Source organism: Columba livia, chromosome 1 (genome assembly GCF_036013475.1).
Source record: "Columba livia isolate bColLiv1 breed racing homer chromosome 1, bColLiv1.pat.W.v2, whole genome shotgun sequence".
Taxonomy (NCBI): Eukaryota; Metazoa; Chordata; class Aves; order Columbiformes; family Columbidae; genus Columba; species Columba livia.
In genome coordinates, this window is record NC_088602.1 from 68,164,145 (window position 1) to 68,448,216 (window position 284,072).

The 284,072-nt window shown below is 43.3% G+C and overlaps 2 protein-coding genes and 1 long non-coding RNA gene across 19 annotated transcripts; 1 reads left to right on the forward strand and 2 right to left on the reverse strand.

The window, feature by feature from the left end:
* Nucleotides 1–15,453: 15,453 nt before the first annotated feature.
* On the reverse strand, nt 15,454–76,799 carry IL1R2 (interleukin 1 receptor type 2). Of its 6 annotated transcripts, XM_065061004.1 has the most exons (10): nt 76,455–76,799; nt 76,186–76,357; nt 51,004–51,134; nt 50,647–50,905; nt 48,322–48,496; nt 46,706–46,880; nt 46,012–46,077; nt 44,625–44,760; nt 39,625–39,770; nt 15,454–17,076 (listed from the first exon to the last, which is right to left on the reverse strand). In XM_065061004.1, exons 2-10 carry the CDS (start codon nt 76,239–76,241, stop codon nt 16,910–16,912), a joined length of 1,311 nt encoding a protein of 436 aa, XP_064917076.1. In that variant the 5' UTR covers nt 76,242–76,357; nt 76,455–76,799; the 3' UTR covers nt 15,454–16,909. The 6 variants fall into 6 exon arrangements, with proteins under 6 accessions (XP_064917076.1, XP_064917060.1, XP_064917084.1 ...); XM_065060988.1 differs by having other exon boundaries at nt 76,186–76,799; XM_065061012.1 differs by lacking the exons at nt 76,186–76,357; nt 76,455–76,799 and adding an exon at nt 52,281–52,771 and having other exon boundaries at nt 15,455–17,076.
* Nucleotides 34,493–37,479, forward strand: LOC135579354 (uncharacterized). Its single transcript, XR_010472228.1, has 2 exons — nt 34,493–34,623; nt 34,733–37,479. It is a non-coding gene; the product is annotated as an uncharacterized LOC135579354 (long non-coding RNA).
* Nucleotides 76,800–76,947: 148 nt separating the features above from the next.
* MAP4K4 (mitogen-activated protein kinase kinase kinase kinase 4) lies at nt 76,948–240,839 on the reverse strand. Of its 12 annotated transcripts, none has more exons than XM_065060781.1 (32): nt 240,088–240,839; nt 239,658–239,723; nt 163,813–163,869; nt 136,279–136,404; nt 135,258–135,368; nt 132,310–132,400; nt 130,626–130,756; nt 128,561–128,615; nt 125,831–125,909; nt 123,665–123,840; nt 122,927–122,999; nt 122,245–122,455; nt 114,826–114,987; nt 112,630–112,716; nt 111,735–111,959; nt 107,263–107,424; nt 104,998–105,228; nt 103,967–104,073; nt 102,930–103,081; nt 102,151–102,248; nt 100,681–100,856; nt 100,039–100,159; nt 98,678–98,869; nt 96,214–96,331; nt 95,783–95,950; nt 93,165–93,308; nt 88,067–88,201; nt 84,991–85,091; nt 84,101–84,250; nt 83,119–83,278; nt 80,959–81,098; nt 76,948–80,173 (listed from the first exon to the last, which is right to left on the reverse strand). In XM_065060781.1, the coding sequence occupies exons 1-32, from the start codon at nt 240,142–240,144 to the stop codon at nt 80,090–80,092; spliced, it is 4,146 nt and encodes a 1,381-aa protein (XP_064916853.1). In that variant the 5' UTR covers nt 240,145–240,839; the 3' UTR covers nt 76,948–80,089. The 12 variants fall into 12 exon arrangements, with proteins under 12 accessions (XP_064916853.1, XP_064916861.1, XP_064916884.1 ...); XM_065060789.1 differs by having other exon boundaries at nt 95,783–95,953; nt 104,998–105,222; nt 240,088–240,824; XM_065060812.1 differs by having other exon boundaries at nt 95,783–95,953; nt 104,998–105,117; nt 240,088–240,818.
* Between the last annotated feature and the right edge of the window lie 43,233 nt (nt 240,840–284,072).

A 284,072-nucleotide genomic window follows, 5' to 3' on the forward strand; every position in this document is an offset into this window, starting at 1 on the left:
CAAACCCTCTCTGACGACAGAGGCCTTCTCAGGACATCTGAGGAAGCCACTGTGGGATCCCAGCCATGACCCACAAGAGAGTCCAGCAGGCAGAACCAGCCATTGGCAGAACAGTCAGGCAAGGGCTAGTGCTACTGTGGTGTTAGAGGGTTCATGTGTTTCCCCAAGAGCATCTTGACCATGAAGTTGCCTAATTGCTTTTTGAACCTGGATACTGTCTGCCCCCACAAATGGCTGTATCGACCATTTACAGAAGGCCACTACTGACTGTACAAAGTACTGTCTTTTTATAAGCCAAGTGCCAGTTGCAATGGCAATCCTTTAATTTTAGTACCATGAGATTCATCTTACTTGTTGCATTCAAAACTTTGTAAGCCCCAATGATATCTATCTTTTCCCACCAGCTACTTTATCTCTAAACTGAAAAGTTCCAGCTTTTTGTCTCATATCATGGGACAGCTGAATCATTCACTTTAACATCATCCTGTGTGGTACACCTGTATAATGAAATAAGGGTACCATACAATACTCAGTTGTTCAAACAACAATCAATGCAGAGGTGCCCCAAGGTTTTATATCTTGGCAAAATGATGCTTTCTGGTTTTATTCTCAACACATTTAGTGAGATCCTCTGGTTTCTATTGTACATTGAGGTGATCCCTTCAGAAAAACTGTCAATGCTTAGTCCAGGATTTCTTTCTTGAGCTGTAAGTGCCAGTTCTGGGCTCAGAATTTTATAGGCATGGCCTATATTATTTTTATCTATATGCATGATCTTACATCTACCTACATTGAGATTTATGTGCCATATTCTTGCATACTTTCTCAGTCTTGTGAGAGTCTTGCTCTGTCTTTCCCACTCCACAGTCATGTCCCTCAACCTCCTCTCTGAGATTCATCACATACTTCCTTTCTCCAGTCTATTCCTTCCCTCCGGCCCAGGTGTTGTCCCCTTTGCACTTGTGGAGGTGGATTCCTGCTGCCCATTTATCAGCAGCAGGATGGGCACAGACAGCCAAGGAGAGACGGATTTCCCTCTCTCAGTAGTTGTGTCCAGTTTCATTATAGGGTAGTAGAGAAAATATAGGGAATGACCAATTTTATTGCTAGACTGGAGGGTTCTATTGGTCCACAGACTTGTCCTGTCTCCTCAGCACTAACAGCCACAAAACAGTGCAACATGTCCAGTAAGGCTAAAGTCTTCAGAGTTGTAGGTTGCTAAGCCTCAAAAGACTCTACTGTATTGTGGAATTTTCCATTTTCTATAAAAGCAGGAATTTGACATTTAGCATCTGACTTCATCTCACTGTATTTCTCAAATGCATTTCATAAATGAGCTGTCACGACTGAATATTTTATGGTATTTTAGTTTCAAAGTTCCTAATTTCTCACAATGACGAAAAGAAGTGGAGGTGGATTAAACAAATTAGAAAAGGAGCTGTTTTGAGGGAGCAATAGTGTGGCCAGCAGGACTAGAGAAGTGATTGTGCCCCTGTACTCGGCACTGGTGAGGCTGCACCCTGAATACTGTGTTCAGTTTTGGGCTCCTCATCATAAGAAGGACATTGAGGTGCTGGAGAGAGTGCAGAGGAGGGCGACAAAGCTGTTGAGGGGTCTGGAGCACAAGTCTGATGAGGAGCCACTGAGGGAACTGGGGCTGTTTAGCCTGGAGAAAAGGAGACTGAGGGGAGACCTTATTGCTCTCTACAGCTACCTGAAAGGAGGTTGTAGTATGGAGGGAGCTGGTCTCTTCTCCCAAGTAACAAGCAACAGGTGAGAGGAAATGGCCTCAAGTTGGGCCAGAGGAGGTTTAGATTGGATATTAGGAATTTTAATTTAAAATGATAAAAAGAAAAGAGGAATTGACTGAGGTGAAGAGGAGAAAAACAGAACAGAAGGAAGATGATGGCTATAAAAGGAACATTAATGATTCTGGAGTGTTTCACAGCATTGGTGTGAAGTACACAAGCTGTAACTTTCTGAGAAGCCACCAAAGGACATGCTTGAAGAGGAAGTGAAGAACCATGTGCCCTTGTGGTTACCTGACCCAATTAGTGATGGAATGTGACCTGATTTAGTAGGCAGGAACTATGCTTTTCTAAATCACTGTCTTAAATATAATCAGTATTATTTTAGTGTCAGTAAGTAATCAGTATTATTTTAGCTACATCGTAGCTGTGACTTCTTTGTGCTTGATTGTGCTTTCTACTGAGGATGGCTTGTTGGGGCATTTTGCTTATATGTAGTTCTAAACAAGTCAGTATTTTTGAATAAGTGCTCACTTCAGAAAGTCTTTACTAAAGATAATAGACTGTATCTTCATTAGCTGAAACTCTTTCTGAAGTCTTGTCTTACAGATCATATTAATTGTTCATTTTGAGTAGCTCAATCTTGAATAAACAGCTGAGCCAGTTTCAAATACAAATGTTTTCTTCCATTAATATTACAAGAAGTAGCTTTGAAGGATGGTGTTACTTAGTCTGAACCCAAGAGGAGAGCAAAAGTCGGCTCAAAAAGATTCAAAACTCTTCCTTTGTATACCAGTGAGCATAAGGTCAAAGTGACATAATCAAAACATAAACGATGACGGTCATTTTAATGCAGAATTTTCTTCCAGAATTACAGCAAAGCACATTAGACAATACTTTTAGGTAATTAAATTAGATCATTTTGTACAATATAAAATCCAGCTGTTCAACAGGGAGGGATTTTGTCCAGGCTATAACAGGCTCAACTTAAATCATGCAGTGACATTGCCAGCACTCAGCTGTTTTTGGCTAAACCCTGAAGTGCCTGTCGTCGTTCCATCCCTTATTGCATCCTTTTCCTTCCCCACCTTATCCTTTTCCTCTCCCTTTCATGCCTTAGACTCTATTAACCCATGCATAACTTATGATTTAGAAATACTTATAAATCCCTTAGAAGTTGGAAATCGTCATTTTTGTGGCATTAGTGTTTAAAATTATGAGCAGCTAAGACTGTGTTGAAGTTTCTTGAGATGGTGTTGGCTCTAGCTCTTTGTACTTCTCTCCCTCATTTCCAGGCAAGTGGAAAAAATATGTAACAATAAAGAGATGTGGAGATTCATGGTTTATCTCCTTGTTTAATGTGTGATGGGGAAAAAGAGAAGATGCTGCCAAACCATCTTCCTCTGTTTTCAAGTTCTACTTAATTTTAGATTTGAACAATGACATTCAACCTGAGAGCAATTCCCTAGCTGCCTAAAAAATTGCCAGAGTGCATAAATATTTCCCAAGTTCTCACAGCATTTACATCCCTTACAGGTATTTCTATAGTCTTCTTACAGCTTCAGAATTGGAAAAGTGGCTCGGTGCTTCCTGTCCCCTCAAGATCAGCATCTCTGCCTCGATGAGGTGACCTGGAGGTGTCCCCATGTTGCCGTCTGAGTGTCACTCCCCAGCACCTCATCATTCCTTGGTGCCACTGCCTCCATCAGGGTGCGCATCAGGTCGACCTTCCCCATAGCCTGCTTCAGGCTTGGGAGAGAAACAGAGGCCGCCTACAAAATACCACATCTAATTGGTGAGAATGTTTGCACCTCCCAGCAAGTATGTGCATACTCACCCTAAGAAGCCAAGCAAAAATCTCTGCTGTGCCTTGATAGCCCAATACTGGCAAAATACTGCCATAAGAAAATACAACTTTCACAACAAAATAGAAAACTACTCCACAGACCGGCATCCCTGTGACTGTTCACTCAGCTGCTGCTCAGATCTCAGCTAACACACAGCTCATGCTAAGGCCTGATGTATACTTAGAAAAGTGCCACTAGGTCAAAGCTAGGGCAACACATAGGCAGGACATGGTGGCCAGAAATGGCTAAAGGTCATTATACAGCTACTGTTACCTGCAGCTTGCTGTCTCGTGCATCCGTCAGTGTTGCCTGTCAAATGTCTGGCAGTTTCTTCAGAATCCAATGACTCATGGAAACTGTATAGACCAAACTTCCAAGCTGAAAGGTATAAATACATCAGCTTACCCCAAACAAAGGTTTTTGAAGTGGATCCAACAGCAGTAGGACTGCTGAGGCTTTCATGTTCCTGATGTGATACGGGGGACATTCAAACCATGACAGAGGAGGAAGGATGAGCACTCGTCATCGGCTAGGTAAATGCTTTGCTCATAGATGAACAAGTTAAGAGTTATGACTTGTGAGTTAGAAAACTCATAAATTAAGTGATAAATTAGTGAATTCATATGTTAGACTAGTCTGTACAAAGGGCAAATCACAGAATCACAGAATCGACTGGGTTGGAAAAGACCTCAGAGATCATCGAGTCCAACCCTTAGTCCAACTCCAGTCCATTTACTAGATCATGGCACTAAGTGCCATGTCCAATCTCAGTTTAAAAACCTCCAGGGACGGCGAGTCCACTACCTCCCTGGGCAGGCCATTCCAATGCCTGACCACTCTCTCTGTAAAGAATTTCTTTCTAATATCCAGCCTAAATTTCCCCTGGCAGAGTTTAAGCCCATGCCCCCTTGTCCTATTGCTAACTGCCTGGGAGAAGAGACCAATTCCCACTTGGCTATAACTTCCATTCGGGTAGTTATAGAGAGTGATGAGGTCACCTCTAAGCCTCCTCTTCTCTAGACTAAACAACCCCAGCTCCCTCAGCCTCTCCCCATAGGTCTTATGTTCAAGTCCCTTCACCAGTCGTGTTGCTCTTCTCTGGACCCACTCCAGCACTTCAATGTCTTTCCTGAACTGAGGGGCCCAGAACTGAACACAATACTCCAGGTGTGGCCTCACCAATGCAGAGTACAGGGGAAGGATCACTTCCCTTGTCCTGCTGACCACACTATTTTTGATACAGGACAGGATACCATTGGCCTTCTTGGCCACCTGGGCACACTGTTGGCTCATGTTGAGCTTCCTGTCAATTAGTACCCCCAGGTCCCTTTCTGTCTGACTGCTGTTTATTGGGTTTGTTCCTTTCTTTCCTAATGCGCTCATAAAATAAAGTTTAATTTACGGAGTATGTTGTCCTGTAAGTTTGAGAGATCCAGATGGACCATGGCAATTCCCAGACATATCAGCACAAATAAACGAATGGGCCAGAGAACAGGTAGTCAGAGGTCTCTCTCCATGTGGCTTAACTAAACTCCAATGGAAGTCCTCAAAAGGGTGTCCTCAGCTTCACTACTGCTGGACTGAATGGACTAGGGACTGTTTAGGACAAGTCTCTTAGTCCAGGCTAGTCCCTGTACCACAGCAGATATTTCTTAGGAGTGTGCGAGCTGGCACAAGCCCCAGGTGTGTCAGGGAGTGTGCAGGTAGAAGAGAAGGTCATGGGACAGTGCTTGTGTCTCTGCCATGAACCGCTTTCATTCACAAGCATATAGATAGACTTTCTGTCTTGAAAGCATTTTCTGAACACCGACAGATTACCTTTTGAACAAAGGCTTTTGCTGGAAATTCCCCCATATGTAACAGAATAAAAAAGAAAGAGCACTAAGTGTGTATTAAATGTTTAAGATGTTTGTTTTCCTTTTCAAAGTCTGTTGATGCATGTCCAAAGGGTTTTCAGAAGCTGATAAGCCACAGCAGCTGAAGCTACAGCCATGCCCTTATTGCTATGAGCAGCAATTACACTCTGTGTTGCACCAGTAGAGAAAGTAACAAATAGAAAAATGCAGTAAGTAACACAAATCAAAATAATAACCCCTGCGCTTTTCTTGCAGGCTGGTAATGATCCAGGAGTCAGATCACACTGCAGCCAGTTTAAAAATAGAGTGGGAAGGGAGTAATTTGTTTTCATGTGAAAAATGTCCAGAAGTGATAAAACTTTTGACATCCTCCTCATCTCCTGCCAAGAGCTTCATACATCTTATCAGGGACACACAGAGCATGAAAAACACTTACTTGTTTACACTCCTTTAACAGGAGAAATTTCGAAAAAAATCGTGATCCATTTAGTTCTAAGCAATACACCAGATATTTTTGCTCTGCACATGATATAATCTATTTCCAAATTATCTGATTTCTTCCTCATGAAAACTGTGAGGGAAAAAAAAATAAAAAAGAAAACCACCCAATACAAAACAAAGCTAAAACAAGGAACCCCTTTCCCAAAGAGATGGAAGAAATCTCATCATCCCTGGCCTGCTTCCACAGCCAGAGAGTACACTAGTCTGATATTTTAATAGATTTGAAGGAGATGCCATGTATAAGGCTGCTTCTGCAATATGAAAACTTTAACTTGGTGTGCACATACGGCAGAATTAACAAGTCCAAGTCTGTAACAGAGTCACTGAAGATACTGTATCTTGGCTGACCTTGATTTCGCCACTTAGATGCTGAAACAGCTTTCTGAAATGAGTCACTGGACTGACTTGAGTTACTGCTTGAGATTGGCAAGATAAATTAAAGTTGGAAAACTTCGAATCATCTTAACAGAAGCATAGTCTGGAAATGAAAGTCAGAAATTAGAAATAATTGATGGTAATCTTTTTTTACTTCGCTAATTAAAACATTTCCAGAGGTAATCATGAAATCCTGTACACTAAACGTTTGAGACATGTGGCTATATTGTGTAAGCGGTAACATCATCTAATCTAAAATAACATCTGCTTTTAATTGCATCCCTGTACATAGCTATGAATTTTAGTTTTCTTATTTTTAAATGTATTTCTCCATTTTCAAAAGAAACTTCAGTTAACACAGAGCTAATACAAATTACAGTATAAATGAAAGAATTATAAATTATAATATGAATTCTTGCATATTCAGGAGAAGCTTATGAACCATTCCCTTATTATTTTCTGTGTTGAGTCTAACAGTTTGAAGACATTCAGCACAATAAGCTTTTGTTTTTTAAATCCATGAATGATCAGTGTCCTGCTGATCAGAATCAGAACCTAATCCTTGTAAAACAGCTTATTCACTAACCTCATAATTTTTTCTATGTTTTTACATTGGTTTTGTCTCTCACCCTTTTAATTGGAATTTATGTGATACACCATACTTGAAGTCTGACTTCAGTTCCAGTTTTTTGCTGCAGTGCACTACTGTGAAGGTTTGTTGAGTATTCAACTAAAAACATCTTTTTAATTTTAGAAAGCAAGATAATATGAATGTCATACAGAAGGTTTAAAGTTAAGTTGCTGGTATTGCCCAGAGGAAATTTCAGGTGTGACCACTACACAAGCCTCCCAGAATAGAGTCTACAGTTTCCATCTGCCTTTGTTTTAAAATCAGGCCAAAAGGATGGCTTGAGACCTTTCTTGGCTAAAAAGGTCCTTTTGGAAATGGTTCAGACATCTCCAGGTACTCTCCGTAAAAATGTGCAACATTTCTATGCAGCCTGAGCTCAGGCTGAGTTTAATGTGCTTATAATATGCAAGAAAGAAGTCGGCATCTCCTCAGAATCTGGTGCATTCCTGAGAGTCCTCATCCAGGCACAGAGAAAGCTCAGCTACCTACTGCCACAGCCAAATTCCCCTACATTAAGAGACGTAGCTCTGTGTTAATTCTTTACAGGCTGAACCAAAAATGTCCTTTTCCCAAGAACAAAAATATTAGAAAGTCTTTTAAAGTCTCCAAGTTCTAGTCCATCAGGTGATTTGAACATTGCAGAGTAAACTGTCTCTCTCTAATTAGATTTCTTTCTAACAAAAGCTTGTAATACATAAACAGAAATTTTAGCAACAATAAAGGTTTTAATATACAATTTACTTATTGAACTGTATATCTGAATACAGTCTAAGAAAGACTGATTGTGGCAGAATGCAACCCCCCCTCTCTCCCACTCCCTCCTTCAGTATGGAAGGAGTGGGCACATCTCCCTTTTTCTCTGCTACTTGAGTCTAACAGCTTCTTTTGTTTGGCCCCAGAGCACCCTGGCTCCTGGGCCATTAGGAGAAGGGAGTGCCGAGGCACACTGAGCCGCGCCCAGTGTGGGGGATGTTTGGAGGCTTCAGGGGCACCCACACTCAGTGTGGGGGGTGCAGAGAAGCTTCTAGAGTGCCTACAGTCAGATCTGATCAGATAAAAACGGGATTCTCGTTGAGACTCCGCCCATTGTCGCGGGTCTCTCGGAGCAAGATGCTGCCGCCGAGAGCCCCCCTCCCCAGGATGGGGACTCCGCTTGCCTTGCCGCCACGTGTGTAAGTAAAACTTCTCGCAGGATTGCGAGTATATTTATACTTTTCGTGCACATACGCACGTATAACTTTCCACGCTCCATATGAGCGCGTGTAAAATTAATCCTCGCACAATCGCGAGTGTATTTTCCTCCCGTGCTTCCACATAAGCACGTGTAGGATTCCGTGCACACTTGCACATGTAAGTAAATTAACTCTCGCAGGATTGCGGGTGTATTATAAATTTACCCTCGCGGAATCGCGAGTGTACACTTCCTGTACTCACTACGAGTACATGTATCTCTTTAAAAATAATCCTGCACCGTGTTTAGGCAAGTGTGTATTTCTCCAGGACTCAGGGATGGCTCCTGCATTGTTTTGGGTGAAGCCACGTGCATGCACACTGTGGACCACCTGTTGTATTAGTTGCTGCCTCTCAATAATTTTCCTCAACTGATATCCGAACCTGTATTTAAGTCACTTTTGGAGTGCTAAAACCCTGTTTCTCACCGGTTCAATAAAAGTTGGTTTTGGACCTTGTTGTCCCTTAAATTAACCTACGGGGTGCCTCCGTGACATTGTCAGTGGAAAAGCATATCAGATACTTTAAGTACTTTTTAAAAAAAAATCTGCCCCATTTATTCCATTTCCTGTGACACTGTGTTTCAGACTTATTTGGGAGTTTCTTTTCTAAAGGTTAAAAATAACTCAAGGTGATGACTAGATTTGATTACATAGGGGAGAGAGAGGCTCGGAAAGAGCACATGCTGGCAGGCAGCCTCCTGGCATTCAGAAGAAAATAGCAATCTCAAGAAACAGAAGTACAGAGCTTACAGTCACTTCAGGACTTGCAAGATTTGCATCTCCGCCCCCACACCTCTGAATCCAGGTGAACTGAAGAACTCAACCAAACTCCAAAAAAAACCCCTATTGAAAATTAGCAGAGAATTCTGCAGGGCACTTCTCTTTTCATCTTGCAGCACTCAATCCCTTTCCTCGTCTCCTTTCCTTTCCTTTCCTTTCCTTTCCTTTCCTTTCCTTTCCTTTCCTTTCCTTTCCTTTCCTTTCCTTTCCTTTCCTTTCCTTTCCTTTCCTTTCCTTTCCTTTCCTTTCCTTTCCTTTCCTTTCCTTTCCTTTCCTTTCCTTTCCTTTCCTTTCCTTTCCTTTCCTTTCCTTTCCTTTCCTTTCCTCTTTCCTCTTTCCTCTTTCCTCTTTCCTCTTTCCTCTTTCCTCTTTCCTCTTTCCTCTTTCCTCTCCTTTTTTCTCTTCCTGTCTTAAGTACATTTAGTTCATCATCTGATCTCTTCCAACTTCATCCAAAGATTCAGCACTTTCCTTCTGAAAGCTCTAGGTCGTCATTCAGCAAAAAGAAGCCCTTGCCTCTCTGCTATGCCCACAGATTCCCTAGAGCCTGAACATATGGGTATTGCTCACAGAAGCCCCCACTGAAGAAGGGAGTAAATAATTGTCTTTATGCTATGTTCAGCTTCTTTCCCTTTTTAAGTTGTCCTTTGGACAAGTTTTTCTATGCTCCTAGCTAAAAACTCATGGGTTTAGTCTCTCCCTCCCATAGACTTTGTTCAGGGTGCAGATTTGGAGTTTCCTGTTGGACAGCATGTGCTTGAAGTTCTCTGATTATTCATCCTTGGAGCTTTTCCACCCTCTTTCACAATCCTGGCTCTGTAGCTGCACAGGGAAATGCATTCACAGCCCACATGGTGGGAGCACTTGGTGCTTTGGAGTCCTTAAGGGCTCTGTTTTATCCTGCCTCCAGTTCCAGGGGATATATACACTTGCAGGAGCATCATAGCATCCTTCCCACATTCTGTTAACACCCTGTGCCCTCAAATCCCTGTCTGCTGAATGTCCCTGTGGGCACAACATCTCTGACCCCTGCTAGCTATTCGCCCCAAGCCTGGAAGCCCTGCTGAATGGCGCACTCTGGGACTCAACCTCATTCCTTTTTGTAGCCCTTGTATTTTACCCGTTTTTGGCAAAGCTTGAGCACACAAAGACCGATTTCTGCCATCTCACAGTTCTGTGCCTTATGTTATGTCTCTTCTGAAGAACAACTAGAAGACAGGCAAAGTCTCTGCAAAGAGCTCTGCAGGAAAACATAGCAAATGCTATAGCCATGCTTCCAACTGTATGGTCATACACATGTCTACAGGCCACAGTACAGATTTTCTTAGACAAACAGATAGACTCAGTATCCCTTCTCTAATGTATCTCCCTGCCAGGTGTCAGCTCTATAAAAACGGAAGATAGTAAGTCAGGTCAACACTGCTGGCTGGAGCCATCGGTTCATCTAATAGATACCCTCTCCATCATTTGCAGGAATTACCTATAGTTCTTTGGATGCCACAACCTACTGGGTTAAGGTAGACTGTTCTGCCTTTTCTTTGTTTTGCAGTCAGTTCCTGGTGTCTCTGGTGGCAGTTTCAGTACTGCAGGCATTCTAGTTTTCTGCTTTCAAAAAAAATGCTACTAGATGACCACTGAGGCTTTTGTACCTGCTCTTCCGCAACACAGCATTGTTGGGCAGTCTTATTTCACAGGATTGCAAAAGATGCTTTCCTGTTTTGATGCAATTTTCCATGAGCCAACAGGGTCAAAATAGTGATCAGTAGTAGTAATAGGTCTAAAGCTTTGCTTTCCTGCAAACTAGTCAAACATAATGACCACCATACTTCAGCTAGTTGTTAAGAAGTTATATAACGAATACACAGCATACAATTAAATCTGCAAAGCACAACCACATTTAATCTGTAGTTGAAGAATAAATCTAATAAAATATCTAATAAAACTCACTGAAAAAGGATTTGGAGCTGTGAGTAAGAACGATTTCCTACGCAAAGCACTTTGCGGTCAGGAAATAAGACTTCATTTGCAAAACATGAACAGACAGAAGTGCATCAAAGACATCTGAGTACATCACCAATCTCTTCTCCAGATAGAGACAACCCACAGGATGCTGAACTTTGGTTAACCAAGTAGGTCAAAAAAGCAACACAAGTGAGAGGTTGTGCAGGTTATTTCTGGAGTTTCAAGAGATAAAGTGATCTTAAAACCCCACAGACTGGAATGGAAAATGGAACTGGAAACCCCTCCACATGGCTCAAACAATACCGTCATTCTGTGCTGTCTGTTCCTGTGGGGACGGCAGCATTTCTTTCTTTCTTTCACATAGCTTTTGTAACATCTAATTTTATAGGATAAAGATATTACAGTAATGAGACCACATAAGCCACATAAACTTAAAAAAAAAAAAATAAGCTTGTTAGAACAGAAACTCTTCTGCACAGTGTGCCAACTGAGGGGACATCATAGCCCTAAGCCTTTAAAGTTTCCTGAGCAATGTGGGCTGACTCTTGTGGAGAAGACCACAATTTGTGAAAATTCTTTTAAACCCAGCTTTCAACTACTTTTGTCTTCCCCGTGCCTCCTGTTGCTGTTTAACGTTGGTTTGGTGAAGACCCCTATAGCTTATTGCCTGTAGTCCTGAGGTTCCAGCACCCAAGAGTTCAGTGGGTCCCTGTGGTCCAGCTGCAGGCCTCAGCCATGCTTTGAACCCCTAGCAGGTAGATGCCCCAGTACACGGTGAGGACCCCTCTTACCTTGTTTTATATGGAAAATAAACCTTTGAGGACTAAAGCAATAATCTTCCTTTATGTAGATTCACAATATGAATGCCTAGAAATCCAGAACTAAAAGGAGAGACAGAGCACACCTCCTTTGAGTCTAGAGGGAAGCTGGAAAGGTTGGTTAGTTAAGTCTTCAGGCAGTTGGCCAAATCGTGGTTGTCATACTGTGTGAAGTAGTTCACACTTTCACCCTTAGCATGTATAATTTGTTGGTGGCTGAGAACCAGAACATAAAGTCTTAATTGCTTGTGAGGTTGGGTTGAACTCGTATCAGTGGTATCATGAGATTGTTCTGTGCATTTCAATAACACAGCTGCAAGGTTATGCTACAATGACAATTTAAACACAGTAACATGATGAGTTAAAAGAAAACTAGCAGAGAGTAAATCTGAGCTGACAGAAGGTGTGCTATGTGAAATCATGCAGCCCTGCAACTCTAGGCTATCTGGTGCAAACCCTGAGGTTTAGAATGGTGCTGTTAACACCAAATCTTTCCCATAACATGGTTTCTGTGACACCCCTGGGTCAGCAAGTCCAACATCTATGAAAGACCATGTGTCTCCTACATATTTTGCTTACTAGGGTGCTTCTTCTAATTTTAGAAAGAAGAGTTGACTCATGTCTTGTTTGGTTTTCACTGTGTACAAAAACCCCATTAACAGCTTCCATGTGTTTGTTTGGAGCAAAGATCTTAGCAAAGGACCTGGTCAGAAGTTGTCATTACTTGGAAGTGGCAATTTCACCCTAGCAGATACTGGGCATATATTTCACATCATTTGTACTGTTTTTGCATTTACCAGGTAATCATACCTTAGTATTGTAGACTACTTTCAGTCTGCCTTTCCCCATTTGCAAGTTACGCACATTCAGTTAAGCCAATTAGCTGTATATGCCCATTATTATTATTACTTCAGTTACAAGAAATGTCTGAGGAATATAGATTCAATTGTATATCTATATTTACAGCTCACAGATCTCATCCCAAGTCTATGATGTGAAGAACTTTGATGTCTTCAAACAGCTCCAGTTTGACTCCTAACCAAGATTCAGAGGACACTATAAAAGCTTGTCAGCTTAGAAACACTCACAAAAATGTCAAAGGTTTGACTGATATTACCTAATGCAAAGATCATTTTATCAAAAGTTGAACAGGATCTGTATCTTCACTTCATTGTTCCTTTCTTGCATGACAAGTCTAACTTCTAGTGAAGAATGTAGAGTTGTGACTGGTCCTTTAAAATAAGGTAATGACCAAATCCATGGCAAAAGCCCTTTCATTTGGTAAAGGTTAAAATGCCCTGTACACAAACTTGTGCAGTCCAGATACTGAAGCATGCAGGCACCAGGCTGCCTTTCTTTTGTGACTCCTAAAAATTATTGCCATGTTTGGGGAAGAGCCAAAGTAGAAGAGAAAGCACTGTCGGGATGATAATCCCTTCACTATGCTGTGTCATTTACTGTTTTTATCCTTTAGGAAGTCCGAACAGGAAACTAAACCAGCCGGGTCTCTAAGGAGCCCTAGAAGACAGCAGAACTTAAGCTTTTGTTATGTTATGATAACCAGGAAGCAGTCCATTATGTTGTTTTAACCTCATTCTCATACTTGTCCACTGAATAACTGAGCAAGACTCTGTTTTAGGCACAGACTCATGGCATTAATATTTACTGTAGGTTTGAACCGTTTTCATATCTTTTCTCCACTGCAATACCTTTCCACTTTCCTTCATGCTGACATGCACAGATAGGACATTACCTGATGTCATGCTGCTTTTGTATCTGTTTCTAGTGAAGTTAATTCTCATTTTTTCCAGCAGTCACTGATTAAATCTTTGCCTGCATTTGTTCTGCATAGTAGTTTATGGGATAACAAAATAGAAGCTTTAAAAATTGTCACTTACTAGAACTGGTGTGGCAGAAGAACAAATATATAACACTAAATCTAGATGCCATACAGCCCCTGAGACAATTTATTGTCTCTGACTGTGGCTCTCTGCAAGTACTTGTAGATATATTATCTGAACAAGTCTAATGAGAGTTTGTTTGTATTTGTTATGCTCTCCTGCTTTCCAGTAATAGCATGTCAGACATCCTGTCAGCAAAATGTCATGCCCACATTCAGTAGTTACTAATTAACTTTCCCTCCACAGCTCTGTTTAGTCCCTCTTAAAACAACTTCTCTTTCTTCCCTCTACAACAACCCCTGGAAATGACTTGCACATTAATCATTAAACAGTAAACACACATTGTGATTAAAAAGGAATACTCTGGTGCTTCTTCTTAATCTGCCACTCAATAATTTAGCTGGGCGCCCTTCTGTCTGATTATGTGAGAAAGAATGAACACATCTTTTCCTGCTCTCTTTCTCCATTACTGTTCATGACTCAGAGGATCTTCTCAGCATTTCCAAGATGAAGAGTCTTCTAGCAAAGCCACCCCACACCACCAATGATCTGTCACACCCTCCTTGGTGCTATATTTTGTTGGTAATGGGAGGACAAGAACTATATATTCTTTCCAAGATGCTGGTGAGCCTGCGTTGCTGTAACCATCTAATGCTACTTGACGTAGCCAACCCTACATTGAATCTTGACCTTTTTAGTGCCTTTCCTAACAATACCAGATAGGCCATCTGTCAGACTACTGCTCGTCATTGAACTGATGCTTTCAGAGAACTAATCACAGTGATATCAATTTGCCTTTCCTAAACATAGGCAGCTGATGAAAAACCAGCTGTTAGTGTGGCTAATACTGCTTTTCCACAGGCACAAAAAGGCTTTGTATTTTTCAACACTAAATTTAAATTTCATCAGATAGTCCTGTGAGAAGATCTAATTAGACCCTTCTGTAGCCCTTACAACCTGTTTTAGTGTATTTGGCTAGCGTAAATAATTCCATAGCACAGTCAAATTCTGTCACTTTGCTTTTTTGAGAAAAAGTTCCAGATCCCAGCACAGATGTCAGTAGGATCCCCCTGAGAACTCTGCTGGCAGGTCAGCAGCACCAGTGACCTCAACCAGCGTCAGACAGTGTGATATGCCCTCATTTTTTACTTAAAAGCACTCAAAGGAAATTGTGGACTAAAGTGTCTCCTATCAACAGTGGGAGAGGAAGAGGATGACAGTCTCTTCACTCCCTTGTAGGAGTCTGGTGCTATAATTCAAGAAGAGTGGTCCCAGGCTAGAAGTGGTAGTATTTTGCAGCTTGTCTTAGTTTCAGATGGAGGTCAACCCCCTGTTCCTCTACAGACGATGAAGGAAATTCTTGCCAGACAGAAGGAAAAAGGGGGCGACATGAAATATTTCAGGGATCATGGAAATCTCATTCCCATGGCATTTCTGGGGCTCAGTGATCAATATGATGATTAAGCCATTCTGGTGTGAATTGAATTCATCCTGCAGCTGACTCATGTGAAAGTGCCAGGTTTGATGTTGCAAGAAGCACCTGTGCTTCATGCTGTGACACACTGAAGCTGCTCCTGATCCATGCCAGCAATGTTCTGGTTGTTACAATCTACGAATGAATTCTCAGGCTGAAGAGGACAAGTGAGTTGTTAAAACATTCTGACTGCTTTATCAGTACAGACTGAGAAGAAATCCGAAAAGATCCGTGGCAAGCCACACATTCCAATAATTCCTTGAACTTGGATATGAACTGGAAGAGCAACTATCAGATAACTATCAGAATTATTTCTCACTCTAAAATCCAAACAATTTGTGAGGAAGCAAAAAGCATCCTTTCAGTCAAGATACCAAAGAGTTGGATATTTCTTTTCTTAGCACATTGAGTTGAAGATTAAATCTTCCTGAGTTTTTCAACAGAAAGCCTAAAGAGCATCCTAGATCCTGAAGAAAAGCCAAAATTGCAATGGTGAGAGAGATTCAATCTCAGATTTTACTTGTTTTGAGACAAAGAATTCAGCATGGTTCTTGCATGTCTCACACAAAAGTTCTTCCTGGAAACTATTTTGTCCAAAATTAATTCCTTTCTTAGAGAAGTTTAGGTGTTAATAAATTGGCATTTTCTCGCGACTAAAGCTTGAATGAAGAAAACTCTGTTCTTCTCCAGTTACACTGGCCTCTCTCTCATAGTGAAGAAAAACTTGCCATCTTATTTTATGAAGCTGCCTAATTAAGTCATTTCCTTTCTCTCTTTTATTTTTAAAGCACTTGGAAGCCAGAACAGCTTTGAGATGGACCCTACAAATATTTACTCGTTACACTACATATGTAGCCAGAAATAATCCTGACTGCTTAAGCACTGACACCAGCTTCTTCTGTCTTTACAGATCCTGTTAAAACCATAAAGTGGTCTCAGTACATTTTATTGTTTATTTCATTTGAAGGTGATATCCAGAAGAGGAAAAATGTACTGAGAGTTGATCCACTCCTTCCAATAGGAATTATCGGGACCTTAAATGAGCCACAACAAAACCAAAGCTCTGGTTTGTAGTACACTAGTCCATGTTATGGCAGGTAAAGCCTACCTGAACAGCAATCAAATGTCCTTAAGGAAGAAATCTTCCATTCTCTTGCTTAGCTACAACCTTCATGTAGTAGGAACCTTAACAGTTAAATATTTCAAGGGCTGGTAAGGAAAAGTGGGAAACTGCCAAACCCACATTCATGGGAGCATAAGTCAAGTGAAGGCTTGCTTTTCTGCAATCTCATTGTCACATACCTTGTTTATACTCATAATCTGCCAACAGGGCAATTCTCATTATGTATATGCATGTGAGATAAGAGCCTGAAGTTAGTGGGACCTTTGCTCTCGTTTTGAGTGGGAATAGGTTTGTACTCTGTTGTATTCCTTGAGTATCATTCATTCCTAAAAACTCTGTGCTCCGTTCAGGCTCCATGTGGCATCTGCTCATGTGTCATATCAGAAACTGGGAGGAAAATTTGCTTTCCAATAGCTGACTGCATATGCTAACTACTGAGGCAAACCTTTAGACCTCTCCTACACAATAACTGCTTCCACAAGCTATTCTCCAGCATGAGTCTTATTTGTTCTGAGCCTTTTGTGCAAGTGTTTTGGGCAAATGGATTTAATGGAAAAGGCATCTGCAGGGCTTCCTTGTAATTCTCAGAAACAGTTGTTTAAATGAAGAACTGTCACACGTCACAACCAAATGCTCTTTAGGAAAATGCCTCCCCAAAATGTTATTTGCTTTTTCCTTCACTTTTGAAAGCCGGGTTCATCACACAGCTCCTCTTCGCACAGGAAAGTGCTGTATAGCCCAGTGAAGTGTGCTTGTCTTTCACGTGGCTTCTTTCACTTACAGACCTGGTTTGCTTCTGACTGAAGTTATCGGAAAGGCTCTCATCACCTGCAGGGTGAAGGAGATGGAAAACTGGAGAATGACTGGAGTTTTAAATAAGTTTGAAGAGACCCAAAAATATGCATATCTGTATAAAGGCAAATCAGTTTCTCGTTTGCTTTGTATTCTGTGAAGTACACAAGGCAACCCTGATCCCACTTGGGATACTAATGCAGCAGAAATAACGAGTAGCTGCGAGACAGCTTGAGTGAATTAGCAGTGTACAGAGATTTTGTGCAAACTCCAGCCCACAACGACAATCCACAATTGCTCTTGCAAATCCAAGGCTCAGATGGAAACATGTGCACAGCTTCTGATGAGGACATTTCCACTCGTTTTCAGGAAACCAAAATTCTCATCCCTCATTTACTTCATGTCTTTCCTGACCTCTTTCAAAGCTCTTTCACTTCTGGGTTCAAGTTATCCCCTCAGTTCATACACCTCCTGAGTTCTTAATCTGAAGAGAAGTGGCATTGAAGCTAGGACAGTACTAAGAAAAAAAAATAAAATAGGAGGGCTAATTGAAAGCTTAAAGTTGTCCATACTCTGACCATGCTTCTGCCAACCTGTCTTTCTTTTCTCCAGGCATTACTTCTTTCCAGAATCATAGCTCTGAGCACAAGTTTCTAAATTTTTGTTTCATTCCACACTAAATCCTGGTTTGCTTTTGGGCAGAGCTGTTTTTCTTCTATCTGGTCACATCTAGCACAGTTTGAACAGTACTGTCTCACAAGCATTTAGTCAGGTACTACTACCAAACCTGACAGAGTGGCATATCCCTGTCTCAGAGCCTTCAAAAGTAATGCAGCATCTTAAAAACAATAAAACAAACAAACAAAAAAGGCAAACCAAACCACACCAAAAAAAAAAACCCAAATGAACAAACAAAACTACCACAGTCCAAGAGGCTTCTGAGCTGCACTGGGATGGGGTATGGGGTAGAGCAGTGTTTGAACGGACAGACACATTTTGGTCAACAGCAACCAGCAGACTAGGGATGAACTGGAAGGGCAGCTGTGTGCACTCAGGAACAGAGGCAAGCTATCAGAAATTAAGAATGAGCTTCTCTTCTCAGTGTGTTTCAGGTTTGAGCCAGTTAGTCTCAGGCCAAATTCCCACTGAACAGTTAGTCTTCAGCCAAATTACTACTGAACAATCTCTCTGCATGATATCTTATGTCACAAATCTATTTTTTTAAGAGAAAACTTGATGAAAACTCTGGGATCCTCCCCAGCACACTCCACTGCCATCTGCGTCACTCAGTCAAAATCATCTCTGTGCTCTTACACCTTGGCCTCTCCACTACTGCTGGTGTGGATGGCATCACACTACACTGAGCTGCTAATCACTGCACATTTCACCCAGCCTTTGACTGACCCTCAAAGGCATTTTGGCCCTGGGTAACGCAGCCCAGCTGGATGCCAGGCCATGTACTTGCAGCTGATAGGTTTATGGCATGTTCAGCAAGGATGCGCAGAGAAAGTACATACAGACAGGAGGAGGTTTTGCTCTTCCTGGAGGTTCCATCTCATGATTTCCCATTACAGGGCTTTTTCAGAACATATTCTTCCAGCCCATCAGTCTGATATGACAGCCTTAGACACAACATTTCTCTCCACATGAAGGTGGGAGTATGTGGTTTGTTCCACTCACTACAAGAAAGACATTGAGGTGCTGGGGCAAGTTCAGAGGAGGACAATGAAGCTGGTGAGGGGCCTGGAGCACAAGTCTGATGAGGAACAGCTGAGGGAACTGGGGCTGTTTAGCGTGGAGAAAAGGAGGCTGAGGGGAGACTTTATCACTCTCTGCAACTACCTGAAAGGAGGTTGTAGCATGGAGGGGGTTGGTCTCTTCTCCCAGGTAACAAGCGATAGGACAAGAGGAAATGGCCTCAAGTTGTGCCAGGAGAGGTTCAGACTGGACATTAGGAAAAATTTCTTCATGGAAGTGGTTGCCAGGCATTGGAACAGGTTGCCCAGGGAAGTGGTTGAGTCACCGTCCCTGGAGGTGTTTAAAAGGTTCTTAGGGACATGGTTTAGTGACAGTATTAGGTTAATGGCTGGACTCGATGATATTGAGGATCTTTTCCAACCAAAATTATTCTGTGATTCTATCTGTAGCTTTGTAACCACAGGCCAACATCTATCACTTGACCCTCTGCAGACCAGTTGGGGCAAGGGGGGAAATTCTTCCTTATCACATTGCAGTTGTGTTTATCCTTCAATATAACTCCAGTTTCTTCCAGCTGATTTTCAGTTTTGGCTTGTAAAAGTCCTACAAATCTACTAAACGTGACAAATTTAAAAAAGAGGGGAAAAATAATTCTATTAAAGGAGTTTTTCTTTCAGTTGGCTTTATTAGGAAAAGTTCCTGCAGTGATCTGATTAGTGAAGATATTTCTTAAGGCAATGTAACCATTGGAAAGCTGCATACTGGCTGTGAACTTGTAGTTCTGAACTGTGAATTTCAGATTTTTTTTTATATATCATTTTAAATTGCTTTTTCTTCTTAATTTCTTCCAAGTAATAACAGGGGATTTACACTACTTGTAACTAAAAATGCAAATGTGCTTATTTGAGACTGGTTGCAAAATTACCAGAGGACAATCAGAACCCAAATTCAATAGAAAAGCCTTGAGCAACATTTGCAGGCTGTATGATCAATGCAAGCGTCAATGCCAATAACCTAACCTGCTTGTTACATAGCTGCTGACGTCCAAATTCCTGCAGCCAAAATAACCATTGTGTAGATCACTCAAAAGAACAAAGAGTGAAGGAAAGAAATGACAGTTTCCCCGGTTAAAACAAATAACATAGGGTGGAAAGTTATATGGAAAGAAAAAAAAAAAAAAAAGGAAATGTTACATAAAGGTTCTTTTGGAAATGCAAAACCACAAAGTTAATTATATAGTTATATTCTTATTTGATCTGTGAACCTGAACTTAAATTGAATTGTATGTTTATTTAAAATGTGTGTTCATGTCCATAGTCTTCGAAAGGTAGCATACGGAAGAGATGCTAAGGTGCATTTTGCACACTGCTGTTTGTAGAGGTTACTGAGGGCTTCCAAATAAAACCTCTCAGATTTTATGCCATACCGAGTTCAAACATTCAACAATGAACACAGCCTCAGAGTGCCAAAAGTGCACCTGGTATTTCTGTGAAGAGGTTAAACCACAAATTCATCCCCAGCCAGAAATGACAGGAAGACTTGGGCTGCTGGAAGGGACTCAGCTAACCCTTGCAGGATGAGTCTGGTTTTTCCTCACTTAAGCTTTTCTTTTTAAGGAATATTTCCAGCATCCTCCAGAACAAGCTCCAATGGATTAATGGAGTAACAAAGAATCAAAATTTTCTCTACTTCAGTGCACACAGAGAAAAGGTTAAATCTGAAGTAGTTCACAAAAACTCTGAGAAAGCTATTGGAAATATAGACAGAAGCCTGTTAAAGAAGAACCAGGTATGCTAAACTGATGCACGGGTACTTTGCTGCTTGAGGGATGAGAAAGCGACTCCACAAATCCTTGCACAAAACCTTGGAGGAAAAAGCTTGAGGGGACTTCACAAGGTTACCTAATCTGTGCTTTTATCCTAAAGTGTGGGTGGTAGGTGTGCAACATCCTTATGGATATTTAACATACTCATAAAGATATCACTAGTCCCCCCCCATCATAGGCTATTCCTGGTCTTAAACTAGAAAAATTTGCTCCAGCTGAAGAGAATGTAGAATTAGGTTTCCCTAATACAGTTTTTGTATAATGTTTACAAATGTTTAATTTGTAAAAACACAATGTTTTTTTTTCTAAGCAAAACTGAGGAGACTACTGCTTGTCCTAATTCAGAGAACATGGAAAACAACTGCTTGATATCTTCTTGCCATTTTCAAGTTTATTATCATGTTATCAATATTCCTTTAACATTCTCTTATATAAACAAACTCATTTGTTTAAATTTGTTCCAAATAATATTTTTCAAAATTCTTCCTGGATCTCTGTTCTGGATTGTCTCCAATTTATGTACATCTTTCTCAAAAAAAGATTCCAGAAGTCAATAAAGTTTGAATGCCAGATAAGGTCTTCCCTATGAGGATAGAGCAGAATAAATACCTCTCATGTTATATGAAAAAGAACTCTGTTAGTACATGTCCATATGAATTGCCTTTGTTGCAACTGGTTTGTATTATTGACTAACTCAATTCCTGGTTGACTTTGTTTTCCGTATGCCTGGCAGAGCTGCTATTGCTTAATAAATTCCCCAAAATACCACTAAATTTTTTTCCTAGTATTTTCTTTCTTGGATTTGTGCTCATTGGTTTTGCACTATCACCCCAACATATCAAACTGATTTTGACCTTTTCTGTTTGTCTTCAAAGTGCTTCCACCCTTTCTTACTGTAATTTGAAGTCTAAATTAATGAAACAGTTCCCCAGTCTATCACCAACTTTGTTAACCTACATTATTAGATTAAGCAGAGTCAAAGCATTTCTAGGAATTAAATTTGCAATATTGCCTTGAAGTATGCACCATTTCACAAAATTCCATTGTTGACTACTCCATTGTTTTCCAACTAGGTGATCATCAGTTTTACATTCCCATCATCTCCACGATGTTTCTCTGACTTACTTATGGCACTCCTCAAACCTGTTACTAAATCTGAGTTATACCACAACTACTGCTTCCTCTTTAACACTAAGCCAGTTATCCTGGAAAAGAGGAAACAGAACTGGTAAAGCATGTTTTTGTTTTGGTAAACCCACTTTGTTTTTAATCAGCTTTTTGTCTCTTACATGTGTTCTTGTTCCTTAGATACTGCTTGGAGTTTCTTCCAAAGACATCCTCCTACCTATTTGCCTCACATCAGTTCAGAGCTTCCTTCCTTTATTTGAAATGCTATTGTTTTGTAGTCTCCTATAACTCACATTGTTGGCTGATCTCTGGCTGAATTGAATTTCAAACAGATTTAATTACTGTCCCTTATCTATTAACTTCCTCTGCCTCTACAATAAAGTTGCCACTAACACATTCCCAGAACTTGATGGATCATCTGTGCCCTCCTCTGTTTCTTTCCCAAAAGATATTTGAACAGTTCAGATCTCCTCTGCTAGCAAATCCTTAACTGTCTCTTGACTGTGAGACTGAAACTCTTCTTTTCCCTTTTTATTTTTACTTAAAAACATTGAACAAGTCTACCTTCATCTCTTTCCGGACTTGAGAAAAATCATATACTATCTGACTGTGCAACCTCTCATGTGCCTTTTTCGTTCTCTCCTGTACCTTTATAAACCAGCATCCTAGCATAATCTAGCTACAATATTAACTGGCCAGAATGCAATAAAATATCTCACAGTATGTTGTGAAAAAGAGAAGAGGAAGAATTATATGAAACATCAGAATAAGGTAGAAAAAGAATATGGGATAAAGATATTGGGATAAATCATGTATTACACAAATACATATATATATGTGTAGTGTTTCTATAGTGTATATATAAAAATTAGAAACATTTCCAATATTAACTAATCAGATATTAACTACCAAAGATTTTTTTTAATGTTTATTTTGGAATATTTTTGTAACGTGGAACATATTTAACCATCTGACACAATCTGCGAGCAGGAAATTAGCTAACACGAAGTATCTTTCTTGCATGTCTTCCATTTTCTCTAATTGTGTCATTATGTATCAGGAATGGCAGAAGTAAATTAGTACCACACATTGCAGGAGACTGGAAAAAAATCTTTGATCCAAAGGATGCAATCAGCCTAGTATCCATTTGGAAGGAAATCTAAGGCTTCCCTAGGGAAAAGAAAAAGAAAGGAAAGAAAGGAAAGAAAGGAAAGAAAGGAAGAGAGAAAGAGAGAAAGAGAGAAAGAGAGAAAGAGAGAAAGAAAGAAAGAAAGAAAGAAAGAAAGAAAGAAAGAAAGAAAGAAAGAAAGAAAGAGAAGAAAGAAAGAAAGAAAGAAAGAAAGAAAGAAAGAAAGAAAGAAAGAAAGAAAGAAAGAAAGAAAGAAAGAAAGAAAGAAAGAAAGAAAGAAAGAAAGAAAGAAAGAAAGAAAGAAAGAAAGAAAGAAAGAAAGAAAGAAGAAGAGAAGGAAGGAAGGAAGGAAGGAAGGAAGGAAGGAAGGAAGGAAGGAAGGAAGGAAAGAAGGAAGGAAGGAAGGAAGGAAGGAAGGAAGGAAGGAAGGAAGAAGGAAGGAAGGAAGGAAGGAGGAAGAAGAGAAGAGAAGAGAGAGAGAAAGAAAGAGAGAAAGAGAAGAGAAAAAAGAGAGAAAGAGAAGAGAGAAAGAGAGAAGAGAGAGAATAGAGAAAGAGAGAGAAAGAGAGAAAGAGAGAAAGAGAGAGAGAAAGAGAGAAAGAGAGAAAAAGAGAGAAAGAGAGAAAAGAGAAAGAGCGAAAGAGAGAAAGAAGAGAGAAAGAAAGAGAGAGAAAGAGAAAGAGAGAAGAGAGAGAAAGAGAGAAAGAGAGAAAGAGAGAAAGAGAGGAAGAAAGAAAGAAAGAAAGAAAGAGAGAAAGAAAGAAAGAAAATTGTGTAAGTAATACAGAAGAGCTGGCAGAACTGACAAAACCATCAAACAATCTCAGTGCAATGGAAGGTTTTAAGGTAGGTGAGGACCAATGTTGCATAAGGAGCTCTCTCATGAGTTTCAAATGCAAAAAGGAATTGAACAAAAAGTGAAGAACTGGTATCATCATCGATGGCAAAAAATAAATAATCTGAATTCATGAAACCTGAAAAGCTGACAGACAGAGTGAGGCACAACCTATTATCCCTTCATGTGAAGGACTGGGGAAGGAGACCTAAGAAGGGCTGCGCCTTCTCCACCCTTCCCAAATCCTTCCCCTTCTACAGAGGCAGAGCCAGGCTGTGCTCCAGGGAATGGGCAAAAGCTGTCCTGGGGAAAGGGAGCCAGATGACGGAATCTTGAGGGGGTCCACTCCCCACTCCCTGGGATGAGCCTTCCTTCTACATTTGCTGTTCATCAGATGAAAACTGTGACAATTGTGGGACCAGACACACACATCTGCTTGCCCTTTCTCCTGACTGTTTTGGCATTCGGGCACATGTAGTCTGGCATGCCATGGCATTCTTCTCACTCAAAAAAAAAGCTTAGATCTGTCTTTCCCCTTTCCAGAGGAGGTTTTGTATCCTAAGTACTGTGCAAAGGCAGGAGCCACCAACACCTACGGCTGTCCAAAAGTCCAGCTTTTCAGGTGGCCTCTTGGTGCCAAGCGTCTCTCTGCAGAAGTCTGAGTATTGACTCAGCTCTAGCAGCACATCACTCTACAACACGCATTTCTGTGCATGTATCAGCATCCAACTGTAGGTACTTAGGAAATATTAAAGCCACATAGAATTAGACCTGAAGGGTTAGAAAGTGCTAGAAATTAGGAGGTGGAGTTGTCTTGGATCTACAGACCAAAGTGCAGGATGTGCAGAACTTAGACATGTTGCAAGTTCAAGGAGTCAAAATTCATATTTAAAGAAAAAGATGACATTTCAGTCTATAGGTCTGACTGTCCTACTGCAAGTCGGAGTGGAGGAAGGCAGGTGACTTCTATCTTGAGATGTGGATGAGAGAATACATTACAAAGCCAAACGCAATCTTGCTTTTTTGTATATGCAGAGACATGCTGTATATGCAGTGTGGAAGGGTGCAAGATAAGACGCAAAGCACTCAATAGTTAAAAAAAAAAAACAGCTTGAGAACCCAATGGCCTTCAGCATTAGCTTATGCCTTTCCTAGGAAAAGTGTAGGTTTGTTTCCAGACAAGGAAGGAAAAGTACCTCTTTCTGGGAACCAAGGAGTTATTTTCCAGTTTAAGCAGTCATCAGCTGGCAAATGTTTATGGAAAAGCTTTCCTTCTCAACTGCAGCCAGGAAAGCTGTACAGAGATACTGAGTGAGAACATATGGCATGATTTCATATTTTATCTCCTCGTAGCCAAATTGCAGGAGACAGCTGGCCCAAAAACAGGAAGATGTGAAAGGTGTCAGGGTGGAGCCTGAGACTGGATGCAGTCAGAAGTGGACCGAGACAGGGAGTCATAAACAGTAGCGGAGTGGTCAGGGTTGGTCGAAGAAGTAGTCATGCCAAGAGCCAAACAGTAGAAACAACACCATAATCCCTGATTTTTAATAGCTATTTTTCTGTGTCCACTCACAATAAATACGTTATACACTGCAGTACTGTTTCTCAAATTGACATGTTCCATCCCTTTGACTCCAACCAGGCCTGGTTTGACTAACATTCAACTTACCACTCTGATTTTTAATAAACCAAAAGTTATTTTAGGAAAGCATGCATACACAGGAAAAAAAAATAAAATAAAAAGAGTTCGGAGAACATGAATAAGATTGTAAAATCAAGCCTTCTGAAACTAGGCAATGTAAGAACTGAGGATTAAGACACATTATGATACATTCTTTAAACACTTCATGCATTTGACCTTTTCCCTGCCTTGCAGAACACAGGATGGACCAAGCCATGGAAGTGAATCAGGCCTGCACCATACATGAGGTTGTTTGTGGTAGGATTCCTTTCTTATTCACTGCAAAAGCTGGAAGCTAGTAAGGGATGAAGCAGGGGTTGGAGAAAAAGAGAAGACTGATTATTTTTTTAAGGATATCAATGTTGTATTTGAGAATCAGCTTTCGTTCTCAGTTCTGCCACAAAGCTCCTGTAGAAGGGCAAACAAGTGATATAAGCCACATACACACAGGTGATTACTAATCACAGAATCACAGAATGTTTGGGATTGGAAGGAGCCTCTGGAGATCATGTAGTCCAACCCACCTGCTAAAGCAGGTTCACCTAGAGGAGATCGCACAGGAACAAGTCCAGGCAGGTTTTGAATGTCTCCAGAGAAGGAGACTCCACAACCCCTCTGGGCAGCCTGTTCCAGTGCTCTGGCACCCTCGAAATAGGGAAGTTTCTCCTCCTATTCAGATGAAACTTCCTCTGTTTCAGCCTGTGCCCATTGGCCCTTTTCCTATTGTTGGGCATCACTGAAAGGAGTCTGCTCCCATCCTCTTGCCACCCACCTTTAAGATATTTATAAGCACTGATCAGATCCCTGCTCAGCCTTTTCTCCAGGCTGAACAGACCCAGCTCTCTCAGCCTTTCCTCATAAGAAAGGTGCTCCAGACCCCTAGTCATCTTTGTAGCTCTCCGCTGGACTTTCTCCAGTAGTTCCTTGTCTTTCTCGAATTCAGGATCCCAGAACTGGACACAGTACTCCAGAAGTGGCCTCACCAGGGCAGAGTAGAGGGGGAAGATAACCTGCCTCGACCTGCTGATCGCATTCTTCTTAATGCACCCCAGGATACCACTGGCCTTCTTGGCCACAAGGACACATTACTGGCTCAAGGTTAACTTGTTGTCTGCCAGGACTCCCAGGTCCTTCTCTGCAATGCTGCTTTCCAGCAGGTCAACCCCTAGCCTATATGATGCATGTGGTTACTCTTCCCTAGGTGTAGGACCTTGCCTTCCTTGAACTTCATTAGGTTCCTCTTCAGTTTGTCCAGGTCTCAGTGAATGACAGCACAGCCCTTTGATATGTCAGCCCTTCCTCATAGTTTCATATAATCAGCAACTTTGCTGAAAGTGCACTCAGTCTCTTCATCCTGGGGCATCCTTCTTGCCCTTTTTGAAGTCTGGAGTGACATTGGCTTTCCTCCAGTCCTCAGGAACCTCTCTTGTTCTCCATGACCCTTCAAAGATGATGGAGAGTGTCTCAGCAGTAACATCTATTAGCTCTCTCAGCTCTCATGGGTGCATCCCATAGGAACCCATAGATTTGTGAGTGTACACTTTGCCTAAATGATCTCTAACCTGTTCCTCCTCAACCAAGAAAAAGTCTTCTTTTCTCCAGACTTTCTCTCTTACCTCCAGGGTCTGGGATTCCTGAGGGCCAGTCTTAGCAGTAAAGAAAGAAGGAAAGAAGTCATTCAGTAACTCTGCCTTCTCCATATCATTCCTCACCAGGGCACCCACCTCATTCAGCAGCAGGCGCACATTTTCCCTAATCCCCCTTTTACTACTGATGTACTTGAAGAAGCCCTTCTTCTTGTCTCTGACATCCCTTGCTGGATTTATTTCCAAGTCGACCTTAGCCTTTCTCACCACATCCCTATATACTCTAGAAAAGTTCCTATGTTCCTCCCAAGTGGCCTGTCCCTTCTTCCACATTCCGTAAACTTCCTTCTTCCATTTGATCTTTGTTAGAAGCTCCTTGCTCATCCATGCAGGTCTTGTGTTCCCTTTGCTTGATGTCTTACTCATAGGGATGCACCAATTTTGAACTTTGAGGAAGTGAAGTTTGAATATTAACCAGTTCTCTTGGACCTGCCTACATTTGAGAGCCCTAACCAAGTAGGACCTTGAAGAGACCAAAGTTAGCCCTCTTGAAGTCCAGGGCTGTAATTCTACTTATTGCCCTGCTTCATCCATGCAGGATCCTGAACTCCACCATCTCATGGTCATTGCAGCCAAGGCTGCTCCCAGCCTTCAAATCCCCAACCAGCTGTGCCTGTCCTTTGCCACACCACTGGATCATTAAATTATTTCTTACAAATGATGCAGCAAAGAAACTTTGAATTTACTGGTCAAAGAAGGTTAGACGTATGTATTACTGAACGGACACATGGTTGTTAATGTCTCTGATAAACACAAAGATATCGCAGATAGGTAGTAGTTTTGAGTAGCTTAAGAAAGCTTTCCTGAGGTTTTTCTTTCTTATTCTGCAGTAGTACAAAAGCAGAGTTATCCTGCTGTGAAAACAAACAAACAAATACAAACAAATAAACAAAAAACCATACAGAAAAGTTTTCATAAGTTTCATCTAGATGAAAATTAGGAGAACTGTTGGACACCTTCTTTCCTTCCATTTGCACTGGTATCTATTTGTTATGAGGTATAGGAAATGGTTCCCTAAGCCCATAGAGCAAACATAGCTTTGAGAAACGGCATTTGAAGCCCTGGCTTTAAACTGTGGAGAGCCACAAGGTCCAGGCAGTGCGTTCAGGACACGCAAGAATTTGTGATGTTCTGAAATGCTCTATGGGGACTGTGAGAGCGCAACAAATAACTCAAGTTCATTAGTTTATTTTGAAGGAATGTATTAGGCTATTGAATAGTAAGTTGCAAAAGTCTAAAGTACTTCAGAGGAAAGCATATGTCCCTCAGGCTAATGGCATGTCAAACTAAAATATCCAAGAAGCAAAGTCAATGACTTTTGAATGCACAAGGTCAAAAGGCGAGCAAACAAATTACATATGGCAAAATAAAATGGTGCTAACTTTAAAATTGCCCCTTTCCTCAACCAAATCACGCACACCTTAACTATTTGTCCTGAAAGAACAAGTTCTGACTAAATTTTAAAAAGCTGCAACTACGTTAGTCACTTCTTAACAACCTACTGTGTTTCATTACGAGTCTGGCATTTATTTCACTGCCTAAAATTAGCTGTCGCACATGAACCTGGAGTCATCACTCTTACAGTGTTTAAATTACATGAGTAATGCAGAAGTTTGAAAATACAATACTATGAACATCTGCGTTAAAAAAAAATCCATCAAAAATGCCTCAGCTCACATTGTTTTATTGTAATACATAAATACCGTGTGGTCTCTGAGCCCATGCATTAAAGCTTTACTCAGCTCACATGGAAAGGCTGAATGACAGTATACAACCACAAGCATCCATGAGTTAGTGACATATTTTAGCTGGTTTTGGTCAAAAAAATGAATTGTGTGCCTAATTTAATGTTAGATATATAGTGAGGAGTCAAGAGCTACCACCTCATGAGTCGATTTGAAATGCCTCAGCCTTGAAGCAAACATCTCTATATTAGAAACTGATGCCAAACTGCATCAAAACACCCACACAGGGAGGAGAACAGCCAGGCCCAGGGCACTGTGTGGGCTCAACATCACATGGGACTTTGGCTGACCAGAGAAAATAGCTTGAAATGAATGCTGTGCCACAGAGGTAGAGATGTCCCACTGGTGTAACGGGGCTTTCCGCTTCCTCACAGGAGGGCAGGCAGGGTGCCCTGGCCACTGTGAGGAGTGGGATGTAAGAGGATGGAAGGTGGGGACTTGTGTTTCTCCCAAAACAAAAGCCTGTTTGCTTCAGGCTTCGGGGACATTATGGTTGAATATCCCTATTTCAGCAAGCCACTTGTTTTTAAATCTTTTCTTTTCTCCCTTTCTGGTGTTTCTTTCAATGATGGAGCAAAATACTTTGTTTAGAAGGGAAGAATTGAGTGCCCAGAAACCCACGGTGTCCAGAGACCTGAAGCGGGAGCCTACAAGACTGACAGGTCTTGCTTTATGAGGTCCTGTTCTACACCACACCAAAACACCAAGATCTGACATCACCACTCAGGTCTTCTTTTGTTCACCATGCAGGTTGCTCTGGTTGATTTTTCTCCCCATGCAGAAGATTGGGTCTCACTGTGTGCCCCCTCCCATTCTCCTGTGCCCTGACAGAGCAGAGAAAATGAAGAGGTGTGAGAAGGTGCACTGGAGTTTTCTGTCCCCTTCCTGACCAAGATGACTTGGGAAGAGAGGAAGCAGAATGGCTATTGCTCACAGGTGAACTGTGCTGGGACTGGTCTTTTTGATCTCCCCCCCATCCCCATACTGATACCAGTCCCCAAGCAGGAGGGAAGGGGAAGGGGAAGGGGAAGGGGAAGGGGAAGGGGAAGGGGAAGGGGAAGGGGAAGGGGAAGGGGAAGGGGAAGGGGAAGGGGAAGGGGAAGGGGAAGGGGAAGGGGAAGGGGAAGGGAAAAGGGAAGGGAAAAGGGAAGGGGAAGGGGAAGGGGAAGGGGAAGGGGAAGGGGAAGGGGAAGGGGAAGGGGAAGGGGAAGGGGAAGGGGAAGGGGAAGGGGAAAGGGAAGGGGAAGGGAAGAGTCCTGCCTGCTTCTGCTGGGTTTTCTGAATGGTTGCTCTTCAGGGCAAGGCAAGTAAATGGGGATAGCATCCACTCAGAGAGGATTCCTCCCATTCCTGAGCTCATTTGCAAGAGTCTTGCATGTAGGTCATCATGTAAAAGTTGCACCAGCTCTAGATGAGGCTTCATGAACCCCATGGAAAACTGTGTGGATTTGCAACACTGGCAAAGGTACACAGATGAAGGAAACGAACGTATCCCACCACACTGAGCAGGCTCCTTGCACAGTTGGTCCACTTGCATCCACTTCGCTGAAATGTATGTTACAAGCATAATAAATGAAAGAAAGATGGAAAAAAAATGAAGTGTTGAAACTGGACCAACTGCCTGGAGAGACTTAGGACCAGGGATTATCTCTGCAAATCACGTTTTGCCTCTGCAAACAAGCTGTGGCATGCTCAGACCTCCTCAAAGCATTACATCATGATAATTTGTTTTCAAGAATAACAAGATTAAAGTCCCATGATTCATTTTTAAATATCATTGTAAAAGTAGGATTTAATCAGTTTTCTTAATCAAAACCAAATAAAATGTATGCAACTGCTAAAAATCACAGGCACTAAGTCTAAACTACAAAGTTGGTGGCTGATGTATACACAGTCTTTGACTGCCTCTGCATAACCAGTGTGTCCCATGCTGGCAAGACAGCTAATGAAAAAACTGAGTTACTTATTTAAGGGGAATGAGGGGGTTGCATTTGGGTAAAACAACATTCTGCTTTTATAATTGAAGTTAAAAAAAAATAAAATCCAGGCGCAGGCAGTAATCCTGAAATGCAGTCCCATAAACTGTAGAGTATTTCTGTCAAGCTTCTAGCAGTTGTGTTTCAGCAGCTGGTTTCTATGTCCTAAAGTGCTCTTCCAGGGCTGGGAGCTGGATGCCACTGCCACTGATCGCTACTGCGCTCTTTGCTCCTTGTCTCCAGTGGCCTAAAATTCCCGTCAAAGCCTCCCCTCCTGCTGCTTGCCTGTAGCCTGAGAGGTCCTACTGGCCTGAGCCAGGAAGCTCTTGGGACCCTCGCTGGAGCAGAGCTGCTCCGTCCTGGTTGCCAGTGCACAGCCAAGAGAGGACACACAGGAGCAGATGTTAAACAGTAAAGTAAACAAGCAGAAAGCAACATCCGGGATAGGGAGTAAAAAAGGACAGAGCAGCTTTTAAGAGCCTCCTCCTCTTCTCTGTATAATGCAGGCACTTGGGTCATGTGAAGAGCTAACTCATCTGTTACAACACAGTTTTATTTAGAGACTGGATTGTTCCCTCCAGCAGGAAAGCCAAGTTTAAAGTAGATTAGGACTTTGGACATGTCTACATATCCAGCAATTGTGTCCAGTGTTTAATTATTTTGATCTTCCAGTCCTTACAAGCTTTGAACAGGCAGTAAGTATGGGCAGAGGAGATTTAACTGAGGAAATAACAAATAATTAAACTCTTAGATTATATTTTTTATCTTCAGCTGTCCAGCCTTTTTTCAATGGAAATAAAGAGCACAAAGCCGAAGGACATGATGCAGCCCTGCAGGAAGACCTCCTGCTGCCACACACATCAAATCCCTTTCATAGATGTACCCAACTCCAGATTAAAGCTCATTTATTTTTCTACCTATTGCTCCTGCTGAGCAGCTCTTTCAGGACCTCACTGCTGCAGTGATTAGTGGCCAACTTAATTTTGGTTGTCCATTTTACATCCCAGTCCCCTTCATTAGCAGAAATAATTACATGCCCTTGCTTTTTCACTCTTCCGCTGGATGTGCTTCCAGGCAGTTACCGTGGCCTGTCTTTGCCTTTCCAGGCAGAAGATAAGCTCTTATTGCCTATTCTCACAAGCTCTCCCCATGGGAAAACACCCTCTTCCACTCATCCCTATGTTCTCCCATGGAATTCATGTTTCCTAAATGACACCACATCACCATAATAATAATTTCAAAAAATCTTACGTATTCTTTCCTAGCAAGGAGTGATCAGTCATACAGTTCTGTCACTGTTATGTGGAGATGTGAATATTTGATCGTTCTCTCCTTTGTTTCCTCCTGCATTTTACTGGCTTGCACTCAGCAGGTAAACTGCCCATCAGCTGTGACCAAAGGCATGGCATCTGTTTCTCCCTTGAGCTGTTAGCTCTTCTCTACTTACAAGAAGGAGGCCTTAGTCTCCCGCATCCACAGGCTAGCTGAGTTATGATGATGAGAGCTGAGAAACCACTATGGCTTTACCCGCTCTGAAGAGCTCTCAAAATAGCTGAAAACCAGCCATGTGAAGTCCCGGTCAAAATGAAAAGAGTAATAGCAACATATTGAGGATATATGTAATGTTAGCCTTCGATTACTTAGTTCAGCTGTGTCCCCAACTTAAAAGCCACAAGTTACTTGAGAGTCCCTTATTTTGCAAGTAAACAAACATAGCATCAACTATTTCCAGTCATAGTTTGGCCTCCCAAGCACTTATGACGAAGCATATTTGGGAGCCAAAGCAAGCAAACAGGATGATTCATTTATCCCACAGCTTAGCAGATGAATGAATCCTGTATAACCAAGGCAAAACAGGACCTCAAAGGCTTTAAACAAACAGTATTGTTGAAGCCCCATGAGACAGAAATGCTAGTAATACCTCGTTGTCTTCAAAGAAATCAAGACTTTCATTTCTATGAAATGTAAGTACGTAAAAGTAAAGTTCTTGGGGTACTGTTCAACAAATGACAAACCAGTAAAAACAGTGAGAGAGGACTTTCACTTCTTGTCAGAACTGAGAAATTGACTTTTCCAACACATTACAAAGGAGTTTGCTGTTTACACCTGAAGCTGTTGTCAGATTCTAAGACATTTTAGACTGATGCAAAAACCTCAGATTGGTAGGAGGGAAACACAACTATAATAGCCAAACTACACTTTGCAGTTACAGATTCAGTTATGGATTAATTTCCTAAATTCTAGCAAGTAAGCTTGGATCTATGTGAGGTTTTAAAAGTTTTCACATTATTATTAGATGTGTGGCTCTCCCTTGAGGAACTTCAGGAAGATAACAACATGCCCCCTCTTGAAAAGAAATTGCTGCTGCCTTTCATTTGCTTTATTGGGCTCTTTGTGTCGTGTGTACCAGCTGAAGAATAGACTGCTATAGACTATAATTTCCAGCGTGCTGAACACACTAAAGCAGACTAACGAGTTATTTATATATATTTAGTGGTTTTTTTATTGACAGCCTCTGTTTGTCCACTGGCAGCAGGCTAGTTTCATGATATACCGTTTGTACATAACAATATTTTTTCCAATATTTCTGCTACTGTTGCCCAGCAGCGCCTGCCAGGAGCTGGCTGCTGAGCTGGCTGAGCACCAGGGAAGGGCTGGAACCCCCCAGAGCCCCCAGTCCACCTCCATTCCCACAGCAGAATTCCTCCCGGTCCCAGGGATCTTCTGTGTCCTCCAGCCTCACACACATGGCAGTTCTTGCTTTTCTTCCTGTAACAGCTCTGGCACTTCACAACCACATGGTCCATGAACCACAGACTTTTTTCAAGGCATTGATGAGATATTTTCAGCCTGTCTCTTATATTGTATCCCACAACACATACCTGTGTGCCTGCCTCATAGCCTCTTAGAGTATTTTCATTTAGCATGTGACAGTGCCCTTGCTCTGCACAAGGAGCTGCCAACATTAAAGTCATTGCCCAAGAAAGCCCAGTAGCCTCAACTATGTGTCTTGGGACTTAAATGTGTTTCTTCTCTGATAACCTGAAATCCAGTGTTCCACAACCACTCACTCCTGTAATACAGAGTGGATTCATCTCACTTTGTCTTAAACTGGTGGAAAAAGAAAGGCACCTCTAGAGGGCAATTCATCCCATTTATTTTAGACATCAGTGATAACTCTCCACTGAGTGGAAAGGAAACCAATTGGACCAGCTGTATTCCTTTCACCTGGTCGAAGGCTGGAGGAGAGTCACCCCACCCCAGGCTGTCTTTAGCAGCTTCAAAGGCATGAGTGGACAGGGAGTTCTCAGCTCCAAAAGATAAGACCTGTTCCTTTCTTTGTTTTGCTCTCCTGGGTCTCTTGTTTTGTAGACTTGAGTCAGAATAATCATCACACGTTTTTATCAGCTATTCTCATATTTAAAGCATTATTCCTCACAATGGTATTTCACATGTTTCTTGTCCTCCTCCATGCACACCTTCTCACCACAGATACTAGAATTAAAAAAAAATCTAACCTTATATTGACCTGCCAAGATCAGCCCTGTGTGCAGATCCAATTCTTATTTCCACTTGTTCCCACATATTTTCAAGAGTTTTGCTTGGGAACTGGCAGATCTAGTAATTTGGTGCTCTCCAAATTATGCATTTACTTTGCTTTAGGTGTTACTCTAGTCAAACATTAATTATGCTGACATCAAGAACACATTTTCTGAGTAAAACAAGATAATAATTGTTAACTGAACTCATGTTTCCTGAAAATAACTGCTTCCACAGGAGCAGCCACTGTCCCGGACGGTGACTCATGCCAAGACCATGGGACACCCATCCCTTCTCATCTGTAGATGTTCCTCTGAAGTTGTTGCAGATGGATGAGTTCTCTGGCAAATACTATAAACCCACAGAGCCCCAGGAAGAAGGTAGCCTAGTGCTCCTGACATCATTAATTTTTTGAGTAGAAACATTGTGCTGCAGAGCCCTGAATTCTTGATGTGAAGTGGCATTCCCTGATATTGTATTTCTTTTCAGGTCCAATTATAAACCAGTACAAGTCCTCTGTCACAGTTTGCCTTGAGATTTAGACATTTTCTCCTCAAAGTACACTGAAGCTAATGACTCTGAACTTCCCAGGGTGAACCTACCCAAAGGACAGTGACAACTGAAGTTCTCCGATTTTAACAGAAAAAAAAGAGACAAAATTTTGCCTTTGGGCAGTTGAATAAGGCAGATCTCACTGCCTGGGGACCACATGCTAAATTCACATCCTCATGGTGATAGTCTGTGTTAATCTACGTTTCCAGAAGTCCCCCTACAGAAGTCAGTGGAGGGACCTAATACTTCAACAGCAGGTGGCCAGAGAGAGAAAGATCACCCCATATCACCTGTCCAGAGTGAGCCCAAGCACTCGGGGGACTGTGGAGCAAGGACAACTATGAAAGTGCTGACAGTCAGAAGAGGAGCTTGGTCCATCAGGATGTAGTCTCCTTTCCATGCACCCAGGCACAGCCACGGGACAAGAGCAGAAGGAGCTGAAGGACAAAGCCCATCCCACAGCCCCACAGAGCAGGGGCCATTGCAACCCCAGCCCTTCCACAGCAGAGCACTGGAAAAATCACACCTCTCCATGAAAGAGCTGCCACCCCCATCTCACATCTTCCTTCCCATGCAACTCACACACCAGCCCTTTGTTTCATTTTTTATTTTTTTTTCCATTTTTCACATAACATTTTCAAAAACAATGTAGACCACGTTATCCTTGTTCATAATAATACAAATCAATGTAAACCATGTAAACTATGGAGATCACTTGTTCAAGTCTACCTGTAAAACATTTACACTATGTTGTTCACTAGAACAAGTTTACCTGTCATGAAAGCCTCCAGAACATTACTATACTCATAGTCAAAGAAGCATATATCACTTCATGAAAGATAAACCTTCATTTCTTTACATTCCCCTTGTATTCAAGACGCCACTGAGTATGTAACAGCTGTTCTCTGCATGCCTAATTTGTATCTCACATTCACAGTGATTTCTCCTTCTCTAGTTTGGAGGAGGATCTGAGGTATTTAACTTTCTTATGGCACTAACACTCCATATAACAAAAGCTCCACTTCTTTTCCACTACTTAGTGAAATTCACCCAATCCTACAGCTAGATGTGTTATCATGCTGCTCTTGGAGGATACAGGTGGATGGGAAGAATAACTCATATTTTGAAAGTTTACACTTATTGGCAAACCTAATTTGTTCTCTAGCTGCAGATTAGCAATTGCTTGAAAAAAATGAGCTTTCCTGATGTACCTGAAACACTTTTCATGTTTGTTCCAGTAATGGTCAGCTCATCTGTAGCTCTTTTTTCCTTCAAAAGAGAGATATCCAAGTGGAATGACTGTTTTCCACACTTGCAGCCACCTTTTTCCCCATCTGCCCATAAAATACGTGTATTCTTTATCATTATATTTAAATCCTGCATTTGGAAACAGGGAAACTTTGGCTTAAATCTCATAAAATGTGAAGGCTCTTGCTAATAGATTGAAGAGTTTCTTAATTCAAGCTACATCCTAGTGTTTAAAATCCTTCCAAATATTTATTGGGCTAAACTCAGAACTGGCTCTAAGTAGTGGCAGAAAAGAATTAGATTATGGCCTCTCCCGAAAGGATGAGAGTTGTTCATTTCTCTAGCTTGTGAGACCACAAGCAGTTCTAGCATTCTTACTTTGTAATTTGTTTCTTTGGAACCAACTTTTTGCCTGATTATATTTTTCCCTACAGAGTTTGACAAAGCTCTGGGCTGACTTAGCCAAAAAAAAGCTTTATCTTTGCTATCTGTGAGAGGTGTCAGCTATGGGTCTGTAGCAATCTAGACCTTAAGGATAGAACTCTTCCCCTCCCATACAGATGAAGATAATATACATCATATATGATGGAACTATTTCTTGGCTATCAGAAGTGTTATCTCTTGGAAAAGGAAGTAACCAAGTCATTCTACTCAGTCTGATCCTCAAAGTACAACATCGTCACAGATTTATTGCTCCCTTATGATTTATCCCAAGACTGGAATCCAGTTAGATTAACCTAACTGGGCAGTGTTTTGCATCATGAGTAATCGATGTGCATACTTCCCTCTAAAGGACACAAGGTTCCTGAAGCTGCATCAGCTATAAACTGGTGCAGACTCATTTTTTATGGGAATCAGTGCCAGACTTTTATACCCATATCAGTGAGGAGAATCAGGCCAGTCATGAAAGAGAGGCATGGAAGGGTAAGACTGTACATTATTACTGGTAATCTGTACAATCACTTCCAGGAATAAAACTTTGTATTAGTCAAATTACTCTCAAAATACTGAAACACCCCTCCAAATTATTTTCTTGGCAAAGATAATAACATATTACAGCCGCCTATGAATCTCTAACTATGAGATACTGGTAGATAAGAAAGAAATGAATTCACCAGTGTACAATTATCTGTTACGCTGATGCATTTATCTCTGGGGAAGGGATATTCTGAGGCAGTCAATTTAAGCAAAGAATATTCCAAATGGTGAAAAAATTTAGATTTTCTGTGGAAAAGTTCATAGACATACAGTTGCCATGACAATCTATTTTTCTCTTGAAAAGGGAAAAACACAGCTGGCTTTAGACTGAAGTGAAATAAAATGAGTTTGAATTCTTAAGAAAAGTGCACGGAATAGTCTTTCTGTTGCAAGATTTCTTAGCTTCTGCTTTTAGGTTTTACAGATTTTCTTTTCCTTTTTTTTTTTTTTTTAAATAAGACTATCAGAATTAGAAAGGACAGGAGCACCTCCCTTTCCCTACCCTTCCCATATCCAGGGCAGGTTCTTGGTAGGCTGTGTTCCCAAATGCTATAGACTGCACCCTAGCTGAAAATAATAGAAGCAGGTTCCCTGCATCTAGGCAGCATAAAAATACAAATTGATATTTATAACTCAATCAGATGAAGGAAGATTTAGACAAGAGTAAAAGAGCTGATATGTCAATCTGCTGGAAAAGCATATCCATCTGAAAAGTCTCCCTGTGCCTCACGTGGAATGTAGCCAGGATGATTTTTTGTTCTTTTGGTGGCTGAATAATGAAGCAGATTTTAAACCTTCTCTATTGTGTATCCTTTATCAGTTCTCCGCTTCCAGCACTTGTGCACGCATATCCCCCCCAGGATCACACAGGCCAGTGCAATGGGAATCGTTGCAATGTACCAGGACAAGCCAACAGCTGGAAAAGTAAAGAAATGAAATATTTTGAGAAAAAAAACTCCCAGGAACACAGTTCTCCAAGTTCAAGTAGGAAGAGGAGAAATCATAATAAAAAGGATGTCTGCAAGTTAACCTTACAGCAGGTTGATCACCTGTGAAAGGAAGAGGCCTATTGATTGAACACTCTGGGAAATAGGTTTATGAAGATAAAAATCACAGAAAAATGTTGGTTGGAAAAGACCCTCAGCATCATAGAGTCCACTATTAACCTCACACTGTCACTAAACCATGTCCCTAAGAATGTGATCTACGCATCTTTTAAACACTTCAGGGATGGTGACTCAACCGCTTCCCTGGGCAGCCTGTTCCAATTACTGATAGCCCTTTCTGGGAAAAAAAATTTCCTAATACCCAATCTAAACCTCCTCTGGAACAACTTGAGGCCACTTCTTCTTGTCCTATCACTTGCTACTTGGGAGAAGAGACCAACACCCTCCGTGCTACAACCTCCTCTCAGGTGGTTGCAGAGAGCGATAGGGTCTCCCCTCAGCCTCCTTTTCTCCAGGCTAAACAGCCCCAGCTCCCTCAGCTGCTCCTCATAAGAACTGGAAAAAAATAGGGTGAGAATTCAAATTTCAATCCTTTTGCACACATGACTCTTCACAACACCTGCTTAGAGCAGCTATGTGCTTTCTGTCTTAATTTGGTGGAAGCACAGATACTCCAAGCAGGAAATGAATGCACCACACGGAGAGGGAGTTCATAACAGCTAGTCCACCCTCAAGCTCTGTGAATAGTTTTCTTATAGAGAGTGGACTGTAAATTGCTAATGATCCAGCCAAGGCTCTAAGCTTTTTTCCAAAATACAGCTAATTTCCAAGACCGGTGTCCATCCAGACCATTTTGGATTATTTCAGCCTATATTGGTTCATGGATTGCCTCCTCTGTATTAATACCTGTGTCACTCATGGAAGACAAGGACAGCACATCATCTAGCAAATGAGTACAAATCCCTCATCATAGGATGCTGGAGTGAATCATGAGTTATAACTCATAATGAAGACTGTAAATGTACATGTGCCTTTCGAAGACAGTGTGAGCAAGCTTTGGTGATTCATGAAGATGATGAAAAGAAACAATTAGCATTGCTTCACATTGTTTTTACAGCTGGTTCTTGGCCAATGGTCCATCACAATGCAACATTAATTGCAATGAGCTTAGGGCTTCTCTTCCCATTACTAGGAGCCAAAATAACAACACCCATCATAATTTACTCTTCTTAGCACTTTGGTGGCAGTCTGTGCATGAGGAGAAGGAACACTGTGATCTTTATTCTGCTATTGTCTTTTTTTTTTCCTAGTTGTTGAGGAACTGGGGAGATCTGGCCCTGCTGCGCTCAATGGGAGCTTGCCAGTAGCCTCCCTGGAGCCATTATTTCACCAAGTGTACCAAAGTTTGAGTCCTATCCAAAGGGCAGATACACTAGCACATATCCTCGTTCCTGCAGACAATGGCAGTGAGTGACCTACAGAAAAAATATTTTGTGAAGAGACTGTTCCAAAGTCTACAGGTGAAAGAGACAAGCAATTTTTCCTCAGGCAATAATTCATCCCAGTACTAGCTCTGACAGTATAAAAGGCTTGGATGATAATTTAGCATTACAATAATAATAACAATTAACCCAAACAAACACTCAAACTAGTTACCTTCCTGCTTGACCCTTGTTGGCAATACTTGGTAGCCGTATCTGTTCTGGGCCAGACATGTAAAATCTGTGTAAAAATCCACTTCTTTGACAGAATCAAAAATCAGTGGTACTTCAATGAAGTTTTCACCATTTTCTACAATTTCTCTGGAATAAAAAGAAAAAATTAACATTAAGTCCTTTTATAAGCTTTTCTCTGTTTGGTGTGTTCATTCTGACAGCACATTGCAAGCAAATGCATTGGATATTCTCTCATTTCTGATCTAGTCCCTCAGCATTAGAGGACACCTGTGTCTTCCAGCCCATCTCTGACCACATTAATTTCTGAGATTAATTCTTACTATCAGCTGAAAGAGGACATATGGAGAACATAACCCTGCAAATGCTCACTCAGCAGACTGAACCATTTCATTATTCCTGTCTATCAAGTGTCCAAAACCAAGACCTCAATACAAGAAACTGTCTAGGAGGTTTCCAGCTTATTTCCAGCTGATAGTTTTCTCAGTCCAACTATTTAAAAGTGGTTTTCTAGCTGCAGTCAAAAATCTCTTGATATCTTTTAGTCATTGCTGGAGAAGTTGTCCAGCTGCTCTTTCATGACCTCTTTCATGAGTGCGCTATGCCCTGCGGCCACAAAGTTCCCTAGGCACTCCTCCCGGGGCTGCACCACAGGAAGGCAGCAACATGGCAGTGGGTACTTTGCCAGAGATTTCTGCAGGGAATTTGTTTTCCTGGTGGCATTTGACCTGTTTTGACTTGCTGACATTCTGAGGGCTTCCAGCAGAACTGGGGTGTCTCACGCACTATCCATGGGCTCCACATAAGCCCCAGCTGGTGTTGTCCCTGTGCTTGTGCAATTGTATAATAATATATAACAGTAACAATGATAGCGATAGTAATAATAGAAATAATAGAAACAATTTTTAAATTCTAAATAAGAAAGTACATGTGCTGCCCTACTCTATAGCCTGCAGAGACTACAGGCACAGTACGTTTGATGGCTCCTGACTACAGGTTTAACGCACAGTCACTTGCCCATATAAACAACATCATATATTAATGGTCTCATTCATGCTGTGGGGAATGTGAAAACACAGCTGAGTTACCATGTTACCTCTGGCTGCAGCTGTGCAGTAAACTAAACATGGCCAGGTTGTTCTCTGGCACTGACGGCCACAAATGGCCAAAACCAGCTCACATCTATAACTGCTAAACACTCTTATCCCTCAAAATAGGGATGCCATATCCCCAAACTCTGTTAGGAGTGGTCCCTGCCCCATGCTAAATTTTTTTGGGAAGGTGTTAGCTGGAGAATGACCAGTTTAACCATTAACAGAAGAGGCAATGGCATCCCAGAGCCCGGGAACCTTCCCAGCTCTGCCCACTGGTACAGACAGAGCCACCATTTCCCAGGTGAGGGTGATGACTTCTGTGGACACTTTCAGCTTCATCAAATGAGAGGTAAAACATGCCAACTTCGACCTCACTGAAGATACCTCAGTCAGTAGCTTTACCTCACATTTGCCAAGCACTAGAAGTGTGCCTTAGCCAGGCCAGCCAGGAGTGGTGTTGGAGTTGTTCTCTATGTGAGAGAGCAACTACAATGTACTAAATTCTGCCCAGGAGTGGATGACGAGCGAGTTGAGAGTGTATGGGTCAGGATCAAGGGGCAGGCTGTCGGGGGTGACACTGTTGTGGGTGTCTGTTACAGGCCACCAGATCAGGCTGAGGAAGTTGATGAGGCCTTCTATGGGCAGTTGAGAGTGGCCTCACAGTCACAGGCCCTGGTTGTTGTGGGGGATTTTAACTTCCCTGATGTTTGCTGGAAGGACCATTCAGCCACAGTCCAGGAGGTTCCTCCAGTGCATTGATGATAACTTCCTCATGCAGATGGTGGAGGAGCCGACTAGGAGAGGTGCACTGCTGGATCTCATCCTCACTAACAAGGAGGGTCTGGTCGAAGCAGTAAAGGTTGAGGGCTGCCTGGGTTGCAGTGACCACGAGATGGTGGAGTTCAGCATCTTGTGTGACAGTAGAATTGCAACCCTGGACTTCAGCAGGGCTAACTTTGGCCTTTTCAAGCAATTGCTGGGGGAAATCCCATGGGCAAGACTGCTTGAAGGAAAAGGGGCCCAAGATAGCTGGATTGCATTCAGAGATTGCTTCTTCCACCCTCAGGATCAGAGCATCCCCACACAAAGGAAGTCAAGGAAGGGAGCCAGGAGGCCTGCGTGGTTGAACAGGGATCTGTTGGGTATGCTCAAGCAGAAGAGGAGAGTTTACAGGTCATGGAAGCAGGGGCTGGCCACTTGGGAGGAATATAAGGCTGCTGTTAGAGGATGTAGGAAGGCAGCTAGGATAGCCAAGGCCTCCTTAGAATTACAGCTGGCGAGAGGGGTCAAGGACAGCAAAAAGAACTTTTTCAAATACATAGCAGATAAAACTAATACCAGAGGCAAGGTAGGCCCACTGATGAACGGGGTGGGTGCCCTGGTGGCAGAAGATACAGAGAAGGCAGAATTACTGAATGCCTTCTTTGTCTCTGTCTACTCTGCCGGAGGCTGTCCTGGGGAGCCCTGTACCCCTGAGACCCCGGATGAAGCCAGGTCAATGGAGGAGTTTGCTTTAGTCGATGAGGACTGGGTTAGGGAGCAATTAAATAGTCTGGACATCCATAAATCCATGGGTCCAGATGGGATGCATCCGCGGGTGCTGAGGGAGCCAGCTGAAGCCATTGCTGGACCGCTCTCCATCATCTTTGCCAAGTCTTGGGAAACGGGGGAGGTGCCCGAGGATTGGAGGAAAGCAAATGTAACTCCAGTCTTCAAAAAGGGCAAGAAGGAGGACCCGGGTAATTATAGACCGGTCAGCTTCACCTCTGTCCCTGGGAAAGTAATGGAACAGCTTATCCTTGGTGCCATCTCAAGGCATATCAAGGATAAGAGGGATATTAGGGGCAGTCAGCATGGCTTTACCAAGGGTAAGTCATGCTTGACCAACCTCACAGCCTTTTATGAGAATGTAACAAGGTGGATGGATGATGGCAGAGCGGTGGATGTGGTCTACCTTGACTTCAGTAAAGCCTTTGACACAGTCTCCCACAGCATCCTCACAGCTAAGTTGAGGAGGTGTGGTCTAGACAATAGAGTAGTGAGGTGGGTTGCAAACTGGCTTAAGGAGAGAAGCCAGAGAGTGGTAGTCAATGGTGCAGAGTCTAGTTGGAGGCCAGTATCTAGTGGAGTGCCTCAGGGGTCAGTACTGAAGCCAATATTATTCAATATATTCATTAACGATTTAAACGAGGGAATAGAGTGTACTATCAGCAAGTTTGCTGATGACACTAAGCTGGGAGGAGTGGCTGACACGCCAGAAGGCTGTGCTGCCATCCAGCGGGACCTGGACAGGCTGGAGAGTTGGGCGGGGAATAACCCAATGAAATTTAACAAGGGAAAGTGTAGAGTCCTGCATCTGGGCAGGAACAACCCCAGGTTCCAGTATAGGTTGGGAAATTACATATTAGAGAGCAGTGTAGGGGAAAGGGACCTGGGGGTCCTGGTGGACAACAAGATGACCATGAGCCAGCACTGTGCCCTTGTGGCCAGGAAGGCCAATGGCATCCTGGGGTGTATTAGAAGGGGGGTGGTTAGTAGATTGAGAGAGGTTCTCCTTCCCCTCTACTCCGCCCTGGTGAGACCACATCTGGAATATTGTGTCCAGTTTTGGGCCCCTCAGTTCAAGAAGGACAGGGAACTGCTGGAGAGGGTCCAGCATAGGGCAATGAAGATGATTAAGGGAGTGGAGCACCTCCCTTATGAAGAAAGGCTGAGGGAGCTGGGTCTCTTTAGTTTGGAGAAGAGGAGACTGAGGGGTGACCTTATTAATGTTTATAAATATATAAAGGGTGAGTGCCATGAGGATGGAGCCAGGCTCTTCTCGGTGGCAAACAATGATAGGACAAGGGGTAATGGGTTCAAACTGGAACACAAGAGGTTCCACTTAAATTTGAGAAAAAACTTCTTCTCAGTGAGGGTGCCAGAGCACTGGAACAGGCTGCCCAGGGAGGTTGTGGAGTCTCCTTCTCTGGAGACATTCAAAACCCGCCTGGGCATGTTCCTGTGCGACCTCATCTAGGCGTTCCTGCTCCAGCAGGAGCAGGGGGATTGGACTAGATGATCTTTTGAGGTCCCTTCCAATCCCAAACATACTGTGATACTGTGCCTGCACGCAGTGAGTTAGTGCTGCTCAGGTGACATGTGACAGGAACATAAAGCAGATAATTTCCCTCCTTTCCTAGCAGGAAAACCCCTGAGGCACACAGCTATGAGGCAGCTGAGAGAAGGCTCTGCAAGATGGGGAGAGACAGTGGATCAGGGCAAGAGGATGTAGCACATCCTGCTTCTGCCTCCCACCAGCACCCCTCCCAGTGCTTCCCTGGCACCAGCTCTGGCACTCAGCTCTGACATCTCTGAGTCAGTTTAACTCCCTAATGTGGAAAAGAACAACTCTAAGGGAAAAAGCAATGTTATTAAGAAAACAAAACAAAACGAAAATGATGACAACAACAAAAACTGGGTAGTTTTCTGTTGTCTGAGTGTGTTCAGAGAACCTCATGAATGTCAGGGAGAGGATGTTGCTTTTTTGCTGGCATGGTGCAAGAAGAAAGACAAGAGAAATACCAGAAAGGGTAAAGTCCCATTGCTTTCCACTGCAGTCAGCTCTTACATCAGCTCAGCTGCCCATGAAAATGTGCTTCAAGTTTAAGCCTCAAAGTTGGGTCATTTGCAGCATACCATGATGAAAAGAAGAGATAAAGAATTGATTTTACCCTGCATGGGTTGAATTTTGGTTTTGCTTGCCTGCCTGTTTTTTTCTCCACTCTCCCCCTCACTTCATATCTGTCCATATCCCATTTCATTACCTGGCACACAGCTGCACAGAAATCCCCAGTCACACTGCAGATTAAATCAACAAGCACAAGGAAACACTTTGAGCCAGACTTACTGTCGTTCCCCCTCAGTAACTCTGCTTTGCTTGTAAACCACATCGACAGCAGTGTCATTTGCCAGCCATTCCACATCAGTGTGCATGTGGCTGCTCAGGCCAACAAACACTTTGCATGGGAGAGTCATCTTGGAGCCTGTTGGTAGAAGAAAGAATAAAAAGAAAATTGGCTACATATGGAGAACTACTCATTCCCTTGGTGAAAACCAACATCTCCAGAGGTAGATCAAGTTCCTACACATGTCAAGCACCTCTAAATTCAAAACTGAAATTAAGCCCCAGATTGCTTTTGATCCCCTGCTCCTTGGCAGCAAGACCCTTCAGTTTGTCAGTCCTTCTCACAGCTAACTATATTATTTTCCCATTGCAATAGTCAGCAACTCTTGCACTAGACACATTCCTAGGGAGGCAAAGTTGTGTTCTTGTGGCCTTGCTGCTTTTGACATACTGCATCCTAAAGGCCATGGTGTGATTTACCACTCTAAAGCAACTACATTAACCAGCAGTGTAGCTTCACTCAGGTGCTGTGGGCAAGGGCATTTAGCTCATGGTGAGACCTCCAGACATAAAGTGAATGTGTAAAAATTCAGAAATTTTATTGTAATTATTGTAACTCAGAAATAATGGTAAAGAGCCTTCAAACTGGTGCGTATCTATATTATATGGAAAACACAGGGCTCAATCATGTGCACAATTGTATTATCGTATCTGTGAAGATCATAATAACAGGGATATAAAACACTCCACAGAGCTAGATAGGAAAAAAAAAATTACTTGGTAGGCCTATGATGATGGAAAGAAAAGTGACAGGGAAAACTAAGACATTATAGGACACAGCTGTGTGTATAGTACCCAAGTTTAAAAAGCTTAGTGTAAAACACACCTGGCATTTTCTGGGAAGATGAAATGCAATAGAAATTTGTTGTCATAATATAATCTTCAAAGAAAATTTGAGATCCTATCAAGGTCCTTTCTAACTAGCAACAACTGTCTAATTCAAACAGTAAAAAGCAATAAAAATATCTCCTCCAAAAAGAGTTAGATGGCCCATTCAAAGCCACCAGATATCCTAGACCACTTTGAGGCAATATAGAAAATGAAGAGTTCTTACTGAAGGAGGACTCTTAGCAGCTGATATAGGGGTACAAACATGCTTTTCTTCCTTTGTGAGAGGCTAACATCTACAGGATTTCTGTAGCTTCTCCTACGTAAGTAATAAAACCTAGTTGTAGACAATAATATGCAAAACTACTCCAGCACTGACCCTCAGCTAATATAATCAAAATCAAAAGAAATAAAACAATTTCTGCCAACAAATTTCACCATAAGAGGACCTGCTTTAATTTTTCTTTGATAAGGTGTTTCCAAAAATAATGCTGGGCTTTACCGAGAGCAGCTGATGTTGTCTTCGCTGTTGGATACACAATTATTGGGGTAAATCTCTTTTCTTGCTCTGGAGAGAGAAACAGAACGGAGAGCCAATGCTAGCACAACAGAAAATTTAGTCACTGCCCCAGAAATATAATCAGAAACGTGCCACTTCACTCAACATCTTTCATCTGCCAGGAAAGCATTTGTCTTAAACCCGCTGGCAAAGAGAGACACGGCCGCCCCCTGCTGGCCGCTGTGCGCAGCAGCGCAATACCCGCCTCCCCTTCCCCAGCCCGTCCCTCCCGCCGCCTCCCGTTTCACCCCTTTGCGAAATAGCGGCTTTTCCCCATCCTGAGCGAGTTTTAAATGTTTAATTTTCTAAGCCCTCAGAAGTCATTTGCAGTGACAATTTCTAAACACACGCACACACACCCCCTCCCGCAAGACATAAATTATTTGGTTTAGCAACCGCAGGCACTTGCAACATTGAGTTCTGCCTCCTGTAAAGCTGCTGCGAGTCTGGCAAAGGGGTGACCCCCAGCCCTGCCGGGGTGCTGTGGGAAAATCTCCAGGGCCAAAGCAAGCACCCACAGCGTCCCGCTTTCCTTGGCAGTGCTGAGAGGCTGCGTGTGAGTTCCTCTCCTGAGTTTCATCAACAGAGAAGAGATATTGTCTTAAAGGCTGTAATGTTTTAAGGGGTTGATATTTACCAACAATCTCCAGATGAATTGTTCTGGTGATTTCATACATTACACCTTCATATGGAAATGACATCTTGCAGGTGTAATAGCCAGCGTCTGTTGGTAGCACGGCAGTTATGATCAGAGAAGAGGAACCCTGCAGATTTACAAATTTTTCATTGTTGTCTTCCAAAGGCAGGGCATCCTGGAGAAAGGACAGAAACTGCTGTTATGGTTCAGATAGGTGTAGTCACACCTTGTGTTACTTCCGGACGAAACTACTTGTCCCTTTTTCTCTGTTATTAAAAGTTCACTTATCACTGGAAATTAGAGCATTTCCACTTTCCCACTAAAAGGCAAGTTCTTCAAATATGTGCCTATCTCTAAAATGCTTTGAGGCACTATATGAAGTGTGAAGAATTGCTATATCCATCTTGTCTACAATATGCATGTTTAGCTTTTTAATAAACTGCTAATTTTAAGATGGAAATAGGCTCTTTCCTGAGTCCTCTTAAGAGTAATCATCTAAGACATTCTTCTAAGACAAAATGATTTTAGTAACCATGAAGGTTTTCACAACACTGTTACTTTCCATACATGACCTCATAAGAGTAATCTTCTAAGGCATTCTTCAAAGACAAATACTAGTAATCATTCAGTTTTTCACAAAACCATTGCTTACCCTACATGATCACATAGACTGTGATAAACTCCTGCTCTGTATCACTAACATTTTGTTCATGCAAAGGCTGGAGCTCCTCTAGGAGCAATGACGTTCCTTTTCCATGGAGGCAAGCTAGTTCCTTCTGACAGTTGTAACAAGAACCATATATAGGGGGACAGATTTCTGCTTAGATAAGTGGGTTTTAGCCAGGTTCTAAAGGGAATCCTGAGCAGAGATATTTTGCTGATACAGTACCAGACACAACATAGGCACTGCTGTATGAAGCCAGCCTAGGTAGTGTATCCTATAGTAAGAATGATAGCTGCACAAGGCAGAGCATGTGATCATAGTGGGAGTGTAAATAAAAGCTAAACCAATGTATTATGAAAATAAAAGAAAAATCCTGTGCTGTCCAGTGCAAGATTGTACAGCTGAGGATGATTAAGTGAGGGATATTTGACCTTATAGGCAAAACCAGGCTTGTGTACTTGAAAAGCCATGGCCTGGCAAGTTAGGTAAGAGAATCCTATAAGCATTATGTGATGAATCTAGTATTTCAAAATGCTGTATTGCAGTTGATTAATGATAGTTACCCCATCTGAACAGCTCACATGGGTGAAGCATCACTGGGAGGTCTTACTTCATGGGATTCACTAGAGGGGCCATAAAAAGAAGCACAGTGCCAAAGAGAAAGGCCTAATCTGAAATGGTAAAACCTAGGGTCAGGGTACGTAAACCAGCCTTAAAAAGAGTTACACTGCCTGTGAGAGCATGTAACATGTGAAGCACTTCACCCTTTGCTGAGTCTACCCCGAATAACCTTTCTTAAACCATATACATCTGCGCCAAAATTTCTGCTATATTATGTCATGCTCATTACTTTAATAACATGATGTTCAGGAGAAAGAGAAAGTGGAGATGTATGTGTCTTTACAAACAGGTTGGGATCAGGCTTTGCACAAAGAGGAGGTGAAAGTTCTACCTTGTACCACTGGAGCTCCAGGCTTGTCCTATTTGGTGTAAAATCCCATAGGTCAGGGCAAACGATCTTCCCAGAGGTGGAAGTGAAGAGGACCTGGAGATAGGCAATCTCCCGAGCAGCTGTTTTCTCCATGACCGTGAGGTGGATGGAGACCTCCGCGCAGTAGGAGGAGTTCCTGCAGACAGAGGGGGAAAGGTGAGCACCCACCAGAGATAAGGGGAACTCAAGTGACACCCTTGGCTTTCTCCTGGCTTTGTTTCCCTCCTTAGTAGTCTCTAAGAGGCCAAGTCTGAGATCATACCAGGGGGGATCCTGGAAAATCACTGGTACTGTGTTTTTTGGCACAATCTAAACATGTTGCTGACAATGTCTGCCTTGGAGCTTCAGTCTTTTCTTTTTTTGTACACCAGATTTGCTGTGCACCCTTAGGCTAAGGCATGATTTTAATTTTGTAAGGAGAGGGAACATGTTCACCTGAACAGTAGCAGGTACGTCATGAACCCTCCGCCATTTCCTTGCAAGAGGTCTTGACTGTGAAAACCCTAGTGATTGAAACCTCAAAGGATAAAATAAAAAGCTTGAAGCATGTATTAAAAAGCATCTGCAGTTTCTGTACCATAACCAGTTGGCCTTTCTGTAAGTATGCATTATTTTGAATAAAAAATAAAGCATTCCTGCTTCGAAAGTTTTGCAATATTTAACTTTTCTTTCTGAATCCAAGTGATGATAACTTCCAGTCCCAAGGAGTAACAAACTGGGGTAAATAAGCGCTTAAGCTATGTCCTTCCCAACCTCTGAAAGCCTGTCTTGGAGATGCCTCCACCCAGGGCAGTTTCTGGAAGCCAGAAGGTCAGGGCTGGACTTCCAGGAGACCAACTGGGGACTGTGAGCTGATGGACTCGCAATACTGCTGGGACACTGTGACTGGCAGTCACCTACAGGTCAGATGCCTAAATCCATAATACTTGCTCAGCAGAAGCAGAAATTCATGATAATTTCATTCTACTCTCGTGTTACAAAGAGTTGAAAAAGATCTGGTGGCTTCCCTGCAGGATAATATGTAAAGCAAATATGATTTATTTGTATTTTATTAATCTTGTAATAATGTTAGTGATGAAGCTATGCGCTTGAGTCTTGTGTACTTTTTTCAAACAGATTTCACAGCATTTTACTATAGCTGTCAATAATACTGCTACAGTGTTATAGGTTGAGGAACTGAGGCGGAATAGTCCAGAAAGCGGATTAAAACCACCTTTCAATGTCTCAGGTGACTATTCTGTGCTCTAGTACAACTTTGCAACCTCTTTTTATTCTGGCCTCACTATCCAAGTCTCGTTTTCTGCCCCACCACAGCCATTGCTGCTGAGACATGTGGAAAGGCCAACCCAATATGCTGAGTATGATTTATTAACTGGAATTCTGCCTGTCCATCTCTTATGCTGCTGACATGTCACTCACGAGGTGTGCCTTGCCAGCAAGGAAACTGCTCTACACAGGCAGCTCCAAGGATGTATAGATATGTTTTCCACTATAGACCCCAGAGCAAAGTGCCAGTTGCCAGGGGTGTGCTGGAGGCTGACTGGAAGAAGGAGCTGGCAGGGGTCAAGGACCCAGGATACCTTGTACAGTTCAGGTTCTAATGGGTGTTTTGCCTTCCTTAGTCCCCCAGAAATCCAGGCCCTGGTACCTCTTTTGAAACTATACAGCAGACTGTCAGATACTCAGAAAAAGATGACCAAGTCTCAACCCACTGCAGTATCATAAATCTGGTTCTAGTCTCGTAAATGCACATCAAGTTTCATGACAGATCTTCCAGCAAAGCCAAGGCAATCAAAGTATGGTTTAAAATCTGAAGTAGAAGTAAACACCAGGGTTAAGGAAGAGGGAAGAAGGAAGCTACTCCAAAGCCTTGGTAGATGCTTCATTAGACAATCTGAATTGTAAATAAGGCTATTTGCTTCTCTGGAACTGTAACAGGAGGGTTGCATTCTGCACAATCCCCTGCTTGCAGCATGTCCCCACTCGCCACAGACCTGACTGGCTCATAAACAATCTAGAACAAGCTCTCACGTACACTATTTCCTCCTGTGCCCATAGCCAGACTGGCAATACAGTGTCACGATTTAGATTTCAGTATATGTATCTATAGGAGACACACAATACATTTAAGAGTTCTGATTTTCCACATTTTTTTCTCTAATGAAGTCATCAAAGAAATTATCTTATTCAGACATGCTCTGAACACAACTGGATTTCAGAATCAAGCTAATGTATTTTAGACATAGTCGTCTTGTTAGCACACTGGATTTTCTTTTAAATACCCACCTTCTGGTGCAGATATATACTCCTGAGTCTTCTACCATTGCTGGTAAAAACCAGAGCACATCTCCTTTTGCCCAGATTCTTGGATCTTCATCTCTTCCTGATATCACAGTTTTTGAACCATTTTTATACCATGTAATATTAGGGGTCAAGGCAGAAAAATCCAAGTGTTTGTATTTGGGGGATGGGCATTTCAGAACCACAGGTTCTCCATGCAGTTCATAGTAGTGTTTGAAAAACACGGTGTGTTCTGAGCAGTTTTCTATATAAATCAAAGACATTTTTACATTACTGTTGGGCAGGCACATTAAAAAGAAAGGAGAGGGAGACAGTAGGGGAAAAAGAAAGGCATGTCCTTACCTGTGCTTTTGACTTGCTGGAGTCTGAAAGCAGAGGTGCCTGCTGTGCACATCACCAAGATAAAGAAGAGCCTACGCATTTTTTCCCAGAGAAAGTTGTAAGGAGAAGATCGAGGGAAGGTATCTTGAAATCTACAGGGAAGTTTATTACAAGGTAGAAGATACAATGAAAATACTCATCATTAAATGAAGAGTTAACTACTCTTTTCCTCACTCTGGACCTGGTGAGCTTTGGTTCACTCTTAGTAAGCAGAAAGTCTTCTTCATCCCTGTTTTATTGAGGGCTGGCTTGTGAAACAAGAACATCTGGCTTAGCACAAACACATCACTTCTGTCCCTTTCATTTCTAACTTCGGGAGATGCAAACAACATACCACAAGATGTTGCTGTCCCCACAACTTTCTAGTGCAACAGCTACGGGTGGACAAATCTAGCACTGCTGATTTTAAAATAAGAGGCAACTGAGGCAGGGATCAGCTGCTTCCACTTAGCTGTAGTGTAGTAGCTTGGGTGAACACAGGTGTCTCCCAAGGTTGTATGGCCCTCATTAAATCCTGTGTTACTTTGCCTTCCCCACCATGGCTACCAAAGTAGGCCAGCTAGTGCAGACTGGGCTGCAGGCAAACTTCTTGCCATACCCAAAGTCAAGCTTTCAAAGTTCCCATCAGTTATTTTTCTTGGGATGAAAGAAACTTTGACTCCAGTAGTATGCACACTCATATCGCTGTTCATGCACAAGTGAGTTTTCAGCACAGACACTATTACCATCTGTGCTAAAAACAAAAGCAAACAAACAAACAAACAAAAACTATGAGGAAAACCCTGAACAGCTCATCCTAAAAATCAGACACAGTGACACTGAGGGGAAACAAAACTATCTGCTGCCAGTCATTCATTAATTGTCATCTGTACTGGCCTGCCAAGGGCAAGGCAGCTTCTGCCCACATCACTGAATGCTTTGTGGTCTGCCACGAAGTTTCAGCTGCTGCTACTCTGCTGATTATGTGTTATTTCAGTGTACCACAGACAAAAATTCATAATGCATGCTACATATAGGCACCAGTTTATGCTCTAAGGTATTTATGTGCTGTACAGTACACGTATGCATGCGATACATACTAGTTCCATTTTATACACAGGAGTGTAAATTGCATGCATTTAACATTAGCCTGGCACTACAGGATGAATATCAAATGACTGGACAATGACTTCAAATTGTATTGAAGAGCAAAAACATATTTCTACCAATATAACACAGTCATATTCATAGGTGCTTACCTTCTTGCATCTTCTGTGTATCCCATCATGCTGATACTTATAATGTGGTTTTAATCCAAATTTCTCCTTGTGTAGTAGCTCTGTTTATCTGACATCTGATCATTTTACTGTGATAAACTGTTTCAAGCTTATTGCCATCTGTACAACACCACAAAGCCAAACGCTTGCTCAACTACACTGTTTCATAACCACGGGTCGTCTCCCCTACCCCTAGATCTGCAAGAGTTTCCAGGGCACTGGCCCCTCTCAGGGCTACACCTGGACAAGGTGCTTATGGCTTTGTCTGCAGCATTGATAAGCCCCACAGTTCACATCTAACACCCTGTAACATGGGAGTTTATCTCTCGTTAGATCCTTTGCTTGATGAAAATACTTGGCTATTTTGTCCAGAGCTTTCTAGTCCCTCTGGTTTAGTTTCTAGCAATCTCCATAAACCCTGTACAATCTGAGGGTTTAAGGGAGGATTTCGTTCCCAAATTTCCATCAGATTCACTTACCTGTGGTTCTGCAGTCTTTCAGCCATTAGCTTCTAATGAAAAGATATGACTGAAAGTTGCTAGTGAGGACCTTATATAGGTTTTAGCTCAACACATAGCGGAAACTTGTCTCTCATTGCACAATCATATGTGTGTCAGAACCAAACGACATTTTAGACCCACCTTTCTTTCCTTCCTTCCGTACAGTGAGGAGGAGAGAAACAGAGACAGAGAGAGAAGAAAAAAAAAAAAGCATTTGGATTTCCCAAAAAAAAAGGGAAATGACTGCTAAATACATGAGTAAATTTCCCTTTTTCTGACGAATGGTAGTTTGCTTACACTCATGTCTTCACATGACTATTTCACTCTCTACCTCAAATAAAAAATTCTCATGGGTAACAAAAGGTGTCCTGCAGCATAGTCAGCAGCTGAATAATGGCAATCTTCACGTTATGTGGTTTAGCAAGTTCCTCATGGACAACATAAATCTTTCGTGATTTCCCAGATCACTTGTGAATCACAAATGGCTTGATTTCCATTTCCTTCCATAACATCCATCTGAGTGTCACAGCTTACATTAAGGCTCTCTTTGCAATGGTATATGAAGAATTAACATATGCAAGCAGATTATGGCATCCAGGCTCATAAGCAGAAGGGGTAAGAAATGGGTTGTGCATTGTGGCAATGTTGGCCTCTGCCTGTTTAGAAAGCAATCTAGTGGAGGACTTCAGTCTGGAACTGGACCACACGCCAGTTTTTCCTGTGTCTTGTCCTGACATGTGATGCCTCCTGAAGGAAACCTGAATTTCTTGCAGCTTTGTGATCCCTCAGGGAGCAGCTGTCATGCACTGCTTCAGTGCTAGCCCAGGAGGACAGTGTGTGGTGTCCAGCTGACCGGCTGGACCTCAAGTCAGCACACGGGTCCCTGCTAGCAGACCTCAGTAAAATACCATTCCCTCCCTGGCCTTCATAAACCTCAGCTGAGGAGTCCTGGCCTGGAGCACTGGGGTAACAGCCTAAGGCTCAGGCTTTGTGGTACTCTTACTAACCAAATAATGACTGAGGGATAAAAAGAACATAGCTGTTTATCACAGTAAGCATATAAGAACCATTTTTTATCTAACCCTAACATAATGCATTAACTCTTTCTTTAACTAATATCAGTCTCAGTTATACTGGACACAGAATATTGTTTAAGAGGTGAAAAATTATCAGGTTTTGAGATCTTGCTGCCATCTACTATGGAGAGAAGAAATTAATAGACGATGACATCTATTAATACAGTGCAATCTTTGAGGATGTGTCATATGCTTGGGTTGCACGTATTTTTTTTCTGCAGGCAATATCCACCATATTACATCTATTTCAGTAAATAAACAAAAAGAAAAAATCACAAAGCCCAATATTTCAATCTGCAATGGTCTTTACAATTTCTATATCCTGATCAATGTAGTCACTGCAATGGTCTCTGCAGCTATCAGCCCCATGCATGGCTGACCAGTTTTCCTTAAGCAGTCCCATTATCCATGAACCTGAAAGGCTGATAGTGCAGCTAAAGGTAGCTACTGCCCTGTAGTGCTCCATCTTCTCAGTGTAAAGAGAGAACTTGTCTCCATTGATGCTAAAATCCCACATTTGGGTTACAAAACCCCGGGTCTTGCTTTCTGGAGTCCCCGTACTTCATTCTGAGAATCTGACCTCATAAATCATAAAATTATTTCAGTTCTTCCTTTTCCAGTTCACTGTATGACAACCAGACAGAAGGGTTGTTGGATTGGATGACCTACGTTATATATAAGTCTAAGTTCAGACTGTTACTATATGAGTGACTTACACAATAGACGTGGGAGTTTCTAATGGTAACCCTGGTCACAGGGGCCAGGCAAGTTCCCAGCAAATAACCCAGGCATCTACCAAACTCAGAAAGAGCAAAACTATAGGAAATTAGGTTGGATAGCCTTGGAAAGATTGTACCTACCAGCTGCTGCAAACACATTTCGTTGCATTCACTGAGTAAAGCCATCCAACAGCAAGCTGTTCAATGAGCAGCAGAACAAGCATCACTTGCTTTTCTGCAGGGATTTGTGCCCCATGCCCTATCACACACACAAACATACACACATAAACACTCCTCCACTTCAGCTCTCCCCTCATGGCCTTTTCCCACTGCATTCCAGCCTTTTCCTACCCCCACTTCATGTCCTCTGCTCCCACCTCACCTATGTCTAGACCAGGTCCAGCACATCTTTGGGCTCGCTCCCAACTACCTCAGTACTAACTGGTCAACTTGGCATTGCCCATCACCATGTCTAAGGACTGGGCTCTGCCTGATTTTCCCTCTGCAAGGCCATGCTTTGGCTTTTCCATCTGTCTACACCAACAGTGGCCAATTTTCCTCACGCTACTACAACTCCAGACACTTTGAAAACATAACCCCTTGGAAAAGACAGCTGAAGCAAGCTAAAGGGTTCAAAGTGAGTTTAAAGTGCAATAATATATGCCTTAGAAAGCTAAACTAAAACCAAATATCTATGGAGTAGCAGTGCAGTTCCAAGATAGCGTAATGACCAAGGGGAATCTCAGTCATACACCTAATGAGGTTCAACACTTTCAATAAACTTTCTTCAGAAGACCTCTGTCCTGGTTTTCTTTTTACCCAGAAAATGTCCTGGTGACATGCACCAGTATCAGGACTTGAAGTTAAAATACTATATCTGAAGGTGCAAAAATCTAGTTTAAAATAACTCAGGAAGAAACGAAAGATAGAAGAAGCATTTTTTTAGGAGCTGTCTGCTGAGAAGACCATGTCACTTTGCGGCCAGTTATGACTGAGTATTTATAAACAAAAATATGCAAGTCTAGCAGCTATATATATAGAGAAACTCTTTTAGGGAAGCTGGTGTCATTCTGTGGTTTTTCTGTGCTGATGATTCATTTATACAGCTCAAAATGCTAGAGCATAGCTGTGAAATTCCTAACTCAAAGACCAGGCTATTCCCCATATGTCTCATGCGTTGCTCATCTCACTAGATTGCTATTTCCTGCACCAGGGCTACATGCAGCTGCCTTGCTGCGTTTGTTGGATTTTGCTCTCCTAGTACATCCCAATAAAATAACCAAAATTTCAAGTAATATTTAGCATCGTGGCCGTTCCTTGCAACAGAGATTTTCTAAAGGCCTCCACAAGCAACTTGTGGAGGAGCAATCTGTGAGGGACAGTTGAGGTGCCAACTTTCTCTAGTGACTCCCAGGTTTTGCTGTCTGTGCTGGAGGAACTCATCCAAGTGGCTCTGTGGCTGATGATGTTTGGCATCCAGAAACTGTGCTCACATGGACTTTGCTATTTATTCTGTTATTGAGTTCGGCTTCACGCAATTAAAAATAGGAGAAAATTTCTCTGGTTCACATAAGAATAAGGTGGTGAGGCATTAAGAAATACTGAATGTTGAAAGCTGACTGGCAAGCAGATGCAAAGTAAACCACAACTATTTCACCAACACATGTTCTTGGGCTTATTGATACAGGCAAACCCAGTGTTAATAATTTATAATGCCCTTGTACACAGTTCCCAGATGGGCTCTTGGAGAGCACAGAAATTGAGAGGGAAGAAAAGAAGCTATCCAACTCTGAAAATAACCAAATAGATGGGACAGAAAGAGAAAGACTAAACAGAAAAATTATCTCAATGCACAACAGATGCCAAGAATACAGGAATTTGCATGCTCATCCAGATAAATAATTGCTATCATACACCAGTTGTGTATGACTGAGAGAAACAGGAGGAGATGGGCCAAGAGACATTCACTTTGTCATGAGAGAGTGCGTGTTTGGCCAGAGCAGTGACAGCTTGGTTACAGATTGCCTCCCTGCTATGGGCTCCTGGGATTTCCACAAACCCTTTCACTGCAAAAGAAACCAGGCAGGCTGTGAAGAATAATCACACTGTCAAGAGCTGGAAGGGCAGGGAGGAGGAGACCCTCATTGTAGAAGTCAACAGGCCACAAGGGACAATGCAATGGCTGGAAAAGTGCAGAGCCAGCAGCAGTGAAGCCAGAAATACTTCAAGCAACAAAATGTGCCTCACCTGCCCCCACCACAAATGGAGTTTGGGTTGACCAGGGGGACCAAGGTTGACCAAGGGGACTCTTGGTCATCCTCATCACTGTACCTATCACACCCATGTTTGCAATACTTGCCTGGAACACTGGTAGGTCTTTGTCTTGCCCACTAGCGCTGTGCACAGACTGCCAGCAGCAGATTAAATTATCTCTGGACAGACACACAGCCATAGACTGGTGAAATAAAGAAATTATTTCTAAAAAAGTGGTATTTGCTGGCATTTTGTTTAAGTGAGAAAACCATCACTGGGAACAGCCTATATGACATGCAATGCAAAGTGGACAAGCAGTGAAGGAGGACTGGTGCAAAGCTGAGTTTGCTGAAGGCTGCAGAGTTAAAGTGCTGTCTCTTTCTCTGTATACTGAACTGGAAAGGGTAATCTAAATTGCTAAATAGCGACAGTCTCACCATCACCACATCTGAATGCCTCTCTAAAACCAAAATAAAAGTGGAAAAAAAAAATCTCTTACTGCCTTGTTTTCTCCCATGGATAAAATTATGTATAGATATGCTGAATTTTGTCCATGGTGTGTCAAACAGTGGCTTTACTAGTGTAAAGGCTCAGATGCTGAGAATTACATGCTGCAAGTGAAATCAGTAGGATCACTGCTGAAATGCAAGCACGTGTATTTCTTTGCAGATCTGCAGATGATGACTGACAAGGCAGGTGAACCACAAGTTGCAACTCAGCTTGAGGACTTCCCTGGGGTACCAGCCGTCCCCACTGATTGCATGGAACAAGCCTACAGTATCTACCACGCCTCAGTGCAGGACTTTAGGCAAAACTGCAACACTGACATGGTCACTCGCTGTGTCAGGGCTAATCGGTGAGGTTGACTAGCAGCTAACAATGCTGAAGATAACAGCAAGCAGACATTTCCCACAGCTATGGCATCTTCTCAGACCACAGGCAATGAGTCAGTAGGGGCACTAGGGACATGCAAGAAAAAAAGTAAACCTGAGATTTTTGTGTAGCTGGTTTTTTTTCCCTACGCTTCCAAAATCCACATGTTTGCTTGCAATCATGATCAGTCTTTTTATATATGAAGCAACAAAATGTGCTCTGTGGTCTCATGTGTGAAAAGTGTAGAGTGATTTAAAAACACAGAGCAGTGATTATGAAAATCCCATGGTAACAGTAGACAAGGGAGGAACTGTGTCCGGCTGAGGAGCACGAAGTCATACAGAGTTACAGGAACCAGAATAACAGGGACAACATAAGATCTCTAAATCAGTTATGGCACTTGGTTTAAGCAGCCAACACAGCAAACAGGGAATTACAGAAGCAAAAGGAAAAACAGATGACAAAGACCTTCGTTCATGATTACCTTTTTGTTAGCTGGACTTAAAATTAATTGGTAAAAAGTAACTTGATAGCTATGAAAAACAGTGACAAATATATGGCTTATGATTAGGGAAAAATTGAGCTGGCATGGATCGTACATTACTGTAGGTGTACTGGAAGGATAATATTAACCATTCATTTCTTATTACATGAATAAAATCCTTGTCTCACCAAAAAGAAGTCATTCATTTAGTGCAGGCAGTAAATCTCGTTTATCTCAGTTTTACTATCCTTCTGACACACAAGTGTGTTTCACACACTTGTTAAAGAAGTAGGAGTATGAAACACACTTATTGAATACAGTTACCCATGGTATTTCTTTCTTGGTGTGTAATTCATTATCACAGGAGTTATGGGGGCTGGAGTGGAGGACACAGTGCAAAATCTTTGAAAGTACATATGATATAGAAATAAAGAGACCAAAGTTTCAGTTATATTTGGTGTTCTCCCTTAGGACTTGTCTTGTGTTTAGTGTCACAATGGTCACCGAGTGTGACGTCATCAAGGGCTACTTGAGAAAAAATAAGACAACATAGACTTGATCTGGATATAATGGAAGAGGGGACTACAAATAAATGAATGACAAATCAATAGATGCAAGAAATACTGCTTCTTAGTGGGGGGAAAAAATCACGTATTTGAAAACATGAATTAGGACAAATCAAATCAGTGCAGAAGAAAAAGAGCCAATCCAAATATCACCATCATCCTCCTGAAGACGAAATGCAAGAGAAACCTAAAGTGATGCTGTGAGATCACATTTTTTTTGCAATAAAGATGAGATTGGCTTAGATTTTTTATCTTCTATTTATGTGTGAAGGTGGTGCACACACATTGTGAAGCACTGAAGAAGGTAAGATTTTGTATGATTCACTCATGTTAATGAACACATTTGTTTTAATAAAAACAGTTACCATCAGGTGAGCTTGGGGGTTTCTTTTCTATTCACAGTGGCTGATCACACAACAAGAGTACAAATACACACAGGGCAGCAAAACTAACCTTAGAAGGATTTCACTGAGCTAAGCCCTTCCCCAGCACATGATGTTCTGTACCAATTGAAAAGGGAACTCACTATTTCAGCAACTGGTTTTTAAAGACTTCAGGAGGATTTGCCACATGATGTGAAGTGAAGACAATATTTAATGCCATTTGTTTAAATTGTTGCTATCAATTCTATTTTGAAAAGAAATATAAGGGATTTTTTACAACAATATTGCTTTACTATGCACATTTTCCTGAATCACAAGCTGGAAGAGCATTCATTCAGACTTAGTTAATCAGAAGTAGGGAGAACCAAACATGAGGGTTTACTATCTGCAGGAAAATTTTGGTAACTTTAATTAAAGATTGCAAGAAAATGGTGGTTTTTTTCCTTCAAAACATCTCTGGGTTGAGAACTTCCTTCCCAACAAAACTGAGATTCCTGCTGGTCCTTCTGGCTGTAACTTCCAGGATCTGTTACCTCAGGGGCATTTCCTTCACTGGGGACCCAGCAGAGCCCTGCACTTACTTTAAGAACAGCTCATCAAACTTGATCTTCTCATAAGTGCTGAGCCATTCCTTTGTCTTCACAGAAGGCTGAAAGATCTCAGGACCTCTATATGTTACTATTTTGATTAATGTACAAGTTCTTGTGACTAGGTTTCCCAGGGAGAGTGGTTTTGGCAAGATGTATGAATAATTGATGCGGCTCTTGGCTTGATACCATAGTTACAGGAACAAAAGAAAAAATGGGGAACTGAATTTAACCACATAGTATCATAATGATATGGCAGCACTGTTTGGAATCTTTAACCATCATTTGCTCCTTTTACGTTGCAACTGGCCAGCTCTGCACAGCAAGGACATGACACTCAGCAATAGGGTATCTTGCTGCTCCTCAGTGGTTCAGAGCTGCTGCCTGTTTCACAACATGTTTATGAAACCAGCCAGAGAAGAGAGGGTTGTAATTACTTGTCCCATGCAGAAGTCACCAGATCTTTTGCTGATTTTTAAAATATCCAAGAAAATTCTTGGAGATAACAGAAGTGTAAGAAGGCACATAGTCCTTGGCACTCCAATGGTAATTTTCAGACTCATTAAAAACTCTTTCTGTCGATATGTGGATAGAAACAAAGAGAAAGAAAAAAAATTAGAGACATATACATATCCATACATGGAGAAATACAGATGCTGCCACCTGCTGAGAGGGAAAGGGTTTATTCCCATTGCAAAAGTCCCCAAAAGAAGGGTGGAAGTGAAAGCCCTGCAGGGTTTCTGTTCCTGCTCTGCTGTGTGGTTTTTTGTTGTCCCATGCAAAGTGAACAGCTAGGGACTTTGGCTGTGCTTGCCAGGGGACACCAGAGTAAACTGGCCAAAACTGTTTAGCAGAAACTGGCAAATGCTTGCAGAAACTCAAAGCTATGTTACAGCAAAACATCAGCCAGAAAATGTTTACTTATTAATAACACAGATAATAGCATTTTGGTGGTTTACACATATAGTGAGAACCCAAGTACTACTTTTAAAAATATTTATTCTATGTAGTCCTATAACATCAAAAAAACCCAGTCACAGCAATGCTGTGTCATTTTAGGTCAAAATCCATTAGTAAGTTTGCAGGTGATACCATGTGTATTAGAGGCTGGCAGCCTCTTGCAGAACCCCTGCAGCTGGGCATTCATGGAACCATCAGAACTAGACTGTCACCCTGCAGAGCTTGCTCAGACCACTTGTCTCTTAGGATAAATTTACTTCTTCACTTTCCAGAATCACTGCTAAGATAGAAGAGAATGATTTTTCCAGTATATCCTCAAATCATCAAATTATTCTTACTTCTGAAGGCTTGGTGGAGTGGAGGAAAGGTCTGAAATTTTCTGGCACCGCAGTCTGACAAAGGAAGAAATGTAGTGTTTTCTTAATAATGTAAGCAGCCACCGGTTTTAACATTCAACTTAAATGAGAGTTTCAAAACCTTGCAATGTTGTAATGAAGAAAAGTGCCTGGCAGAACTGTTCCTTGAGGCTGCGCTTTCTCAGAATATGAAGAAACAGCACCTTGAGGAAAGGATTCTGTCAATGTGCCAACTCTGATGTTTTTGTAAGATGGATTTTCCTCAGAAACTGGTGCACAGGAGGAATAATGAACTAACCTGCTCTTAACCTGCTCTCCTCCATAACCTTCACCTCTCTGCAGACCTCTGTCCTCCCAAGACCTCTATCAGTCCTGCTCAGGCACGAACATGGCCAGATCACCTATTTAGATGGGGGACTTTGTTATCCTTTGCTATTAAGAAAGCATTATTTTGTACAGAGGTAAGTTACTTACTGATACAGCCACAGTAGAAGGTAGGTCATGAGCAGAAGTAGGGCCAGGACACAGAAGACAGACGGTACGTGGAGTGGTACAAATGCAGGAGAGGCTGTTGTTACCATAAGGAATTCAACTGTATCATTCTCCACCTTCGCACCATTGTAGAGAGGCCTCTTATCCATGTACCTGGTTCATTCCTAAAGGCTGTCCAGATCACAGCCAGCAGCTCTTATGGTATAAAGACCCTTCTCAACAATGTTCAGCTTTGATCAGAAGACCCTTCTTTACTTTCCTGTCCTGCAAATGGGTGCTTCATTGTGTGTGTATATACATCTATGTACACACTGCAGATTACTCAGGAAATAGTTACCTCTTTTGCTAGTAAAAGGCTTTGTAAGCAAAGAACAAAAGGTGTCATGGACCTTCAGGACATTAGGAGAAAGGGCAACACATGTATGTGTGGGAAAAAGCTTAATGAACAGAGTAGTGGAAAACACCTCCAGATCTTCGGAAGACCTCACGATACTTCATAGGTGATCCAATAGTCAGGAGTCACATCTTGTAGCATCACAGAGAAATAACCATGACAGCTGGGGAATCCGAAACCATAAGAATGTTAGAGCAGTTACAGTAGATCAGACCAAAAGTCCATGTAGCCCTGTATCTGGTCTTGACAGCAACTTGCAACCAATGTTTAAGGAGACATAAGAACTTGACACATGTATTATGAATTTTCCCCCCTTCTGTTTTCTGGCAATGATCAGTTAAGAACTTTCAGAGCCTCCAGAAAGGACTGATGCCAACACCACCTGACTTTGAGGAATCTGGGATACCTCCAGCCTCTCGCCCTGACTGTGCCCTCCAACTGCCAGCTTTTCTCTGTGATACCAAGTATCAAACCTTGCTGTAGGAGACACATGTCAGGTCCTCTGTCATTCTCGCTGCCCTTGTGTGTATATTTTGTAATTCTATACCCTACTTGAGATAAGACAGCCAGAACCACATGTGTGAGTAATATGAACTTCAGAAGTTCTGTAACAACACTTTCTGTTGTGCCCTTTATTCTCTTTTGTACCAGTTGAATCCAGCACCATGCAGTCACAGAAGCCCAACCATGTCTAGTCACAAACTTCCCGTTTGCCACATAGTCTTAGAGCTGGGCAAAGGTGCTTGATGGTGGCATTGCACATTCCCCTGTCATGCATCATCACCATCTACCAAGTGGGTGAGCAAACAACAGACAGCAAATTTGCAAAGAGTGAAGTCTACATGCAGGAGTTCTCACGTTGGCAGGCCATTGCAGCAACCTCTGTCCACAGCCTGAGGCAAGTGGCTTTTCATGTAATGGAGTTCTTGCCCTGCCATCCCATCCCTCTGACCCCCAGCATTGTACTCCTGTGCCTGCTTTTGTTCAACCCATCTTCAGAGGTAGAACTAGCTGCTTATGTCTTTCTCATTACCTGTAGATTCAACTACTCAACAGTCCCCTGTTTATATGTCTGACTGCAAAGACCACAAAGTACATCAAGGCTTTCTCCATGTAAGGAGGCAGAATTTTTAAAAGGCACCCATTTACAGGGGCGGTGGAGTTGCAGGGATGACAGCGGTGGGCCCAAGATACCTTGTGCTTTCTAGAGCACTGTGCAGAAAGTGCACAGGTTTCCTGAAAACATTCAGGACAGAGCTGGAACAACACTTGTTGGGACAGCTGACCAGAACACACAGCACTTATCAGCAGTCTGTGTTAATGCAGGATGCAGTAACATGAAACTTATGGACACTGATTGCAGAACAAAATGTACTGTACATGTACTGCTCACGCAACCATATGGAGCTCCAGAACAAACATGGAGCTCTAAAATGTAGATATGTCCCTGAGAGCAACCTCATGTTTGAAAAAATTCAGTCCTCACATCCATTTCATGCTGAACCTTGTGTTTTGCATTCTGGCTCATGAAGTTGCAGATACCAGGTTTTCTAGGTAAGCAAGGTAGCTGTAAACTGCCCAGAGTTCACTGTACAAAAAGCTGTACAAAGAGGTGCTTGTGAAATAAGACCCTGTGACTATGTTTACTTAGGCAACATCTCCACGCCAGTATTCATTGATCTGTTGTACCCAGGGGCCGTCCCAGATTGCGTGTTGCCTGCCTTGTTCTGGAAGAATTGCCACACAACATGAGGCTACAACTTGCTTCCTCTTTGACAAGTTTTTTGCTCACTTGACAACAAAAAGCTCACACTGCTTGAACTGGTCCAGTTTTTCACCAGAGCAAGTCAGCAATGCTGGGGAATGAGATGAGAGGAAAGCACCCAAGAACAATTAAACTTAGCTTCTGGAAATACATCCTGGAATTCAAAAAGCCAAAAGGTTATTATAATCATTCATATCTTAAAGTTTAATGTAGCCTGATGATGTATATTTTCAATTTTTTCTGCAGTCCTTAAGATATATGAGTTTGGGAATCCTGGCTCCAATTACTTATTCGTACGTTCTGCAGGACATCTATTACCACTAACATCACATGCATGTTTTCTGTTGGAACAAATATGACAAGAAATTTGTTCCACATTGTGGGATGATTCCAAGCTACATTTCTCCAATTTTGTTGGATGTTGGAAATGTTTCTTTTTGATGGCCCCAGTCATCACTGCCCTCCACACGAAAGTGCTGAGAGCCACAACATAGTGGCTGATGTAAATGGCAGGCACACCAATATTGCCCTAAATATGATCCAGAGGTCTTGTTAGCTAGGCTGGGTGGTAGCACGACCTGTTCAACATAACAAGGTATCAAGGCACAATCTTATTATTTTTACAAAAATTATACACCAAGTTTCCCATATAACATTTCCTTCCACCAGCTGGAGTTGAAAGAATATACCATTCCATAATGATTCCTGCTGGGAAGGTTATGAATATTGAATCAGTGGCTGTGCATCAGTCTAAATCTCACTGCGTCATGAACGCCAGTACAGTAGGGAAGGCAGCTGCAGAAGTGGACACACAGCAGTTTGTCACATGAGTATTTCACTCACCTCTCCCTTCAGCCCTGGCTTTTCACCTTTCTTCCATTTTTTCTTTTGTATTTTTTTTAAAATGACCTGCTCTCTCCAGTTTGTCAAGTTTGAATAAGTGATACAAAATGACTGTTTTCTAATGGGTGGTCTTGTACTTTTTTGGCCTGCTGCCAGTTTTGGTTTTGTGAAAGGTTTAATCAACATTTCATCAAAAAGAAGCCATGCATCATTTTTGCCCAGCTCCAAAAATAACAGTTCCCTTCCCCATCTGTGACACGCAATAAATATTCATTTTTATCATGCATCCAGAGGTTTTTCAGCAGCACTAGGGACTAAAAGAACCTGAAATATTTTCTGATTTGAATATTAAAGAAAAAAATACATTTTACACCAAATGTGGCTGTACTTATTTCAGAAAAAAAAAAATAAATCTGTGTTTCATGAAGTTTTTTTGCATATTTTTTATTCTAAAAGGTTTGCAGTGTTCAGTTAAAGTACATTCTTCCTCCTCAGTTCGTACAGCATACCTTAGTATCTACCAAAAAAGACAGCTGGTACCCATCTGTCTGTGCATGATGGCACTTAGGCTGCTAACTTCACCAGCTCTCTTTTTAGCTGCTTGTTCCCTCCTCGCCTTCCACATATCACACAATGTTCACTTCAAGGATTCCATACTTTCTTTAAATATGTCTCAAATACATCACTTTTAAAAATAATTCCCAATAGTGATGAAATAAATAAGTTTCAGTCCACCAGTCCCAACACACCAGCACAGACTTGAAGGGGGAAATAAGTCCATTTTTTTATCCACATACTCACACAACCTTATGCCAAAAGGTTAAATAGAGATGATCCAAATTGAGATATTTGGCCTAAATGACCTCAAACCTGGGACTTAAAGAATCTGAATCTGACACCGTCTCAGGACTACCTGTCTCAGCACTGCACCAGCCAAAGGGGGAAACCTCAGTCAACCATGGTCAAATGGGTTTGCCCAAGCCCAGCTCTTGTGCAACCTAAACAATTCAAATGTTTTCTCTCAATGAGGAAGAGTCTAAGTCTCTAGGCAAGGTTTATTTAGGCAGCATTTTCATTTCCCTACGATATCTTTGAAATATCATAAATAAGCTTAATATCAATTTTCTTACAATAAAAAAGCAATATAAAACTATGAAAAGTAAAGCAATGTAAAAAGTGCAACGTATCTCTTTGGAAAGCTACTGGCATTTACAGTTGCACTATTTCAACATTAACTTGTGAGATTATACACTCACATTTTTACAGCACTTGTTACTACACCTGGAGATCAGAGCCGTAGCAGAGAACAAAATACAAGGCCATTGTAGCTCAGAGAGATCTCTCTGGTAAATGACAGCAAAAAGGGCTACAAACCATCTCTTTCAAATCATGAAGGAATCCAACTACCAATGCATTCTGCTGAAAGCAGGAAGGATTAGCCAGTGTCTGGGTGCCGCAGGACACTGTGGACAGCACGAGGACTCAATATGCCAAGAGCTGGCCTGCTCTCCTCAGCAAAATTAAGCACCATGTTTTTCCAGACTGGATGGATCTGATACTCAAATCATACTCAGCTGAAGTAGGCTGAAGCTTTGAAGTGTAGTGAAGTGAAAATTTTAATCTCTTAACAGATGAAGACACCAAAATGGGTTCCTAACTCATTTAAATGATAGCATTTAGACAAACCCTTTGGGGTTTGGGATGGGTTTTTTTGTTTGTGTGGTTGTTGTTGTTGTTTTGTTTGTTGTAGAAAGAGGAATCTAAAGGAGAAATTAAAAGGATGTCTCCAGTCTTACCCAATGTCTCTTTTAGAGGCCGTTCCCCACCAGCTCCTGCAGGCATTGTCCCACCAATCTCAGACAAGTATGAAGGGGAAAATAACAAGGAGTCCCAAGTGAGTTTGCATAGTTAACAGCTCTCTTGCTTGAAATTTTCTGCCCACAACACATGTTAAAAATATATAGTGAGGAGATGACTACATTCCATCTAAGGGACTAAGACCGCACATTTAAAATTTACTACATTTCTACTGGAAAAGGATTGTTCCCTGCTGTCCATTTCTAGGAGTTGACCTGCACTAATCATCAAAGCCGCAGTACAGCAGTGACCTCAAAGGTCCTTACAGGAAAAATATCACTCCTTTAGGGAAAACCACAACAGAAATCCCAAGTGCTAGAATTAATTGCTTTTTAACTGTGGGTATATGAGATGTTGTTTTTCTTGGAGGTTTTTTTAGAGTAGGTTTAAATGTTAAAATCTTATGAATCTGGGAACAAATACAGTCATCATTCAAACTTTCCAAGATGAGATTCACCGCATCTTCATACCCACATGCTACAAACACCATACACACTGATAACAAAACTGCCAACCCCAAGAAACTCCTAAGTCTACCTGGCCTGTGTGAAAACTTAATGTGAAATCTTAACCTGAGATGTGAGTCTCTCTAGAACATGGCTTGAAGTTGGCTGTCTTAATGTTGTCATTAAAAAAAAAAAAAGGTGAAAAAAAGAATATTAAATACTTGCAACAGGCAGAGTGGTCAAGCTACTGCAAGAAGCAGAATTTTTGCGTAGAGACTAGAGGTACCTTCATGCACAGCATCAATGTTATTCACCTGACAAAGACACATTTCTTAACATTACAACCTTCAAAAAATATTTACTGCCACTGTCTCTGTAAACTTGAGATTTTGAACATCTCCCAATGTATTCTCATTGCACAAAAAAGAATCTATCATGTGTGACAGCAAACACTCAGCATCCGTGCTGAGAGAGACAAGCTCAGCTCAGATCTTACTGGAAGGAAACTGGATGCACTTTTCTGGTTGTCACCTCTTCGTGAGAATGGTGTTTCCTGAAGTGAGATTAGAACTTGCAAAATGAGCTTGCCTAATAGCACCGTATTTCAAATCCAGAAGGAACTTCTAGGCCTTTGCATTTGGCTTTTGAGATGTTGGCACAGACAACACGTTCCAGAGAAAGCAGTGAAGAAGGCTATTACAAAACTTCATTAGTCAAGCCTCAGAGTTACCACAGTCAACTTGAAACCAAGTCACGTACGTGAGATTATAGCATTTGCTGATATACATTTTGCAAACAGATGGCTAATTTAGAAGCAAGATTTGGATTTAGCCTGTTCAAAGCCTCTTCTGCAGCTTCATCCCTTCATGCAAATACTCCGTTATTTGCACAAACTTCCATATTAGCCCAAAGCTGCTTGATTAAAAGCTAGAGTGTCTGCCCATCTTGGGGCAGTTATCACTGGGATACATGCACAGATACACACTGCAGTGCAGAAATGCAATCCCAGTACTACACAGTTGCATCTTTGCTGGAAGTAGCAACAGCTGCCTCCACTGAAAAAATCTCCAGTGTGTTGCTTCAACCCATTACATTGCAGGACAAACATTGCTTTGGGCAGAAACAGAAGTATGATAGCTGCTTGAGAGGAGAAGGAAGGAGAGAAAAAAAGGGAGCAGATAAAAGAAAGAGGTAATGGGACCAATAACACTACTCCAAATAAGACTGAATTTACAGCTGTTGCAAAACAACTTCTGCCTCTCAATCTTCCGCTAAGTCAATGAGTCCCGCAGACCCTAAGGACATGGTTGCCAGAAGGAAGCAAGCTGCTACTCCTGCAGAAGATGCAGCCAGGTGTGGGATGAACCTAAATGATAGGTCCTACCGAACAGTGGGATCTGCTACGGGGAGCTTCCCCCAGCTGGTGGCACCCAGCCTGGCAAGCCCCAAGGTGCAGCACCGGGTGTAAAGCCTCACCAGAGCCTGTGCCCTCCAGCTCTGGGGCACCAGCCACCCTCAGATGCACTGGTGTGCAGCTCCCAGTATCTCTCCTCCCTCCCCAAGGGGTGTCAAGAAAGGAACTTGAGCTTTTGTATATGCGGCCTCACCATGCAGACATCTCCCAGTCACTGGGAAATCATGTCTGCCTCCACTCAGTGCTCTTATCACAGAAGAATGGGGAGAAGGCCAAGGAATCATTTCAGGCATTTCAGCAACAGGAATTGAGAATACAATGTTCTCCACACAATTAGAAATGAAACTGAAACTAAAAGGATTGGTTCTATTTATAGAAGAGGGTCAAAAAAGATCAACAACTTCACTTTGCCCATTTTCGTGACCTCTTGCTCTTTTTCCTACTCTTCATGGCAGAGCTGCCAGGGGAAACAGGCACAGCCCAGCTCGCTACAGCTGGCCCTTGGGTTCCCCAGGGCGCTGAGTGACAAAAGCAGATCCCTCAGCCCAGCCCAGGTCACCCACTGTGTCACCCACTGTGTCAGTCCTGCCTAATGGGAGCACTGAAACACACAGGTCTAAGAGCACTTTACCACCTTCCATGAGGAGGGCCAGCAAAGGCCCAGGTAGGCTTGCCAGGGTCGCTCTGTGGTTAGGGCTGGCCAGCCCTCCAAAGGGTCTGGTGAAGGAGGTCTGTGACTCCTGCTGGAGCAGAAGTCAGCAGATCCCAGGCACAGAGGTGAGGGCTGTCTGCTTCCTTGCCTGGTGCGTACAGGAACTCACAGACCCATTCAGAAGTAACTACGGTGTCATTTTGGGCTGTACCATGGTCATGGGTAGCATAAAACTCAGAGAGCACAAGATGGAGCTCATCACCTTCTACCAGTAGAATGCAGCTCTCCATTGCCCATTTCTTCACAGTTCATTTGAATTAACTTTCACTGTCTTGAGTTACCCGGAGTGATTTCTTCTGGATTAGACTCAGCGTTTCTGCAGAACCTAGATTTGCAGATTTCACTTCTAGACAATATTTCTGACTAGGAAAAACCCAGGAAAGAATTTTTAACTGTTAGTTGTTCTCTAGACCCTCCATTCTGACTGGTCTTTTAGAAACCAATATCCTGCTGCAATGAATCTCAGCTGTAAACTGATCCCGGGAGATCAACATATTGGATTTATTTCAGTTAAGAAAAACAAATGTGAGACATTCTCTGTGAAAGCGTGACCATCAGTGCTGAATAGCGCCTTGTTTGATTGGTAGGCACATGCATATGGGCAACAAGGAGCACAACAGGATCTACTCCTTTTGCCCACATACTGCTGCGTGGAAGGTTGTGCCTACATCCCATGTCATCAGTGATGCAATGGGTCACTCTTTAAAAGCCCCTGAGGAGAATTTGTGGAAAAATCTAGTTTGTACTGTCTTTACAAAATAACAATCAGAGTATGCACCTTGCACTTTTAGGCAGAAGACACGTTTAAAGGCAGTGAATAAATCATCTTCCAAAGACAAGCTTGAGAAACAAGCACCAGAAATAAGGGCTCCACTGTAGACACTCGTTTTATAGCACAGCGTGATAACCCTTTTTCCTCCTTTTCAGCCTAAACCTCCCTTTGTTCTACTGGTCACATGTTTTTCCTTAAGAAACAACCAGTTTATCTCCTCTCTAGTTAACAGTCATCTAACACAAGCTCTTTTCCCTCAGTGATTTGGAGACACAGCCAGCTGAAACCAAAGGACTTATTCAACGCTTGTGTTTATCACACCTGAACAAGGGCTTGTGTGCTTGGCAGAGTTCCCGAGTTGTTGTTGCTTCCCCCTTCCTCAGCAAATTTTGGTTGTTCTAACAAAAACCATCACTCCAAGGCACCTACCTAATTTTTTGTGTGTGACTGGCACTTGTTTGTCCACAATTCTGCAGCTGGGACCTGCGGGTTCCCTGATGTGAAGACAAGGAAGAGCTTCTTACCTTGTGGGGGTAGCAAGGCATGGGGCAGCTCATGAGCGAATGCTTTGGCCAGCTGGATAGAACATTGCTTCAGTTCTTCATGTAAAAAAAATCACAGGAGGCTATGCATTTTCTATCTGAATCTTTTCCTTTTTAATCAGAACTTCAATTCACCATTCAACTGATACTTCCCATGGGAAAATGCCAGTCTTGAGAAATACATGTAATCTGATCAAGGAAGGTGAGAGGTAAATTTTTTCTAAGGTCAGTTTGACTGAGACAGAATGTTTTGCTTAATTGGTGCGCTCTGAAATAACATCACAAATTTTTTAAAGCATTTACCTCTCAGCACCTTCTTTCACCCACCACATGTTTTCTTATAGGTATACACAACCCCTCAACAAGATGAATGTAAGCTGATGTAACACATTTCCTTTGGAGAAAAACTTTGTGACCAGAACCATGAGAGAAGCTGTCCATTCAAAAAGCACCACATATAGGGAAGATGGATGTAGGGAGCAACAAGAAAATACCTTTAAAATTCAAATTACAGTTAACACGATGACATACTTGTGGTAATCATGGCAAGAAAAATATTACAGTTCTTAAGGTGAAGAAATTAATTTTGACCAAATACTGCAAAGTTCCACTTTGACTTTTCTGGAATAAAATGCTCTTAAAATTCTCTTCCATAAAAAAATCCAGTCTTTTGTTCCTTATTTCAAGTTAGGCTAACAGAAAAAACAAATTCTTCTAATGATAACCCTCCCTCACTTTACAGGAATGTAGAGAGGTTCATTAGTATTTGTGAACCATACTAAGTTGATATAATTTATGAGAAAATGAGCACTTTGGATGACACTGAGTAAGATGTACATAAGGCTCCAAATTAATTAATGAGGATGAGAGTTTTTGAACACTTATCCCTCCCATGAGAACCATCTGTTGTAGAGTGAGTATGGCACTCCAAGAAAAGTCTATAAATGTAATTAAATGCTGAACAGTCGTAAGAGGTGTCTGGGTTAAGTTTAAGTTAGGAATATTAAACCTTGGTATTTTCAAATTTTTCAGCATTTTTTAAAAAATTATTTTCTAAAGGTTTGTGTTACAGCATCAACTGGTTAAGTTACGCAAGGCAGTACACGAACGCACTCAATGGAAGACAAGCCTTGCACTGAGGAGTTCAGTATCATGACAAACAAGTTAAAACCTCTGCTGGAATTAAGGCACCTAAACCCAAGCATGCAGTTCCCTTCCAGATGTCCAAGGTACCTGAGACATCCCCATCTCTCTGGGAACTCCAGCACTTCTATAGCAGCATCCAGGTTTTAGAGACCTCGAGTAATCCCTCTACAAATGCTCCTAACTACCTTGGACCATTCATAGAGACAGTGGAAAGAGCAAACTTAGGATTCATTTCCTTGCTTCTTTGTGTGCATTACCACATAATATAGGCAAAGTTAACATCTGTCTGAATTTTGTGTCATCACTTCTAACATCTGAGTTTGTACATTGCTACCAGGAAGTAGTTTCTCTCCAGCTGCAAAGTCTTCAGTGCCTGAAGGTGGAGAGAAGGTGGCCCACTGACTTTCTGGCTCATCATTTCTAATGCCACTGCCACCTCAGGTCCCTGATTTCATGAGCAGAAATACTTGTCCGTCACACACCACACCTGCTCGTGCATCAGCTGCTCACCTGACACGTTGTACAAGGGCCCTTTCAAGGCAAGGTGACGCCAGTCACCATTCATCTCAATATTGTAAGCTGAAACTTTTCAACAGCGAATTCCCAGGTTCAGCCATCTCAGCACTGTGAATTGAACCAAGAACACAGTTGGCTGCCCTAAAGTGTGCCATCTTTGCCCTCAATTAGACCCCTGGATTACCAATGTACTAAATCACTTCATTCTAAGCATGTGAAGAGCTCTGTTGAACCTGACTGCTGGCTTACATGGCTGGCAGTAGGCACGAGTCCATGCATTTCAATGAACATGAGTTTAAACGATGCCACCAAACAGCTGTGTGACATGAAATAAATCACTTCATAAAAATCCCTGGTTGTTTTCACTAGTGTAAAACTGAGATCTGTCCCACCGGCACATTTTTAAAAGCACTAGAAAAATGTTTTTATCTGAATGGCAGATAATAGATGAATTCATGCCTAACTTGCATTATCCCATTTTAGAAAAATTAGTTTAAAAAAACCCTATCATAGCAGCAGAGTAATGATAATTGCAGCTTAATTACCCATAACTGATTCTTTATGCCCTGAAATAATTTATTCTCCTTTTATACTTGTCTCTGATATCCATTAGAGTCATTACAACTGTGAGTCTATAATTACATACTTTACATTTTAACATTCTATGCCAGTTTGTGCTCTCTTCTTATCTTTCAGTTAATTTCATTACTGAAACGTCGAGAGAATTTCCATATGAATTTTCCAGATGTTTTTGTGATTTGATTGGGGGAGGTTAAGGACTTAATGAAGCACAGCGAGCCAGTTCTTAAGACAGAACTTCTGTACGTGCACACAAGTCTGGCTCTGCCAGCTGCTCTGTGTAGCCTGCACCATGGTAGGATCCATTGCTAGGATGTCTTCCTTCAGGTTTGGGACTACATTTAAGCATTAGGTGGAGATTAGGATGCAACTAAGTACGCAGGAGAAACGAAGTTAGATTATGCCTATGTTATGTCTGAAGTTAAACAAATGCTTAAGCCTGCAGTGGGGTGGACAAAGCTCTTGGCAAGGCTCTTCTAGAATGACCAAGGTCCACTTTCTGCTTCTTGTGGCACCACTGGTAGGAGACACAGGATTGCCAAAAGCCAGGATCCCTCTTTGTCACAAGTGAGCGTTCTCTATGCCATCTACATGCATGTGTGTGCCTAGCACTGGTAAAAAATTTGGTAAAATTGTTGGAACAAAACTGAAAAGGAACACAAGTATTCCCTCTATGCTTTACTTCCTCACAGGTCTCGCCTTGCTAGGCGCTTCCTGTCTGAATTGCCAGAGGTTAGTGAGCATCAACATCTGGCCCAGGAAAGTGACCATGTGGTTTATGCTCTATTGCCTCATCAAACCCAAGAGAGACATCAGTATCTCAAGGGGCCAGGATGGTTTAATGGTTGAGGTGACAGATCTCACACTAAAACCTCTGTATTCTTATTGTCTCTCTGACTTACTAAAAGCTCCCAAACACCTAATTTACTGTCTTCTGTCTTTCAGCTTTGCCTGTCTGTAAAACTAGAGTCTTGCTAACTATACCGACAGGACTCTACCGAAAACTGTCTGAAATCTCCCCCTGACAAGGGCCAAGGCAAGCAGCATTTTACAGTCCCTTCACTCCAACAGTTATTTCACAGCCAGTAAAACATTTTTTTCCATGGCTAATATAGCGTGGGTAAATTTGCTTAGGAGATGCAAATATTAAAATAAAATGGAAATGTGGTAATGTCTTCTAATGGACAAATTACGCTGAATGACAAATATGAGGTTGTGCAATAAAAATTTCACACAGAGGACAAGTAAAATTCAAGCTGTGTACAGCAGTTAGAACAAATTAATCTGACTTTCCCATGCCACATATTTACCCTACAGAACCACAAGAGCCTGCGAGCGAAACATTAAATGAATTTCCTGTTATAATTTAACAAAAGAAAAACCCTGTTATTTCCTCAGCTGGAATGGGCATACATTTATTGAGTCAGGGATTTATTTTCTTAAACAACAAAACACCTCCCTCCCTCCTTCTCTCCCTAGTTTATATTGTTTAGAACAAGAGAGGGAAAAACCAAAGAGGTGAGAAGGAGTAAGATGGTCAGTATTTCTAGAGCAGAGTTTTTACCCTTTATCAGAGCATATGCTACACAGAGCCACAGGATCAGAAAGTGAAAATTAAGTGGCTGCAATTACCTGATGTTCTCCTTAAATTCCCCAACCAGTAAGCTCCACAGTTGTCTACACAGCAATACCAGGGCCTGACGCTGCATTTCCACACCTTGCCAAGCAGTGCCAACACCTCAATGTGTTAAAAAAACCTCTTAGAAAAAGGAGGTTAAGTTGAAAGAAGACAGTTGTTACCAGCCTTCTCGCCTTTAATGGGTTGGAAATAGACCAACAGCCGGTTGCTGGAGCTCAGCAGTGAACTTGCTCATACTGGAAGAGAGCTGCAGCCAACATTCATCGCTCTCTGCAGCTACCTGCAAGGAGGTTGTAGCATGGAGGGAGCTGGTCTCTTCTCCCAAGTAACAAGTGATAGGATGAGAGGAAATGGCCTCAAGTTGTGACAGGGGAGGTTTAGATTGGGTATTAAGAAAAATGTTTTCATGGAAATGGTTGTGGGGCACTGGAACAGGCTGCGCAGGGAAGTGGTGGAGTCACCAGCTCTGGAGGTGTTTAGAAGACGCATACATGAGGTTCTTAGAGACGTGTTTTAGCGGTAGTGTTAGGTTAACAGTTGGACTCAATGATCTCCAGAGTCCCTTCAAACTAACGTGATTTTTTTATCCCATTTTTAAAGCTGCTGGGTACACATGGCTCTTTGAACTTGCATCCCTTACATGCACAAAAATAAGCTGGCAGGCAAGGGACGCCCCTCCCACGCAGCTGAAATCCTGGCCACGAGGCAGGTTCCGATGTGGCAAGACGAGCCCTTCTCACAGCTGGGTGACCTGGGTTGTTTCCCTGCTGGACTGCTTGGCATTTCAGGGCAAAGTAAGAGCCAGCAGCAGGTAAACCAGGCTGGCCATGACAAGTGCTTACAGAACATGGCACAAGCAACACAGCACAACCCCATGCTGATGATATTTCAGTGATGCTGGAGGAAGAGAAAAACAGCTTTCAGCTGAGAGGCTGGAGCTCAACAGGAGGGTAACAGGGCACTGGACACCAAGCTGAAGATGCATTTCAACTATTATTAGCAACTTTGTTGCCTAGGACCATTTTGATACAGCAGAGCCCCATGTTGAATGCACTCCCCTCTCCGCCCTAGGCTCTTTTCTTGCATTTGAAATTGTTTCTCCAACAACTTCAGTTTCTTTTTAGCAATACTAGTCTTCATCCCAGACCAGAGTACAGATATAAACCAAAGAACTAACAAGCTCTCTTCAAGAGAGGCAGCAGCCCACAAAAACTATACTCTCTCCCTTTCATGTAGGGTCCTACACAATCTTAATGCTCTAGCATGAGTGTTTCAGCGAAGTAACCCCCCCAAAAGGGCTGCCTCTTGTATCTTTTGTAATTTGCAGATTTTTAACTTTAATCTCATAGCTAAGTGTACTTTTCATTACTAATATTTAACTTGCATGTTCAAAATATATTTTAAAAAATGTTTCAAATGCTCCCTTTGATGTTTTGATCATTTCTTTCTCTGGCTTGACTACTGCAGTTGTTCATTTTGAAGATGCACATTCTTTTTCTGCACAATTCATTCTCTTCTGTGTACATCCCACCTGCCCTCATGAGGTACAAATTTGGGCCCATCTCACCACTGCTACCTACACAAGCCCCACAGAGGAATAAGATCTGCTGCTCAGTTTCCAGTGCCCCAACTTATTATTTCCTGCTGTAAATCACTGCAATTGTGTCTTTCTTCACCAGAGCCTGAAGGTTTTGCATGTTGTCTATGGCCTCAGCTTGCACCCGCTGTGAAGCTCACACCTGGGGTTGCTGCTTTCACTTACTTACTGTAATGGGCAACAGCTCGTATTTGTCTTCATGACTAGCTAACGTGCTCAACTAAGCTAAATATGTTTAACTGAGGGAAATCTTCAAGAGGTCAAGAACGACAGAAGAAAACCAGCAGCTCCAAAGCAGCAACTGGAGCAAGCCAGCAGGAGCCTGGCCAGCAGTTGGCTGGTCCTGCTGATTTCTCAAGCTCAGTATCTCCCCTTGCAGAAGCGGAAAAGCTGTGGGGCTCGAGGATTTCAGATACCTTTGTCCATAGGAAGCGAGTGAAGCCCTGAAACATTTCTTCGGCTCGCGCCACATCCCACGCCTTGTGCGGATGAAAGCGCGAGGAAAGGCTGGAGCCGGGGAACACAGACTTCCTCCTCCGCTCACAGAGACCAGCCTTGTCGGAAGGAAACGTCTGCTGCTTATCTCCTCTGCAGAAAACAGGCACAGCCCACAGTGGAAAAACATGGGCAAAGGCCAACAAGAACCCCGAACAGCAGCTTTGTATCAAACCTGCTCCATACTTACAGGCTTAGAACTTGGAAAGCCTCAAGTTTTTTGGAGTCGTGCTTTAATGTCGTGGAAGAGTCTGGGCTCAGGACTCCCGTTTATCGTTCTCTCTTGGTAATAAGTGATGCCAGCTCGTGAGAAATCACATGCTCCAAAGTGGCGTGGCGGGAGGGCACGTTCACAACGCAGTCGGGCTCTCCTTTGTGCAACTTCTTCTTTCCCAACCCCCAGGCACTCACTAATGTTTTCCAAGTTGTTTTTGTTGTAGCTTCTTTCTTTAAAAGGAAAACTGTAATTCTCGAAAGAGCAACTGCGCCAGGAGATAGGGCTTTAAGGAAAAAAAAAATAAAACAAAAGCAAAAATGCCCTCAAAAGCCCACTTTTATTGTCAAAGTCTCTAAAAACGATGAGATTTGACAATAAGGCTTTTGTTCTTAGGATACATGCAACTAGGCAACATGCAGCTTGATTTCTGCAGCCAGTAGATACTCAAAATACTTTCCACATACAATAGGTGTCAATTTGACTTTATTTAAGGAAAAACGGGGAAAAAACAGTAATTTCCATAATACACAGAAGACAAGTTAGATAGCACTGCAAAAAAAAGCTGAGTGTTTTACTTGTCACCAGTCTGCTTTGCAGCTCTACGATTAGTAATTTTAATGCAGTTTGTCATTTTGTATTATTGTTTAGCATCTTTATAATCAGCAGAGTTTGGGGTTATAAATCACAAAAAGTGTACTACTACTACTATGAAAAACTAAAAAACCCACAAAAATCACTTTCAAATAAACCATAAATATGTGATGCACATTAGTGTAACAAAACCATTTTTGTAAACATTTTCTCCAACATAACATGTGCATAAGATAAAAAATAAAAACACTGCAGTCATACAAGTTAGGGTTACTTTGACTTAAAGATACAGAAAATTATTACTTATTAAAGCTTAAAACTAAACCTAGGAGCTTTTCCTTTCTTCTTTGCTTACAAAAGCACTGTTTGAAGAGTTCGATGTGTACATAGTGGTTTTGTAATACTGTTTTACCTTGCCGTGCTGGCGCTTCTGTGGAGGCAGAAGCTGCCAGGCGGGCAGCCCCACCAAAGGAAGGAGATTGTCCTTCCCCCCCGGAGCCTCCAAACTTCAACAGCACGTATCCGTGACCTGGGCATCCCTACCGTACTGGAGCATCTTCCTCTAGGTGAGTAGCATCAGCTTTCAAGGACTAGATTAAATTTTGACCACATAGCGCTGGAAGATTTATAGATCACGCAGACTGACATTCGATCGAATCAGCTTCGGCAAACTACACTACAGGGCAGCTGTGTGATTACACCCACGTCTACCATCACGTCGCGTTTCCGAGTCCCCCTTGAGTTCATTATAGTACAAAAGGTTGATTGTTCTTCCGGCTGACCGCCCCGGGCCTGAAAAGAACATATCCTTCACCTTCAACGCTATCCAAAAGTCATACAATTAAAAAAAGGAAAAAAATAGTTCTAGGTATTCCTCCGCCAGCAAATGTAAGGCTTTCTCGAGTTTTATTTCTTATTTTTTGGGGGGAGGGTGGGGAGGGGAGGTGGGGTGTGTGTGCAGGCGTGTGCGCTGGCGGTACACATCTACCGCTCACTTTTCAACCCTCGACGACGTTCGAAGGAGAGTCTTCAGCAGCAACGCCGGCTGGGGTGGAAGGATTTACAGCAGTCAGGTTCGAACAGCAAAAGAAGCGTCTGTCGAGTCTGAGCTTTGCACACTCGGTGCCCTTGGCTCTGAATTGATTGTGTGACCAGTCGCTCGAGCCACCGGCTTGACCGAAGGAAATATGGTGTTTAAAAAGCCCTACCTGTCATGCCGTGAAGGAAAGTTAACCGCAGCAGAAGACAAAGCCCATGAAACACTGAGAGCCTGTTCACTGAATGAACAGCTTAAGGCAGCTGTCAACAAAGTACCCCACCAAAGGAATGAAAAAATAAGTGAAAACCAAAAGGAAAATGGCTGAATCGTGACACTGTGCATTATTACAACACCAACAGATTATTATACACTCAAGGTTTCTCAAGTAATGAACATGTAGCCATTAAACAAATTATTACTCTCAAGACATTTATTACAAATGTCAGAACTTATTCATAAAATAAAACTGACTTAAAAAAAAAATAAAGAAAAAAGCCAGAGCTGGGATCTTACATCTAAACACAGGTATACGCTGTTTTTATGAATAAGCAGTATTAACTACATTCTTAAAAGAGTTTTAGTGCATTGCATTCTTAAAAAAGAAAAACATCACCGCCCCAAAATGGTTCCTACAACACTTAACAGTTTATAGAACTAGCCTAGTTATTTTAACCTGCCTGTTACTAAGCCCACGTGTTAGAAGAGTGAAACCTCTGGTTTTAGGCTAAATTCAGACTTCTATTAAGGATGAAACTGGTTTAAACAAATGCTTGCTTTATCAAATTGTATAAGCAAATTACATTAATCAGTGTCTCACTGCCACACCGCTGCCGCTATTGCCCCACCGGACCACTCTCTCCTCCTGCTGAAACTTGCTACGCAATAACAGTCAGAAACCTTTCAATCTCGTAGTTTTGGTATTAAGATTAAATTAGACATTAATGGTTTTCATCTAAAAACGTATAAACTAAACCACCTCTTTTATTTTATGCATTAAAAACAATGAGGTAGGCACAAAAAATAAACATATGTAGTTTGGATTTTATTTCTCTCTTTTTTTTTAGTTCTGCAAGTGCAGACTGTGGTAAAACTGTTGTTGCACTTCTAGGTTTAAACAAAAATTAAACCTTTAACTGAGGCAGTGCTAATACTGTGACATAACCAAGTTCTGGCCTAACACAGAATCATTATAGAAAATGAAATTTTTTACTTTTGTTTTCCTTTTTTCTTTTTTTTTTCTTTTTATTTTTTCTTTTTTATCATCTGCACATGTTTCAGGCAACACCTGGTACACAGAAAATGACTAAAGTTATTGGCCAGGCCAAAATAAAACTGCAGAAACAAAAAACTCAAGAATTCCACCCCAAGCCCCTTCCCACCCTCCCTGTCCCTAAGAAGTTATTCTAGTCACTGCGTCTTTCACATTTTATAAATATTAACTTCTTAAAACCTGCACCTTCCTCTTTGTCCACATATTGTCACATTACAAAAAAGAAATGTCAATTAAATACATTGTTAACATTACTAGACTAGATCTGCCCTCTGTTTCAGCCAGTCTGACTCTCTACGCCACTTCTCACCTTCTCTTGCCTGCTTGCTCTCCACTCAACAGCATGTTCATGGTAAGTCTGCGTTTTTGTTTCCTTATTTCTCCCCCCTCCTCTGTTTTACCACTAACAAACAGAGTCCTTCAAAGCCTAGGAATCCTGGAGCTGAAGGGAAAAGAAGACCTGTAGCTTTCTAGCATGATCCCAAATCTCAAAGACATCATAGCACCTGATGGCAATATCTTTACAGCACCAGCTGCGTCGCAGCCTCGGTTCAAAAACAAAAAGAAACCTAACACCAGTGATGCCTGCACACACATTTACACAGAGTGCTGCATTAGTGCAGGTCTGTACTCCAGTTGAAAATAATTCCGAGTTATGAAGATCTCAGACTCTGGATGTCAGCAATTCCTCGCCAAATCCCATGGCTTCTACCAGCTCAGAAGAGAAGTCCTGCCAAGTGTCATGAAATAGACTTGACTGCTTCCACCCGACCGTACGGAGGCAAAGAAAACCTGTGAAGAAAAGAGATGGGTAAATTCAACAGGCAGTACTGCAGAAGCTTGAGTTTGCCTTCGCTGCCCCTGATACTCAAGGTGGAATGGCAGTGCTGTGCTGGGGACAACTGGGATGGAGTTGACTTTCTTCATAGCAGCTGGCCTTTGTGGCTAAACCAGTGTTGTTGCCGCACCAGCATTGTGGCTACTGCTGTACAACACTGGCACAGCACCAAGGCATCCTCTCAAGCCCCAGCGGCCACTGGGCTGGGGATGGGCAAGAAGCTGGGAGGGGACAATGCCAGGACAGCAGACTCAAACTGACCAAAGGGACATCCCATAACCGCTAACATCATGCTCAGCAATGAGCATCTAGTTGAAGATGTCCCTGCTCATTGAAGGGGGGTTGGAGCAGATGACCTTGGAAGGTCCCTTCCAAACCAAACTGTCCTATGAATAAACACTCAGGGAAAGGGAGAGGATGGGGAAACATCATGGCGATGGCATTTGTCTTCCTAACCAAGTGCTGGAGAAGCAGCAGGATACCCGCCCATCAATGGGAGGCTGTGAATTAATTCCTTATTTTGTGTGCGATGCTTTTGCTGTCCTTATTAAACTGTCTTTATCTTCATCCATGAGTCTTTTTGTCTTCCTTCTTTCTTGTCCCCATCCCACAAGAGAGGGGAGTGAGTGAGAGCCTGGGTAGGTGTCTGGCTGCTGGTCAGGGTCAAGCCACCCCCAATGTCCAGTTAAAGTACAGGTTTATCATTTTGGCAACAAACTGGGAAGCAGGGGAATTATACCTTGTCATTGCGTTCACACAAGAACTTGAGTCTTTGTGCCCTTTTGTGCATGAACACACCGTCCAAATGTCCAGTTTCCACCGACCGTATTTCGATTGCTTTTTCTCCCCAGCCCATGATCTGGTTGGATCGGATGTACGCTTTGGACAGAAAACACAGCACACAGCCCGTTAGGACAGGTAGAGGGCAACATGGAAGAACCAAAAAAGCAGAGGCATATACAATGCACTCTGGTTAAAAATGACGTACATGTACTTATTATAACATGTTCAAAGTGCTATTTCTGTCTTCAGCATCTTCACGAAGCCTAAAAATACCTTTTTTATTTTAATTTCCCCGTGGGTTTTCCATGTTAGTAATATACATCTTGCCTGAGCATTCATGACACAATGGGAACCTTCCAACCTTCAATTAAATGGAAGGAACATCAAGCTTTTACAAAGGCTTTTTCTGTCAAGTTTGGCAAAGAGACAGGCTAATTAGGTGTTGACAAGGAGAAAGCAGAACCCAAGGTTTAAATAGACTAAAACCATCCACTCTGGTATGTCCCCAGCACCAGCTCTGTATCTTACGGTGTTATTCTCCCTCCTTGAAGAAATAATCTGTCATCAAAAACAGAGAAAGGAGAGAGGGAAAGGGAAAACTTGAAAAAAAAAATGAGCTAGCCTCCTTTTATAGGGGTAATATTTCAAAAACCTATTCTCCTTCTTGAGAAAGCCAACTGGTCTGAAAAGTATTCTGTGTATCTTAAAAAGAGGTTCATATTAAGCACTCCAAGTGGAAATACTATCATTTGTCATACTGCTTTCCTTTGTGCACAAATAAAGCAAAAAAAATCAAGCGTTTTTACTCAAGAGTGTCACTGGGGGAAACAGATTCGTAGCAGCATGAGGAAAAAAATATGTTCTTGATAGCGGTAAAAGATCAAGTACAGGAGAAAGTCACCAGCATTGTAAAGAGGTATATTCAAAAAGTGATTTGATGGATAGTCTTAGGAACGCTGCCAAAAATAACATATGGGAACTTAATGAAGAAAAAGCTGTTGCCTCTGATTTGCATGCACATTTACCAGAGAAAACAAAAAGAACAACAATAGCTCTCAGCAAGCAGAATTTAAAAAATGTTTAACTCTGCAGTACTTCTCTTTTATAGATTTCTCCTCTTATTAATTATCAGTGAAATTAAATCAAATTATCTATTACAGTACACCTATAGCATCGCATAAAGCATCATCATGGAAATGTATTTCTTTTTAAATACGTCACTAGTGGTAACTGGGCCAAATAGCTTCTAAAAATTGTCAGATGAGATGTTCAGATGGTGTCAGCTGCCTCAGTGCCATTTACTTGACAGGCACTCCAGTCCCCAGAGGAGGTACAATTTGCCAGTTGATAAATTCTGCTGGCTTTTAGATCTAGACAAGATCTAGACAAGGAGCAAACATGACATGCATGAAACTTCTTTAAATTTCTTCCTCCGTTATTGTTCGCATTGCTCCAACAGCTATCAGGAGTTGTCTCCCAATACGTGCATCCATTCCAAAGCACATTAAATTCAATGTGTTTGCCCAACAAAATGAAGGTGTGACCGCAGCCCATGCTCCACTCGGCGCTGAAATACAGCAGCACAGGTGGTAAAAAAGATCCTGGTGTGGACTTGGGTCAGTGACAAACCTGAGCCCATTTCACTGCTCCCACTCTCAAATCTACGTTATTTTGAACGGGAGAGATGTGGGATAATTATGATGCTAGGACAGATGAGCAATCTGCAGGCAAATTAAAGTAGACACATCAAATCAGATATACAGACTGTTATCTGTAATAATATCTTACCGATCTGCCACCTTACGTGTCTTTATACAGAAAGGTTTCTATAACTTCGTGGTTGTCTACCAAAAATTGTTCAGCAGCCTACAGAGGCCCCAGTGAGTTTTTCATTCCTGAACTTCACAGCTTGCTTGTTTGGATTTTGTTCTTAAAAAACTCCGCACAAAACAGATCCATATGATTACTCTCCACTTTGCACAGCTGTCTGCCAGGAATACCGTATCATCGCTGCTTCTGAATCTGAAGTCAAACCCAATGCCCCTTCCTTTTGCCCACGTGCACACACTCGTGCTCCCCAATGGCACGTTGTGTATGACTTGCCAGAGACACCTACCAACTGAGGTTGGCATTTCTCCCCACTGCAAAACCACATCCTTGGTTATCCTTCCATACGTGTTGACATAAACTCCTTCATCCTCGTAGCAGACCAGCAGCTCCATCCCATCCGTGTTTGGGAGAATGATGATTGCGTGAGGTTGGATACTGCTCTGGATCTACAGGGACAAAAGAGAAAAGGAAGCCTTTTGTTTTAATGCCCCAGAGCCTGTGCTGGGAGAAAGGGCTGGGTGATTTTTGATTTTGGCTGACAGCAGACTGGCGGTTCACTCACTTTCAGAACTGCTAGCTCTGCTCTTCCCCAGGCTAGATACCCTACACAGTGACAACAAAGACCTGGCAACCCTTGAGGCACAAATCCTCTCATCTTCAGGCAGCCATCTAAACACAGGAAAACTGAATTTCTCTGTAGAGGTGCCCATTTCTTTCCAGGGGAAGAAAGGGAGCTGGGGGCAAGCAGCCCAGATGCAGACCTCAGAACTCTGCAGTGCAGTGAATAGTGCTTGAGGAGGTGCAACACACCGCAGACCCACCTGACACCTTTGTGTACAATGAACAACAGGAAACCTTGGTAGGTAAGGCCACCTGGCCTTTGACAACTCTGTTGTACCTCATATCAGTGGGCTGTTGTGTCATTTGTAGCACCACCTCCCCTGCAGCCTCTGCCAGGCATATTTGCAACACACTCGGCCATTTAGCTGCTACCCCTGGACCAGTCACGTTGGCCCATGTCAGACCTGAGTGGGCAGTTCCCAACCACGGAGACATACTGATCATGAGGAGAGGACAGAAAGCGAGGCACAAACCCCTAAAGCACAGGTGGCCACACCTGCTCAGACCCCTCCACCCAATTTACAGCTGCCAGCATCTGGCAGTGATCCACAGAGACGGCCTGACAAGTTCGTTACGTGAGGAAAGGAAGCGGGTGGGGAAAAACCAGAAAGAAAGAAAAAAAACCCAACACCAGCAGCAACTCTTACATGTGTTGGTAGATAAATATCATAGACTGATCCTGAATCCACATCAACAGCATGGAATCCAGCGCAGGAGCCATAGATCACTTTTAGTCTCTGACCCTCTTCTACAGTTAGATCCACCAGCAATGGCTTATGTACCAATTCTCCAAACGACTGTAAGACAACCACCAGTGAGATTTACTTTACTGCTTAGAACCACAGTGGAGTTTACAAAAACATGTTCTAACGCACATACTATGGGTTTATTCATCCCACATCCCAATGGCCCCCACCAACCAGACCAGCCAGACTAACGTCTCTCTCATGGACAAGGACAGATAACTCTGCAACCCGTTGCATTTCAATCACATAAAACTGTAAGCGATTTTCTGTGGAGTTTACTTTAGTTGGTCTGTTTGTTTTCTACTAACATTGTTTTCCCCAAGGTTCAGGGCAAATTGACACTCCCGTAGTGATTGCTTCAATCTGCACAACCGACACTGATTGTCTGCACGTCAGTCTGGTAATTATACCAAGCCAGTTAACTTCATTCCTGCTGCATTCAAAAACATAACAATGCTGAGTATCACTTAATGACTTGTTCTGCTCAGATGAAGATGTTTAGGCTCAGTTCACTTCTCTCTGCCTCATGTTTTATTTATAGAGAGATGAAACAAACAGTTTTGATATTGTGTCATTTTGATTATTAGTTTGTGCTCAGTTCCAAATCAGAACTTTTAACTATACTGCCTCTTAAGAGCTAAACAAGCTCTTAAAATATAATATGAAGGTCATGGAATATTTACCAAAGAACTTGTAAGATGGCCATGATAAAATGTCGGAGCATTTTGGTAAAAGGGGTAACTGCAAGTGGATAAACGAAAACCCTACATATGACTGAAATATACTGTTACCTTAAAGGCCATAAATTTATGGTATGGCTTTGGTGCCCATGCATACACTTCCACAGAACTCTTCAATGCAATTACCAAGAACTTGATTCTTTCATATTTTACTGAAATTGAAGAAAACAAACAAACAAAAAAATCAGCAGTAATTCCAAATTCATTTCAGTTACTTCGGGAAAGCAGAAAATGACAATATTTCTCCATACTTACATACATTTGGAGATTTCTACTAACACTGTATTTTAGGATTGATAATTCTGTGTAGTTAAGTTTTTTGACACATTTATGCCACAAAAATCATTATTCTTATCAGTAACCGAACCCATCACCAAATCTTGAATTACCTAGTCGGTACATACTTATTTACACTTATTTTTTTCCACATTAGACAGTGCTTACTCATCAAGACAAGAAAATTGGTTTTCAGACAGGGACATTTCCAATAACAGAAACCTATGACTGCAGCAGAGTGAACTGGCAGTTCCAGTCACAGCACTGACTGGTATTTTGAACTGATGGCAAAATTCTCCAGGACAAAGGAGGGAATAAAAGGAACTGAAAAGTTAAAAACCAAGTCCATCTCAAAAGCAAAGGCAAGTTTGGTAGAATAGCGCTTTTCTTTGTCCCTAAAGCCTGAGATAAGTCATTTGAAAAAAACAAAACCCAAACACACACAAAAAACCCCACAAACAAACAAAACCTAACAAAAACAAACAAACCAATGAAACCAAATGGAATTTACCAGAAACAAAGTGTCATGACAAAGTTGATCCACAAATTATTGAATATATCTCTGTTCCCACACTCAAACAGCTTGCTAAATTAACCATCAAAAAAGCTCTGTTCACTACTTCTGTTTTCCAGAGGGGACCAATAACATCTAGAAATAGCCATTCAAGAAATTTTGCTGGATCTGCACTTCCAGCTGCCATCTGGATTTGGGAAGGAACCGATCATGGGGACTTCCAACTGCTGAGGCTTGTTAACCTCTTTTCAGCACTCTTTTTGGGGGAGAAGAAAAAAAATAGCATCACTTGGATGACATCGAGAAATCTCAGGAGGTTTCTGCTACATCTTCAAGTTTTAGGGGAATATGACAGTTTTGCAAAACAATGAGTAATTCTGTGCACATTCACCTTCTGCCATTGTATATCTCAACCAAAACTGATTTTGAAACATGGCAGGAGTGAAAAATTTCAGACTTGTGAGAAGAAAACTTATTTAATAAATGCTATTTTAATGCCTTTTAGATAGCTTACCACTGTACAAGCCTGCAGTTGTTGTCTCTTGGTAGGTAACAGGGAGACAAAGCTACTATTTGCTCCCTTTTTACTCTGCAGGGAAGCAAGACTACTGAACTGCAAGTGTTAAAGGACTTGACATTTTTTGAACAGACTAAAAGAAGTCTCTCAACCTCCACAGCTGTACCAACTGAAAAACAGAGCTTTTGTTCAGTCTTGTCTAGCTTACAGGACTGCTCGGAATATTTTCTTGGGGAAGAGGGGTTGTTGAACAAAACCACCTTGTCTGTGAAAGCGGACCTTTGACAATCCACATTCTTTGCTCTGGGTGCTATCTGGGAATTCACCCAAATCTTAAGTTTCAAAAGAGCAATGTATCATTTAGAGGAGCCAAAAAATTGCTTGAAGCAACCAAAATCCATAAATACCACTTCACCCTAACGTTTGAGACCCCTGTCTCATCAAAGAGACAAGGAAGCGACCAGTGCCAGCTGTCTCAGTGGTGGCCTCCCGAGCGTGAGCCCAACTCTTGACAGAGCTCATCCCTCCTTGGGAACGAAAGCACAGCTGCCAAAGAGGCCTCTCACTACCTGAAGAAGTCATCTGCAGTTTAGAGGGAAGTTCAGTGCCAGGCTGCAGCCCAGAGGAACAAACCCCCCTTCATCTGGAAGAGAATGGTCTTTGTTTCACGCACTTCCCTGCTGGAAAGCCTTCTTGCAATAGCTGTTAATGTATTGTTAACAGGCCACTTCATTACGCTGCTGACGCCCTGGGGCATGATACCAGAGAAATACATTATTTATTTGGTTTGGGGTCAAGTTCCTGGTTCAGCAGTCACTTACTGCCATCGTTATTGATTACAGCCCACAAGTAGGTTATCTCCAAGAGCACACACATGACAGGAGGAGACTAAGCTCAGCCAAATTGCTGCTGCTCCACATTGAGTGACACAGCTGGAAAGGAACTGAGCTGGCTCTTAGGGGGAAACCAAATCAAAGGCAACATCCGGGGCCTGTTAAGATGCATCATGCGACTGAAGCAGGAGAAAGAGCTCTTGGTTCATACCCCCACCTGCAGGGCAGCTGGCTCACTGCATACTCTGCTGATGGAATGCTACATGTCTTTCAACAGTTTTGGTGGAAGTTCCTACAGGCAAATCATTTTAAAGGACCTAAAGCCACTCAAAAGGCACCTGCCTAGTGAAAACACATTTCATCCCATAAATGTACTGCAATGGATCTGAGACAGCATTAGGAAATTTCATAAGCTAAGGGGAATCAATGAGTCATCTTGAAGTTAAACATATGCTTCTGTTCCCAGATGCTCCTCAAAGCTCGTGTACTAGCTGGGTTTGCTTTCTCCTCCCACTCTCTTTTTTTTTTTCCCCCCACTCTTTAAAATCTACATTAAAATGAAGATTTTTTTTCACGCCACTCCATCATGTGATTTCATCACAGTAAAAGATCAGGAAAACCTGTTAGTAGACTAGAGTCCCTCTGTCACCTAAAGGGTCTAACAGAGGCAGTGAAAGGTTACCAGCCTTCACTGTCTGTATTAGCACTCTCCTGGAAGCTGCATCCACCACGGGAAGGAGACTGATGGGGATTTGCACCCACTCCAGTTCACAGCCCAGCATCCCACCGCAAAACCTCTCCCAATATTCAGTTTAACCCAGTACCTTGTCACCTACTCTGGCGCTTTGCCAGAGAAGTTCGCTGTGAGGGATAGGGAATACAGGCAGAAATAAAACCAAATCTTAAACCCAGCAGCTACATGCACCGCAGTTCCCTCCCTCGCCCAGCTTTTACCCTGACAATTTGATTATCGTATTCGCTACTCACCAACTTTATAGTGCACGCAGCCTTCCAGGTCGCCCACCGTTGTCCAGCCCTGTTTCTTTTCTACTTCAGGATCGTTGTGAAGAATTTTATTTCTTAACCAGGACAAATAGTAAACTCGCAACTTGTTCTTCTTACCTGGCCACAAAATGAAAAAGGTTGGTTTATCTCCATAGGAAGATAAGTGCAAAAATCCCCTTCCCAAGCAAATAGAAAGGCCCGCAGAGCAAATCACAGTTACAACGAAGGAAAAACTGCTGCAACCACAGATATCTCCCTCAGTTTTTATGCCCACAACAGCTTTTCTCTAGACTCCACCCAAACACATGCTTTCCTGATAATCGATGACAGAGACTCATGGTAATACCACATGAACATAAGCTAAAGGGAACAGCTCTTTGTTTGTCTGGTTTTTAGGATGGACACAACTTTTATTAGAAAAGGGTTATACTCCACAACAAAAGCACTGAGATTAAAAATAAAAAAAGAAAGAGCTGAGTCAGAACAGCCCTTCTTCACACAATACCGTAGGAGAGTAGCAGGATGGAATTTGAGGCCTGAAATTATACAGCTACCAGAAGAGAACAGGACTAGTTTGAAAGGAGGAAGCACAACTGAAGAAGAATATGGTGATGAAGTGTATTGTACAAATTCTTCCCAGTTAGGGACCAGGACACTTCTATCCCTTACATCATCCTCGGACACAAAAACTCATCAAGTTTTATTAAGATTGTTCATTATTCCTCTGGAAGAAAAGCACACCAAACAACAGCACTAAACAATTTCACTACTGCACCACTTTACAGCAGTTCTGCTGTAGGGAAAAATGTACAATATCTGAAATTGCAGTGAGGGAATTTCACACAGCCCAAGCAAACTTTATCCACTTGCTAAAAGCTGACGACTGCTTTGTCAGCAAGCCCTAACCTCGTGGTGCACGGAGTGTTGTACTTATCAGGCTGCACACAAACTGCAAGAGGTGTTTCTTCTCCACAGGTGAGAGAATCTACATGCCCAGGCTACTTTATCTTCATCTGCCATGGTCATCAAAATACAGCTCAGACTCTTAACTCTCAATATGAGAAGCCTCCTTGAATGTGGAACAAGGTTCATAATAAACTTTATCAGTGATTCTTTAATAACTAATGGCCCACAAAGCATTTGCTGAACTAGTGAGAAGGTGACCCTGATGGAAATACTCAAGGTTTGCATTCTCCTTCCTCCAGCTGCTTTGCTGCCCGAAGCCATCACAGTCCCTCAGATGAAACTGGAGGTGAAGTAGAGAGGTGGTCGCTGCTTTGATTAGGAGCCATTTAGGAGGTCTCTGCACAAGGAAAGGGAATAGGAGATGCTCTCAGGAACCCAACTTGTCAGTGCAGTAGCTCCATGCTAGTGCTTCGCCAGCCATGATGAGGAACCTGTGTGACTCTGGACAGTGTTTCGCAGGCCTTGGAGCTGACAGGAGACATCTGACAGTGCTGCAGTCAGTGCTGGGCTGGCCAAGTGAAACAGTACTGGTCTACTCCACAGAAAGCCAGGACCTGTCAGAATGGTCCACCTGACAGCCTGCCAGCCAGATCCACCTATAGGGTTTAGCTAACGTCTTTAATTTGTCTATTAAGTTTTCACACGATGCTCACCACTGGATCAGTTTCTGGATGGTTGCCCATTTCAGAAAAGGGTGTACAGGCACTATCTTTTGTTCACCCCTACTACAGATTTGACAGTAAGTGAGCACCCTGATTTACTGCCTGACTTCATATTTATTAAGCCAAGTTTCATAAAGGGATAAAAGCCCCACCACTACCATGGCTCAGTAAGATTTGGAAAAGGGACCGGAGCAGGAAACAATATTCCCACAAGTCACACATCTGACCAAGAAAAGGTCCTCCCATGAAAATTCTGCAAACAATAGCCACAAGGGGTCTTTTAGAAACACTGAAATATGGAACACAGTCCAGACTAGAAGGTTTTGGGTGAGTGAGGGCTCAGAGGGCACAGGATAGCTGAAGGTCAGTACAACGCACCATATGTTTTTAAAACCACCGCAAATCCCTGTGCACTGGGAGACAAATTCTCTCTCAGATATTTCCATGGCTTCAGCTTCCCCAGTAGCTTAGTCAAACTTGAAGGGTCAGAACAAACGTTACACATGGGAATTTCCCAGCATGTGGCTAATTATATTTTTTTTTCTTCTGGTTCACATGATGAGCACCAGGGTATTTCTCTCCAACCAGAAACATTTTTCAAAACAACAACAGAGAAATATTTCAAGTGTGTTCCCATTGTGCTTTAGTGTCTAGACCACAAGGAAAGTCACAAGACAGGAAATTCCTCTGCCTTTCAGCAGCCTAACATGAAAAGAGCAGGACCGGTTAGTTATATAAACATGGCTATGTGTGTATTTCAACAAGTTATGCTGCTCTTAATGTTCATATTGGGAGTGGGGGTATTAGATCCTTCTCCTTGTATATCTCCACCAGTCAGTTTTTAAAGCTAGCAAAAATCTGGCCGTTTTTATTTTTTTTTGGTCTGTTATGGCCATGAAATAAGAAAGAAAACTCTGCTCCAGCCACCAAACGAACTGATCAGCCAGTGACTTCTATGAAAACTCCCAGCTCTGGTTCTCCCACAGACGCCATTTCAAATGCAAAGTCCCTTTACCTATATTGAGTTTTTTGTTTTTATTGTCGCTGTGGTTTTTAATTATTAAGCAGGCAGATTCCAACCAGTTCTTCTACTTTGTCATCCCTTCCTACCTCCCCGAGCGGTACCATCAGCAAGTTGGGATGGCAAAACCCTCAGGAAGCCACATGTGGAGTGTGTTCCGTACGCACGTCGTCGCTCTGTCTTCCAGTGTTCTTATGGCTCTCGGCACACTATCACCTGAGCAGTCGAAACTACTTTTTTGCCTCTCAACAGAATGAAGAACCAATTAACTCCTCTGCTTTGACCTGCAAAGCCTTCTTGTACCAGCTGTAGAAGCTCAGTATGTCAGCATCAAAAGCTTTGTTGTCAATAAGTTTTATATTTGAGATATACACTGGGGGAAGAATTAACTTCAGGTTTCCAGACTCAAAAGAATGTATATTATAAGCAATTTCAGGTGACAATCCCCCAAAATCCTAATGCACTGCAATTTCTTTGCACAATGTGGTGACACTTTTCAAACCTCGCTACTGTCAGCACATCACCACCCGAAAAAGCCAAGGGAACGTACGGCCGAGAGCGCCGTATGGAGCTGAACAACGCTCCCAGCAGAGCAGCAGCAGTCCTGGGACAGAGCTCGGAGGCAGCTCCATAACCCAGCTCCATAACCCAGCTGCCAAAACACACCATCTACACACCCACTATAAAAAGACACTAAGAGAAGTCCAGCATGAGCGTAGCTTAAATTGAGCACCGCAGCAGCTGGAACAGGAAGGTAAGGGGGGGACCTGAGCAAAAAAATATCATGGTTTCACCAAGCGTGCTCCCCATCCATCTCTCAGTGGGCAGAGCTGCCTCTTTCCCGCCTCGTACTCCAGTACGCAGGAGATGGGATAGAGACAAAGGCATAAACCAGTGGAAAATCAGCCGATTTCTTAAGGGTTAATGTAGCGTGTCTCCACAGAGGAAGCAATCGGTTTGAAGGAAACAAAGAAAAAGGATGTGTCAGGGTACTCAGATCATGACTGATATAAATGTAAATAAACTTAAAATAATTACACACAAGACTGAATCACGGACACTTGTCATCTGTGTAGGATGTGCTTCAAATCAACAGATTTTACACAAGTTGGATTATACAATATTTTTGTTTATAAGGTCGACTATAGAATAAACTCTATCAAATGGTGCTTTTCAAACAGCTTACATTTTAACATACAATGTTAGATATCAAAAGGACACACAGCATGCTGTGTTTTTTTAAACCCTCCTTGATTTATCTTTTCTTTTTAAAGATTTCATAGCATAGCTATAGCTGAGAATGCAGCAAGCAATAAGCCAATAAAATACAGTTGTTCTAGACAGAAACGAAGTCTCACGTTGACAACACCAAGAGAGGCACGGTTCTTTGGACCTGTAGCAGTATAACACTGCTAACACATTAAATTGCACGAAAATGTTTAAGTGTGTGTTCTTTTGCACAGGTGCTGGGAGAGCCAGAGAGCTCCTCCAGTGGAGTCAGAGGGGCTCTGAAGCCTCAGCAAAATTTTGGGTGACTCTGAACAATGTTACAGGGGCCACTGTGTGAAACCTCATTTAACATCCTCTCCTTGTCACACATGCGCAGCGTAGCAAAGGCTGATTGCACAAACAAACTAAACCAAAAGGAAAGGTAAATGGCTGAATGACATCTGTGAAGAAAGATTAACGGTTCACCACATCAAGTTGCTTAACAGCAGGATAACCTTATGCAATAAATCTCTGGGGCCAAAGACTCTGGAACCTCAAGCTTCATAAACCACATTTTTATCAGTGCACACAAAAAAACACATCACCATCACCCTTCATCTCCCATTGCTTTGCCATCTGCACTTGCATCCAGTGAGAGGAAAGGCTAAAAGCTGCACCTATCTGCCTTCTCACACCAGTAATTTCCACATCACGTACACATTGTACTTCCCTCTCTCTCAAACACCAACAAATTCCGTGCACATCACTCTTTTTTCCCTACTTCGCAGAAGTATTCACAATTCTACAGATTTCAACACACAAGACACCTTTAAACTCAAGTAGCAAATCACGTTTTGGTTAGAAAGAGGCCAGGTTGAAAGTCATCATGAGAGAGGGAAAGAATGCCACTTTCACAGACTTCACAAAATATTAACTTACAGCTCCCAAACACTGAACAAAGCAGGATGTCTCCCACAAACCCACGTGGCATTTTTAAAGGCCATCCCATAGGAGAAAGGACAGGCGGCAAGCAGGCACAGTGTATTGTGTGAAAGTGATTCACTTGCAGAAACAGAGTGTAGACTCAGAGGTGAAATGATGGAAAACCCACTGACTTCACTCAAGTCAGGACTTCCTCCTCAACACACAGGCTGCCAAGAAAAGCGTTCTGTCATGCCACACCAGAAGGGGGGAAAAAATCATGTTGAAGAGTTAACTTTACCAGAAATTGTCACCAAGACATTCAGCCCTTCAAGTACATCCATTTGCTGGAATCTTCTTCGATTGATGAGCGGATAAACCTTCCCCTGACCACTTCTGTCTAGCAGCATCAGGCCACTTTCAGTGCCCACTAACAGGTTCACTCCTAGAAGAAACAAAAACAGAGACCCAAGTTAGCAAGCTGTTCTTCCACATATTCTGGTGAACTGATGCTTGATACAGCAACTGTCTTGTTCCCAGCAGGTCTAACCACTGCTGGCTGGGACTCAGCTGCCTGCACCCTAAAAGATCTCATGATGTAGAGGCTCTCTATGCCACCTGTCCACAGCGACTCCTGACAACAAACTGCAGCATTCAAGGAAGTGAGAAACTGGTAGACCATGGAGAGCTTTCTAGAGCACCAGTTCCCAAACAAAAAGGCACAATAACATTGGAGGAGGGGTAAGGCACAAAGTGGCACCCAAGCTTATGTATTCTGAAGGATGTATTAGCTGTTGGTAGAGAGAGCTTGGTAACAGAATGTTCTTGGCAAGAACATTGCACAAAAGCAGTGGCAGGTGTCTGGTCCCCACTGGGAGGAGAGGATCGCAGTGCAGCCCTCACACAAAAGGACAAGCACAGGGTTGGCCCTCAGTCTCCCAGTCATCTTTTTTTGCACAGATTTCTCCTAAAGATCAAGCAAATACAGACGAGAAAAGTCAGTAGGCCTGTTTCGTTATACAAAGGTCTACACACCCACTGGAACACTTCTGTGCAGTTGTTTCTGCTTTCAGTTTATCTGTGCATCCATGCCCGACCCCTTCCCTTAGCTATATGCATTTTGAGGTGAAACTAATGAGGCAGTACGGTGGTGGAAAGCAGTGCCTGTATTTTAAAATGCAGGCACTGTCTTTATTCACAGCCAGCCAAGCTCTTCTGCCACCACCCTACAATTAAGCAGCCCTGCCTTTTCAAACAAATGGAAATGTTGCCTGAAAAAAAAAGTACAGGCTCTCTGTGGAGGTTGGGTGTAAAAATCTATGCTACTGCATCCATGTCATTCATTTTGGATTCCATCACTTAGTACTAGAAGAAATAGCTTCATAGACCTACTGAAATCAGCAATCTGCCAGATACTATGGCACTGACACTGGTAAAGGCAAAGCAAACCAAAGCAAAGTAAGCCCTGCTCTTTTTGAATATGAAACATCACCATGAAATGGCCTCATTTGCTTAAGGGTAAAGGAAGCTAAACCTTATCAGGAACTAAGCATGTGTACCAACTTAGATCACCATCAGTTTGGCTCTAAGTTTAATAAGGAAGTGCTTTGTTACAGCTGTAAAACACCTCTAGGATTTTACACCTGTACTTTAAATCACCATTAACAGTCAGATACAAAGATCAAAGGAAAATACAACCACTAACACAAATCGCTACTAGCAAAACAAGGCAGATCAGAGAAATTGTGAATCATCTTTACTGATCCCATATGATTCTTCTCTGCCTTCACCCTCTCACGGTCTGAAAGTTTACATGAACACAAGTCTCTTCATTTTATCAGAGAATTATATCAATGCATGCAAAAACAGAACTGGGGTAAAAATTCTTACCAGTGAATTCTGGAAATAAAGAAAACAGCAAACAGCAAGATCAGGTGTCGGGAGAGCTATTTAACTGACATGGCTTTGCAGGCAAGGAGGATAGGACAACAGCGCTATTCTCAGAAACAAGAAATGCTGGAAATAACCCCAAAAGAGAACTAAAGCTTTGGATAGAGCTGTGAAAATGTAAACAAGAAAAGTGCAGTGTGTTACCTATACAATCATCATGAGACTCAGGGGAATGGCCAACTCTCTTGTTCATAGTTTTTAAAATGACATGCATGTGCTTTTACAGTCTGTTAAGTTTAAGGATACTAGATAAATACATAAGTAATACACATGACTATCTTCTGTTAACATCTAGATAATGAAAAAATTCAGGCGGCCTCATGGACTCTGGCCAAGAAAGAAATGACACAGCAGAGGAAAGCAACACAAATTAACCCTTGTGACAAGAAGGCCAGACACATTTGGTCAGCTGACACCCCATACCCAGCTTTTCCCTGCACTAACCACTCTTAATAAAACCAAGCCACAGTCTCACACTGGAAAATGTCCCTCCTATCCTTCTATCTTCCCTCCTAAATAAACTGATGACTGAGGTGGAAAGTCATCTTACGAAACACATCTTAATCAAGCTCTGCAGCAACACGTTAGAAAGAGGCTCAAGATGATGTTCATTTTTCAAGTGGAATACCCTGTGTGCACCACGTGTACAATGAAAAGATGATCACAAGGTCCCAAATGTTGCAGAAGATGTACTAACGGAGGCTACAGAGAAAAGGGTATCCCAATCAGTTGAATGAAGGCTGAACTGTTCCATCAGAAGCATATATACAGCAGCAGGAAATTATATCAAAGCAGGAACAGCATAATAATAGTCAGCTTTTGCAACAAAAATATGTAAACAGGCACTGAATAAATGCAGAGAAACAGAGCTACAATTTCAGGGATACATTCTTGAAGACCATAAGCTCATAACTGGCAAATCTGCACTTCAGAAGGGCACAAGTTGAGGGAGGAACAGCTTTGCCTTACCCCATAAGGCAGCACACAGTATCTCAGAATTGAATCTCTTCTTGTATTTGCGGATCTCTGGGGTATCACTCTGTGGACGTGTATTCGTGGGATTCACATTGACAACTGATCCCTTCCGTGTGGGGTCTTGCCTTATTGCCTCTGATCTCATTGCTTCACTAGAAAATCCTACTGAAAAAAAGAAAAGTGCATGTAATAACCCTTAAGTGCTAAATTCTGGACAGACATTCTTTACACTGAGCAACCCAAATCAGTAACTGAGAATATTGAGCCGGTCTTTCTTTTTGTAAGAAATGTAAATGGAAAAAGAAATGAACTATGCAATCCATTGCAAATCAAATACAAAGCATGATGATAACATTAAGTACTTTAAAGAGCCACTGAAGTCACTGAGCCCTTTTTCAATTGTCATCTTCAGCTACTTTACTTACCCACAGAAGTCACAGTTGTCCCACTAGATGGAGAAATCTGTAGTAATCTGGGGTCTATAAAAGGTGTAAAGGAGGAGGAAGATTTGTGTTTCTGGAGTGTGTTACTAGCGGACTGAGTCTGCAATGTAAATTTCAACTTTATTAATATTAATAACAAAAAAAGGCATGGATAACAACAACCAACATTTTAAAGTCACTACAGAATTACGCTGCAGAGCCTCCCCAAGCTTTTATACTTCCTTCATAGATATCGCACTGCAGGCACCACACCTGAACTATATACATAAACATACTGCACATGCTACAGCAAAATGCAATTAGCTAAATAATTGTCCCTGTCACCTCAGCTGCTAGCAGAGATTTTTAGGACTGGCCACTACAATTAGGCACAAAGTGAGGGAATGTCTCATTTTTTAAAAAATCTGCTTAAATGTATGTATACTCTCTTATCTGCAAGCTGTCTGCTACCTACAACTTTTGTATTTATGAAGCATCTCCTAAAGTGAGCAAGTTTAGTAAGTTATGAAGTTCGATCTCTTGGCTTGTGCAACAAAATCACAATCATCTGGGATCAAGCATTCACTTCTATGATAGATTAAGTTTAATGTCCACTCCTGTTCACTCTCCCTATTTTGTTTAACCTGAGCCTCTTGCCAGAAAGCTGCAGCAGGTTCTTCCACCTTTATTTGACAAAGCAACACATTAAACCTGTATCAAACAAAGGGGCTCATTAGTGTGGAAGGTGTAGCAAACAGTGAAATGAAGCTATGAATATGTAGTGGATAAAATCACTGGTGCTTGCTGAGTTATGCAGTTTAAACATGAAAAAAACATAAATAAAAACATAAAGAAAGGAAGAAGACAAGTGAAACAATGAACTGTTAAAAGTGGAAATGGAACAACTTAAAAACCCTTGCCAGTTTAGTATTATAGTGACAACATAGCACACTGAAGCAGAATGGGACAAGTGAAAAAAAACCACAACATATATATCTAAAGGGCGTGCATGTGTCTAAGTTATACCAAGCAGTACTGGGTTTTTACTCAGCTCTACGCAAACGTAGTTAGATACCCTTCCTTATAATCAACTCATCTTCAACCTCCGATTTTTCTAAGCCTCATAGCGATGGGTCTTAGGAGTGTATCACTCCCTTGCACAGCTAAATACTGAAAGGCTCCTTCACCACCTGCCACTGCCCAAGCTGAGTTAACTGAACCCTGCTTATTTATTGTTTAGGTCAAAGTAATGAGCAAGCGTATCTCTGGATCAATCAGCTGATCTCTATAACCCACAAAAGTGTGCTTTTAGAAAGATCAAAGACCAATGAAGCATAGCTGAAAATTAAGTATTACGCTAACTGCATTTCTAGGAGGAAACCCTCCCGCCCCGCCTCCTGCTACGTGGTTCAGAAGCATTTTTGATCCTGCAGCAAACACACTGCCATCAGCCTACCCAGCTCACCGCAACATCTCCTTCTCATCACAGCACTTGCACTCCTATTTGGCAGGACGGCTCTACCCTGAGAAGCAGCAGCTTGTTTTCCCCGCATTTTGCTCCCCCTGCATCACTCCTGCTTGCTCCCCAGGAGAGCCAGGCTGGCCATGCAGTCGGGATTTGGGCCACCATGCTTCCTGCTGGGGCTGGGAAGGAGCGGACGATGACCTTCGTTCACATGTATGCAGCTCCTCTGCAGCAAGGGGTTACACACACGTGAAAGACCAGGCTTGCCCACCAGCACTTGGTGAGGAAGGGAAGGCACCATCCCGGGATCAGCCCAAGCCAAGCCTTGCTTCTCCACAGAGACACAACCAGTTCTGGTGGAGAAGAATTATCTTTACACAGCTGCTTTTCAGAGTGCGCACATACTTGGAAAAAAACCCAAAGGTTTTCCCCCATTCATTATTCCAAAGCAACAATACCCCAGGCTTTTATAACCCTCCCGGGCAACACGTGATTTGTCCACCCAGCCCGCGTGGCAAGCTTTTAAGAGCAAAATCCCTCCACGGCCGCTTCCTCTCCCACAGGGTGAGTTTCCACAAGCGGCTCCTCATACGTGCAGAGTTACTAGCCCAGCCTTTACTGACAAAGCCAAAATTAACCGCTAATTTTTAAGAGGCACACTGCTTGCAATTAGCCTGCTCCCGGAATAAAACAGAATTTAAAAATAAGAGGGTATTGGCTTGAAAATGCAATAGTCGAGTTTAGTTTAAAATGAACGCCATGCAATTAATGACTCACTAAGAGGAAGCAAAAATAGTAAACTGGCAAGTTTGGCGTGGGACTGCTCTAGAGTTAAGGGCTTCTTACACAGAACTGAAATGTGTTATTTGGGAGGTGGCAACAAAGTTGACAGAAAAAAAATAAAAAAGCAGGGGGAGATTGGCTGGAGTTCCTTTGCAGACTAGCTACCAGGCAATGCTGCTATAACCCTACGAAAGCAGCCAGCTGTGGTGTAAGACATACCTCATTAGTAGTTAGCTTGTCCTGGGGTGTCTGTGGGGACATGGTGGGTGTCGGCTGGCTGGAGGATGGGGAGGAGGAGGTGGAGGAGGTGGAGGAGGAATGGCTTTGCTGTAAGAGATCTGGCAAGAGGTGAATGCGACCGGCAAAGCCATTGCTCTCATGATGGCTGGCACGCTTTTTGTCAACTGTACTCTGTAGAAAAAACAGGCACACTTGTCTTGCTCAAGTGCTGCTTAAAGGTCTGTATTCCTAACAACCTCTCTCCTTCTCTCCCTCGCTCGCTTCCTACCTTTATACATTTATTTATTTGTTTGTTTGAAAAAAAATAATCTGATAATCCATGCCTTGATGCCTGGATAGAAAGGGAAAGTGGGCAGAGCTACTAGAATTCAGCAAATTCCCACCTGTTCTGGAAGGCAAAAGCTTAGTTTGCGTGGTTGACTTGCACAGCCAGTTCCTCTAATTAAGAGAAGAGTAACTGCACCGGTAAGTCTTCCATCACAACACGGACAAGCACATTTTTGGGGGTGGGGGTAGGATTTCTTCCCCTATTGTTTTGTTTAAAACTAACTCAAATCCTATACAGATAAATACTTGGACTGTCTGGTGAATGCCTTCAGCTAACTATTTAAAACAATAAGCACGAAATCTTAATTTTCAAACCAGAGGGCTCAATTAAGAAATTGGCATTCGGTTGTGAAGTTCAGAAATGCGATTACTCCTATAAACTAGCACGCTCATTAACACATGAGCTCATTTAAAAGCAGGGAATCATTATCTTTCAGAGACACAAGAATGAAATATTTTCGGAATCAAAGGCAACAGCCCAGCACTCGAGCTCTGTCTATATTCTCTGCCTCACCACCTATTTTGTTTCTCCATTCCCCCACACTAACTGTTGCATGAATTTGTATGTGCGTGTGCGTGTATCATCTGGGTGGTCTATACGCCCTGAACTACAGGTTCAAAACAATTTTTAAAATACCCTGAACACTCTCAGCCTCCCCCCAGCCCCACTCCTGAAAGCCATGTTTGCTTCCACAGTAAACCTAAACTAAGTTCTTCCTTTAGGTACTTGCTCCACACCTGCAGCTATTCTACCCTTCTCTCCCACAGACTTTGAGGTACTCTGAATGGTGCTGCCATGGGTGTCACCGGAAAGCATGCAAAACAGCAGCAAGGGATGAAGGGCTACTCTCGTCTTTGCATGCATCAAACATCTTGCTCATCTGCAATTCACTACAGCTGTGTTCTGATAATACGAACAACAAATATAATGTAGAAACAGCATGGGTGAATGAGCGAGTGGGTTAATGAGCACAGAAAAGGTGCAGCACTGCATATGGAAGGAAAAGCAATACCTGTCGGACAATTAAGGTGCCCTCCTTAGAAGGTGTCAAAGCGGGTTCACTCTCCACATCGTCATGGACGATCATGGTTTTCACTGACTCTGTTTCACCATTACTCAAGTTCAACGTTGACCTATTTGCCAGATGAGAAATAACTGGGGTGAGACAATAACATTTGTGCCCCAGCTTTTGCTGCCTCACACCAAGGCACAGTCAAAATTAATTTATATTGTGACCACAGTGGAATATTTACATGACCTGCCTAGAAAGGCTTCTCTGTTGAAAAAGGTCAGGAGTTCGTTAAACACCATTTCTTGATTTATAACAAATTAAAGGCAGAAGAGGTAAAGGATATAATTTATAGAAACACAGTTCAGCCTACTTTAATACTTGGGCACTTTCTTGAGGGCCTGTGAAACTGATTCCTCATTTGCAGAAATGACTTAAAAGGACTTATCTGCTAACTTGGCTCCTAAATGCTCAGCCTGATTTTGAAAAGATTGGCCTAACTGTTTGAAAATGTGAACATACAAGGCTGCTATGTCTTGCTCATAGATTGCTATAAGTTGAAGAGCTAACATACAAGCCAAAATACCCAATGTCCTTTTCCTTCAACCCTGTAAGAGGGAAAACAGAAAACACAGAAGAACTAACACTGCTCGGACATCATCTGGTCCAGAAGTAGATTCATCTGCTCCTTCTTGTTCCATATCATCGTCTTCCTCATCCGTCGTCCCTGACTCCTCACTTGAGGATGAATAATCTGTCACTTTATGTGGAGGTCGCACATCCTCTACTGCTCGCAATTCCTTTGCCAATGCAGTTAAATCCTGATGGGAAAGGGAGGCAAAAAAACATATTGCAAGGAACAGGGGAGAAGAGTTTGCAAGACAACCCCACTGGATAAGTGCCCAAGTTTGCTTACTTGTCCACTGCTGTGTTTCCACAGCCCCAGCAGTATTGCCTCCTTTGATTTATTCATTCATGGTAATTATCAAAACTCACTTTCAGATAACTTAAAGCACTGAAAGAGTCAACCTAAGGAGGCATTTGCCACATTATAGAAAAATGTGCATGCTCTGAATCTAAACTCCTGATTCTAACTTCAGTTTATCCCGTTATAGCATCTGAAAGACATGCATAAGCACCTGGGCCCACTCTCACACAGTGGTTGACTGTTGCAGTTCACCCTTCCTTAACTTTGCAGGTTAACAGAATCTACCACAAGAAAACTAGCCAGCAAGGCAGCAGAAAAATCCTAAGACTTATTGAGCCACCCAAGGCACAGCGACAGAGAGCTGATCTCCTTGAAACCTTCTGATCCATTTCCAGTTGCATGGATCCATGCTAAGGAGCTCACCTCAGAGGTCAGACTCGTTTGTAAGCACCAGCCCAGTCCCACCCAACTATCGCACAGTGCGGGACATAAGCTGCTTTTCTGTCTGCAGCTTGGAGTGTGGGCAAACCAGGTTTGCAGACAGTGCAATCTGCCCTCAATTGTGTTGCTATGCTGTATTTAGATGAACACAGTTTACGGCAAATGCTTCACACATTATACTGTCAGAAGTGAAGGATCAGCCTCTGTGTTTCTTTAATAAAGCAGCTTTAACTGACAGATTTGGGTGCTGGTGCAGTATCATAACAGCAAGAGAAGAAAGTTTTAAGGAAAGCTGGAAATACTGTGAAAACCCACTGAGAAGCCACAGATACAACTGGACATCGAGTTGTAATCAACTGCAAACAGCAGTGAGAACAAGAAAACGTAAGAAATCTTTCATGGAATACAGCAACAATTGAAGGTCTTACCACTTCTCCCTGCACCATTCAGCCCAGCATTGGCACATTCAGGTCAAATGCATGATCATTGGTCCAGCCCCAGGAAGGAAGCGCAGGAGTGAAAGAGAGAAAGGCAAAGGTTAGAAAGGAAGAAGATCGGAGAGCAGAAATCAATTCCAGATGCAAAGCAAATTCTAACGTTTAAAGTACTGTGATGTGTGCAGGTAATTGCGGAGCCCAGGACATGCTGCTGAACCCCCAATGGCATTATGAATGGAAGCTCACACTGTACTTTTTGTGGGCCTACCTGAAAGAGAGGGGGCACAGGGGAAAGCGAATGCAACTTACAGCAGGCTTGATAGGTCTGAAGACTTCCTTTTTCTCTTCAGGCTTTTTAGGTGCGCTTTCATGACGCTGCGATGGCGAACCCTCTGATTTGGATGATGCTGTATGTGTCAAGACCACCGAAAGGAACACAGAACAAAACAGATGAAGCAGGGAGCTAAAATATATCGTCTTACTTCACTTTGGAGTGGGGAAGAGCGACAAGGTGACTATCAGGCAGTGCCTGACAGCAAGATATAAGTTTCACTGGTTCACTATTATGTTATCCCTGAAGGACTATGCAAAAACCATCATAAGCTGTAATCTGTATAGCTGCCCTATGACTGAAGCCAAAGTAAACCAAAGAGGGTAACTCAAGTGTGTCCACAAGCTGCAACAGCATCCAACATACCCCAGCTGAAACCTATTTATAGCAGTCTGCACTCCTTCAACAACCACCAAGGCAATAGGCACCAAGCATCAAAAGGTGCCCTTGCACATAGGAGGAGGGGACCTGTCAGAGCAAGAAGACTGGGCTGTTTGCATATGGGCAAATTCAGCAGTGACTGAACACCCACCAGAGAACACTGAAACACTTTTGTGACATTTTGTGACACTTCTGCACCCACTGTCTTTCCCAAGCAAGGACATACAGCCGAGGTGGGTACTGGAAGGTAACCAACCTCTGATACTGCCTGTTCAAAGGTCTTTCCCAGTGAGGGTTATTATCCTTCATTACTGAGTGTTGCACAACTCAATACATTTAGAGACAGGACGTAAGAAAAGGTGAAGGAAGGACTTACATCTCATCCGGAACCGCTCTCCAGACCCGCTCTGAGAGCCGGGGTGGGAGCCAGGCTGTGAGCCGGAGTTGCTTGAACCTGAAGAACTGCCACTGCCTGGTCTCGGTACGAGCTTCTCCACCCTTTCCCACAGCAGACGAGGCTCTATATTGCTGTAGCAGGGGAGGGAGGAAAGTCTTTGTCATGTACTTCTGTTTCAGATTCCCGTTTCTAAAATCAAACATCACTCTTCCTCAGTGTTTTTCAAACAACTCATCTGAAAGAGCACTTAACGCTGAGCTGAAGGTATCAGTGATGCTTCACAACTCAAGCAGCATCTCCCTTTGAAATACCGGTTACCTTATTTAGGATGGTAAAATAAAAAAGGTTTAGGTTTAACTGGAACTGGCTACCTGCCATTCTTACATATCTAACCTAAAGTTAATATAGACTGCATGCAGCAGACTTAAAATGGGCCCAAAAGTGCCCTGGCCACTCAAGCACAAGCCAAGAAGCCTGACTCTCTCACACCCATCCAGTGGCTAGTCCACAGTGCTCTGCTGAGCTCTGGAGGCAGCCCCTTCCTCTCCCCTTGCTCACCCCAGATACTCTGTATCACAGCTCAGGGATGCTTTGCCCCTTCTTAAAGTCTGTTTCTGGCTGAGAGGCCAGAGAGTTTGAGGTTGCTTCACTTAAATGTTACAAACACTTCAGCTGCCAGTAATCCTCACAGTATGCCTAAAATGACTTGTGGCACCAAAAGGTAAGATGTTCATGAATGGCCGCATTTTTTTCAGTCATCTTAAGGATATTTTTAAATTATTGCAAAAGTTACAGGGCAGGCAACTCAAAGGAAGAGAGGGAAGAAAAATTTTGCCGTTGTTTGCTGACACACATGACACACCAAGGAACATCAATATTTATCATTGCTGAAAAGGGATCCAAATTAATCTTCCTTTCATATCTAGACAATGCCAAAAGCCCTCTGAAAATGCCTGGCTTTCCATGAGCCTTTTCCTTCCAACGCAGGAAAGGCAAGGACATGTAGGTTTACAAACCTCGTGGAGTTTCTTTGACCTGCTTGGTTATTTTGCTGCCCACTGCCCTGCAGTGGAGAATCACGGCGGGACAAGACTGGTGACCGAGACGTTGTTCTCACAGGTACCTTGGGAGAAAAAATGTTGTGTTAAACCCATGAAGAGGAGAGTGAGAAGAGGAAGATTAAACCTCTTCTGTCTTAAGATTTTAACAAACATTTATTCTAAGTCCAAGCTAGCATCAATGACTAAAAGCAATAAACAAATACCCACAAAACCAAGAGCCTTAGTTGGGATGCTGTTCAGATTTTGAAGAGAACTGAAAGTTTAGTCTTAACATTAAGTAGTGTTTAATAGTTACCACACAAACACATACACACCCCGCTACCCTCCAACTACTGAGACATTTGAAAAGAATATGGCATTTTGACTGAAGCAGGGGAGGCACAAAGCAATTTGCTCAAACAGCGTGAGAATTAGGAGAATAAGCTCAGGGGAACCAAACAAATGCCTGGGAATGGATCAGCAGAAGGCAAAGACTGGTGGGGGAGCAAGAATATACTCAGAAGCAGCAAATCCCAGTGGATGGGAGAGGGGTGGGTGGGGGAGAGGACAAAGAAATATATTGAATGTTTCTTTTTTGTTGAGTTCCATCGCAGTTTTAAATATGCATATGATTCATAGTTTGGGTTGATAACAGATGAAGAGGAAAATTAACTCTGAGCAATAACCTCAGGGATATTTTAAATTCTTTCCTGAATACGGTAATGATTTTTTAACTTTGCATAATAAATTGTCTCTCTGAAATAGCTGCATTCTATAAATAATTGCCAATTTTATATGAAGCTTCAATATTGTACCTAAGGTTGATTACCATTAACCCATTGACTGAACACCTACATTATCATCTGCCTTCCAAAATACTGTTACCAATGCTGGCACAAGGGCACAGTCTTCACAGTGCCCAGGGTATCACATCCTTAAAAAAATAATCATTAATAATAATAATAATAATAAAAAGAATAGCACACATCTGTCTTTCTACTCCTTACCCTTGGAGGCACCTCGTCACTGTCTGATCTAGCCCAAGCCTTTTGGGTGGGGTCGGGTACCTCCGACCTAGAGTCAGAACTCTGATTTAGCACTTCACTGCGTGAAGGTGGATATGGGTCCTGGGAACGAAGATGGTGATGAGCAAATTTGGGAGAAGGGTCACTGAAGGAATGGGATCGCGAGACAGGGGAAACATTGTTCTTGAGAGATGCCAGATGGGACCACTGTACCTTACAAGAAAACAAAACATAAAACATTCAATGCGCACAGTATAACTGGCTTTCCAATTAACACAGAATAAAGGCAGGTGGGGCGGGCAGAGACAAATTGGTTATGGCATTAGGTAAGCGTGGGGTGGAATCAATGCACTTAAAAAAGCAAGGCAAGCGCCCAAAGAACGTAACAGACTCAAAATACAGCACATATGCATTTTTTGGTGAGATACGCTCTCCACATACACATACACTGGTGCCCCAAAAGAAAAGGCGACCTAATATCTGCACCGTGAGCCTGAGCCCAAAGGCCACTCAAGGCAGAAGTTGCCTGCTGTTCCCCAGTCTCCAGTGGGCTTTGGTCAGGTCTCGTGGCAGCACTGGTGGGCTGGGAAATTTGAAGTGGATAACCAATTGAAGAAGTGTACAAAATTAAAAGATGCTGTAAAATGTGCAAACTGACAGACATTTATGTTACCTAATATATTTAGGAACTAGATACAGTTCCAAACTTTTGGAGAAAAACCATAACACAAAAGCCTTTATTCCTTCACAGTCATTGCAATATATATATATAAAGACCATAATATATATTGTATATAGTATACATATGTACAATGCATATTATACTTACGCCATATATGTACTATATACTGTACATATATACATACTTATACACAAACTAAGCACGCACATATACACACATTCAGTTACACATACTAAGAAGGCACAACAGTGACTTCAGAATTGGAAATCCATTGGGATTTCCATTGAAATCCATATTGAGCCTTCAGTTGACTCCCTCCTTGCGCATAAACTTGCCTTTCAGAAAGGATTTCTGAAATAAGGAGTAGGAAAGGTGATAACTGAGGGACACACTGGCTTTGCACCTAATAATTAATCACAACTTTTCTTTCAACCCCAGTTTCTGTAGGCTGGGTCTATTTGTTTTCATATGATTATTATTTCCTCAATTTTAACACACACAGTTGTTGAAGAGCCTGATTATCCTTAATATGAATGGCAAACCCAGAGACTTTAAAAGTAACTGGCACACAGAGCATGAAGATACAAGTCCAATATTTTCAAATAGTCATAGAGGTTTGAATAAAGGCCAGGAATTAATGAGTGAGAGCTGAAGTTCTGTACTGATTTCTCCCACTCTCTCGTCTGCTCAAATTCTCCTGCTGCCCAAAAGAGTCACAATACCTAGTCGCAATCAGGGACGATTTTAGCTTGCACTGTCATCAACAGACCTAATTTGGGCGAGAAGAATTCAGCATGGAAACAGAGGAACTAAATACAGAACTATGCTATTTAATTTAGCATTTCTAAAACATGCAGAATTTATGGGCTATGTCTATGTTTTACTTTTTACTTTTTTTACTTTTTTTTTAGTTCATGCTGTACTTCCTATGAGATACAGACACAAAGATCTGGAGGGATTTCATTAGAAAACAAAAGAATAGCAGCAGCCACACAGCTCAGTGGTTTCAACCTCCTTTTAATTTTACAGGTGTGGTACAGAACTCTATTTAGCAACTGTAAGCCTACTGACAACAAACTTGCTTTTCTTAGTCATGTTTTGTAAATCTCTTTGAAGCAGCGCTCATACTATTAAAACCCACTTGTTTAGTTAGATTTTTCCACAAGAATTCAAAAAAACTAAACCAGCTGCCTTCTTTCCTGAGCATCCTCTCTGGTAGTAAGTGTCTTGCCCAGATCAAATTCTGAAATATGGAAGCATACTGCAACTCTCACCAGTGTTCAGCCCATGATTCCTCTTTTGCACAGATAATAACAGAATGCAACAGCCCTAATATTCAAAAAAAAAAAAAAACAAACCACACCAAACCCACAAAGCCATTAGTTTATCAATAAAATAAGCAAAAATAGACAAAGAGCAAATCTACTGAATAAACCAAGCTGTGTAACAGTACTACACTTTCTTTACATAAGACTTTCTATGTGCCTCGATCTGCAAATCTGAATGAAACATGTTGGGATGTCTGCATTTCCTCCAGGCTCACTGAGATTTTCCTGGGCACTTACCTGGGGCTCCATCGGTCTCTGCAGGGCAGGCTGAGCAGGTTCTGAGTTTCCATTGGAAAAGGACTCTGATCTTGAAGGCACTGGTGGCTCCAATACTTTGCCCATCTGCTTAGACTGTGCTTCAGGGGAGCCCTGATTAGTTTTTCTAAATCTCTCCTCCACCTAGGCCAAAATAAATGGAGGATAAGCCTGGAGTCAATAAAAGCAATTACAGTAGAAATATGAAAGTGACTACCAACTTTTCTTTACCATGAAGAAACCAGATAAATCTGGGGCTTGACAGGATTTTTTTTCCCTACTGCTTCCACCAGCAATGTAAAACACAGGGTGAAGTGCACCAAAGTGGCAAGTAAGCCAATATGGAAAATCTGTTCTAGGAGAAAGGTTACAGCACTCAGGAAAATGTGAAGTGATATGATTAAAGACCACGATGAGGCTTCTGATAGCCTTGATAGAAATAAATCTGTCCAGGAACATCAAGGGCAACAAGGAAAGCTTCCGTAGGTACGTTAGTGATGAAAGGAAGACTAGGCAAAAAGCAGGTCCTCTCCAGAAGGAAATCGGAGACCTGGTTACCTGGGATATGGAGAAAGCTAAGGTTGTCAATAACTTTTTTGCCTCAGTCTTTACCAGCAAGTGCTCTAGCCACACCACCCATGTTGCAGAAGGCATAGGCACGGACTGGGAGAATGAAGAACGATCTACTGTAGGAAAATATCAGGTTCAAGACCATCTAAGGAACCTGAAGGTGCACAAGTCCATGGGACCTGATGAGATGCATCCACGGGTCCTGAGGGAACTGGTGGATTAAGTTGCTAAGTCACTATCTGTCATACTTGAGAAGTCATGGCAGTCTGATTGGAAAAGGGAAAACATAACTGCTATTTTTAAAGAGAGAAGAAAGGAAGACCCAGAGAACTACTGGCCAGTCAGCCTCACCGTTGTGCCTGGCAAGATCGTGGAGCAGATCCTCCTGGAAACGATGCTAATGCACATGGAAAGTAAGGAGGTGATTGGTGACAACCAACATGGCTTCACTAAGGGCAAATCATACCTAACAGCTTTGGTGGCCTTCTACGATGGGATGACAGTGTTGGTAGATATGGGAAGAGCAACTGACATCATCCACCCAGACTTCTGTAAAGCATTTGACGTTGTCTCCCTCAACATCCTTCTCTCCAAACTGGAGAGATATGGATTCAATGGATCACACACTTGGTGGATAAGGAATTGGCTGGATGGTTGCACTCAAAGAGTTGCTGACAATGACACTATGTCTGGGAATAGGTTGCCCAGAGAAGCTGTGGATGCCCACCCCTCAAAATGTTCAAGGCTAGGCTAAATGGGGCTTTGAGCAATGTGGTCTAGTGGAAGATATCCCTGTCCATGGCAGGGGGTAGAACCAGATGATCTTTAAGGTCCCTTCCAACCCAAACCATTCTATAATTCTTTCTACCTAGACTACTTACAGTGTTTTCCTCAGTATTTTCCTCACAGAGAATAAAAGGGATATATGAAAACAGAAACAACTTTACAATATAAAAATACGTTTCCCACTGCTATACCTTACTATAGTTACCCACCTTACTCAACCAACGTCATTTAATTATCTGCTCTCCTGTGCTTGCCTCTTTGGCAGTGCAAGGAGAGGCAGGATTTGTACTACCGGAGCCTGTTCAGCTTTAGATACAAAACTGTAGGACTGGTCATCCTCTCTCTTATCAGATAGCTCCAAAACAATCCCATAGACTGCAGAGAACGGCCCCAGCAGCTTGTTTCTTGTTCTTAAGGACATGTAGAAGTTGTCACGTGCTAGCCTAGAGAGCTTTTCAAGGGGAAGACTAAATCAGAAAGTGCTCAGTCCTCAAAAGAACATTAAGCGAGGTTCCAATGCAGAAATGCCACCTCTTTCAAGGCCACAGCATTGCAAACCAAGGGAGAGTACAAGGGGCTAGAGGCAGGGGGAAGCCTGGGCAGAAAGGAAATAACCTCCCATCTCCTTAGACGGCCTGTTGCTGGAATCAAGGCAGCGTGTGTGTTTCTGCCAGAGGAGCTGCTGCTGAGGAACGCTGTACTCCCAGCACTTTAACAAAGCATCTAAGAAAGATCCAACTGGCAGTTCAGGCTGATTTCATTTGCTGAGATGCTGCTCACAAGATTTGCTTTAACCCTTGTGCCTGGAGCACAAAACCAGTACAGGGGTGGTTTCCTAATTGTTCCCTTCCAGTGATGCTCTGGAGAGACTGGTTGTTCACATACCCACGTCAGAAGACAGAGGCAACTTTCCAGGACTCCTTGGCTGGGATGCTTTACAAACCCAACCAGTCTTTGCTTTCCAAAATTTGAGGACAGTGACAGTTTGCCTATGGAAACAAGCAAACAAGCTTCTGCCAGGTCTATAGAAAATACACCACGTCTGGGGAAATACAACAGTAATGGAGGTGAGCATCTTCACCATACAATCATTTTCACTACCACGTTCAACTTGACAGAGCCATCCTTTAAAGCTTAAAAAAACAGGCCAGACTCCTTGTCATTAATATAACAAGGAAAAGCCCCAAATCTTTCTGTCTAAAGTCTTTACTCTCTCTAGATGTAGATGGTAGGAGGTTTCCTCCACAAAGCACACAAACTGAACAAGCCACAAGCCCTCAAAACCAGGCAAAGAGGTGGGAAGGAGACAATCAGTGCATCCCTGGATAGAAACATGCCCTGTTCCACTCATCTGACTGTCTCGACCAGAAAAAGGTATTAAGGCTCACTTCTTGCTCTGATCTTCCCCTCTGTTTCCCAGAGACAGTCTTAGAAGTCCTTTTCCTTACATCCCCATTGCCACTGTAATTTGAAGAAAACCCCTAACCATCATTAGATTTTGCCACTTTGGCTTATCATCCTGATGGTCAACATCACCACAGATGGAGACTTTCTCTGGACAGTACTACATCTGAAAGCATGAGGCACAGAATGCTCATTCCAACTCCAATGTCAAGAATGACATTAGAGTTAATGCCTGCTTTTAAGATTAACTGGTATTGCTCCCACTGCCAGGCACCAAGATATGATGGCTATGCTTCTACCACACATGCATAGCAATTTCTTGGAAGACCTGACTACTAACACAATTTTTCTGTGACTTCACTTTATTCCTTCTAGCTTGAGCAATCACAAAAGAAAAAGATCACAACAGAAAAACAGCTGAGTCAATGGTTCTGCTAAAGGATGTAGCACTTCGAATCTTCAGGAGTTCCTCTCCAACTTTGAAAGGAAAATGGGAGACAAGGAACAGAGACAGCTCTGCATTTCTCCAATGCCAGCCTTCAGGTTGGACAGGAGTGCTGGACTGGCACTGTGCTTTCACTGAGGCAAGGCAGGAGCAAGGATAGGAGGGCTGGTTGCAAGCCTGCACCACCACATATTGGACAAGTCTGTGCTTCTTGCAGCAGAGAGAGACATACCAGATACTTCAGCCACCAAGACGAATGGATAAGATAGCACAAAGACGGTTTATGAAGAGTTGGACAACAGCACCTACAAGAAAATTAGTTTGTGCTCACCAAGCCCAAACAGCAATACTTCAAAGGCAATGAAGCACTACTGGACAAAGGTTGAATGAAAGCTACAGCCCCAAGGATTTTTTTTTGTTCTTGTTCCAAAATGTATTTACCTAGTTCTCACATGCTGGTGATGAATGCTATTAAAAGCCTCGACCAGTATTGCCCAGTCTAGTGGTTTGTGGGCAGTATGGTGCTCCAGGGAAACATAAGAATAAGACCGCTGAAAGTGAGCCAAGTATGCATCAAAGAGGCAATTACTTGCTAAGCAATGTTGTCCGTGGAACAGTTAAGACAGGGGACGACTCACTGAAAGAAAGAGCACTCTGACGATTTCAGATCGATTCGTGAGTGCCTGAGGTCCAAGAAGGCAGCACCACAGAGTTTTGTAAGAGCAGGACATGATCTCAGAAGAGAATACTCGATACTTCAAAAATGACACTAATGAAATTCAGGTTTGTGTTCATGAGAAGGTAATTTCCAAGAACATGGGCTAAGGCACCAAATGTGTAAACAGGTGCTGTGTGCAAGCACCCCTCATAGGTTAATGATTTCCAATTGCCTGCCAATTTCCAATTACCAGTACTTGCCAGAAACACAGATCACCAACTGCACCAATGCTTCCTGTGAAAACATGTCTCATGAAGTGAGACTAACTTCCTGACATGATGCTTCTAAAACCTTCCAGAATTTCTTTCCACCGTTTATACCTCAGAACTCTGAACTTCAATGATTGCAGCAGCAGTACTCAGAAATACCTCTCGGGTTTGGAAACCAGTGGCCAACATTTAAAAAAATCCTGCCCTCTATGAACAGCGTTCTGGCCTCCCACTGTAATATAGCAGAACCCCAGCCACCATGATGCCAACAGGTAGCAGCAGAGGAGCAGGTACCAAATTCTTGCCCACAAGCAGGACTTACCTCACGCGCTCTTTCAGCAGGCTCATAGTGAGGTTTTGGCTCAGGGGTATGATAGCTTTGTTTATTTCTTTCTTGCTGCTGTTGTTGTTGTTGTTGCTGCTGCTGCTGCTGCTGTTGCCGCCTATGATCGTGCTGCAGCGACAGGAGGTAGGCTTGCTCCTGCTGCAACTGGCGCTGGAGTCGCTCCGCCTGCCGGTGTTCCTCCATCTCTCGCCATCTGTATTCCTTTGAGAGAACGTGCGAGTAATTCAAGACATAGCACTGACTGTATGGCGGATGTGTCCCTATCCATCCCGTTAAAAATGCACCTTTCTGGTTATTGTTGCTTTTTTAATTATTTTTTTTTTTAATTTCATTGTTAAAGTGTAGCCAAGAGCCAAGTTAGACCAATATGGCATGTGTCTCGTGTTGGTAAAGTTGAGAGTGTGCTGCTAAGCCTGACATGATTTGGAGAGTTATGTCAAAACTGATTTTTATTAAAGGAAGAAAAAGAGGTTTTTATACTAAATCCAGTGTAAAGTTCATAAAACAATGATTTAGACCAACACTAGGCCATTGTATCCCGGGGTGGATTTATGTATCATGTGTGCTTTTGATCTGCAACATAAGCACGCTAGTTCTTCACTGAATGCCAAGGTCTGTTCAGAAACTCGACCACCATACCAGAACTGTTCCACTTTAACATAAAGCCTCCTCTTATTGCCCAGAAAGCAGTGTGACCATACAGCACTTCTCATATGTGCCTGTCAGCCCACGACACTAGCATAAATGGCCTTTTAATCAAGCTCCTTTTTTGTCATACTGTCAGTGCAGCTGTGCCTGACTGAGGGAAGCCTAGGACTGGCCGGATAAATGGATCCTATCGCTACTGAACAAAACAGATACAGTGCTTTACCAGTAACATGGCCTGCTCCTGGAGCAGCTGCTGCTGTAGAATTTCCAAGTGCCGCTGCTCCTCTTCTAGCTGTCGCCTGATATACTCCTGTCACATAGAAATTACCCAGCAATAAATTTATTCAAAAGGAATGCATCAGAACCCCCTGGGTGGAACACCACACGCTACTTCCCCAGTTCAGCTTTAACGAGAAACACACTTCAGGATGGATTAGTGCCTGCAGAACAATTTAGGAAGCCCTGCCTCCTGAGCATTGGATTTTGGCCCCTTCCATTCTGAAATTTGGACTCCTCCAAATGTTGCCGGCACGGGCCAGAGCTCGTTTATGTATTTTGGAAGTGGTTTCAAGAAGCAGCAAAATGCACTTGAAGGTTTTTGGAAAGTTAAAACACAGCAAGTCTTGACTCAACACAGCCAACACAAAGTCACATGCAAGTTGTATTAAAACATTAGTTTGTTGCGCTGGTGCGATGAACTGTTAGCAACAGCTAGAGCCAGGCGTAGTGTCGGCAGAGCTGGAGCAAGCTCCCCCAGAAGGGCTCTGCCCAGGGCAGCTGGGACCTGCCCTGCCCTCTCCCCTGCCGCCCTCACCAGAAGCTTCTCCTGAGCAGACGCTGCCAGCCTTGCTGAATTATGGGATGGTTATGACACAAACAAACATCCACCAGGAAACAGATATTAGACCAAACTCTCTTGCTCTTGCGACCTGGCCATCACTTCGCCTGCAGCCTCAACAGATCGAGAGGTTTCCCCGCCGCTTCGCCTGACCCCCTGGAAGAACTCAAACTCTTGAAGCACCAAACCCAAGCTGGTAACGTCCTATCATGCAATTAATGGAAGTATGTAACATGTGCATGCGCACACACACAAGCACACGCACATATTTACAGTGTATGCATAAATAAATTAATGAATCGGTGATACAGTGATGGGAGTTGTAGAAAGTCTTGTGACAGACTGATGAGATAGACTATATTTTTTATGCACACTGGCTGAGCCATAGTTTGGGTTAACAAAAATTCTAAGAGGGGGCATGTCTTTTCTTCTAAAAAAAATGTAAATTCAGAGTGGTTCAGCTTGGCCACATCAATTAACCATTTGTCATTATTGGCACTGTGCATAATTAGCATTTCAACAGTTTAAAAAGCAGCTGGGGGAATACCCGGTGTCTGCCCAAAAGTAAATTGCTGTGCTGTAATTAGAGATTTTCCGTATATTTATTCCCACTGGTTAGTCTTCTCTCCTTTTGACTCAAAAATCTTTGAAATATATAAAAACACAATAAAATTCCCCAGTAACATGATCATCAATGATCTCAAATACAGCGATTTTACTTAAAGAAAAAAATAAGATATATCAGGCCAAAACCAGCATTCCTAAAGTTAATAGGAAAATTACAGTCAGCCTCTAGGACGGTAGTTTTGGCCCTTTCTTTGGGATCAGTATTTTGCAGTACGTGCACAGTAATTATTACCCTGATTATTGCCGTGATTAAAGTTTTTAAAGGACTTTAAACATGCAGATTTCATGCATAAATATAGCAGCCAAATGTCACAGTTTAAAAGGTTTCTCACCTGTACTTTCAACGTATTAAGGGCACACCGACAGAACTTAAGATACACTTGCTGCCTGAACTGGCATACATTATTAGAGCTGATTTTAAACAGACAGAGTAAGAGAAAGATATTGCATATTTAGGTTTTAAGCAGGAAAACCCTCTGCAGCTCAAAGGTTCCATCTCAAATTCAGAATATTCAAAGTTTATGACGAGCCTCTGTCCAATTCTGGGTGCCAGAAGGTGACAAGCAACAGAGCTGCCCTTCTCTGGGAGGCCTTCTGAACAGGGGCATGTCCTGCAAGAACCACTGATACAGCAAGACAAGCCTAGAAACGATTTTCAGCCCCAGTGACAATTTTGCCAATTCTGATGGTTTTAGTCAAGCTCAGGGGCACGAGATGAATTTAGAATGAGTACTGCAACAAGACTTCTTTTTTTGAGGGAATATTGAGGCTGCCAGAATTTTCCATAAAGCCCTATGATCTATGTTAGTGCGTTTGCTGTCAGAGGCAACAAAGGTGGAAGGGTCAGTGTTACGTTGTCTCTAAAGCTGCTTTAGGCTTACTAATTTTTTAAAAATCAAATTAGAATTTAGAAGAAACAAACTTATTGCACATATATCTGTATCATGGACTCACCTGTTCCCTTTCTACTCTCCTCTTTTCCTCCTCCGCTCTTCTTCTCTCTTCCTCTTCCTTACGCCTCCTCTCCATTTCTTCCAGACGTCTCTTTTCTTCCTGTTCTCTCCGCCTTTGCTCACGCTCTTGTTGCCTTCGAGCTTCCCGTTCTCTTCTTTGTTGCTACAAAAAGGGAAAAGAAACCACAAAGTTTTACTTTTGTTGTTATCAAAGAAAGAGGTGGGGTTGTTTTCTACTGTGAAGAGAAGGCTTTACCAGGACTGGCAAGCTCTGCAACTGAGTGACAAAACATTTTATGCAAGTGTTCCACCAGGAAACTAACTCATACACAGCACACAACTACCCCTAAAAGCAGCCTCGCTTACTCTCTCTGGTTTCTTCATGCACACACACAAAGTCACGTACCATATTCCTGACAACTGAGGTGTGGAAGCTCACTGCTGCTCTTCAAGAGAGGCTCACACTGAAATCTCATTCTTTGAACAACTGTTCAACCCAAATCTTAATCAGAATGACACTTTTCTTGACTTCAACACATTATCTAAATGTTGCCAAAAGGAAATTATCAGCCCCACTTAATCAGCTAAAATTCAAGTGACAACTATCTGAGCTTTCCATAAGCAGCTTCTCTCTTAACACACATCATGGTCTGCTAAGAATTTGGTGGTGTTGGCCCAACAACCAAGTCTGATTTAAGGCACTGCCCAAAACTTTGCTTAAGAGAGAAGGAAGGCTGACCAACAGCACCTCAGCCCCTCCCAAAACATCAAAAGCACCTATATGTAAAAGAAGGAAAACAGCAGAGCTATGCTTTTACACTTATACAGATAAGCTTTCATGCATGACCCAAATACAAAGTGGCGCTGATAAGTCTGCTCAAGTCTGGAAAGGACCTGGAGAACAGCTCTAGAAAGCATGAACTGACTCATTTATGTCTATATAGCCCCATGTATGACTTCAGAGGAGACATTTTAAATGCCCATACAGTCGTGACCAACTCTTCCTGCGCTTCTACAGAAGCATCCAGTTACTCCACCTACCTCAAAATCCCAGGCAGCCTCCCACAACTGCCTAAGTGTCAAAAGACCCAGCTGTCTCCTGTTCAACCATCAACTGCAAATATCGCTACAGCATTCACTTCCATTATAGATTTCTATAATATGCTAAAAAAATGAAAAATTTAAACCAAAAAAAGCACACTCAAATTTAATCCCAAGAACAAAATGAAAACCTACACTGGTTATTCCTTTGAACGTTTAGGTTAAGGTTAATGTTATCACCAATTTCTGTTGAAGCAAAGCTGCCATAGGTTCTCTAGTCTTAAGGCACTCCAAGCAGTCTTGCAAGAGCACTCAGATTAAGCTTTTATTTGGGTTCAAAAATCCAGTTACTGGTGTGTGTTTCATAGTTGTGCTCAAATGAAAAAGCAAAGGCCAATCTACACTCCCTGTGTTACTTCACGGAACGAGCTTTCTCTGTTTGGCACATTACCCTGCATGACTATGAAGTAACTGGAAGTTCAACAGCCTTTTCCATCTTCTGGAATCAATACTGACATGACAGTGGAGAAGAAACATTGGGGGAACAAAAAAGATGGTTAAGAATTAGTAGCACTGCAATAAAACAGGCTGCTTTCCGATACTCTTTAAATATCTGCAGTTTGGGGAAAGATGCAACTTTCTTGAAGACAATTGTTGGAACACACCCACTCTGTAACTATGAAGCGTTCCTTCCTCAGTTCTCTACCACCTTCCCATGCCACAAGGGAAAAGCTCTTTTTTTCCCCTCACATTTTCTCTGTCTCGTCAGAAACACAGCTTCCTTGCTTTTGCCTCTCCTCTCCCAACTAAATACATCTACCAGCCTTTTCTCTCTTGCTTAAGCAAGCTCGCTTTGATGAATGTAGATATAAAAATAGCAAAAGTGCTGCAAGGCAGCTATGGCACGCGGTGCATTTCATAGGTTTCACTGCTCCCCCTCCTTCAGTTTTTAAGCACTGTAAAAGGATTAAGTAGGCACTTTTATTTCTGAATATACGCATCTGTGTCAAACATTTTCTATATTTAAGTCAATATATTCAGGTGCCTCTTGGCTAATCAAGTCTGACAGGCTCTTTGTTTAAGAAAACTAAGATGTGAAGTACAATAATTCTGTTGCCCTGAGGATGCAAGAGACAGCACACTGCTGACTGGTTAATATGAACATTTATCAGCTCAAACACTTCTTAAACATATGAAGCCTGTCTGTCTAACAATATTGTGTTGACATTGTTAAGTGGATATATTGCAGGTCTTGGGATGGCATAATTCTCACTACAAGGAAGATGGGTACAGCTTAGGTCTTTTAGACGAAACAAATTCGTCATTTCTCAAATCAATGGATAAGTAATATGCAATAATTATAAAAATCTGATCTTAATATGAGAAAAATAAGCTACAAATTGACTAAGAGAGACAATTTCCCATGGCATCATGAAATAAACATAATCAGCTGTTAAAAGATGAGATTTTTAAGCAAACTGTGAGCCAGTGTGCTAGCTCAGGACTGACAGCAGATGTTTATTATCCAGCAAAAGAAGAAGAAGGATCCTCTGCCACCAGTGAGCATTCAAGTCTAGTTTCCAAAGCACAAATGCACTATTGTCTTTGCTCCAAAGTACACAAAGAGATGGGGTTTCTCAGCATCGCTTCCATCTTCCCATCAGACACCACCTCAGCCCCTCACCAGGTGGGTGGGCAGGGAGGCACCCGGCACCACCAATACCCACAAAAACGCCCCGCACAATCCACTTATTTCCAGCCCTCGCCATAAGAGAGAAGTTTCACCTCCTTTGCATGTGGCCTTTGAAACCTGAACATTGAACTACTGGCCACTAACAAAGTGGAATTTACTCTTAACGAGCCCAGAGAAAGGAAACGTACAGTGACAAGCATCTCTCGCACCCTAGTCTACACCTTGTCAAACTGATGGCAAGGCTGGTTGGTGGCAAGCTGTCATTGACCCAAGTTGGCTCCAGAAGCAGCCCTTCAGCTGACTTCCTATCACCCTTCTGTTGGCACAAAGTTGCTTTCCTGACTGCCTCTAGCAGCTCTTCCATGAGGACACACCAAAGCCCTCGTCACCACGTTCCTTACGCTTGCCCACAGAGTGAGACAGGTAAAAACCATTAGTTAAAACTCATGTCAATTCTATTTATAAAACCTGGGCTTCTGAATTTAATAAATCATGACTGCTAGATATTAAAGTTCTATCACGCACTCCAAAAAAGGCCTGATGTAAAACACTGTTACCCAATAGACAGCAGGTATAGATCCGGATTAAGTGAAACTATGGATGCATATCCAGATCTTCTTTGGTTGGATATGGTATTACCAACTTTCTTGTACACATCAGATGAAAAGCTGATTTTCAAGGAGCTAACTGTTAACCAGAAGGTAAGGGCAAGAACTCTTCAAATAAATTTCAGAGATGCCAAAACAGAATTTTGACAGAGCCCAGACAGCCTCAAATTACTGCACTTCACAAAACCGGCATTTACTAAGCCAACAATTAAAAAAAAAAACAAAACAAACCAAACACAGAAAATACAGTGTCAATACTCTGGCTCCTTATCCAGGTTCAGGGTGCATCAATGATGATCGTGTTATGGTACTAGACACCTCCAAACTGAAAGACCATGCAGTAGAGCACGATTTACCAGGAGGGGGCAATGCAACTACACATGCAGCTGGTGTACACCAATGAATTCAGGACTTCATACAGTGAATTGCTGAAGATAAATACAGACCTTCTAATTTTATATTCATAAAATATTATTACTCTGTCCTATATTCAGACGAAGGTTGATAAATACATACATTAGTATTTCTTTCACAAAAAATTAGGTAGCTGGTATCTGTTTAGCAAGAGGATTGGAAAGATTAATAAACAGACTTTTGCTTTGCCCACACCAGAGTTGAAGCAGAAGTAGAACTTCTTAGTCGGTACCAGCCAAACTACAAGCGATTCAAATTAATCACATATGGATAATCTCCCGTTCCATAAAAGAAACAAAGCCCTGGCAAAAATTGCCTCCAGGTACACCTGCATTAGCATCTTGGTTCAGATCAGCAGTGCTCTTTTGAAGTGAATCATCCAATCATCTCCACTTACCAGGATTTGTTTCATATTTTGAAGATGTCTTGGAGTGCCAGCCACTCCTTTTGGATGAAATTAAAAAGGCAGATGCACTCCAACCACAAGCAGGCACACAGTCTAGACCTCAGCTAATCCAAAGGAACTCCTCCTGTCTTCAAACACATGAAGTCTGTGGGTCCTTAGCACTTTAATAATTGTGCTCCACAAATCTGCTTCTACTGGACCGTACTACTTGCCAATGGACCACTTCAAAACATCCATCTTAGGTTCTCATAACAAGGGATAGAGACATCATTTAATGAAGTTATCCTGGACTACAGAAGTCCAAACAGAATGGGATTACGCTACAGCTAATTCTGAATCTCCCAAACCAGACTTAATATCACAAAGTACAAATTCAAATGTCTTTCCATACCCATCACACTGAACACTTGTGTTTCCACACCACTGAGAAGAAACACAGGCCTATGTCAGAACAGCCTGGAACAGCTCAGATTTCCTTTTTTAACTATCTAAACACTTACATGACACATAGCTGATACTTATGCAACTAATCTATGTATGATTTTTAAAAGGGGGATGGGAGTGAGGACATGCAATCCACTTCCCAAAATGTTTCAGGTAATTCTCTGCACTTTGACCACATATCATCTCTACCCCCTCAGTAATAAAAAAATGATAAGGTTTCCCAAAAATGAGTTTTAGAAGTCACCTATATGCCTTTTAAAAAGTAATCTTTTCTCTAATACTGATGAGAACTACAGTTTTTGGCAGATGTCCTAAACACCGTTCCTGTTGCAGTCTCGGTCAAAACTGTCTAGGCTCTGTGCCAGCATTGTAAGAACAAGCCCTCAATGTTAATTTAGGAAGCTGAAGGGGGGCAGAAGGAGGGGAAATATAAGCAACTTGTTCAGGGAGATTATCTAATGCATAAAATTCTTCCCAAAGAATGTTAAACAGGTATATCCAAACATACACTTACTCTACACAAGCAAAAACTACAAGAAAGCAGGGCTTGGTGAAAACATCAACACAGTGATGGAAGCCCAGAGATTCAATGCCTGAGACTAATCTTAACTCACATCACCAGGCTCTTCATTGTTTACTGGCTTCATGAAAACAGGGGGGGTGAGTTAAGGACAAAGTGACAACATTTCAATATTCTGGCCTTCAATTGTGTCACAACACTGATGTTTATCTAAATATGTGTCTACCACCCTTCCCCCATCTTAAAGAGCTTGTTTTGGCTGTTGTTTTGTTAAAAATCACTTGGGATCATACATTTTTCCAACACATGATCCAACAAACCGAGTTCTTCTGAAAGATCAGTGTGAGTCTACTTTTTAATTAACTTTAAGAACAATACGACCACCCCATCACCTGCAAAAGGAAACATTTATAGCCCCTCATTCATATTTATGTCTCAAAGGGAATCAAGTTGAAGTCTCAATAAAAGGTAAAAGCTTTTCCCTTACAAACTTTACATGGTTTACTGTGCAACCTTATTCATTAAAACACCAACCTATACTACACGCCATCTTGTGGTTGCTGAAGTTGTTAGTTCTGGTTTGTATTATAAAAAGTAGGACTGACTAAACACAACTTTCAGGTAAGCGCCCTTTAATTGCTCAATAAATTACGATTTCTGCAACATCCCCAAAAAGTTCATTCCTGTGCAGCAGAGAGGTGCATTGATTTGTTTTTACTACTAGCAGCAGCATCTCCTGTATTTTAAAAAGGAATTCCAGATTTTCAAGAGCTGCACTGATTACTAAAGCTAAATGACCTAGATAATTTAATCGCAACCCCTTTCCTCATCAAAGAAGTACTGCCTAATGAACCTTGGAGGTTAAAGAGGCATTTAAAAAAATTAATTGATTCTCATACTAAAAAAAAATTTAGAGGCTAAGTGGTATTTCAACTTTTGCTCACCTTTGACAATACGAATATTGTTTTCATATTGTCTCATGGTCTCTTTCCTAGCCTCTTTTTATTATCTGCTACCCCCACAAAATCACTACAGAGTCTAAAAACAGTTGCAAGAGCTATGATGTTTATCTTGGCAATCTTAGAAGGGTGGGGAAGAAAAAGAAGAGAAATGCAGTTTATACGCCTTGCCCTTGTCCCTCTCCTCCTGGCTTCATGTGCAGCTCAGTCTTTGCTACCAACCCCTCATAGCAGCACTAAACTCACTTGTTAATTGAAAAAGACGGATAAAGAGCATAATGTGACCTGCAAAGCTGTTTGGAATTTTGTATTATTTGTTACGTAAACACGTCATGGTATGCAAATCAACATTTGGTCCTGGTTGTGTCCTCATTAAACATCACCAGGATTTGGAAAACCAGACTGGGTGTAGTTTTTCCATCACTGCTAAGCGAGCAGTTGAAACAGCGACTCAAGCAAGAGGTCATTTAAGGACGACTGGAATTTGACCCTGCACTTCCTGAGGAGCCAGAAGATCGGTTTCAGTTCAGCTCTGTGTCATACCCAGCTCTGGCCCGGAGAACTGTTTTGAAATCCTCCTACCTCTGCAGCTCACACTGTGTACTCCATCTACATATATACAAATGCACACGAGATCTTAGGAGGTGAAAAGTATGACAGAACAATATTGTACCTGTACATTCATTTTCTTTTATCTTCTGGTAATGTATGCAAATTGCATGCTTACCATATCACAAAAGTATGATGCACATATTTGTAATTTTTGCAGAAATATCATTTTAACATTGATTTATAAATCAAATTTATAAATCTAGGTGGCTTTTAGTCATCATGTTACTATGCATGAGAGAGTAATAGATAAAAAAATAGGCTTCTTCCTACCATGAATGAGTGCCAAACAGAGATGTTTGAGAAAGCTTTAAAGGGAAATTTGAAGCATGTCATGGCCCCAGAAAAAGTAATGTTGAGAAAAAAAATCCATCTGGGAATAGTTAACATCTCCCCTTCTCTACAGCTACCTAAAGTCTAGACATGTTGCCTCTTCTTTGGAACAGAGACCAAGACACAGCCTTCCCCCAAATACCTTCAAACAACCCAGCTTTGGCTCGTGTTGCCTCCATAGGAGCTGTTGGATACTCACTTTGGAAGTCGGCTCATATTCAAGTAGCCAGACATGGATTTAAGTGCTTTGCCCTACGTTTGCCAGTTGATTTGCACGTTTTCTTTCCTGAGATGTACTGGGGCTACTGGGAACTCTTTAAATGGGTGCGGGAATGGGAAACACGAGCGGAAGAGGGGCTTTTTCACCCCCGAGCTCCAGCCTCTTGTCTGTACCTCTTCCAGCCGCCTCCTTTGCTCCTTCTGCTGCTCAATGCGCTTCTGCCTTTCTGCCAGCAGCTGCCTCTTGTACTCCTCCTGCTCGCGGAGCTGCTGCTCCTGCAGCAGCTGCTGCCTCCGAAAGGCCTCGGACCGTTCCTTGTTTTCCTGCTGCAGTCTCAGGAAATCACGTCGGAGGGTTGATTCTCCAGGCACATTGACAATGGAACTGCAACAAGAGGAAGTGAAAGCCTCCCGGACAATGAAGCCTGATGGGCCATTAAAGACCTTTTCCAAAGCAGGGGAACATTAATAAAATATAGCACGATGTTAAATTTTCATCTCGTTTCTTCCGGAGCAAAGGCACTGGATGCATGTCGAATACACGCTCTCAGTGGAAGGCGTGAAATGAGGCCAAGCAAAATAAGGACAGACTCTGACATTATGGAACCCCGACCAATCATATTTGCCATAAATCTCCCTCCATCCAGAGCACGCTGGCTCTAAGCCATTTGAGGAGGGGCTTTAAAACCTTTAGCAGTCACAGAATAGGTATTCAAACCCTTTGGGTGGTTTCTGTGGCTTGAGCATTCACTTAATAAGAGACAGAAACTTAGCATGTTCCTGATTTGCAGTCACAGATCTTTAGACTTATTTGGCATGGTCTGCCCAGAGCCCTCCTCCCAAAAGCAATTATTACCTTGGCTCTCCTTCTTGTTCAGGCACTTCCTCCTCTTCTTCCTCACTTCCACTATACTCATACTCTGTCTCATCTAACAGAAGAGAAACAAAGGCCTAGATAGTGCTTATATTTAATTTTAGGACAGTGGGGGTTGCAGTAACGCTTTAGTGAACCAGTTCCTATCCCCTTCAGTGAGAACATCTGTCACAACCCTAGAACTCATTGTACATATGCAAGCCCAATTTCACACACTTGTAGAGCCGCACAGTGCTTTAAAGCAGACTTCCAGCAAATTCCCTGAATTACACCAGGTTTTACACGTAAGACAAGACACCTGGAGAACCTTGGCACCACCTGAATAAAGAGAACAGGGTGCCCAAGACATTTGCTTCATACCTCTTATGGTGGGTTATTTCCTGCGAGACTGGTTTATGGCACCATTCTAGGAATGAACCTACCACAGACCAAAAAAGGGAAAGGCACGTAGGCCAATATCCTCTCCTAAATATTGTTTAATGCTTTTGTGGAAGAGGGAGTGGCCCAGAAGTGAGTAAATTTAACTTATCTGAAAATAAGACACTTGAAACTGATACTTTCTCTGTAGAAGACAGAGCAAAGGCTAAAAGCCTTAAAAAAAAGAACCTTTTAAGGGTCTGGGTTGTTTGGAGCTTTTCTAGGGGTTGGGATTAGAATGCAAAGCAGGACAAAAATATGCATTTTTAACAAGCTGAATACTTGATTTTTGAAGCTGCATACCTTTCTCTCCTCTCTTCTTCCTGGTCCTGTCTATATGGTCCTTAAGCTGGATTCGGACTTGCCTTTCATTTGGTTGGTCACGTATAAAGGGATGTTTCAGGAGTTGTTCTGTAGAAGGTCGCTGCATATAATTCTTCACTAGACAACCTTCTATAAAGCTGAAAAACTTTTTTGACCTGAGAAAGCAGGGAGGGGAAAAAAACAAAAACAAAATCAAAATCAAAACAAGTTCACAGGTAAAACTCTGTTCAAACATTTTTTTTCTGTTCTTCATCAAAGTCTAATTGCTTTCCTCAAAGAGCAGGACATCCCAGAGGATGGTAAAAGTGCTGTCTGCAAATGAGCCCCCTAAACAGAGCTGAGTGTGCTCAAGCTGAGCACTGGGCTGGATGGACACAGAGCGATACCCACATACCTTCAGTGCTTAGGCACGGCCTCACAGTAACATACCCTCTTTCACAGGCATAGCTGCCCTGAAAGGTAGGATCTGTTAGCGAAGGTAAATCATACAAACACAGCTCTGCTACTTCTGGACCAGAGCTGGGTAGCATCCAGCTTGCTTGGAGCACGGGTAGGGCAGCTCTGGTGTGTCTCCATCTGCCCACGCTATCTAAGGGCACGTCTGCTTCAGAACAGCCGTACCAAAAGCCGCAAGAACTGCGGCCAACATTCCCCTGACACAAGCAGCACCACATTGCTTTTGTACACACCTGGGCTCACACAGTTAGGTCTGCGAGAATATAAGATTATTTTATTCTTTAGCTGAAGAGCCACACACACAAAAAATCCTCAGAGAACAACAGGTGGGTGTTGAACAGTGTTGTCTGTTCAACACAGGCGCTTGGGATCAAATTCTCACTGACGCAATTAAATGGTATGAACTGAACTGAGCTCCTTCTGCACACCACATAAAGTGACAGGTATGGGAGTTAGCTAAGCTGGAACACCACTTCCCTAAATTTGCAGTTCATTTGAACTCTTGGAAGAGGACCTCTCCAGATAGAAGTCACCAAACAAGCTACCTTGCAAAACACCAGAAATATTCAAAACTGCATTTTTCATCATTCGGCCTATCTTCTCATAACCTGCCACTGAGCACACTATCAAAACAGTCGAGCCACAGCAACACTGGTTTTGGCCAGAGTCACTTTTTGATTACTAAGTGCTCTCAATCCACTCCTGTGCTTAGGTGGCAAACACCTCTACTACATGGTTAAGGGTAAAAACAACAGGGGTTTCCATCCATCACCTCACTTTTGTACTGCAATCTAAGAGGCTATATTCAAGGTGCTTGGTGTTTGTTTGTTTGTTTGTTTGTTTTATTCCTCACACCTTAAGTGTTATTATTCTAAATGAAACGTTAATGAAAGGCTTATGCAAATGCTGTATATGAATCTCTATTCCTTTTACATACGTAGAAAGCAAGGGGGGAGAGGGATGCCTTGACAGTACAAATGCATAAACAAGTCAATCCAAGCAAAGACCAAGCCCAGCAAGCAAGCTAAGTTTAAACTATGTTGATATTGAACAGGCAGTCAAATCACTTCATTATTTTGACAGGATCACAGCATCCCGTGATCACATTCAATCTATATGAAACCTCTTTCTAGGGAGTATTTTTGTTTCATACGTGCCAGTTGTAACCAGTAACTCGGAGGAAATCCTCCGATACGAATTGATTCTTCTCAGCTGGCAAGAAGTGCACACTCAATTTCAATCGTTTACAATAATTATAGTAAAAGCTTCCATTAGTTTTAATAGCTCCTTTCAACTTAGCAACTAGAACACTATAGTAGTGTTCTGTTTCCGTGTTACGATTCATCTGAGAAAACATACTGCATATTAAGAGGGCTTTGGGAGCTTTTTTTAAAATATGGGTCCATTTGTCACCTTAATACAGATGCTACTCTGTCACAAAAAAAGCTTGTTTTTTCTTTTCATACAATTGAGATGAAATTTCTCTGGGACAAACAGAACTAAATAAACAACGCACACTTTTTATTTGATGCTTTGATTCAGTGGCACAGAAGAGAACAATAGAGTGATTTTTGCTAACTGAAATTGCTTTACAGTTCTGTGGAAGCATTAACAAAACAGCATGAGACGAGACACAAGAAAACATCACACTTCAAAAAGGGCTACGAACAAGAGATAACTAATACATACCATTTCTTGGATTTTAACCGTGGGGGAGGGTTCCTGGGTATCAGAAAGAGTGCCCTCATGGGATGCATGTCACAAAGCGCTGAAGGAAAGAAAACAAAACCGAACAGAAACACACAGACGTTGGCTTAGTTGCTGTCTGTCAATAGCATGGCTTCAGCTTCCACAGCCGTTCCCACCATCCCGACCACACATGCAGCAAACGCAGACAGCAACACAGCTAAATGGAATTAGCCCGGAATGACAACAATTCCACAGCTCAGTGTGCCAAGGGCAGCCCCAAAAAGAGAAAGAGATCGAGGCACAGATTAACCTTCAGAATCAACCATGATGGGAACATCTGTGCATGGCCTTTCTCCAGCCCTAAATAATCTAATTTACATTCTGGTCAATAAAATATTGGGAGATGATGATGGCAGAAAGGGAAGAATGACACAGTTACTGTTTCATACAGACTTCCCTTCACCTGTCCTTCTCTCCCACTAAGGAGGATGCCTCATTTTTGCTCTCCAGACTTGGAGATTTTCTTTAAGGTGTGACAGTTTGAAGCACGTGTCTGTATCCAAAAAGGGACTCCCAGCAGAACTGAAATGAAAACCCATGACTTCTGTCAAAAAAGGTCTTGTTGGTTTCAGAGAATACTTAGTGTGATTTCTGCCAAACAGCCTTTCCTCCTGCTCCATTGCAAAGCATCACGGCAGCGCCAACACAGGGAAACGAGGGAGCAGAGAGAGAAGGCTGCCCAAGAAAGGTCACTAGAAGCAAATCCTCTGGTTTTACCATCTTTCTATGCTTGACCCCTTACACCATCAGCCTAAGCCTGAACCATCACTGTACAAGGAGGTAATGTTTTCCACACAACAGAAATTCAAGAGAAACATATTGATGTGAAGAGGATTCTGGAATCAGAAATAAGGGGCTACAAACTTGGCAGAGAAGCCCCTGGGATGCCTGTGGATCCCATGAGACCACCAAGCCTAGAGATAGACTCTTCAGCCACCGCTGAAGGAGGAGGCAGAGCCCACACACCGGAGGACGGGAAAAACTAAGAGCTGGTCAGCATTTACATTGGATCACAGAATCACAGAATGTTCTGAGTTGGAAGCAACCCACAAGGATCATCGAGTCCAACTCCTGTCCCTGCATGTGACAACCCCACAGTTCACACCATGTGTCTGAGGGCCTTGTCCAGGCTCTTCTTGAACACTGTCAGGCTTGGGGCCGTGACACCTCCCTGGGGAGCCTGTTCCAGTGCTCCACCACCCTCTGGGGGAAGAACCTTTTCCTAATGTCCAACCTAAACCTCCCCTGGCACATCTTCCTGACATTGCTTGCTTACTTCTCAAATGGCTCTCTTGCGCTTTTACACAAAGAGAGGCCAAGCTCTGCTTCAGTTTGAAAATGAAAAATATATTATTGTCCAATTCCAGGCTTACAAAGCCCACAGACACAGCTTTTAATTGAAAGCCACCCAGGCAATCCAATGCACTGAACAAAAAAAAAGGTACAGCAAAAAGGAGGTCAAGTAGTAGCTCGAATGCTGTTAATACGGCACTGGCTGAGGTGTCCTGGGAGCAGCTCCCACGTGGGCATTCATGCAAATGTGCAATTAGGGAGGGGGAAAAAAACTAAACTCAAACCATCAAATCACCTAAAACACGAATCAAAACAAGAGCATTGTGCTTTGATTTATAAATTGTACATTAACAACAGCAAAAAAATCAGGCAGTGGCTATAATAAAATGACCAATTTTTAGCTAGGAAAATATCAATACTTCATTTCAACATGATTATTTCAAAGACAGGTTTCAAGCTGGGCTGTGGTATGGTGGTTAGTCATGTGTAAAAAAATTAACTCATTCTTAGGTACCTTAGGCTGTTATATTTTAAATACAGAGCTCTAGTTGGGGTTGGGGGTAAGCATATTTTCTAGTTTATTAAGGACTTAATAAAAAAATACCATTAAAATCCAAAACATGATGCTTAACTTATTTTCTTTTTAAATCTTTTTGTCCTCCTCGCATATATCTGCTCTCTGCCTTGATACTTAGAAAGAATAAATATGTGAGGAGAAAATATGCACAACTTTTTGTAGCTTTTTTTTTTCCCCAGGCTTCTCTCTCAAAAATGCTCATATCAACTGATGACTATTCTCAAGCAGGAAGCACTAATTTCAGTACTCTGGTATTGAAGATGGATTTACAGTTTAAGCCATGTCACTGCTAAGGAAGATCGACACCTTCCACCAACAAGTGGAAACAAAAGGAGAAGCAACGTGAGCATTCCCCAGACCGACGGAAAGTCAACACAGAAACAATCGTTACAGATGCTTTTTTCATTAAGGTCGGTTTACTCGAGGCCACACTGCCCCTCTCCCTGGCTGAGGTTTCAGAATCCCAGGCCAGGCCATACACAAATGACGACACAACTCCAAAGCACAATATACTACCCATAGGAAGGAAGTCTGATGCTCAATTAGCTTCCAAATACTCCTGCCATAGAAATTAAATTACTGCAGACTACACTGTAGTGCCTAAACAGAATCCTATCTTTATCCAAAGCATTGCTATTTATGGGACTTTATATTTATAGGGTAGGCAAAACCAAAGAGAACAGAAATAACATGAGGATACTTTCAGAAACCTCAAAGTTAGGCTTAGATTACAACCAGCATCTCCCAAGTATACGTTTCAGTCTTAATCAGCCCACTGGAGAAGCACACGTATCACTTACGGGGGGCTCCTTCTGCCATCTCTATGGCTGTAATGCCGCATGACCAAAGGTCACTCTGCAGAAAAAGAGAGAGACCATATGTTAGTAGGTGGATTTACCCATTCAGACAATCAAAGAGTACTATTTACAGAGGTCCTGTAGGTGAGATTGAAACCAAATACCAAGGCTGTTTAAATAACATAAGCTTGCTATTTTTTTTTATAACAGTATTATAAAGTCCTACTTGTCATATGATACATATATATATACACAAATGCACGCGCATATTCATTCAGAGTATACAAACAACCCTTTCTAACAACACATGAAAATATGCTCATATTAGGACAACCAAAAATACATTGGCCTCAAAGCTAAGTCTATCAAATGACAGAATTTTCAGTCCTTGTTTACTAAGGGTTGAACATTTCCCTGTAGTAGACTCACAGAAAACACTGTACCTATTCACCCAAACAAAAGATGGAGATATGAAGACTGCTGAGTGAGAGCCAGGAGGGTCCCACACAGGTGAGAGGTGTCACCGTCCTGCTGAGGAACCAGCTCCAGAGACTGACGCTTTGCTTAAGGGGCAAAACACAGGAGGAGGCTGCTGGAAGAGAGCCTGTTCCTGAGCAATGCAGCCTTCATTTTTGGTCACAATAATGACTTTTTCTAAAAATTAGCCAAGACTAACACTCAAATAAGCTCTTCTTGTACGAGAAGCAGAGAAGCATTTCTAACGATGGCATTTGCAGACCCAGCAAGGCAATCTTTTCTCTTGGTCCAACCCAGCCATCTAGGCTCCTGTTCTTACAAAATTTTTCGACCATGTATTTCTGGGAGGAAAAAGCCTTACAGGCTCCACCAGGAACAATAAAAAGGTGTTTTCAGAGACAGAAGGAGTTATTTTTCACATCACTACTGCATTAGGAAATACTGCAGAGAGTTTTTGGTCCTTATTACATCATTTAAAAGCCACCCTTCCTTCCTAATAACTCGATCTGCAAATATATAAAGCATTATCTTTAGTACAATGAGCTGATGGATGTAAAATGCGATTAAATCAAGAGAAATAGGATCAATCTGATCAATCTTAATCAAAAGGTACAAAAACACCAATTCAAATAATCTGGATTTTTTAAATAGATTTAGACATGCACTGGCATAATGGTAGCTAATACTGCTAGCAGTCTTGGCAATTTGATATAATTGATATTCAGCTCTAAAATTCAGTGTAAGGCCTTAACCATATGCTTTCTGATATCTTTTTTGCCTTTCTTGGTTAAGTTAAAACAATTGCCTTCATTTAAGTGAAGATTTTTTGAAAAGCATACTTTCACATTTTTTTCTTTCTTTGTGCTTTCATTAAAGCAAGCTGAGAACTTTTAGGATTACTGAACACTGTCACTAGAGAAATTCAACTTTAAATACACTCACATAATATTCTTAAGGGTAGTGCAAATACCATCAAGCCAATTATGGCTTTGCAGTAATCGTAACTTTGGTTTGCAGTAAGCTATGTAAAAAATGATCTTTGCTGGGAAATGCTGCGATGGATAAATTTTTATCAACACATATATGTATCTTGAAATGAGGAATAGCCACAGATTTAAAGAGCTCCTTCTGTACTTCACTGGCTCTCCAGGCGGTGATTCTATTTAAGGCAACACCTAAAATGCATTGTTCTGGGTTACTACAATAACTAGGACATAATCTAACACAATTTAAAGTACAATCATTATACAAATTGAGAACATGAGTGTTTCCAATTGAACTAATTTTTGCCTTTTCTGAGCACCTACAGCACGCAGAAGTCCTATACTCCTCATGTCTCAAAGCTGTAATAATACAAGTAACAGCAACTGTTAAAGGTCGCAATTTGGCAGTGACCCATACCTTGTATTCCTGTAATAAGAATATAGCTACACAAAATAGTATTACTCTTACAAAATATAAAAAGTCTAAAAAACTGCCCTTTTTCATGGATGTTCACACTGCAAGTGTAGGGTTTTGGTTTTTGTTTGTTTGCGTTTTGTTTGGTTTTGGGTTTTGTTTTTGTATTTTTCTGTAAACAGGAGACTCTTACTCTGTAATCATACGTAGCATCTGGATTTTCATCACAGGCAATAACTTCTGGAGCCATCCAGTACGGAGTTCCAATAAAAGTGTTTCTCCTGCCAACTGTTCTGTCCAGCTGAGCGCTCACACCAAAATCCACTGCGGGTGGGAAAAGGGTAAAATAAAATAAGAGCGGAAAAACAATGCAGTGATTACTTCTGTAAGGTGATTTGGAAATAAAACCGTGTGGATGTTCCACGTGGGAGGACCATGCTGAGGAGAAATATGACGATTAATACTGGGGCAGCCAAGCCCTTGCGCTTCACGGGCAATGGGCTTAGGCTACAAGTGTCAAGAGACACGGCCGCATATGACCATTTCTCCTGCTCCTCTCACCAGCCTGCCTGGACAGAAGGGAGTGTGCAGCTGCAAAAACACTGCCTTGGGAGGCCAAAGAAGGGCTATTCCCTTCCCAAATGGTGAAGCGAAGCACCTTTGCTTATACAGAGGGAACTGCTTCCCAAATGTACCTCTCACACTGTGGGAAAACCACACGTGTCAACACGTCCCCTTTTCAGCTGTCCACCTTTTCTGCTCTAAAACTGGACAGCAAAAATAATCTGTTGCTCCATTAACTGCTCCCTGCTCTAACGCATAGAGCAGATGCATTGACAGGAGCAAAAGATGAGGATTATTCAAGAGGAGCCAACTTTGAGCACATACGCACATGGGTTGCAAAAGAGATGCCTGTTTCGTTACAGCGCAATTACATTACCAGGGTGTTTTCTTCTCCTCATTTCTCCCTGCTCATGACAACAATGATGTGTGTCTTTCTATACCAGTAACGGCATCTGCTCTATGAGGGCTGTGTCAGCTTCACTGCATCCATCATCTGAGCAACACTGACAAACTGGTGTAAATGAGCACAGTGAGAGCAACGCTTTCGGGAGCTACTGTGCTCCACTTTGGACCAAAAGGAGGAAAGCTCTCCCCAGAGCTTCCTCCTCCAGCAGCCGGTACGTCTTCTCATGCCTCGTGCTGCAGGAAGGTGTAATGCAAAACAGAAGGGATGTGGGCTGGGTGGGAGGGCTTCAGCATGGCTCTATATTTAACCAGAAAAAGGTGGCGAATGTAGCGTGATACAAATACAGAAGGTTAAAGTGTGCAGTAAGTGGAAGAGACAGATTAGAGAGAAGGAAAAAAAAGGAGTTTGTCCACTTGAAAGGGAAAGAAGAGGCCAGGGATGAACGTGGTTTTCAGCAGGCATGCCAGAGCTGGAGCTGCATTTTGAACTTGGTGCCGCAGCTCCCTCAAGAGTGCCATTTAGATTGTATTTTTGTGTCCAGAACCTGCACAGCAGCTGCTATTTTAATTTAAGTCAAATAAAAGAGTGACTCCCATCACTTCCTGAAGTCCCGAATGAAAGGAATCAGAACAAACCCAAGTCACGCATGGCTCAGTGGGGGCACAAAACAATCCCCTCACTGATTCTGGCATGAAAGCCAACATCTTCTAATGAAATGCAACAACGACCTGCAATCCATCCTCCTGAAGCAGGAGAAAATATGTGCGGGACCTCGGTCCACAGAGGAGCAGTGACGGTGATCGTGCTACGGAACATGGCACCGGCCTCTTAAAGGATGAAATTAGTTTGGGAACATCGGAAAACAAAGGCTGAATGAATGAGGAAGTGGATGTGCGTGCCTACTTACCGAGTTTCACTTCTGCATTCTCCGTTAACAACACGTTTTGCCCTTTGATATCTCTGTGAATCACGTGATGGGCATGAAGATGTGCCAACCCCTGCGTTAAGACAGGAAGGAGAGGACACTCAGAGTTAGGCTCTTGGCTTAGCAACAGCTACTCATACCCAGCATCCCCAAAGCCCGTAACGCTGGGTCTCAGGCTCTTGCTCAGCAGCTGGGTGCAACTGGACCCACAGGAGAACTGTAGCAGAACTCCCCCACACAGCTTTTGGTAACGGAGCAGAGACAGAGGCCCCAGGTTGTGCAGACACTGTAACCGAATACAGCCCTGTGCAAACACCACTCAGCTGTTGCTTGAAGAAAGTTCAGATACCAGAAAGTCTCCGTGCCATGACACTGTAAATGACATCAGCATCAGTGTACACCACTGACATCAGACACTCACAGGGTCACCCAGAATTTAGTCCAGGAAGGGAGGCAGAAGGAGAAGGGAGGCAGCATCAATCAGCATGCGTTTGTGTTCCCCTGAGAAGGGCGTGGGGGGCTGATGGACTGTCAGTTTATTTGAGGGCAAGGGAAGACTGATGACAAACAAAAGCTCCACTTCAAAGCTGCAGTTCTCTAGTCTCCATAAACATGAAGCCAGATAATTAATTGTTCCTCAGGAAGAAAAAAAAAAAAAAAACACATGCAAAAGAAAAAAAAAAAAAAAAGCATGAGCACTATACTTTCCAAAGGAAACAAAACCTCCTGGCATACGGTGCTTTTTGTTGAGACAGCACCTGGACGCATGCCCCAAAGCGTTAGCCATGTGGAGGGAGGGCTAAGGAAGACATATGTTGCATTTTACTCTGTAATGTAATTGGGAGAACAACAGGCAACCTTCTTAGCAACTGCCTGTATTTTGGTTTCTCCTCAGCTCTGTGCTTGGAAAATTGTAGTCTCTGGTGGGATCATCTTGCCTGTTCGTGTTGCCCTCATAGGCTTTTAATGTTTTATGAAAAATAAAGAAATAGAACCTTTACAGCTGCAAAAGGTTAAGAGAGTACTGGTTGCTGTAGAGAAATATTTCCTAACACATGTTCTTCATTAAATGATCATTTACCAGTTTGCCTACATAACCATTGGGCTATTTTCTTTCTTTAAAACAGTTAATGAGCATGACAAAAAAAACTACCATCCACAACTCCTTCTCGCACCTCACAAGTGAAACAAGTGAACAGCTGACGTCCCCAAGACCCTTCACTGGCTGCTAATGATAAGTGGGGTCTTATTTTTCACAGGAATGAAGGCTTTTCCACAGCTTCACACAGGATACTTTTTAAAGCCTTCTGCTGCACTGACTGAGCCAGAGAGATAATCGTCTGTTCTCTCCAGAGTACCATCTAAGCTTACTGAAAAAACACATTTGGGTTTGCAAAGGGCTGGGAGGAGACAGAGGGACATAGCTTCATTTTCCTGCAGCCCCCAAGCACCTCCAGCCACACAGGGATCCACGGGGTTGACCTTCTCACCTCTGTCTTCACCTGCACCAATCTTTGGCATTTCAGCTCATTTTAACTTTGTGTTACACAACCTCTCTGCCTCTGACAAACTCAGTGTCGAATCAGGTTTTGCAATGTCTCATAGCATTGTGAGTTCAGCATTCCTTTTTTCCAGATATTCCAGTTCCTGCTAGCAAGCAATTAAGGCTCCTTTCGCAAATCTCTCGCAGGAATGAGAAAACAGCTTTCATCTAACTCTTTTCTGATGTAAATAATTCTTTCCTCTTCTCAGTAACATGACTACTTTAACCTAGGGAAACCTAGGATAAATGCAACACAGCATGCTATACCTCCAGGGTCACACAGTTCTCAAATCAAGCTTAAGATCAGTCCTGCAGAAGTTAGCTTTCCTTGTATTAAAATATGCTGTCCATTTGATTTGAAATACGACCATCAGTAGGTAATTAACTTCTCCTTCCTAAACAATTTAAAACAGACGAGTCCAAACACCAACAGCCGGACTCTCTCCTAGCATTTGGAATTAAAGCAAGAGACCAGAATTGAACATCTCCCTCCCTCACCATCTTAAAAATTGCCACAGCAGAGCAAACACGCAACCCAGACAACAGCAGCATTGATTTCTGCAAGAGCCAGTGACAGTTTCCTTTAACATAAAGCCCTCCAGAACTTCATTTATGATGAGGCAACTGAACAAACATACTGTGTAGGGGTATAGGTAGGAGGCATTTTTTTTTTTTATGTAAAGCAAGAGGAAAACCATACCAGATTTACTTAGTGCAGCAAACAAATGCCAATTCAAAAAGAACTTAAACTGTACCAACTGGAGATTAAACATGAAGAGTAATTAGTTAAAGCTTCAGCTTTAGAAAAACTGGTAAGCGGCATTCCTCTTCCTGAGAAACTTTGCAGTGCCGTCTGCTAGCGCTCTACAGCGTGCAGCCACGTACCACGTAGCTGCTCGTTCTAGACAGGCTGCAGGAACACAGGACATGTGAGCACATCGCAGCACAGAAGTCCCGACTGCTGCCCTGGGCCAACAACTTCTTTCCTCCTCAGACTTTATTAGGAGCAGAGCAAGGCAGCTGAAAGAGCATTTGGAAAAGCCCATTCCATAGCCTACTGTGTTACTGCACTATTACAACCTCAAGCTTCTCAAAAACAATGTCTTATGGACACTGTTTCACAGATTCTAAAATAGGTCACCGGTTCTTCCACTGGCTTCTCATGAGTAGAAATTACTATTTTCTGCAAGGTTGCTTCTACAATACAGTACAACTCATGCCAAGTTACATGATGCAGAGCAGAAATCTACCTGCTCCTACGCACTTTCCAAGAGATGACATGGCTAATGGGATTGATCAGAAACAGCTTCTTGCAGAACTTCAAGCTAGGCTACATCTCTGGAAGACTGTTTCTGTGTTTTCAAGTGGAGCAGACCATTATCCTTACCCGGAGAATCTCTCTGGAGATATATGCTATCCAGTCTTCCTTCAGAGTATTCCCTTTTGTGTTCTTCACAAGGTCTGTGATGGAGCCTGCTCCACAAAACTCCATAACAAGCTGCAAAACAAATATCAGCATATAACCAACATAAAGCACAGTTCCCAGCTGTCTAGTGAAGCAAAGTAATCAGGTTGCAGCAGTGACTTTGGAAACCCTCGTGAAGCAGAGAATATAATTTATTTTACATCTCTGCCTGAAAAACAGATTCAAAGCAAATGTCTCCGATGTGTGTCAGACATATATGGAATATGTCTCACATTAGTTATCACATTTTCAAGGACTGATATAATCACTGTAATTTAATGCTGGGAATCTGGGTTTGCTCAGCTATGCAAAATGCATTAGCAGCAACAGCAGTAAGAGCACATCCAATGCTGGAGGAATCAAACTGATCGCACCATTGCAACATAGTTTATTAACTCCCATTTATTTATGGAAGAAAATGCACTGATGTCTGTAGCCTGCTATTTCAAACCCAAACTTCAATCCTCTAGAGCAGGAGTAGTTACATTTATACTGTCCTAAAATTACATTCTGCCTTCTGAAGGTAAACGTGAGGCTGATGTGGCCCCTGGTGAAAATGAGTTGGACATCTCTGATCTAGAGGATGCAGATGAGGTGGGATGAGAAATGTAATGGGTACAATTTTCAAGTGCAGTTTTCTTTTTACAGCCACACATTCTTACTGCTCAGCTCATCTGCCTTGTTCCCATGAAACATGTTACCATCCATCTGGGAAACGGGGGAAAAAAGTTACCTAAAGAGCAAATCCATTGCTAACATTAAATCTTGGTTCAGCCATGTTCTTAAAGATGCGTGATTAGCCTATGCGATTCACTTGTCTATCTGTTTGGGCAAGCACCAAATTCTATTACTTCGTCTTTCCATAATGTGATATTTTATGTCATTCTCAAACTATACCCAAAAGGGAAAGGTTTATGAACATGCTTGAGAAATATCTGCTTACCCACAGTTGGTCATCATGTCCTGGAGGACTTTTCTTAATGAAAGCACCATAATAAGTTGCAATATTTCTATGATGAGAATATTTCTTTAGCATATTAATCTCCAGTTTGATTTCTTCTTCCTCATCCTTTGGAAAAAAAAAGAACAAAAAAACACAAACAAAACACCATATGTTTAAGATACCATATGAAGTATTTATTTCCTCTTCTTTTTCACAGAAGTGGATTTTTACAAGTTTAATTTATACCAGCATCACACTCAGTAAGCACATCTCATGATCATGCCATCAAAATCCTGCTTATTGAGATGGTCTGAAACAGAGCTTTACTTTTCCAAGTTTTCAGTAGCAGAAAAAGGCAAATGAAGGATGCACTGGACTTCATTCAATGATGGAGCGGGACAGGATTTTAAAACCCCTGTGCTTGTAATACCTTAAGCAAATACATAGCTACCAGGCTTTTATTCTATATAACCCCGAGAAGTAGAAAATCAGAAAAATCTGTGAATTTACAAGAAAAGAGAGTTATTTCTGTCTTCCTCATTTTTTTCCCTTTAATTTTGATAGTTGCAACCAGTTCTATTTAACTGCCAGAGAGCGGCCCAGTGCAGCCAGCTGCCAAAGCGGCCCCTCCGAGGTGGGCTGCCCCACAGTGAGGACCACAGGGTCCCTGGGTCCCCCACCCTGGTGTCAGCACAGGACTGGTGCAGGAAAGCAGAAGTGGAGATCAGGAATTTCCCTCACTGCACGGACCATGCGGTTCGCCTCGTGCACAAGTTTCCTCCCTCTCCATGCATCTCCATGGAAGAAGAGTGAGCCCATCGGGAAGAAAGAGCTGGGAACCCGGGCGGTAAACAGGATGCTGGGACACAAAGGCGGAGGAAGGATTTACCCCAGCTCACGTCACCTCAGTGAGGTGCCAGGCAGAGAGCAGCTCAGCTGAAGGGAGTCCATCCCTTCAAAGAGCTGAAAACGGGTAAGGCTACGCAACAACTCCTTAAAACCACCCACAATTTGCTTTTGAAGTGATGATAGGACACGCTGCACCAAAGGATCCAGGCAGGCTTTGAGGTGATGTCTGAGCAGGCAGCCAGCAGATACAGGAGAAGACACCATCCCACCACCAGCACACTCCCCCAGCTCTCTCACACCACACCGTGACAGTGGGAGCTCATCTAGCACCTCTCAAGGGGAGGAATGAAATGCAGCTGGTTTACCCCTTCAGACACAATCTCCATCCGCTCCACAACCTTCTAGCCTTAGATATCCAGGGGGAAAATGTCTACCTTAAACTGATTCCAGGAAGAAACCAAAACCTCTGTTCCCTAGGGTGGCAGGCTGATAGAAATGGTAGCACGTATTTTGATTATCCTGTAATGTCAAAGCTGATTACATGATAAAATTTTAAGCCTTAAACTTCCTTGCAATTTGCACCACGCTAGCAATCAAATATCCTATTCATGACATACGCAGATGTTAATACATGTACATGTTTACTATTTATACACATTAGTACACACGGCCTTAGCAAAAGAAACCACCCTATGCTACAAAGCAAACAATTATTTCATATACACTAATAGCGGGATGCAGTGCTTTCTTGTAAAATACTACAAGAGAATTTCCAAAATGCACCAGGGATAAACTATTCTTAAATCTTGTCATGACGCATCTTTTACAGTAAAACACTGTGTATTTCTGGAACACTAAACAAAATAGTAAAATAATCTTGTAAATCAAAGTTCCCAGTAAACAGCATCGTGGGGAGAAAGCGCTACCAGAACAGCTTGTTGAGCCAAACACTAACTCGGTGCTTCCTTGGCTGCTTCTGCTGCTCTTGCTGTTGTGTGATTTTATTTAGATCGTATTTAAAAAAAAAAAGAATACATGCCTACACTCGAAACCACACTGAACCTTGAATTTAGGCAAAAAAACTGTAGTGGGAGCTTCATTACACTTAATGGTTTGAGACTTAATTGCAGGAAGGTTAATATGTATAATTGGATTAATCTGCTATTTTATACTGACTTTATAAAAAAAATTATTTCCTACCTTCATCACGTGAATACAATAGCTTTTACAATACAATAGGCAAGAGGTCCTAAAGTTTGTTAATGTTTATCTGTTGCAACAACAACCAAAATGACAATGCTTAGACAGGATCTATCGCTGAAAAAAATAAAATAATAATAAAAAACACCCCCCAAAACCACCGAGGAATAAACAATAACCAAAAAAAGGCATGCACAGAGCCAGCAGACTGCAGGCAGCTACTGCTCTTTCAGTTTTTCCGTGTGTCAGAGCACCTGGTCAATGGCCTGCAGCAACCCCAAGCAGCTCCCTTAGCTAAGGCTAATAATGGTCCTAAACTCCTGTTTCAGCTGTGATTGAGCATTTGTCCACAGCACAAATAGCATCTCACCTACAGTGTAATCCAGTCCAAAATTCCAGCCTACAAAAATAAATGGATAGAGTAATTCTTGCCAGGCTTCCACAGATTCCACTTAGTGTGGATCGATAAGTCCCTGGCACTGAGTCCCAAAGACTTGGTGGCGACAAGAACTATCATGAGGACTAATCAGCAAGGAGAAAGCTGCAATACCTCTGTGGTACAGCAATTGGTGTAAGATAGCACACACACACAAAAAAAAGAAAGTCGCCAGACCAAAATTATTCTGTTCCTGATTTAGGAACAGCTTTTTACAGGGTACAATTGATTTCATCCCAATGTGGACAACAATGTGCGCCCTAACGGTGTTTACTTCCCCCACTCAACTACAAAAGGAGGATGAGGTCATTAGCTGAGATCCAGACACCAATCTTGCAGATGTCTCACATCAGGGCGAGATAAATCCCACCCAAATATCTCACCGGATAACACCATTTCCACACAAGGTCCCTCAATAGACACACATGCCATAGGGAGGACAGGCTGCAGCCATGATCCTTCTGTGCAGAGGAAGGTGTTTTTGGTGGCCGCCCTGGGGATCTGGATGTGGGGGCTGACCTTGGGGACAGAAGGTCCCTCACCTCCTCCCAACAACACATGTGCTGCTCCACTGTCACTAACAGCCCCTCCGTTTGCAGAGGCACCAGGATCACAAAGGGGAAAATTAAAACGGATTGAGGAAAGAGACTGTCATTCTCATGAAGAAATACAAAAGTACCTCCTTTTTTCTTGGAGGAGAGAGGCAGCTGGTGAGCCCTTCCTAGTGATTTTATGCAGCTGGCATCAATTACCACTTTAAGCCATTATCTGTGGATACAAACTCCCATTGAAACCTTCTTTGTCTGGCCTTTGATGGGGCTGGTATAAGTGTTTTATACTTACACATTCACTGTCTGTTTGTGACAGCACATCTGATTACCAGCAATTTTTGCAGAAAGCTATACTTTTGCAAGACTCACGTGGTTAAATCAAGCTTGGAGTGGCTTTCCTCTCCCTTTCCATGTGTTTCCCTTCAGAGATTAAATGGACATGTCAGCATCTCTAGGGATTTCTAACCACAGCACTGTTTTATCAAAACAACTTTGCCTGGAAGATTAAAAACTGCATATGACGCCTGCACGGAAATCTACTTATGTACACTAAGATCACTTCTAACCATTTGAATCAGCACATTACAAATAAACCCAGGCGTGTTACCTCTCAGCATGCCATCCTGTGGCACCCCATCACCTTGCTTGCCGCTGGAACACAAAACCTTCCCATCGCTTGTTCTTCCACTCATCACTGCACGCCAAATATCAATTTATTTATTTTTTTGCATGCAGACGGCTAATCAATGACTTGTTATTTTCATTACATCACCATTTACAAAACTGATTATTTCAGTATCTGAATGATTAAAGTATCTGAACTCAGTGCCAGTGGAGTAACTCCCAGTCAAATAAAAACTACTAGAGCAGACCCATGTAAGGAATATTAATTTAGACAGCTCAATTACGCAATTTCATCACGTCTTCCAAAGGTAACCCCCCTGCCTCATTACTTCAAGAAAATCCTGCTTATTCATACAAATTCTTAGAAGATGAGGAATTCAGAAGCACTTTGCCAGACACCACAGGAGGGAGGGAGAAGAAGGGAACTACAGCTCTAGAAGTGCCAGAAGCAGGGAGGACACAACCAAAGGAAAAGTCACTCCATATCTGCCCCATTTTTATGTACTTCTCAAAACATAATTGTCTAGGTGTCTCAGAAAACCAAGCAAAACAGTCCTGACCTGCCCCAGCACTGCAACTGGTACAAGACCCCTTTGAGAATCTGTCTCTGAGAAACACACCCAGGGGAGTAAGGAGGGAATTAACACTGCTTTCCAAGATCTGTAGTACAAGAAAACCACTTCAGGAGCTGAATTAAAAACCAAAATCAAACAAGACACCTAAAAGATACAGCAAGGAAGTGTCCCAGGACCTGTAAGTGGTGACTTTCCATCCACACTCCTCCGGGTGGAAGAGCTGCCTGACCACTGCTCTTTGCCAGCTGTTGACTCTGCCCTCTAAGGGGACAGAAGAGGTCAGGAAGCAGAAACTCAGAACAATTTCAGATTTTATTTACCCTACTAGTATGATGAGGAGAAATGTGAGTGAGGAAACACAGCCAAACAAGGATGAAACAAAACAGTATTCTGTGATGAAGGTACGAGCAAGTTTATCTATCCTGCCAGATTATTTATATGCTCTCCTAAATCAGTTTGCTGAGGAATTCAAATCAATCCCTTACTTAACTTTCCTTTCCCAATTTAAGAAATGAGACAGTGACAAATCTTAGCTCTCCCTACACGAACAGCATCCAGTCATTTTAAGCTACAACAAAGTGTTTTAAGAATTAACACCGCTTCCCAATAGTAGAAAGCCAAAAAACACACAGGCAAAGGGGGATGAGGAAAGTGGAAACCTCCAAGTTTCCTCTCCTTTGCTTTCCCAATGCTGCCCACGGAGCTCTGCCTGCCCATACCCAGGGAGCTGCGCTGCCTGGAGAACAGCGGCTGGTGATGCCGTATCTGGGGTTGCAGAGCAAGGTGAGCTGCTGAGGATCAGGAGCTCCAGCAGTGGCTTGTGGGGTTTGGGAGTCTCTGAATTACGGGAGGGTTGGGATCTGTGTGGAGGAACAGGCAGCAGCCTCAGCCTGGCACTGGGAGGGGAAAGAGAGTGCAAACCCACGGGCACCTGGAGTGATGGAGAGGAAACTGGTTTGGCTTCAGAGGCAGAAGAACCACAGCAACTCAGCCTTTCTTTCACTCTCTCCCCGCAACAGGCAAGTTGAAGAAAAACAGGAGAAGCCCACAAGAAATGTAGTTTTTATTTTTGTTTCTGCTTCCCCTCACTTTTCATTTCTGCTCTCAACCTACATTAAAAAAGTCCTAAAAGGCACCAAACGCAAACAAAAGTCTTCGTGGATAAATCACAACACCAACTTTTGGAAACGACAATTCTGCTTGTGTGTCACATCCTCCCTCCCCCTCACACACCAGTCCTGGCCTGCATCCATTCGGAGCTGAATCTGTCCAGGACAGGGAACGTCTGAATAGTGCCTAGCACAATAGGTGACCTTTTCTGGTGCTGGAATCCATAATATACGCACTCATTAATAAAGTTCTCACACACAAGAGAAATGTTTTGGCGAGAAGAGTTGGGGCAATATTGTACACAGCGCGGTATTTGAACTGGGAGCTGTGGCTCTGCCTCCAAGCTGGGAAGGAGACTGTAATTTTGGGAGGAACCAAACCACAAAAGCAATGAGATCTGGAGCACCGGGCAAGTCCCTGCCAGTGCCTGCCAAGGTTGGAAGTTCGTATAAAGCAGAGCAGCTTTGGAGAGCACAACGTGAAGAAACACAATCCTCTCCAATGCCGCAACACAGTGTCAAAACTGGGAATACTATATAAAATAGTTCTTAAAAGAAAATACCAAACAGAGGCTTCCTGGGAGGGAAAACCTAAACTGTTTAAAAGAAAAGACTTTAATCAAGATGTGCAGTAAACATTTAACAAGTCCATATACAGTTCTAAATCTTAACATACAAGAGCCTCCAACTTCCTATTACATCCCATCTTTCTTGAGGCTCTTTTAAAGAGCCTTTGAGCTTTGTTACTCTCAAGCTAAAGACCTCATGCAAGTTTATTTCCCTTCTGTCTCTCCCCTCTGTTACCTTCTCATTTCCAGCATTCACTGTGCCTGTCCCACTTCACATGCAAGGTCTCCCTTTCACAGACCCCTTGCCCACAGGCTCCCCCCACCTTGGCATCAGCATGTTCACTTCTCTGCACCGTCCTTCAAGTCCTTCCCAAACACGCTTGTTCAAAGGTCTAGAAGACTGTTCACCATTATGAAAAAGCTTCTGCCATGGTATGCACTCGGTGACACTGAAGGAGCACTAGACAGCCAGCCAGCCGTAATGTGGGTGGGGAGCATCGCCCCACCACCCCACGCCATGAAGGTACCTATCAGACTTTGCCCCTGGTCCACATATGCAGCCCATGAGGAGAAAGCCCTTCATGGGCTTTACCATTCACAAGCTTTCTGGAGCCCATCTTGTCACCAAGAGCTGCCCACCAGCCTCCGAGCTGCTTCTGCCACCAGCACAGAGCTGTGCTGCCAGAAGCAGCAGACCGGCAATGGTCTGCTGAGGCAGAGTGATCGCAGAAGATGGCTGTGAAGCTTTTTCAAGGGTCAAATAAAAAAAAATCTTAAGTTTTGTGAGAACTGGCTGGCAGGACAGGGCTGTCCTTATGACCACATTTGGTTACCTTCAGTGGCAAGATTTCATCAAGCAGGTTAGAAACACACTTCCCAACACATGCAGAACAGAGGCTGCTTTGTCTCCCCTTGGCACAACAGCCTCTCTACTGCATGCTAAAGGCACCATCTGAAACGGGAGAAAACGAGCCAAATTGTTCGCAACAGTGGCATCGCTGAGGCTGCAGCCATAAAGCAACAATTAAGTTAACTCAACAAAAAAGCGTGAGGGAGGACTAGCTTTTAAGCAGGGTCCCAGCACTGCCTGAAGGAGCCTGTGTAGCAGCTTTGTGCGGGCACGGGAGACGGAATCACGTGCAGGCAGGAAGGAGCCAAAAACCACGTGAAGACAATACTTGTCTGTTGTCTCCCCCCTAAACTACCTCCTCTGCCAATCGCTTCGACAACAATATTTTCTTTCTTGCCTGATGTGCCCCCGGTGCCTTCGCTGGCCACTGAATGAGCTGCACTGAAGACACAGACTGCACCACTGCTGACCTCCCCCAGTAAAACCCCAGGGCCTCATGAGGTTTTCCCGAAGACTACCAAGAGAGAAACCTCCTAAGGGCAAATCCATTCAACCATTTACAAGGCTAGTCCCTTGATCCTGGTCACAATTACTTAAAGAGTATCCTGCTCAGATTGCAAGTTTATCCCAGCTATACAATTCAGCTGTCCAGCCCCATCAAGCCTAAATTATTTACAGGTTATACAACAAGCTAGCCTTGTACTGACACCTTCAGAGCCCTCATAAAAGAGGGAAGGTTTAATACCCTACTTCCATTACTATTATTCACACTAAAAACACCCGTTGCTATACAACTCTACATTCAGCCTCAGTCGTTTTGTGATCAGAACAAGCCCTTGCTAGCAGATATGAAAAATAAATCTGTATGTGAAGGCAATAAATTAAAACAATTTCCTTTATGCAAAGCTCTGGGCTCAGACAATGAGATGTAGATGCTGGACAGAAAACAGGCTTATGCACAAAGCCAAAAAATTTCACAGCTTTTCTGCTTTGAATCTCGGTGTGCCTTTGACGCCAAGGAAAGCAGCATCTCTGGGGGCGACAGAGCCAGGGGAGGTATTTGCCCACTGCTTGGTTTCTGCTTCCCTCGGGGTCAGCACAAAGCTTCAACGCTCCCACCTGGGGGGCAGATCTCCTTCCCAAAGGGGACTGACACAGGGGCCCCTCCCTGCCTGTGCAGTCCAGACACTGCTGGGCCAATGGTTTGGAAGGTAAAATACATTAAAAATGGCAGTTCTGGCATAACATGAATGTTCTTCTAGCACACAGACCATTAAAACCTATCATTACATGAAGACACTGATTCTCTTAAAGGACAGATTCATTCAGTACACAGCCTCACACCCACACTGACCAAGAAGTCCTGTAGATGAAGGGGAAGAGGGATTTATTTACAACCCCTTTCATTTTGTACATTGAATATAGCCCAAATGCTAAAAACCAAACAAAATACCCCAACAGCTCATGATCACAAACCCAAAGCTGTCACCATACACACCCAAACAGGACCAGAACAAAGGAGAGCAAAGAAAAGTAATCCCACTTTGGTTCTTCCTCTGGGCTGTTTCACATAGGATCCTTTATTTAAACGAGATAGGGCTGGAGAAGTAGTTGATGAGAGAAATGTAGATGCTTCATCCATCACATGCCCCCATTTCTTTGCCCAACAGTGATGTAGGGCTTGGCGCTGCTCGATACATAAAATTATTTAGGCCAAAAGCAAACACACAGATTTGCAAAGCAGAGGGAGCAGACTGGCAATGGTACTCCAAAATCAACTATATATTTAAAAAAATAAATAAATAAATAAATAAAATTTGGGGGACCACAAACAAGCACTGCCACAATTGCCAGCAGCAAGCAGCTGGCAGCTGCAAAACAAGTACCTTGTACTCCAGGACACACGGTCCCACCCTTTACCTTTACCTCTCCATGGGACGAGTCCCACCATGGCTGGACAGACCTGTCCCCTACATGTACTTTTCCCCTCACACTAAATTATGGGCACCCAGGGCAGCTACGCTCCAGGCTTCAGCACAACCGCTACACGTCTGAAATCAGACAGAATGAATCCAGGCTTCAGTCATAAGCAGTATCAACAGATAAATTCAGCAAACAGCAGCTGGAAGGCTACAGGATTTATTATCAGCTTTGGCTTCTGAACCCAAATCAAGTGGTAGGTAGGAGAAAAACTTTGTAACACATTGCTAATCCTTCAGGTGTCCACATTCCCTGAGTCTTCAAGGCTTTAATTAAGCAAACCCTCCTCATTATAAAGTTGCGAGCACTGCAGTTTTTCCTCCAAAATATTTAAAACTCCGTCTGCAACACTAACAAAGCCCTGCATTTTGTCAGAAAATCAGTCCTAAAGAAAAGCCCCGAAAACAAGATTACTGCATTTTCTTTGCAGCCCACCAATCCACTTCCATAAAGTGCTAAACTTCACTTAGCCTATTATTATGAAGAAATAGATTTAATGCTTCTTTCCTGAAGTGGTGTGTATCTCTGTCTGAGGTATTATACATCTGCCAGATGAAAAGACACCTAACAGCCAGCCATCACGTCCCCAAACATCGAAGGTAATAAGTTGGTTTAGGACCTAATGGCTGTATTTAATGCCCTTTGTACGTGCTGCTGGTAATCTGTGCTCTGTTTTACACCCACAAAAGGAAAACTTCAAATTTTGGACTACACTACAGCCTCCAAAAAACTCCTTCTAAGCAAGGACTAGTGTGAGATCATGATCTGACTTATTCAACACAAGGTTTCTTTTGTGAAGCAGCCAAAAAATGTAAATTACCCAGGAATAAAAGGAATAATTCGATCTGTACATGTGTCTTACAAACACGATTGAATGACACAGTGCGAGTGCACAAGTCCTTACAAGTTTTAATTTCAGGTAATCTTTGCCTAAAGGTTAAACACTCCAGCTCCACAGATCCAATATTAGTCACTGCTCAACCTGCTGGTGATCTGCAACCTTCTCCCTTGCCTTATGCAAAGAAAGGACTGCAAACGCAAGATGTCAGGTGTGGACTGAGAGGACCCACGAGGTTCAAAGGCTCGTTCCTTTCACCATAGGAGGGCCAGAAGGGATGGCAGAGAAAGCTGCGACACCAGCCCACCATTGTGTGTTCAAGAAACAGGCTGAATATGTACCATCCATGCAGACTGTGGGTGGCTGGGGTGAGAAGAAGGGAGAAGAACTGATCAAGCCCTACATGCTTATCAAACTTCATTTTCAGTTTCGAAAATACCCCAGAAAATATCTTCAGTTTCTTTCACCGACATTGCAAGCAAAGACCACTTTGAAAGCTGGCAGAAGGAAGCTTGTTCCTCCTCCCTTTGTCACCATCGCCTCTGCCTTCTCTTCTCCCTCTGGTTTGGTGAGAACCGCTCCTCCCAGCAGCGACACAACGGAGGATTACCATCAGGTCAGTAGCCGTGAGACACGCAGCCCTACACACACGTGCAGAAACACCCTGTCCAAGCTCCTTCTGCAAAGGGCAAACCCAGGCCCATGACTGATGCCAGACCAGACCTGGGGTTTCTGCTCCTCCACACTCTTCTGCAGCATTCCGGAAACCTACAACCCAACAGCTGCTTGGCAGTGAAAAAGCATGACCCAAGCTCAGCTACTCTGTAGGAACGAGCAGAAAAGAAATTATTAGAAATATATGGGCCAAGAGCAGCTTTGCTGGAGCAAAGACCCGTCTTCAACTTGTTCACATAAGAACAAGATCCATGCTTATAACCCTAAGGGTTTTCAAAGCAGGAAGGAATATGGATATTGTATTTTACCTCTAAAATACACTTGTGCTCAGAAATACAGCTCTTTTCAAAAAAGGAAATCCATTACAGAGTGATTTACAACTGACTGACAAGATGATGATGATGACTCTGTAATTATCAGGTCCAATCACTCAAATTACAATTTACCAGCAGACACACAAACTACTTGATTCACAGCTAACATTTTCTTCAGCAGAGGCTAGGTCCTTCCTAAAACAAGAGAGGAGACAGACAACCTCTATCAGTAACAGATCAATGTGGCTGCTGACGAGAGAAATTCAGGGACGTCTGCAAGGGGCAAATTTCCCTTCAGTGCTTGTGCCAAACCCTCCCAGAGGACAGACAAGAACCAGCGCTGTGACCAAAAGCCTTCCTTTGTATTCAGACTGGAACAGCTGTTAGACAGGTACAAAGGTATGGCCACGTCTGTGCACGTGTGATAAGCAAGTTCTTTATATAATCAGTTGCTGAGGTTTTGATTTTCTTCGGTAGATTAATGCTGACTTATGCACAGCATTTAAAAATCACCCTGCACTGCCAAAGCTCTATAAAGGCTGTGCACTTTAGTGTACAAGTAAGTGCATTTGGCGGTATGCCACTATGTACAAAATCATTTTCATGCAGCTGCCAGCAGAAGGGAACTATATTCTTGGACCAGATGTTTTTGTTGTCAACACTGCCAAGCACGCCTGGAAACCTCACAGCTGAGTGGTGCTGCAGGAGTGAATTAACAATGAACAGAGCCACAAGATGCTCGTGTCCATCGATCAGACAGGGCATCACGGCCCGCCCTCTCCCTTCCTCCCCCTCTCTGAGCAAGGAAGCTGCCGATAGCTAGCTAATTATTTACCTGCCTGAGAAGAAAAGACCTTCTGCCTCCATCCGGATAAATAAAAGCGAAAGATACTTTGCCAAAAATATTACACCCCAGCTGCATTTATCCTTAGCTGGGCAGGTGACAAAGACACCGTAATTAACAGCCAAGAAAATAAGAGCTGAGAAAATATAAATGGTCCTAACACTCCAGTACAGCATTAGTTTTGCTGCTGGGCTGAGAACAGGCTCGCATTTGTTAAACGGCATTTCACCTCAAAAATCAGAGCTGCTGCAGCATCTCAACTCTCCGGTTTAAAACCAAACAGCTCAGATCCCAGCACAAGTCTCCCAAGTCTTGAGCTGAAGCCCCAAGAGCCCTGGCAGGAGCTTGGGGACAGGAGCCCAATCCCAACCCCAACAGCGGCTCCCGGGGAGGATCGGCTGCCCTTCATCCACCTGCACCTGTGCTGCAAAGCCGGGGTTCCCACCAGCCCCCAGGCTGCCAGCCTGGCCTCACCTTACATGACAAACAGAGGGGACCCGTGGGCCTACAGGGACAGGAATAATAAATCGTTAGACAGCTTCTTAAAACCACACGTGTATGCACAGCAGGCAGAAAGCAGCCCAAACAGGAACAAGCGAGCCAGGCACTGGCACCTGGGTGCTGATAAGAAGAAAATGAGGTTTACTTGGCCCAAAACTCTCCTTTGACAAGGCTACCCTAAATCAACCATGAAGTCTGTAAGAGAAACCTGAGAGGCCAGGTGACCCCTCCCAAAAAGAAAAATCCCTGCAGCTGGCAGGGAAGGGTGAAAGCCCACCCACCTCCCCATCCAGCCTCTGGCCCTCCCTGGGTTTGTGCTGAGGGGGTCACTTCTTTGTTTATTCCACTCACTGGGCATCACACATGTTCAGAATGAAAGGCGGCAGAAAGATAACACGTGTGCGTGTGTGTGTGTGTCATGAGCCTGCTGGGAGCTGCTTTGGGGTCTCCTTTCTCGGACACGCAGTTCAGACAGCCCGCTGCTGTACCGCAAGCCGCTGTTAAAGAGCGGCACTCAGCAATTTGCCTGTAAAATAAACAACACGCCTAACGTGTTTTACTGAAATCCTCCTCTACAGGAATAATCTGATCTCCCTCAGAAAGACTATCGTTTGGGTTTCCCAACAGCCACCGCATCTCCTGCACCAAACATGGGTCCCGGCCTGCCCGGCTGCATCTGCATGGGCGTCGCGCTCACCTCTCACACCTGGAGCAGCGCCTTCCTGAAGGGTAAATCCAAAACTTACATGTTTAAAAAAACACCCAAAACATACAGCCAGCCTCTCTTGTCTGGATAAGTAGTCTCCTTCGTAGGGACTTTTCCCTTAAAACAAAAGTAATGCTATCGCTACAGGGTCTCAGGGGAAGATGATTCATAGGCAGGAAAAGGCCTGTAATGCTGTGCTTGGGGTACTCACCCCAACAGATATCACAGCTTTTTACTGTGCTAGTCCTGTAACATGACGAAGTGACGGTCTGAAAAAAAATCTTCGGTTAATCACACTGATTTGAAACCAAATAGCACGTAGGGCAGCCAAAGCCTCTGCGGGGGTGGATGGGGCATTTACATTTGAAGGAGGAAACTTGGATTGTTTGTAGAGCTTCAAAGTTCAGGAGGATATGCTTTAAGGCACTGGATTTGCTCAGAGCAGAGCTGTGTGACAATAAAGCCAAGCACAAAGGGACAGGCTGCAGCAACCCTGCCAGCTCCATCACCGAGGCAAGGGTCCACTGGTGTGGTTTGGAAACATGACCAAGCAGCATGGAAATGGCAGAAATCCCACACACAGCACATCAGACCTCTCCAATAGCTGGGGAGAGGCAGCAAAGTGAAAGACCATGTGTTGCAGGGAGTCAGCTTCTGCCAGACTACAGGCATCTGAACAAAGCCCGTCATGGCTGGAGGCTCCTCTCCTGTGGTTTCCTGCAGCCACGTCCCTCCAGCGGGAGCATGGAGAAATCCCAAAGCCCAGTCAGAACGGAGAGCCTCATAGAAACTGTTGGTTAAATTGGTTAAGCTTGTCTTTGCCGGTTTACTAACAAATGACGCTCTGATAAGAAAAGCTTTCAGTTGTGCTCTGGCTGGCATGAATTAAAAAGCAAGGAGCTGGTTGGTACAATATAGGAAAAGGAAGAACAGGGAGGCTGTTATAAAGACAGCAAAACATAAGTTTAAAAAAAAAAAAAAGAGTTCTAAGGTTGTGGTGAGTTTTGTTGTTTTTTATTTGTTTGGTTGGTTTTTTGGTTGTTTGTTTTTTTGGGTTTTTTTGTGGGGTTTTTTTGTTTTGTTTTTTTTCTTGACAACTTTCCCCAAATCAGCTCCATCTGTAGTCTCTGAGCATCTGGGGGTTTCTGCCAAAGCGATCAGTAGCAAAGAGCTAGCATTTGTCTTTGAATCGCAGCCATTATGTGCTCCAGCGTTCCCACACCATGGACAGAAATTGGAGGCACTCGCAATTCTCCCTGGGCTAATACCAAGCCACTGATCCAAAGCACAAGGGATGATGGCAATGCATGTGCACTGCTGCATATAAAGGCAGGACACAGCAGGGGGAAAAAAAAAAAAGGGACACTACTGCCTTTCATGACCTCTCAAACTTCCTCACTGAAAGCAGGCTTGGCTGAGGGCAATCCTCCAACTCATTGGCAAACCTCTTCAAAGCCAGACAACCAGCTAAGGTTGCCTTTCATACAATACAGCCCTTATTCCCTCGCGCCTTTGGTTCGTGAGGAGACGCTTTGCCCTGGGAGCCACGGCACATACAGCCGTGCCACAGTCACGACCCAGTTTTGGCCGCCCCTCCCCAGCGCCAACATCGTGGTGCTGGCCTGGAGAGCAGACACGTGCCCCTGCACACCGACACTGTCCATGTCCCGTCCTCTTGCCCTCAGGGAACCGCAGGAGCCAGCAAAGCCCTAGATCTGCTGTTAGCTGCTCACCAGCCCTTCCCTCCTCGAACCTGGAGGGCTACATGAGGCCCTCTTTTACAATTCACCTTGTAAAGACTATTAGAAGTTTAAAAAGGAAAAAGAAAATAATTATGATAAAACAAATTATCTGAATGACAGATGCAAAAACCGCTGAACCACCAGTAAGCTCCTACTAACCATAACTCAAAGGTCTCTGTTGTGTTGCTGGGCAGCAGGTTTCAGGAGAAACTTCTGTTCTTGACATCATGTGGAAGGCAAGCAGGTTTCTTGCTCTGAGCCCTCTACTGATGACCAAAAGCATAGCGGTTCACACAAGTACTTCCTTTGAGTGCAACCAGGAGGGAAAAGAATAGACAAACCCTTGTGCAAGAGATCAGTGCTCATCAGCCATGCCAGGTCAAGATGGCTGTGTCTCAAGGAATATGTAACAGCTCATGGAGCTATGCTAAGCAGAGTGTTTATAACTGTTTATCCACATTCTAAGTAGCTATTTGTCCTCCAAAGGCTGATGAATATGGGTATTTTGTGAACAATCATGGATTAGACCACTAATCCAAAACAGGCATCAATCCATCATGAATGGTTCTTAAGGCCCAGAAAAAAATTTGGAAAATTCACTAGAATACAGGCTTAATAATAAATGTCTCTTTTCTTTCCCTCCAGTCTCAAACACTGAAATCCAATTTTTTCATCTCCATTGTGCTTCAAGAACAGGCACAATCTCTGCTGTCCACCAAAGTACATAGCTCCTAAATACTCTTGAGTTTCCACAACTATATTCATCCCATGCATTATCAAGCTGCAGGTAAGATGAGTCGAAGAAACATTATTAAATTCTTATTAAATTTCAGTCTTTGCTCCTCTCTGAATCCAGCACAGTCTCAGCAATGCTACTGTGTCAGAAGGTCTTTCCTGTGAAACTGTATAATGCTCTGCCCAAAGCCAGTGATTCGTTTTCTTCTGCTTTAGCAACCAGCTGTATGAACTTCACCTACTACTGAACTAGCTATGTATTTTTAATATCTCAAATGGGAAATCATTAGATGCATCATATGCAACAATATTAAAATGAGCACTGTTTCCCACTCTAAAGTGTGCTCTAGCACCTTATATATCTCACGAACACTTCACTGCCAAAGAACCTGCTCTTTTGAGTTATACCTAATATCGGGAGGAAGAAAGAACACTATCCAGTGAACTAGCAATGGTTCCACACAAGCATACACAGCAAGGGCAGACTGGGCTTTTGTTGTGGACTTCACTTAAAGCAAACAGATGTCTTTCAGAGGTAAATCTACTTTGGCTACCTGGATTAGACCACTAAAGGGTTGTTTTCTTTTGCCATTAGCTAACCAAATCACCATTAAACTCAGGATTAACACAGTTCTTTGCCTGCAAGTATGGGTCATGGTCCATCTAGGCCAGCCTCTCCAGGTCACCAGATCAGAGGCAGCTGGCATCACACATCCTCAGCACAGGTTTTTGACCCCACCATTGGAACCGAGCTTGCCACCCAGCTATTCTTTGCTCTGACATTATCCTGAATGCTGGAATCCAGAAACACAATAAATGTTATGGAAATGGTCCAAAGCAGAAAGTGAAGTAATTTCTGAGGCAAGCAAGCAGACTAAAAATAGCCAACTGCACAGTGGAAAGAATCGGAGGGTGGGGGAATCCCTGCAAAAGACCTTTATACTCCATTCTTTATTCCTAAATCTGCAGGTGTGGAGCACTTACAAACAGTCCCTCCAGCAGCTGTCGCAGGTGGCCAAGGAAGATGCAGACAGGCTGTTGGAAAGGCATCGAAGCCAATTTTCCTCCTGGAGCAAAGAGATGGCTGAGGGCATGTGGTTCCCCAGGCAGCTCCATGGCTGTAAGCCTGAGGAGATGCTGCTGCAGATGCTGCAGGCTGGCTCCTGGCCGCAGCCTCTCCATCTCCCTGCCCAGCCCCTTTCACCCAAGTCCCCACCAGCTTTTGCTGGGGCAGAAACAGTAGAAAGCTAATCTGTATTAAAAACAAACAACCAAGCAAACAAAAACTTCTTTGCCCGTGGAGCTCTCAGAAGGATAGGACCAGATAGATGCTGGTACACAGGGATCTGGGAAAGTGGGGAGGAGAGGTAGAGTTGCTCCCGCAGTAGCAGCTGGACATCAAATGGGTTTTGCTGTACTGTAAAACCAGACCTTGAGGGAGAAGTAAATAGAAAACAGGGAAAACTCATAGACACCTATGTCAGGAGGAAGCACTGTTACCACAACAAGATGCCATCTGAACACTGAGAACTAGAAAATGCAACTCTCCCTCCTTTCTCTCCTGCCAGTGGGAGAAATCTTTTCCTGACTTTACAAAGGCTTTTGTTTGTTTACATTTGTACGCACCGGAAACAGAATGAGTTCGCATTTACATGCTGATCCATTCGTTTTACAGGAATGGTACAAACTCTAACAATTTGTGTTGCAAATCAAGACCAGGCAAGGTACATCTCCTAAACTCTTTTAACCAAAACTGAGGAGCAGTGGCAATTCTGAAATCAGAACCAACATCACCATCAAGGACTTCAATTTGAGTGGAGACTTGTTTCACGACACAGCCCCCTCTGATCTATAAATCAGTGCAACTCCTTAATTTCATAATTGGCTCAAGGCTTTACATTCAAGCAAATTGCTGCAAAAAGACACAGCAAGAGAAACAAAAAGAAAAATTCAGTGAAAAACAGAATCACAGAATGGTTGGGGTTGGAAGGGACCTCTGGAGATCATCTAGTCCAACCCACCTGCTAAAGCAAATTCACTTAAAGTAGATTGCACAGGAATGTGTCCAGGCGGGGTTTGAATGTCTCCAGAGAAGACTCCACAACCTCTCTGGGCAGCCTGTTCCAGAGCTCTGGCATCCTCAAAGTAAAGAAGTTTCTCATCATACTCAGATGGAACCTCCTGTGCTTCAGTCTGTGCCTGTCGCCCCTCATCCTACCACTGGGCATCACTGAAAGGAGTCTGGTTCCATCCCCTTGACATCCACCCTTGATATATTCATAAATATCGAGGAGATCCCCTTCCAGCCTTCTCCAGGCTGAACAGACCTAGCTCTCCCAGTCTCTTTTTATACGAAAAGTGCTCTAGGCGCCTAATAATCTTCGTAGCCTGACTAACTAACTAGTCAGACAATTAACTCATCCATAAAAACCAGTTTGTTTCACAGACTCAAAGAGGGGAAACACCAATAAACACTAGGGAAAAGGCCACAGAAGTAAAAATGTGAGAGAGAAATAAACCCCTCCTTAATGGTGCTGCCTTTGCATCACTGTTTCCACAGCAGTGACTCAGGGCTGCCTGGCTGCCCGCAGCCCCGGCCGGGAGGACAGGTTAGCGCAGGGGGAGCCAAGCAACCAGCCGCCGGCACGCCTGCTTTCCCGCTTGCCTGGGGCCTGTTTGCCCAATTACATTTCCATGTGGTGAAGTATTCCATATAAGAAAACGATTCTCAGGGATCACAGACACTCTCCCTTCTTGCTCTCACATGCAGAGCCAAGGTGCTTTGCCAGGTCTGTAACAGTTATCTGAAGGCCTGTGGGCTGCTGCATTTACACTAGGATTTCCACTTAGTTCTTACCAGCTCCAGAATCAAACACTAAAATTCAGTTCAGGAAGAAGGAGCTGTAGTGGAAAATATCCTCGCTCTGGTGAAACACTGCAGAAACACCTCATATATCAACGAACACACAGAAAACTCAAAGTTCATTTCTGGAACTGACCCCTCCACTAGGCAGAGAGAGGGGGAGACATCTGTGAAGGCCCCATCATTCTGCAGAACCAGGGACACAAGAGAGCAGGCTGCTGAACCTGCATCACGCCTTTTGCACCAGTGACGCACTGATTAAGGAAACTACCATTTTACCTGGTGGACATGAGGCAAAACACAACAATGTGCTCTCTACACAGTAGCTGCTTCCGCGACTAACTCGCTAACTTGTCACAGATATCCCTTTCAAATCAAAACATCTGAGAAAGCCTGACATGAAAAAATTCAGCAGGGATCATCAGAACAAAAAGATGCCTCCTTGGCCAGACTCCCATCGGTCTAATCCCACTTGAAGCAGGGTCTTACTAAGAGAGATGTCAAGGACAGAAGAGCGAAACTAAACTGCATGTTTATTATGAAACACCGATCTTCGCAATTTAATGACAACACCTTTGCAGAGAACATTTTCTACTGCTAAATAAATCTGCAAGAGAGGCTACATAAAGCACACTCAGAGGGCTTTAATAACTTTCAGATTAAACCTATACAGAGGACTGTACACAGGCCCCTTGCTGGAAATGACCTGAGGCATTTCTAGGTTCATGAGACAAACAGTATCTTCTACACTGATCAACTGAGCTAGTTTGTGCAGCATTTTCAAGGCTCTTTTAACACTTAGCTCAGCTTCCCATTGCACACTTGAAGACTGGGCACAGGAGGAGAAGAACACTTTCCTGTAAGGCACAAGGGGAGCATTCATCATGGTTACAAGTCAGTTTAGAGTACAATGAATTCCCAGGTCCTTGCACATTAGCACTTGCTGCCATAATCTCTAGTTTTAGGAGCTGGGGTTTAAGACTGTTTTAGCTGACAATTCCCTACACAATCACTCAAACTGCATTTTGCAAAAGGAGCACTGTTGGGGGACTTAGAGCAAACATTTTTATCTTGTTAAATGTTGGAGAATAACTTTGCTATTTTATATTTATATATACATATGCACACGTTAAGAAAGAGAAAGGGAGGGAGAGAGATCATGTAGGATAATCTCAAATGTACAATACTATTTGTGGACCCATAAACTAAATAATGAACCAGAAGAAGATTTTAAAATGCTTAAAAGTAGCTTGTCTGTGCTACCCTGCACACATTCCTACAACTGCAGCACTCACTTGAAAGCCAAGCATCAGAACTTTTTCTTTTAAAAAAAAGTTATCTACCTCCTCCCCCTGATTTACTGCAACACAGTGGCCAGCTGACTGCTAATGGACAATGGCTAAGATCTGCCTACCATTCCCAAAGCAGAGACTATAAATTTCAGCCTCTCTTCTCCGCACAGCCTGCCAGTTTTCACATAACTTGTCAGGACTTTGTATCTTTGGAATTTCTCTTCCTCATTAAACTTGGCCAAAGTTGGCCAGCAGATCCACAAGGTATTCGGTGCAAAAGAAGGCAGAACACACAAACTACCGCCAAGAAGCCTCATTTCCTTAGGAAGTCAAGATAAAAATACGGAATGTCACAGCAAAAACAGGAGGAGCCCACAGGCAGGTGCAGTTTATGATACTACAATTAAACACAGTCAAGAAAGATTACATTTCAAACAGATATATTCCCTTTAACATAAACAGCAAATTAATTCTCCTGTCTTTGATCCTAATGCCCAAGCCGGATTTTAAAGTGCAAGCTCTGAAAGACAGCAGCTCACACTGGATCTGGGATCTCTTGCCTGCCTATTCAGGCAGGAGGACTATACCGCAAACCCGAGTTCTGCCTAGATACTTGCTAAAATGAAAGCACAATGCTCTGGTTTTACTCTGCCCAAACTGGCAAGAGCACACATGCTCTTAACACTGTATTGACAGGGTTGCCTTGTTTTCCTTGAGTAGACAATATGTCTGATTCACCGGGGGTAAACTGAGCTGTGCTGTGTGTCTGACAGAAATGACACAAAATGCAGTCCTGTGCTTTTTGCTATTATCTGCACACAAAAACATTTCTGTTTCCCATCAGAACTCAAATCTCCTCAGACAGCTCAAACAAACAAGAGCTCAGGGAAGGCAGCGGTGAAACGCCTGCATTGAGGCCACCTGTATGAACATTCCCCTCGGCTCGGCAGAAATGCTCCATCACTAGAACTTGTGCAGGCTATTATTGCTCAAATTCATGTCAGTGCAGGTATGACCAGTAGGTCAAATATCATGACTGTGAAAGCATCTGCATGCTGGCCACACTGAGCCTTCACCACTGATAGTGTTAGTGTCCAGATTTCCCTAACACAGGCAGATGCTAGCAGTCACTCATATGCATATGAAATCATATTGTCATTAGTGACTTCCTTGTCAATGTTAACACAGCAGGTCTCCAGGAGACTGCAGGTAGCAAGCCTAAGGACTGAAAAAAAATAGGCACGGGATTACAGTTAAATGCATGAGTGTTGCCCACTGGGACAGATGAACAGTACCCAACACCGGGAATTCAAGTGCCTGTCCTACTCATTACAATGACGGTAAGAGACGTTAGTAGCTCACCTAGATGACTTATCTTTTCCGAGCATGTCAATGCAGTCACACCGTCAGACCAAAGGAAAGAATTTTTTAAGGAAAAAGTCCAGACTTGTCCAAAGAGCTTAAGACTTGCAGAGAAATCTTCTTAATATGGACTCTTGTCCCTCCACCAATGGAAGTCAGCTGTAGCCTACACAGCCTTCTAGTTTCCATTATGTTCCAGTACTAAACGTGCTCTCACACACTGATGAGCAGTAACAGATCTCAGTGCCACAGCTGAGGAGCACCTCCTGAGCATCATCTCTTGTGTTACCTGGTTCTCTTACAGCCAGGTAGGCAACACTTTAAAGCTACCCCCCTAAAACAGGGAGATTCTTCTGTGCTCCAGAAGACAACAAAGTTCCCTTTATGTGGCCATAAATTCCGTTTGTGCAATCTAAACTGCTTTACAATTTACTGAGCACATTTTCTGCTACATAGGACAAAAACCTTGCACATGAGACCTGTCATCAGCATACAGTTGAGAAGGCAGAGGCAACACAGCTTGCTTTGCACTTTCTTAACATAGTGATCCACGATCAACCTTGAGTGTGAAGCCAGCTCCCAGCCACAGCTGAAAAGCCATGCACCAGCAATACTACTAAATGAGCACCATGAAGCCTTCACAGTAAAAGCTCTTTTGCTGTTGACAGATAATAGATGCTGGTGAGGCAGCAATGATGCCTTCAAGGATCTTCATGGCAAAAGGAAAACATCTGTTCCGTCCAGCCTTGAACCAGTCAGGTTCCAAAGCAAGTGTGTTAAAAATATACAGAGAGGTACACCCACAAGGACAACTGCCTGTAGGCTGGGCATGCAAAAAGTCTTTTACTCAGGTGGAAGTCTTGCGCAAAGAAACCATATACTGAAAAAAGCAGATGGAGAAACAAGCATGGACACATTGCAAATTTTTCCCACAACCGCACAGTATCAGTGAGAAGTTGCTCTTTGCTGGGACGCAGCAACGCAGAGCCTTGGTACTCAACACCAGCTCTCTCCATACAATCCACATCAAGCACCATTTCCCAAGCTGCTTGATAACAGCCATGACTTTCTGCCCTGACCTCAAACCACATGTGGAGCTCTCTCTTCAAACTCCATCTTGCAGCCGCATCAAACCTGACACCCTCCTCTACTCAAATAAGCTTCTCCAGCCTGACAGTCTTGCTAACCACCCCAGGACTTGGATGAACAAAGTGGAAGTTTGTCCTTTGTCCAAACTGGTGTCACCAGTGTTCCAGGGAAGTTTCTTGGATCACGTCCGAAAATTGCAGATAAGACTCAAGCCAGGTGTTAGCTGTATTTGCCTTGCTGGGAGATAAAGTCACTGGTCCTTGCATGACTGTAAGGACAAAGGGCTCTCCAGAATTAAATGTCACTTTGCGCTGTTAGGACTACAAGGTGGCAGGCTGAGCACTGCTTTGCTCTTTTTGACCTCCTCCCAAACCAGATGTTACAGGGACCATGCTGTCCAGCTCTGTTTTTCTCTGAACTGTAATAGAAAGTTCCCAGCAGCTTCTTTTTTTTTAACCTAATCCCTGGAAGACATCAGAGATTAATCAGCTTCAGGAGATACCGGACAGCAGGGCTGTCCACATTGTAAATACCTTTCCTATTTATTTACTCCTTTTCCAGAGAACAATTCTTTGTTTTGCCAAGTAACTGTTTAACTAAAGACCGCAAAATTTTGTACAGACTAGGAGTAGGCAACCTGACATTTCGGGGACAAGCAAGCAAGGTGCCAGTATTCTCCATGGAAACAATCTGGATTTTTAGGTCCTTGACCCATCTTCCCGAATTCATATCATAAGGAAGGGGCACAGCAAAGGCTCTTAGTAACTCTACTGGCTTCACATTTGCTTTGGCTAACTTAGCAGTAAGTACTGCTATGGACTGGTATGTAAGTGATTTATCAGGCAACTATACTACGCTAGGTTAAGCAGTCCACTCATGTCTGCAGACTGAAGGGCCAGCCCAAATTCGGCTTCTCCAAACTAGCTTGCCCCAGTTCTGTTGCACAGTGCTGTGAGGATCTGCATTTCCCAGTCTGCTACAGCTTTTTATTTTCCCTTTTTTTTTATTTTTCTTTCCTCCAAACAGATAAAAATCCACACAGTCTCTGGTTTTTCAAGAAAAAAAAAATAAACCAAAAAAAAAAAAATCCACCACCTTACACATAAAAGTCAGGGCAAACTTTTCATGGTTATTACTTTTGCTGTTCCCTCATTTTGTCTGCCTGCATGTGTGGGAACACACACATTTATATTTATCTGCAGTCTTTCTGCAGACTGTTTTTGGGATGTCTTATGGACGATGATCATCCACATGACTGCAGTTTATAACACCACGTGGGCCATAAGATACAGACTCACAAGAATCAAACTGATTTGCCTATCACAACAGAAAAAAGCTGTCAGCAGAGTCAGGAGGATGGCAGTGAATAATTCGGGTAACCTTTTCTGTTTAGGCATGGGAGATGTGCCACGTTTCTCTGCAGGCCTGGAGGTTTTGGTTTGGGGCTAATTTTTCTGCAGAGCACATACAGAAAGGGCAAGACAGGCAAGCACTAAAAGCAATCCAGCTTCTTTCATAAATCAGCAGGATACAGTATCCAGTTGTTTACTTAGCATAATTTTACACAGACTAGACTGGACAAGTCATGAAACACTGGGCACAAGAGCTGAGAAATGCTGCTATTAAAAAGGCATGCGGAAAACTTTCCCAAGGGATGCCAAGAGTGTGTGTGGGAAGAGGTAGGAGGAAGAAGCAGCAGCGTCAGGGGTTATAACAAACAGAAAAGCAGCGATTATGTTTTTTCCCTCACAATCACTTACTAAACCTTTCAAAGAGAAAAGCATCGCTGGAAGGGGAACACAGGAGTGACACTGGAAACAACCGTGCAGCTGCAAAGAAAGCCTCCAAAAGAGTTGAGCAGAGTCAAGCTGTCTGTTTAGGGTATAATGCAAGTTAACAGCTCAGACGCAGGCAGATTTGCCAAGTAAGCTTTGCTAAGGTTTTAAATGTTATTCGCTTCACAAGAAAATGGATTCTTCTAACTAAATGGTGACTGCCAAACCTTACAGCGTACTTGTATTGCATCTGATAACACCAGTCACAGCTCCCTGGGTGTGCTACAGCGCCGCACACGCAGCAAGGAGCTCATGGACACCCAGAAGCGTGGGCAGCGAGGGGAAAGGCTCAACGTGGACTGAACACCACCTTCTCCAAAACAGTGCCCCAAAAGGAACGGAGACCCTACAATAAAGAGATTGAAGACAGACTACAGGAATCTCTCAAATAACGCCTCCCACCACAACATTTGTGCAGCCTGAGATTCATCCTACATATGTACATTTTGGAAAATAATTTTTAAAGCATGTATACGCTGATAGTTTGCATTATGCTCCTTTTACGGTCATTGGGCTCATTCCAACAACTGAATAGCTTTCAGCTGATGAGGACTGGTGGATTTTTGTTTTCATTTGTTCTACACTCCAGTGAAATTTTTTTACACTACATGCACTCTAGCTTTGCCCTCAAAAAGTGAAAATAGGACCTACGTATGCATCATTCTGTAGGAAGACTCACAGATCTTTAGATCCTTTAGTGCTTGCTTTACTGCTGTAGATCTAAAGATCTATCAAGATCCATACAATGTTCTAGATCTTTTCTTAATTTATTTAGAGAGGAGGAAAGTGGAAGAGACAGGAAAGTTTTATGCACATCAACACCCCCCACAATGTTTCAGGCAGCAGTACTAACTAGTCATAATATATGCAAAGATCAAGCTGATATCTTCAGCCCACCTCCTCTTTTCTCATCCTTACCACCATTCTTTTCAAAATTAAAATCTGTAGAGAAAACCACAAGAAAAGCTGAGAAGGATGAAGAACATTTCCACAGCACCATGTACATTACAGAGCTGTAATGTTCCTTCCAGCGTCTCTAGTCGGAGATTATACTACCTCGTTTTCTTCATGCCAACCAAAACTTTTTCAGGAAAGCCTTCACTCTGACTTTGACATCCCTCCTGTCTGAGTGATCAAAGCTTTACAGCCCAGAACTGATGTAACCTCGCTGATCCTGAGCAACGTGTGAATTGCCAAATCAGGGCCTTGAAGACTGAAGATTTGAGGCGTGCCCACAGAGCGTGCCAACACATTAGGTTTTCTAATTTGTTAAGCGTTTGGCAAAGCAAGCACTCGATCAGAGGTATCACAGAAGAAAGGAAGTCTTGTGTCTGGTCTCAATGCAGGTTAGAAAAAACAATCAGATATCCTTCATTGCACTGCTTGTATTTAAGCAGAAAGGCATAACACTGCCAGTAAAATATGCACAGAGGCACAAATCACCTAGAGCTTCAGTAGCTGCTCATTAAAAAGTTTTCTAGTTTCCACTCAAGCCTCTTTCCCCATGGGCATGGACACTGTTACCATCAGCCTACAAGAAAAGCTCCTGTAACTGTAGCTTTCAAAGCAGGTGGAGAAGGTAAATTTGAGGCATTTTTGGGGGCAGTACTGAAGGCGGCGGTCACTGCCCCCCCATCCCCATGTTCTCTCCTCCCACCACGTCCATAAGCTGTGTTGAGCTAGAACCAGGGCGGTGCTGGACAATCCACCAGGAAAAAGGAGGTGTTCATGATACCATCCCTTGAGGAACTGGAGCCACTGAGGCAACATCAATTTGAGCTACCTTCTCACCCACAGCATCTCTTTTGCAGTCTCATTCCATCTTCTTCATAGTGATGGCACAGCAGTTTGTAATGCCATGTGCTAAACTAGATCAATGCACCAATCCAGGTTATAAATAACTGGTGGAAAGAGCAGAGTGAGGGTATTTTTATTTAATCAGGAACTGGGGCCTGTTCACTGATCCAGGTCACCATAGCTCTGGGGCAGCTGTGCTGGCAACAAGTGCTGGGAAACAGGCAAGGAACCAGCACAGCCACATCTGCCACTGAGAAAATGGTACATGCAACGGTATCACCCACGCCTGGTGTTAGCAACAGCATCACCCACGCCTCGTGCTAAAAAGTGGATCTGACTTAGCACGACTTGGAAGAATTCACACCACATTTTTAGCCTCTGCAGGCTCATTACTTTGAAGCAAAAACACATGAGCTCCACTGGTAGGAACGACAACTCTTCTAAGCTGCATGGGGCTAATATCTCCAAACTCCTCCCTCTGACTGCCCTTCATCCCCTAAAAGAAGCATGAACTTGTAAGATAAAAGATAGTGCCAATATACAACTAGCTTTTCAAAACCAGCCAAAAAATACAGAAATTTTCAAAACATAAGCCATCTCTCACAACATGAGCTCAGCCACGTTACAGACAGCATTTTTCAATTGTTTTCCTTTTGCTCTGCAACCTCTCCATCACAACTGTTTGTGATTAATATATGCTATTAAAAACAGAGGGAGTGTGCAGTACAGCCAGTCTTAACGTTATGGAAGAAGCCTTCATTCTGCACAGTCCAGCAAACTGCCCCGTGTAAAGCTGCTGCACAAATGGAAACATTGCTGTGCAAAGAACATTCACTGTACGTCAATACATTTTCATTCTTCTCTGGTTTCTCTGCTTGTTAACTGCAGCAAAAGGGCACTGCCTCCTCATGAAGGCAGCCTTTGAAAATCTCCAGCTGAAAACCGATTTTTATCAGGCCATCTTACAAAGTAAGAATGTCCAGCTCTTGGCAAACACGACAGCTGACGTTAGAGAGCAGAAGTCACACTGCTCATCGATCACAAGGAGATCCAGCGATATGACTGAAGTCCTATCAGTCAATCCATCCCTGCCTTCTTCTTTTCCTCCCTCCTGCCTATTTACTGATTACACTCCAGCCACTCACCCAGGAGCTTGTGTCCAAGGCCATTTTTACTTGTTGGTGCCTATATACACACTAAAATAGAAAATATTTTGCAGCAACACCCTTGTAGGAGTTTTGCTTAATATAACTAGCTCACCAAAGACACCCTGCTCTGTACACTGCACACGCATAAATGTATTTTTTGAGGAGTTCAGAAAAGCAGGATGCTTGGTTTGAAGAGGTACAACCTCTCTTCAGAAGTATGATACCAGTCCAGCATTGCAGATATCACCCAGGAGGATCTCATTCGATTTTAAATCTGAAGTTGTTGTGTTAATTTGCAGATGTAACTCTATAAAACACAAATGGAACCAACAGGGGAAAAGTCATGTTTTTCCTAATCTGTTTTGAAGACTTAATTTATACTGATTGCTTTTTCAACAGCATAAACTGCAAGACATCTAAGGATTTAAATATGGGAATATATTTTTTATTTCTTTGGCTGGGTTAATTTCTCGATCTTTCCCATCTAAAGCTCCACAGTAAATCCCCTTGGGTCAGTTACAACTACTACTTTACGCTGCTGAATTCTGCCAGCAATCTGCTCATCGTTCCTGCAGATGTTTCTGCTTCCAGGCTTTTGGGAACTTTATTGGACCTGTTTCCTTTAAATAAACCTACACCCTTCTTAGGCTGCAAATGCACCAGGAAAACTACTGTCCTGCACATCAAGCAGCTTCCTCACCTGCTTTTTCAGTAAAAGCAAGACACTACATTTAATAGAATAATGTGGAAAGCAGGGAAACTGACTTTTTTCCTCTCTCTGAGAAATTTCTGAAAAGGGAATGCTACGTGTTCTCGTATGTCCTGGGACCAGCCAAAGCAATCTGTGAAGGACAGAGGCTCCTGCACGCAAGCGCACAGAGATCTTGCAAAGGGCAAATGGGCTCAAGAGGTCAGGTCCTGCAAACAGAAAGCAAACGATCACGTGCAAGGACCCTGCCCTTCAACATAAACATGAGGTAAGCCATGTGCCATCTCTCATTATTAAATTTTATCCGTATTGCTAATAAAGAAGAACGTTCCTCTACTCACCTCAGTAACATCCATGACTTTGATGGCTGCCAGCTGACCCGTTTTGACATGACGACCCTGAAGAAGAGAGAGAGAACTGTCAGCACCAGCATCTCACCCATCCCTTCAGCACACACAGAGTAAAACACTGGGACAAGAGCTCCAGTCACTGGGTTTTCTCCAGCTGAACTGGGCCCTTCTGATAGATGCTTCACATGAAAAACGAAAAATACTCTAGATGGCTAGAAATATATATATATATATATATATATATATATATATATATATCTTTGGAATATTCTTACACAAATCTTAGAATCCATTTCTTTTACTCGACGTTTAAAGGATGATTATCAAGATTAAGCACAGACAGACTACATTCACAGATTCCCTTCTGTTTACTTTAGCAAGGCTCATAGTCAGTACTGACAATTTATTAACATGATAGAAGACTTAAACTCCATGTATTGCATATTTTATTTCTATGTACCAGCGCCTGGCACCTGGGTGATATTTCGCTGGGTAAACGCAAGCATGCTTAAGGGATTGCAAAAGGACATTTCTCTTTATTTTGGTCTTGGCTAGCATAAAAAAAAAAAAGTGAAGTTTCTTCAAATGATACACCATACCCACAATAGCTCTCTTTGCCTGTCTCACGATAGCTAGACAGGAACAAGACGTTGTCTTCCTTCAGCTCTGCCACCATAAGGGTACAGTTTCTCAGTACAGCTGGAGCTGAATTAATAGATCCCAGCTCCTTCGGCAGGGAGCTCCAACCCTTCCTTCCCCTGCCTCCCTCCAGCCTCCTGGCACACATTTCTCCCAGAAGCACTCAGCTCCTTCTGGCACTCATCAGATCATATGATAACGCTGATTGAGATCACCAAAATGGCAGAAAGTTAACACAGAAAAAGAAAACTGTGGGGTGGGGTGGGGGCTTGGAGCTCGGGGAACTAAACTGTTTTGCTCTGCAGTTGGAGCAGAGGCAGAGCTGGTAGGAGGAGGACGGCCCGGCTGGGCCCCTCCAGCCCTGCTGGGCTGGAACTCGCCTCAGCAGACTGCTGACAAAAATCCTCCAGTGTATTTTTACAGGAGGTGGGAGCCATATCAATTAGCTGTTCTGTATTTTTTTTCTAAACAAGCACTTAGAAATGGTTCTAGCACTGGTATTTTCCAGCTCTCCACTTAACACCCAGCAGTCTGCCCTGAGACTTCCAGTCAAAACAGCCTGGTCTGCCAACACCTTTCCCAAGTATCATCGCCAAAGGCTCTTCTCCAAATCAGTCAAGCTCTCCAACCAGAGGTGTGCCCACTACACTTCTTCACTTCTATCTCAGATAATGATAAAAACCCCCCAACCAAACATCTGACTAAAATCACATTCCTTCACCTTTCTATGTTTCCCAGGCAGAAACCTACAGGTAGCATCCACTATAGCTGATGGACATCCATAGTGTATTTTTTCCCTAGACTAACTTTTTAACCTCTTTACAGATTCTTCTGAGACTGGCACCCCAAAACTGAAGCACTGCAAACCGCCAGTCTCTCAGGAGAAATCTTGCCCCCTTCACATCTTACAATGCCCTCCATGAAGGTACCGGCCAGGTATTGCTCGTGCATTACAAAAGACTGAAGAAATGCTGCAGAATTCACAGCCTCCACTTTCTTTTACAACTTGTATTGTGCTGCGTGCTCCCCTTATTAACCAATACACATGCTTTCTATAAATAAATGACTGTACTCAGGCTTCTGCTGGCTCTGTAAACTCTCTTTATTACGTGCATTTTATTTTTTTTACAGCTTTGTCTCAAGCTGGTTTGGACTCTGAAAAAAAGTCAGGGTCATAAGATGTGTGCAATGGCCAAGGCTGACCTCACCTTGACCTTACTACTTCTTGAACCTAAGCCTTTCAGCAAGCCCAGGAGAGATGCAACTCCAATTTCCCACCCTGGACCTTTGCCTAATGACAAAAGCCTGTGGTTTTCTCCTCAAGACTCACCATCCTACCAAGGGAGGAGGGTGAAATGTTTTATAACGAGGTGGAAAAATGCCTCCTCTCAGCTCTGCCCCTATTTTCCACAGCCCTGTGGAAGGAACTAAAAGGCCGAAGGACATGGGAAAGCACGGTTTGAGGTACAAAAAGAATATGCCAAAGATAAGAGAGGAACAAAGACATCTCAGGAAAAAAGCTCACATCCACGGGTTGCCACATATTTTATGGAAAGTTTGCTCTCTTTGTCTTTTTAAATCTGGGAATTACTGGTGGGCTTGTTATTTCCAGAGAGTAGCGTGAAATTTCCCAGGGCTCAGCTTCATAGCTTTTCTCAGGGCGATGGTTCCTCCCTGTGAGACTGGCCCACCAGCAACGACCAATGTGCAGCAGCCCAACCACCCTTCCTTTCCCTGCAGCTTTACCGGACCCTGCTGGTGCCTCCACTAGTCCCTGTCAAAACCAGGGCCATGACAGCTCCAGCCTTGCACAGCGGCTTCCTCCTGCCCAGCTTTACTGTTTCTGCAGCAGGGATGGGAAAAGCTTCTCCGTGACCCTCCTGAGGGACTGCAAAGCAAGGGAACTAACTGAAGACTGTGGGAAGTGGGGGCTGCTTAACATCCCAGGCCAAATTTAAACCCCAGTCATTTCAGAATATTGTTAAAAATTACTCCAAATAACCTTTTCATAATGTTTGGAGAGTTCATGTTCTAAGCACCTACGACATATATAAGGGAGGGTTGCATGACATTGATTTATATGAGAGAAAAGGACATTTTAAAGCCACATTCTTTTCAATAAAAACATTTTTAGAGAGAGGGAAAAAGCAAACATCACAAGCACAACATATAAGCATGAGCAGTTTTTTGTTTGTTTGTTTATCTGCTTAACAGCTCTGCTCAAGAACAGACTTGTCAAACTATTAGCATGCTGGTATAATCTTGCTTGCATCATGAAATGGCTGAGCATTCCTGTTTCGGAAACCGACTTTCAGATTTTCATAGCCGGCTTTTGCGTTGGAAAAATTTGTCTTCATTAAAAATACTAATAATAAAAATCACAAAGTCGCTGAATGCGATAAAAGAACTGCAGAAGTCATAGGTGGGACACACTCTCTGAACTCAATCTCCTGGGATTAAAATTTATTCAAATCTAACTCCCGGGGCACTTCATAAATGTGGTAACCATTAAGGTCCCATCCAGACACCATCTCAGCAACACTAGCAGCCAACACTCCGGCAGGACAACATTTTTCTCGCAGAATGAGGCCCCTGCTTTAGTACTGTCTGGAGTCGCAGCCCCTTGGGGCACCCTGGGCTCCCCCATCCCCAGGGTACAGCAGAGGTTCTTCCAGTTTTGTTTCTCCCAGCAAATTGCCGGCAATTACCATCCAAGTATCTGAAAATATGCCACGAGACTGCAAAACATGACTCACCTTAACTGAAATCAGCAGTTCCTTAAAATACTGCTAGATACCAAGTATCAGAGGCTGGGGATAACTGCCCCCTGGCCAGAAAGTTAAGTATGGGTATGCAACACACAATGATGATGACAGCAAACTGGATGCATCTTGTTAAGCATTAAGATGACTGTCTCCCGAGCCAGCAGACCAAGGAGGCTGCAGAGGTTGCACTGCGTAGTAGGAGCAACAGGTAGGAAAAGCCACGTCATCCCCGGAGTGAGAGTTTACCCCTTGCCAGGTCTCAGGGTGGGGGCCACAGCTAAACGTCAGCACATCCTGGCTCCCACCCCCATGGAAAAGAGCCCACCAACACATTCTCTTCATTTAGACCATGTTCACATTTTATCGACCAAAATTTCCAAACTACTTGTGATTTCTTACACATCTTCCCCACCTTTCTTTCCCTCTTCTCATGAGTTTATTCATATTAAAGCACTTGTTTATCCTCCTAAGGTAGTAACATAATAATATTTTTCATAAGAATATTTGTAAGACTACTACTGCATCATTCAATTTTTCAATGGTCTATTGCGATGAGCAAGTCAATGGAGTTGAGCCTGCTGACCCCAAATCTTGTCCTGTTTCTTCTCATGCAGATGACAGAAAGTCCATTTACATAAGGAGGGTTTTAAAATACATCTCACCAACACAGCAACACTGCAGCATTTAACTGGATCTTAAACTGAACCTACTACTTAAACATATTCCCAGTCATGTCTGATAGCAAAATGCTGTTTAGTTCTCATCTCAGTGGGCTTTATGGATGTTGAAAAGCAGAGAGGACAAGGGGAATCCTTGGTAGACTGCCAAGATCTGCAGAACATTACAAATTTCAAGCCTACCCACACTCTCCAAGTCCGTTAATACACCTACTTCTTGCCTCTTTCTTCCTCTGCACACATTATTACTGTAAATTTTTTGTTTTGGAAAGGTTCAAAAGCAAGTGGTGTTATGTGCTGGTTTTTTTCTTTAAGATGCCTTAATGTTATCAAAGAACTATGCAAATTAAATGCAAAAGAAATTCTGTCAGCTCTACCCCTTTCTAATTATCCAACATATGTATTCCACGGTAAGGCAATTCTCCTACTAACACAGTTTCTGGCCTGTGTATTCATGTGCCTTTTGGGGGACTGTTCCTGGAAGCTCGCTCCCCAGCTAAATGGCATGGAAGTAGAATATGGGACAACATCACACATTAAGGAAGGAAGGCAGCATGTGTGACTCATGACTTTCAAGCTTGGATTATCCTGTGCACTGTACAAAATTAAGTCTTTGGAAAACTCCTCCAGCTTCCCAGTGTCCTATGCCGACAGTTGTGGAAAGAGCAGCAAATAAGTTGAAAAAAACCCACTACTTATTCCCATTTCAGTTGCTGCAACATACACAGAAGCAGAAGGCTAGATTTAAAAATGCTTTCAAGTGAAAACTCATCATGGTACCACCTCTTAGTGCTGTACAACACCCCCATGCCAAAATTAACTTTTCAATTTGCTTCTTAGTTAGTTGACTCTAAACTCCTACCAGCCTGAGGCAATAGGCCATGGAGTAACACTCTGCTATTAGGCTGCAGACACCAGTGCAATAAATGATACCTTATTATTCCAATACATGTTTACCATCGGCTCTTTTTGTCACTTGCCAACACAGAAAGTTGCAGATCAAACAACTCTGTATTGTGAATACTTGGACCCTACAAGATGTTTCTTCCCACTCCCCAGAAAGACTAGCTTTATCCTGTGAAAAGCGATGGGAGTAATGCTCATGGTGGAAACAGAACATGTGTTTTTGACAAGCAAAAACAAAGAATGCAACAAAGTTAAAACAACCTCCACAGTTCAAAACAAATTATAAAATATAAAATGTTCTTAAGCAAAAAGTCTACCTAGCTGCATTTGTAGCCAAAATAATACCGATACAGTATTCTGTAAGCTAAACAATCATATGTTCCAGCAATGGAGATAAATTGGTAAAAAAGGGATAGTGTTTATGTGGCATGGAAGCTTCTTCTAGAATAAAAATCAGCAAACAACCCCAGTATGAAAGCCTGTCAAATCACTGCAGAAACGCATGAGAAGAAAAAAGGGCCAACATCAATGTTCTTTCTTCCCGTTCGCTGATTTTTAAACCAAACCAACCAGAAGCTATTAGAGACTCCCACTGTTTAAGTCAAAGACAGGACAGGGTTCTTCTGTGTTTTCCCTCTACCTCTTGACATGAAATGCCTGGAAAGCAAATTAGAAGACAACATACTCTACCCTGCTTTAGATATCCACAGGCTCACTTGCTTTCTATTGAAGAAATAATTATGACAATTTACTCATGCATAGTACTGCATTCTGTGAGGTATGGAAGACCGACAGTTATGATCAGTCCTGTACTTCCAGGGACAAAGTGCAAAAGATGTTACCCACTAGTAAGGAGAAAGAGTCCTAGGCACTGATATTTTTACTTCGATTGCTAGTTTTGTGGTAGTTTTCACACTCCAAAAGATGCTGGATATACATTACCCAGAGGCATTTCCTTCTCCCAAACAGCTCATTGCCTAAATAGGAAAAAAGAAAGAAAAGGGGAAGAAAAAAAGGGGGGGATGGTGGGAAAACTATGGCAGAGAGCCACAATTAAACTTTCCCAGGATCACAACAGGTCAAAGGCAGAGCTCTGAGTTACAACACATCCCTGCTGCTCTGTAGGTGGCCACCCAGAGCTTCCTGCCTCAGACCTGATGCTTCTTATACAAGGACACTTCTGCCAACCAGCTTGAGGCCCCGGCCTGGAAAACACTCTCTTCACAAGCGATCGTCAAAGTCATCGTCCCACCCTTCCAGCCACCACCAGGCTATGTCCAGATCTAGTGACCTTCACTGAACACACTATCACCCATTTTATCTTACACTGGAGTCCCCACGCTCAGCCCTCTCCAAAAAAGATAAAAGCTGCCTCTAACTTTATTATTGCTTGTGCTTTTTGCTGGTTTTAAACTTACCCTAGGTAATTCAGTTGGGACATTACTGAAAGACATAAAAAAAAAAAAAAAATCCAAACTGAAACAAAAAAAAGAATGAAACCAGAGCAGGGGCATACCTCCCACACAGACTCAGAGTTGGCTCAGAGTACATTTGGCTTCCTCTGGAAACATCAGCTAAAATCTGCTGTGTCCGGCTCTTACTCAAATCAATTCTTCACCCTACCTTAACAGCTTTACCAGTCACTAAATCCACCCCTCCTAACACTGTTTTGTCTCTTGGGACCCCCTGCAATGCTCTTTTTTATACAGAACAATTTCTTTCTGGCAACTATAATTAAAAACAAGCCAGATGGAGAACATCAAGACAAGAATTCAGAGCAAAATGACAAAACATGTGCTTGTAGATACAAAATTACATAGGCTTCAGATGCAGATGATTTCTTATTTTACACCTCAGCAGCCACTTTCATCACCAAAAACTCCCCGTTGGACCTCAGCCACCGATTGATGGAGACGCAGGCCCGGTTTGGTGGTGTGGTCATAGCAAGTCCCTGCAGCAGAGTAGGCGTTAATGAGGTTGAAGGAGACCACCACAGGTTGAAGGAGACCACTGCAGGTCACCAGAGCCAGCCTTCTGCTTGCCAGGTGCCACCACACAGTCACAACCACCCGGGGCCACTTCAGTAGGACGTCGTGCATCACACGCTGCTTCTACCTCAGACCAAGCATGGCCCAAAGTGACCCACCACGGTCCCTGCACAGGTGGTCATGGCTTCCAAACAACACAGGCATTTCCTTAACCAAGAGAGATGGCAAGTGAAGGGCAGAGCCTCCCAACCGCTTCGCCAGAGCGACAGCAAAATAAGCTTGGATGAAAAGAGCCCAAGGCTGCTTCTTTTTGGTTGGTTTTTAAATGAATGCATATCAACATTTAACTCATGACTCCTGGACGTGCAAATCTGAGCTTTCCAACCAAAGGGAGCAATTTGCACCTTGTGACCAATGCACTCTGCAAACCCAGGCAAGCCTGGGCCCATCTCACTCTGCTCACGTCCGAGAAGCTGCTGAGAAACCACCACAGTGCTGGGCACATGCTTTCTGAAACATGAGGTGAGATGCTTCTGACGAATTTAAGTATTTAAGCATTAGGTACATAAAAATGCCTCAAAAGACATACCTTTCTTTGGGGGGAAAAAAAAAATAAAAATAAAAAATCATAGGTAGGCCCTGCCCCCCCATGCACCAATGCTGTTTGTTGTAAGCAGCCTGCACTCTCTTGGGCAATGTTGTGGTCATACACCACGAGAGGAGGAAAACCAAGACTACATACACCCTACCAGCCTTGTTGCATTCACTCTACCGCTGAAAACAGTGTCGGAAAGATGTGCGGAACTGCAGGAGGTTCCGTAACCAACACCAACCGAGAAACTGGCAAAGGTGACACCAGGCAGGGAGGGGACAGTGTCCCTCACCAGGTGGCAACCAGCAGGTTTTTGGCTATGCTGGCCAGGGGGCCTGGCTGCTCGAGGCACCATCCCAAAATGCCCACCAGCCTCCCAGAGAGAGCCAGCAGGGCTATTAAATAGAAATAAATTTTTATTTTAATTTTAAATACATTAAATGCATGAGGGAATTATTTCAGAAGGTACAAAACCTCAATGTAAGCACAAAAGACATAGTGGGAGGGGAAGGAAAAATGGAAAACAATTGGCTCTGCTGCTTTTATTTCCTTTTTTAATACATTTTCGGGTTTGCCGTTGTTGATTCAGCCCACTGCACAAGGAGGAGCCAAATACATACACTGATGCGTTCAGCTGTCCCCACTGAGAGAGTCCCACATTTTGTGTAGCTGCACCACAAGGTGATACCAACCACACTGTGTGGGAAGGATATGAAGCTGTCATTAGACAGCTTCATATTAATGAAGGGCAAGGGGAAGGAGAACTATTTTTCATTTTTGTCGTCAGTACAGTGGAGCAGAGCAGGGAAGGCAGCTGCGTAATAACTTTTATTTCAACATGGTTAAAATGAAAGATTTCACATCTACGACCTTTAAAAAACTCCAGAACGTTAGCAGTAAGGAAGTTAATGAACTCATATATATATATATTATATATATATATATATATATATATATATATAAAAAATTAAATTTCTCTCCAACTGTCAGTACTTGTCCAGTGCTTTAACACACAAAAAAAGAAGAGCTGGAACTGTGTGTTTTAGCACTTTTTTCCTACTGTGAGCAGACACTGGCTGGCAGCTCTTTTCTTTAGCCATTATAAACATCATCAGTGCCACTTTCAGTTAGTCACATCTCACCACGATGGACTAGGGAGCCATAATTTACCAGATAGCAACCGCTGAAACTAAACCGCATCTTCTAGGGCACCAGATATGCTGGGGGAGTACTGGAAGACGAGGCATTCTTAAAAAGGATCACGCCAGCCGGTGTAGCAGCCACATGAACGAGGACTGTGTTTTATACTGTGACCCTGTACATAAGAGCAAATTAAGAAATACTTTCCCAGCTTGTTTTGCATCTTCAAAACACACATTTAGCCTGAAGTTCTATGTATTTTAATTAAACGAGGACTCACACCAGAAGACTCTTTCCAGAATTTTTTATCTTCTGATACCCTGCCAAATACCTCTGTGATTCTAAAGCAAAAAAAGCCCACAAAAAAACCTGCAACCACCTTGTCCTTAAGAAACTGGCACATGGCCACCGAGTGATCTGTAAACAGCTTTATGTCCACACAAAGTATTTTCAAATACTCAGGCAGCATTTTCAGACCTCAAACTATTTCTGCTTCATCAGCACAGGAGCCTGACTCAGAAATCCAAGCCTGTACTAACAACCCCTTCTGTACCAGACTTGCCAACAACACAACTCCAGCCTCAGAGGTCGCTGGGGCCTTTATTTATTTATTTAGCAAAAGAGGGACCAAAATAAACACAATTTCCTCTGGGTTGCTACCTGAGCAGTATTTAAGTTACATCCCCAAAGCCGGTGGCCACCACGTTTATTACGTGAAAGGGCCACACAACAGAAAAGTCATTATAGAACTTAACTCAGTTTGCAAGTTAATCCAAGGAAAAGAACAGCGTTCATTAAGGAAGTGGAGCCTGTGCATTCTCTGATTATTACTTTTTACCGAGTGCTCCACAACGCACCAAGTGCCTCACAAAAACTAGTCAAAACACGTTTGCCACTCTTAAATAACACACTATGAGCCTTTGCAGACCAAGTTGTGGCGAACGAGAAGGGAAAGAAATTCCTTGGGAGGACTCGTAAAGCAAGCCCATGGTGCTGCTGCTCCCCACCAGCCCTGCAGCACGCTCAGGATACAAATAAAACACAGATTAAGCAAAAGTTATTTTGGTGCGAAAGGATTTGTGAAATTCTAATCTCCAACACACATGCCTTCTGTAACTGTAGGCAGGATATACATTATACACAGCAGGCTTTTTTTTTTCTTTTTTAGCATTTCTGATAACAATTGCACATGGGGGGGGGGGGAAGCCCTCTTTTCTCATGATACTACACAGAAGTATTATTCAGCTCACGATCCAACACCAGCTATTCCTGCAGACCACAAGTCACTGCTCTGGAATACAACTGTCATTAGATGTAATACAAAAAATGGTAGTCGGAAAGACCAGGCTTTTGGTTGTAAATCATTCAGCAAACTGGAACAAACAGGACAACTTCGTATTGCCCCAGTCTGCCAAGGAGGAGTGAGGACCAAAATTCAGCTGTGGAGGATGGCTAATAAATACACTTTGTAACTGCTCATAGCCAGGCAGCTTATCCCAGCATCACCATCCATGAAACCTCTCTAACACCCCACCGCTTCACAGGAGGCAGAGGGAAGGAAAAGGGGGGTGGTGGGCACTTCAACCCCAAAACAGCCCCCCGGCATGGACAGCAAGGCCGTCCCCCTGGCCCTGCAAGCGTCCTGGCAGCCACACTGACATGGAGGGCAAAGGCAGCAAGGACGCGGTGTGAGCCTGGACAGGGTCCCGTCTCGCTGAGGGCAGATGTAAAACGTTAAGGGAAGCGGGCAGTGGGCCAGCCCTCCTGATGACTAACAGCAGGTTGACCATCTTCTGGCCCATCAGCTCATCTCTCCTAAATACAGATATGGAACTGGGAGCCTGTAAACAGTCTGGACTGAAGTCCCAGCGCCTGGCAAACCGAAAGAAACTTCCCCAGTAATTGCTGTGTCCTGATTCAGGAGCGCCCTACACGCCCAGATTTTCCATCCTCGGCTGGGTGTTTTCCAAAGAGGCAGTTGTGAAAGATCTCACGTACCTGCCCATGCTCTGGTGTCTCCAAGAGCAGGCGCAGCTGGCTCCAGGGATGCACCCAGCCACATCTGGTTCACAGCACAGCTGGAGCCAGCACACAGGCTCCTGCCATGTGGGTCTTTGTGCCTCCAGCCACTGCAGCTCAGAGACAGACCCAGGTGGGGAATAGCCCCGAAATCTCTGGTGAAAAGGGAGCAGTTTCTGGTTAGGGATTTACAAGTGAAAACATTGCTCAATCCTACTCAGAATGTAAACTCAAGAAATTGTAATCCTACAAACAAAGATATACATAATTCTAAAGCTGTAGCCAAATTTAATCTCCCCTTTCCATTGCTTCCAACCTTACTAAAAGTAGTGAAGAGGGGGATTGGTATGAACAAATTTTTTAAAATGTAGAAGCCTTCCACTTGTTTTAAGGTATTTGCTCAGTCACACTTTCCTAATATATGTGCAAAGCTACCTATAGAACAAAGTTTGAGCAACACTGCCTCAAAAGCTACCTACCATTTACACAAATCACCACTTGAATCTAGAAAACAGTCGTGTTAAACACAATCAGGTACTCTGACCAAACACTACAGCCATGACCTAGATACGTTATGTGGTATGGTGGTGCAGAACAGCAGTTCCAAGAATTAAGCGATCTTCCAATTAAGTGTCATGCACTGAAAACAAAATTAAATCAGCCATGCTGCTGCTCTACTACTTCTTCTACTCCCTTCTCACATCAGTGTAAGAAAACAAAATCCTTTCCACCAGTCTGAATGCTGTATCACCAGCAGGACTGGATTTCTGAAGTGCTGGGTAGGGGTCTAGATACGCCAGCTGTGCCTGTCCCAAATTACAGCACTCTGAGGAGAGCTAAGTAATTATTTTTTAAATCGTAATAAAACTGGATTACCGAAAGTTCCAATGCTTTTAAAGTTTGCCTTTTAAATTTACAGCCACTTGTCTAATTACTGAAAGAGCATTACAGTTTATTATAATCATGTGTCTGCACTGAAAACATCAATATAGCATGCTGGAATTGATTGCTCAATTATACAATGCACTGCTATTGCAAGTGCTGTCAAAGTAGAATTCATAACAAGTCCAAGGGCTTGTCTTTCAAAACACAACCGAGAGTAATACTTAACACTTAAAGCACTTTCACTGAACCAATGGATCAACAGGAGAAGCACATAAAACATAAGATTTAGCAAACATGCTGTCAATTATGGGCCGTGTTTGAAGGCACGCACGTGCACAGAGACGTATTTATGCCAAGTGTGTGGCAGCCCCATTCAACACACAGCCAAATTAAGGGCTGACAACAGCATGATGCTCTAAACCTGAGCACCAACCACCCCTTCATCACCTGCATCCCCTTCCCTCAGTGACAAGACCCTGATGAAAATCAGAAGCCCATCCCACTCACCTGGACAATAGGTGAGGGTGCTTCACCACCCAGGGAAACTACCCAAATCCAGAAACTACACGGTGGCAACGGGAGGAGAGGCAGAGGCAGCCACCAATGCGCAGCCCTGTGAGACCCCTGGCAGCCCCAGCTCCAGCAAAGCTGTGCTGAAATGCTGCTCCACTATCACTGAAGGTGAAAAACAGACACACACATACACGCCAAAACATGTTTTCCATCAGCACTCATTTCTGCCTGACCCTATGTCAGGGAGGCAGCTCTTTCCAAGGGAAAGCTGGTGGCTTTCTGATCCTCCCAAAGGCACCACGGGGGCACCCTCTGCAGCTACACACAGCCTGACGGGCCATCGGGTCCGCACAGATACACAGCTATGTCCCAAAGGTCTTTACCTAAATCAGTGACTGGGAGGATCTTTTTAGTCACAAACAAGTAAAAAGAACAGGGTTCATAGAATCATAGAATGTCCTGAGTTGGAAGGGACCCACAAGGATCATCGAGTCCAACTCCTGTCCCTGCATGTGACAACCCCACAGTTCACACCATGTGTCTGAGGGTGTTATCTGGTCTCTGCATGAACACTGTCAGGCTTGGGGCCGTGACACCTCCCTGGGGAGCCTGTTCCAGTGCTCCACCATCGAGCTACTCTTACTCCTAGCACATTTCAAACAGAGATGCCTGGAAAGAAAATAAACAAAGCTAGGCTCAAATCCTGCAATTAATTTCTATCTGAAACACCAGGAAAACCTGAAAAGCTTAATTTGATATTACACTGAACTTGAGTTGAAATAAACACAGGAATTCAAAGCTGGGAGCTCAAAAGATGCCCAGTACTGGAGAAAGACAGGAAGGAGCTCGTACCTTCCACTGCAGGAAAGATACAGGAGCTTCCTGTTCTGATTTTCGTCACAAAACCTAAATGCAACTGAGAAAGATGCAAAGCTACCAGGATCAGAGGTAAAATCACCCAAGATTCAAAAAATTAAAACTGAAGAGCTGTAGCATCCAAGTTTCTGCAGGGAGCACAGAACAAGGATTCCTCAATATGCAACCAAATGGTTAGGGCAGAAAAAAACAAGCAAATGCAAGTTACTGGCAAATACTAGCACTCCATTTTAGCAAAATTAGCAAGTGCTTAATTTTATTTTATTTTTATGACTCTGCTTTTTATTTTCATTTTTCACAAATGCTTCAGTAGCTTACAAGCCATCTTCTGTGCACACTTAAAAATGGATAATGCACAGCTACCATTTAGCCTGCTCATTAGTTTAAGAATTTCAGGAGACAACATTCCAAAGCAAGAAGAAAAAAAAAAAGAAAACCAACATTTCTCCATTATGTGAATAAGCATGTAGCTAAGAGAGATTTGATCTACTTAATTATACTGTTTGCCACTTGCATTTATAGTTAGCATCGAAATCTACGGGTGAAATTCAACAAGAAGCAGCAAGTGAGAAAAGCCAAACAGTCTAGGTGACTTGCTACATGAAAATCTTCAAGAACCATCCTTGGCTTCAATAAAAGCAATTGAAAATTATCAGGAAAAACTGCTAGTGTGCAATTGAAGTAGATCACTACAGCCTTCCGGTCTTCATTTTCATGTTCACTGCAGACCCAAGTTAATTTGTTTCATTTTTATGACTCCCATGAATGTGCCACACACTGAACAGTAAGTACACACGCTCACTAATGACAAGCTTTCGCTCTGACTTGAGATGGAAATCACTCAAAGCACAAGCGAGCCTGTGCCAATACATTCCGATCAAACACACTCAAAGATACATGATAGGCTTAAAGCAAGTCTGATTTCTTCAAGGCAATTCATTTTAAAAGGAGGCCTTCGGGCTACGTTTCTCCCAGCTGCCCTATGGAAGAGACGCAGGAGGGACAGGGTCAGAAACTCGGCAGAGAGAACAAACAAGCCCCAGTGAAGGAACCAGGATGGAGTTCTGCATGTCCAGCGTGGCACGGCCACCCTGGGGAGCCATGCCATGCTACTGCTGGGCAGAGCCTTGGGAGACAGGAGGTAATGACTGCAAACAAACAAAATGCAATATTTTTACTGGTGGATGGGTCAATGGCAAGGGAGCTGGAGATATGGCATGTAGGTGCAAGCACAGCCTTATCTTTCATCTCTTCCTCCCCATCAGATCTTCAGCACTCCCAGCGATGACGACTCCATTCATCTCAGAAAACAGGATCTCAAGAGAGAATACCTAATAAATTCAAGTATTGTTAGGATTTCATTTCCCTCAGCTAGAATCACTTCGTGAATGATGAGCAAAGCCTTCCTTTCTTCAATCAAGATTATCTGATACTGGATTGCATGTGACACTCACATGGCTACTGCCCAGGCAATCAAAAATCATCTGGGGTTTGTGGGGCGGGAAATGATCAGAGCTTCCTTCCTAACATCTCTGCTTGCTTTAAACATCCAAACTCAGGACAAATAAATCTATCTCATGGATATACAACGGCATAAAGAAGCAACACCCATTCCAGAAAGATGGAAGCCATAGAAAAAGAGAAGTGGAAGAAGAAAAAGGGACTGTTTCCAGTACCATGTCATGAAGGCCTGCCCAGCCACCCCTAGGAAGCCACCAAGTGACAGCAGGCGTTTGGAGCAGACAAGCCCAGGAAAACAAGTGTGCACACAAGAAATTACACAAAGATGAGAGAATTCCAGTATTTAGCATCCCAGCTAACACTACAACCTGCCTACATGCTTTTTGCATAGCAGAGTCTCCCTTCAGAGTGCCAAATTTCATTCCTAATGAGAAGGGGAAGAAAAAAAAACCAAAGTTGCCTCAACAGTGTCAGTGACTTATAGCCAATATAAGATTAAGGGAATTTGGTTCATCAAAGCAAGATTTAAAGAAGGCTTATCCAATTAATGATGCTGTTAATGAGAGTTAACAACACTTCTTTCCACCGCAGCTAGACACAGGCACTTTCAGGACTGGACTCTACTTGTCCTTTCCACCATGTCGGCCTTGACTAAAAAGTCAAATTTCAAACACAGGTACCTCAAACTCAGCGTGGTAAAAAAATGGCCTGATGTTCAAAGACGGGGCGGGGAGGGGGAAATCTGTATTGTTTGTCTGCTGCAATACCCGAAACATACAAGGTGCTTCCCAAACCTACAAAACCAAGATAGTTAGGGCCACTGAAATGAAAAGGTACAATAACAAAAAAATTTAAACTTAAGAAACAAACATCGACTAAATGCTTTTGCAAAACTCTTCAGCAGACCATAAGCTCTCAACCAAACTACTTCCAAAACTAGCAGCCGTGCCAGAAGGCCTCTCAACATATAAATTATTTGTGGAGAAACTTCTACATGCATTTAGATGTTAGCATTGCTACTATTTTTCCTTCAATTCATGCATGCAGTGAGAGTCTGACCCAAACAGCATCTCTATTTCTACCCTTATGACCACTTCCCTAAATCTTCTGTTTGCAAATGTTTCTTTCTACTCTTTTCAAGCCACATCCTGCAAAGTCTGCTACTACAAACTCTAAGCGATGATTTTCCTGTACCACCTTCCACTTCCTCAGAGGAAACTGCCTTAGCATCCAGTAGATAAAAAGCAAGCACTTCCTTTGCTCTGAAAGATAAAACATGCCAACTATCTCTTCTTCCTGTTAAACCCAGTAGGCAGCTCTCACCCTCTCCTTACAGGAGAACATAGGTGCATCAGAGAGGTCCTCTCATGGACAATGGGTTTGAGGTTGGAAGACAATGTGGTGATGGGAATAATGACAAGATGCAAAAGAGAGCTGATTCCCAGGATAAACTCCAGAAGCTGGTCCTTCCCCACCCCCGGCTCTAGTTTTCCAAGTTTATCACGAAAACTACACAAAGTTTCTAAACCATTCAGGGAAGAAAAGTTCCCAAAAGAGATTGATATCCTGAGCAACTTGAGGCACACTGAAGGAGACACATGAACACACACAAATCTGGGATGCTTATCACCATGAGATGCAGTGAGGTGGGAGAAAGCTTGTCAAGAGGAGAGGTCTGGAAGGAGATGACACATTTCCACTCCAGTCATAGACTTCCTGTGCAATTTTGAACATGTAACTCGATTTCCTCTCTTTTTTTAATCTATAAAAATACTAATTAACTTCACAGTTTTGTTCTCAGGCATAATTCGTTAATGTTTATTTTAAAAAGTGCTTTGATGTTCCTGGGTAAAAGCCACTACAGGTAAATCCCATATTAAGGAACAGCTAAATATGACCAGGACTGGTGCCTTACACAAGTATTTGCAGTTCCTCTGTACTGAGCAGCCATTTGAGACCAGGAAACAGCAGCCGACGCTTCCAGCAGAAGCGCCAGGCACACTCGGTGCCTCACCAGATCCGGAGGAGAGCGGCCGACACCACAAAAGCAAAGCAACAGGATCATGGGTGCTGAGGGAAAACCAAGGAAACAGAGTCAGACTTCCCTTTCCTCCAGCGAGTGGCCGAGACCGGAACGCCGGCATCCTGCGGCCTAAATATGGGTGATTGATGCCCTGTGGGAAATCCCAGGCCAGGCAGAAAACAGCGTGAGACTTGTTAGAGATCTCTGCCCTTTTGGAGCAGACACTGAGGGCTAGCCAGGAGGCTCCAGAGTACCTCTCCTTGGCGGAGAGGAGCAGAGGGAGCGAGGGGTGGAGGGGAGTAGGACAGGGGTCCCAATCCGCAGCCCACAAGGTGTGATGCCACTGCCACCCCTCCCTTGGTCCAGCAGCTCGAAGGCAGCGTCCCAGCTGGGTGCACCCAGGTTTTGGAGGCAGCAAGGAGAAAGGCCAGCCAGACCTCAGCAGCCCCTGGAAGCAGGAGGAAGGCCTTTGGTTTTGAGGAGGTGCCTTGACATGGCTGGAACAAAGCACGTGCAAGAGGCTTAACAGCAGGCACGGGTTCCCAGCCTTCATCTAAAGGCGTGCTGCAAACAATGCTGCAATTTGGCAGGTGGGATGAAAAAAAAGAAGAGTGCTTATTCAATAAGGCCACTGTTTACTATTCATCCACGTGAGATCCACCCTTGTAATTTTTCACTCTAACTCCAAGTAAAGAAAAAAAAAAATCCTATTCCTGAAAAGCTGGTGTAACTTGTTCAAGTATATGCGTTATAACTTTCAGCTTCCGAATATTAAATGTTAAATCTGGAAAGGCAGAAAGAGGTTACGGGAAGGATTACTGTTAATTCTTTCACTGTTCTTCAGTGCAGCAAAAGCGAATGAGCAAGTTAAGACAGTCTCTCGAAGAAGCTATTTTATTAAAAAAAGATCTGTTGAATAAACATTAACAGCATCATTTGGAAGTCTTCAAGAGACTATAAATCTGAGATTTGCTGATGTAGAGGAAACGCAGATCTTTATCTATAAGCCTGAAAGCAAAGCAAAATGAAATAAATTTCTGAATTCCCTCCCTGTAGAGATATTTTGTCCTTCAGGACAAAACTCTACTGCTGCAACACGGTCACTTCTGCAGCTTGCCTGGCCCAGAGCTGGAGCTGCTGGTGTACTTTCAAACCTGTAAGGTGTTCTTGTTTCCAAATTTAAAAGTCACTAGATCCTCCGAAGGCCTGGTACCTCAGAGGTGGTGAGAAAAGACACAGGCCAACTCTTCCCACACTTCTCAACTGATGGCTCACTCTATGCCAAATTATTTTAGAATTCTGCAAATCCAAGGAAGAAGGCTCCAGACTCGAGGGCCACACAGCACCCTCCACCCACAGGGACCCTCTCCTGCACTCTGCAACCCACCTGGTGTTTGTCAGAGGTATAAAACCTCCTCTTAAATGACATTTTTTGCAGGGCAAGGTGGAAGCCCCAAGGAACTCCTTCAAAGTAAAAGATCCTCAAATCCTTGGGTCGTGATTCATTTGATGTTGTCATGGAGGACCACCAAGCACGCTGGTGTAGCCAGCCACTTCTGTGACCCTTCAGTAGACAAATATCCTCGTACTCCTTCCCGGCTCAGCTGCAAGAGTTACAGCTATTTAAGGAAACTGCATGACACATCCAACACAGAAGACTTGTCACCCTCCTCTCCACCTCCTCTAGTAGTGGCAGACAGTCAGTACATCATTAATTAGATCCTAAACTCGCCCTCTGCCTGGCGCTTTGTGCACCTCTGATTCATTAGAATATTCCTAAGGTACAATTGGAGATAATCACGCCGTTAGCAGGGCAGTTTAAAAGATCACATATAATGAGCACCAGTTAGAGGGAAGTACATGAGTGCATCATGAATTTAAAAAAAGAAAAAGAGCAACAGTCCAATTATCTTCTCCCTACGCCAAGTTTCAAATAAAGCCCTCTGAGAGGCCAACACTATAGCACGGTAGGGAGCAGCACAGTGGGCTAAAACTGTGTTATTCTTTTCTTTGTTGGGAAAGGAGGACTAACAACTTGGACTGGAAGGCATTTAACTATCTATTTGATTAGTCATTCAACAGAATGATGGAGACCACCAAAGCACCATCTAGCACAAATGCACACCTGACCTCACGTCACACGCAAATGTGAAGTCCAAGTGCAATTCCTCCCTGTGCTCCTCCTCCTGTCTCTTTCTGAAGCTGGGTTTGATACTGACACCCTGCTTTATCCCATTTCTTTTAAACTATCAGGCTTCCTGCATTTTAAAAGAAGACTAAGCTTACAGCAAGACATTGTGGAGAATGCGGAAGTTACACGTGCAGTATTTTTAAATAACTATTTTATTTATACCATCCCCCAGGTTATCTGTTTGATATTAATATGTCCAAACGCCAACAGTTAAAGCAGAGCAAGGGGGAAACTCATGGCAAAAATAAAGCTACTTAAAAAAAGCAGAGGTTTTTTTGAGTAGAACTACAAACTACTTTCAAGTTTATACAGTTTACTTCTTTCCTAACAAGTCAAAGATCAAAGAGGATCCTAAACCTCAAAAAAAAGAAAGGAAAAGCTAGGAAAAGGAGCAGAGGTTAAGTGAGAGCCTGCCCTGGGTCTAAGGGTGGAACTGACAGACTCCCACATCCGCAGGAACGGCTGCAGCAAGCCAGAAATTACCTTCAGTCATCTAAGGAGAGGCATAGATGGGAGAAACTTCATAGCTGGTGTCAATACCGTGAGTAAACACACCCCTGCATGCACATGCTCTGCAGGTTATTTTCAAGGTACAATCCATCTATAGGAATAAATGAACTAGGCTGGGTTTGCCAGTCGTTCTGCATCACCAAAACCACATATGATGTCACCAGCTCCCACAGGGAAAAGAGCCGAAACCAGACCAGGATGGTGTCATCCAGGCAGCAGGGAAGAAGGAAGCAGGCAGCCCACACAACTTCCCCACCAGCCGCATCCTGAAGGACCCGACCCAATGTGAAGCACCAGCAGCCAAAGCCCTTCCCTAAGGAGCCACACTCTGGGTGAGTGAAAGGAATTCACAGCATCCCCAGAGCCCGGGCTGGCAATGGGCAGGAACCAAACACAACGGGAACCCTTCAGTTAGGAGCACGAGGGAACCTGGGAGCTAATTCTGTAAATAAACTGGAAAGAGATAAGGTTGCAGCTGCTCCACCAGCTACCAAGATGGCCTGGTACTGGGGAAAGCTCACGCCAAACGCTAATTAAAGTTGGAACAACAGCCTGAATGGATTTACACAGGCTCAGCGTGGGAGTGCAGCTCAGCAACAATTTATTTTTTATTTATACTGCAGTACCACTCCATGGCCTCAAATCCTGACCAAAGCAGCATTGTGTTAGACACCGTTCCGCCACCTACATAGGCAACCCGCTTAGCCCAAAGAGCTTAAGAGCCAATGCCCTCATTCAAAGAACCATGTGCACCTAAGCTATCCTGGACAGCAAACACTCTGAGAGTTAAATCCTGTCCCAATTAGGGCAGAAATGCCAGTCTGGAAAAGGTCTGGCCTAAAAAACCCTTGCAAATTCAGCTCTAATGCTCAGGCCCTGAAAGTTTCCAGCTGCTGGGTAAATTTGAAAGGAAAACACTAGTAGGGTGCTGCTAAGGATTATTTAATAAATTCACTAAAGTGGTGAACTCTTCAAAATGAAGCAATTAAAAAATATTTAAAAACACAAAACCCAAACAACACACCAAAAGAACACTAAAAGTAAAAAAACCTCACTTCTTAGACAGAAACTTTTATTGAACAAACTCAACTTGTATTTAGCTTTCACTTCACTCCTCCAGTTTTAGGGCTCAAAGGAGGTTTTCCATGCCTAAAATTTTGACCACCTTTATCAATTATGTCTCCCTATGAAAGTAATTTTGTCAGGATTGCCACAGTTCTAACCTATAGGGTCTGTGATGCTATTTACACTCCTGATTTATTGTGAGGTTCTGTTGGAGGCAGTTTTTCAGGGCATTCCTCCATTGAAGGACTGCTCTGAATACAGTTTCCACCTCTCAACAGCACTCAAAGTCTCTCTAATGCCAGTTTCTCTTCTAGTTTAAAATGTTTGCTATAGTCCACTATAAAAGAAAGGATAGAATTTAATCAGGTGAAGGGAACTAATTCCTCTCATCACCCTTCTGATTTCCAAGGCCCATACAAAATTACAGAGCACAAACACTCAAAGCGGTCTCTAGAGAGAACAAGACAGATACAAACTTTCAGCCAAAACAGGGGAAAAAAAAAAAACAAAAACATAAAAGTTAGTTTGAAGGTCTCCAATCTGAGGCTCATAATGGAAACTGTTTTACAACTTGAATTACAACTTCCACTAGAACCCAAATTTATAGTATTTTCTTAGCATTTGTATGCCTAAATCAAATCAATAATTAAGCTTTGGGCTTATAGGATTTACTTTGTTATAGCATCCTACTTGGCAGGGCATTTTACAGCAGCAAGTTTGCATAGCAGTTCATCCATAACCATGATTTACTTCACTTTCATTAGCTTAAAGACTAAAAATCAGAAGACATTTAATTCTTCTTATTTAATATTTATAAATTAAGGAAGCAGGATCATGAGTACTGGGTTGCTAAAAGCCACTTCCATGCCAAGGAGTTCAACAAGAAAAACTTACTGCTGCCAAGGACATCACTTTCAGCACGGCTTCACAATGAACTACCACTGTGCTGTGTGACTGGGGCTGTGATGAACCCTGTCAGGAGAAGAAAAATATCTACCTTCCCCCAGCCCAGGTCTCAGGGGGTGCCAAGGAACTGAGAAGTAATTTGGAAAGGCTGAGGCAGACTCCTGGTCCCGTGAATTTTGCTTCTATGGACTTCAAAGATGAATGGATGGACAGATGGATAGCCGACCAATCTTGTCATACAGTAAGGAGGAAGAAAATCGTGTCACCAAGAAGAGTGAGCAGATTAGATCACAGGCTGCTAATAAAGAACAGGAGCTCACCAGCAAAGTGGAGCTCCTCCAGCTTTTGTCCCTTTCTTGGAGAACAGCAATTAGCACCTCGCCTTTTTGCTGTGCTCATGCAATGACAATGCCTTGTGCTAGATCGCGACTAGTAAAAAAAAAGGATAAGTAAATAAAATGTTATCTCAGCTACAGACAATTTTATTACTACTCTACTCCCCACATTTTTACTAAAAATACTGTCATTTAAAGAAATCCATTTATTCTGTCCTCAGCTATGAAAACAAATTCTGTTTTCTGAGGACAACATAAGAGTAACTTAAGCCTTTTCAAAACATGCCTCTATGAAAGCAGGCTCTCTCACATTAGCCAGATGAACACAGGACTATTTTTCCTAGCTTGACTTCATCCTTTCAGCTAAAGCTGGGGAAACAGAAATGTTGGTACAGTTTATGGGCAAAGCAAGTCACCTTTTTCAATGCATAAGGAAACCAAAAGGTCTAGTTTGCCAGGAGTTACTTCTCTAAATGTACAAGGTCACTTGCAAAGTCATGGGTAATTAATTAGTTCAGTAATTATCAAAAGCAGTTTAAAAAAAAAATAAAAAATTGATCCCTAGAGAGGAAAGGAAGAGTGGTGAAAATGCTCCTTCAAAGAAGTTTATTGCCTTGCCCACCAAATAAATAGTGGGTGTTTAGGAGAAGGTTGTTTTGTTTGCAGCTTCAGCCAAGCTGCATGAAGTTTGTTCCCATTCTTGTATGGAGGTAAAGGAGGCAAAGCAGGGAAGCCCCTACATGAACAAAAGGGAACAGGCAAAACATGGGCAAAATCCCAGGTTAGAAATCACCTGAGAACGTAAGCAGAAAGCAGAGTGCAGAAGCAGTGGGGACTGCAAGTCCACCTGTGTGCACCAACACCTCACGAGTTCCCCACTGTCAGAATAAGCCCATCTACCACGGGCAGACTGTACTGCTCCAGGTCACAGCTTATACCCGTGTTTCACCCCACCACCAGTGCTCCACCAGTTAACACTTCGCTCAGACAAGACCTGAGCAGATGCCTACAAGTGTGACTTAGGGATACGGCTAAAAACCCACCTAAGGGCCAACAGAGGCCTGACAGCTCCCTTCTCCACACCTCCAGCCCCCAGGCTCAGGCACAGTTCAGAGAACCAGCAGAAAACTCCAATTGCTTCTTAGTAGCATTGAGGAGCAGGTGAAGAAAAATAAAATGAACATCCACGGCTTGGAGGGAAAACGGGTGCTGCTGCACTGGGAGGCTGAGCACTTGCTGTCAGCAACCAAACGGGTAGGATTGGGGCTCTCTGAAAAGAGGGGGTGACTGATATCCTGAGATCCCTTCTAGCCCTACTTTTATACTAATTGATTGGCTGTGTATCTGTACATGCATATATGTGGACACATATATATGCACAACACAAATTATTGATTTGGGCGCAAGGAAAGATGCCATGCTTAATGTCCTTAAACAGTTTGCAGCTGACCGATGTTGCCTGGGAGGAAAATTAATGAAAAAAAAGAAGTCGAGAACCCCTCTGAATGACTTAAACGTAAAAAAAAAAAGGAAGCCCAGCAACACAAGACAGCACCATGCATCCCATACCTAAGGAGTGTGGTCAAAACCTTTGGTCTCTTACACAAGGCTCGAGTCCCCTGTTCAGGGAGAAAAGAACAGCCTTTCCCCTCAAGCCAAAGGAAATCTTCCTAAAGTTAATCTGCTGGTTGTTAAGTAACTTAGGCCAGACACAGAAAGGAGATGGGATCACATGCATTAGATTAGGACGCTGCATACACAAGAACACCACAGCTCCTGCTGCCTGGGCAAAGGTGCTGAGGGGGAGACGTGCCCAAACCTCAACTTATACCTTGTTACACCTGATGGGCTCAGCTAGGCACTCACGAGTGAGGCGGGGGCAAAGGGGGAAATTAATCCTGTTTTGTCACCTGTCCTCCTCAGAAAACATGTGCATTTCACACTCCTTTCTCCCCTCACCCTTTCCCTTCCCAGAAGCTCCATTACCAGCAGGGCCAGGGTGGTGTCGGGGATCTGAGCTACAAACTTTCCTGAGGAAATGCCACTGAGATGGTATCATCAGATCCTTTGAGAACAGAGAACAGATAAGACCACACTCTGGGAGATAATTACCCATTTGTGCTACAAACATATTTTCTTTTACAATAGCCAGACTTTTACTCTTAAACCGCTGGGCAATTTTTTTTTTTCCCTCAGAAAGTTTAACCTGCTATTATAAAAAACACCTATGGAAAGTGCCAACTGAAAGCGCAGGGTGACGCAGACACAGATGCCTCCTGCCAGCCAGCACCAGCAATCCAGCTTGCACCCAGCCCTGTGGATCACGCACGGCCCTGCGATGCTGAAGCACTCCTGCTCCTTCTTCTGCCCCTTCTCCATCAATCTCCAGCTGCCCCAACTCACATCTCATCTCCAAAGACTCCTTCTCCCTGAAGGAGGGCATGGCGGCTCTCAAAGGCACAGAAGGCCAGCAGGCTCCAGCAGGGCTCGGATGTGGCCGTGGCCACTGACTCAGGTTGTAACACAGCTCAGCCCAGCCAAGCATCCCTGTCTCCACCACAGCTCTCCCTCATCTTGAAGCCTTTTTTTTTTTTGAGAAGCAGTCTTTTTTTCAGATGGTCCCGACACCAGTTGGTTCCCACCAGAACGCTGGCAGAAGCACGCTGTGATTTTGCTCAGCCGTAAGAATTTTAAACCATGCTTAAGCATTCTTGCTAACCACACTTAAAAGATCTACCGAAGTGCAGCCAAAAATGACTGAAGCCCTTCAGCTGGCCAAAGGGCACCCTGGATAAGTAAATAAATAAACACACTGTCAGAGACAATGAGAGCCCATCTGAAATACTTAAAAACCAAATAACAGCATAAGGAGCTCCAGTGGCATTTGGAAGTCAGTGCAGAAGAGTATGGTGTTCGCAGGAATGAAAATTCAAGTGTTGATCCACTTCTGAAGGCTAGCACAGGGACTCCTCACAGGAAGAGCCAGGGGGGTGGGGGGGAGGAAAGAAAAAAACTGATTAGTAACAAAGGCTGACATTTTCTCAAGTCAGGAGAGGAAGTCTGGTATTTTCAAGACGCAGCAGTGAGTGCAAGTGCAACGGGAGACATGTAAATACCACAGCACCATCAGTCGCCAGAGACAATGCCAGAGCATGGTAGGACACCAGGGCCTAGGGACTATGTGGCACATAGGAGTGAACCCCATGTGCCAGCTCCACCCTATCCACCCCTACGAGCTTCTACTGCCTTTCACAGCACCCCAAAACCTCCACCAGCTTCATCTTCTGGAGGGCCCACAACCAAAGAAGCCTCTCCGTGGCAGAAGGGGTAAAGACCAGAAGGACAAGCCATGTCCCCCAGCAAGAGCCCAATGGGAAGGGTGGGAAATGGAGGGAGCAAGCTGCTGCCCTCACCTCAAGCACCCTCAAAAAGCTTGCTGCCTCTGTGTGCAGCAGCAGTAACAGTATCACACTGGCAATGCATTTTGGCAGCATCAGCACTGCAGAAGATTAAATGGTAACACGCAATGTTACTTCAAAGGTTGTTAACAAAAAAAAAAAAATAGGCAAAAGAAGCGGTCAGGGATTTTCAGAAGATAGAATCATAGAATAGTCTGGGTTGGAAAATAACTTCAAAGGTCATCCAGTCCAAACTCCCTGCAATGAGCAGGGACATCTGCAACTAGATCAGGTTGCTCAGAGCCCCATCCAGCCTGGCCTGGAATGTCTCCAGGGATGGGGCATCTACCACCTCTCTGGGCAACCTGGGCCAGTGTTTCACCACCCTCAGTGTAAAAAATTTCTTCCTCGTGTCTGATCTGAATCTCACCTCTTTTAGTTTGAAACCACTACCTATTCCATAAGAACCAATAGCTTCAAAAGCCTAAGTTGCAAAAAATCCTGACTAAACTTTACTATAAAAGGCTGGGAAAGAGGCCTGTTTTCTTCAAAACCCATGTCAGGCCTAACCCATTGTGAGGATTTGCAGAGCTGAGACTCAGGACCTCGCCGACACCCAGCCACCCAGAGAATAAGATGGATGTGGTGAGCAAAATAACCATGATACTCTGTGAGAAAGCGCAGCAGCCAGTCCAACCTGTACCTAAAACAGCACTACCTTTCAAACACCTGGAAAACTTGAGGCCAGGCTGGGAGGAGAGGTATTCAAATAAATGGGCAGTAAATAGGAGCTTTACATAATATCTTGTTAAGTATGCAACATGGGAAAGGCTAATCAGCAACGCTTACTCATTTTTTCCTTAAGACAAAGACATGTCCTAACACCAAGAAAAGGAATATTTAAAAAACACGTATAACCTAAAACATGTATTTTCACAGCTTTTTTAGGCTGCTGTAAGCTCTACTGATCACCATCCTGAGAGCAGTGCTGCCAAGAATTCACACTTCCTTCACATACATATTGTTCTCAGCCTCCAGAAGAGTTCAAAAGTTTCAGGTAACTGTGACAACCCCAATTTCTTTCCTGACGCCACCAAAAAACAAAGCAAAAAAACCACCTGCACCAACAACAGTTAAGTTGCATTTTAACTCCTCTTCCTTCCATCAGATATAGGGAACGTAGGTCAAAAATGTGCAGCGGTCAAGCTCCCTCCATAAAGATTAATGACAGAGCTCAGGGAATCAATACCTGTTGCACTTCTGAAATGGCCATGCAACTTTAAATCCTTTAATACAGTTCTGGTAAGTTTAAAATGTTAGAGTAAGTTCAGGTTTGAATAGGTCTGGGCATCTCGTTTTACGCGTTTGCCAACTGAGAGTTAAAACTGAGCTCAAATGGTGGAGGAGGAGTAGGAAAGGCTAAAAACCCAGGGGCAGCAGTCAAGCCTCAGCCCCTGAGAGCAGCTTACCCCCTTTCCCTACACCCGGGACACGGTGGTCAGAAAAATGGCCAATAAAATGAGAAGCCAGCTGAGAGGATTTGTAATGTGAAACGTTAACAAATTTGAAACGTGAAACTCCAGGCACAATACTGAAAATTTTCCTGTCTGCTGCGAGCAGGGGGGATAAACCCAACCCCACCAGAGAGGTCATTAAAGACAGATGGCTCACGCAGGTGGTTGGTAGGAGTGTGCTCCTCTGAAACCCAGGCACCAGCATCAATCACCCAGGTATCCGCTGGCAGAGGAAGATCCCCACCAGCAGAAAATGAGGCTGTGACCAGGACTGGCATGTGGCACCTCACTGGGATGGAAAATGCAGCTCCCACCAGCCTCTGTGAACAGCCCACCCGTGGCTGCTGCCACACCGAGCATGTCTGGACCTGGAGAGACAGAGGAGGACAGTGCAGCCACAAATGATTTTTTTTTCATTTAGGTTTCCTGGACGGGTATCAGCAATCTGTCAAAAATGGAAAGAAAAGCCCTAACCGAACCATCAGCTATGCTCATTAAAATCCTAAAGACATCTGGAGAGCTGCCCTTTATGCAGCATTAAGTCATTGGCAACTTCATCTTAACTTGTATGGAGATTTCCCTGTCCTCCTTCCTCCCTGCCCTGCACTGAATTTAACTGCACAAGAGAGGTCTGGGTAACGCTCAACAAAAAAAAATTAGCCAAGGGCCACAGCAGGGTGAGGGAGATGGGGTTGGGGCTGGCTGTAAAGATAAGTAAACCCTTTGCTTTGCACATGCCTTGTCATTATTTATCCCCTCGCTGCCATCACGTGAGCCAAGCCAGAGCCTGCAAACTGAACAAAGGGCCTTTGCTGGGCGGTCTACAAGGAGCCCTTTAAGCACTTCTGCACAGCCTACAAGTATCCTTCCAATTAGCCCTTAAACTGTGACACCAAAATTAAAAAACTTTTATGCAATAGTATCACCCCTTCACCATGCCATAAAAAGTGACATGGCTGGGGCACATACACCCCCACCCTAAATTTAGGCATGTTCTCTGCCCCCCTGTATCAATCAACAGATCAAGCTCTTCATTAGTGATGTTCGGCTAATTTGAGGGATGAATTCTCTCCTCCATGGCACAATGAAGAAGACAGTCAGTTATTTTAGATCCCTACTTGTACAGAGAAAGCAGTAAAAATCAACTTCTCCTCCACAGTCCAATGCTAACTAGAAGCAGTGCTTTGAAAAACAAATACAACTGTAGCCCAGAGTTCAGAGCTGAAAGGTGCACAGAGGATTTCTGCACAAGGATCAATACAAGGCCTGAACCCTTCTGGCTCAAAATGCAACACCCTGACACCGAACGTGCACGTTTGTCCGTGTGTCCTAGCAAGCCCTGCAGCACAACAGGAGGGTCTGCAGAGGAGCAGACCTGGTCTCGAGGAACTCAAGCCTGCAAGATACTCAAGCAACCCCTGCCTCCCTTGAGCCAAGTCACCTGATTTCGTAACTACAAAATGAGTCAAATTGTGCAGAATCAGGCTCTGAAGTAGAAAAATCAGCTCCTCTGCTGAAACCACAGCAATCCTTGCCTGCCAGTTCTTTTTAATCGCTAGACTGACAGCCATGTGGTAAAGTTGACATCGCCAAGTACTTGTCATTTCATTGGTGCTGCCAATTCCCATCTTGCTGAGACAATGACACATCAAAAATAGCTTTCATCTGTTTATATACTGCATGCTCGGCAAACTATGTCACCAACTGCTGGTGTGGAAAAAAAGCCTTTTTTTCATAATCTCCATCCTGGAAAAAAAGAAAAAAGATTACGTACTCCCTGAAAAATATGAAAAATGTACTCCGTATTTTGGGAAACCTTCAATGTAACCCATATTTCATTTAAGATTATTACACTGTGAAAATATTTATTACAGTAAATGATGATAATTCTCCCTCTTTACTAACAAAGAGCAAAGGAATCACAGTCCAAACTTTTTTTCAGCAAAATGTTCATTTCTGTAGCTCCTAAAAACATCTAGAAGACAGAAACAGATATCCGAAAACATTTTTCCTTATAAAAATGGGGAGTTTCTTGCAGGCCCAAACAGATGCCAAAAACAACATACACAGAATTTCAGTCTTTCTTCACATTTTCATTGGTCTCCCTGGAAGACATGCACTGCATGAGTCACATCCTTTTGTTCCTGTCTTCCTGGGCTATTCAAATTTGCTGAGCGATTTCTTGGTGGACACAATAATTAAATAAAGTCTTGCTCCCTACTGATCTGATGAACATCTGAGTTTGTGTACGTAAGTATATACCATTAAATGTTTATTTGTGCAATTTTTGCTTTGTTTTCCCTCCTTCTATATATAACGCAAAGGGTAAGAATGGTTTAAAGCAATAAACTCCATACATGAAAATTTGAAAGTACATCTACAAGCAAATCCATAAACCCAGAGTAAAGGCTGGAGAACCAAATTAGAAAATTACAGCAGATCACTCTACAGCTGAGAAACTACATCCACCAAACACCATGTGGCAAGCAATGCCTAAAACTTGCTGTGATTCTTCATAAAACTAATCCTATACTTTGTTGAAAAGTGCAAAAGAAACTGCAGAAATTCAGGAACAAGATCTCTTTCACAGCTAAAAAGAACATTTTTAAAGTTGAAATAACTTATTTACTTAAGCCCCAAATTTGTTGTTAACAGAAAAATTTTCATCTGAAGAACTCCTAACTGCAGAACACATGAAAGTGTTTCAGTAAATACAGGATTTATAGAAATTTTTGGAAGGGAGTCCCAGCTGAGATTGCAGGAGACAGCGAGCTTCAGGCCTGAATTAGAGTTCTCATGACAGCCCAATAAATCAGAAAAACATATTTTTCCAACTTGTAGATTAAAACAAATACCAGTTTGGTGATAGCATGGTTTTGAGCAGCCATGTTTCCAAAGGAAAAAAGACTGTTTACACTAGCCTGATACTTTCATAGACAGACACACACGGATCATTAATTACTCCTGGCAGATGGAAGCGGCTGCAAGCGCCTGCAACTCAACCCACAGGTTATCGAGCTGCCGAGGTGTAGGTGAAACTTTGCTATCTTGAAATGAGGGGGGACGAACGGTAGGAAAGATGATGCTGTGCCAGCTGCAGACGGCTCCTGGGTGCTCCTCCCCAGGGGGAGAAATCCAGCCAGAAGAGCCACAGGCTTCTGCTGCTCTTCACTGGACAGCAAGTTCAATCAATCTGTTTTGACACAGCCAGACTCATTGCCACAGGATGCCAGCAAAGCCAAAGGTGGAAACACGGTTTATACCATAAGGGTTGTCAAGCATGGATGAACTGGCTGCAACCTTGATATTATAAAAAAAGAAAAAAAAAAAAAAGCACATACCCCACATCCCTACCACCACGCCAAAGGTTGATATATCCTATGGGAGGTCTCTCTCTTTCTCTGTATATACATATTTAATCCTTTTTCTCCATCACTGCCAAGTATCAGAGACAGCAAGCTAGGCATTACAGACCTGTAGTCTGATCCCACATGGAAGCTCTTAGGCTAGTCCAAATATACTTAGACTTTTGTGTAGAAAAAGCTTAAGTTCTTGAAAACAGGCTTTTACATCAAGAGTGGCAGCTCATTGGTATCTAAGAAAGTCAGACCTAGCACTAAGTGCAGCTGAGAGGATGTAATGCTGACATAAAGCAACGAAGCAAAGGAGAAAGTTCTTGTTTTCTCTTTATCAGGATTTGATATCAAGTTGGCTAAGTGGACTTGTACAGCTCAATGGAAAAAGCAGATTTACTTTTTATCTTCTTCGTTATGGAAAAAGTAGCAGGTAAATTAAAATGGTCCTCAACCCCCGCTTGGGACCAGCCAGTGTGCCAGCTTCAGGGAGCAGAGCTCAGCTCCAGGCTCAGAAAAGTTCTCTTGAAACATTGCTCTGAAAGGGAAAGCTCTCCCTTGAGGAAATGGTGATGTGGAAGGGGGTATTGATAAACAGATATATTAGCTGCTGGTCTGTTCTTGCAGTCCAACTCAAACAAGGGGAAATAGGAGAGAATTATGTATGCATTAAGATTAAATTCATATTTTAAAATACTATTAGGGAAAGACGGGTAGGAGATCAAATGCAATGCACTCCATGTAATTGCTGGATTCCTCTGGGGTTTTTCTTATATTTTTTCCTTTTTTTTTCTTCGTTTAAAGTAAATGTATTCCATAAGAGGAAAGATATTCACATATAGTTACATTTTAATTCGTTTAGTTATATAAACTACATGCCACTATAAAAATTCTCACCAGTAGTTTCAATTCCATAATCGCAAGCTGTTATTCACTTTCCATGATTACACATTCTGCCCCGCTGAAAAGTTTCTCCTTCCACTTCAAACATGGGGTAAGCAACTCACAGATGCATTTAAATCAGACTGTAAAAGAACTTAGTGAACTTTCTGAGTATACTAAAATTAAGCCTGACTTTATCGTCGTACTTCATCGACCTGTCATCGACTTCATCGCATACCCAAAGGTAACATTGTTCAAAACCAAGACAGGGCATAAGAACATTGCATAAAAAAGAAAAGGCAAACTCTCTCTCACTTTAGTATTTCTTATGTTAGTCTACAAGTAAAAAACTTTAAATATAAATACAAAAATATATACAGCAAAGCTTCTGTAGAAAAATATAATGCAAAGCTTCTATAGAAATAAAATCCCCATTACAAATTGTCTTAAAATGCCATGCAGCAATCACCAAAACTGCAGTCTTACTATAAAACAAAAAAAAAAAAAACATAAAACATGCTCTTAACATAAAAAGAAAGGTCTTAATAGATGAGCTTTTATTGCAAATTCAAAAGTAATTAAAATGTATTATATGCAAGTGTTGGATGGGGCTGAGTCCATGACTCAGTTCTCATGTCACCTCCAATCACAGTGATCAATCTGCTCTTCAAGACAAAGTCTGAGAGCTATGGGTAAAACAATTCATTACTGCTAGCTCTAATTAATCCAAATCCAACCATTCCTAGTTCTTCGGTATTTAAAATAAACTAGATGCAGGTTTCTCCTGTTTGTGATGCATCTAATTCAAACAGGAAACTCTTTAAATCTAAGATTACAAAAATGTAATTAATAAATTGGAATAATTTGTCCCTTTGGGTGTCTAGTCAATGAAATTATTTGTGAACATAAACTTGAGAGCAAGCCTGTATTTTTCTCAATATCAGTGCCATAGCACATCCATCTAACACTAAAATAATTCTTCATACAGCAGCCTTCTACATACACCAGCCTACAGGCAAGCTCCAGAGAAATCAGGCTGAACAAAAACTGGGAGGAGAAATATAAGGGAGAAGGAATAAGAGACTAAAATTGCCACTTTTTAACAGAGATTATAGTATTTACTCAGTAGTGCCTGCCACAAGAAGGTGTTTTCACAGACTAGTTAATGTGTGCATGCAGTTCCCAAGAATACAGGCTAGGATAAAAATATTGATTTTTTTATTATTTTTAAGCTACAAAGGCACCCCAAATAATACTCTTTACTGACAGGCTCAACTTGTGGCCATCAGCATAGCTTAAACCACTGTAAATAATCTCCAAGGACAGTGATAATGTACAGTCATCCCCAAAAGAGAGAAGAGGGGTCGAGGGGCAAAGAGCTTACCAACGTTAAGCACCAACATCTCAAAAAGAGCAGCTTCCAGCTCCGTCCAATATATGGCACATTCACACATGACCTGTAACCCACCGCTGAATCCCGAGGCTGGGATTCTGATCTCACTAAATCTGGGCATTATTTGGGATTTGGCCAGTACAGTCCACAGCAGAGTTGGATAGTAAATGCATAGCTACCCTTCAGAGCAAGATTAGCATAAAGAATTATTATTTCTGAAAGACAAGAAGAAAACAGAAGTGTGCAACAGCCATGCTATATGAAAGAACAGTACTTTCCAAGGAGTGCCAAAGCCAGACAGATTTACAATCACTGAAAAATGAAAAAAACTCACCACCCCCTACCCTAAACCTACAGCAGAAACCTTCTTCTTTGTACTGGAGCTAACCAATATGCAGACCCAAATTTTGGCCCCACTGAGACTATTCCTTCATTCACACAAGTGTTCATTCAGTCTCTCTGCAAATTGGCGATTTGTACTGTCACACTCTATTGTCCCATGTTTAGGCTCTGCAAAGGGACGATGCAATAAGGGAGTTGTTGCATGACTAACCGTGCATCTACTGTTTCATAATGTCTGAGCAAACAAACCCAACATACTAACTTGGCCAACAGCATCCTGGCTTGGAATAGCGTGGCCAGCAGGACTAGGGAGGTGATTGTTCCCCTGTACTCAGTGCTGGTGAGGCCCCACCTTGAAACCTGTGTTCAGTTTTGGGCCCCTCACTATGAGAAGGACATTGAGGTGCTGGAGCGAGTTCAGAGAAGGGAAACAAAGCTGGTGAGGGGTCTGGAGCACAAGTCTGATGAGGAGCAGCTGAGGGAACTGGGGCTGTTCAGCCTGGAGAAAAGGAGGTTGGGGAGAGACCTTATCGCTCTCTGCAACCACCTGAAAGGAGGTTGTAGCATGGAGGGGGTTGGTCTCTTCTCCCAAGTAACAAGTGACAGGATGAGAGGAAATCCCCTCAAGTTTCACCAGGGGAGGTTTGGATTGGGTATTAGGAAATTTTTCTTCATGGAAAGGTTTATCAGGCATTGGAACAGGCTGCCCAGGGAACTGGTTGAGTCACCATCCCTGGAGGTGTTTAGAAGACTCAAATGAGGCTCTTAGGGACATGGTTTAGAGGTGAACTTGACAGTGTTAGGTTAATTGTTGGACTCAATGAACTTAAAGGTCTTTTCCAGCCAAAATGATTCTATGATTTTTTTTGTGTGGTGGAGGATATTTTCTCATTTCTGTCAATATGACCCAAACACAGTAGCAGAGCCAAGACTGATGAGTTGCGGCTGGTCGTACTGTGGTAGCTGGAGGTGTCCCTCATCCCAGGTGTTCAACATCCACCCCTGCCTCTGCAGCAAAATTCACCCACTGAAACCCACTTACATGCCTGCTTTGTATCGAAGCAGCATCTGGGCTCCAGCTGCCTCTGTCCACAGCTGCCCAACAATAATACCAGAGCACTGCGGACTGGGGACTCCTTCCCTCTTTCCAGCTGCCACAAAGAAAGTGCTTCCAGCAGCACATCACCATCCCTCAGGGCTCATCTGCAAGCACTCACCGAGGTGCCGGGCTGTCCCCTCATATTGCAGGTTGCTTGTGCATTGTAAGTGAATTAAAAATGCAATCACAAATTAGCCTGGTTAGTTGTTTTGCCAATGACTTGAGCACAGGAATTTAGTCAGGAGTCCAAAGGTCTTCACCCTGTAACCCTGAACCATTCATCACAGCTGAACACCAGCAGCTCAACACACCAGCAACTGCTCCTTGCAGGTTGAATATGGGAAGCACATTAATTTTCCTACCCAAACAGAGAATACTGGCCACATGATCCCTCTTCATGCAATTAATCAGAAGGCAGTTTGAATTTAAATAAAACTATGGCAGAAATTCTCGTGTCATTCAAATTTCACCGGAAAAGCAAATTCCAGTTTGCTGCAGGCAAAGCATGCAAATCGCCTTGAAGAACCATAACAAGCAAGCAAAGGAAAGGTTAGTCAAAAAAAGGCCAATGCCATCTGCGCTCCTCCACACATTTGGACAGGACTTGGAATTGGAGTGCCATAGTTACGCCAAACTTGCTTTTCTTTTGTCTTTTCAGTCACCTTTCCTCTCAGAAAAACAACCTCATGCCAGCAGGTTTGGGTATTCTTTTCATTTTTCAGCCTGTAATATGGCTACAGCAGCTCTTAATCTACAAGACGTCTAATCATTTGTTCCCCTCCTGAATCCTGTGAGCAAGCAGACCTTGACAGAGATCTATTAACACCCACATGATTCATGGCACCAGTCAAAAAGCAGAGCAAAACCATCATTAAAAAGATAAAGGAGAGAAGGCGAGGGGGCAGTTCCCCTAAATAAAGGGATTTATCTAGGAGATACTTTATTAATACGATATATAATGCAGTTCACCCTACTGGAAATCCACTCACATGGTGGACAGTCTCACAGCAGTGTGCAAAAAAAGGCAAAAAAAAAGAAAACTCCATAACTCGGGGGAAAATCAATTCTAAGACTCACCGCCGGCCAGCATAAATGATGCTGCTCCACAGACATTGTTTTTTGCTTGTAACTTAAGACTTGCATTCGCATTTTTTTTTCAGAGAAACTCATGAAGCATCCAGTCAAACACAGAGAAAACAAGTTATTCAATGCACAGGGATGCCTGGTGTTTTGAAGCAGGGCCTTTTTATACTACAGTGTGGCTCTGTGAGAGGCCACAGCCTGGTGCCCTCCTCAGCTCTGCTTCTGACTGCAAACCCAAACAGCTCAGACAGCAGCAGGCCACTATTTTTAATTACACAGCTGGGACCGTCTGTTCCCTGAAGAATTCTTTAATTGCTCTTTGCTTGACAACCCCACCCCCTCTCAAAGCAACCAGGTCTTGAGCATCACATCACAACAGCCCTGAGGTCCCTGGAACATGAGCGCATCATTTTTTGAGTCCTTTATTCTGTTTTTTTTTCCAGCATCAAGAAAGTCTAGACATGTAAGTACTGAACAACTCATCAGAGACATCTAAAAAAAAAAAAATATAATAATAAAAAAAAAATCAGAGCATCAAATATGCACACCTTCCACCCAGAAGTCTGTGGAATTTTAATACCAATCTGCATTAGTATGGTGAGGAAGGGCAGGGAAGCCCTGCAAGCACCAGCACAACCTGTACCCTGTGCAGTCATGCTTACCACATGGCACCCCACAGCTTGCAGGGAGCGTGAGGAAAAGGCTGAACAAGGGACCCCTGACATCCCTACCTGGGGTTTCACAGGCACCGGCAGAAACAGAAGCCAGCTCGCCTACTCTTGTCTACTCCCAGGAAAAGAAAAGGGGTACACTACATCTGAGAAAGCACAGAAACATTTTAAATACTAATGCTTTAGGCTTAGCACGCTCTGTGTGAAACCCCAAAGTGCAGACGCCTCCATAGGGAAAGGTATTTCAAAGGGGATCCCCCTCACCCCCACACAATGCCCATTCCGCAGGGTAACCCTGCATCAGGAAGGTGCCGGAGTGGGCATCACCCAACCCTGCATCCTCAACGCTGCCACATACTCAGCCCAGGCTTCCACGGCAGGTCACAAAAATCACCATGTCCTGCCCCGACCCGCCATCCCTCCACAGCCTGTGAAACGGGGGTCCCAACACCTGAGTTAACCCTCCGTGAGAGGTAGCGCTGGTAAAGCGCTTAAAGCAAAATGAAGTGCTGAGGAGGAAGAAAATAAATATTTGGCAAACATCGCTTCAGTTTATAGCAGAGTAGGTTTATAAACTCTGTGAAAATAACCTTTTTTGTTTGTTTGTTTTTCCATTAAAACACCCACTCACACACTCATGGAATAATTAATTAATATCATTCTTCCCTTCCCCTCTGCCCCCAGCCCTTTTCCACTAGCTCTGGAGGTAGTAAATTAAATATATGAAGAAAGTTTCCACTGTAAGTTTCGGTTTCTGACTTCATTTAAGATTTCATCATGTTCCAGCTATTTCAAACATCCGCAGCCAGTCCCAGAGCTGCGAATGACACCCATCCATAATGGGAAAAATTAAGTGCTTAAAATTAAGTACCTTGCACTTAGGTCAATGAAAATAAGAAGTCCAAACACAAAATGTTTGGCGTGTTCTTTCTCACTCTGTGCTTCTATAGCTTCTTGCTTTCAGTGAGCCTTAGGCAGAGATGATGCTTTTTAGCATCCTCTGTCCTAACATTAATTATTCTCAAACCATCTCCTGTTACATACGTGCAAGTGTTTTCCTCCGTTATCTATAGACTGTGAAGCTGTTTAGCTGCCCCCGGTCCACCCTGATGTCCATTATGTTATTTGGTACACAGGACAACTCGACAGTCCCAGCTTTGATCTCCCTCACTATCTCAAAGAGCTGCCAAGTCTCCTTCAAAAAGGTGGCTGCAGATGAGCTGTGGGCAGAATATTCCTGCTTGGAAAATCACTTACAGCTGCACCTTCAGGGGGAACAGGGTTTCACAGCCATACCAAAATAAAAGTTTGCACCTCAGTCATGCAAGAATCCCCTGAATATATTACACGGAGTCTATATCGACAAGCGCATGCATTTACCACGTACTGGGTGAGAAGGGAAGCGTAAAGCTGTCTTTCTCCACTGCTGCAAGGAGAAAGCAATGCAGGTTTATACAACCCAGTTTTCGCCAACCCACCGCAAGAATATCAATGCATAAATACCAAGACCAAAAATACTAATGAGTAGAAAAGCCATGTAATCATTTTCCCAGATTAAATCCATCTGTCCAACAGAATCCATCTGTCCAAGGAGCTTATTAAGGCTGGAGTAAGTCTTTTATTAGTCGGGTTACTAGGATCCAAGCCTTATCTCTGTCACCTTCAGGCAGGGCTGGCCGACCCCACACCGCAAGGCTTTGCCATGGCTTCTGTGACACCAGGTCCCCTGCACCTCCCACCTCTGCAGAGGGGAACCATGGAGGCAGAGGGTCCCTTTTTCTCGCCCTGCTTAATGGCATTTGATGCTCCAAGGGAAAAAGCGATACTCTGAATGACTTTTCTCGCCCATAAAAAACAGGAAGGACCCCGCTGCAAGCGCCCCAAACTCAGCAGAGCCTGAGCTTTCAGCCGCGGCACAATCCCACCTCTGTGCCCCGCTAGCTATGAAGGGACCCACTCAAACCCAAACGCGGGCTGAAAGAAGGCGAGTAATGTCTTCATAAGCCCGCGAGGGCACAGTCCCAATGGCTGCTGGGGCCTCGCCTTGCCAAAGAGCAGCAAAGCGGGAGGCGAACAGTGCCTCGTCAGTCTCCCCAGCCGCTATTCAGAAGCTGGCAGGCAACTGGAAAGCCAAGAGACTGCTAAAGTTCAGCTTTGTTCGCTGCTTGGCATGGCCCAGAGCAGCAGCCCAGGGAGACCAGCACCGGGAACGGTTATAGAAGGGTCTCCCAGAAATGGGAAGGATGGGAGGAGCGATTAAACAGAGACGTATTCCCACCATGGATGCCAGGAAAGAAAGGAAATGACCAGACTGAGACCAAAAAAAAAAAAAAAAAAAAATTGATTCTCAAAGCAATTTAAGTGAGGTTACACCAGGCAAGGAAAAAAGGGCACAGATCAGTTTAGTTTGGAAGGGAAATTGCAGCAAGAGCATCTATCAGGTTGCAGATTTTTTTTTTTAGCTTGTTTAAATAAAAGACATCCATCAACAATATGTTATAAGGTACAACTCCTGCTCCTCTGCACAGATACATTGGGGGTTTGCTTATTCCTCCCAAACCCTACAGGAAGTTTTTCCTATGTTCTATATACTCCCTATAAAACAAACAAATACATGTTTACAGGCCAATAAACTACTTGCTGATACACTACAGCAGACAAGAAAGAGCAATAGGACAAATTAAGTCAAAACCCCCAAAGCACTGGCATATCCACATCTACTCCTCATGATTCCTTGCTACTGGAGACCAAAGCACGCTTCAGAAACTCGCCACTGCATCGGCCAGGACACCGAGCAGACGCCATCGCTGTAATTTCTGCCCTCTAAAGACAAACTACATAAACACCAACACACTCTGTTGAAAAGAGGAGGATGATACAATTGCTTTGAATTCAAGCACTGCAGAAATAGGGATGGGGAAGATGAGCAACACAAATCCCTCATCCCCTGCGGTGATGCCTCTAAGCCATTACAACGGTGGTCCATTAAGATCATGGGGAACCATTAAAACAATGTAGACAGGGCCTATGGGTACGACCTGTAACACACAACCAAGCCCTGAACCCAGCCTATGTTTTCTATAGTTCAGTGAGTGTTCGTGCACATCCTTAAAAACAAGATCTCTACATCAAGACAGCCCTGGAGTTACTCTTTTACCCCCAAATTGCTCATCTTTCTTCACGTTTGGAAACACTGGATGAAATGGACTGCATCCAGCATAACCACATGCACATGAATCGTACGTGAGCACACGTGCACTGGAGAAAGAAAAGAGGGAAGAGCCTGTATCTCCCTCCTCATCAGAGCTGGGGCAGCCAAGTTGGAAGAGCTTTCTGAGAAACTCCACCATTAACAAGGATACATATCCAAAGAGTCAGTATGGCGTAATGCTGTACCTGAGCCTTTTCACCCATTTGACCGGGCTTATTTTAGTACAGTGAGATGAGCTGAAAATTAGTTGTTTGTTTTCACATACATACGTAACTGTGCCTTCTCACCCTCTTAATTAAAAGGAAGAAACGCAATTCACATTCCATCACTTAAGTCACTGGAGCCAACAATTTCTCCAAAATCTAGACTGAAAAATCAGTAAGACACAGCCAAAATTGCATATGCCAGACCATATCTAAAACCAAAATGGCTGAGGGCTCTACATTTTGTACCAGATCATACAATTTTCCCTCTCATATTTCCTACCTCCCAAGAGGAAATAAACAGAGAAAATAGGTAGTGAGATGTGATGAGGGAACTAGCCATCAGCAAGTACAACCTATAAAAAACTTAGTTTCCATCATTTCCACAACACTAATCTACCCCAATATCTCAGGAATCTGGAGGAGAATTACTGCCTCAGTAATTCAGTTCAGGAATTTTATTATTAGTTCCTTAACTGCTGAAGATTAAACATATTTAATAATACATCTACAAAACACGCAGTTTCATGTATAAATAACTCCTCATCTTCTAAGCAAGGAGAAGGACATTCCTCCAAATCATGATGCTCTTCTAGCTTTTGGTTACGCTGTTCAGACCAAGTCAAACCTGCCTTATGCTTTGCAGGACATGTCTCTTTCCACAGCTGGTCCAGAAGCATTTTACACTTGCATGTGATACACCTCCAGGCCTCCCCCTGAAGTCTTTTCCTCCTTCCTCTCAAATTTACATGTACAGAGAGACTTCACCAGGATGACAAAGCCCCAGTAACATTTTATCTGCACTGAAGTGAGAAAACGGAGGAGAAAGAAAAAGTGCGATAGAATTTAAGCCAGACCTCTGAACAAGGACTTTTTACCCTAGACTCACTAAGGGCTTGTCTACATGGGAAAGTCAGGGTGAAGGAAGCAACAGTGTGAATTTTCAGCACACTTTTTCTGTCAGTGGACCAAACGACCCTGCACCGCAGGCGCTCTTAGTGCACACTCAGCATCCACAGGGGGAGTTAGTGCAGAGCAGCTAGCGTGCTGCAAACTCACACCCTAGCTTACCGCGCACTAACTTCCCCGTGTAGACAAGCACTAAGCTGCTGAAGCCTTCATCTGCCTAAACGCATCCTTTTTTCTTTTCCTCCCTGTCAGTGGACTAGTTCTAGAAAACTTGGGCCATCATTATACTAAAGGGAAAAAAAAATAGCAGGCTAAAAAGGGCAAACACTTATTCTTCTGGTAAAGCAAATTACAGCCACATGCAAAACTGCTTTAAGAGGCACACAGGCCAACACAGTTCACCTTTCCCAGGTCTGATCAGAGACCCAAAGCCCAGGCAGATGAAAGCCGGTATCACAGGTAGCACCAGTAAGATCTCACAGGCCAACAACTGGTTTTCAGCTTCTCTCAGGTTCTGCCTGAGAGCAGGAGGAAAGCAGATTGCATCCCGTCAGCATTGAGGTGAGAAGACGTGATCTCCCAGTGCCGGCAGGCTGAGCTGCCAGTGCCCAAGAAAAGGTCTGTGCTACAGACACAGCTCAGAACCTGTTGCTTCTCCCTCTGTTAATTAACGAGGGCTTTTCCCCCCCACTGTCTGATTAAAGGCAAATTTGTCAAGTCTTTCCTTCTTAAAGGCTGCCTCTAGCACTCTGTCACGTAAGCCTCCCCTTGCCCTCTCTCAAAGCGAGCACGTTCCACATCAGTGAGATACTGATGCGGCTCTGAGCACACACTGACACCCCAATATTCCTGTTTCAGGAGCTGCCTGTACCAGCAGGGACCCCGCTGCCTCAGACCCATCCTGCCTGGTGATCCACACAAACTTGCTGCAGCCCATCCGTGGTCCCACTGGGGGACACCCAGGCACCCCATAGCAGTGACAGATTAACCAGACCTCGTTCTCCAGGAGAACAAAGCAGCTTAGCAAGCCCAGCTCTGTCCCTTTATCTGTCATTGTTTCCAACCACGGATTTGGCTAAAGCGATCAGACTTCAGACTCCTGAACCGTTCCCAGCACTTGTTTACCTGAAAGACCATTACAAGCTTAATATTGCACTTAAGCAAACAGAGAACCTCTCCTGAATAGCAATTCTATCGATGCTTACTTTTTGTGTCTTACTTCCACCGCAATACTGAGAATAAGCTAAGAAACACAAGGTGTGAGTTTAAGGAGCTACCATCTGAAGGTGTACATGCCTCAGGAACTAGGTGACCTGTACTCTGAACAGAAAGTAGCTGGTGCACTCTTTGGCCTGCCACACCATCAACAGTCATATTTATCATGTACTATTGCCAGAGCAGAGCTACAGCAGAGACCCCAAAAGCTATAGGACAGATGTGACCCTACACAGAGTTTTCTACATCTTAGGACCACTGCCAAAGGCTCGGTCCCACCAGGGCACCACCTCCAGGCAGGACACGGCTGGGCAAAGGGCACCAGTGATGAGCTGGAAGTACTATCAGCGAGGGCTGGTTACACTCTCACCTCTTAAAACCTTAAAACATTAAAACTTCCTTTCAAACAAACAAACACAAACTAGGACTTCAGTCTGTTGACTTCAAGTTTACCTCTTCATTGAAAGGTTAGTGATTTTTAGGGCATGAACAGGAAAACTAATTCCTACAGATAAGCATAAAAAAAAAAACCCACCACCACCACCACCCCACCCCCCCAAAAAAAAAAACAGGCTAGTGATAAACCCCTTGTTTTTCACACAGCTCTGTCTTCTCCCTACAATACCCTCCACTCTAAATGACCTGCAAATTAACCAAAACATGAAATCTGACTCCACGTCTCTGGTCTGCAGAACACAATCAGCTGCCAGAAAGTCCAATGATGACAAAGAGGTTTCAAGGAAAGTTGTTTAAATATATTACTGCTTGTCAACATTAAATTTTCTACAAACACTGCACCAAACATGGCGATCCCTGTTAAATGGGGCAAGAAAGGGTGCCTGACAAGGAGAAAAACTCCAAGAAAAATCAACAGCATTTTGAAGCGACCAGAGAAAACAAGGATGGCAAAGTGGCTTCCAGGCAGTTTTCAGCTCTTCTACCTCAAGCTATAATCAAGCTAATCAGATCAAAACCAGATCTGGTCATTGTATGCATCACAGGCTGTCAAGAGAACTCTCAGTGCAGAAACTGATACCAACGATTGCTTTTTCTATGGTCTTCTCTAGAGCAAACAAAATCCTGATGACCTGCAATAGTGCTAACAGGCACGCTACCAGTGCAACTACCTCGAAAAAAAGTGAAAACATATTGCAGATCACTACCAATCTCACCTTGCCTTCAGAAATACAAAAGCACAGCAAGTAGAACAAACATCTCCGCATTTTGACCCAATGACAGATGTTTCTGGTCCAGAAGCTCCAGAAGAAATTCTGCAACATTAGTTAGAGAGTTTTGGGAGGCACTGTCACATCTTTATCAGGAGGAGCCCATTCCTACACCTGGGAGACATTGCACCTCAGTGGTATGGACATCCTCATGTGCTGAAAGATGAACTTTGGGGAAATTAGCACCACCCTTTGAGGAACCATTTTCCTTGCAAAAGGTCACTCCTCTAGAGCCCCTTACGCAATTCCGTATTTGATCCCAGGCAAACAAACCGGGCCCAGTCCAAATTCAGAATGTCACTTCTTAGTTTCTTAGGTGGTCCTAATGGAATAGTCTAAGACTAAGGCTTATGCTTCTTCAACAATACAGAGAAATAAAGTAGAGGAAGGCTGAACCATTATCTCGGATTGTGCAAGAACAAAGCTACCAACCGCATTTCCTTGAATCTAAGATTTTTCCCATCTTGCAGTTTGGAGGAGCAGATGCACACGTGGAATTAAAAGTAGATATCTGGGCTAGGAAGTAGGATTCCCATGGTTTGCCATTACACAGAGCTACAAGCACGTCTTTCCACCCATCAGTGAGAATGAAGGCATTCAGGCAAACAGGCCAGGTCACCAAATCAAGTCTTCCCTTTATTTCCACAGCTAAGAAGGAAGATGGGAGCTCTAACACGAAGCAAGCTTTCCAACTTTTCTTTAGCAGCCTACAGAAATTCTCAAACTTGTTTTCAAGGCCTCCCAAGAAATCAAGGGCTGGGGAATGGGTTTGAGTTACCAAGCCGGGCAGCAAACATCCCATGCATTGTGGGGATATGCAAAAACAGAAAAGGAAAAAGCACAAATGGGATTTGGGAAGAAGAAAAGAATATAAGCAGAAAAAGGAATGCAAGAGTTTCACTTCTGGTTTGTTTTCTGGTTTTAATTTTCAATTTAAAATACCTCCTACAAAAGGCTTTCAGATTATACAGGCAAGTATTGTGTAGGCTACAATACAGACTCTTAAAACACAAACAAGAGAAGGATTTTGTTTATGCTGACAGAGCAAATTGAGCAGACCAAAACCTATCTTCAAATATTTATTTTCACATTGTGAATGTCAACATTCTTTTCTGTCTTCAGGACAAGTGGAGTGGGTAAGGTACAGTCACTGTACAAGCCAAGGTCAAACACATCCCTCCAAGGTTTGATTTGGCTAGATACCACTGGAGGACTTATTTGTGCAAGCTTGGAGATATGTAATCAAGCAGGAGACTGCAGAGATTCCTGAGAATTTGTGGGAAGAGAAGGGTGTATTTATTAGTGTTTTAAATTATGAACAGGTGAAGGACTAATTGTTAAAACAACAAGGGGGCCAGAGCTCAGAGGAGGCCCACAAGTGCCTGTGCAGCAGGGTTCCCACCTAAATCGCAGACCCCCCCACACATGTACCCTTGACCTCACAGTCTAAGGAGGGAGGGCAGGCTTGTGTAATGAAAGGGCAAAATAAATATCTGAGGCACTTAAGCTGTATTTTTTCTACACTTCGATTTCTTTCACAGCAGCAGCGCTGTAAAATGACCTTTCTGGCTAGAGCCCACCATTCTTCAGGAGGTTTTCAAGGAGCATAATTTCAGAAAGGGTTTTGCAGTCGACCCTCTGCAAGGCAAACAGCCATCAAAAGCACATGCACGTGTTTGTACATTTCCGTGGGGGGAGGTGTCAATCAAGTTTTCTGCGGAGAGCCCACGTGTGTGCCTTCCTGCCGTGGGGATTGCTGCACACAGGGATCCCAACAGCTAAACTGCAAGTGCTGCCAGAATGCAAAGAATTCAAGTGCAACAGCTGGACCAAGACTAAGCTGTCTGGAAATACCGGAGCAATCTACCACCACCCTAATGGCTGCAATTAACTTACCCTAGCACTGACTTTTTTGGTTGGTTGGTTGGGGTTTTTTGTTTGTTTTTAATGGCCCCTAAAAAAAAAAAAAAAAAAAGACACAGACACCAAGCACTTGCCCTTGTGCAAAATCTTTCCACCATAAAGAATTTGGTTCCTGAAGAAGTTCAATATTAGCTTAAGCAGAAGCATAAACAGGCTGAGGCGTAAAACACAAAGACATAAAATTCTCCATTGTGGATTTTTTGGTATTTTTTTTTATGTGGGTCAGTCCACAGGGTGTACATGTCCTATATGTCCCAACTGCACCCACACATACACACTGATCGTGTACCATTCCAGGGTACCTCTAACTACAGATTAGGCCAGGATGCAGCAACCAAAAACATCTCTCTAAAAAATGTCATCTCTTCTAGTGTTGCACTGGGAAGAGTTACTAAGAAACATAGCAAAGCAACCCTTTAGCCATCAGTTTTAGCCAACAGTCGTTTCAACCAGCCGTGGGTCAGACCTTTTCACCTTTAGCTGATCCTGTGGCAAAACCTTCCTCATATTACCTCTGTGAGAGCCTCTAACCCCTTTTTCCACTATTGCTTCTTCACCAAAGTTCAAAGAGGGGTACTCTGGCAAACAAAAACTATGTTAACTTTTCCACTGCTTGTCCAGCATGCAATTCATTTCAGGGGTAAGTTCAGAGCCTTTTATCAGGACAGTCACACACAAGCATCGCAGTTTCCATCTCCAGCTGCCAGATGGCCCAGTAGGTGAGGCACAGGCAAAAAGCAGCCAGGATGCTGGTTTGGTAACCAGAAACTCCACACAGGTGTTTTGTCTTCTGCTCCAGGTCTTCTTCTGAGTCACCTGTCTAAGACTTGCAGCATAGGGTCATCGCCCCGAGCAAGACAATAGTGATGTGTAAAGGAAAAAGGGAACATTTAAAGACATTTTTTGTTGGTTTTGGGTTTTTTGTGTTGTTGGGTTTTTTTTTTCCCTGGTGTGTGCATATGAGTTAATCATCTTATTTACGAGGGGGTAGTCACTCCACCTACAGACAAGATTGGCGCTGGCTTTTCTCCTACTATTGCTATTAAGCATGTCTTTCAACAGCATTCACTGATCCACCATATGAAACAGCAATTAATAAGTCAGATAGGGGAGTGGAGCACTAACCAAATCCAGACCTGCGCAACTGGGAGCAGAACCTGCACAATAACCTGCACAAAAGGTTGGCTGTACAAGAGGCACGGTCAAACATGTGGGCGCGAATCAATACATGCTGTGACAGAAACTCAGCATATGAGAAAACACACTAGTGGGTGACATGGCACAGGAGAAGCCCAGCTCACACGGTGACGCTTCTGGTCGTCTTTTTTTTCCCCTCGTATTGCCACAACGTCACCGCCTGCAGTTACCGCATTGTGAAACAATCCCCTCTCCAAGGTGTTTCTAAGCAATGCCAAGGATGCCTTAAGCTAAGTACAACAGATCAGAAACCTCGACTTTAAAGAAAACACAAAGGCCGTGTTTCTAGGAATGTAAATGAGACACCTGCGGATCCAGAAAAATGGGAACACTACAAAAATAAGAAAAAAAGTACGAAGCTCCCCCACTGGACTTTTTTTAATGAATATGCAATGCAGTATCCAGTGAAACAGTAACCATTCGGTAAAAAACAAGTCTCAGTGAGCTGTAAGACTTCTCTTCAGAGCACTCCATGGCCACCTTTTCAAGGTGAGCGCTGAGTACCACATGCAGTCTAAAACTCAGCAAGCAGAGTCAGGCCCCACTACAAAGCCCTGTGAGGTCCAAAAAGATGTTACACTGATCCCGCATCTAAGACCGCAGCCTGATGCTCCAGGCAGCACAGAGCCTGCAGTGCTCCGGCTCCCCAGGGCAAGCTGTGCGAGACCTCCCAGGGACCACCCCGCAGGGCTGCCACCGCTCAGCTGCTGGGAATCGGAGAGCAAAACAGGCACGTTTTCACGTACCAACAGGATCTGGGGCTGCAGGGTAGCTGCTTTTTATTTTTGCCCCACCAAGTGAGCCATCTGACGCGGGGTGGGAAGCCTCACGCTTCAACCTGCACGCAAGGTTAAGAGCTGAGTTAAACTGCACGGTATTTATGAAACACCGCAGGGAAGAAAATCAATAACATCACATTTAGAGCCATTGTTCATGGTCTCATACACAAAACCTTTACCGCTGCCAGGCTCCAGTTCTGTCTTGTGTTCCCCAAAGCACTACATGGTCAAACTTAGCCCTACAAAAAACAAATTACAATTTTTTTATATCCTCCTACTCAGATGGTACACAAGTACCCTCACCTCCTATGTAACAATTATACAACCTCTTTCACAGATAACCCAGTATTTGACATTTGGCTATACATCATCTTTTCAAAGTTCACAGCAAAAGAGAAGAACACTAATTTTTTTCCAGTACCATCAAAAAATACAGCCCCCATCTTTTTCGGCAACCCTGGGGCTCAGCTGTTTAGACCTTAATCACAAAAATGTACGCAGCTCTCAGGTGGGGAAAAAGGGATGCAAGGAAAAGACAAAACTCTATCTATAGCTCTCCTGTTTTGCATTAACCTCCAGCGATTACTCATCTCCACAGCAGGAATCCAGAATATGTCTTTTCCTGCAGACGCTTGTCCTCTTCTTGCCTTGAGTCCCACCCACCCCAGGCTGGCTCAGCTGCACACCTGAGGGATGTTTGGCTTGCAAAGGGAAAAAAAAACAGTAAACAGAAGGAGAGAGCATCCCTGGTTCAAACAAATAAAAGAGCTGCACAGCCAAAATACAATCTCAAGGAAAAACCTATCAAGCAAGTTGCACACCCTTACTACATCCTCAGGGTAAAACTAAAAGATATACCAGTTTTCCGACGTGGGGTTTGCATCTCAATTTAATCTCCTATTAAGAAACAACAACAATAACCAAAATATAAAAGTGAATTTGGTATGGCACTGGCTAGCGTATCTGTTGTCCCACAGACACAGGGACTGGGAGGAAGAGAGAAGGGGCACAGGTTGTCCTACAACTCTTTGGGGCAGGGTCTAGAGAAAGCATCAGCTAAAAGATTTTGGTTTTGCCTCACTCTGACAGGGCCCGTATGACATTTCTTCAGGAGCAGTGGCACAGAAATGAAACTTTTCAAGACACAGCTGAAGGCGCCTGTGAGTGCAGCCCCATAAAGCTGACTCGAGGGAGATGAGATGGCCACGGGGTGTTCCTGATCAGCAGTATTAAGAACCACTTATTCAGGCTGAGCTGTACTCTGGAGAAAGAGACCTAGATGTTTATCTTCACAGCGTAGGTGAGACTTGAAGGACCTCCCTTCAACACCGCCGCCTGACATTGTTAATCCAGATTTTGTGTGTTTGCAAGCGCTCTGACTCCAAAACTAACTACTTCCAGCCGACCTGGAGCCTTAGCGAAGGCTTTGGGAGCCAGATTTGCACGGGTGGCCTTTTGTCACCTCCAACACGCTCTCACACGGCCAAAACCCTCTTCGGGCTGGGTACGTGCCATCGCGGCTGTCCCCGGGCAAGGCAAGCCATGCAAGAACCCTGTTGCAGAGGCTTTGTCAGCATGCCCGTGCCAGCCAGGGACTTCACCTTTCCCCACGTGCCTGTCAGCAGGCACCCGTGAGGCAGGCAAAGCCCCCCGCCTTCCCACCCCAAAACGCTGGCAAGAAGCCAGTGGCTGGCCCTGCTCCTCCTGTGTTAGCCAGAGCTCGGACTCCACTGGCAGCGGGAGGATAGGGATACTCAAACCGGCACAAAGTCCCGTCAGTGCAAAGATAACCTATTAAAAAAAACAAACAAACGAACAAAAAAAAAAAAAAAAACACAACCACGAATAGATTTGAACCAGCAGACTGAGTTTTCATTGCAAGGATTCAGCACTTCTGATCCGGCATTAAAAGGCCCTAAAACCAGCTTTCGCAAATTGTCAATCTCCAGCCACAGTTTCCCACGCGCTCGTTTCGACAGCGGGGCCAGGCCCAGCATCCCTCCTCCCTCATCTCCCTCCCTCCCCACCGCCCCGGGTGCCGCTTTGCGCAGCTGCTCAGGGACTGCAATCCAGTTTGCTGCCAGGGCCGTGCCAGCCTGGCTGCGGGGACAGGCACAGCTCTCCCAGACGCCACTTCTGCCGAAATAAATGCCTGAGAAACAGCCACGTTTAAATTTGGGGCTTTAAATTTTGATGCTTCTGTCCGAAGAAGAGTGGCAGTGCCCCCTTACTTTGTGACTTGAACCCCGCGAGGGTAAAACCCGAAGAAGAAAAAGTCAACCCAAGTGAGGCTGACCTCTCTGTACAATAAATCTCTCTCAAACTGAATTATTCCTCGTACTCCACCCCTTTTCTAAGCTTGCTTAGACCATAATTATTTGAAAGGCAAGTGCCAGCTTTTTCCTCCACAGACGCACTTAGCACGTCACAGGGGCCGGGTCACTCACTACTCCTAGCCTGCACAAAAAATAAGGCAACAGAGTGCTGCTTCTTACAAATGCATTAATAATTTCTTCCTTACTAGATCACGTCCTTAGCACTCCTTTATTATGCTTGAAAACTTCTGCTGTTTTCAAGGAGAGGGACGTTGGAACAACTGGAATACAAAGATGGCGAGAGGGCAGGAAGCTGTGGAGGTGCATGGAGGCCCTTGAATGCAGTAGCTGAGCACAGCTGAGGGCACACTGACTGTGGAATAACCATGCCATCTATTATTATAATTATACTGGGAATTTATAATGTAGAAACCCCCCACACTGATAAACAAACAACCAATTTCATCATGAGGAGACACAGACACCCAGCTCTCCCAGCCGAATCAGAGGGAGCAGATTTGCATATCTAAGGAACAGCTGAGTACTCCCTAGCTGAGTATTGTAACCTGTTTGCTAAAGCCACTTGGTCTGAACCACCACCACCACCTACCAAGCACAGTTCCCCTCCAAACTCACCCAACAGCTGTGGACTTGGTTCAGGAATTACTGGGGGCAGACCCAAGTCACACTTCTCAGACTCTTCGCAAAGCAATCTGAGCTGGGGAAATTATGCAGGTGGCGGGAGGGAACACATCTCTCCTAATTTAGGGCATCTAACTGATAGGTGCAGCAAGTCACCTTCTGACCAGGGTCTAAGACAGGTCAGATGAATCACCTGGAAGCACCTAGTCCTCTCTTAACGATAGATGCAACCAAGTCTGAGTAAATAGGTAAGCCTTAGACATTAATTGCACGTGTCTGAAATTCAGAAGTGAGGAGGCTCTGTGCATAGAGTGCCAAAATTACACCACTGTATTTAGCAAAATAAAAATGGAAAGCAGTCAAAGAAAGGAAGGGAGGGGAAATAACTCAATGGCTCTTCACAGGATGAAGAGGTATACAAACACACTAGGTAGAAATGATTTTTTTTTTTTCAACATTCATTATTTGTTCACCTTTCTTTCTGCCCTAAGTGCAAACACGCTGGAAAATTGCCAAATTTCACTGTACCTTCCATAAGCATTGTACCTCTGTATTCAGCTACATTTCAGTGGGTCAGCACTATTTATTCACATTAAGGCACAAAGCATATTACAATAACAGCCACATTTAAATAAGCACGGTTGTGTAACATTATGCAGTAGAGTCCAAATATAACCTGGTTTAGTCTTGCTAGCCTGGACAGAAGAGACAGGTTATAATTACATTAAGAAACCTCTTCTTTAACCCTGATAGAGACCTAAAGAAGATAAGCCTTGTCGACATTTAGGCTTTCAGTTCTGGTTTTCTGGTTTGCTTCTGCTGTCAATTTAAGGTAGAAATGTGTATTGCAGCACTTAAGCCAACCCATAATTCATGGCAGCATCCAGAGCTGATTAGTCCTGTTGTATAATCAGGTCTCCCTGACACATCAGGGGACTGCTGTTCATGCAGGAGGAACTTACTGTGCCACTTTCACCATAAGCTGTATTAGACAGGATCATTTTTTGTCTCTTATCAACCTGATCGAGCCTTGCATAAAGCTACTAATTGATATAGCAAATAAAAACAAATACATACACACATACATGCAAGGGGCAGCTGTCACAGCTCCATAAATTGAGGGGAGGGCACCGATTTAGAAGTCCTGATTTTAAAGAAGCTAGCAGCCTACCAGAGCAGTTAGCATTATCTCTTTAGTATGTTAACATGCATGATTTATATTATTCTGATGTGCAGTACACACATAGTTCTCTCATACACTGAAAAATTAATAGTAACGACACAGAGGAGACCAGGGAACAACAAGGCAGTGACAGCTCTTAGCCAGAAGTTGCATGAAATGCTTGAATAGGAATATTTCACATATGGCTTTAATTCAACATGATAATTCAACTGCTTCGCACTACGTCCACCTTCCCATTCTTTTTGTCTTCCTTTTGTTGTCTTACCTTTTGTGAAGAGACAAAGTCTGAGTCAAAATTAGCACTTCATGTGATTTCACCGTTCAAACCCTGAGGAAAATTTTGCTCAACATTTCCAGCAGAGAAGAACAGCTAAAAGCACAGCACAAGCAACAAGATCATTCCAGCAAACTTGTTTCCTTTTTGCTACTTTCTAGCTTGTGTGAATATTTTGTTCCCAGATATAGAAATAAACAGTTTTGAGCCCAATTTACTGTAATTTTGTAAAAGGAATGCTGAACAGAGATAACTGTTTTCTAAAGATACAGCAAGCAAGTGAAGTGTACAGCAACCAAGCATCCCCTTGCTGAAAAACCCTACTCGGTGCATTGCAGTACTTCAATGTTGTCACGTGAACGACTTCGGGCCTGATCTTATAAGTACACCTGTGTGCCAACAAGCCCTTCTCTGTCCCAGCCCTTGACCTTTCTGAACCAAATGTTCAGGCATGAAGTCAAGGTTCAGCAGCAGCTGAAGGTCACTCTGGTTTAGTGCTGGGCTCAGTACAGCAAAACTTGAGATAAGCTGAAATAAAGAGTGACAACAGCATGAAACAGTTTTTGGTCCTCATTCAGTCCACCTTCCTGACTTCATAATTTGAGGCAAACAACAACTAACAGAGTTTTCTGCCCCCAATGCATCACTGACAAAGGCTACGCCAGGGTGAGCATGAGCCTCCTTAGAAAAGCAGCTACAAAGCCTTCTCCCAGTTTAGCATTTTTAATTTCTGTTTTAAGTTGATTAGATTTGTGATTTGGGAGCGGGAAGAATCCGAGAAGAAAAGACAAACACTAGGCTCCAGGTCAGGATTAACCCCAATGGCAGCTTGTCAAGGTAACGGAGTTAATTTCCAAAGCAGCAATCTCCCTTGGTGCAGGCAGTTTAAAGTCACTGCCTGGCACTTCTGTTTTCTCATCATCAAAATAAAAAGAGGCAAAGTAACACTTTGAAAAAGGGAAAGCAGAGAAACATTACGGATAGTTACCACAGTGTTCCTTGATTTTTTTTCCTCCAGCCTGTAAAAGGAAATGCTTTGTTCTTAGCTGACAGGCAAGAGACTGTTTGGACTTAAAAACCACTGGGGACACACAGGCCTGATAAAGGAGGGACCTTTCTGTTCCCATCAAGCACAGGATCTACAGAAGCGTCTGACTCCTCTGTCCCTCGCTGGGGGTATTGTAAAACTGATACTTATCAAGAGCAGCTCCTCAGTCCAGCCTGCCCTCCCGTCTCACCCCTCAGCACTCTTCTTTTAGAAAAGTACACCATTAGCAGGGGCTGAAGTAAGTACTACCATCCCTGTCTCCCCAATTCCAGGTGGAAGAACTACCATTAATCACCAACCCTTCATCCTCTCTCTATCCCAAACAGTATTTCAGTATTCTTAATTACTAAGAAGTCCCAAATCTTCACAAACACTTTCTGTGATGACATAGCACACAAAGCCAAATGCATCATATCATCTCCTTCCCAAACCAATTAAACATTTATTCATGCAAAGTATTAAAATTTCAATAAGAGAGCGAGATCAATTCTACCAAGACTTTTCTATAGCACGGCAGCTGGAGTAGCCTTTGTGGGGCAGGACGTAAGGGATCACATCCCAGAGGAAGAGCTCACATCCCAGTTCTCAGGTGGCCAAGTGCTCTTGCTAACACACTACAGAAGCACCACCAGCATTCCCTCTGTTTTGTGAGTGCTCACGCTGCTGCTTTCAGGGCTGCAGAGTGATTTTTTGTAGCCTAAAGGTTAAGTGTTGAACTCCAGTTGCAACCCCGTTGCATACAATTCTCACCAGCATTTTACTTGCCTGCATACACAGCTCTCCAGTCAGCAGGCTGGTTGTGTTAGATCCATCTTTAAGGCATCTGCTCCCCCAGAGACTTATTGGGGGTGAACAATTTGTGCTGTTGTTATTTTCACACAATAGCAAGGCACTGCCTACAATGTTGCCTGGAGTCTCCCTCGGGTACAACCCAAAAACAGAGCAGATACTGTGAACTTAACTTTAGAAAAAGGGTGGTGAAAGAATTATGAAGGATCCCCAACCACCCCTGCCTCAAAAAACATATGTTTTCTACAGCACAATTAGTATAAAACTGCCACCTCCCCTATCATTAGAGGGCCTTTGCTGCTGCTGCCAACCCAGGTTGGCATGGGGTCAAGTGGGGAAGCCATGCATGGGACACCAAACCATTTTTCACTCCATGTGCCTCACAACTGGAAATTCCACACGGACTACCCACTTTATCATATCAGCGGCTACTGTGCCTTCCATGCCCACACTAAAGTCAATACACCCAGAGGCGGGCACCAACGAGGAAGGAGAACAAACATCCTACTGTCCAGTTCCCCTTTTTCAATCCATGTGTTTTCCAGTGACAGAGTAGAAGAAATCCCCTGGACAAGCAGAAGAAACCAACAGGCAGTACGTTTTGCAGCCCAGGCCCAGGAAACCTGCAGCGCTTTAGCATAAGGGCACGTGGTGCAGGAAGTCCTGTAAAGCTCAGGATCAAAGTCTGCAGAGCTGTGACCTTAAAAATGGATTTCATGAGTAATTCAACCTTGACCAGTTGCGCACTCATACATGGGCTTGGCACAGTGTGTTCAAAGCGGTTACCAGATGACTGTTATCAAGATGAAATTGGCACCACTAAACTCTGCCTATAATCAAGGGCAACAATCAGCTTGTACAGGTATCATTTATCATGGCTCTTACAGTTCAAAATTAAACGTGCCAACCACACTTCCAGGCACCAAAGCACAAAGAAAGAGAAGATTTTCAAAGACCACCTCAAAAAACCCAGTTCATATTGATGCATATATCTGCGTTAATATAAAGAAAAAAAGCCTTAGTCCTTCAGGCACAAGTCAAACATTGTGCAAACAGCTGGACATTGCATTTTGAAAGCGTATTAGGCAAGCATCACTAAAATGACAGGGCCTCTGTGGGAGGATGCTGTGCTTGTTAGGGGTATCCCTATGAGGTTGGGTTGACATTGCCTTCTAAGAGGAAAGGAGAGCTTGCTTGAGCAATTGCTTAATGCTGAATCTATTTTAAGAGCAGTGACCTAGATCTTTGTTTTGTCAGCAGATGACTTGTATAACAGAGATGAATTGACAAGGAGTTAAACCAGTGGGCAACACCAAGGTGATGATGAGCATCAGCAGAGGCAGGTGATGGAGGAAGATGGCACCACCAGGCTCTCCCACCCGAGCTTAAGCTTTCAAACCTTCAGTCAGCCAGACGGTCACCTCCGGCTAACATAAGCCCTGATGCAGATGTAGCCTTACCAGCTACATGACTATGCCCCTACAACCCGTATCCATGCTGGGAGCATCTTTTACCACGGTTATCCATAGTAGCAGAGTCCTCCTAAAACACGTTTCCTCTCAGAGTATGAGCCAGAGCCCTTCAGTAGGAGTTTCGCCAGTGTTTTACACACAGCAAACACATGCTTTACCCAATCATTCATAATCTTCCTGATGTTTCCTGAGAAATCACACAATCATAGAATAGTTTGGATTAGAAGGGACCTTTAAAGGTCATCTAGTCCAAGTCCCTGCAATGAGCAGGGACATCTGCAACTAGATCAGGTTGCTCAGAGCCCCGTCCAGCCTGGCCTGGAATGTCTCCAGGGATGGGGCATCTACCACCTCTCTGGGCAACCTGGGCCAGTGTCTCACCACCATCATTTTAAAAAACTTCTTCTACTACATACACATCCGCATTGACGGCAATAATAAAACAACCAAAACATCTGAGGCTCTGCCTCATACCTGTCTCTGCCTGAGGCAGCAGGTAAGACAGAAACCCAGTGCCCACCAGTGAGCTGCCCGCTCCGCTGCAGCTGAGGGGGCACGAATCGCTCCATCCACACTCACTGTCCAAAAGAGCTGCAGAGACTGAGGAGACATTTAGCCCTGACAAGCATTGTGGGACACTCATCTGATCTTCAGCATGCTTTTTATTACTGGTGATGAACACGCAACGGAGCGCTTGGCAAATCTGGAGGGGGGAGACTTCACAGAGGCCCTGAAGCAGAGGGAAAAGGAGGCTGGTGAAGACCAAGCTACTCAGGCGGCTTGTATTATACTTTTGTCTGGGAAGGTCTTTGGTTTTAGCTGTCTCCAGCATTTCTTAAACCCCTACAACCTTATGGAAAACAGACTGAAGAAAAATTAATTTCCCAAGTATTGAATATTCTGAAGGACAGAGAACGCAAAACTCAAGAGACCAAGACACCACTGGGGAAGAGAAAAAAAATTAAGATCACAGGAAAGATCTCCTGACAGGGTCTCTCCAGAGACAAACAACTGCAGACCTGGTCTAAATAAGGAGAAATGGGGAAAGACTGTCAAGCTTAACCACCAGCCTGCACTCCCACCAAGGCTGAAAGTATTTTTAGCAGCCCTGCTTTGCACAGCAATGTGTTGACTCCTCACAACAAAGTATCACAATTGCTCACAAGGGATCAGTGCTTTTCCCTTAAAAAATTGTGCTGGTGCTAGGAAAGATACCCGCACTGTGAATAAGCAAAGCAAGTTCCCTCTGGGGTGGTGGTTTTTCTTCTTTTTTTTACCCTCTGCAGCCCAGAGTCTGCCAGCCCAAAGCACGTGAGCGATAAAGCCGCAGCAAGAATAGACTGTCTGAAACAGCTACAAGCAACTGCTTATGGAAGGGGATTTTTTTCCCCCTTGACTTCAGTCTCCATGTGATGTTTTGGGAACACCATCACAGAGCCCAACATAAACCACACGGGGAGATAATGCGGGTGCATCTGCTCAGCAGAAATCGCCTGTGTCCGAGGCTCCCTGGAAAGACAAGTTTAAGCAAATGCTGAAAATGCAAAGTGAGAAGCAGGTGAAAGGTCCAACCTTTGCTCAGCCAGGAGGTGGGGGGGGAGAAAGCAAACAGGCACAGCAGCCAGTGGCACCAACATGCTCATGGCCTGCAGACGGACAAATATCCTCCAAATATAACTCAATAGGAACATTGCTTTGAATACACAGGGAGAACCAGCCCCTCTCCAGTCCCCACACTCCCCCCGCCCCACCCCACAAAAAAACGAAAATAAACAAAAAAACACCACCTAAATATTTTCTGACTAAAATAAAATGAAATATCTCAAAGAAACTGGAGGGGTAAATGGCCTCCTGACACTCCTCCGTCCCCAACCTACCATCCCTGGATGCACTGGCTGCTGACAACACTATAGCAAATTGCTGCCAAAAGCAGAAAAAGGCTTTGGTCATTGGAAGCAAATACACCTGCTTGCACTTTTAATAACAGATTTTTAATAGAGTATAAAAAGTAGCAACAAAACCAACCTGATGCAAATATAATAAAATCAACCAAATAGTTCTGAAGCAAAAAATTTCAGGACCAGAGCTTTCTAGACCTCCCAGAGTTGGAAGCATAGCCTTATGGCCAGCTCCGCTGGGATCGCTCTGCCCATCACCAGGATGTGACCATGGCCAATTATACCCCAGTGCTCATTCCACAATGAATCAGGATCACCATGAGGGCAGGGCGATGGGGAGCAGGAAAAAAGGAAGGTGAAGCAAAACATCAGAATCCTGCAGGCCTAAAAAAATCAAAAATAATTAAAACCACACAGAATTCAAGTCTACTACACATTTATCAAATATATAACATAGAAAACCCTTAAGCGTGCTGCTGTCAACTGAGCTTGAGAGAAATGTGCTCCTTCCCTAGCATGTGGCTTAATCTGTTCCCAGGATGTATTTCCTCACTCAAGTAATTTCAGTTTAAACATAAATGAACTGTGGATGTATATTTTAGCTAAATAACTGCCTTTCTTTAAACAGACTCCAGGTAAAAGGGGCATTAACCTCCTCTCCCTCTGCCTGATCAGCACTACTTATCAGCGAGATGAAGACCTGTCTTTTCAAAGCACGCCCTTTAATCCTTCAGGTGCCTAAACGTGAAGCTCCAGCAGTGCAATGCCCCCCAGAATGGGATGTGTGTGTGTGTCGAGTCCCCCCAGCTTTAATCTTCAGTCAGTCCCAGCACGGAGAGCATCAAACACTGCAGGTTAAATTCAGCAGAGCAGGACAAACAGGATCTGTGTCCAAGGGCAGGAGAGTCTCTCTCCTGAGTTTGGTCTGGCAATCCAAACACTTCAAGGGGTCAAGTTAGAAATCTGCTGTAATTTAAACCCTTCCCAAAATATAACCCGCTTTCAGCAATGCGAACAGGTCCAGATCAATGGAGGGAAGTGGGAGACTCCCAAGTACTCAGGTATCTATATTGTTATTGAATTTGCCATATAGGAGCAATTAACAATGATTAGAGCCTTTTACCTACCAAGGGCATTACAGGGGTCAGCATCAATGCCTCTAAGAAACAGATCTGCCCATTTGCCCGGACTACCTGATGTTTTTTGTCCCGCTAAATCTTCAAGAAACACACAGCCTTAAAACAACCATATAGCAGCCCCTACCTTCCCTTACCCCTTACTGCCTTTTCAGTCTGCTGGTACTGTACATACCACATCTGAGCAGTTTTCCCCTGGAATCAACATAGCTCCTCAGCAAATTAATCTCTGTGCAGATGGTGGTCTCAACAGAAACTCCTCTAAGTACCTCCTAATACCTAAAAACAGACTTGGCTCAATCCTCCCACAACTGTCACCTCCTTGCAGATCATGGGGAGGGGAGCAGGGGGGAGGACGGAGTCTTAAAACACAGCTTGAAGGATAAATGCAATCATGGTTTTTCTTAGGGAAAAAAAGCTATGTGAGTACATTCAAAATTGCAGATATCTGAGTGGGAGAGTTTTGATCTTTACAATTCATTGCCTGCCACTACCACAGAGACCACTGCAATATTATCCAGCACCCGAAAGACTGAATAAAGATACAGCAGCAACCAACGCGCATAACACTGGAGAGGAGACATACACCAGCTTCTTCTTCATCCCTCGCTGCTCATAACATGGCACAAGGCCACAGACACCCTTATGTACACCATAATTCATCCACAAGGTGAGGAAAATCAGAATAGGTAACTAATTTTGCTTCACTTGCTAAACATGGCAGGCTGGGAAACTACAAGTATAATAAGCCTGGCTTTTCCCCTCAGCTCTCCTACCCCCTCTGTGCCCAGGGAAGGCAGGAAAAGCCATTCCCAGGCATTATGGTCAGAATCAAAGCAGAGGGGCAGGCGGCTCTCAAGGGGAAAGCATCGCTCCTGAATGGGGAGCGGATGGCCCCAGCCACATTTGGGGGGTGGGAGAAAGCACAACTGGCAAGGAAAACACTGACTAAGCTCCAGGCTCAAAGGGCAGTTGGCCACTCCACGTTTAAAGCTCCCCCACCAAATGTTATTATCATCCCCATGAATTATATGAACCATTTCGTAAGGCTGTGATGCCCACACAGTCTCATGCGGACAATCGCTCTGGCTAACCCGCAGAACCAGAGACGGGATGTGGTGATGCTCCACGTGGAAGCTGCAAGCCAGCAAGCTGAAGTCAGACCCACAGGACAACCTGCTCTCCTCCCTCGATTCTGCCATTCCCTCTCTATCAGTTGCCAAACATTTATCATCTTACACACTGCCATTTGGCATTTACAGAGCCATTACCTAGAGGAGCAAAACCCAAAATTCATACATACTAAATGTCCTGCAGTGAACTGCACTGAGAATTTAAAAATTGCATGAAATTTTGGAAAGCCAGAAGCATTGTAACAGTTTAGAACAGAGCAATCGGAGCAGGGTGGCAGGGAGCAACCATGCCCTCCTAGATGGCAGTGCTGGTAAAATACATGGCAGAAGGAGCAAATTTTATAGAAGGTTGTTAAAAATTAGTTGTATTAAAATTTAAATCAGTCCTTCTCCTTTTATCTTTCTGACAGAATGTCTTTTTTAACTGCCACACCCAACGTCAAAATAAGTATCAGCTAAAACTACAGTTTATCCAGCTCAGTATTGCATTTTCCTCTCCTGAATGTAATGAACAGCCACCTCCAGTTTAAAAAGAGATTCCTTAAACTAACATCTGCATCAGAATCAGCACTAAAATGCCTTGAGAGTTTCTGCTTAAACCCACACTTTGAAAAGTCATGACTGAGTTCACTTTCATAAGTCTGAAGATAGAAGAAAATGAAACGTTTTGCTAAAATTTGTTCTGCTTATGTGCAAGAAAGCTCCCCTCTGGAAATGCATTTTGCAAAATCATGCCAGAGAAATAGCATGAAGCCGTTCTATTCGTAAAAGAGCAAACTGATTTGCAGAGGCTGGGTCTGAGGCTCAAAGGGGTAATTCAGAGATAAGAAGGCACTTTTTTTTTTTACATGATGAGTTTCCCAGGACTCTGCAAGATACCTGTCCTAAACATGTATCCACCAATTGGTTAAAGACTTCATTTTGCATCCACTCCACACCAACACTTGCAGCAAGTAGCTTTGTAAGAAAACCCAGTGCCAAACAATTTAAAAAAAAAATCCCAACAAAGTCTACTTCGTAACTCAGGAGAAGGCTGAATTTCAGCACTGGATGCAAACAGCATGGAATTGAATCAGCTACTGCCTATCCTACAGCTGGGCTGTCAGAAAATGACAGCAAGCCTTGTAGCTAATGAGGTGCCTGCTTTGCTCAGGAGGATGAGCTGAGACCCAGTGCTTTGTCCAGCATCAGCCATGAGGAGATGCAACCCCTTTTTAAGCAAATCTGCAGCAGATTCCATGATGTTTTGCCATCCTGGGCACAACGCAAAGACCGGGTTTTGATCCTGCACTTTCAGGGATGGACGGTGATGCCCATCCTGAAAGTCACACCTCTCCCCTGTCCGGCCACCCTTTTGTCCTGCTCACACCAAACAAGTCAGTTGTGCCCCATTCCTTCCCTTCTCCCCTCAAAGAGAGAAACAAAGGGCAGTAGTCTCTCATGGCTCCAGACGGAGGGATCTGGGGGCTTGGTTTATTACATGCTTAACGGAGCACTGAATTACTGGTGGTTATTGCCTCATTTAACTGCTTTCCTTAAAAGAGAAACATGAGCAAACAAGCATGTGTCAGGAAAAAGCCCCTATTCAGACAGGAGAATAAGCATCCAGGGTTTATGACCAGCAGTTTTGCATTCAGGCACCAGCTGAGGTTGCAGCAAAGACTAATGCAAAGAAACCGCCACCTTGTCCACCACCTCCTCAGGGGGCTTGTCCAGCCCTGGATTTACAGCCTGAGGTTAGCACATGCTAAGTACCCGAGGCTTTAGCTATACAGACTTAGCATGTGTCAAGGGCAGCGTGCCTTGTCTAGACAAAGACTTTGGATGCGCTTTAGTTTGCATATACAAGCCTCACACCTTCAATCCTGGCGGAGAGAGGAGCCCTGGGAGAGAGCATCCCGGTGGAGCTCCTTCATCGGCAGGGAATCCCCTGACTTCAAGAGATGGCACCATGGTTTTGTCCAAAAGACAAGGGGGTGTTGGAGGGGATTACCTGAGTGGAGCAAAAACCTGCCCAGAGACTATTTTCCTTCTCATTTTGCCTCAACTGACAAATGAACATCTGTGACCCCTCTGCTTCCACCTCGCAGGCAAACAGCACCGCAAACAGAGGTAGGCCTGAAGCTTTCATCTTGGGCATCGATCTTCCCCATGCCCAATGAAGAGGGACTTTAATGGGTTTTCTCCATGGGGAAGAAGGGGGCAGGAGATTAGCAAAGAGGCACACTCACTCCCATCTCCCTTGTCATCTATTTTTCATGGAACTTGTAGTGATTTTAGACTCATACCCAAACCGAAACACAGCTGAAGTCAGCCCTGAGGTTGAGAAAGTGTTGAGGACAGGCTAAAATGGACAGAACCTCATTTCTTCAGAAAGCCATGGTAAAAAGAAACCACAAAAAAAAGATCTAAAGAAGGTACAGAATGCATGTGGAGAAACACATTAATGAAAAAACAAACAAACCTCACTCATCTTGGCAGAACTACAACCAATACCAGAAGTCATGCGGATTTAACCATATCCCTTCTATTTGTTAGTTACTTTTATACCAAAAAAAGAAATAAAGCCACAGACAAACCTAGAGGAAGAAATGCAAAGGATTATGCGTTTAGAGGAAGGGAGAGCGGCAGGAGGAATTCACCCACATCAGATGAGTGTGAGGGAAAAGAGCAAGAATGACAAAACAAACCACAGAAAGGGAGAGAAATTTGCCACCGTTAAAAAAGGGCAAAAATAGAAAATTCATTCTATGAGAAAACATTAAAGAATAAATCAAAGAAGTTTACGACATGAGACACTTCCAAAACGTGATATTTCTAGAAAGAATACTTTTTTCCCCCTCAAGACTAACCAGAGAACATTGACTCAAATAACAAAATGTGTAAGCCTTTGCCCGCAGCTCTAACCCCAAGCTGTAGAGCCAGGCTGATATCCAGTTTACTTCCACTGGCTTCAGCAGATGGGGCCTCATCCTGGACAGGCAAAGTACTTCTAGCTTTAGAAAAATAATCTCAACTAAACCAATATACACCTGAACACCACAATAAGCAGGATTACCTCTATGATGTTCTTATTCCACTGCACTTCTTTTTCTCTCAAATGACGTTTACAGCTCTTAAATTATAAATATACAAGCGGTCTGCATAACCTGTTAAGGATATTATTTGTGCCAACCTAGGATAGCAAAGACATTCAAAACATTTCCCTTGAAACATTCAGATAATGAAATCACATATTTCTTGAAGAGAAGTTTGGCTTGGGCGCTCACAAGACTTTTTCTGCCATCATGCAGAATAGTTCCTGAAACTACATGGTTTTGCTGACGGCTGTGATTCAGACGCAAGTCCCTAGTCATTTTAGCGTGTTGTTTTTCATCATCTTTCAAAGCACCCGTAGTCACTATTAAAAGAAACTCACAGAATTCCGCACAGCAGAGGCAAACCCAGTCTGTGCCTCATAAAGAAACTCAGGACTGAGCATCCTTGGAACAGCCCCATCCGCCTCTTGGGAAAAGCAGCATCTCAAGGTCAGGTTATAAACAACGGCACTCAGGGAAACACACTGTACTGCTGCTGGGTGCACAGTCTGCACAGGAAAAAAAGGAATGGCCTTTGAAGGGGGGACAAGCTATTAAATTTTTACTAGGTAAAATGTTTACTGAAATAAATCTAGTGCTTTCCACTCTTGGTTATTATCATAACACATATGGTAACTGACATACAATTAATAAGGCTTTAAACCAAGAGTTCTTGGAAGGAAAAACACACTCCCAACTTCTCAGCTAACCTTGACAAAAAGCCAGGTTCTGGCAAAATTCAGCAACACAAGTGGCTTTATGGGATCCTGCATTTATTGGGCACCTCTCGGCCTCACAACGAGCACCAGCTGTGAGCAGAGGAGGTGAGAAGAGGCTCTGCCGAGTCAGCACCATCCACCACCACCGACCCATGAGCAGCCAAAGCTCCACAGACCAAACCAACCCCCCAGATGTACTGTACTACCCACACCTTCTTCAGTGGGTTTTTGTGTACATGTGCCATTTCAGGTCAGTCAACAGTTCAGACGATGGCAACCTCAAAAAGAATTTCATCTCCTCTCCCAAGCATATTGGTCCTGCAGGGTGAGCGGGTGTTAACAGTAATGCAACACTTTACTACCCAAGGCTACTGGCTTTGTTTCAAAACTCTCAAGGATCTACAAACTAGGCTGATGCCATCTTTACAGATCTGAAAAGCTGCTCACATTCTCTTTTCCCATGTCCTCCTATCTGAGTTACAGAGAAAGACTAAGACCCACGTTGCGGTGCTACTGGGTCAATAGATTCTCCAGCCAGTCGAGGTATCTCCAAAACCCAGTGCTTTCAGCACAGCTCTGTACTGTGTAAGCAAACAGGATTCCTCTCCTTGCTGGAATAAAGTAACTAGATATGACCCAGGGCATTTCAGCTGTCTGCTTCACCTTCCCTTCTCCTTTCTGCTATAGGAAATCCTACCAATGGGGAGCACAAAACAAAACCTTCCCCTTTCCCCTATAGCCCAGTGCATCCACACCGCAAGTATACAAAACATATTTCCTGACAACAACAGCACATGCTGACTACATGCTTTGTTGAAAAAAAAGCTAAGAGGTCCAGAGCAGCAGCAGAAGAGGACACTCCAAAGTCAAACTCCGATCATAGCGAGGAGTGGGTCTGCAACCAAAGTGGCTCTGTCAACGACAGCAGTTTCATTGCCCGTTTCTCTCTCTCTTTCCCAAAACCCAGTGCCAGCACTGCCACGACACTCGGCCCACGAGGAGACACCTCCAAACTCAGCAACTTAACCAAAAAGAAGTCCGCTCAGTAACTAATATATTTTTATTCCTGAAGAGGAAACCAGAGCACTCTTCCATTACCTCAGAGGAAACCTAAGGAAAGGTAGCATTACTCAGAACTGATTTACTGCCTCAAGCCATTCAGAAAACCATAAAGCCAGTGACATATAAGACAAGCAGCTCATTCACAAGAGCTCTTTGATCTTAAATACAAACAAAATTAGGTCAATATTAAAGATTTTCATTCCTTGCCATATAAGACTTCCACAAAGGCTAAGAAAAGCTTTTCCCATCCCTTCTTTTAACACTCAAGTTATTTAGCAAATAACATTTCTTTCACATGACTTGAAACATTTTCTCCATATTCACTTGTCATCGCTCCACAATTTAACTCCTGGCAAGCACCTAGAACACATAGGGGGAGCTGCATAAAGCATTCTCTACAGCCCCCAAGGACAAGTCCAATCAGAGTACTTCATTGTGTTTCACATCAGGGAGAAGGAGCAAAGCACACCATTCCCAACACTCCGATTAAAAAATATATATATATATTTTTCGGTAATTTGTTATTCAAAGCATTCCCGCAATTTTTTAACAGATGAAGAAGAGAAAGCCTGTGCCGTCACTATTAATAGACTGACATTCTTTCTTCCCCTGCAAGACCACAGCAGAATCACAGGCAAAAGCAACAATTGAAGGGAGCCTGGAGGTGTTCCTGCCCTGCCCAAGCACCAGGCCCTGGGGTGCTGGGACTTCTCCAACAGCACCCCTGGTACAGCACTGGTGTACAAAACGCTGGCCATGAAATCAGGGAGCTCCTTTCCATCCAATACTTCCCCGTAGTTCTCAGCACCACGTCTTTTGTTCCTTCTCCTGCAACAGCACATCATTAACTTAGCCTGCCAAAATAACAGAGGATTGAAGGATAAACTAAGGATATAGCATCACGTTGCATTTTCGATTGAACCTGCTTGATTGTGTTACAGTGGCTTTAAAACGTTATTTATTTGCTTTCTAAATCAACCAAGAACTCTCATACAAAGCAAAAGGCCCCTAAAGCTATCACTGTATTGTGATACCTGCTCACAGACATCAATATACCAATTTTAAAGGTATTAACGCTGCTGTTTAGTCATGGTAAATATCCTAATACCTGCCACTCCTCCATTACAGAGAGCAATACAGTTAAATAGGAGCTATTCAATATAGGGCTTTCTGCAAAACTCATTTAAACATAGAAAACCCCACCAACTGCAAGACAGCACACAATAAACCCACTGCAAACACAGGCAAAATAAACGGGGGCACCACAAGGTTAGCCCTAAGAGATTCACCTTCCCAGTCGCCCAAGAACATTTGGTGCTTTCCTCTGGGCAGCTCTTGAGAGACCAGAGGGACAACATGCAAAGTCTTCCCTCTCTTTGGCTTGGGTAAGGGTAAAAGCTGACCCTGGCTATCACTAAGGGAAAGAAGGGATGTCTTTTGATTCAAGTACAGAACTTTGCATCCAGAGATTTGGATTGTACCTCTCTCACATGTTTCCTGGGTGGCTGGGAATAAATTACATCAGTTCCCTGCTGTACTTCCCTCCCACATCCTCACTCCAAAGTAAAGCACAGTGGATAACTTGAGTATCAGAGAAGCACACGCGCTCTGCTTCCTTCTGTGTTTATATGGGAGATTACCGTGCAACTGCTAGTTCTGTTTAACAAATGGTGTGGAATATGAAACTTCAAGTACTTCAGGAATGTCGGCAGTAGCTGCTGAAGGAGCATGCAGTATATTGCCTCAAAAAAACCCAAGTGTTAATTAGAGAAAAGATATTTGGATTTTCAACAGCTTGAGATTTAAAAATAAGATTCACAAACAGATTGAGTTCTATTAGCTGAGTTTACAGCTATGGAGAAGTAATGCAATGACAAGGCTGGGGTAAAAAAAATAACAAAAACCCAAACAGGTTTGATGGGAAAAGACACCTTGCAGAGAAGCACACCTTTGAAACAACAGCTTGAATGTCAGGCACTTAATTACAACCCTTATCAACACCTTCAAAAGAGTTAAAGTATTTCTATAATTCTGTCCTGAAAAACAGTAACCCGGAATGAATGCATTCTCTGTAAAAGTACAATTTATCTGAACAGATAGACCCCAGTGCTTACTGCTGAGGGCACAGAGAGGAGACACAAGTCACTGCTTTTCACCCTGGTATTTCTTCTCAACCAGATCCCTCAGAAGTTTGGTAGAAAAAAAAAATGACTATATTTAAGTTCCCAGCCTTCACAGAAGAGTGCAGAGATACTAACTGAAGGCAAGAGCATTTACCTCCTGGTAAAGACATGCAAAAACAGGTCATTTATTTATGAGTCTTTCGGGAAGTCTTTTAGGATGTTTCCCTTCCAGTGAAGGCCAAGAGGGGTTTTACGTGTCATTCACTTTCACACATCCACTTACAAAGGTATCTTCACTCCTACTGTATATCCCACAAAGAAGACGGACTGTAGGAGCTACTACATGCATAGCAGGGTGGGGGTCAACCTGTCCAACCTCAGACATCTAGAAGACACACAACTAAGACATTCATCCTATTATAATTAACAAAGACCCAGGTAAAGAGCAATTTACCTATTCTAGAGTAGTTATCTCCAGAAGCCATTCACCTGTCCTTTATCACTGCATTATGAGTTCTAGAATACAAAGCCCAGATTTAGACAGTGAAAGGACAGTAGGCTCCCAACTACTTAAGCACCTTTCATCCAAGCCCACTGCAGAGAAACAAGTTGAAAATTACTGATGAGACATGTATATCCGCAGTTCTCACTACAAACTGCATTTTTCACCTGTCAGGTCACCATAATATAACTGGAGATAGACAGTGCTATCAGTTTTTTTAAGAAACACAAAAGAAACTCAATCAGATCACCCAGTCAGCAAACGCCTCATCATTATATGCAAACACTGCTGCACCAGTTCCCCCAAGAATTATTTTGATTATTGCAGTAGCACATGCTAGTGAACTACAGCTGAGGCTCCTTCCACATTTAGATATTCTTTATGTACCCCTACCTGCAGGGGTTTATAACTCAGCTACACATATTCCCTCTTGACAATAGCCTTGTAAGATGGGTACAGTTGTGCCTCCCTTTAGGTATTCTATTAAATTTACTTTGTGAAGCACAAAGATGCAGAAAAACAATGAACTGTAGTAATGTTAAGGGGTTCCAGACTTTAAGACACGTAAATCCAAGTACAGCATAGTATACTTTACTATAACACATTAAGGCCCATGGACTTTAAGCTTTTCCTTCCTGGGTTTGAAAACAAAACCACCCAATACCATTAGATAGCTTGAAGAGTAGGGGGTAGGTTTTGAGACAAGTTTGTTTTGTTTTGAGCTTACTGTTTAAATTAGAATCATGAACTGTCATCCCCTACAGCTACTCTCACAAAATCCTAGGAAGAAGCAACTGAAGCTACCAGAGCTTAACTGAAATTGACTGTTGTGTTTTTAAGACTCCAAGTAATTTTTAACAGTTCCAAATACAAAAATATAAACCAAAGTGCATCAGCCTTGAGGTAAACCACCAGGAATAAACTGTTGCCTTGGTAGTCCTCAGGAAGTTAATAAAATTCAGATTTGGTGCAACCGAGTATTTCAAGCTGCTGCCATTCTTCTACCTACCTAAGTAACATACTCCCATTTCACCTCTGACTTATGGTGAAGCTGTCAGGTGCAGGAACTAAACCCAAGAAGTCCATACCATGGCCTGGTACAACATAAAATGATGGTAACCTGAACATTCAAGCCTAAAAACAGCCTGATTTTCAGAGCCCTAAGTTGTCCACTGAAGCTAAGGGGAACTCCATAGGCATACCAAAAAGAAAAGTCACTTTTGAGGATTAGACAATACAGAATGAGGAGCCAAAGACCAGGCAGATGGGTGTTATAGATGGACGTGAGAAGCAGCATTTCCATGTAGAGAGTGGCACTAGAAGTAAAGCCTCCAGAGGCAGGTAAGGAGCAGGGCAGCACCTATGCCTCCAAAACTGCAAAGGCAAGGGGCCCAAAGGGATCTTACAGAGCAGGGGTGCTTGACACCTCTGTTATAGGGCTTCATAGAATCACAGAATAGTCTGGGTTGGAAGGGACCTTTAAAGGTCATCTAGTCCAAGTCCCTGCAATGAGGGGGGACATCTGCAACTAGATCAGGTTGCTCAGAGCCCCGTCCAGTCTGGCCTGGAATGTCTCCAGGGATGGGGCATCTCCCACCTCTCTGGGCAACCTGGGCCAGTGTTTCACCACCCTCACTGTAAAAAATTCCTTCATCATGTCTAAACTGAATCTTCCCTCCTTTAGTTTACAACCATTATCCCTTATCCAACCATTTACCCCTTATCCTATCACAACAGGCCCTACTACAAAGTCTGTCCCCATCTTTTTTATAGGCCCCTTTTTAAGTACTGAAAGGCTGCAATAAGGTCTCCCCAGAGCCTTCTCTTCTCCAGGCTTCCCTGGCCAGGGTGATGGGAAGAGCAATAAGTGGACCTCGTCAGCAACCCCACAGCATTAATGGGGCAGAAGGAAGGAAGCAGAGGAGCAGCCATGGTGCACCACCAACAGCCCCAGCAGCCGCGTTGCTGACCCCAGCCCACAGCAGACCTTCTCCAGGGGCAGCACTACCAGGCTCCAGAAACCATGTGCCTACAGCCCATGCAGCTTCTTCAGCCCCAGGTACAAACCCATGAGTCACTGCGATCCTTGCACAGAGAACAGCTCTTATCAACACGCCATGGGACAGCTCCAGAGGGAGGTGACGGAGACACACCAGATAAGCACTACAATACCAGTATAACTGCCTCCACGTTAGGAGTTCTACTGCATTAGCTGTTTTATTACTAGACAGGCTGATCAGGACCTGTTGGCACTTGCAGTGTCCTGTTTGTGTAGAGATTAATGACAGCTCCAGCGGCAGAGCAACCCAGGGAGGCACAGTTTCGGTGGGAATGGAGCACTTTGCCAACAATCTGCCCCCAAAAGACATTACTTATTCTGGCACACAGTCACAACACAGCTAGGTGGGCTGAGGGAGGTCTCATCAGCCCAGGCTGCATTGAAATCAGCACAGTAAACTCTAGTCAATAAACCTTCCTCTGGTGTGCATAAGCCCAAAGCTGGAGGGAAAGCTAGTGAACTGACATAGGTAAAATCTAATCTCTTTCATAATATATAAGTATATATTGTTTTTAATATAAATTATATATGCTAATGTATTTCTACTGACAAATAGCTGTCCCTTACTTTTTCTGATAATAAACATTTTGTGACTCCACACTACTTTTTGTTTCCCACAATTATGAATTGTGCACTAATTCATTCTCAATATTTAAGCCAGCTTCTTCTTCACCCTCTGTTTTCCTCTGTAAATTCACCTTCACTAGGCTGCTTCTCTCTGAGCTGTCCCACTATCTTCCCAACTCCACATCTTCCCACAGATTTGGTCTTTCAATTGTCAGTATGATGCAAGATCAAGCAGGGGGAGGGCATGGGAAAACCTCAGGGAAATGTCAGTACCCTTCATGCCTCCTACAGCGAGTTGCACAGAGAACCTGAGACAGGAGTTGCACCAATTTCTAACTAAACTGGAGAGAAGCCCACTCCATCCATACATCCACCTCATCCCTACGTGCTGTGGAAGTGCCAGTCCTCTGTAAGGGTAGGCATCTCTATTCCCCAGCCTCTGGGGTTTCAGCCTTCTTCAGTGGTGCTTTTACAGGTTTCCCAATCAGCAGCAAATTAAAACCAACATCACTGAGGTCAAGTCATAGTTATTAATTACCCGCAGAACAGCAGATTTCCCGCTGCTGCAGGATGGCAAAGCCCAGCAGAGCAAGGGGATTCTCTGCCTGCAGGACTGTCATGTCTCTAGTCTGTACTCACTTCTCTTACAAAAAGCAGTTCTGCCCTTCTTTGTAACAGTGAAATAAATACCACAGAAGTTAGGACTGTTGAGCCCCATGGCCACCTAGAAGGAGACATGTCAAGCCTTGCTCAGGACAAGACAGGGGGCCAGGAACAAGGGTCAGGTAGGGGCATCATGAACTTCAGAGCAACATTTTGACAATTTGGCAGTGCTCAGCAGTTTGTAACCAGTGCCGTATTTTGTGCCTTTGTGCAAGTGTTTCACACTTGCACCAACGGCAGAAAATACACTTTGGAAGTAATACTGAGATGCAATGTCAAAATCTCCAAGCTTTCTACATTCAAAGCTGCTTCAAGGTTCCCAAAGAAAACACACAGTCGTGGGTTTTTTCCCCTCCCTTCTCATAGTTGCCTATTTTTACAGCCAACGGGAACTTTTTTTGAGCCTGTGCTGACCCAAGAAACAATCAAGTACCCATAATGCTACAAATGCAAGGTATTTGATAAGAACTCTTGTGCAAAGCTATGCGATCCCCTCCCAAACGCACCTCTCGTTCAAGAGAGTTGAATTCTTTCCACCAGCTCCAGCGGGAGTTGGACTGAGACCTAAAATAACGCCGCAGATAAGGATCTTACTGTAACTTTTGACTACAGTCAAGCTCACATTGTGCAAGTCCATGCTATTGAGCTTAAATAACAACGTCATCCCAAGGCAGGGAGAATTACTTCTGGTGGAGCCAGAGTGTACAGTCAGAAATGTAAAACAGGAAAAACAAAAATACCACTTTTCTCCAAGGAAAACAGATCTCGAGAAGGTAGGTACACAACCTAACCAGCTGAAATCACGCTTGCAACAGAAAGTACCTCTTGAACAGAAGACGACTAGAACGTAAGGTGTATACACAAACACATGCTAGACCACACAAGAAAAGTCAGTTAGCATTCTAGTCCAAAACTTTATACTAAAAAATGTATATGCTGAAGGCAGGGAAATGCAAAGGGTGAACACCTCTTCTAATGCTGGATTCCCTTTGGGGACGTTCCTCTACATCAGCCCCTAGGGTGGGAGGCATGGACCTGCCATTATCGCACAGGCCAAAAAAAGCACTTTCTGTACACTACCAGCAAGGCTCTGGCACCTGGAAGTTGATAACATGTCATCAAAAATCACCATTAACAGGACAGACGAAAAATAAAGCAAGGAAATGGAAGATGTACATTCCTGTTTGTCTCACCTTCTTTCTTTAACACCCCTAAATTAACAAAAAACGCTAACCTGGGCCTTATGAATAAAGCTCACCTTTCCCATGCCTGGAGCAAGGTGCTGAGACGTTCGTGGGGCAAATCATCTGTCTACCTCTGCAAGCCTGGGGAAATGCCCCCTTACCACTGCCAACAGGGAGAGAGCACATACACATAAAAAGCAAGGAGAGAGTACGAGACTCCTCCAACTGAAATTTTATCCGCATCAGTTGAAAAATCCTTCTACAGAAAGCTGAAAACACTTCCAAGGAGTCAGCATAAGACTCAGGGCTGTATTGTTACATCCATCACCTCGAAGACCTGCACGCACCCAGGTCCCAGAGTGCTGGGCCCTCTTCTAATTACTCCAGGAATAAGAAGTCCCTGCCCCGGGAGCTTGCAGTTTGATTTAAGACAAGACACAGAAAAAAGACGTTTTGACAAACAGACAGATGGACTGGGGGAGGAAGAACGAGAGCGACATGTGGTTACCCACAATTGTCAGGTTGCTTTCTTTTCTCTTTTTCTTTTTTTTTTTTTTAAATAAAAATAAATATCAGTAATCCCCACTGGCCACCTGCCTAGCTTTTGTATATTTAATTAAGAAGGATTTGTGTGATCGAGAATTGGTCAAAAGTTCAGTCAATTCGGGGGAGAATGATGGGGGATGGGGGCTAGCAACGCTACAGGCTATATCTAGCTGCAGGACCTTGAGAAATGCCGGTGTTCCAGCCACTGCCTGGTCCTTCCCGATTCCTCCAGCGACAAACTCTCCCTTTGCACCACCATCCAAGGAAAATCAGAGAAAGAAGGGAAGAAGAGCAGTTCATAGTTAAGAGAGCTGGTCTGGACCAGTTCCTGAAAGCCAGTGACCTCACTGATCCTCAGTACAGCTTGTCTTTATAGTGATAAGAGTGGAATTGTATTCATGTTTAACAAAATCATCTGAATCCACAATGATGTCCCTTTAGCAGCAAGAGAAAGAAAGAGGAGAGGGGGTGAAAAAGAAATTCAACTGAGTTAGTAGAGAACACCAAGCACTGTCCCCTCTTCCTATACCCCAACACAGTCACCTTGTAAGATAGAAAGTCCATTAAGACAAAATAAGAGTATCCTTAGCGTGGGAAAACATTTATCCAAGTTTTAATTTATTTTCAAATCAGCATTTAAACGACTACATCTTACATCATTTCCTTTTATGAGCCAGCAGTTAGACAATACACATCATTTACATGCAGTTTTGGAAGGCTGCAACATAAATCAACAAAAGAAGCCTTCACTATGAATTAACTATTACAAGGCTCTTAGAAAGCCACACCAGCCTTCACTGAGGGCAATTAGGAGTATCATCCCTAATTCTCATCCTTCTGGTGTATGCTTAGAAACGTGCACAAGAATATCCTTCCCCCCAGTCATTACTGCTACAAGAGAATTACGATGCCTATCTGTGAGACATAACAGCACACTCACAACAGCTATTTTAAATTGTAAGCTGTCTTTAAAAACATACGCATACCCCCCCCCAAAAAATAAAAAGAGAAAGTGACTCAGCAAGTTAACATAGTTCAGCCTCAATAGCAAAGTTAATAAGCTTTATGCCTCTATGAATGATCAGACGGCAGAGATCTTTAGATTCGTAAAATATTAACCAATGCCTTTAGTTCACAGGTCATTTTTGCATTTAAAAAAAAAGTCAAAAAGAAGGAGGAAAAAAAAAAAAAGCAGCAAACACAGCCAGCTCAAATCTTATCTTGAGGCAAATTTCAGGAGTGTTTTCATTTTGTGTGAGCCAAACTTCAAATTAAGCTTACTACTGGATGTGAAAAACTAAAATCTAACCACAGTAATGTCAAAAATGCTTCTCCACTATTTGCAAAAGATCAAAAGAAGTCCTTAAGGCAGCTAATCACTTGGTAAGCTGGCTACAAGTTCCAGCTACACCAAAGTGCTCTGATAAAGCAGGGCTGAGCTCAGGAGGGAAGGAGATGGGAGGCACAGCCACCCCCGAAGACACCAGCACGCATAAAAAGCACAATTGCAAGTTAACATAATTTCTTTTTTTCTGAATTTTGTGCCACTCACACCACCCCCTGCTTGCACCTCACTACTTAAAGGTTGGTACATTGCTGCTTAAACGCGGGGTGAGGGGCACTGAGCCCAGGGCCGCGAGTGCTCAGCCCCTGGTCCGGATGCTCCCCTGCCGGCTCTGGACAAGCCCGCACATGCCCCTCGGCTCCCATCAGCTGATACCAACCTGTCGAAGGGAAATTTCTCCCTCCGAGCTCCAGCAGAGGCGTTGGGGGCTCCTTAAAAGCGTTAAGCTACAGGCTCAAGGGGGTTCCGCGGCCAGGCTCTGCCTCGCAACGTTTAACCCTTTGCTTTCCAACTTACGTGCGGCGCAATGTGCAAAAACGTTCCCATTTCTGCCCTGCTATCATCCTTAGATTTTAAACTAACTACAACAGGGCAAACAAGTTCAGGCCAGCCTTTCATTCGCCAGGGTTTCTGGTGATCAGCAGAGGAGCTCTGCGTTGCCCCTGGATGAATGAGCCACCCCCATCACTGCCCCTTCTCCTGCACAGGGCAAAGACTTCCCAAAAACACCCCATTTTCTTGGCAGCACCCTGGACTGGGGTGCATCAGGCTCTTTTTTTTTTTTCCCTCCATTCACCACCGTGTAACAAGCTCCTCTTGAAAGGCAAGAATCCTTCACACAGGAGAGGTGTAAGCAAGATTACAAAGATGAGGATAATGTAAATTCTATGGACTTTAAGCAGAGCAGTTGAAAACTTAGTATTCTTTAATACCTCATCACTGAGGTCCCAGGTCCACTCCACATAAGGCAACCCACTTCAATGGCATAAAAGCCCAGAAGGATTCACACTGCTCTACGACAGGGAAAAACTCCACTTGCATTTAGTTGCCAAACAACTTAAGAACGTCCTCATATTTCATGTGTGTATATATATATCTATATATACATCTATACACCTATATATATAGCTAAATGAATGGCCAGGGTAGAAATATCTATAATCATAGAATAGTTTGGGTTGGAAGGGACCTTCAAAGGTCACTTACTTCAACCCCCTGCAATGAGCAGGGACATCTGCAACTAGATCAGGTTGCTCAGAGCCCCGTCCAGCCTGGCCTGGAATGTCTCCAGGGATGGGGCATCTACCACCTCTCTGGGCAACCTGGGACAGTGTTTCACCACCCTCACTGTAAGAAATTTCTTCCTCATGTCTGGCCTGAATCTCCCCTCCTTTAGTTTAAAACTGTCACCCCTTGACCTCTCACAACAGGCCCTGCTAAAAAGTCTGTCCCCATCTTTCTTACAGGCCCCTTTTAAGTACTGAAAGGCCGCAATAAGGTCTCCCTTGAGCCTTCTCTTCTCCAGGCTGAACACATCTCTAGCCAGACAGAAATATCTCTAGCTAGATATATCTGAGCTATTTCCAGCAGGCTCAGCTAAGGCAAAGAAGAGGAAACCAGGACTACATTCTGTTTTTCAACAGGTCGGCACAGTCTCCTTCCCAGTGCTGGAGAGGAGACTCCCCAAGCAAGGCAGAACGACCTTCGGTGGGTATCATCATCGCCGGGGTGTATGAGCCAGACAAAGAGATAACGTCATGCCCTCTCCCGCTCCCTCCGTCCCCCCCGCAGTGGCTGGTCGCCAGCCAATCCCGCTCCCCGCGCCCGGTGACATCATCGCTGATGCCGACACCGAAATGTGGAAGTAACATCAAACTAGCGCTGCCACAGAGACCCCTCGGCATGGGCTCCTCAAAGACAACCTACCCCCCGCACACCTCACCGCCCCCCACCAGTCCCTCGCCATGACAGGCCGGTTAAAAGGGAAATAAAACCATCTGGGAAGAGGGATTTCAAGGAGAGGTTGCTGGGTAGAAGAGAAAGCGGAAGGCAACAAGCAAACATAGCGTAACCACGTTTTTCCCTCCGTTATGCAGTTCCTCCAAAAGCCCTGGAAACATACACAGTTTCATCTGTAGGTGTCCCTGGAGCTTTTTTCCTAACAAAACAGCGGCTGCAAAAAGTTAAGTACTATTTCACTGCTATTGCACTGATATTTATATATATATATATATTTTTTTTTTCTTACATAACTGCGTTCTTTCAAGAAGATATAAGAGGTTTAATCACAGCAAGGAAGTTTTTTGTTTTGGTATATTTTGCTTATATACAACTCTGTTGGCTGTCTACATTGTGTCCACAACCGTGGCCAAATGCCTAAGTAGCAGTGCAAACCCAAACTTATACACCCGTCAATGTCTGAAAGGCTCCACAGCAAAGCAGTACTTATTTCTTTTAATTCCTGACACCCAAACCATGATGCCCTCAGTTACCAGGCAAGACGAAACATTTCCATCACTGTCTAACTGAGGGGAAGGGCAGGGAAATCTCAGACACACACTAAAACTAGTACCCCGACCGAACCCGCCTGCTGTTCCCCCTGTTATCAGAATGACACCGATGCCCTTAGACCTCAGGTGTTCATTCACTCTTCCAAGTCGATAAATGCATGGGCTGAGTTTCATTGCTAGTGTTAACTATGACAGGAGCCTTCTAGCATACTGAAAGAAAATGAAATTAAATATCTCTATTGTCGAGACAGTTAAACAACCAAGGACTTAGCTCGTTAACAAGTAAGCCAAAAAACAATGCACCAAATTGCAATAATTAACAGCAGAGTCTCAAGTCACACATTCACGCCCTGCATTTTTTTTTTATAAGAAGGGTTCAGACGATGCAAGCTCTGGGAATAGAAGGATTACAGAAAAAAAAAAAAAAAAGGTGTCATTTAATTTTTCAGAAAAAAATTAATGGTCACAGTAGTATCAAAATGCAGCTTCTCATGCATCTCCCCCCGCTCCTCTAGCCTTTTGAGCCACATCCCTTTTTCCAGCTTTCTGCCAACAGCAGCTGCCTGGTTATCCCACTTCCAGTCTTAAAATGCAACTCGCACGCTGCACAGACTACTTCATCATGAAGGCTGAGGTTCACGCCCTCAAAACAAACTGACATGTGTTTCATTTGCAGAAGAGGCACCAAAGTGCTTTATTTAGTTACTGGAGCTGCAAGCAGCAGTATCTTGCCATCAGGGAAACTCACCAATTATACTGCTTTGTTTACAAGCAAAAAAAAAAAAAAAAAAACACCAAACAAAAAAAACCCAACACCCAAGCAGCTACAAATAGTCTACGAACAGTCGGTTACTTGCAGTTATCTCTCCTTCCCCCTGCAAATGTGCCTTGCATTTCTATACAATATAAGGCTAGAGTCTTCCGTCTTCAGTCAAGTATTAAGACTGTGTGAATAATTAGTCATCTTGGTAGCTAGCACTCACTGCAAAGTCATGCAATCTCGAGATTTGTTTGTTCCAATGGAGGGGAAAAAAGAAAAAGGCTAGTTTCACACCCACATGGGCACTCTCCAATTTCGATTTTTTAAAGTCATACACTTGTCAAGCAGGTTATTCTGGCAATTCGGATTTTCACTAAATCAGCTTCACCGCTTCGATCGCTTATTATTGTCACTCCCCATCACTGCACAGCACAGTGGGACCGGATGCAGCACCGTTCACCCCGACTCAACAGCTTCAGCACTTTGAAGGTTTTCCAACAAGGAAACCAGGGGACAATTTTAATGAAGGCCGATGCCTTTGTCTGAAGTCACTGCAGCAGCAGCAGTAACTTCCATGAGGGCTGCCAGCAGTAATTCTGAATAAGCCCGTGGACCTATTTGTATAGTTTGGACACACTCTGACAGGGTCCACTCGGTTTGGTCATTTCTTGGCAGGGGGGAATAAGGACAATAAAGGACTATTTCATAATTTCAGGATGGGTACTTGGGAGAGTAATTTGTGCCCCTTTGGAAAAGCAGAAGCCAAGAGGCTGACAAACTTGTCATGGGCAGCAACAATGACAACATTTTTATCATCCCTAACTGTGCTGCTTGCCCCAGCGGGTGGCTTGTCATCAGCCGTGTGCTCAGCCCGGCAGAGATGCCAGGTATCCTCTAAAAAAATGACAATAATAAAAGGCAAATAAATTCTGCCACAAACCTTGTAGACTTGCCCGTACGTGCCATTGCCAACCACTTCCACCAGCTCAAAAATCCCAGCTGGGTCCTGGGAGGGGGGAAGGGAGGAGAAGGGGCAGAGTGGGGGGGGGAGAAGAAAAAAAGCGGGGTTACATTTTTGCGAGGCGATGGCTGCTGGCAGAGCCCAGCGACCGAGCCCGGCTGCTGGCGGCGTGCAGCTGTTGCGCCCTGTTTTTCCACGCACATGCCAATACATGCAAACAAAGGAAAAGCAGCCCAGGGCCGCGCTCCCCCCGCCCGCCCCCGCGGGGCTCCCCCCACGGGGCTCCCCCCACGCTATCGCCGGCCCCCGCGCCCCAGCCCCGGCCCCAGCTCCGGCCCGGCCCGGCCGCCCTGGTAAGGGTGCGCCGGCCCCCGCCCCGCCGGCCCCGGCCCCCCACCCCGGCACTCACCCGCAAGGAGGAAAGGTCGATATCCACCAGACTTTTTGCAGGAGAATCGTTCGCCATTTTCCCGTCTCTTCCGTTTTTTTTGCCTTTTTTTCTTCTGTCTTAAATAATAGCGAGGCCGCCTACCCCCTCCCCGAAGCAGCTGTGAATTGCGCGGAGCTCCTCTCCTTTCTTCCGCCCTTCCCTTCTTCACTCAAGCCCCGCCGGGTTGAAACTCTTCAGCATTGGGAGGGGTTGGCAGGGGGGGGGATGATGGATAGATAGATGGATGGTGGGAGGAGGAGGAGGAGGAGGAGGGGGGAGAAGGAGGTAAAAGAAGGGAAGGAGGGGGGACAGGGGGTGCTGCGGTCCGTCTGTCTCCCCGCCGTGCAGGGCTGGATCCCCCTCGAGGCGGGCGGCGGTGCCCTGGCCGGCCGGTCGGTGGGTGGGTCGGTGGGTGGATCGGTGGGTGCCCGCGCGTCCCCGGCGGCAGCGGGCTCACACCATGTCGCGGCGGCGGCGGCAGGAGCGGCGCCGGGGCCGGCAGCCTCTGGCAGCCTCACGGTGCACCACGCACCCGGGCATGGCACGGCTCGGCTCGGCTCGGCCCGGCCGGCGGCGGGGCGGCGCTCACGCCGGGAGCCGGCAACCGCGGCCCCGCTCTGGCATGGGGCGCTCACGCCCACCGCCGCGGCGGAGCCCCCGCCGCCTCCGAGCCCTCCCCGCGGTGCTGCCCTCGCATGAAACGGCGCCGGGCACCGGTGGGCAGGGGTTGCGCGTCCCGGCAGCGGCGGGGTACGGGCGCGGGGCTGGAGCGGGGTGCTGCGAGCCAGACAAAGATAGCCGGGGAGGAGGAGGAGGAGGAGGAAGAGAAGGAGGAGGAGAAAAGGGATACAAAATATACTGCGAGCGGGGAGAGCGAGAGAAAAAACAGCTCCCCCTTCCCTTCTCCAACAGGAAAAACCGGCGGAAACGCGCCCGCACCAAAGCACTGCTGGGTAAATTCGCGGGGAGAGAAAGAGAGAGGGAGGACAGGGAGGGGACCGGCCCTGCCCGCCCCGCCGCCCTACAATAGCCCCGACGGCGCGGGGGCGAGGGAGGACGGCCCCGGCCACGCCGCGAACAACGCCCGGGCCCGGATGGTGGGGAGGCCCACGCGTGTCCGCGGCACGGCCGTAGGGTTACGCGACTGGACGGGGTTGATTCTGCCGCGCCGCCGGTACGGCTGCTGTGGGCAGTCCGCCCTGCCTCTGCCCCGCGGCGTGGGCAAGGAGGGGCCCGCCAGCCGCCCCCGCCGCGCCTGTGGGGCGAAGGCACGGCCGGTGTTAGGCGGTCGCCGCCGGTATCACACGGCGCTTGTTGGAAACAATTTTAAAAGTGCACAAGGGTGGTTGGAGTGACCCCACTGCCGATGGGATGGGGCATAGGAGTATTTTCCCTCCCCATCTCCAGTGAGATGACTGGCAAAATGTGTCATCTTCTCTTTCTGCCTCCCCGCCAGCGCCCCCAGGCAAAACATTCCTGCCCCATTGGAGACCTCTGCGAAAACATAATTGGCCTTTAGAACCAGGTTTAACAAACTCATGAGATGGCATTTTGACACATCATTTACTGACAGCCATAACAGTGTCAGGTCCCCATTCCCACCTAGAAGCATCCTCCAGAAGAATCCGAATAGTGGAAAAAAATCTCATTACCCTCTCTTGAGCTAGTCACATCAGGCAGCTGCATGAAGGTGTAAACCTTGGCAGGATTTGTCTCTCATTGAAGTTCTTTATCACCTTGATATGGCAAAAATGTTACCTGCTTGCAAGAGGTCGAGTTATGTTTCCTGTGGGAACCAAGGTTTTCCTGTCTCTTCTACTTTAACCACAAAATTACATATACATAGCTATAAGTATCACAGAAACATACTTTTAAAACAAAGCAAACCTGTTGAGCAGAAAGTGTAAGGATAAATTACCATAACAGTTTAATGGTGTACTTCATTTTCACTTAAAGTATAGTTACAAAGAAAGGACACTCAGGCCTGCACTGGGCAACTGTTTTTTTGTATACAGGAGCCATGAAGATGAATTACCAAAGGCCTGGTTTGTGTTACGTGGCTTATTTCACACTGCATTTCTATGCATAAGAGCTGCCTTGGTAGGTCAGACCCATTGTCTGTCTAGCCCAGCGTCCTGTCTCCAGATGTAGCCAGTGGTGAATGCTGAGGGAAAAGCACAAAGATACTTCAACCGTCCAGTGATACTTCCCTGGGGCATCCTCCCAGCTCTCCGAGCTCAGGGAGTTCTTCAGCAGCGTTTGCTGTCACCACATTTCGTGCCCCCTAATGATTTTTTCCTTCCAGCAGGTTGCCCGTTTGTGAACTTGTACATGCTTCTGGCTCTTACAGTGTCCTCTGGCAGGCAATTCCACAGATGTTCCACCTGCTTGTTATGTGAAGACCACCTTTGTTCATTGGCTTTGAACCAAGATCTGCTTGCTCTTGTGTTGGAAGAGACAACAATAATTTCCTATTAATTTTCTCCATTACATTCATTCTTTTTATACACGCCCTTTGTGTACCACCTCAGTTTTTGCCAGCTAGCAAATTCTGGTCGTTTTAGTGATACCAGAAATGTAAGCCACTCCATACTTGCCCTTCTTTGAGCTGTTTCTGCTTCTAACATCTTTTAAGATAGGGGAGTTGATCTCCATGCTGTGTTTACGATGTTGGGTTCCCCATGCAGTGTCATGGTAAAGTCCCGTTTTCCAGTCTTCTCCCGCTACTCCCTTTTTTTGCTATTGTTGAGTATGAAAATGACATTGCTGTGGAACATGTCTTTTATAACTCCACACTATTGCTGTGTACTTCTGGATGCTGCAAAGACTTTGAAGCCCAAACTCTGACCTGCAATTTTTCCAAACCCAGTATCTGACACCTTTCTCATGCCCTTGAAAAATACAGTCTGAGTTTTGTAGAGCTGAGGCTCTGAGCTCACTTTCAACATTGTTGCTCCAATCTGGCTCCACCATAGTGCCCTCTCTCTGCTTTGAGCTTGTACTTTCCATAGTGAGATTCGTTTGTTTTAGTATTGCAGCAGAAGATTGATAAAGAAGTACTGACAAAATTATTGTGAATCCTTGAAAATTGTGGCGTTTCCTAACTTTAGGGGAAAAAATAGTCTTCATAACAGAGTAAATCATAGAATCATAGAATGGTTTGGATTGCAAGGGACCTTAATGATTTCCTAGTTCCACCCGCCTGCCATGGGCAGGGACACCTTCCACTAGACCAGGTTGCTCCAAGCCCCATCCAGCTTGGCCTTGAACACTTCCAGGGATGGGGCATCCACAGCTTCTCTGGGCATCCTGTTCCAGTGCCTCACCACCCTCATACTGAAGTAAATGCCACAGGAGAGCTTCCTGCTGGGAAGGAAGCACAACACCAGGTCACCTTCCTTTTCCTTCCAACACAAGCTGAGGGATGAAAGGATTGCTTTCTTGAGGAAGAAGTCTCTCTGGCTGTGGCCAAAACTACTCTGTTCACATGTTCATCATGCTCTTCACCAGCATGGTATACTTACCCAGTTTGGAAAGTCTAAAGGTTAAAAGACCAAACCTAAAACCACTGGAAAGCAGTCTGTTTTAACTCTTCCTCACAGAGTGAAACCAGCACCCCTGAAGGAGACAGTGAGACCGCCATTGAAAATCATAATGCACATGAAATGCAAGGAAAGGCAATTTCAGCCTCGTGGATAGTCACCCCACACATGGAGCAGTAAATGACTGTGTCTTCTAATGACAAACTAAGTAGAAGCATCAAAAAATCTGAGTCAGCTCCATCTGTTCAGGAACAAAGCAGGAGAAAGCTGCGGGGCCAGTGTGCTGCTTTCTGTCACCCTCAGACTCGGTTCCACCCGTTCCTGCTCCCTGTGTCTGCAGCAGCGGAGGGAACAGAGGAGCTATAGTTCCCTGAGCAGTTTCAGCATCCCTTACAGAAGGAGGCTGAGCCTCCCTTTCTCCAGCTATTTATCCCTATTCTCTGGCCCCTCACCCCCGTCATAAGCATTCATACAGCTGTACAGTGAGCCCGAACTCAGCAAAGCTAGCCCAGGAAGGGAAAAGACTTTTTAATGTTGCTATTGATCAGTTCCCTGGGCTGCTTCATCACAACCCTTCTTGAGCAGTGATGTTGACAAGAGGGAGTGGGGACAGAAACTGCATGTAAGGGAGGAAATGTAACCATAGTATTGCTTCTTGGTGGTAGCTGTGGCTTCAGCCAATTTCAATTCTCGGTGGACCCGTAGGGGTAGAACTAGAGAAACTTCCTTCCTTACTGAAAGAGGCACTGTGGGAGTAATGGGAACCCAACATTTATGTTCTGGCCACAAAAGAAATTCCTTGCCCTTTTTTTTTTATTCCCCCAGTTCTTTGAAACTGTCTTTGTTTTATTCTTTTACGCATTTATTACACTGGGGCCCTAATCACTGACCAGAGATGGAGAGGTCATTGACTACACTAACTTTTAAAGAGCTTAATCATCAACAGTATTCAAGGAGATGAGTAAAGAGACAGGAAGTTCTGAATTTTCATTCTGTTTCTGCTACTGATTCATCCCGTAGCCTTGGGGTATCTCATTTCCTGCCTCTGTTCCCGTTCCCTATGTGGAAAATGGGAGTGATTTTGACCTACTTGATAGTGTGAAGTGTTTGACATGTGCCCTGTTGTACTGTCTAGGGAAATGGTTCTCGCCTTGGCCAGGAAAGTCCATGAGGGAGGTTCAAGCTGGGGTGAGGAATACCAGAGCACAGACTAGCGAACAAGGCTGAGTGAGGTTTTGCACAGTCCAGCTGTCCTGTTGCGAGTGGGCTCGCAAGACCAGAGGGAGGTTGGAGAGGCTTTAAAGACTGCTTGTTCTCGTTGTGCTGGTGAGTTCTCCTCGTGCTGGTGATTATAAGACACACTGGGAGCCAATCGTATACAGAAGGGTGACACACTATCAGCCTTCCTCCAGCTTACGCTACTCCTTTGCTGCCTCCGCCACCGCTATCTCACACCTCCATGTGAGGGCTGCTCCACACGAGCACTGCTGGCACATCCAGGATCTTAGATGCCGTATCTGAATGTCATATAGGTGGACGTGTTCCTGCAGCTCTGGGCACCCAGTTGTGCATGCACTGCTGCTGGCGACATGCCGCTGCTTCCCCCCTCCTCAGGATTCTGCACTGCCTCCTGGACCCAGGGGTTACCCTCATCCAGATATGCAGACAAGGATCAGGCATGGAGCCAGACCTGAGCACAGGGAAGCACATACGTGTTGCTGGAGGTGACACCGAGCTGCGCAGGGCCCGAAAGGAGCGGCTTTCCAGCCGCTGTACTCTTCGAGGCCATCACTGTCCACCCACTGGCTTCCTCTGTTAGCAGATCAGGGAATGGATTGAAAGAACTCAAGAAACTAAGGAGCTACTTAAATTAGCAATCCCACTAGCCTGGGAAGAGGAGCAAAGAGGGGCAGAGCACTTTCTAGGTCTGCTCAGTACCGGGTGGGAAGGTACAGTGCTGTCAGCACTCTCAGCACTTCAGAGGTGCCCACCTTCCCCCATCCCCTGCAAGGCTCCACATCTGTGCTGTTCTTTCAGCTGTGCCAGTACAGCTCTCCTGTGTTGTGGTCAGGTAGCTGGGCTGATCTCAGCAAAGAAGAAAGCACCTTTTTTCTTTCTTTTTTGCAGGCTTTGCTTTACTTCTTATTAACACCCTGCTTTGAAGGAGTGATGGGCAATAACGTGAGAACAAGAATTCTTTAAGTTGTTATTGCTCAGAGATCTAGGTTTCATGAAACCGTATCCTAAGTGTCATTTTGGGGTGAAATAATTACTTCAAATGGCATTGCAGTATTGTCTAGAGAGACAAATTAACCTTAGTACCTGTATAATACCACACCTGTGCAGCACTGGAGCACTCAGCAGTTCTAACTTGATCCAGATCATGAATGAACATTTGTCAATGTTCTCATGAAAATAACATAATACGGTGTTTATACAGTCTTCATGCTTTTATGCTGGCTGTGGTGGAGAAAGATGGTACTTGGTCTATCTAAAGCCATAAGAAATGAGAAGCTGATAGTTGAAAGTATGGTATGAATTTTACCAGGTTTGCCAGGACCATGTGCTCCAAGAGAAATCCAGGAACAAACTTGAACCAGCAGAGTAAAGTTTGGTCACTTGCATCATGTAGCTGCAGCATTTTGAGTCTGGTTCTGAACATGCCCACACAGGATTTACATCTGTAGAGCCACAATGTCCACAAGGAGGCTATTCCTGTCCCTGGAAGAGTACAGAACAAGGAGGGGTGATTTCACGCTGCTGCAGCCTTTCACTGACTCCACATCCCTAATTAATCTTCCCAGACTGAATTCGCAGCACGGCCCAGGATCTCACACTTCAGAGCAGACTGGGAGTTGACAGTCCTGCAGACAGGCTTAAAGCTGGCAAAAATGCATAAACCTGGAATGAAAATCCTGCTGTGTGCTTTGGCTAATTGAGACGATCCTAGGTATATTTTCAGACACTGCCCATGCTCTAAGTTTTAACCAGCTAGCTGTTTCTGGTCCTGCTATCTATCACACTGAGCACGCAATTACCGAATGTGGCTGGCTGTCACAGGCTATCTCTGCTTGCAGCTAAGCTGGCTGCTAGTTATCTTCCCATGACCCAACTGTGACACTTATTTCATCTCTTATAAGGGGCCCTCAGCCATATCTGTAGCAGTTATGACCAAACTTTTTCCTCTCCATTTGAGTCAGAACTCCTTGGGGAGTACTATCCCTCCTCACATTTGTTTGATGTGCCTTATCTCACCCAGAGGCACCTGGGGATGCTCACCTGGAGTTTCTGAGATCTGTGCTTTGGGCTGATGAGCAAGGCAGAGAGACAACCCGCTCACACTGCACTTGTGCTCTGGAATCAGAAAAGCTGCTCTATCAACATGATGGTGGCTGTGGATCTGCAGGTGTTTCTCTACAGGCAGTGCTTGTGTAAGGACCTTCCAACCCTGCTCCACCAACCACATGTGCACATGTCCTATGCTTTTCCTCCTCATCTTCGGTTCCTGTCACTGTGCTGTCTTTGTGGTTGTGCTGGTGCCTTTACTGACAGAGCCATGTGATCAAACAGATCAGAATTGGAAATAATCCTTGTTTTCAGATTTTGGGTTGCTTTATCCAGCCCAGTTGTGGTCACGGTGAGGTGAAAAAGCAGAAACAAGTAAAGCAGTGAGCATGGAGGTGCTTGGGTTGCTCTTTCATAAGCTTCCAGCTTATATAAACACGGTTTAAGTTGAGTCTGCAAGCCTACCAGGCTCTTGAGGAGATAGGTGGGGTTTACTTCTCAAGAACTTAGACCTTGTTTTGACATGGCCCTGAACATAGTCTTGATGTGCCATGTAATGAGTCAGAAATGCTGCAATGATATGATGTAAAGCACTGAATCTGTATGATCTTACTCTGTCAATTCAAGTGTGTTAAGAAAATACTGAAGGAGTCATTTCATCCCAGAACATCTGATGGAGCAGGTGCTGTAGCCAGCTTAAACCTGCTAAAAAAAGGCATAAATCTGGCACAAAAATTTTTCTGTATACTTGGTCTAACTGAACTGAAAGATTATTGTGTGCTTACATCTGATCCAGAGCAAGCTGATCCCAAAAAGCCCACAGACCTGGTAATAACCAATCTGTAACCATGGCCTGAGTTGGTACAGAATTCGTGTTATCAGAATGAAGCCAATGCATTCCTACCAAGAGCGGGCTTCTGCAAGAAAGCTGTGAGAACATGAATTCCCACAGTGCCCCTGGTCTGAGTACAGCTGCCCTCATCCTGCAAATTTATCCCTGTGTTGAACTTCATGCATTGTGCAAACTGCCTGTAAATTCATAAATCTGTGAGGACTGTGGCTTAAGTGAGGTAAATTACAGAAATGAAAATTAAAGTGTAAAGCATATATTTTAAACAAACATTAAGGCTATGAAGTCTGCCCTTTGAAAGCTTTCTTCTTCAGTTTCTAAATGACTTTTATTTGAATGTTGAAGTGACTTTCATTTTGTGTTATATTTGACAATGAGTAGGGAGTCATGTTTTGAAAGTAACTCTAAAATTGAAGAGTGAATTTTCACCAAGATGGAAAAAAAAAGAATGGCATAGGTGAGAATTAGCTGTCCTTTCAAATGAAAAATTAAAAACCTAGTGCTGTTGAAGGAAACGTAGAACCACGTAAGGATTTCCACAATTAATACACATGCTTAATTGGTTTAAATTTTCCTTTCATTTTATACAGCACGAGGTCCACAGAGCCCATAATTTCGTGAAACTCTGGCTTTGCCAGTGAAGCCAACTTAAAATATTCCCTCTCCCCCCTTCCCCGGCACCTCGTACCTGGTTTCACACTGCAGAGCGCTGCCCTCTCCATGGGCAGCTCCTGCTCTGGAACAAGGGTTTGCAGGGCTGAGCCGCACACTGGGTTAAAATAACACTCCTCCAGAAGAAGGAATCAGTTTGAGCCTGAATCAGTTCTGATTTCTGGCGTGACCCCACACACAACTGCAGTGGCATCACCAAGGAGGCTGTGACAGCAAAGATGAGCATGTGGGAGACTGCAATGGTGAAATGGTGTTGGCAACTCCTTAAGTTAGCTCCAACAGCAAAGCCAAGATCTCATGGAGCTGCTGCTGACATGTCAGTAGAAATGCCAGGGAAAGGTCCGTGGGAAGAGACAAAGCCTTTAGGCGTCACCATGCAGCATATAATTTAACGAAAGACACCCACTGGTCATAATGGATGGTTGAAATGAAAATATTAGTCACCCTTGGGCTGCTGATTGACACAATGTAATCCTCCAGGTATTGTTTTTTTTAAACAAAATGTTGTGATAAAAATATAGTAAAAGGTTGCATGTTGTGGGGCATTGCTGGGTTTTAGTGTCAGGTGAAGTGTTTTAGCTACAGTTTGGCCTGAAATGACATTTTCTCTCCTTTTCTAGATCTTGTGGATTTACCAGGTGGCTCTTCTGTATGGTACACTTACCTTCTGTGATCTGCTTTTAAGTAAGCCAAATATTGGGGATGCTGCAGCACAGCAGTTTGCTTAAGGTTCTCAGTGTAACTGTTAGTGAACAGCTTCCTCATCAACACAATTAATTTATCTTCTGAAATGAGGAGGCTTTTAGGAGTCTTCTGGTCCTAAGAGAAACACTGAATAACGGTGAGTCTACAGAGAGCTATCATATATGGGATTCTCTTGTCCATTTTGCATGCCTATATCTAAGCTGGTCGTCTAAGCTTCCTTTCAGAGCTGACTGAAAGAAGCAAGCACCTCCAGGGAACAGTGCATTTCATCCCAAAACAGACAGCTAAAGTGGATCAGGGGAACGGTATCTTGGCACTGAGGACAAGGACGGCATGGTGAGTGTGGATGCTGAAGCCTGCACTGAATAGATCTTGGGCTGGTGTGATGAATCCCATGCAGCTGGTTAATGCTCTTTCATGCCATGCCAGTTTTTAGGATTTTTCAGCTCTGTGGTCCTGCATGCTTGGGAAGCTATTTATCCATTTGACTAGAAAAGTGAAGTCAAGGGAACAGATATTTAACTGCTGTGAATTAGTGTAGTTCTTGTGAAACTTCATGGAAGCTCTGTTGATCAACTTCTCCCCTTTAAGACTGGTGTATTTACTACAAGCAATCATCATCGGGTACAAGTATACTGTTAGGCAATGGTGAATAAGCAATTTTCCCTTAGCTCAATTAGCTCTGAAATGGAAAAATCAAGGAAATTTAAACAAAGAATAGAAAAACAGCACATGATTTCCCAACAGCACTTGAAAACTTTTTCTGCTGCTTTGATCGTTATTGTTCCCTCCTCTCACAAGCCCAGACTGGAGCCGTTACTAGGGCTAGGTGTAAATACATAGGGACAAATGATGAGATGAAGGCGTGCATCACAGGATGAAGTCCCAGTTCAGAAGACAGCTTAAGTACTGAAGGCAGCGGGTTGTCAATGACATGCAAATGCGCACTTCTGAATAAGGGAGTTCTCCCAGATCAGATCCTAAGTACTTGGCAAGAGCACTTTGCAGAGTTCTCCTGGACACTGCCAGATGTACTCAGACCCTGCCTGCAGTTTCTGTGCTGATCAAGTCCTTGATTTTCTCCAGGAGAGAAAAGATCTCTTTACACTAGTGTCAGGATCTGAAATTCTGCTCATTAAGGATGAATGTGAGCTTTCCCTTGCACTTGAATCTTGACAAGGTTGAGGGTAAAAACCTTTGCAGCTGGAACCTTCTTGACCTCCTTGGAATATAAGGAGGAAAAAAAGAGCCAGTCACCTTAGGATCAGACATTCCAAGCGTTTTGTGACAGTTAACCACTTTCCTCTCACTATCAAAATAACATAGGACAGAAACACTTTATGATTTTTTGATGATGAAATTTTACACTGGCAAGGTAATCACTATGATATTTAAATATCAGCCTTCTCCGTGCATCACACAGCAGTTTCCAACATCTTTACTTACTACATCCTACAGGACAACAGATAACATCTACACGTAATATCACTTAAATCCCATATATATGTTAAATCCCATATATATGTTATCTGAAATCTCTGAGCACTTTAGAGAAAAATAATATTGTCTTTATCAAAATGCTGAGAAATTGGAGGTCACAAGTTCTTTCAAACCAGGGACTAATTTGGGATACTTAACACAAAGTATTTTATTTTCATTCACACTTTGCATATCAGTTTTCTTGGTAGTTGACTTCATATAATCCTTCTCAATCCTTTCTTTTTCTACGCTCCTAACATCGCCAAATACTTGCAGATCTCTAGAAGTAGTGGCTTCCCTTGAAAAATCCTGGGGGCTAAGTCTCTTACCCAAAGATGACTGGACCGATGAGCTCTGCAGCTATACTTTTCACAGAACCCTTGCAGCAACATCAAGATCAGACTCTTAGACTAAGGCACCCAGGACCACACTGTACCCCAGCACCCAGACCACCACAGTGTGTTCGTGCAGTCTGGCTTCCTACAGCATGTGCAGGCATCATGCTGCAGAGCAAAACCACCTCTGCCAAGTTAGATTAGACTCTTCTATCCAGATGCTGCCCAGATGTGTGCCAGCCAGTGCAAAAAGGGTTTTTATGCTATGTTGCCTCATCATATTTCAAAAGGCAAAACAAGACAGGTTGTGTCATCTTGCAGTGCCCGTCAAGCATTTGCCACTCCAGCACAGGGCCTATCACTGCCAAGGATGTACGTTACCTCCTTACTGCTTGTCATCGCAGGCTGAGGACAGTTTATGAGTAGGAAAGATCAATCAAAAGCGTGATGAAGTGAAGATCTTCTGCCCCAGTAAGATCCTGTTGATGGATGTATGCAAAGGAGTCTGGACTAACAACTGCAAAGGAGGATCTAAGATATTTCCGTAGTGAACCGTCTTGTCCTGGCTGCAGTTTTCCACAGCTCTCCTCTGCTCATTCCAAAGGCATGAACAAGTAACCAGTTCCCTAGACTCCCCTGGACTCAGAGCTGAGGAGCCCAGCCACACAATGAATCTGCAGGGCTGGGTTTGGGGCCCTTGGCTTTGACCCAATGTAGCAGATCAGGTCCCATTATTCAAAGTGCCATTGAGCTGTACCCCTGAAATACTCACATTTGGAATAATAAAGCAGAGTTCCAACCTGCTCCTAATTTGCTGGTATAAATGTTTAATCTGCAGTGCTTTGTGATTTTCCTGTCCTTTTCAGTTGTCTGATTGTTAGTCTTATTTGTAGGCTAAGAGATGTTCATCAAATCTGACTGCATTTTATGGTGTGTAAAAATTTACTCTAGGCAACAGTAGATAAACTTCTACACAAGTATCAGAGGTGGGAGTCTTCCTAAATGCTGTAAGATGTCTACAGCGTAGAAGTCCAAACTTGACCTCTTTACATCTCTCTTCATAGTAGTCAGTAGAGAAAGAAGGGAACTTCTTGGGTATGATTCATCTCATGAGAAATAGGTCACATGAATCACTTGCTAGAAATGCCTATTTGTATTGACTCAGAAGGAGTGTAGGTACAAAACTCAGGCACAAATGGTTACACTGTGAATGTCCGAAGTTAGATGGGATGAATCCCACATGCCTCATCTGGACTTGATACCCTATAAAACCCCTTTTTTCCTCATCTATTCCCATATCAGGTGTGCATTTGTCAGCCTCTTGGGTGTCTCTGAGTATCTGCTGCAAAAGAGCTAGTTTGTCCCTTCACCCAGGAGTGCCAAACACCACTCCATCAACATAGTTGAGGGAAAATACAAGTTAGGGTAGCGGGGCTTGTCAGGAGGATCAGCAATCAGGATCACAGAATGGGTGGCACCTCTGGGAACTGTCTAGTCTGACCCCTGCTCAGAGCAGGGTCAGCTAATGCAGGTTGCTCAGGACTGCACACTCAGGTTTTGAGTATCTCCAAGGATGAAGACTCCACAACTTGTGGTCACCCTTTTAGTAAAGAAACATGGGGTTTTGTAATGTTGAAATGGTATTTCTTGTATTTCCGTTTATGCCAAGTGCCTCTTTTTCTTTTACTGGGCACCACTTAGAGTTTGACTTCATTGTCTTTAGTCACCCCACTGAGTATTCATACACATGGATCAGATCCCCTTGAGACTTCTCTTCTCCAAGCTGGACAATCCCAGCTCTCTCAGCCTCTCCTCATATGTCAGTCCCTTCATCATGTTCATGGCCATTTGCTGACTTGCTGCAGTAAGTTCCTGTCTCTTTTGTACTGAGGAGCCCAGAACTGGACCCAGCACTCCTGATGTGTCTGCCAGTGCTGAACAGATGGGAATAATCACCTCCCTGGACCTGCTGGCGACCCTCTTCTTAACGCATCCCAGGGGCTGCTGGCATCATCTCGAGCTATTGCACTGGGCCGGGGTAGAGGGCAGCTGCCAGCATGACTGTAGTTTGCTTTCCAGGAATGCCAGAAGCATGTTTCCTAGTTAAAGAGCCACAGCCTTTAGGCAAGCCAAGAAAGGCATGCTAGGGAGGACCCTTCATGGGGAAACTGTATGTGTGGGAGGGCAGGCAGGGAGTTCATAAGGAGAACCACTATTCTGGTACAAGACTTCAGCAGCTTCTGGAAAAAGAGCTACGTAGAATCATAGAATCATTTAGGCTGGAAAAGATCTTGTGGGTGGTGGGTGGGTGGTAAGAAAGGGGCAGCTGCTCTCCATGCAAAAGGAGATTTGCCCTGGTGCTGGCAGACAGGGTAAAAAAAACAAGACGAGAGGTTAAGTGTGATGAGAGGAGAAAGCGGTGGCCAGGTGGAAGAAGATTTGTCCACAGATACAGGGTGTCCAAGGGAATGAAGGCTCTGACATTTATGCAGATGGCATTGTGTGTGGTCCTTCTTGCCCCAGAGCCGCATTTCTCAAGACTATTGCCACAGTTGTTTGCACGTGGATGGAGTGTCCTTTTAAGCATTGGATTCTGCTAGAGCCATTTGGATTGAAAGGGGCCCCCACCACCCTTGCTTGGACTGCGAAGAACACAGATTTACCATGCTGATCTGAAAGTTGTTCTCCATTCTGGCTTTGAAGTGGTATTGTGCACAGTGCTAGCAAGCCTTCAGCCTCTCTTAAAGATTTTCAAGACAGATAAAGATGGAGCACTTATTAATGTGGAGATCCTCAGGGGAAAACTGCAGAATACAAAGGATCAATGGCCATGACAGAAAATAATTTCTGCTCTCTGAAAAACATTCCTTTGCCCTCTATGTGGAACACAGCACATGTGGGTTGGACTGTCCATTATCTAAAGGATTATCTAAACAAATACAGCAAGTCATTTTTTGCACATTTTGGTACAATGCTCTAGTAAAACTTGTGAGAGAAGTTAGGTTTGCTGTATTTTGACCTTCAGCAGGTCATTTCATCTCCCCTTGGGCCTTCGTTCCTCATCTCTCTCAGAAAGGCGTAATGAAAAAGAACACAGGGCTGATGAGCGGCATTGGCAGAAGAACTGAGGCTGCTGCTCCACAGTGATCAAACATCTTCCCAACCAGATGGGCCCAACTCCTCTCCTAAGGCCTGGCAGGTGTTGCACCAAAGCACCAGCAGAAAACAGGTCAGTGTTTTCACCAAGTTTGGGTGACGACATGGCTGCGGGGAGGACCCAGAGAGCACCAAAGCTGGCACCAAGACAGAGCCAAGCACCTGGGCAAGGGAGGGCTGGGTGGTGGCAACTCACAGGTAGAATGTGCAGGAAGGGAGACAGCAAAACACGTCTTAATTCTTCTGCACACAAGCTATTTGCCAGTGTCCTGTTAGTTACGAGGGGACATTTGTAAAAGCTTTATCCACCTGAATGAGTCACTGAAGAACGTTGCTGGGATTTTTTTTTTTCTGGTTTGCCCAGTCCACTGAAATGAGTCAGTTACTCGTGGAGATAACAAAAAGTGTTCACTGAAATAAAAAAATGCCAGCATTCAGCAGGGTGGCACCCCTGCTTAGTGCGTGCTGTAAAATTCCAGCAGGCAAGGAAGGCCACTTGGCTCTTGTTCAGGAACTGGTAGGAAACAACCCCCACCAAGCTGTGATTCAACGCCAAGAGAAAGGAATAAATAAAATAAATCCCTTCCTGTGTAACAGGGAGTATGGATGGACACAGCTGGGTTAATAAAGCAACGCTGTCCTGTCACATCTGGAAACCCAGGTTGGGGTGAAAAAAAAATCCAATTAGCTCCAACTGTCTTTACTATAGTGGTCCTAAATCAGTCCCTAGAGAGCCGTTGCATTAGATAGCTGCATCCCACAGTGCCTGACTACGCGCTCTGCAACATTTGCCACAGATGGCAGCCACCAGCCAGGAGAGAGGGATGCCCATTAGCAGAGAGACAGAGCTCAGCAAGAAGTGCCTCCCTCAGCCTCAGAAAGGAGGTTATGGCATGAAACTGAGCTGCTTGCTAGCAGATGCCCCTCCCATGCAAAAGAGATTGCTGGTCTACATTTTTTTTTTTTTTTAAAAAGACCTTACAAAAATATTATTTATTCATTTAGCCTTTTTTTTCTTCCATTGTAAAGTATCCAGGCAAACCCAGAGCTTGTAAGTTTCCCTTATTCCAGGTGCTAAAGCTTGCTGTGCGCAAAAGGGAAAAAAAAGCACCGTGAGAGACTGGCTGGATTCTCTCAGTTAGCAGGTGTTGGAAGCCTGCAGGGATCTGCAGGTTAATTAATCCTGACTTACCAGGGCTGGGGAGGCTTATTAGCCTCCACCCTAAAAATGAGGAAGACAGGAGGAGCCCTCTGGGGGGGAGGCAGGTAGTGTTTGTGGGGAGAGAAGCTGAGCCAGAGCCAACTCTGGGGAAGAGGCTTTAGGTGGGGCTTTTGAATTCATTTTTCAGCCTTTTTCTCTCAATAAAAGCAAAGTTCAGAAGAAGTATATTTTTGCACTTTGAAACAAACACCTAATTTGTCAATGGTTAGCGGGAGCTCCGGTAGCTGCTGTGCAGAAGCCAAATGAAATCTCCCCACGCTCTACCACAAAGCTGGGCGAGCACTTTGGTGTTACTCACCTTTGCTGTCTCGGGCCCTAAATGAGGAATTTTTAAGCCCGTAGAGGGGGTGGAGGGAGATACTTGACTTGCTGTCAGGGCTTGTGAGCCCACACGCTTGACTTGGTAGCATTTCTGTGCTTGCCTGCCCGCATGTCATAGGATATATGTTGCTTTCTAATCAAATTCAAAATGTCAGGGAAGGTATCGCTGGCCAAACCCCTGTTGACTGTGGGGGAGGGAAGAGGGGAATGGAAACACCACAGGAGGGGGATGGGCAAACTGTTTAGCATAGCTACAGCTTCAAGCATCTCTCCAATTGTTTATAGTTCAAACAACTGGCTGATGGCACCACTTCTTGCTCAACAATGCCTCTATCTCCTCTTTCCCCCTCCTCCTCCTTGCCTTTGAGGTGTTGACACCCTGACAAGCTCATCCCTGGCCTCCCCAGGGAGCAGGGTGAGGTTTTTCCAGGGAGGGCTGAGCTGTTAGTCCCGGCTTCCCTGCTCCTCCCTGCTCTTGCCCACAGCATCTTCTCACATCCCCCACCAGGCAGCTGGAGCAGCTGAGGGTGGCAGGTGGGACAGAACAGTGGGAGATGCCCAAGCCGCCACCACCCCCACAGGGCTGTGCACCCAACCACAGGACAAATATCAGTGAGAGAAAATGAATAGGGACCAAAGCCATCCTGCAATGTGGAATTGCACCATCTAGGGAGAGGAGGAAAAGAGGTGCCTGCAGAGCTCCTGTTGTGGGAAAACACATAAAGCCCCAAATGTGGAGGGAAGGGCAACTGAAAGAGTAACTTGGAATAAAGGCAAATGGGAATCGGCAGAAAACACAGAGGTTTGGTATGGAGGGAAGCAGGAAATGGGAAGTAATCAATTCCTTCAGGGTATCCCTGGAAAAGAAGTCAGAAGGGTGGCAGTCATAAATGTGGTCCTGCTGGGGATCACTCTTGCCATGTGCTAGAACATTGGACTCAGACCTCTCATCCATGGTGTGTTCTCAGGGCAAACTCAGGTCAAAAGAAGCCTTTAATGTTGGCAACAATTGCCTTTGACAAAGCTTAAAAGAGAAGAATAATATACATTTTTCTTTTAGAAGGGGAAAAAAAAAAAAGTGTGACTGTTATTCCAGGGAGGGCTACTAGACTTCAGGCTATCACTTGTCCCGATTCTCAAGGAATAAATCAAAGGAAAATTCCCAGTGTTTCATTTCACGTGAGAAATGAGAATGAGCTCGTTCCCATTTCAGAAGGTTTGCTGGGATGCCCCTTTCCCTCCTCCAGCATCTGCAACCAAGATCAGAAAATTACAGAAGCGATGAGGGTGGTGCGCACCGCCCAAGGATAGTTCCCAAATTCCTCCCCCCCACAGAGGCACATCCCACTGAAAGCTGCTGCCTGGAGGGGATTCAATCTTGAGCCACCTAGTGGCATTTGCTAGAAATCGGTATTACAGGCAACATCAGGCTACAAGCCCCCCAAAAAGCCAAGAGGCTGAGAAAAAGGTTTAGTGGCAGCTTTGTGGTCCATCCATTTCTTGCCCAAAGAGCACTGAAAGGCCTTTTTGTTGCTGGCTGGGCCACCCTGTTTCGAGCATCCTTTGGGCCATGGACCAAAAAGCTGACAGGAGGTAGCCGTGGGGTACACAGGCATGCAGCCCCTTTCCCAAAACCCAGCTTGTCTTGGTTTCCTTTGCATTGGTTTCCTTTCCTGTGAGCTGAAAGCACCCACGTGTTGCAAATGCCTTAGCTGAACAAAAAGCCCTCTCTCCTGTACAGAGGATGTATGGGGGATTCCATAAGGGCCTTCGTGGGGTTCCGGGCAAAGGAATGGGGAAAAAGGAAAAAAAAAAAGGCTTATTGTGCAGAGGCAGGGGAAGGGGAGGTCTGTGTGGTGCCGTGTCCCTCCAGCACTGCTGGGGGGAAGGGAAGGGGAAGCTGGGTGGAAAGGAAGCCCAGGCAGCCTCAGGGTATTTCTTAGGGTGATAGACTGCTGTGGAACGGACATTTGCTTATGGAAGTAGCCAGCCTGCATTACTAGGTTTTGAAATGTGAAGCAAAATTAAATTGGTTAATCTGACTGCTACTCATTGCATCATGTCGAAGAATAGCTTGAGCAGTTATTTTTCTCTCCTGCTTTCTGAAGAGGGAAACCCAAATCTGCAAAAATCATAAGTCATTCCCTCTGAAATCAGCATGCACCAAAAAAAGGCAGATCTTTACATTTGTTTTTGCCTTTTCAAGTTCCATGACTAGGAAGCTTTAAACAATGCAGATACTTGTTTTGTGTGAGAAGATGCTAAGATTATCACAAAGCCATTGCTTGCCAGAGCCAGGGGTTAATAAAAGCACCAAATGTCATAAGACTTATAGTAAAATCATGGAGATTCACAGTATTAATATATGTAACTTTGTCTTTTGGATTAGTTTCAGCCTTCTGAAAGCCAAAGTTTCCTTTCCCATTTTTTGATCTGCAGAACATAATTCAAAATATCAAAAAGCCAAGCAAGAATCTGGTTTAAATAACAAGATATATAATATGTAGAGGTAAGGGTAGGGCAAGAATGCTGTGATTTGACATATCAATCATTTCTATGGCAACAGACGAGGATATAACAATACCGTAGAACTGAGCAGAGGAGACTGGGCAAGAAGAGATCATCATTATACACTACTAATATTTTCATTTACTCATTGTAGAGATAGAATCGCAAAACACAGAAAACCATATGCAAAATATCCAGAATTACTGTTTATATTTTCACTTTTATAGTTTATAGAAGCAAAAATATCTTGTATACAATGAGTGTATTCTTGTTCTTCCAGGAAGTGTTTATGAATCTATAGGACTATAAACAAAGGATATGTTTTGTGAGAGTGTATATAATATAATATACTGGGAGTGTGATTGCATGTACTGTTGCAGAGACTGAACCTTTAATATCCACCAAGCTTGTGCCTTTCTATACTTCTTAGGTGAAAATCATAATGTTTAACTCAAACAGTAATCATTTTCATATTTTTCTCATAAATGCGTTTATTTATTCTCTTTTTAGCCAGCATGGGTGGGATTTAACTTGCCTAAATTGTAGTGTCTGGATGTGAGATATAGCCTAACCTCCCACAGCAACCAAGAAAGACTGAGCCCATACAGTTAGTGGAGCTTAGCAAGCTACTCTTCTCCTGAGGCAGACCCCGACACTTGGTCAGCCAAATTGCTCTCCAGACTTCGCTAACTATATGGTCTAGATCCTTCGTGACTGTACCAGAAGCTTAGACATCTTGCTCTATAGCAGACACTTGTGCTTTAGACACCTGAGGCAGGGTCCATCTGTCTGCCCATCAGTGTTTGACATGGTTTCAGACACCTTTGGGTGGCTGTGACATCCCCATGGGGCTGGAGATTTCTGGAGCAGCAGCTCAAGACTGAGCAGGATATCCAACATCAAATGGCGCTGGAGCTGAGGTAGCTGAATCAAGCCAGGGCACCTACAACACAGCTAGGGCAAAGGCTGGGCACCAGGGTCTAAGCTCAAACGCAGCCACTGGCACAAGGGAGACAGGGTGCGTGTCTGGGGGTCCTGTGGAAGGCTGGTCAGGGCAATTAAAACCTCCTATAGTGCACACAGGCCACTAACACCGGAAGATCAGGGGGAGCTGAATCCTCACTCTTGATGTTTACTGTGCAGATATCTGCATTAGAGCTCATCACCCACGCTTCCTCTCCAATAGATGGAAAGGAGCAGGCACTGCCAGGAAGCTCTATCATCTCTTCTGAAGGTATGCTATTGAAAGAGAGAAGTTATGTTCTGGAAATACCTATATCTCTCTGACGACCACAAAGAGAAACTCAGTGTAGGTGGTTCTACTATAAAATGGGTCAGAGGAGCCCTGCCTGATGTACCTTTAAGAAGATCCAGAATGAGCATAGATGGCAATAAGAATAGACGGATGTAGCCTCATAATGTGGAGCCTTCCTATCCATTCACAGGCATTGTCTTTATCATGATATTGGAGACAATATTAACATAAATTTCTTAGACTGAACACTGATGATGTCCTGCAAATGTTTACTGTTGGCTGAGCCTTTAAAGATCATTCTATTCCCTAACCAGAAGACAGAGAAAATAGGTACTGACCCTCTCCTTGGGTCTATCCTTGCTGCAATTCCTGTTTAGCTGCCTCTGCGTAGCAAGGCCATGTTGAAATATTGCTACAGATTTCTAATATCTTTAATTTTAGAACAGGAGCAGGGGGGAACAAACAACAAACAAGAAACAGAGATGTGTATTGGGGGTGAGAAGCAGTAGACTGACAGCTCTGTCCTGGAGCCCTTCCTCTGTTAGATAGCACAGGCCCCCCCAGTTGCTTGAACAGCTTCCACACCTGACCTTGTAAGAGGGCAATTCAGCCCCTTATTCCTCTTCTCCAGTAGGTGGTAATTAGTCCTGCACACAGTGGTAGCTTTGGTGGTCCTGACACCTCCATAGCAGAAGTGGAAACAAAAATATCAGCTCTCAGAAGGCTGTCTCTTCTCTTGGAGAAAGCTAGACAAAACAGTTTTGAATTAAGGTACAAAACAGCCTCCCACACAAGGCCAGAGATGCTGCTGAAAGTCTCCTGCACACCTACGTATAAACACATACACCACAGAACAGATCATAGAATAATTCAGTTTGGAAGGGACCTGTCTGGGTGCCTCTCATTCATCTGGTCCATCCTTTCACTAGAACAGGGTTCTCTCAGATGAGGTTGCTCAGAGCCTTGAGTGAGCCTGTTGTGAGCATCTCCAAGGATGGAGGCTCCAGAGTCTCACCAAGCAACCAACCCCCCTGCCAGGTTTGTTTTTTCTTTTATCTGATCAGGATTGCCTTTGTTGCAACCTGTGCCAGTTGCCTCTTGACTTGAGCTTGGCCTTTACTGTGGCCATGATAGCATCCTTGGAGCCAAACTGCTGCAACAGATGAGTGAACTGTGTGGTGGGTGGAAAGCTGACTGGATTGCTAGGCTAAAAGGTTTGTGGTCAGAGATACGAGGTCCCACTGGCAGCTGGTTGCTAATGGCCTCCCTCAGGGGTCAGGACTGGGACCATTATCATGTGACACCTTTGTCCATGAGCATTGCTCTCCTCTTGTTCACAGAGCCAGTTGTCTCAGCACAGAAGACAGGCAGGGTGGCCAGTTGTCTCAGCACAGAAGACAGGCAGGGTGGTCAGGCATGATTGGTCCTTGCTAAACCCATGCTGGCTGTTCCCAGCTACCTGCCTGTTCTTCATGTGTTCAGTCACAGTGCCCAGAAGATATGCTCACAATCTTTCCCAGTTAGGCCAATCAGCCTGTAGTTCCTTGAATCCTTTCTAACCTTTCAGATGTCTTTTTCCAGTCATTGGAGATCTTGTCCAATGACCACAGCCTTTCAAAGATGGCAGAAAGCCATAGCTGTCTCCCTCAGCACACTCAGATGTACCACATGTCCCAGGAGCTTCTCTCCTGTCTGTCTGCAGGCCGTGTACACTTTAGAATATCAAAACACTATATCCACCTACAATTTGATGTTAGACAGCCAGTGCCAGGAAGTGCAATCTTCTAGTTGTGTTTTTCCAGAGAATTGTTCATATCTTTGTAGTTCTGTCTGGGAGATGAAACAGAGAACCTTTCTGATCTCCATACTGCTGCTCTGCAGCTAAAAGGGGCAGTGTCTGCAGAGAGACAGAAGCTGATCTTTTCTTTCCTAAAAAGGCTTGCAGCCACCACTCACCCTGCTCTTACAAACTTTGCAGTACTTGAAAGAGAAGCTGAATCCTCCTCCCTCCTAAAGGTCTCCAAAAACAACACAACACTCCCTGGAGAATCAGGAACTGGAAAGCAGGTCTGGAAGGTCTGCTGGTTTTTCTTCCTTCACACATTCTGCTACTGTAAATAAGCTAATTCTTGTATCAAATCCTGCTTCTTGCTCAGCTGCAAAGGGTGGGATGTCCCATGGCCAAACTGGCTGCAGACTTCTACATCTGGATGTGTCGCATAGATTCCTCCACAGCTGATGGAGGGAAGCAGGTTTTCCTGCCTTTCCTCATAAGGCAGATATCTAAAACAGGTCAGATGTTTCTCACAGTTACTGGAATGGGGCATACAGGACCAGCTCAGGTGTTGGTGTCTACCATGAAGGTGCTCAGTGTTAGCTGGGATGGATGCTGCCTGAAATGCACATTAAAAAGTTGCACAGTTCTCTAAAAGCATGTTCCTGGCTCCTATATTGCCCCTCCAGTTAAACTCTGAGAAGACTCCTGGTAGAACAACTAACACTTTGGACGTATTAGAGCAAATCTCGTGGGAAGTAAATTCTAATTCTTCCCTGAAAGCACCTAGCCATCAAAACCAAAACCGAAGTACTAGCTTGACTACCTTAGATGATTTTGACAATTTAAAAAAACATTTTGAGTGTGATAATACATTTATTGTGCTAGCCATATCCTTAAGCCAACTGTCAGAACATACCCACTGTATACTAGAAAGTATCTCTTTCACTGGCTTGCACATGGTGATTTACAGTTAGAAAATAAGTGTAAAACTCTTTGCATGTGGCTATAGCTCCATAGGCTTACAGACAGCACAGGATAGAAGACAGTAAGGAGTCCAACCCCTTGCTCTCAACAAACATGTTCAGAAGTTGAATGCAGGGATTAGCCTAGATACTCCCTACAATATTGCATCAACAACATGTTTGCATAGTTACTCCCAGTCCCAGAACAAACAGTAAGGAAATAGTGAATCAGACCACAGAGGTTTCCAGAAACCTCTGCAGACAGACTGGCTGAGGTGCTTGTGCAATGAATAAAAGTACTGTCACTTCTCTCCAGCTAAACTCACTCCAGAGTAATTTATTCGATGTTGCGTGAAGCACCTGTAAAAGTTTCAACATGAGGACTTTTATCATTCTGCTAGAGGCTTGAAGTTGAAAAAAATATTCTATCATCTGAACACACAGTACATTCAAGAAGGATTTTTGCTTCAGGACAAATAATTCCACAATTAGCTGAAACCTGTGTTTTCTCAGCTGAGCCATGTCTGCATCCCTAACTCATTATAGGTCAAATTCTGTTATCCTGTTATCTGTCAGAAGTAAGGAGGATTTCCCCAGAGAAGGTATTGATGAAAGATACAGGTCTAGAACAAACTACACTAGACAGTGAAATGTTTCCACTGCATTAACGAGTATCTTGAGGTGAATCAAAATGCCTTCAAATCATAATATGCAATAAGATAAAAATATATGTGAAAATATTAAAAACAAAAACGTAAATATTTTTTCATTCCATGAAATTACTTAAGACATCCCTGGTTTTACTTCGTGGCTTTTAATAGACCATTGTCAGAAGGCTATAATTTCTGCAGTCCCAACTTTTTATTTACATATTTATTCTCTGGTGGATCAAGCGTAACAGATTCAGCAGTTCACATCCCGCCACCAGAGTTAAGCTTAGAGAAAGTAAAATCAACTGTAATCTGTAGGTAGGAAACACTTCCTCTAAAATTAAAAAGAAAACAGAAAACAAACAAAAAGAACTCCCTTTATCTCTATGCTGAGATAAATCTATCTGCAAAGGCAACACACGTAATGAGAGAGGAAAAGGTGCCAGTAGACAGGTGTGACCTGCCTTTCGTTAGCTGTACCTTTATCTAACTGGGTGGAGACACAAAAGAAACAAAATCTTTCCATTTAGCTGTGTCATTACGGGGTGAGGCACCCTGGCTTTGGTGCACTGAAACTCTGACAGTGGGTATAGTCATGCTCTCCCACCAGCTTCAGTTGCTACATCTCTTTCCCAGCCTCTCAAACTCCTCGCTTTCCCCAGTTTTCCCCATCACTGGGAAGTGGTTACCTGTCCAGAAAGGCGTGTTCCTCTATGTCTTTCCAACATACCAGCGCATTAATGGTATGGCAGTTTATCGCTCGCATCTTTCCCCTCATCCCCTTTGGTCATCTGAGGGTCTGGGCAACTTGGTTCAACAGATGGAGTGCAATGCTCCACTATGCACTCGCTGCTCCCACTGGCTCTAGAAGAATTAGCATGAGCTGTACTGAAGGAAGATTTGCTCCAAGGAATTTAACAAGACAACTTGTCATGTAATACATGTGCAACTCTTGCTGTGACAGAAAATATGCCCGTTAATAGTTTCAGAAAAAGGAATTTAGCTTATAGCTCTTTTAAAACAGCAAATTAAACATCTAGGTGCACAGCAAATAAACTCATATAATTTCATTTACTGCAGCTTCTAGGATAACATAATGGTTTATCTGTTGGTGATTAGAAACAATTCTGCAAATGCTTCCTGAATTTAGCATGAATCACCTGCATAAAAGTCAAAAAAGAAGCACAGTGGTGTACAAGTCACATTTTGTTGGCAGGGAAGCTTTAGTCCTGTAGTCATGAAACATGTTGCTTAGCACTCAACATGAGCTGAGAGTCAAATCCAATAGCTTGCAGATATCAAATATTTTGCAAACATCAAATAAAATACTTCACAAACAAATCGTGGTTTGAATATTGTTCCAAAGTATTTGGGCAATACTTTGAAATGTATCTGTTCAAAGACAACTGGGAGTTTTCAACATTTCACTAACTCCAATGGGCCAGCTCCAATGTAAGTATTATTTTTATCTGTTTCTACCAAGAGAGTACAAACATTCTAGCACTTAATATGTTTAGCAAAGCAATGCTGTAGCTGGAAGCAGCACAAAGGACATAAGGCTTCTCTGTGCTATCCAGGGATTAAAATTGGCAAATGTGTTTCACTCACTTTGTTTTCCAGCAGAATCATAGAGCAGAAATAAGAGAGGCACTTAGTGTACCAAGGTGTCTCCCTCTTCAAATGAAGGCTTGCTCCTTACAGAGTGCTTCATGGTGTCAGGGCGAGACCTCACATAGTGGGATGTCCACCACCTCCCTGGGGGAGTGCTGAGGAGGCTCTACAGTCTGGTAGAGACCTATGTCATAAAATAAAGCCTGACTTGTGCCTTAGTACAAGGGCAGCTTTTTGTGTTGCCTGGGGTAGGCAGCCAGGCTTAGCCCTCACCTGTGAAGATTTCCAGCCATTTCTTCCTACATCCCCACCAGCACAGCAAATGTGCTGTAAATGCGGTTTTATGAATCGCTCCCTGAAGATTTTGGGATGTCACTGAAGGGTCACAGAAACAGAAAACAGGGATCATATAGCTAACTCACAATGGCTTATCATCCTCAGCCCAGAAGAGCAGAGCTGAGACCAACGCCAACCCCTCCAGCTTTCCACAGGCCTCACAGAGGCCCTGGAGAGCTGGAGCGGGGGGCAACTCAAGACACAGCATGTCATCCCTGCTTGTGTCTAAGCTGCCTTCTGCAGCAGGAACTCCCAGACTGACTTTAATGGTACTTATATATGGCTCTGTATGAGATGTGGGCTGACTCCAAACCCCAGATTACAACTCCGCAGTGTAGCCTCTCATTTGGCTCTCCTTGGAGACCTTCCCCCCACAGTTAATAGGTAAGAATCATTCCCGGTGATGGGATCTGGGCAGCTACAGCCAAAAATTAACTCTCTGCTGGCACTTAGAAGAGATTTTCAATAATCTGGAACACAAGTTGAATTTTCTCTGTATAAATGCTAGATGCAGCACTGTGATTAATGACAAAGTTATCTCCTGTGGTGAAACAGGAATGTTTGGTCCAGAGCCCATGCTGGGAGGTGAGGGGAGCTGAAGCTAGGGCAGGGAGAAGGGAGGTTGCAGCTCCTTGTCCCCTGAGCCTGCAGGCCTGACCAAGCACCACTCAGTTCTCAGCTCTTCTTTTAGACTTTGCCAGTCACCTTTGAATCAAATCTCTGTTGGTCCAGCCCCATGTTAGTGGTCAGAGGTAGTGGTATAAGAGATGTTACAGAGAGGCACCAGGTTTGGGAAAAACCCCAACACCGAGTGAAGTGTTTCTGAAACTCCTGACAATCTTTTTCTAACACAGAGCAGAGTCCCCACACCTGTGATCCCATAGCAGAGAAAGGAGGATGTCACAGCAATGGGCTCAGGACAGACTGTCACATCAAGGACTGCCCTTCCCAGACCAGCAATGCAACGTGCCCTCTGGTGAGAAACCAGTGGAATAAAACAGAAGAATCCCCAAATTTTGCAGCCCTCCCAGATTTATCAGCTCACTGTTAGGACCGGTGATCTTTTTTCCCATTTAGTGGAAGAGTTAAGGCCAGAGAACCTCTAGCCAGAGGGAGACAAGTCCTTTGGCTGAGCTGGCATAGCATAAGGCTATTTCATACATTCCTATCGCTCCCTCCCTGGGGCTCTGCATCCTCCTCTCTCACCAGTCTTTCCCATGGGATCTGCTGAGCCACCAGCTTCTCTGCTGCCTATGTACAAAGAGCGTTCCACCAGCCAGGTTCTTTACTTCTTATGTACAAAGAGCTTTCCACCAGTCCTCCCGTTTCCTTTGTGACAGTTCAGCCCACCTTGTCTTCTTAGTGCCTCTGCCATGCTAAGGCAACAGCCCCCATCCCTAAAAAAGTCCTGGCGTGGCCCAAAGCTTCTTCCCTGGCCATGCTGCTCGTCTGGTGGCACGGGGGAAGCTGAAGTACATGATAAAACTTGTTTGCCAGAGTTGCCAAAGGTAAGTCTGTTTTGCTTCCTTGTTTGCAGCACCTCGACAAGGTCAGGTCGAAGCATCTGGCAATAAATGACTAACTCAAGGCCGCCGCGTGAGTCAGCAGCGCAGCCTGGCAGGGCTGAGGAATGCTGATCGCCGGGTCTTGCCGTCACCACCGCATCATGCTTTCCCCGTGGCTGCCCTAGCAAAGTCCTTGTGGGTGACTACAGTGCAGAAATATCTCCTGTAATGAGGATTTCCCACTGAAGTTCTTGGCAAAGCTGAATTGCTCCAGATTTATGATGCTCCGTTCAGATCTTCTCTAATTCCTCTTTTGAAACCCCATTACCTCCATCTGTGTTGCCTTTTGAATCAATCAGCCATTTTTACTTGATGGGCTGTTTTTGTGTTTGTTTTGTTTCTTGCAAATTTCACCAACTGAATTTTGTAGACTCCTTCATTACTCACATCTTGTGTGCAAACAAATGCAGGCTGCATAAGGAAAAAAACACAAATCAGCACAATTTTGTTTTTCTAAGCAAGCAGGCAAGTTCTGAGTTCTACCCAAAGCAAAGCAGTTTAATTACAAAAAGCAATATTAACTAAGAGAGTGCTACATCCAAACAATTCGGAAACATTGCCCAGACAATATTTCTTCAGCTCCAGAACTGTTTGTTTTGCAGCTTCTATTTCAATTGCATTCAATGACTGAGGGTCACATTCAGCCTGATGCTAAAGAGTGACCAAGCTTAAGCCTAGCAGGGCTAGGATGAACCAGTGTGCAGGCAGACATCGTCACAAATGAGCACCACCCAGGACCATTCTCTGTCCATAAGACCAGCTGGGATGGAGCAACCCACACCCATTATATTCAGCTCCCTTTACTTCTAAAGCAAAGTATCTACTGAGAAGCAGATTTCAACTGTGCTAGCTTCCAAGTCCACCGGAAGAGCATTAGTCAGCCCAGGCCAACCCCCCAGGCCAGACACTGTCTAACAAATGAGAAGTGTTCATGACCAGGGGCCAGCAGCTCTGAGTGTCCTTGTCACTGTCTAATTAATTTGTACAGGAAGAGGGGTTAATTCCACAAAACACCAACCTCATCTGTGCACTGGGCTGGGATGTTACACAACATTATATGCATGCACAGGGCTCGTTCTTATCCCTTCCTTGCAGGTTAGTGTCCTCTCCTCTGCACCAGCGCAATTGCTTACGTGATTTGGGGGCTGAGTTGGATCATTTCAGTGAGCAACACTGATCTAAATAAGCACATGTGATGGCACACCCAAGAGGTGAGCTGAAGTGTGGTGGCACAGGTGAGGGATGAAGTATAGGGGCAAATTTCACAGTGTCATCCAAATATTGTATTTCTTTTAAAAAAATCCTTACTTTATTGAATTACTGCCAGTTTGTAGAACTGGCAGGACTTGGTCTATTCATCCAGGAAATTACATATTTGTTTATTTATGAGAGATGCTGACATCTAGAATAAGAGAAAAATTATGAAGCAATCACTTTCGAATTGATTTTGTGTGATGATGAGACTTTCCTGAAGTGCTTTTGTCACCAGACATTACATTGTAAAAATACTATTGGCCATTTCAGATTATGTGGAAGTTTTGACTTTTTTGACTTGGATTGTAGTAACTTTAAAACCCCTCGACAAAGAAGATACTTCTTTTTTTATTGTTTTCCAATTTGCAGCAAAACAATCTGATCACAAAAGCTCCATTCCAGAATCTTTTAACTAGATTTGATCATGATTTGATCAAAACAGAACAAAAGATCTAAGAGTTTTTGTCATGTGTTTTAATAGTAAATGCTATTTATGACCACTATCAGGAAAAATAAGGTCATCTAATGGTCACAGGAGAAGATCACTCAGCAACCTGCAGTGCTGCTATTAGTTGTCATCCCTTTTGGAAAGAAGTAACAAGTTGAGACTGAAGTTGAAATCCCAGCTGAAAAAGCTGTCTTTTGAAGATGGCTCTGTAGTGGTACCACCATTCTACCCTTTTCATTATACCCTCATATTGTAACCACACAATCATTTGATTCCATCAGAAAGCACAGTTTAACAAATCCATTTTTCTGTATGCCACACGAGTTTTGATTGCTTACCCATTATATTTCTTATGTGTGGGGAAGGGGAGGGACATGTTTGACAAGCAGTGCCATGCCACTTCATAGGTGCAGTGACAAATCCAGCTTGAAAATGTCCAATACGATGTATGAATGTTTTTTTTTTCTTTTCCTCAAGGATGTCTCCCAGCCATAAGAAGCCTGCTGAAGTTTGCTTTCACTCCAAAGTAGCAGGCACTGTGTGGTTCCCACTTATTTGCTCTCTTTGTGTCACTGCTTTTAAGGCCAGCTTTTCCCTTTCCCTGCTCCTTGGGGTACTGGAGCTGTGGAACTGATTCTAGCCAGCCTTGCACACCACCAGCCCCACTGGAAGCAGCCATGAAACCTGGTAGCTTTTGTCCTTCTCCCTGTCTCTTCTTCTCATGGGTGAAGGAGAACTGGCAGTACTGACCAGATCTGGCAGTGCAATATTGGAGAAGAAATCTTGTCATTGCCCTTCAAGCACATAGTAGCATCATCAGCTCTGAGAACATAAATTCTATGCAGCTAATGCTGAGCATCAACATTTTAACACCTGAATGAATTAAAGAAGTTAGTCAGAAGTCATTTACAGGCTCATCTAATAGAATTTGGATCCTAACTGTGTCCCAATCTGGATTCAGGACAAGACATAGGATAGAAACAGTTTTGATTTTAAGTTGGTCTAACCTAAGAAGCCCCAATTAGCAGCATTTCTCCTGCAGCTGAGAATTCAATTACTCAGCAACCTTACTTTGGCATAGACTTGAAGTCTGTCATATGATATAGCCCTGCATGGGAACGGTGTCAGGCTGTTCACAAGAGTCACAGGCTGGTTGCACCAACTTACTCATATTGGTTTCCATCAGTGGTTTTTGAGCAGACATCCACTCCCCTCCTCCAGGAGTCTGTGCTGATATTGTCAGCAATGAGATGCTCTTACTCTAACTTAGGGAAGTAACAAGAGTCCTGGCTGCACCAAAATAGTGTCAGCTGTTCCACACGAGGTGAATCAACTGCATATTGGTGTGAAACACACTTCTGTCATTCAGCCCTTCATTTTTTTTTTGTTCCCCTGATAAACAGTGCCCTTCACAGCTTTATCAAGCTCCATATGTGGATACGACCATATTGGAGTTGTATGTCAACAGCCCATTTAATTCTAACTCCCTACAATAGTATCATTGTCATCAGCTAATTCCTGAGTCTTGAGAAAAGCAGATTGTTGTGATTTAACTCCAGCCAGCCACTAATCCCACGCAGCCACTTGCTCACTGTCCCCTGGTGGGATGGGAGAGAACTGGAAGGATAAAAGTGAGAAAACTCATGGGTTCAGGTAAAAACAGTTTAATAGGTAAAGCAAAAGCCACACATGCAAGCAAAGCAAAACAAGGGATTAATTCACTACTGACCATGGGTAGGCAGGTGTTCAGCCATCTCCAGGAAATCTGGGCTCCACTGTGTATAATGGTTAATTGGGAAGACAAATGCCATCATTCCAAAAGTCCTCCCTTTTTCTTCTTCTTCCCCTAGATTTACGTACCGAGCATGACATTACATGGTATGGAATATCCCTTTGGTAAGTTGGGACAGCTATCCCAGCTGTGTCTCTTCCCAATTCCTTGTTCACCCCCAGTCTCCTTGCTGGTGGAGTGATGTGAGAAAGAGAAAAGCCCTTGATGCTGTGCAAGCCCAGCTCAGCAGTAGCTAAAGCATCGCTGTGTTATCATCACTGTTTTCAGCACAAACCCAAAACCTAGCCCCATACTATTAACAGCTTCCATAATGAAAATAATTCTATACCAGTTCAAACCAGCACACAGATGGAGATAGCTACAAGTGAGTCCTACAACAGAAAGATGTTACACTATTGTGTGAATGCAAGAACTCTAGGAACTTTCTAGTCTTTGGTTGAAGTTACCAAACCACAACTGGCACACTGTGTCAGCCACTTGCAAGAGCTCCAGGGGCTCTTGACAGATGCCAAGCTCTTGCTTCCTAACACACACCAGTTCCAGGACACTTCCTCCCTATTCTGACAGATGATGACTTGTTCCCCATTATACAAGTTTTTGTCAACTCTTGTCTAGACTAAAGCAATGCCATGTATATGAGCAAGAAGTCATGAGCCCTTGGGAAATTCCAGCAAGTACAGAAGGCTGCAATACTCCTTTTCACCAGCACAGACTGCGACTAGTACCCTATTTTAGTGTTTCATGCAGTGCTGAGTCCAGCCCAAGTCTCTTGTTGCCAAAGCGCTCAGTGGCCTGCGTTCCGAATTCACCTAAAGTTCCTATGTGAAGACTGTGACAATCAGCTTTGCTCCACACTTGAAAGAGAACTTCCCATAACGACAAACCTCACCCTATTGGAAATGAACTCCCCTGGAAACTAGGACCAGTACAAGCCTGGATCTTTTGCGCCAAGCACAAGACCTCTGCTTTAAGCCTCACTTTGTCTACTGTACACAAACAATGGCACATGGATTTAAAACAGAACTTCTGCCAAAACAAAGTAGTGCACTGCACATGTAACTTTCACCCTGGGGAAGGGACAGGACAGAAAGCATGTCACTCATGCTACAGTTGTCATGATGTTTGGTGGGTGGCTGGAAAGCCCATGACTACCAAGCGGCTCTTTCAATAAAACACCCTGAAGAGCACAGTGGGTGCCCATGCAGTCTGTGCTTTGGTGTTTATGAGAGCCTAGATTTTAGAAACATTCATGTTTAGAAACATTCATGGTTATCACTTTGGGTCTTCTGAGCTTGCCATAAGAATGCTCAAAGGGCGAAGAGTGGTTTTGGTAATCCGAGTTGTTCCTCTCATCCCTCATCTGCTGTAGGTAACTGCACAGCAGCTCTACCCAGGTAGAGAGCTGACCTTAGCAGTGGTCGGTGTTCCAAGCAGGGCTCAGGCAGATGGAAGTCAGCAGACCTCCAGTATCCAGCAGCCTGTCTGCGGATTAAAAGGAGGTAAGAACGTGATGTTAACTGCCTTTCTCCACAGGTGGTAGCAACCTTTCTGATTTAGACCCTGGATATTCAGATCCGTATTCAAATACTTGTAATGTTAAAGTGTGGTGACAAAACTTTTTTCACATGTGGTCCTGCATGCATCCATGCACATGCGACCATAAGTCACAAGCAAATTTAACCACTTAAAATCTGAAAATTGTTTTCTGCAGGAAGAAGAACCCATTCAGAGATGTGGAAACAGTTTTAGACCGTTACCTAAAAGGAAAGTGCAGTTTTCTCTTTCTAAAACCCTGCATATCTGGCCCAGTCCTATGGAGACTACCAAAATACATCCTCATCCCTACTATTAAAGGAGAAGGGGCAGTTCTGAGAACTGATCGTCAAGTCATCAGGGTGTCATGTTTGCTAAATTAATTTCCTTTACTGAAAGCTGTAGTATCCTGCTCTGTAGGTGGATGGGCTTTCAATATGTAGTAGAGGAATAAAGGCCAGCATAATTTTTGATCAAAGAAAAAAATACTTCCTGCTTCTTGATTTTTTAGTTTGTATTGTGTACTTTTCCTCCACGGTCTCAAAAGACAAATGTTGACTGAAGCCACAAGTGTAGCCAAAGATACTGGTTTTAGGATGGTGATTCCTCCATACTAGTTACTTTAATCAGCCAATTTGATGCACATAAATGTGAGGGACAAACAGAGCCAAAAAACATAGACCTTTTCAAGAACTCCAAAGGCTTGAGAAAGCAAAATGTCAGTCAAGTGTCATCGCCTTCAAATAATCTTTGAACTATAACCACCAGGCAGAAAGATATATTTCATAATATAAAATACAAACAGTGATATAAATGGCAGATAGGGACATGCAGAAGATCCCAGAAATGGCTTTTCCAGGGGTAGTTCTGTCCACAAATTGTGGACTTTGAGCTGTGCAATCTGTGCTTCACATATTTCATGACCAAGAAGGGCTAGATTTTATTGAGATACCTCCTGTACCTCCATCAAAGAGGAGGCCTTGACAGACAGAAGTAAACATTATCCTGTCACTAAAGCTGTTTAGTAAAGCTTGCATTATGCTGATGAAGAAAGACTGGCAGGAGAATTTGTTAGGTGTTGGGCTCAAGTTTACCAGTCTTCTACCATCATAATTGAATGCAGACGATCTCCTCTGGCACAGCAGGGGTTACCAGGCTTCTTCACTACTTAGAACAGATTAGGAAAACTATTTAAGACTAAATAAACCAGTTGAAGAATAAATGCCCCGGCAATAAGATGCTGAAGGTCAAATTCTGAGCTTAGTCTATAGCTCTATTGTATTTGGATATCAAAGCAGATAGCTGGAGTATGCATGAGTATACATTTGTTCATTAATAAGGGGTTACTGTAGTACATTTTCTCCTGATCCTTTTTTGATCCTCAGCTCAGTACTTTCACCCATGGTGAAGTCCCCAGAAACATTGTGCTGATGTCAAACAGTAAAATCACACTTAAATAAAGATGAGGCTTTCCAAAGCGCTCTGTTTCCATATGGCCTCATACATGAAACAATCGAAATTTTGCTGTGACCTCCCTCATAAATCAGTGGCTAAACCCAGTTGCTGAGTTCTGTGTACTAACAAAAGGACACTTATAAGGACCTGATAAAAAAAACAAAACAGGGCAGGTCCCAGTTGTTTCAGATGAACAGAAATTAGTGTAAGGGGCTGTGGCTAAAAGCCACGTTGGCTTTGCAGGATGACTAGCAGCACCCCTGATGGGGCAAGTGTTGAAAATGGCCACAGCACAGGCATTTTATCCTCTCTGCTTCAGAGGCACATGGACCATTGCTTTTGGGAAAATGTACAAATAGGTTGTTTTTCTCTGAGCTACAAAGCTTGTGATTAAACCACACTGAGCTGAAAATGTAAAAATCTCACAAGCCTGCAAAATGCTCCTCACTGTCACATGTAGAATTAGCAACCGCATTTATAAGGAGGGCTCAGACAATATTAGATGTTGTGTGTGCTTATTATTTCTGCCCTTTAACAAAACTTCCTGGGTCCTTATGCTTCAAGCATCTCTGTTAGAGTTGAGAGCAAGTCTTTTACATCTGTGTTAAGCTGCAGAAAGATCTTTCTATTTTAAGCTCTCAAGAAGACTTTCCAGTTTTTAAACAAACCTGGATATTGCGTCTAACAGACAACACCACGTCTCTATTTATCAAGATATTTTTAATTTATTAGAAGCAGTCAGCCATATTATTAGGTGTTTTATAATTAAAATACATTAAAGAACAGGATTAACTGGCAGAACATGAGTGGGTACCTACTCAACAAAAGCAGACAGGGCAAAATACCACATTTAATAATATTACTAATAATGAAAAATTATCTTAGATTTAACCATGCACATCTCACTTCCCAACCTTTTATCAAAGGGCTAAGGGTTTTTAGCATGCACTAATAGTTGACAAATTTGGCTTCAAGAGACTGAAAGAGCTTTGTCATACACATGCTCAAATGACCTTCCTTTCTTTCAAACTAGCAGACTGAATATTAACCCTTCTGTCATTAATGTGTTCATGCATCCTTTATTTGAGGTTCTTCCTAATTCCTTTGATTTCTCCCTGAAGGTGATAATCCACTCTCTAATTTGAGAGTCATGTCTTACTGCATTGATTTTTGCATGAGCAAGAAGAGAACTGAATCAATCAATCAAACCTATGCAGAGTAACACTAAGCACAGTAACTCTAGATTGAATCACATTTTCAGAGTAGAATTAGTCCCAAAGAAACTTAGCATTTCAATAATAATTAATCACAAAATTTTAAAAGAAGTATTTTTATGCAGTTCTAAGTCTGTGCTACATTGCTCACTGGAAATAAGAGCTGTAGTTGTGGTGTAGTTTGTTTTTGGTTTTGCTTTTGGTTTTTTTCCTGTTAAAATACGACATTACTCCAGCCATTGCATGTACAATTTTAACCCAGGTAAGGAGATGATGTATAAGGAATAACACTGCAAAACTTTGCCAATGGATTCTGGTTTGGTTTATTGTGATGTTTCAGTGTCTCAACTGAGCAGAGTAGCCCACCGTTTACAGGAGTTGCTCAGGAGAACGCTTACTGGACATTCTCGGTAATTCACAGAATCACAGAATGGTTGGGGTTGGAAGGGACCTCTGGAGATCATCTAGTCCAACCCACCTGCTAAATCAGGTTCACCAGAGCAGATTGCACAGGAATGTGTCCAGGTGGGTTTTGAATGTCTCCAGAGAAGGAGACTCCACAACCTCTCTGTGCAGCCTGTTCCAGTGCTCTGACACCCTCAGAGTAAAGAAGTTCCTCACATTCAGGTGGAACCTCCTGTGCTTCAGTTTGTGCCAGTTGCCCCTCATCCTGTTGTTGGGCACCACTGAAAGGAGTCTGGTCCCATCCTCCTGACACCCACCCTTGAGATATTTATAAACATTGATGAGATCACCTCTCAGCCTTCTTTTCTTCAGGCTAAACAGACCCAGCTCACTCAGTCTCTCCTCATAAGAAAGATGCTCCAGACCCCTAATCATGTCCCCAGCCAGGTTTCAGCAACCTGCAGGAAAGGAGGTTTCATCTTGATTTGGTTTTGTTGCATTATACTGCTTGTGTGCTGGGAACTGTAAATGAAGGAGGACAGCCCCAAGGTGGAATGGGAAAGAGGGAGGAAAAAAATCACTTGAATGGCAAGGTGTGGTTGATGGTTTCAGAGATGGGAGATTCCTTCAGAAAAACTGGGTGGATATTTCCCTTCACCATGACTTCCAGTTAAAATTAAAGAACCCGTGAGAGTCAGCCAAAGGTCAGCGAAGGAAAAACTTGTGGATATTCCCCTCTCTGGAGCAGCTGAGGTTCAGCTGCAAGGGACTTCATGGTCCCTTAATGGTTCAGCTGCTGGAGTCCACCACTCCTGGCGAGTCTCTCCTCTTCCACTCCGCACAGTGGGGAAGAAAACAAGAGGATGCTGATGCCTGGTGTGTCCTTCCAGATCTCGTGCCAGCAGGGAGTCAGGTTATGGGTAGAGGTCCTTCCCATGCATTTCACGTGGGTAAACACAATATTAGCTGTGTGGAAAACCGCACCCGAGTTTTAGGTATGAAATGTGTGCTGCGTAGGCAAGTAATGTCACAGTAAGGTTGGCCATGCTTCTTAGTTATATATTTTTACTGGTGAAGCTACATTTCTACATAGACCATGGCCATAACTGTGATGGTAACCTGCCATTAAGATGCAACATTTAAAAAGAAGATGTTCTGTGCTTTCTGGAATTTGTGAAGAGATGACTGTGCATAGATCAATGCCATGCCGACTGCAGTTTATGCAGAAGTTTCTTAACTATTTGAATCCTTAAATACACTAATGCATATAAATAGTGTGAGTGATAAAATAGTTCCAGGGTAACTTCTGTGAAGAAAATGTTTGAAATCTGTTTTGTAGCTAAGAAACATGAAAAATATAAAATGACAAGATGACAGCTGCAGAAGCATAAAAAATTATCCCATAAGATTATCTGAAGTCATTCATATAGATCACTTGACCATGATAACAAATTAAATCGTGCTGTTTTCCGAGAGTCAATCATAGTTAAAATTGTATCACTTCCAAAACAAAATATTTGTTCATTCCCAATAATATGTTAGCATCTCTTCTGATTAAGAAAACAGTTTAAGATTTGATTTTAAAACATTTTTCTCTGTGGTCCCTAAGGCTTCAAATGATGGAAAAGATTTATGATTCTAACATTGCTGCACAGTTGAAAGGGGAATAATTGTCTACTTGATTATTTTCAAGACAGTAGTGAAAATACGTTATAAATATTTGAAAATTTAATATATATACCAAAATTGAATATTTAATTTTTTAAAATATAACATAGTTTATGAATTTTAATTCAGAGGCTATACTATCCAATAACAGGAAACTCTAATGGATGAGTAATTACTGAACTTACTGCATAACATAGAAAAGAACTTCATGGATAAATTATCATTTCATCTTGAAAGCTGTGTAGCTGAGGTTTTTCAAACTGATTTTCCTTATGTGTCAAAAACATTGCAGAATTACAAGAGAGATTTTATTTTATCAGATCTGAATGCACTGGAATTCTGAGGCATGTATTCACAAGATACTGGCCTCTGTATCTTAAAAGTGAAAAAAATCATTAATGTTGTCGAGGTTTTCTTTTTTATACAGCATGTTCGGAAAAATAAGCTTCTTTTGTGCAGCAGGTTAGGATTCCCCATTTGCAATTTTAAAGTTGTTAAAGCTGACAAATATGAAGATGATGAAGAGGCATGACTTGTCTTCCACTGTATCCTAAAAGTTTGTTATAACAAGTTCTAAAAGCTTCAAACTTAAAAATTTTAAATTCAAAATCTTTTTTTTTAATAGATTGAAGTTTACAACATTTATTTATTTACAAAAAGGTAAATTATTACAAGTAACAAGAGAAATTATTAGGTCACAAGTGTAGTTGTGTAAAAACTTGTTTCAGTAGAACAGAAAAAAAAATGATCAGTGCTATGTGTTTGCTCTTAAATATTTATCCCCACATCTTTATCTCAGCAAACATGATTCATTTATTTTCTCAAAAGAAAAAGGCCACCTTTGGGGGAAACAGAAAACATTACTGCAGGTTAGAAACACGCTGCAAGGCTAAACCTCTGTCACACTCATGAGGAATACTGTAGAATGAGAAATTCTGAAGAGCCATCTCACATTCCCAGAAGGATTTTATTAAGAATAATCTAATGTGCCATCCTCACATCCTATTTTTTTCCCATTTTTACATCTTCTGGAAGTTACTAAGTCTGGTCTAAACTCAGAAACAGCAGCAGAAAGTATATTTTCTTTTATAAACAAATTTTGGCAAATTGCAGAAACTTGTTAAATATTGTTTCTGTCCAGACTGATCATCAAAGGAAAATTAATTTCAACTACTACAGGTTAAATATTTTATTTTTATTAGTTTAAAGAACTGTAAAATCTTTGTTAAAAAAATAATCTCATTGGATATATCGAAAATATTAACACCTATGACAAAGCACTGTGAATTATCTATCTAAGGGCAGTAGGAGTGCATTTGAGAGAAAAATATGAGGTACATTCTCTAAAGTATCTCTTAAAATGAAGCTTTGTCTATTATATTTCCCATGGTTCTATTTTTTGTGATGAAAGGTCACACTACCCCTGGCAGCAGTCTCGATGAGGCTGCCAGAGCAGGGTGGCTGTTTGTTAAAGTTGCCCGCTTCCACATTTTAGGTTTTAACATTCAGCTCTAACATCATTCAAAAGTAAAGGGCAAAACCCATCTCCAGGTTCTGAATTGCAGAGACACTGCGCTCTCCAGGTGGACTCCGGCTTAGTAACTAAGCAACCCCATCCTGCATCTTTGACTCACATGCGCTTGTCCTTCCAGAGGCTTTTCTTTGGCAAATTTTGCCTTGAATCACTTGTACATCTGCAGCTCATGTCTGCAATGTGCTTGTTGTAAAATTGTGAATTAATCACTTCAGTGAATAACTGTAGGTCTGCAGATAATCTCATTCATGAATTGTATAGCCCACATTGAAATTTTCAACTGGGAATGTATCTTCTGCAGTAAATCAAGTAATGTTAATTTATGCCCAATACACCTTTTGATCTATATTGATAGTTTTTTAAATTAAAAAGTGTGAATGATAATCAGCCCACTGACTCTAATATTGCCAAGTTTTACTTCGCTTTATCCACGAGGATCATAACATTTAATTTGAATAAGTAATCAAAACAAAGTCAATTGAAAATCCTGAACTGCCTTTCGGTGACCCAACATTTGAATTAAATGTTTTCTTCCCATGAGTATGTCACATGGGAATTTTCACAGACAAGTATTGTTCTAGTAAAGCTTGCATGATCACGTATTAATAGAAAATAAATATGAAAGGATTGCAACCACTGTTAAAATAAGTTCCTTTTTGAATACAAATTAATATTACGGTATGTATTCATTCAGCTCTAGTCTTTGCTCATGTAAAACTCCAACAGTACCAACCAGAGGGCCAGTCCCATGACACAAATAGCACACAGTCGAAACAAGAATTTTGCAATAGTGGAAACGTTTTATGTAAGTCATTTGAGGAACGCTTAGCAGTAGGGAATGCATTTGTAAGTAATGGAGTGCAGTTCAAGATCAGGATTGCAAATCAGGACCATAAATCAAGGATGTTGACCAAACCAGAGACCTATCACGGCTGCTTATACTCCAGCCCCGGCAGAGGTCCTTCACGTCAGCGAGAAGCTATGGGGTCAGAGTAACTGAATATGTCATAACTGAATGTCCTGTGTTGGAAGGGACCCACAAGGATCATTGAGTGCATCTCCTGTCCCTGCATGTGACAACCCCACTGTTCACACCATACACATGCATAACCATGCAAGCTGCTCAAAGGACGTTTCATATCAAATGTTTCGCAGAGGCTGATTTTGCAATTTATTCAAATGGAAACAGAGAGTATAAATTAATACAGAAGACATCTTTTCATCCTAAATCATGTAAGTCTAATCTAATTTGCTAAACTGGGAAAAAGAAGCAAACTCTCATTCTACTGGAACAATTGTTCCCAGCCTTTATTCAGCTTCATGTTTGCTGCTTGCTTCAGATCCAAACCAATTTGTGTGGGCCCACAACATCTATATTTATCCTAGCTGCATCTACTGGCCTAAGAAAAATATACTATTTCTCTTTATAAAGTTTGTCTTGGCTATGTCTTTACTGCAGCTACAGCAATGCTACTGCTAGCAGCGTAAATCAATGCTCTACTTATTTGAACAAAAGCCAAACATAGGCAAGTCACAGATGCTTCAGATGTAACTAAGAAAGAGACCATGCAACAATCATGGAATAAATTACGTTGCCAGGGATATCTGGAGGTTGTCTAGTCCATCTGCCTGCTCAAAGAGGGGGCCTGGTGGATCTGAACAACTCAGGTGGGTCCTGAGACTTTCAGATTTCATTATTCCTACAGTGATTATGTGGTAATGCTTATTAAGTCTGATAGGGTGTTTTCTAATTTGTTGGTAGTCTCAGATACAAGTACTAAATGAAAATATAATTTAGGTAACTAGAAGCAATGCATAAATCTTGCTATCTCCTGCTACGTTTTCTAGTCTGAAGGATAAAACAAGATTTGTAAAATAATGATAGGAATATAGGACTTGCAAATATGAAACCTGGAGAACAGTTATACAACTATATACAGTTTTAATCATATCACCTCTGACACTACCTGCACACAATATTTCTTCGATGTGCCACTTTGGTCTAAGACATTCAAAAGGTGGGAAGATAAAACTACATCACTCATGTAACTCATGCTTTACCTTCAAAGAACTATTGAGGCAGGATTTTTGTTTGTTATAGTGAAAGTAATTCTCAGAGAAGATTAACTGTTAACTGCACCATCATTTAATTATGAAAAACATGTTATACTGAAGCTTTCAACAAACATTTCCAAGAAAATTATTACTTGATCTAGCTATTTAAGTGAAACAATTTTACCTGTCATTTTTAATTAAAAAAAAAAAAAAAAAGAGAGAGATAAAAACTATTATCTCTTTTCAGAGTAAAATCTGTATTTTTTATGGTGGAGGACGGAGATGTTTTCTCTCTTTTCAAAACTTTTGTAGCTGTTTTTTACCTTACGCATTATTTCAAAGCTGCCCTTAATGTCACGCTTCCTTCAAAACCAATCAATTGACTCTGTAAACAGTCCTGATGCACAAACACAGTCAAGGGTCATTTGCACGTGGTCTGCAAATCAGGCACAGGAGCTAATATCAGAGCTGCTGTTTGATCCACCAGCCTCTGGGATAGATTAAGTTTTTCTGTGTGACTCCCCACTGCTTTTATTGTAAAGAAAAAAATATTTTGTTTCTGTTCAAATGACTGGAACATGCAAAACCAGTATAACTATTTTAGAGTTTATAGCACAGCCATCAGTAATGGATTGTCCTATTACACAGAAAGTTAAATCCAGTTATATGTCCAGGATGTAGAAAACAAAACAAAAAATACAAAAAGAACGAATGGGGGAAGGACAATAAAATGCCACTTAGACTTGGAGGAACAAACACAGCATCTTCTGCCAAGCAGAAATGAAGCAGTTGCTTTCTCCTGCAAGCATTACCTCAGCCACTTCTAGGCAGATAGGCTTTTATCCATATCTCCATCTTCATGACTCACCGCATAAATTGTTTGGCTGCCCTGAGTGGGTCTAGAGAGAGCGAAATATAAAGAGCAGGTGTCATCAGCACATGGTGGAAACCAGAGTCCCCAGCTCATAGTCACCCTCCTGAAGGCACTGCGTGTACAGGGAGCACAAAGGGCAACCGGAGAGCCCTGTGGGAAGCATTCACATCAGAGTCCCTCAGGACGAGAGGGACAGAGCTGCTCAGATAGCCCCTGCTTCCACTCATAGCAGGAACAAAAGCAGTCAAATGACATGGAGATGCCTGGAAATGCTGTTGTGGTACCCTCATTCTTCATCCTAGTCAAAAAGAGATTAGTAGCCAACACTGCCCTGGGCAACATCTAGAATTAATGTTGTACCAAGAGAGACTTAAGTGTTTCAGTTACTGTGTGGAAGGGACTTTCACCCAGTCTCCCAAACAGACACCCCAAAACTGTGTGATTTGAGATGGCGTAAGGACCAGAGTGATTGTCAGTGATTGTCCCCTATCTAAAGTCAGCAGACCCTAAGCCTTTTTAATGGCTTCACATGTTTCAAGAGATTTTAATCATGCAATGATTGCTTTATTTGAATCAGTTCACTCTAGTCTTGACACATTCTGATTTACATATTATTTTGTGTTCCCAGCTCTGTCATTAATGTTTAATGCCTTAATTCAGCCATCAATCCCCACTCAGCAAAACGATTCAGCTAAGTACATATTTAAAGTTAAGCACATTCCTAAATGCTTTGCTGAAATGAAGTAGTCTTACATGCATGCTGACATGCTTTGCCGAAGTGGGTTTTCATGCACAGAGGAGTTCACTTGCCATAGGCACTAAGGAGAGGAGTTTTCCTCCTGGGCATTCATGTTGAAGTGTGTGGCTGGTGAAGGAACACAGAGCTTTCTGTAGCATCAAAGCATTATATTCAAGGAGAAGGTGGCTGCAATCCTGTTTTGATTTGGTGGCTGCTCCAAATGCCATGACACAACCAGATATAATCCCTTGTATTTTCTGAATTCTGTCACGTTGTTTTATTTTAAACTGAAGTTTGAAAGGTAGCTACGACTCTAAAGATCTCTCTTCACAGTAAACTCATCAGATTAATGCCTAATCATTGACATTATTCACATCTCAAGAGGAAGGAAAAAAATCACTAAATCTTTGCACCAATGTCCCTGGTAAATAACTAGTAGAGATTAAAAAAAAATAAAAATCAACAAAATGTACTGATTGATTTCTCAAAACAGGATATTTACCTTTGTCCACAAGGACTCTTACTCCAACGCTCACCAAAGTATTTTAACTTTTTATACTGAAAATTTAATAGTATGTTGCTCTGGGGCTTAGTTTGTGGGTGGTGGGGAGGGGTTTGGGCTTTTGTTTTTACTTTTCAATCTCTTTTACTCATTTCTTTCTACAGGAGAATGAATGAAATAAATACCACAGAGGCCTTTTCAACTCCAGAGGAACATACAATTTATTACTGTCACATATTTTCGTTGCTGCTGGTAGTGGTGGAAGTGCTAGTGGATTCACTTGCTTTCATGACTGTTTTATACATACTTGAGCATAAGTGCTTAAAAATCATATAAAGCACTTATTTTAAATATTTTAAGTACGTGAGAGACGTTAACACTTTACTGTTCCTCTACAAGACAGATGTCTCCAGCAAGAGCTCTTACATGGTCTGTTTACCTCACAAGATATCCAAATCTCACAAGGTATCCAAATCTCTTCTTGATTATGGGGAGCAGGGGCTGTGAGGGGAGAGTATAATCTGAAGAGACAATTCCATGCTAAAGACACTTATTACCAGATTTTGGAGATGCCTGTTACCTCAAAGTTTGATTTAAATTTGTCCTAGTTATGGGTGAAAGACGCAGGAAAGACACTTCTTTAGCATATATTTTAATCAGTACAACCATACTCTTAATTTTAGGTCAAAATTTTATTCAGTCAATGTGCATGTTCATCAAATAGTCTTTCATTTTATGCAAGGAGGATGTCCATGACTGCAACAAACAGCTTTGCAACTTTCAGCTTATGCAAGAATAAAAGCTTACTACAGTTTGACCTAGTGTACATCCACCCAGTCCTATCCCACAGGATTAAATTGAAGAAGCAGATTTCAGGTTTTCAGTCAAATTCTGCCAGCAGCTTGGTATTTAAAATCAGAATCCTCCTCCTTTCTCTACCTCCAAAAGTTTTATATTAATTTGAAAGCTTAAAGAGACATTTTCTGAAAAACTAGAAAAAACCCTAATCCAATAATAGTGTCAAGATCTGAACAGCACACATATCTATCTAGCTTGTTATTGTGATCTGGAAATTGGGCAAGAGGCATTCTGTGACCTACTTTATAGCTCTAAGCCATGGGCACTAACTGGACTGCTTCTTTGTGCAGCATTTGCTTCTTCTCATTAAAACTTTCCTGAGTAGTAGGCATTGTCCTGGGACTTTCTGATCTGTGTGACTCCCTTTGCTTTCAGTCTGTCACCACAGAAATAGTCCATTTGTAACTTTTCAGTTTTAGATAAGTTGTCAAAGTTTTTTTGTGTGTGTTTTTCTTATTTGGTTTAGTTTGGTTTGTGTGTGTGTGGTTTTGTTATTGTTGTTGTTGGTTGGTTTGGGGTTTTTGTTTGGTTTTGTGCTTTTGTTTGTTGGTTTTGTTTGTTTGTTTGTTTGTTTGTTTTTCCTGCTAAGGCATCTTTGGGCCTAGGGAGCTTCACAAACTTTGTGAAGTTGCAGATAGGCTTGGAAAGACAGTTGTTGGCCATGAACCTTGAGAACTATGACCAAGACTGAGAGGCACATGCAAACATGTAAGCGAGCCACTTGTTGGAAACTGGAAATAAGGCTTCCTCTTCCCCAGGAACACAAAGTGGAAGGCACTGCTGTGACTGCAGTGTGAACAGGCACACCTGAGTCAGTAGGGAGTGTGCCAGGCATGGGCACGGCTGCAGACTCATAGGGACAGCCCATTCTTCAACATCTTCCGGAATCGCAGAATCATAGAATGTCCTGAGTTGAAAGGGACCCACAAGGATCATCGAGTTCAACTCCTGTCCCTGCATATGACAACCCCACAGTTCACACCATGTGTCTGAGAGTGTTGTCCAGTCTCTTCGTGAACACTGTCAGGCTTGGGGCCATGACTGTCTCCCTAGAAAATCCACCTCAGAAGATCTGTAAGTGCTTACATGGCAAAGCCACATAGGTCTTATGACTGCTGCAATATGACTGCCAATGGTTCTTACAACAGCCATTTTAAAATAACTTGAGTAAGAGTTCACTGTGCAGTATTTGCAGGAGTATTTGCTGTGTAAGCTGAATGTCCCACAGAGAAGGTCTATAGTAGATTATAGACACAACACCTGTCAATAACCAAGAACTGTAACTGAGGAAAGCTTCCACAATAGGTTATTAAGTACATTTATTGATGACAGATTGTACTGGTTACAACATGTATAGTAACCTGTGTTTGGGGCAAACATCATTTTCAAGGCTTTGGTTCAG

What these genes read in the sequence shown, in the direction of transcription:
- IL1R2 (XM_065060988.1), bottom strand. Translation starts at nt 76,394, where the DNA reads ATGTTTTTCCACTGTGGGCTGTGCCTGTTTTCTGCAGAGGAGATAAGC. An exon ending in TGGAGCTCCAGTGGTACAAG is followed by an intron (nt 46,881 to 48,321) that starts GTAGAACTTTCA and finishes TCCTTTCTCCAG; the next exon opens with GATGCCCTGCCTTTGGAAGA. An exon ending in AATTCATCTGGAGATTGTTG is followed by an intron (nt 46,078 to 46,705) that starts GTAAATATCAAC and finishes TTCTCTCTCCAG; the next exon opens with AGCAAGAAAAGAGATTTACC.
- MAP4K4 (XM_065060770.1), bottom strand. Translation starts at nt 240,144, where the DNA reads ATGGCGAACGATTCTCCTGCAAAAAGTCTGGTGGATATCGACCTTTCC. An exon ending in CTGCTGAAAGAGCGCGTGAG is followed by an intron (nt 107,425 to 111,734) that starts GTAAGTCCTGCT and finishes ATTTTGGCCTAG; the next exon opens with GTGGAGGAGAGATTTAGAAA. An exon ending in AGAGACCGATGGAGCCCCAG is followed by an intron (nt 105,229 to 107,262) that starts GTAAGTGCCCAG and finishes TTTTCTTGTAAG; the next exon opens with GTACAGTGGTCCCATCTGGC.